The 288,358-nt window shown below is 46.4% G+C and overlaps 4 protein-coding genes across 8 annotated transcripts in view; 3 read left to right on the top strand and 1 right to left on the bottom strand.

Annotated features, from left to right (window-relative positions):
* The window catches only part of ODAD3 (outer dynein arm docking complex subunit 3), a 45,161-nt gene extending 6,748 nt beyond the window's left edge, over positions 1–38,413 (top strand). The window contains exons 3-15 of one of the 2 annotated variants that reach the window (XM_068274252.1): positions 2,630–2,751; positions 3,291–3,368; positions 3,464–3,643; positions 5,099–5,134; positions 10,012–10,113; positions 10,208–10,333; positions 11,113–11,235; positions 12,050–12,193; positions 20,923–21,083; positions 27,298–27,454; positions 29,204–29,359; positions 31,936–32,020; positions 38,220–38,413. In XM_068274252.1, coding sequence (XP_068130353.1) covers positions 2,630–2,751; positions 3,291–3,368; positions 3,464–3,643; positions 5,099–5,134; positions 10,012–10,113; positions 10,208–10,333; positions 11,113–11,235; positions 12,050–12,193; positions 20,923–21,083; positions 27,298–27,454; positions 29,204–29,359; positions 31,936–32,020; positions 38,220–38,350 — 1,601 coding nt within the window. In that variant the 3' untranslated portion in view covers positions 38,351–38,413. The remainder of the gene's footprint in view (positions 1–2,629; positions 2,752–3,290; positions 3,369–3,463; positions 3,644–5,098; positions 5,135–10,011; positions 10,114–10,207; positions 10,334–11,112; positions 11,236–12,049; positions 12,194–20,922; positions 21,084–27,297; positions 27,455–29,203; positions 29,360–31,935; positions 32,021–38,219) is intronic. The other variant, XM_068274253.1, reaches the window with a different exon arrangement.
* Positions 38,414–74,687: 36,274 nt separating this feature from the next.
* RGL3 (ral guanine nucleotide dissociation stimulator like 3) lies at positions 74,688–190,649 on the top strand. Of its 3 annotated transcripts, none has more exons than XM_068274249.1 (19): positions 74,688–76,444; positions 84,635–84,763; positions 116,819–116,917; positions 135,538–135,734; positions 138,935–139,009; positions 148,250–148,431; positions 151,733–151,848; positions 155,795–156,010; positions 158,158–158,261; positions 158,393–158,477; positions 162,598–162,681; positions 177,150–177,236; positions 177,323–177,355; positions 177,444–177,565; positions 179,434–179,523; positions 181,318–181,456; positions 185,263–185,451; positions 186,671–186,785; positions 189,646–190,649. In XM_068274249.1, exons 2-19 carry the CDS (start codon positions 84,644–84,646, stop codon positions 189,732–189,734), a joined length of 2,142 nt encoding a protein of 713 aa, XP_068130350.1. In that variant the 5' UTR covers positions 74,688–76,444; positions 84,635–84,643; the 3' UTR covers positions 189,735–190,649. The 3 variants fall into 3 exon arrangements, with proteins under 3 accessions (XP_068130350.1, XP_068130351.1, XP_068130352.1); XM_068274250.1 differs by having other exon boundaries at positions 74,688–76,618; XM_068274251.1 differs by lacking the exons at positions 74,688–76,444; positions 84,635–84,763 and adding an exon at positions 102,690–103,878.
* A 16,405-nt stretch (positions 190,650–207,054) lies between these two features.
* On the bottom strand, positions 207,055–211,409 carry SWSAP1 (SWIM-type zinc finger 7 associated protein 1). The gene is made up of 2 exons (XM_068274248.1): positions 211,098–211,409; positions 207,055–207,586 (listed from the first exon to the last, which is right to left on the bottom strand). Exons 1-2 carry the CDS (start codon positions 211,368–211,370, stop codon positions 207,143–207,145), a joined length of 717 nt encoding a protein of 238 aa, XP_068130349.1. The 5' UTR covers positions 211,371–211,409; the 3' UTR covers positions 207,055–207,142.
* On the top strand, positions 211,136–286,743 carry EPOR (erythropoietin receptor). Of its 2 annotated transcripts, none has more exons than XM_068274246.1 (9): positions 211,136–211,487; positions 232,115–232,572; positions 258,429–258,558; positions 261,965–262,137; positions 262,331–262,503; positions 275,010–275,157; positions 279,497–279,584; positions 280,441–280,528; positions 282,337–286,743. In XM_068274246.1, the coding sequence occupies exons 2-9, from the start codon at positions 232,419–232,421 to the stop codon at positions 282,997–282,999; spliced, it is 1,617 nt and encodes a 538-aa protein (XP_068130347.1). In that variant the 5' UTR covers positions 211,136–211,487; positions 232,115–232,418; the 3' UTR covers positions 283,000–286,743. The 2 variants fall into 2 exon arrangements, with proteins under 2 accessions (XP_068130347.1, XP_068130348.1); XM_068274247.1 differs by lacking the exon at positions 211,136–211,487 and adding an exon at positions 213,130–213,229.
* Positions 286,744–288,358: the final 1,615 nt, after the last annotated feature.

The following is a 288,358-nucleotide window of genomic DNA, read 5'->3' as shown; positions in this document are numbered from 1 at the left end:
AATTATTTGTGTACATTCTTTATTATTACAGTGTTCTCCCCAGAATTTTTTTTCCAAATGGGCGGCATAAAAAAGTAGCCGGGTGGACCGCAACCGTGGAAATGCTGAGCCGGCACAGCTCAGCTTACAGCATAGGAGGAGAATAAGGAGGCAAGTCGATGACAGCTGGGTGCTCACCAAAATTAGCCGGGCGGAGCACCCGGCTAAAAGAGCCTGGGGAGAACACTGGGTCACCCTGGGGAGAACACTGGGGTGGGGGGGGGGGGTCTAGCTATCCCCGGAATTACCCATTCCTGGGTCGCGGACTATAGCATTACCATTACTACTGTAGCTGTGCCAAGCTTCGGCGCTACGCTGCGGACACCAAAAAGCCCTGTCTCAAAAATGTTTTCCCCCTAGTCTTGATAGAGCAGGGAAGTATTAGGAGCCCTGTGGGATTTGTGGCGTGATAAGTGGACTCTATAAGGCTCCCTACACACTGCAAATCCGTTTTCTGATTCCGATTCTCATTCCGTTTCTGATTCCGATTTTCAATTCCGATTTTCCCTGAATACATTCAACAGAAAAACGGATCAAAAAACGCAGCATGCAATAAAGATTAAAAATCGGAATCGGAGGTAAAAACCGATTAAAAAGCGGAAATCGGAAATGCATGCAGTGTGCAAGAGGCCTTATGCTGGATACACACGTTGAGATTTCCCGTTCGATTCCCGGGATCGAACGGATCGAATCGATTATTTCCAACATGCTCGATTCGGATTTCGATCGTTTCTGCCGTCGATTTGGCATACTTAACATGCAAATCGACGGCAGAAACGATCGAAATCCGAATCGAGCATGTTGGAAATAATCGATTCGATCCGTTCGATCCCGGGAATCGAACGGGAAATCTCAACGTGTGTATCCAGCATTAGAGGGAGATTGTCTTTCACACTCTGTTCCTGTTAGAATTGCACTAGGGCAGGAAGTAAAGTGAATTCCCATCAAGGACTATCATCTGATCTGGGTACTATAGGCCTTTGTCTCCTGATATCAGATGACTTGCTGATCTCAGAGGCAGTGCACAAGGGAATAGAGGTTTCATGATCATAAATACAGAGAATAAGAGGAAAATCGGAACGCTTGCTCCGAATGACCAATCAGAATCCTTGTTCTGTTTAACAGCTGAAACCTGATTGGTGGCTCCTCTTGTGCTCCAGTTTTATTAGCATCTGTGATAGCGTTGCCCCTGGACTCTCTACATACCTGTTCCACCCTCACATTACTTCCCCAACCTGTTCTAAGTTCACAGAAGGCATATGTCCATCTAAAAGAGAAAAACAAAATAGTCCTGCACTCTCAGAAAACTCGGATGAAGGGGGGAAAAAACTGGGGCAAATTTGCTTTAAAAGGGATAAAAATATTTTCAGATTTCGCATGGCAGTCAGATAAAACCCCTGGATCAACTTGCTATTATTTATTCAAATGTATTGGGACATTGGGTGCTTAGTGGCGTAGCAATAGGAGTTGTATTTAAATACAAAGTGGGCCAAAAAATGAACACTGGAACCAAGTCATGGGCCAAACTCCATGTCTAGGGCCTTACTCCCTCCCCTATGCAATTCCCTGGTGTCTAGGGGCCCTCCTCCCTCCCCTATGCAATTCCCTGGTGTCTAGTGGCCCTCCTCCCTCCCCCATACAATTCCCTGGTGTCTAGTGGCCCTCCCCCCTCCCCTATGCAATTCCCTGGTGTCTAGTGGCCCTCCCCCCTCCCCTATGCAATTCCCTGGTGTCTAGTGACCCTCCTCCCTCCCCCATACAATTCCCTGGTGTCTAGTGGCCCTCCCCCCTCCCCTATGCAATTCCCTGGTGTCTAGTGGCCCTTCCCCCTCCCCTATGCAATTCCCTGGTGTCTAGTGACCCTCCTCCCTCCCCCATACAATTCCCTGGTGTCTAGTGGCCCTCCCCCCTCCCCTATGCAATTCCCTGGTGTCTAGTGGCCCTCCCCCCTCCCCTATGCAATTCCCTGGTGTCTAGTTGCCCTCCTTCCTTCCCCTATACAAATCCCTGCCATTTAGTGGTCCCTCCTACCCTATACCGTTTATTGATGTCTGGTGCCCCCTCCCTCCCCTATACAGTTTCCTGGCATCTAGCGACCCCCCATCCCCCTGTGCAGTTTCCAGATGTCTAGTGCTCCCCCCCCCCCCCCCTTTCCCATATGGCTTTCCTGGTGATCTAGACTAGAGCTTCATCTCGGAAAGCAGCTCAAGTCCCAAAACTTTTTAAGGTTCATTTATTGTTATTCTGTCTCTCACTGCTACAGTAAATCTACCATTACAATTATAGACTGGTCATTTCTTGGCCAGAGGGCATACAAGCGAAATCAGCACAGGATCAAATACTTATTCCCCGCACTGTATGTCCAATTTTTTGCCATAGTCCATCAGTACTAGTATCAGTACTATGCCCAAAGACATAAATGGAACAATAACAAAAACAACCACCATGCATTTCCTGCAAAGCTTTCTTTGCGAAATAAATAAATGCAGGAGCGGTTATTCTTTAGTAGAAGGCTTTCATCATCTGCCCGTATTACTGCCCTTGCTTGCACCAAGTCTCTCATAATGGAGTGTTGTGCTGTTCATGGCAGATGGCGACCACAAGGCATACGAGGAGAGCGCCAGCTCCACCATTCATAAGAACTGGGAGACCATTCAGTTCCTGCGGCAGGAGAACAAGAAGCTGCACAAGAAGCTGGCTGACATGCTTGCCGTAAGTACAGTCAACAGTACAATGACTAGCAGAACTGTAATCTAAACACATCAACCCCTGTACTCTATAGCCTCGTACACACGAGTCCACTGAGGTGGCCGATAAGGACCGCCCCAGCCGACAATCAGGCGTGTGTACGGCTCCTGACGCCCAACCCACGAGGGATCTGCCTGGACAGATCTACTCAACCCCAGCGACGCCAATCCCATTGCTTGCACCAGTCCTTCGCCTGTCACATGACGTCACGCTTGTGCCACTCGTAGTCCCCTGCCCCTCCTCCCCCCGTATAGCAACATCACAGCACGTCATCAGCTACACAGCTGACACGTGTGTGTGGCCTGGCCCAGCAATGTCACCCAGAGAGATCAGCTCATTATCCCCAAATTACCACAGATACCTTCTGTTATAAGAAGTCAAATCACTTTGAGCGTTGGCTTTTTAGTAGGAGGACTTTTTGGTCTCTTAGTCCTTTTTACTTTCCTAGTGGTTCTGGGTCACCCTGAGCTGCTTGGTTATTCTGTTTCCTTTCTGTGTTTTAGGGTGACGAGAAGGTGATCAAAGAGGCCTTTCACAGGCATTCTGTAGAGCGAGCAGCTATGAGGAACAAGAGTGGGCAGGTAAGCACATGCACAGGTTGGGGAAGGTCTGCATTGCATTGGGCCACAACTGGGCTGGCTTCATCATTGACTCTCCTCACACCATCCCACCACAGGCCGCTGTACAGATCATGGATCAGAAACTCTGTGATAAAATCAAGCGCTTGAACGCTTTGCACCACCAGACTGAGGTTCGCCGGAAGCGCCTGGAGGAACTGCAGGCAGAGTACAAGCAGAAAGCGGAAAGTGAGCAGGCCAAGCCAGGGAAGGAAGACCCCTCCGTGCAGGAAGAACAAGTAAGGAGTGGCAGTGCTCTTGTGATGAAATGTGGTGGTCTAGCTCAGGGATTTTTGTTAGGTATGGTCAACAAGATGTTAATCACTTCTGCTTGCATGCAATTTTAAAGGGTACCTCTAGGGGAAAAAGGTGACCCAAATGGGTACTTGCCACGGGAGAGGTATCCTTTGGGTCCTGCAGAGGCCGTTCCAGCTCTGTGTCCTGTGAGAGACCATCGCAGTAGCACAGACTAATTCAGGCTTTGGTGGAAATCGCCAAGCCCGTTAGGGCTTATACTATTCTGCATGCTCAATCCATCTGCCTGGGCAGTACCACAGACCCAATCAGGCTCAGCTTCTTCAGCTGAAGCATGAGTGTATCTGATCTGTGGAACTGTGCAGGGGCAGTGCAGCCGCGCCCATTTTCTTATGGTGTCTCAGCACTGGAACGACCAGTGCTGTAGGAGGCGGGAGAAGCCTCTGAAGGACACAGAGGCTTCCCCCTCTGGAGAGGTGAGTATTCAACATGTTGGGTTGCAAACCTCAACCCAAGTTGTATGCAGCTTAGAATATGGCCAATAGTGATGGTCATGTCTAGGAGAACTGAAGGAGAAGCATGTGATAAGTTTGGTCAGGTGGTAGATACGCAAGTCTCTGATTCACTAGTCATGATCATGTGCTAAAGCAGGATGTGATCACAGCAGATTAGAGCTCTGCAAAGATATCAGCTGATCATACAAATCACATGCTTCTCCATGAGTTCTCCTAGACGTGACCATCACTAATGGCCAATCACAACTGGCAGGAAATGCATTTGATTGGCCCAATGCATGCAAGACAGAACCATAGCATTTTATTGGCCATCTCTACTCACTGGACCTGGGACTTCTCTCAGTCAGAAATATAATAGCTGGCTAGTCATCTTACACATAAACCTGGCCCCGCAGTGTGCGTATGTATGGCTGCGGCAAATCATAGCCAAGCGGGCTACGGACTAATGATCTGCTGAATGTTTTGGTATAACTTGTGAATCACTAAGAAATATATCTGTGTAGTATGAATAAAGAAAAATAAAACTGCTCAGAGTGGGAAGAGTCAGCCTTGTAGTCAGAGCCTGATTGCTGGAAAGGCCACTATGGCCCGGGAATTGGGCGGCAGCTGGCCAGGGGGCGGCAGGACATGGAAGAGGGATTGCTGCATATGGAAGAAGAGGCTAAATATGGATGCAATAAGGAGAAACACGTGGAAATAGGGAGCTGCTGCCCAAGGGACCTCTATAGGACTGGAGGAGGCTGCTGTACATGAATGTGAGACATGGAAGAGGGGTCTGCACAGGGATTGGAAGGGAGTTGCTGCACATGGAAGGGAAGCTGCAAGAGAGATGGCCTAGTAGGGGCAGAAAAAGTGTATTCCCGGGCTTGCTTGAAGTCATGTGATCTGTTTTGACACCTGATGGTTTGCTTGTTTCATCCACAGAATGAAGCCACACAACAGGAGGAAACTCCTCAACAGGTTAATTATCTTTTATGTGCCTCCTCCTGAATCCAGACTCCGCCCCTCTCCCAGTGATTCTGCTGTGCAGTACAATCAGCATGCTCCCTGCTCCTCTGCAATACATTCCTGCTCCCACCTTCCCATTCCATTGCTGTGTGTGAGGCTGGGGTGATGAGGAGGTGCTCATCCACCTCTAGCATTGCTATAGCTAGCACTGTCTTTCCAGCTAAGCTTTTGGTGTCACTCTCACTGGCCTTGATGAGTTCTGCAGACTTTTCTGGATTGCAGCATCCCTTTGTCTTTCTTCTAAAATCACTCTGTAATCTGACTTAAGGTGGTCATACACTGGTCAATTTTTTTCCATCAATATCTGTCCGAATCAATCATTTGATCAAATCTTCTAGCAATCAATTCTGCAATAACGACAATCTATTTTCAGTTGAAATCAATGCATCTATGCTCCCCACTATTTACTCTGTACCATGTTCAAAGCTATCGAAGATTTTGGCATTATCGCGCCGGATGGAAGATATTGCTCGACCCCGTGGTGGGTCAGGAGCACAGCAGTAGGGGCATTCCATTTTAAATTTCAAACGATGTGCAGTGTGGGCATCGGAGCGTACACTCCCCTGTCCAGCGGCACACTCCCCTGTCCGGCGGCACACTTCCCATATGTCTTTTCTCCATCGCTGGACCCTCCTCCCTGTCTCTTCTCTCCCAGGGCACCTCTGTCACGTGACCAACGCTATTGATCTCTAATAGTCACGTAAGGTACGTGTTATGGTGCCTCTAGTGTTTGTCACGTGTCACAGACACCCCAGGAGAGAGAGGGAGGAGCGCCAGTGGCTATGGAGAGAAGACGCCCCGGTGAACAGGTGAGTGTAATGCCTGGTACACAACATGCAATTTCTCATCAGATAGATGGGTCGACGGATAATTTCCGATAGATCCGATCAGATTTCCGATCATTTTTCTGATCGATTTTCTAGATCATTTCTATGCAAATCGATCAGAAAAAACGATCAGAAATCTGATCGGACCTGTTGGAAATTATCTATTCGACTCATCTATCTGATGCTGCATAGTGTGTACCAGGCTTAAAGGACAACCAAGGTGACGTGACATGATGAGATAGACATGGGTATGTACAGTGCCAAACACACAAATAACTAGGCTGTGTTCCTTTTTTTTCTTTTTCTGCCTTAAAGAGTTAAACATCAAGTATGCAGGTTTCTGTCTGGGTTGGGGCCGGGTCAGACTGGGTCAGACTATAGCGTAACCCTCGCTGATAAGTAATTAGAGCCATAAAACACTTTTCTGCCAGTTAATGGCTTCTGAGAGCAGGAAAGAGACAAAAAGGGTGAATAATTCATAGATTTGAGCTCTGGCATACTTCAACGAAGGTGTCATTGAGCAGAGACAACGCAACAGTAAAAACTTAAAAACTAGATTTAAATATAAATGAAAACCGTGGGATATCTGAAAAAAGGTCATTTTTAGGAGGAGGAGGATAGATACAATTGTTTTTCTCATCAGTTTATTTTCACCTCGGATGTCCTTTAAGCTCTGCTGCCTTCACATGATCTCCGATAGATCCCTCTCTTATCAGATTGTGATATTCCACAGCACGGTGGCATAGTGGTTAGTGCTTTCGCCTTGCAGCGCTGGGTCCCTGGTTCGAATCCCAGCCAGGTCAAAATCTGTAAGGAGTTTGTATGTTTTTCCTGTGTCTGTGTGGGTTTCCTCCGGGCACTCGGGTTTCCTCCCACATCCCAAAAACATACAGGTAAGTTAATTGGCTCCCCCCTAAAAATTGACCCTAGACTATGATACATACACTGGATGATACGTATATAGACATTGGACTCTGGTAGGGATTAGATTGTGAGCTCCTATGAGGGACAGTTAGTGACTAGACTATATACTATGCACAGCGCTGCGGAAGATGTCGGCGCTTTATAAATACTAAATAATAATAAGCGATCAGTGTATGGGCTGCTGAACTTTACTGCAGCTGAGGGGGGTGGAGACACCCGAGCACTGGACAGTAGTATGGAATCAGGGGGGCCTCCTCCATTGGTTCACCCGCCCAGAGCTTACATTTCATCGTGGGTTGGACGCTGGAAGATTCAGCTACTGTATCTGTTTGGTGATCTATCTCCACCCACCTCCTTCAATACAAGTGTCCTGTACCTGTGTTCAGGGCTGGATTTACCATAAGGCACTGTAGGCACATACCTACAGGCTCCTGATGATGGAAATGTGGCTCAGTCCCTCCCCAATGCCTCCCTCTCTCCTTACCTATGCAGAGTCCTGTTGAGAGTGGATTTGCAGTGTAAATAAGAGGTTACTCACCCTGCTCTTGGCATTTCACTGACAAGATCTGCCCTCAGTCAGAGGTATATCTAGTTACTTAAAACTGAGGGTCCTCTAGCTACCTAATACTTGGGGGCACCTCTAGCTACTTAATACTGAGGGTACCTCTAGCTACCTAATACTTAAGGGCACTTGTGGCTACCTATGATGGGCAAGGGAAGTAAGGGAGGAGAGACAGCTGGGCCAACCAGAACACTTGCAGTGCAGTTTGGAGGAGGTTTGTAGGTTCATGGAGCTTACAGTGACCAGATTGTTCTGGGTCCAACAGGGGGGGGGGGGGGGTGTTCGCGCCGCGCCCCGAACAATGGGTGTGGCCATTGCATTGTATGGGCGGAGTGTACTCAGAACCCCAAAGCAGCAAATATAGCCAACTATGTCCATTAAATAATAAATGCAGAAACAGTTACCCCAGACACCAGAAAATAAACGCAATGTGGGCCACATTTCATCAGAGAATAAACGCAATTTAGGCCACATTTCAGCAGAAAATAACGCAATTTGGGCCACATTTCAGCAGAAAATAAATGCAATTTGGGACACACTTCAGCAGAAAATAAACGCAATTTGGGCCACATTTCAGCAGAAAATAAATGCAATTTGGGACACATTTCAGCAGAAAATAAACGCAATTTGGGACACATTTCAGCAGAAAATAAACGCAATTTGGGACACATTTCAGCAGAAAATAAACGCAATTTGGGACACATTTCAGCAGAAAATAAACGCAATTTGGGACACGTTAACAAAAAAAAAGAATTTACTCACCAGGCAGAAGTCTTCTCTCCCGGTCGGCCTCTGGCGCGCAGCTCCCCGGACGATCCTCCTGCAGTCTCCCGCGCTGACAGGCAGAGCAGGGCTACGGGAAGATGGCGCCCGAAGCCCTGTACGGGAGACACAAATAGTCTCCAGTACAGGGCTTCAGACGCCATCTTCCCGTAGCCCTGCTCTGCCTGCCAGGAGACTATGGAGGCTGGAGCGGGGCTGCGGGCTATGAACTGGCTGGTGCGGCGTCTAATAGACGCTGCGGCCAGTTCATGCATCGTACGCTGGCCAGAGTCCCGAGGCCGGGACATCCCGCAGCTAAAAGCGGGGTGTTTCCCGGGACCTCATGCAGCCTGGGACAGGGGACCCCAAATCTGGGACCTGTCCCGGGTAAAGCGGGACGTCTGGCCAGCGTAATGGAGGGCAAAGTCTAGGATGCCAGGACATCTGTGCCTATAGGCTCCTGTGAGGTAAATGCAGTCCTGCCTGTGTTACATTATAGGTGGAGCTGCAGGAGCGGGTCTGGAGTCATAGATTAGCTTCATATGAGGGGTGGTACTGGGAATTCCTGTGTTAGGATCCTATAACAATAGCTATAAGAATATACTAATAGCTATAAGAACCTAAGAAGATTCAGCTTTTCAGATCAGTTGTGAGCCAAATTACTTTCAAGCACACTTGAAGTGAGAGGTATATGGAGGCTGCCATATTTATTTCCGTTTAAACAATACCAGTTGCCAGGTAATCCTGCTGATCTTTCTGAGGAGTAGGGTCTAAATCATACACCTGAAACAAGCATACAGCTAACCTTCCCCTTCCCCTCTAACACACTGGTATTAAAAAGGACATAGAGGCGAGAACGTCATAAAAAAAAAAAAAAATACCTGTTAATGTCAATGATGTTGCTGGGAGGTGGTCTGTGCTTTAATTTAGGCTGTGGCTGCCTCTGAATGGCCGCTAAACACTCTGTTCCAGGCCCCGACCACCTCCCAGGTCGGGATGGCTGACTCAGATACAGTATTTCCCCATCGCTCCTCGCGCCTGCGCAGTTTGCTATACAGACGTCCAGGAGCGCTCTGCACAGGTGAATTACGTAGCTGGGACATCACAACTACGTAGTGCACCTGCGCAGAGCGCTTCCTCCCAGCTGCAGGAATGCATACAAGGATATGCTTCGCCAAGCAGCGCCTGCGCAGTAAGTTTGGGGAGTCGCTACTGAGTAAGTGGGCATGAGGAGAGCCCACTAAACATGCCTGCTCCTGCCGTTATCATTTTATTTTCCACTAAGGTATCCTTAATCCTATGAAAGCACTTACTGGCCAGCACGGGGGGGAAGGTGTTGCTAGTGGGCAGGCACAGCAGCCAGTGGGTGGGCTCGGGAAGTTGGGGCAGGTCTGATGATGTGTGAGGGGCACCAAAATTTCTGATGGCGGCCCTGGCTAAGCATATTAGATGCAGAGGATCAGCAGGGCTGCCAGGCAATGTGCATCGTTTATAAGGAAATAAATATGGCAGCCTCCATACCCCTCTCAAGTTAGGTGTGCTTTTAGGCAAGGGTCACACTTGAGAAGTTCACATGCATTTTTCCATAATATGAATTCGCATTAGAACTGACAGCCCATTAAAAACAATGGGCTCCTCTAATACGAGGTATCAGAAAAGCAGCGTGTAAAAACACATGTGCGTTTTTCCCACCTACAAGTGTGAGCCCAGCCTAATATCCCTGGCACTAACCGTCCCCCTTGTGCCCCCTGCAGGCCCTGCGAGTGCTGGAGAACCGCCTGGAGAAGGGACAGCTGAAGCTGCAGGAATCGGAGCACATATACAATGTGTACCTGAAGCTGAAGGACCACATGCAGGTGATGTACACACTCCAGGCCCGGCTCTATTGGAAAGGGAACTGAACACAGCTTTGTTCAGTAACTCAATAATGATGCAGATTTCTCTCTGCAGGAGGAAAGCTTGACTTTTCAATCACAGCTAGATCTGCTGGAGGCCGAAATCCTTCGTCAGAGACAAGAGCTGAAGGAACTTCAAGTGATGAACAAGGATGCAGAGATGTCACGGGAAATGGCCCGGGTACGTAGTGTGACATGTGGCACAGTGATGTCATGGCAAATGGCCCAGGTACGTAGTGTGACATGTGGCACAGTGATGTCATGGCAAATGGCCCGGGTGTGTAATGTGATGTCACGAGAAATGGCCCGGGTATGTCATGTGACACAGTGAGGTCACGCAAAATGGCCCGGGTACGTAGCGTGACATGTGACACAGTGATGTCACAGGAAATGGTCCGGGTACGTAATGTGACACAGTGATGTCACGGGAAATGGGCCCGCTACATAGTGTGACATGTGACACAGTGATGTCATGGAAAATGGTCCGGGTACGTAATGTGATGTCAGGAAATGGCCTGGGCACGTAATGTGATGTCACGGGAAATGGCCTGGGTGCGTAATGTGATGTCATGGGAAATGGCCCAGGTATGTCATGTGACACAGTGATGTCATGGGAAATGGCCCGCGTAAGTAATGTGACGTGACACAGTGAAGTCATGGGAAATGGCCTGGGTAAGTAATGTGACACAGTGATGTCACAGGAAATGGCCCAGGTATGACATGTGACACCGTGATGTCATGGGAAATGGCACGGGCAAGTAATGTGACGTGACACAGTGATGCCATGGGAAATGACCCAGATACGTAAAGTGACACGTGGCACAGTGATGTCACGGGAAATGACCCGGATGTGTAATGTGACACTGTGGTGTCATGGGAAATGTACAGTACTGACTACATAAGTTATGTCAATGTTTGCACTGAAGTGGTTGTACCTTTTTTACATTTTTTTCCTCACAGACAGAACTCCAGCGACAGGAGGAGGAGTTTCATCGGGAACGGCGACAGAGAGAAGCCATCCTGCAGGAATATAAGCGTAAAGCGGAAGAGAGACGCTTGTTTGCTGAGAGGGTGGACAGAAGGGTGAGAAGCTCATTTATCACTATAGCTTTCTTATTTCAGCATGAGAGAGGCAGGGAAAGGAGGGAGGTGGCTACAATACACATAGAACAGCATGGATTTCTCAGCTACAAATGTACATGAACAGAATATTGCTTTAGCAATCCAGCAAAACAGAGTTGTAACTCCCTGATATAGTATAAGAGACCTGCAGAATATCCAGTGAGCTCACGGTGTCCCAGAACCACTAGGAAAATATGGCGGGGGGCTAAAAGATTCCAAAAAGCCCCCTTACTAATGTGTTTCCCTGAAATTAAGACATCCCCAAAAGTAAGCCCTAGCAGGGATTCCGAGTGTGCTCCAAATATAAGCCCTACCCCAAACGTAAGCACTAGTGGCAGTAAAGGGAAAAAGTATGGCCTTTGGTGGAGCCCATGTATGGCGGGTGGGATCATGACTCTGCGAGTGCAGTGATTGGCCCAATAACGAAGGCCATGGTCCGACATGCAAGACCATCGGCTCCAGTAGAAACTTAAGTTGCCGTACTTCTTCCCCATAGGATGAAGCTTGGGGGGACAGTGGCATGGAGCTGGGGGAAATAAGAGGATGCAGTGGGACATCGGAGGACATGAAGGACAGCGGAAGACACAGTGGAGGACACGGTATACAAGAGGATTCTCAGGGTCTGTGGGCTCTTTATTTTCTCCCATCTTCTACAAATATCAAAAAGCTCTTTTAGGCAATTAGTGCATGCAGCTTTCACACTGCGCTTTCGCCGTAGTTCGGTGCCTTTGCCCACATTCCTCATTAGGTGATAAACACTCTTCATTCTTCATAGGCTCAGCGTGTAGCCCTGCCAGGAGAGGACGCTCCCGTGGAGACACAGTTCGTGGCGAGTGGCCATGAGGAGGAGAAGGTGATCGGCACATACCAGGAGGCCTTTCAGAAGATAAAGGAGGCCACCGGGGTTACTGACACACAAGTAAGAAGGCTCTTCTTTTTCTTTATTTTAACTTAATAAAGTTTATTGAGGCAAAAGTGCATATAAAAACAGGACATTTGGCAGCAGGCAAAACACATTCTGTGTTTAAAGAGGAACCCCAGTGAAAATAATGTAATACAAAATAAATGATTTATTCATTGTTTGCCCGTTGTAAAATCTTTCCTCTCCTTGATTTACATTCTGACATCACATGGTGACATTTTTACTGCTGGCAGGTGATGTCAGTGGAAGGAGATGCTGCTTGCTTTTTTGACATTTGGAAAAAGCTGTAAACAATGCAACAAGGTTCACAGACAGGAAACTGACAGGACCATGGTCCTAGGAAAACACAGAACCTGACTAAAGGATATATACACAAAAATATCCCTATCTGGGACTAAAATTTAACTTTTATTGGAAAGCCATTTAAAAGTACAAATACTGCAATAAGATAAAAGATGTCTGAATAATGGATTGCCAGAGGAGACTATAAAGTGTATACATATAGCAAGAGAAATCTAGTGAGAAATCTCAAGTCTTCCTAGCAAATCCAAAAGTACATAAAACACTACCCCCACCAAAAACCAGACATGTTTCACTTCCCGAGGGAAGCTTTTTCAAGGGACATATACATAAGTGCTGAGTGCAAAACGTGCTAAGGTGCAAATATATACAATTATATCATTTCAAGACATCAAAATAGCATCATGGCTATATAATAGCAGCCAGACGCACAGCTCCTCACACTGATCCTTTTATACTCACACTAGGACCTAGGGGAGGAGCTAAGTCACCTGTCGGACATGCCCACCTTGTTGGATATGATTATTGGTCAAAATAGCCATCAATCACTTTTCCCACCAATGGGGAGTTAGCGCTATACCTGTCATGTAACAGCTTTTTATGCTTAAAAAGCCCATTTATACTTCAGAAAGTAGCTTACCACGAAGCGTCTGTTAGCCTTATCTAACCATCTAATCCGCGCTGGGACTACATCAGCGCAAAGTACATTACCACCAAAGATCGTGTTTGGACGTTTTTGATTGGTCCAAAGAAGTCACATGGACTCCTTGCCGCTCTTAACCAATGGAGAGCGGGTAGGATGACGTCAGGTGTATTCCGTATATTATAGGCTGGCTAGAGATATGTCAGACAGCCTAGCTGTATTCCTATTCGTGCAGCCAAGTAAAGGAGGCGTATACCCGGCTTCGTGCTAGCGTACATTGGTAATAGCTGCACGGAAGTCTCCGCTGTGACATGCCAATGAGGTCTGTTTGTATATGTGTTGCTAAGCAACCCTCTTAAGTCACTCCTTCATCTAAACATAGCATCGGGGCAGGATTCTCCCCAGATATTGCCAGAATACACTATCACAATAGTCAATGGTGATTTTCCAAGGCTACCCACAGGTATATATAAGGGCAGGAAGAAGACATATATTTATGTACATATTGGGTTTCTTTATTGATTAGAACCAGGTACATAAAAAAGGCATAGTATAACAGGGCGATTTACAAAAAGCCTTACAGCATTTGGGTAGGTAAGTATCCATAGGGCAATGCCTTAAAGGATCTCAGAACCGAGATCCGCATTATTAAATACACAGAAGCAGGTTCATTAGAGTAAATATCCACTACACAAAGATGCAGGAATATAACAAATAGTCCTGAGGACCAAGCAGGGAACAGAAGGCCAGTCCAAATACTACCATAGAAATTCAAAATAACCGCGTATGGGGGTAGAAAGGCTCAAATACAAACAGTTAAGGGATAGGGAAGGGGGAGGGGGGGGGGGGGGGGTTTATCATACAAAAGGGGCATATGTGAAACCCTCGTTAAGACCATCTGGGTTCAGAGTGCCCAGTCTATAGATCCATTGGGCCTCCAGTTGTCTCAGTTTGAGGTCAAGGTTTCCCCCCCGTGGGCCCATCACCCACTGTTGAATAACCCAAAATCTTAAAGTAGAGGGATCACCATCATGTTTGTCTAGAAAGTGCCTAGCCACAGACGTATTCCTTTTGTGCTTTATGTCACCAAGATGTTCCATAATACGCGTTTTTACAGCACGTGTGGTCTCCCCAATGTATAGTAGTGGACATGAGCATTTGATGGCATATATCACACCCTCCGTTTCACAATTGAAGAAGTCAAAGAAATCATAAATTCTCCCATTTTTAGGTGATAAAAAATTCCTGCACTTTTCAACATGCGCACATGCCTTACATCTGGCACATCTGTGCATACCTTTAAGTTTGGAATCTAACCAGGTCTTTTTAAAGGCTCCTGATCCACCCCTCTTTACCGGGAGGTAGGAATGCGTCAAAGTATCCCCCAGATTTTTTCCTCTACGGTAGGTGAATCCTGGATTTGTAGGGAGGTATTCTCTTAATTGTGGATCAAGCTGTAAAATCCCCCAATGTCGTTTCAGAATTTCTTTTATCCTACTCGATTGGTTCGTAAAGGTATTTATTACTCTGGTCTTAGTCATATTTATGTTTCTTTCCCTGATCTTAGGTTTCAGAAGGTCACTTCTGAGGGTCAACTCGGCCTTATGTTTAGCTTGATCAATGATTTTTTGGGGGTAGCCTCTTGCTTTAAATCTTTTTTCCAGGGTGCCACATTCTTTTTCAAATTCTATAGCATTAGAGCAGTTTCTTCTTGCTCTCAAGAACTGGCCTTTCGGAATACCTCTTTTTAAGGGTTCAGGATGATAACTTTCCCAGTTTAACAAAGAGTTTGTTGCCATTGGTTTTCTATATATCCTCGTATCAAGGCCCCCCTCATTGTTCTTCTTAATCTGGACATCAAGGAAATTCAGTGAATCTTCGCCAATCTCATAGGTAAACCACATGCCTATCTCATTGTGGTTCAGCTGGTCCACAAAATCCTCAAAGAGCTCTCTGGGGCCGTCCCACAGTATGAAGATATCATCTATGAAACGGCCCCAGAAAAGGATGTGAGAGGCATAGATTGCCAACTCCTCTCCAAAGACCACCGTATCCTCCCACCACCCCAAAAAAAGATTTGCGAAAGAGGGCGCACAGGCTGTCCCCATCGCACATCCCTTTAACTGTAAATAGTATTGATTCTGAAATAAAAAATAATTCCTAGTCAAAATAAATTCCAAGAGTCGTAAAAGGAACTCAGAGTGTCCTCTGACATGTGTACTGCGAGTTTTCAAGAAATAATCGACTGCAATCAGGCCCAAATCGTGACGCATGTTATTATACAGAGCCTCTACATCAAGGCTTGCCATGATGACATTCTTTGTAATCCTGATATCTTGTATTCTATTAAGCAGATCCATGGTATCTCGCAAGTACGACGGTAGACTCTCTACAAAAGGCCTTAGGAAATAATCAATATATTTACTTGCGCCCTCAGATAAGCAGTTATTGCCAGAAACTATCGGGCACCCCGGTGGTTGAGTGATACTTTTGTGTAGCTTCGGTAGAGCATAAAAGGCAGGGGTGGTAGGATGCTTCTGGAGTATACAGTTATAATCTTTCCTATCCAAGATGTTCTTGTCTAGTGCATTATTGAGGATTTCTAATTCACCATAAAAAGCCATTGTCGGATTACTGGGTAGTTTTCTATATATACACTTGTCGTCCAGGAGTTTTTTACACATGGCAATGTAGCCCTCCCTAGTCATAACCACAATGTTACCCCCTTTATCCGATTTTTTAATGACTAAATTGTCATTTTTCATAAGGCCAGTTAGGGCCAGATGTTCATCTTTGGTAAGATTAGTTTCTGTTCTCAAAGTTTCCCTTCTTGTATTTTTAGCCAAATCCTCCAGGTCTCATGTTACAACATCTACAAAACATTGTATAGATGGATATGCACTAATAGATGGACAGAACTTACTCTTAGTGCAGAGATTACTTATAGGTGCACCAGTCTGTATTATTCCTGTGGTGTTCTCCTCCAAAAGATTATTTAAAATTGCCAAAACCTCCACATCCCTTTCTTCTTCCCTTCTACCCTGAACGCTGGGAGTGTTCATGTATTTATGAATTGCCAATTTCCTCGCAAAGAGGTTGATATCTTTTATGGTCTCAAATAAGTCAAAATCAGGGGTGGGAACAAAGGAAAGGCCTTTTGATAATACTGAAATTTCATCTTTATTCAAAATATAATCAGTGAGATTAATAACCTTCATACACTCAATGGAAGCATCAATCTCTACCAATCCTACTCCCTCTGTTTCTTTTGGTAAGGTTTGTATCCCCATTTTTCTCGGTTCCTCAGTTTGCGAGGGTTTCCCGAGCCTTGGGGAGGGGTTTTTTTGGGTCTTTCTTTGGGCCTTTTTTGTTTTCCATCCTCCCCTGACTTAGATGGAGTATTTAAGTCACTCTCAGATTCAGTACCAGTTTCAGTGTCAGTTTCAGTTGTTACATTGTCAGAAGGTGGGTTATTTTTTCTTGGTGGTTTTTTCCAGTCATAAACCTTTCCAGTTTTAAAGTCCCTACAGTCACGGGTATACTTTTTATGTTTCTTTGTCTTAATTGATTCTTTATGATTATGAACCTTTTTCTGGAGTTTTTCTTCAAACTCCCCAAAGGCTGGGTGTGTCTTATAGAGCATGACTTTTTTTATGTTCATCTGAGAGCTTCTGATTAATCCCTTCTAGGATCTTTAGTTCAAAGTCTCTCAAGTAAGCCATTAACTCCAGGGACTGTTTAGTTTTTAATTTATTCCACCCTGACATAAAATCAGGGTTCTCAGTATGTTTATGTGGGATCACTAGATTTCTCAACCCCCGCACCGTTATTTTTTCTTTAAGGTAAGTGTTAAAACTGGAAATTTCCCACCAACTTTTATTGTGTTCCTTATATACTTCAAAGATTTTTCTAAAGGCCTCATTAATCTCTGAGTGCTCAGGTGCAACATTAGGCGTGATTATTGAAATCTCCTCCTCACATGTAAAAACCTCCTTTGCCTCTGCTATAAGACTATTCACATCCGGTATAGAATCCAAAAAACCTGCCATGTTTTAACAATAGAGGTGACAAAGAAAGGGGAAAAAGTCCCACAAAAGGGATATAGGCGTCAGGGGAAACGCCAGACAGCAAACAAATTTAGGAAAACACAGAACCTGACTAAAGGATATATACACAAAAATATCCCTATCTGGGACTAAAATTTAACTTTTATTGGAAAGCCATTTAAAAGTACAAATACTGCAATAAGATAAAAGATGTCTGAATAATGGATTGCCAGAGGAGACTATAAAGTGTATACATATAGCAAGAGGTCACTTCTGGGGGTCAACTCGGCCTTATGTTTAGCTTGATCAATGATTTTTTGGGGGTAGCCTCTTGCTTTAAATCTTTTTTCCAGGGTGCCACATTCTTTTTCAAATTCTATAGCATTAGAGCAGTTTCTTCTTGCTCTCAAGAACTGGCCTTTCGGAATACCTCTTTTTAAGGGTTCAGGATGATAACTTTCCCAGTTTAACAAAGAGTTTGTTGCCGTTGGTTTTCTATATATCCTCGTATCAAGGCCCCCCTCATTGTTCTTCTTAATCTGGACATCAAGGAAATTCAGTGAATCTTCGCCAATCTCATAGGTAAACCACATGCCTATCTCATTGTGGTTCAGCTGGTCCACAAAATCCTCAAAAAGCTCTCTGGGGCCGTCCCACAGTATGAAGATATCATCTATGAAACGGCCCCAGAAAAGGATGTGAGAGGCATAGATTGCCAACTCCTCTCCAAAGACCACCGTATCCTCCCACCACCCCAAAAAAAGATTTGCGAAAGAGGGCGCACAGGCTGTCCCCATCGCACATCCCTTTAACTGTAAATAGTATTGATTCTGAAATAAAAAATAATTCCTAGTCAAAATAAATTCCAAGAGTCGTAAAAGGAACTCAGAGTGTCCTCTGACATGTGTACTGCGAGTTTTCAAGAAATAATCGACTGCAATGGGCTTTTTAAGCATAAAAAGCTGTTACATGACAGGTATAGCGCTAACTCCCCATTGGTGGGAAAAGTGATTGATGGCTATTTTGACCAATAATCATATCCAACAAGGTGGGCATGTCCGACAGGTGACTTAGCTCCTCCCCTAGGTCCAGAGCCGGATTAAGGCTACATGGGGCCCTAAGCAAAGTAACTGATTTGGGCCCCCCATCATGTTGTAATAGAATCAGAAGATGCAGCTGCACAGCAATATGTCGCACACACCGGGGCAGCCGAGCTACTGGTTGCTATGGGCAACAGCCCGCTTTCCTCTGTGGGTGCACAATGCAGGAAATAGCAGCGGCAAAATGCAGAGTGAGAGATGAATGGCTGGGACATTTGCACTCAGGAGCTGGGGCACCCCTGTGAAGAGGGCGCCAGATATCACAGCAGCAGCACTTTCCCCCTGCATCTCCAGCCTGGAAATAGCAGAAAGATCTGGACACCGCCAAACCGGAAGCCGTTCCCCAGACAGAATTACATAACCACCCCCACCACCGAACAACCGATTTCCTCCCAAACTAGACAGCCACCATGCAGCCTCCATCCCAGTGAATACGATAGTCCAGCAGAGAAGGCAGCCGCAGCGGGGGAGAATGACAGCACCAGATAACTCACATTCACCTATTGCGATCCAAGCAATAGAGGTCCCGTCATCCGGAGCCCATCTGTATCCTCTAGAGTGCTGCCGCTTTGTTACTACTACTATTACTACTTCCTACTTCCTGTCTGATCTGAGAATCAGGAAGTTCAGAGCGAGCGGCTGCACTGTAGAAGAGACAGATGGGTTTCAGATGACGGGATCTCTATCGTTTGGATCATGGACAGGTGAGTGAGCTTTTGCCATCTGCTGCTATCTTTCTTGCTGCAGCTGTGGTTCTCTGTGGGATGGGAGGGCGAAGTGGGCAGCGGCAGAGCGCACAGTAGCAGGAGGGGACCTAGGAGGATAGCCTGGCTCTGAAGACAATCAGCAGCGCACGGCATCATTTGACAAGACAAGACAAATAACATTTAAATCGCGCTTTTCTCCTGGCGGACTTAAAGCTCCAGAGCTGCAGCCACTAGGACGCACCCTATAGGCAGTAGCAGTGTTAGAGAGACTTGCCTAAGGTCTCCTACTGAATAGGTGCTGGCTTACTGAACAGGCAGAGCCGAGATACGAACCCTGGTCTCCTGTGTCAGACGCAGAGCCCTTAAAGGGACTCCGAGCAGTGCCTGTGGGTATGCCTTTAAGCATACCCACAACTAATGAATTACATCCTCACACCTACCAGCATGATGTTTGTAATTATATCCCCCTGGGTTCCTTGTATTTCATTGCATTGTGCTGAATCGAGCTGCCGACTTTGGAGAAAAGTTGTCCTGTGGACGCGATTTCAATCACGAATATAGCGAAAACTAAAAGGCATAGGGTGGCCGTTTATATATTGTTGGAAAGAAGAGAAAGAGGGCTTTAAAATGATATGCAACTTTCCATAGTTACTGCACAGCTCAGAGTCCCTTTAAGTATTATACCATCCAGCCACCGCTGACAGGATGGCGAGGGCTGGTTTATGTGCTGATGGGGCCCCTTTGACTCTGAATGGGGCCCCAAGCGACTGCTTTTGTTGCCTGGTCGGTAATCCGGCCCTGCCTAGGTCCTAGTGTGAGTATAAAAGGATCAGTGTGAGGAGCTGTGCGTCTGGCTGCTATTATATAGCCATGATGCTATTTTGATGTCTTGAAATGATATAATTGTATATATTTGCACCTTAGCACATTTTGCACTCAGCACTTATGTATATGTCCCTTGAAAAAGCTTCCCTCGGGAAGTGAAACATGTCGGGTTTTTGGTGGGGGTAGTGTTTTATGTACTTTTGGATTTGCTAGGAAGACTTGAGATTTCTCACTAGATTTCTCTTGCTATATGTATACACTTTATAGTCTCCTCTGGCAATCCATTATTCAGACATCTTTTATCTTATTGCTGTATTTGTACTTTTAAATGGCTTTCCAATAAAAGTTAAATTTTAGTCCCAGATAGGGATATTTTTGTGTATATAGGACCATGGTCCTCAGAGTTTCCTGTGGGAGGGGCTTCACCACAATATCAGCCATACAGAGCCCCCTGATGATCCATTTGTGAAAAGGAATAGATTTCTCATGTAAAAGGGGTTATCAGCTACTGATTGGGATGAAGTTTAATTCTTGGTTACAGTTTCTCTTTAATACCACTGTTAAAAAAAGAAAACTGTAAAAAGTCAAAAACAGTTAGGGCACTAAGATCTGCATAATTGCTGAGCCCAAAAATATTGGCCTTCTCACAGGTACCATAGCATACACAGCAATGTGAAACAGCTGATCATATAACTGTACGTGTTCCAGGGCAGGAAATCATGCAATCCAAAAAAGTAAAAATATACCAGTAAAGCACAAATCCAGGTAATGGAATAATGCAGTAGGGTGGTGGTCTACTGTAGCCCCCACTGTAGGCACATCTCACATCTTGAGAATGCTAGCCATGAGTGTTAGCCTCCTCTTTTCTCTCCTCTGTTTATTTCATTTCCAATAGAGATTTGGAATAGCAATAATGCTGCTAAATTGAAGTTCATGGTCTGTTAGGCCACTTTCACACATGTGGACATTCTGTTCATTGCTCTCCAGTAAGGTACCCCCATGCTGCTTCCTGCATTTATTACTAACTGTAGTTGTATATTAGGAGTAGAAGGGAGGTAGCATATTGCTAATATTTCTCCTCTGTGTCTGGCCATGGGTTTATCAGGAGGTGGTGAGGCGATTCATCGCACAAGGAGAGACCCACCGACACCTGGAGGAGCTGAAGAGCGAGAATGAGAAGAGCCTGGTGAGGCTGAAAGAGGAGAAGGAGAGGCTGCAGGAAGCTTTTCAAGAGCTCAAGTACTCAGGAGAGGCCAAGCTGTCCAGGTACAATGCTGCAATGGTGTACATAATCTCTGCTCACATGACCAGGAGAGACCAAGCTGTCCAGGTGCAATACTGCAGTGGTGTACATCATTCTGGTCACGTGACTCAGCAGAGGCCAAGCTGTCCAGGTACAATACTCCAATGGTGTACATCATTTCTGGTCACATGACTCAGGAGAGGCCAAGCTGCCCAGGTACAATACTGCAATGGTGTACATAATCTCTGCTCACATGACCAGGAGAGGACAAGCTGTCCAGGTACAATACTCCAATGGTGTACATCATTCTGGTCACACAAATCCGCAGAGGCCAAGCTGTCCAGGTACAATACTCCAATGGTGTACATCATTTCTGGTCACATGACTCAGGAGAGGCCAAGCTGTCCAGGTACAATACTCCAATGGTGTACATAATCTCTGCTCACATGACCAGGAGAGACCAAGCTGTCCAGGTACAATACTCCAATGGTGTACATCATTTCTGGTCACATGACTCAAGAGAGGCCAAGCTGTCCAGGTACAATACTCCAATGGTGTGCATCATTTCTGGTCACATGATTTAGGAGAGGCCAAGCTGTCCAGGTACAATACTCCAATGGTGTGGATCATTTCTGGTCACATGATTTAGGAGAGGCCAAGCTGTCCAGGTACAATACTCCAATGGTGTACATCATTTCTGGTCACATGACTCAGGAGAGGCCAAGCTTTCCAGGTACAATACTCCAATGGTATTGGTATACATAATTTCTGGTCACATGACTCAGAAGAGGCCAAGCTGCCCAGGTACAATACTCAAATGGTATTGGTATACATCATTTCTGGTCACATGACTCAGGAGAGGCCAAGCTGCCCAGGTACAATACTCAAATGGTATTGGTATACATCATTTATGCTCACATGACTCAAGAGAGGCCAAGCTGTCCAGGTACAATACTTCAATGGTATTGGTATACATCATTTCTGGTCACATGACTCAGGAGAGACCAAGCTGCCCAGGTACAATACCCCAATGGTGTACATCATTTTCGGTCACATGACTTAAGAGAGGCCAAGCTGTCCAGGTACAATACTGCAATGGTGTAGAGCAGTTTTGCCCCCCTCAACACCCCCCCCCCTCGCACCACCACCAATTGCACACACACCCAACAATAAGAAGGGCCTGCACATAGTAATTTTACCACTGCTTCATGCATCAGGCACCATATCTCCTCCAGCCATGGGTAATAATGTCCTGCTGTCACATCAGACTGTTTGTTGGCTGGCATCCTGATGTGTTCTGCAGGAAGGTCACTGTGCCATTACAGCCAGTCTTTTCTGGATGGGGGTATTGCATTTAAAGCCACTTATAAAAAGAAAACTTATTTGTTTTGGGGGTTTTTGTTATACTATCTGCAAACTGCAGTGTAGGACAAAAAGAGAAAATGTTATTCATTTTTAAATAATAATGTTCTTAATGTATCAATTTGTTCAAAGGTGAGCAGGGGACGGTTCTGCTTTTTACTTTAGTGTATATGAGCCCCAAAGATCAGTGGCATGTGCCCCGGGTCTATCCTGGGCTGCCCCGGATGTCCCCAGGCAGGGTCAGCTGTGGTACCTCAATGGAAGGCATGCTGGGAGCTGGAGTATGCTGGGTGTTGTGGTGCCTCTATGTGGGCATATTGGGTGCGGTGGTGCCATGTTGCTGTTGCTGCAATGCCTTTATAGGAGCATGCAGGGAGCTGTGGTACTTCTATGGGGGCATGCTGGGAGTTGTGGTGCCTGAATGGGAGGTCCGTGGGAGCATGGGAGGTGGTCCGCTAGAAGGTCAGAGAATGCTATGGGGGAATTGCCAGTTAACCTGGCAGCAGACCAGTCCGCCCAGCAGAAAGCCAGACCAGCCAGCACAGAAGCCAGGCAACTCTGCCTAGTTATGTGATTTGCTGCATTTTTTTTTATTAATGGAGAGGGGGCTTCATCCAACATTTTGCTGGGCAGTTCATGTAAAATTGGTTCCACCCATGACCACACCCACATCCTGGTGCATGGTCACACCCATTTTCTGTCTGGAGTGCCCAAAATGCCCCGGATCCCTTAGGATCCTAGCAACGCCCCTGTATATGAGTTCACCTGAAAGAAAGGCCATATCATGTAGTGACATTTCTAATCTCTGTTTATAATTCTGCCCAGCAGTGGCTAACTACAAATCATGGGGCCCACCAGCAAAATGTTCACACCCCTTCCCCAGCCTACTCTGGTGACCCTCACAGCCTGGGGGGCCACCTTGCAAGTTTCATAAAACAAGTGTGGGCTTCATTATCTTCACACCCATAACAAGTGCAGCCACAAAAACCCTGATCTACAGGATCTGGACCCCTTTATCGGAAGGAGAGAAGTAGAATTTGGGCCCCTTTACAGATCTGGGCTCCCCTGCAGTCACAGGGGCTGCTCCCCTATAGTTATGCCCCTCCTGCCCAGTGAATACAAACACTAACTTTGGACTGGAACCCACTACAAATCGTTATCGCTAATCTTAATCGCTAGCGTTTTGTAGGAGCGGTTTGTAAGCGATTTAATGAGTGTATTTTGGTGAGTGTTTTGCAAAACGTGCATAGCGTTTTGTGAGCGATAGCGATTAGCGTTTAGCGATTTGCAATTTGATTGGTTAGTTAAAAAAAAAATTTCAACCAAATTTTGCCAGTGTGTCTGTTTTTTTGAGCTTTTAACCTCCTTGGCGGTAATCCCGAGCTGAGCTCGGGCTATGCTGCCGGGGAGGATTGCTCTGGCCCTGCTGGGACGATTTGCACAATTTTTTTTTCAAACACGCAGCTAGCACTTTGCTAGCTGCGTGTTTGTTCCGATCGCCGCCGATCCGCCGCTACCCCACGCGAAAGAGGCCCCCCCCCTGCAGACCCCTTGCGCAGCCTGGCCAATCACCGCCAGGCTGCGCTATGGTGGATTGGGACTCCCTCTGACGTCATGACATCAATGACGTCGATGACGTCAGTCCCATGGCGACGGGGGAAGCCCATACAGGAAATCCCGTTCAGAACGGGATTTCTTGTTGGGTATTTGCGCTGGCGGGGATCGGAGGGGTGGGTGGGATAGCGAAGGGAGGGGGGAAGCATGTAGCTAGCGCTAGGCTAGCTACATGCTAAAAAAAATTAGCAAAAGAAAAACCTCCTGCGGCCTTGCGCCGCAAATAATCATAACGGCAGGGAGGTTAAAGGGGACTACACACCTGTTTGAGTGCCATCATCACTTACTTCACACAATATATTGTATACATAGACATCAATTGTGTGTAGTGAACACACACATTAAAGTAGTCACACAGAAACAATAGTGGTAGTTTACGTAACTTTAATTTTGTTTTGTCTTTTTTATTGGTTGGCACCTTTTTTTTTTTTTTTTTTTTTTTATTGGACAAAAACAACTTGAAATACAACTTTGTATCTGTATGAAGCACACATAACATAAAAATAACAAGCCAGTATTTTTGGAGTGATGTATTGTGTGTACATATGTACTTACATATACGCTGTCCCTGATTCTGTTGAAAGTGCCCATAGGGTGGTTGTATGGGATAAGGCGGAATAGGCACTGGAGGTGATTGTGAAGGTGTGCTGGAAGAAGAGCTGTGTGATTGGTCCACTGTATTAGATGGGTGGGAGGTGATATTTTTTTTGATGAGATCAATAATACCCCGTCGAAGGTCTAAGATTTTCTCTTCAGGGACTTTCTTTATATAGTGTACTAGACTGACAGCAAAATTATAATGATCACATCTAGCGTAATGTATTGCACCAACTGCTTCCTGCATGGAACTTAGTACACCAGTCTCAAAACTGGTTTGTCCTGTAGTAAGTCCAGCTTTGCGCCTTCCTCTTCCTGTTACTTTTGCAGGTTTTTTGGCAGATGTAGTAGCCTGTGAAGGAGACACTAATGGGACACTACTACTTGACTGTGAAGGAGACACTAATGTGACACTACTAGTGTTTGAGGTGTCATCACTTTGTGTATCTGATATTAAAGGTGCAGAAGTATTGTCCATGGCATCTTCATCATCAGCTTCGTCAACTATGACCGGCACATCAGCAGGAATATTATCTTGTGTCCTATGGAAGGACAAAGCTTGGTCAATACTTCAGGTGTAAACATGACATACTGTATGTGTACGTATATTGCATGTGTTATGGCTGAGAACAAAAATCTTGTATGTTACAAATCCACATAAAAGAGTTACTCCATCTGAGGAAAGCAAGTTGCGCAGTGTAAACATATTTGGTCCTGGTAGATGCCCCAGACCCACTTTTGCTCTCCTTTACTTCTTCCAAGAGCTCCCTTCAAAAGTTGTCCTTTATATTCTTCCATCGTTTTTTTTACTCCTTTCACTGTAAAATATACATAATACACATTTGTAACATATTGATTATATTGCAGGTTAGTACCTAATGTACATACTTGACGATTAATATGATTTATATTCATATTCCGTGTAGCCAGGCTTCATTCTACAGTATGTCACATAAGCAGTCGATTGATGATGTTCCCAACACTCAACCAAAGGTATATAGCAAAACACTTAAAGGGATACTGTAGGGGGGGGGGGGGGTCAGGGGAAAATGAGTTGAACTTACCCGGGGCTTCTAATGGTCCCCCGCAGACATCCTGTGTTGGCGCAGCCACTCACCGATGCTCCGGCCCCGCCTCCAGTTCACTTCTGGAATTTCAGACTTTAAAGTCTGAAAACCACTGTGCCTAAGTTGCCGTGTCCTCGATCCTGCTGATGTCATCAAGAGCGCACAGCGCAGGCCCAGTATGGTCTGTGTCTGCGCAGTACACTCCTGGTGACATCAGCGGGAGCGAGGACACGGGCGTGCAGGCGCAGTGGTTTTCTGACTTTAAAGTCAGAAATTCCAGAAGTGAACTGGAGGCGGGGCCGGAGCATCGGTGAGTGGCTGCGCCAACACAGGATGTCTGCGGGGGACCAATAGAAGCCCCGGGTAAGTTCAGCTCATTTTCCCCCGACCCCCCTACAGTATCCCTTTAAAATAGTAGGTTGAAATAATAAACAAACTCACTTTTACTCTCCTGCAGCTTGGGTGACAGCAGACTCCCTGACAAGCCAGCCTCTTCATACAGCTCTTTGGCAATTTCAGTCCATAGCTTGCTGGGTTGCTGGTTACTTTTGTAATCATCACAGCTTTTATGATAACGCAGTTCATGTGGCTGCACTTTAACAATGACATCCTCAGAGGTAAACCAGCTTTTGCGTGGCATTTCTCCAGAAATCTTCCTCTGCACACAGCCTGCAGCTCTGTAGCACTTCCGCCCATCCAGCAGACGTCACCAGGAACTAGGAGACTCTTTTTTAAGGCCTTCTGGGAAGCACAAGGACTTTTGGGTAACGTTTTAGAGAAGCAAAACGCTAGCTAAATCGCTCTGTGTAGGTTTTGACGAGCGATTAGGCCAGCGTTTATATACTTAGCAGAAACGCTAAGCGCAAAAAATGCAGCATGTCCTGCGTTTTGGTAATCGCAATCACTCAAGTGGAATTTGGCCCATCCATTAATATTAGCTGAGCGTTTAGGGAATTCGCTAGCGGTTTGAATCGCTCCCTAAACGCTCAGAAAATTGCTCTAGTAGGTTCCAGCCCTTAAAGTGTGCCTGAACTCTAAAAAACCTCGATACTTACATCAGTAGAGGGAAGAATCTGTATAGTCCAGCGACTTTGCCGATCTTCTTACACCCCTTCCTTCCAGTGCTGGGTCCCTCTAAACTCATGCAACGAATTTGGGGGCCAAGGAGGAAGCCTCAGGACACTACAGCAATGTCCCCATTATCTGGAACTCAGGCATACAGAACTAACCGGCACGCCTGAGGGGATAAAAACTGAACTTTTGCGGTCTGAAGTGCAGCAACAATTTTCCTATCGTTCAGGCGCCATCTTCTACACATCATGCAGCTTGCAGCGGGTTTCCGGGGCCCATGTACAGTTCCTGGCGTGTCACGTGATCCGATGGAGGTGCAGAATGGCGCCTGGAAGATCGGAAAGTTGTTGCTGCTTTTCCAAGGGGGAGGTTAGTGTTATTTTACGGCAGGTTCAAGCAACTGGCAAGCACATGTATCAGGCAATCCCCGCCTGTGCCGGACACCAGGGGCTTTGCTGTATTTAGATGTCTGTTTTTAGCGTTTTGCTTTAATCACTACTCACCTTGACATCCTCCCCTGTGACAGCGGCCAGCAGATCCTGGAAGAGCTTCAAGCTCACCTTCAGAAGGAGGAGAAGAGGCGGGACAAGGCTAAGGAAGAGATGGAGAAAATGTCCAAAATCCTGAGTGCAGTAAAGTCTGGAGTGGATCATCTGGCCAGCAAAGTCCAGCACATCAAGGTGGTGAGTGTCCCGCCAGTCCTGCGGTGTCCAACCAAAAATATGAACTATACAAAAAGTAATACATACATATCACAAAGATTCCTCCATAGGACTATTCCTATTAATTCAAAAATATATACATATTACTACCCGCTGCTAGTGCGACATTCAGCAATGTTATAGTCACTTCAGTACAAGCCATTCCACTACACCTGAAGTGAGAGGGTTATGGAGGATATTTGTTTTTCTTTCTTTTAAACATTACCTGTTGCCTGGCTGTCCTAACTATCATCTGCCTCTAATACTTTTAGCCATAGACCCTGGACAAGAATGCAGATAAGGTGTTTCTGACTGACATCTGACTAGATCAGGGGTAGGGAACCTATGGCTCAGGAGCCAGATGTGGCTCTTTTGATGGCTGCATCTGGCTCAGAGACAACTCAGTAGGGGTTGATTCACTAAGCTACACTGCTCAAGCAGCACAGTCTAGTGTGGCAGCGCAAGTAACATTTTCGAAGTAGGCGAGCTACTGCTGTAGCATGCACTGCTAACTTACTTGCGCTACCCCAAAACTAACGGCCGCTCGATTTGTTCCACCACGGACCCTGTCAGGTCCAGTGACTTTGCAGGACGAGATCCCCGCACTTTGATTGGGCCAATTGGCTGCCTGTCACTTGACAGGCAGCCTATTGGGCCAAAGTGCGGGGATCTCGTCCTACAAAGAAGTGAATCAAACCCCAACTCAGCTAGCTAATTGTACAAGCTGTTAGTCTGTATTTCTTCTCTCTGGGAAATTGCTGATGTTGCTGAAACCCAAGAGAAGCTGAAGACGTGTCTGACCAACTGTATACACATCACCATGGCAACAGGAACGTGAGCCCTACTGTCCCAGTTTGAAACATATTGTCTCGCGGAATTACAATTTAAAATATGTGGAGTTTATGGCTCTTTCAGCCAAAAGGTTTCTGACCCCTGCCCTAGATTATCTGCATGCTTGTTTCTGGTGGTATTCAGACACTGCTGCAACCAGAAAGACCAACAGGACATCCAGGCAACTGGTATTGTTTAAAAGGAAATAAATATGGCAGCCTCCGTATCACTCCAACTTTAGGTGTCCTTTAAGAGATTAAATGGCCGTGCTTTATACCAGGTGAAGAAGCTAGTAGAATATGCATGGAGATTGGACATAGCAGAACTCCTGAATCCAGGGATACTTTATTTAGGCTTCTTTTCCACGGGCAGCTGAAGGCAGTGAATTCACCACCTGTCATGTCATCTGCTCCCGTCCAGTGGCCGGGCGCTTGCTAGCACTCGGCACAGGTGGTGAACTGGCGACTCCCCCCATGTAGTTGCATCTGAGTTGGTGGTTGCTGTCCTCAGATGTGCCATGAGACGGGTTTTCGCGGCCAGGTAAGGTCGGTCGCTGCGTGTCAAACGTGACGCGCGCAGTGTTACCGAATGCTGCCTTTTTGGCTGCTTGTAACAGTGCTTGTGGCCGTTAATCGAACAATTCAGTTGTCCTTGAAAAAGAGGCCCTAGAAGGGATGTTCTCAAAGTCAGGGCCATAAGGTGAATAAACCGCTGATCATAGCGTTCCTTTATGTCCTGTTTCTGGCACAACTTAAGAAATCAAAGGAAGGTCCTGATTGGCTAGTACAGACCACCCTTTTTATCTTCTTTACTTTGGATACAGCAGAACCAGGTTTATAGACAGCTTTATTTGTCAAAGGTTCATTAAAGAATTGATGAGATATTTGATTTATTTTGCAGGCCAGGAGCCATTTCCCAGCAAAGGATCTGTCTCCTCAGTCTGATGAGTTTACCCTCGACCTCCTGGACACCACAGAGAAGAAATTACAGAAACTCATGGAGGAGCTGGACGGCCAGGACATTGCAGCCATCTTGAAACAGATGGAGGATGAAGAGGTAAGTCATCTGGGATGGGTGTGTTGTTGTGGGTGGAAGGGGTGGGGGTATTGTGCCAGACAACGACAGAGATATCTGTTTAGATGGCCACCAGATTCGACCATCAGATCAATCCGTATTGATGCTACCTGAACATCTGTGGAACCATGCACTGCACTGCATGCTGGGCCCACCAGGTCTACCCCATCTACGTGTGTTTTCCCTTCCAGGCCGTGCACAGTGTTGGCAGTGGAGCTTGCACTCACTTATCCGCTGGCCAGTGTCTTCTTTCTACAGCCAGTTGCTCTTGCATGTGTCTTCTCCCCTGGGGTGCCTGTGTCATGTGATAAGCACTAGAGGCACCATGACACATACCTTACGTAGGGAAGTTGGGAAACAATCTTCTTAAATTCATTATTGTAGTCAAAGCTTCTTCCAAACAAAAGTCTTAATATGTAGAGAGAATCAATTCACACGGGTGGTTTCAGCACAGCAATATGAACAAGAACCCCCAAACAACTGAAGGCGATATGAGCTGTCGGGGCACAAAAAGCTGAAATAGGCTTCAGTTGTTTGGGGGTCTTGTTCATATTGCTGCGCTCGTGTGAATTGAATCTCTCTACATATTAAGACTTTTGTTTGGAAGAAGCTCTTTAAATCAGCTAAAATAAACTTATGAGATAAAAAATTGTATGTGTAGTACAGCTAAGAAATGAGTAGCAAAGAAAAGAGTCACATATTGTCTTCCAGTACAGGAAGAGTTAAGAAACTTCAGTTGTTATCTATGTAAAAGAGCTTCTCTGAGCTATTACCCATCGCTAGTAGCTGGATAGTGGACTGGTTAAGGGCACAGCCTTCAATATGGGAGACCAGGGTTTGAATCCTGGCTAGGGTCAGTACCTATTCAGTAAGGAGTTCAAGGCAAGACTTCCTCACACTGCAGGGTGGCCTCTTGAGCACGTCCCAGTGGCTGCAGCTCGAGTGCTTTGAGTCCGACAGGAGAAAATCATAGCCCCCAACCGTCCCGTTTTCGTCGGGACGGTCCTGATTTTGGGGGCCCCTCCCGCTATCCCGCGCTGCCCCCCCCCCCCCCAGGTCCCGACCGCTGGGGAGAGAGGGGGGAAAAACGATCTAGGAACCAGCCCGGGGATGCGGTATGCGGCATGGATGGCCGCCGCCATTAAATTCCACTCTCCCTCCCTCCTAATGTGCCCCCAGTGTCCCCCCTGCCTGCAGAGTAAAATGCACAGTGGAGCGGGCTGTAAATCTTACCGTTGCCTCTCCGTGCCTACCGGGATCTCATCTGGTCTTCTCGCTTCCTGCTTCCTGTGACGTCACAGGAAGCAGAAAGCCTAGAAGAGCCAGATCCCGGTATGCACGGAGAGGCAATGGTAAGATTTACAGCCAGCTCCGCTGCACATTTTACTCTGCAGGCAGGGGGGACACTGGGGGCACATTAGGAGGGAGGGAGAGAGAAATTTAATGGCGGCGGCCATCCATGCCACATACCACATCCCCGGGCTGGTGCCTCGGTCGTTTTTTTTCCCCCTCTCTGCCCACCCACGGCCACCCTCACCCTCCTCCCCACCCACTGGCACCCTCACGCGCCTCCCCTTTCGGGAGTAATTCATATTATTTATTAATTAAAAGTATTTATTTAAAAACCTTTTTGGTGGGCGTGACTAGGGGGTTGGGGGTGTGGTCAGGGGTGTGGCCTAAGTGTCCCACTTTCTATAATTCAGATGTTGGGAGGTATGGAAAATCACTATACAAATGATCAAAAATGATCAGAGCAGATTACCCACTGGGTGGAATACAGTCCTGTTTTCTGAAGCACTTAAACAGCCAAGAAACAGTGAGACAGCTTGAGATAAGGTTTTACTGCAGGAAAGTTCAAAGGTTCATTATTTCTGCTTTGTTTTATAGCTTAAACGATAGAGTGTTGCTTTAAAACTGCAACTGTGACAGAATGGTGCAATGTTATAAAAAAAAAGCTATATAACTTCAAATAAAAATATAAGACTCCTTTCTTTGCTACTAATATTCTATTCATTATCAGTACTACACATACAATTCACTATAACATGATTTTTTTTCTGCTTCAGGTCTGCTTTAAATACAGTCTATCATAAAATAACACCGTGTATACGCAGCTTATGTTACCTTTTAGGGCCCGTTTCCTCTATTGCGTCGCGATTCCATCACGATAAATGCATCAACGAATCCGCATGTGGTTGCGGATTCGTTCACATTTGTATGCGGATTCGCTTGCGGTTTGCGCTATGCGATTTTAACCATGTCATTGCCGGTAAGCATTGATATGGGTTTTTATGCGAAAACGCAAGTGAAAACGCATGGAAACCCGCAAGACTAAAACACTTGCGTGTTTCCTATTAATTACATTACCGACGAATTCTGATGGGTCTGCCGTGCAGATTTTTTTCTGCACGACAAAAAGCACAGAATACCGGACAAGTGGAAACAGTCCCATCCACTTGTATTGCTTATGCGAATCTGCATGCAGAAAACGCATGCAGATTCGCTCTAGTTGGAAACGGGCCCTTAGTGTTTCTTACAGGCCTGTGTTTATTGTCCAGTTTCAGGCTAAGATAGAGGGCAAACTTCCAGCTTACAATGTCCGCATCTCCCTCCCGGCTCCCGCTAAACAGGATGCATTTGAAGGTAAGCAGAAATCTGCACTTACAGTATATACAATCAGCTATATAATCATTTTCAATGTGTCGTGTGCAATAGCTCATTTTTCTTTTTTATACAATTTGATCTGATTTATTGAAAAATAAAATTGTTCATAAAAACGGTACCATTACCGGGCAGCTCAGCACTGCAGCGTAGTGGTAGTTACAGCTCAGAACAGTGACATGAAATTGAAGTCTGATTCACTAAATAAAAGTATAGTGGTCGACTTATACACGAGTCACAAGCAACACTGAGGACACTGAGTCATGTGACATTCCCATTTACAGCAATTTACACTTGATAAAGGAAATGCCAAAGAAACACAGGTCTGAAAGTCCCGGCCACAACAATTAAGGGGCAGGGAGGGAAATACTGGGCTGCAGGAAGGGGAGTGAATAATTGCGGCACTTGGGGGCCTGGGGGAGTTATTGGCTGCACTTAAGGGACAGGAGGGTTTTAATGGCTTCAATACCGTATGCAATGCAGTCATTGACCCCTCCTGGTCCCCAAGTGCAGCTGTTACTTCTTCCTTGTCCCCAAGTGCCGCAATTAACTTTGCTGGGTAGACTTATACTTGACTCAATAAAAAATTCCAGCTTAACCACCTTGGCGATCTGATTTTTTCCGGATATTAGGGGGTCTAAAGGCAGTGAAATTTTTTAGCATGCTTTTAGATTCTAAAGCCTGGGGGGAAAAAATCACACCTCAGAGAGATCTGCAGCCACCTTAGCACTCACTTACCTCCCTGGGATCCAACACTGCAGTTCTCCCTCCGACCTCTGGGTGGCACTGTAACCCTATGGTGAGATTGCCGGCTGTCGTCATGATGACAAACAGCGATCTCATCAGGGAGAAGAAGAGCCTTGGAGGAGAGGAAGAAGAACGGCTGCCAACGTCAGGATCCCCCAGGAGGTGAGTAAAAACACCCGCTGCACGCATTGCTCTGCATAGACCTCCCGGCGGGTACCACAAGTTCAGCTCGGGATAACCGCTCCAAGGCTTGTTTTTTTCACCCCGAGCTGGACTCGTGATAATCGCTAAAGAGGTTAAGAGGGTCAAATGTTGGAGTCGACTTATACTCAAGGACGACTTATATTCGAGGATATACGGGTATTATAATGAACAATACACAACTAAACCAGAAATAAAAAACATTAAGAACTCTTTTCCACTATGGGCATTTTATTATTATTTATTGTATTTACAAAGCGCCAACATATTATGCAGCACTGGACAATAAATATATACAATGATACAAGGAAGACAGACGTAACAAGGTTATATAAGATAGGACAAAGCTGTACAAGGCAAACAGGGTACAAAATACATGATCATGTGATTTGGGGCTGGTTAGGTAGGTCCAGTAGTACAAGTACGAGGCTGTCATAGGAAAGGAGCACATGATCATGTAGAGTACACTGGGGAAGGGAGGACCCTACCAAAAACTTACAATCTACGGGGAGGGGGGATGGACACACTAAGTAGGGCTGTAGAATAAGTATTCAGGAGAGAGTTGCTGCGTAGTAGGGGGTGGATAGGCCATCTTGGAGAGGTGGATTTTCAGGGCTAGCTTGAATGTGTTGAAGGATGGGGCAATGCAGTTCAAGAGGAGGCCACACAGAAGGAAGTTGTGGAAATCAAACCGGGAGATGATGAGGGCATGGATGAGCAGCTTCATAGTGTCTGGATGCAGGAAGGGGCGGATCTTCGAGATATTAGGAGGTTTTTTTCCCGAGCACAATCCTCTTCCTGCTGCGTTTCATCTGCCATTTAGCTCTTATACTTTGTATAGGAGCGCAGGAAGATCGCATAGCTATCGCATCACTATGCGATTTCCCCACAATTGGGCAAATGCCCTCTCCTTTGGTCTTTTATTTCTTCCTGGCTCAAATCGCTCTGCAGTCATGCCCACACCTAACGGATCACAGCAGAGACGCAGTGGCGTAAATTGCAAAGGAACGCAATCACAATTCCTAGCGGGAAAGAGCCCTAAGCCGTATTTTGACAAAAGTCTTAAATCTAACCCTATTACATGACGTACAAGAAACAATAAGCTACATGGCTAATGGAAAATAAACAAAGCGCAATATGAGTTATGTACAACAACTGCACAATGCTACTAGCAGCATAGCGACGGATGGATTAGATGATACATCAGTAAACATTTTATTGGATTGAGTAAAGGTACAGTCAGGGTCACTTTAGACTTTAGAACTTCAGCTGCAATACACATGGTTAGGATCAGCAGGTTAGTGAGTGACTTGACTGCTTGCCAGAGGTTCTGTAAATGTTTATACCCATCAGTGAGCTGTGTCCAGCATTTAAAGTGAACCCGAGGGGAGAGTAATATGGAGCTTGCCATATTTGTTTCCTTTTAAGCAATACCAGTTGCCTGGCAGCCCAGCTAATCTACTTGGCTGCAGTAACGTCTGAATTACACCAGACACAAGCATGCAGCTAATCTTGTCAGATTTGACAATAATGTCGGAAACGCCTGATCTGCTGCATGCTTGTTCAGGGCCTACGGCAGAAAGTTTTAGAAGCAGAGGATCAGCAGGACAGCCAGGCAACTTGCATTACTTAAAAGGAAATAAATATGGCAGCCTCCATATAACTCTCACCTCTGGTTCACTTGAAGTCTGCATTCACACGATGCACATATGTAACACGTAAATTGTAATGCGTGGTAAAACGTATGCAATCTTACTGCCTGTTGATCTCTATGGGCCATGCTTCTTTATGTGCATATTGTCTACATACAGTGTTCCCGGACAAGGCCCATAGAGATTAATAGGCAGTAGTACACTGCTAGTGTGGTGCACGTTGTCTGCATACAGTGTTACTGGACAAGGCCCATAGAGATTAATAGGCAGCAGTACACTGCTAGTGTGGTGCACGTTGTCTACATGCAGTGTTACTGGATAAGGCCCATAGAGATTAATAGGCAGCAGTACTCTGCTAGTGTGGTGCACGTTGTCTACATACAGTGTTCCCAGACATGGTCCATAGAGATTAATAGGCAGCAGTACACTGCTAGTGTGGTGCACCTTGTCTACATACAGTGTTACTGGACAAGACCCATAGAAATCAATAGGCAGCAGTACACTGCTAGTGTGGTGCACGTTGTCTGCATACAGTGTTACTGGACAAGGCCCATAGAGATTAATAGGCAGCAGTACTCTGCTAGTGTGGTGCACGTTGTCTACATACAGTGTTCCTGGACAAGACCGATAGAAATCAATAGGCAGGAGTACACTGCTAGGGTTTTGCCTCACGCAGTGTGTATTTTCGTTACATGCGATGTACGCTGCGATATGCATGGTGTGAATGTGCTCTTATTTGAAATTAATGCAAGCCAGATTTTTAGGATGATTTATTTTTTCCATAGTTGTTCAGCCCAGAGGAATGTAACAGTGAACCGGCGTACAACTGTTTATAGATTGAGCCTCAGGCCTCCCTCACTTACCTGCCTCCACTAGTCAGCTGTCATTAGATCAGTGCCCACTAATCTCGTCCCTAATATCACATGACTAGAGACGGTGATGATTGGCCGGTGGGAGCACTTTGATGAGGGAGGAGGCGAGTCAGGCAAGAATGGCGCTGGAGCTTTGGCTGCAGCTGGCGCTGCCACAGGCTGTAATGGGAATTACGGCTATAGAGGCGCATTTAGTCAAAAGTCAGAACCCAAATTAGGATAAAAACAGCATAATTCGTCTACCAGCAATAGCTGGAAGCCGAATTATGTCTTTCCGTAGAGTCCACAACGACCTGAAGGGGGAATAGTAATTAACCCCTTCCCAACCGCCTAACGCCGATAGGCTTCGGGAAGGTCCGCCTAACGCCGATTGGCATCGAGTCCTGGGGGCGGCGATTAGCTGGGATTGCGCACTCTGAGTTGCGGAGCTCCGTAAACAACCTGCCAGCCACAATAGCGGCTGGCAGGCTGTAAAAGAAAAAAAAGAAACTAGCAAAAATGTCTTGTACAGCGCTGTGATCTAGTGCAGCGCTGTACGGGGGACTGCTCTGTCACTGAGCTGTCCCCAGGAGAGGTTCACAAGCTGACCCCTCTCATAGGCTGGGAACGTTGCAGCAGCAAGCAGATGCCACCAACAGAAAGCTCTGTTGGTGGCAAGATAAGGAGGCAAGATTCATTTGTGTATTAAGTTGTATGGCCGTGCAGCACACTGTTAAAGCTGCAGTGTGCTGAATTGTAAAAAATGGCCTGGTCGCATACCCCCCTACACCAGCACCATAATATGTTCTGTTAGACACCCTCTCAACAGATACACCTATTGTCTCCACCCCCACCCTTTAGATTGTAAGCCTCTGGCAGGGCCATCTCCCTTAGTGTTTCCAGCTTGATTATGCAATCCTACTGACAATCACCCCTCTTGTGGACTAGAACAGTCTCTATTTTGACCTATGACACTGTATTATCAAATCATTTGCATGATCTTGTTTTGTTGTGAGTTTCCTGTATGTCCTACCTTGTATGTTAACCCTTTTATCTATTGTGCAGCGCTGCGTAATATGTTGGCGCTTTATAAATACAATAAATAATAATAATAATAATAAGCCTGTGGTCCTCAAGAGGTTAATGCCGCCTGGACTCTTGCAGGAGCAGGGGGAAGCGTTTTTCGGCTTCACCCTGCACCCAAATGTCCCAGTGCCTTAATTACATGTATGTGGGAGGAAGAAGCAGTTTAATGGACCACTATCTTAAAAAAACTGTAAAATGTAAAATATATAGATAATGTATTATCTATGATGTATTACATGTACGTTTCTCCCAGATTAAAATGCACTATAAATTACTTTTTTTTCTACGTTGCTGCCACTTGTAATACGCAGTAAAGATCTGACAGGTTTTGGACTAGTCCATTTCCTTGGGGGGGGGGATTATCAGTGTTTTCTTTATTCTTTACAAAAAGCACTCCCTAGAAAAGAACTATACAAACGTGCCAGCCAACCTTCCTACTCTTTTGCATGTTATTTTGGCAGTTGGACTGAGCAATTGCCATTTAGTTCGTTCTTTAGAACTGAAGAAAGCCCTGACTATCCCATGTGAGGAGATGGACTAGTCTAAACCTGACAGATCTGTCAGATTTCTACAACCTAAAAGACAGCGACTTGAACAAAAGTAATTTGCAGTGCATTTTACTCTGGAACAAATGTACATATTCACACACATGCATTTTAAATTTTACAATCTTTGCCATAGTGGTCCTTTAAAGAGGAGCTGTCAGCCATACTATCTCAGAAAAAAACAACACATATATAAGTAGATATACAGTATATGTATTGCACTGTCCACGGTTTGATTTTAGTGATTTTTCTATAGTAAAAAAAGAGAAATTCCTTCTTAGGATTCTCCATTTTAACTGTGTCTATCTTGAAGCCAATCCTGAGTCATTTCCTCCCTTACTCTCCTCTACCTGATTGTATATGCATTGCCTGACCTCCTCCCAGTCTTCAGACACTCCCATCCAGCTTTGTCTCAGCATGAGAAATATCGGCCAATCAGAGAGGAACAGAGGTGTGGGAGGGGAAAACAGGAGGGAAAGAGGCTTCAGCCAATCAGGTTGCATTAGTTAAGTCTGAGAGGAAAGTAAAGAAGCAAAAAAGACAACCCAGCATGCCCTGCAACTTCCTTTGTGCGGCAGATGTACCAAATAAGAGTCAGGTAAACTGGGGAATGATCATTTATCAACAAGAAAAGTAATAGTGATTTTAGCTTTGGGATTGCCTGGTTAGCATCCGTATTACTTGTTTACCAGATAAAAATAAAGAATTGATTTTTTATTTTATGCCCGACAGTTACACTTTAAGCTTGAGGCCTTATTCTTAGCGTTGGTGTTCGAGTAAGGGACCACATGGTTTGGAACCTAAACACATGCATTCAGCATCATTTCAGCATTGGACATTGGGGTGCGTTCCATTTAGCTCTGACACTTCCACTTTCAAGCTGGGAATCAGGAAGTATCAGAGCTAAAAAATGCATCTCATCCTGCTGAATGCGGCTGTTAGGGTTCCGAACCACATGGTCCCGAATTCCAAAACTAACACTACTTATTCTCACTCCATAAGGTGATCCCGCGGCCGTGCGCCGCATATAATCAGAACGCTAGGGAGGTTAATACACCGGCTTCTGTGTCCTGACACTTCCTGTCCCCCCTTTCTGCAGATGAAGAAGACAGCGGTGAGGATGAAGGGGACGTGGTGACTCGAGCTGCTCTGAAGAGACAGTCTCAACAGATAGTGGAGTCCAAAACCAAGAGGAAATCCCGTCCCAAGAAGAAGAAGGGAAAGCAATGAGGGATTCCAGTCCAGGGTTTTAATGTCTCTACCACTTACCAGAATAAACTCACTGCTACCTAACTGGCTTCATCATCATTATAGATTTCCAACTTATACCTTAAAGAGGAACTGTACCAAAAATAGTAATAAGGGGAAAAAATAAATCAATACATTGCAAAGTGAGAAGTTACAAAATAGAAGAAAGCTCAAGAAAGGATTTAGGTTCGCCATGTAATTTGTTCCTATTGTTTGATCCACAATGAGCCTGCGCATCATCATCTTTACTGCTGGCAAACATGAAAAAAAACAAGACAGCACCAACTGCCATTATCTATAACCACACCCACTAACAATGCGGCTAAAAGTCTGCTGTTTTTTTATAGATATACACATGCACAGAGGGAGATACTGTGCATATCTATAAGTATATTTTTTCAGGACAATCTAGGTTTCCTTTTGGTTATATTTGTTTTCCAAAACCTATTTTATTTTATAATCCTGAAAAATAATAATAATTAGGGGTAAATGCAGAAAATACACATTTTTTCATTTTCACCCTTCCTAATTTTTCCCTGACAAATCCCATAGTTATAAAACACATACATTATTTGGCCCTTCCTGGTTAAAATGATACCACACATGCCATATTTTATTACTAGCCTGGCAGCATTATCCCCAGACTGCAGTTCTGTTGCGATCCAATGCGTTCATTAAGAGGGACAGCTCGGGGGGTCCTAGTGCTGTACAGATGCATCGCTAGGCAACGGCAGAACAATACATCTGCAGAGCATTTGGGCCCCAAACTTTCGCCCTAGAGATTGCATCCGATTGCTGCAGGCGGCAGTCATTAAAAGTGGTTAGCAAGGGTAGGCTGGGGTTAAAACTTAATTGGGGATATTTTTTATTTTATTGAGAGACAATGTCACTATCATTTTTTTTTACTTGTTTAACTTTTTTCTTTCGCCGAACTTTATTAAAAGATTGTTGCTATTTCCTAGCACTAATCATTCACTTTAACACACGTGGGAGTGAATACAGGCACATGCATGCGGCGGCTTTAATGTAGGACGGTAAAAATCCGCATTCGGTATTTTAGACTTTTTTTGGCAATTCATGAAGATTTTCCCAGGTGCGGTAGAAGTTTGGTAATTTACCGAAAATCATGGCTTCAATTCACAAAAACCTGCTTGGTAACAGTAGAATAGCAGCGTGGAGTCTCTGTTTTGTCACATGCTGTTCTTCTAATGTTCTATTAATATTTTATTTAATGACCAGAGTGTAGAAAAAGAAACATAAGATAGGCCATGCTTAGATGATTTCCCCACTAGCTCCTCCTCATCTTCAAACAGTATTGTAAACGGTTAAACGTCTGAAGTGCTGCAGGGGAAACCTCTTTTGTGCCGGCTGTCTCCTCTCCGTTGCTTGTGGGCTAGAGAAGCTTAACCATCCCTAGAAGGTATCCGAGCGTATCACAGGGACTTGCAGGAGACAGAGCCTGTTCCTATTGGCTCTCTGCTCCTGTCAGTCATGGGTTATCGCTCTCTGCTTCTGTGAGTCATGGGCTACCGCACACTTTTGACACATCAGAAATAGAGGTAATTACTGAACATGTTACTGGGCTTTACCGCATGCTCTAATCTTTATGAATTGACATTTTGCTGACATGTTGAGGTATTTACCGCAGTAACAGCCTTTTGTAGGGGTATGTAGGTATGTGTTTATCAGACAGACGGATGGTTTGGATGCAAGGAGGGAACTCCATGCTAAAAACATTTTAAAGATTCTTTTATTTTCAATAGTTAGCCAAAAGACAAATAAGTATAAGACCAGGGCCGGATTTTTGGCAAGGCCATATAGGCCATGGCCTAGGGCACCAGAAATTTGGGGGCGGACTTAGTGAGGGGCAGTAAAGCTGTTCTATGCAGCCATCCCTATCTACAAGGACAGCTTTAACCTTTGAACTCTCTGTCCTGTACTTGTGTCATCCCTACAAGACCTGTAAGCTCTATCCTGCAGGTATACTTTAGCCTAACTCTCACGGTGACTCAATGGGTCCATCATTAACGAGATGGCAAGCATAAAAGTTCTTAAGGAAAACATAACTTATAATCTATATTATTACTGAAATGGTTATTGTCTGTGACTTCCAATGATGGAAAGTAAGTAGAATTCTCGGGCACATAGAGATAACAACCATACGTATAGTTGGCCTTGGGCGGTAAAAAGTACAAATCCGGCCCTGTATAAGACATTCCACTTAGGATGAGATACAAACAGGTCAATAATGTATACATTAGAGGATGGATAACCAGAGCCACCCAGGAGTACGCTGAGCATATCAACCTATGAAAAGAAGCTTGTAGCTTCACGCCCAAAGGGACCTCTTGGAGGTTATATATAACATTATGGGATATGCAAATATATTACCGCCTGTTAGGATAGGACTGAAGTGGATATATCATGGCATTGAAGGGCTGACATAGTGAGATGGTACAATAGTTTGATTAACCACTTCCCGACCGCCGTATGTACAATTGGCGGCCGGGAAGTGCACCCCGCAAGGACCGCCGTATTGACAATTGGCGGCGGTCCTTGTAGGGGCATGGGCGGAGCGATCGCGTCATCAGTGACGCGATCCTCCGCCTCCGCCTGGCGCCGCTCACCCGCCGCAACATCCCGCCGGCCATACGGAAGCGCCGGCGGGATGTTAACCCCGCGATCGCCGCATACAAAGTGTATAATACACTTTGTAATGTTTACAAAGTGTATTATACAGGCTGCCTCCTGCCCTGGTGGTCCCAGTGTCCGAGGGACCACCAGGGCAGGCTGCAGCCACCCTAGTCTGCACCAAGCACACTGATTTTCCCCCCCCCCTGCCCCAGATCGCCCACAGCACCCATCAGACCCCCCCCTGCCCACCCCCCAGACCCCTGTTTGCACCCAATCACCCCCCTAATCACCCATCAATCACTCCCTGTCACTATCTGTCAACGCTATTTTTTTTTTTATCCCCCACCCTGCTCCCTGCCCCCTCCTGATCACCCCCCACCCCTCAGATTCTCCCCAGACCCCCCCCCCCAGACCACCCCCCCTGTTTACTGTATGCATCTATCCCCCTGATCACCTGTCAATCACCTGTCAATCACCTGTCAATCACCTGTCAATCACCCATCAATCACCCGTCAATCACCCCCTGTCACTGCCACCCATCAGCCAGCCCCTAACCTGCCCCTTGCGGGCAATCTGATCACCCCCCCACACCAATAGATCGCCCGCAGATCCGACATCAGATCACCTCCCAAATCCATTGTTTACATCTATTCTCTCCTCTAAACACACACTAATTACCCATCAATCACCCATCAATCACCCCCTATCACCACCTGTCACTTTTACCTATCAGATCAGACCCTAATCTGCCCCTTGCGGGCACCCAATCACCCGCCCACACGCTCAGATTGCCCTCTGACCCCCCCTTATCAATTCACCAGTGCATTAATTACATCTGTTCTTCCCTGTAATAACCCACTGATCACCTGTCAATCACCTGCCAATCACCTATCACCCATCAATCACCCCCTGTCACTGCCACCCATCAATCAGCCCCTAACCTGCCCCTTGCGGGCAATCTGATCACCCACCCACACCATTAGATCGCCCGCAAACCCGCCGTCAGATTACCTCCCAAATGTATTGTTTACATCTGTTATCTTCTCTAAACACCCACTAATTACCCATCAATCACCCATCAATCACCCCCTATCACCACCTGTCACTGTTACCTATCAGATCAGACCCTAATCTGCCCCTTGCGGGCACCCAATCACCCGCCCACACGCTCAGATTGCCCTCAGACCCCCCCCTTATCAATTCGCCAGTGCATTAATTACATCTGTCCTTCCCTGTAATAACCCACTGACCACCTGTCAATCACCTGCCAATCACCTATCACCCATCAATCACCCCGTCACTGCCACCCAACAATCAGCCCCTAACCTGCCCCTTGCGGGCAATCTGATCACCCACCCACACCAATAGATCGCCCGCAGATCCGACATCAGATCATCACCCAAGCGCAGCGTTTACATCTATTCTCTCCTCTAAACACCCACTAATTACCCATCAATCACCCCCTATCACCACCTGTCACTGTTACCCATCAGATCAGACCCTAATCTGCCCCTTGCGGGCACCCAATCGCCCGCCTACACGCTCAGATTGCCCTCAGACCCCCCCTTATCAATTCGCCAGTGCAATATTTACATCTGTTCTCCCCTGTAATAACCCACTGATTACCTGTCAATCACCTATCAATCACCCATCAATCACCCCCTGTCACTGCCACCCATCAATCACCCCCTGTCACTTCCACCCATCAATCACCCGCTGTCACTGCCACCCATCAATCAGCCCCTAACCTGCCCCTTGCGGGCAAACTGATCACCCACCCACACCAATAGATCGCCCGCAGATCCGACATCAGATCACCACCCAAGCGCAGTGTTTCCATCTATTCTCTACCCTAAACACCCACTAATTACCCATCAATCACCCCCTGTCACTGCTACCTATCAGATTAGACCCCTATCTGCCCCTAGGGCACTCAATCACCCGCCCACACCCTCAGAATGCCCTCAGACCCCAGCCCTGATCACCTCGCCAGTGCATTGCTTGCATCTATTCCCCCCTCTAATCACACCTTGAGACACCCATCAATCACCTCCTGTCACCCCCTAGCACACCTACCCATCAGATCAGGCCCCAATTTGCCCCGTGTGGGCTCCTGATCACTCGGCCAATCCCTCAGATCCCCCTCAGACCCCCTTCCGATCACCTCCCCAGTGCATTGATTGCATCTATTTTCCCCTCTAACCACCCCCTGAGACACCCATCAATCACCTCCTGTCACCCCCCTAGCACTCCTATCCATCAGATCAGGCCCAATACAACCTGTCATCTAAAAGGCCACCCTGCTTATGACCGGTTCCACAAAATTCGCCCCCTCATAGACCACCTGTCATCAAAATTTGCAGATGCTTATACCCCTGAACAGTCATTTTGAGACATTTGGTTTCCAGACTACTCACGGTTTTGGGCCTGTAAAATGCCAGGGCGGTATAGGAACCCCACAAGTGACCCTATTTTAGAAAAAAAGACACCCCAAGGTATTCTGTTAGGTGTATGACGAGTTCATAGAAGATTTTATTTTTGTCAAAAGTTAGCGGAAATTAATTTTTATTGGTTTTTTTTCACAAAGTGTCATTTTTCACTAACTTGTGACAAAAAATAAAATCTTCTATGAACTCGCCATACACCTAACGGAATACCTTGGGGTGTCTTCTTTCTAAAATGGGGTCACTTGTGGGGTTCCTATACTGCCCTGGCATTTTAGGGGCCCTAAACCGCGAGGAGTAGTCTAGAAAACAAATGCTTCAAAATGACCTGTGAATAGGACGTTGGGCCCCTTAGCGCACCTAGGCTGCAAAAAATTGTCACACATGTGGTACCGCTGTACTCAGGAAAAGTAGTATAATGTGTTTTGGGGTGTATTTTTACACATACCCATGCTGGATGGGAGAAATTTCTATGTAAATGGACAATTGTGTGTAAAAAAATCAAACAATTGTCATTTACAGAGATATTTCTCCCACTTAGCATGGGTATGTGTAAAAATACACCCCAAAACGCATTATACTACTTCTCCTGAGTACGGCGGTACCACATGTGTGACACTTTTTTACACCCTAAGTACGCTAAGGGGCCCAAAGTCCAATGAGTACCTTTAGGATTTCACAGGTCATTTTGCGACATTTGGTTTCAAGACTACTCCTCACGGTTTAGGGCCCCTAAAATGCCAGGGCAGTATAGGAACCCCACAAATGACCCCATTCTAGAAAGAAGACACCCAAAGGTATTCCGTACGGAGTATGGTGAGTTCATAGAAGATTTTATTTTTTGTCACAAGTTAGCGGAAAATGACACTTTGTGAAAAAAAACTATTAAAATCAATTTCCGCTAACTTGTGACAAAAAAATAAAAACTTCTATGAACTCACCATACTCCTAACGGAATACCTTGGGGTGTCTTCTTTCTAAAATGGGGTCATTAGTGGGGTTCCTATACTGCCCTGGCATTTTAGGGGCCCTAAACCGTGAGGAGTAGTCTTGAAACAAAAATGACCTGTGAAATCCTAAAGGTACTCATTGCACTTTGGGCCCCTTAGTGCAGTTAGGGTGCAAAAAAGTGCCACACATGTGGTATCGCCGTACTCGGGAGAAGTAGTATAATGTGTTTTGGGGTGTATTTTTACACATACCCATGCTGGGTGGGAGAAATACCTCTGTAAATGACAATCTTTTGATTTTTTTACACACAATTGTCCATTTACAGAGGTATTTCTCCCACCCAGCATGGGTATGTGTAAAAATACACCCCAAAACACATTGTACTACTTCTCCTGAGTACGGCGATACCACATGTGTGGCACTTTTTTGCACCCTAACTGCGCTAAAGGGCCCAAAGTCCAATGAGTACCTTTAGAATTTCACAGGTCATTTTGAGAAATTTCGTTCCAAGACTACTCCTCACGGTTTAGGGCCCCTAAAATGCCAGGGCAGTATAGGAACCCCACAAATGACCCCATTTTAGAAAGAAGACACCCCAAGGTATTCCGTTAGGAGTATGGTGAGTTCATAGAAGATTTTATTTTTTGTCAAAAGTTAGTGGAAAATGACACTTTGTGAAAAAACACAATTAAAATCAATTTCCGCTAACTTTTGACAAAAAAATAAAATCTTCTATGAACTCACTATACTCCTAACGGAATACCTTGGGGTGTCTTCTTTCTAAAATGGGGTCATTTGTGGGGTTCCTATACTGCCCTGGCATTTTAGGGGCCCTAAACCGTGAGGAGTAGTCTTGAAACGAAATTTCTCAAAATGACCTGTGAAATTCTAAAGGTACTCATTGGACTTTGGGCCCTTTAGCGCAGTTAGGGTGCAAAAAAGTGCCACACATGTGGTATCGCCGTACTCAGGAGAAGTAGTATAATGTGTTTTGTGGTGTATTTTTACACATACCCATGCTGGGTGGGAGAAAGATCTCTGTAAATGGACAATTGTGTGTAAAAAAAATTAACAAATTGTCATTTACAGAGATATTTCTCCCACCCAGCATGGGTATGTGTAAAAATACACCCCAAAACACATTATACTACTTCTCCTGAGTACGGCAATACCACATGTGTGGCACTTTTTTGCACCCTAACTGCGCTAAGGGGTCCAAAGTCCAATGAACACCTTCAGGCTTTACAGGGGTGCTTACAATTTAGCACCCCCCAAAATGTCAGGACAGTAAACACACCCCACAAATGACCCCATTTTGGAAAGTAGACACTTCAAGGTATTCAGAGAGGAGCATGGTGAGTCCGTGGCAGATTTCATTTTTTTTTGTCGCAAGTTAGAAGAAATGGAAACTTTTTTTTTTTTTTTTTTCACAAAGTGTCATTTTCCGCTTACTTGTGACAAAAAATAATATCTTCTATGAACTCACTATGCCTCTCAGTGAATACTTTGGGATGTCTTCTTTCCAAAATGGGGTCATTTGGGGGGTATTTATACTATCCTGGAATTCTAGCCCCTCATGAAACATGACAGAGGGTCAGAAAAGTCAGAGATGCTTGAAAATGGGAAAATTCACTTTTTGCACCATAGTTTGTAAACGCTATAACTTTTACCCAAACCAATAAATATACACTGAATGGGTTTTTTTGTATCAAAAACATGTTTGTCCACATTTTTCGCGCTGCATGTATACAGAAATTTTACTTTATTTGAAAACTGTCAGCACAGAAAGTTAAAAAAATCATTTTTTTGCCAAAATTCATGTCTTTTTTGCTGAATATAATAAAAAGTAAAAATCGCAGGAGCAATCAAATAGCACTAAAAGAAAGCTTTATTAGTGACAAGAAAAGGAGCCAAAATTCATTTAGGTGGTAGGTTGTATGAGCGAGCAATAAACCGTGAAAGCTGCAGTGGTCTGAATGGAAAAAAAGTGGCCGGTCCTTAAGGGGTAGAAAGCCCTAGGTCCTCAAGTGGTTAATAACCCATTCTGGAGGTATAAGCACAGTGTGTTTGTAGTGTAAGTGATACAAGATAAGAGAAGTAGAATGGAGGGAGGAAGGGTGGTAGAGGGTCAGAATTGATGACATGCATGAGCAGATAGATATGAGTGGAATATAGGGATAGTGGATAGCACTATTGTAGTATAGTGCTAAATCCTAGGTTTGAACATTGGCCAGGGCAAATTTCATTCAGACACTTCATATTCTCCTACATCCCAAAAACATATTAGATACAGATGAGGGGGAATTAGACATGCTCTCTAAATACATACAGGGTGCATTTCTCTCTGTTTTCCTTCTGTCCTGTGTAAAAGTTCAGCTCCACTTTAAAGCATCTGCTATAAAATCTATGTACCTCTTTTGAATGTTTGCTCTAACATATTGACAGTATACAGGAACAAAGTCTGAAGAAGGCTTTTTCTTTAAAGAGACACTGAAGCGAAAAAAAAATGATGATATTATGATTTGTATGTGTAGTACAGCTAAGAAATAAAACATTAAGATCAGATACATCAGTCTAATTGTTTCCAGTACAGGAAGAGTTAAGAAACTCCAGTTGTTATCTCTATGCAAAAAAGCCATTAATCTCTATGACTTTCAAAGTCGCAGAGAGGGTTGTTTTCTGACTTTTATTATCTCAACTGTTATTGAACTATTTACTTTTTCTCTGCTAGAGGAGAGGTCATTAGTTCACAGACTGCTCTGAAAGAATCATTTTGAATGCTGAGTGTTGTGTAATCTGCACATATTAGAGAATGATGCAATGTTAGAAAAAACACTATATACCTGAAAATAAAAATATGAGAATATTTTCTTTGCTGCTAATCTTCTTGTAATTATTCATAGTACACAACCAATTCATTATATCATATATTTTTTTCCGCTTCAGTGTCTCTTTAAGCCAATAAATGGTCTCATCCTGATTCAAAACTCTCTGCTTTCGCTGATGGCTAAGATGGTACAATGCTCTACTGCTACAGGAAAGTATAAGGTCCTCCAGCACCCAAGGCTGAGACACCAAAGTGCGCCCCTCCATCCCTCCCACCCCAGCCATCACACGCTGATTGCTATTAGACTAAGAGGGCCACAGGGCCCACAACCTCCCCAACACCTTAATATCTAGTTATATGGCTTACAGTCACTGCTATGTATCCCCTTTTCTTATTTCTTTCTGCTTCATACACAATTAGGAATGACAGCTGAATGAATTGTGCGCCCCCTCCTACACTGTGCCCTGAGTTGGAGCCTCTCCAGCCTATGCCTCGGCCCGGCCCTGCACACTAGCATAGAGGTAGTAATAACTCAGGTGTCATTTAAAGTGACAGTTTAGCAATGAAAGGGAAGCAAACAGCATTTTTATTCCTGCAGTTCTCATAGATGGCAGGAACTGAAGGACAGAAAATAAGTCAGGAAAGAGTTAACTGAAGCAGAGAAGAGATCACTGCTGGCTAGGAAGGAAAAAAGGGAAAACGGCCATAAATTTAGGTTTAGATAAGAAAGTGTAATTAGCAGCTGCTGGGGTCAGTCTGACAGCTGTTAAAGAGAAGGTAAAGAAACTAGCAGAACTCACTGATGTTTGTGAATGCCTGCATTTAAAGGGAACCAGAGACGAAGCACCCTCATGTATTTTACCATATAAATCAGTGGAAACATTAGAGAAAACACCTACCCTGCTCTCGGTTTCATTCATCTCTGCTAAATGTGCCTATTATCAGTGGTGCTCACTCCAATATTCGGGTATCCGAACTACTCAGATAATCCGAACTTTTTCCACTATCCGAACTCTGAATAGCAATTCGGATATTTTTTGAAATCCGAATAGCACTATCCGAGCAAACTCGGATTTCCCATCTGAAATCCGAAATCCGGCCAGCTAGTTAAGATATCCGAGCAGAAGCCAAAATCACCTTCGATGGCGAAAATCCGAGAGAGAGAGGGAGAGAGAGAGAGGGGGAGAGAGAGAGGGAGAGGGAGAGAGAGAGGGAGAGAGAGGGAGAAAGAGAGAGTGGGAGAGAGAGAGAGAGAGGGGGAGAGAGAGAGGGGGGGGGAGAGAGAGGGGGGGGGGGGGGGAGAGGGAGAGAGAGAGAGACCTCCGAAAGGGGTTTTTGCCATTTCAAGAGACTTTTGGAAGCATTTTAATACCTGTATTTTGCTAGTATTTGGCCACGCTCATTTTTTTTCACCGCATGCTTTCTGTGGTAGAGAGGGTACATTTGCTTGGGAATGACCCACAAAGGGGTACATGTCCTGAAAAGGTTAAGAACCACTGACATAGATATAGAAGGGGCGACACATGAAATAGGAGAGGGCTGCAGCACATAGAAGGGAAGGCAAGACACAAAAACTTGATCTAGAGGCTTAAAAACTATGTAAGACTTTGAAGCACAAAGATGTGGAATCCTGCAATCAGTACTTTTAACAGCAGACTTCACCGCAACACAATGCCAGCGTCATTTGTTTATTCTGCATTAATCTTGCTGTAGTGACAACTAGCAGCCGCTAGAGGGAGTGCTGATATAAACTGAGATAGAAGCATTCATTGCTATGGCCTCTGGTAAGTGGACTAATGTCTTTCCATACTAAATAAGAGGGGGGGAAGGAAATTAGTCCTCCTGACTGCACCACAGCAAGCATAATGCCAGGTACATACCATACAATTTTATGGCAGATTTACCTGCCAGACTGATTATTTCCAACATGTCTGCTCTGAATTTCGGTGGATTTTCCGATCTTTTTTAATCGTTTTCTCGATCGTTTTCCCAATTGATCTTCGTTCAGTTTTATAAAAATCGATTAAAAAAAGTTGAAAAGATGATTAAAAAATGATCGGAAAATCGAAATTCATATCGGACATGTTGGAAATAATCGATCTGGCAGGAAAATCTGCCAGAAAATTGTTTGGTGTGTACCTAGCATTAGAATCTTGTGTCCTGACAACTGTAATGAGGGGGATATAGATGCTGCCATATTTATTTCTTTTTAACCTCCCTGCCGTTCAATTAACGCCAATTAATTTTCATAACCTTTTTTTTTTCCTGTAACTTGCCATAATGTGTCAAGCAAGGGTCTAGTATACAGTGCAGGAGAGTATTGATGTGTGTGCACGTCAGTAGTGTTCACAGCATGTCTTGTATTGACGTGTATAACCGTCAATACCGCTAGGGAGGTTAAACAATGCCAGTTGCCTGGTTGTCCTGCTGATCCTCTGCTTCTAATACTTATAGGCCGGGTTCCCACTAGGATGTATGTGTAAACTATGCAGCAATCGCATCCGCTCAGGATGCGCAGGCATCGTTCACATTGGCAACTGCGTTTACTTTACCTCCAATCCTCTCACCTGTCCTCCAGTACTCCCGCCTCTTCCCCCCCCCCCCCCCCCCTCGTGCCTGCTTGTTCGCCATTCGCCTGGAGACCAGGACGCATGGGGCTTCCTGTTGGTTTGTAAAAAAGAAAAAATGTAAATTCTACCTAGCAACAGGGAGGATTCTCATTGGTCCATGTGAACCAATGAGAATTCTCTCTATTGCAGGAGGATTCCCATTGGTTCTTTTGCAAACCAACAGGAAGCCCTATACGTCTTCGTCTCAGAACAAGCAGGGACGCCGGCACCATTTTTCCACGGGACAGGTGAGTGATTTTTGTGCAGCAGGAAGCCTAGTGGGAACTGGGCTTCCATTGCGTCCAATTTGCAACATTTGCGGCACACTTGCGGGTTGTCCTAGGGGCAAAAAAAATGAGGGACGGCAATTAAAACTAGTTTGTGGGTTCTAACTTATCCCAACATGATCAAAGTCAAGTGACTGATCAGTAAGTTTCTTATTGGCTGGTTATGGTCATGTGGTCATGCCTGTCAGGACTGAAAGTGTCTGTCAATGATGCTCAATCAATCTTGATTGTACAATCTTACCAAATCTATGTAGTGAAAGGGTAAACTAAGCGAATATACTTTGAATAGCTTCCTACTGTGCAAGTGTTGTTGCTTGCGCTCCCATGGACAACTAGTACTGTGCATGCACAGAGCGATCCCGACCACGACTAGCCAATTAATTGGGTAAGCATTGCAACAGTAGGTACTCCCTGGGGTGGGGGCAGGGCAGGGTCATCCACCAGTCATCCTAGGCAGGTGCCTCGGGCCTAGTGGGTTCAAGGGGCCAACCTGCCACCTTCTCTGACCTCTCTTCACTTCAGCTTCAAAACAAGGACCACAAGGATGCGTTAAATCCACTACCTTGCCTAGTTCTCCATCAGGGCAGTTTCTTGGGCAGTGGAGGCAGGGCGACCTCCCTGGGCGCAGACTGGCAAATAGAAGAACTGGTACACAGGCAGAAGGCCAAAAATGCTAGGGTGCTGGTGACGCATGGTGCAGACAAATGGAAGAAGAAAGAACATTATCAGCGAGATCACCTTCTTTGACTCTTCCTAGGCTGCCTGCGTCAGACGTCAAGTCATCATCACGTGACCACCGCGTGATGACACCTGGTGTCCTGTAGCGGTACTGCAGGCTGTCAGTGCGCGGCGCCCATGGAGGAGTCGGCTTTCCAGGCTCTATTAGCCTGTGTGCTCTCCTGGTCCCTGCTTCCTTCTGGATGAGCGGCTGGTCACTAGTAAGTAGGCAGATCTACTTGTGACCTGTGGCTGTGTGAATGTCCCTAAAGAGTAAGGCCCCATTCAGACTATGTGCGTTCCTAGCCGTTTTTACAGAACGCATACGGGAAGACTTTGCGCATAGAAACGGCTACTAATGTTTTCTAATAGCCCCGTTCACATGTATGCGTATGAGACGCATACGTTTCTCATCCGCATTGCTGCACGCAGTTCTGTACGTCACGCACAGAAACGGACACAATAAAAGTCTATAGATACGTATCAAAAATGCGTACTATTGCGTTTTTAGCGTACATTTCCCTTGGCGTTTCCCATAATTCTTTTCTGTTTCCTGTGTGACGTGTGTGTGCAAAACACAATAGAAAACGCATTTGAACGCAAGAAAAACGCATGCGTTTTTCAACTTGCGTTTCTTTGAATTTCTATGCGTTCTGTAAAACGCTGACAGTATGAACAGGGCCTAAGGGTTCGCGAGTCCACAGGGGTGGGGGCACAATTTTTACACCCTCCCCCTGGGTGCAATTTAGCTTAGAAACTGCCCTGGGCCCCATTACATCTTAATGCATCCCTGGGTGGGGGTAGAGTCACATGTCACAGTGTAATGCCTGTATATAGTGTAAATGTGCACTGAGGCACACAAACATTTTGTTGTTTGTTATTTTTAGTATTGCAGTGAATCCTCTCTTTATTTATTTGGTTGAAAACTTTATTTATTAAAATGTATTTGGTTGCTAATTAGCAATGAATCACCAGCAACGTATCAGCAGTGTGGCCTAGTGACACAGTTGCTGGCTACAAGGCAATGCATAGTACAGGTAATGGAATCGCTATTACTATACTAATTCTGGGCAGGGCTTCCCATTGCCCTGAGAACTGTGTCAGTTCATAATGACAGATGAGGCTAGCATTCCGTTGCCATGGTCCACGTTGTCATGATTTGACATGAAACCTTTTCTGTCACACCCCAATCCATCACCAGCCAGGGCCTCCAAACCCAGATAGTTTGCGCCATGGATTCCAACTGTTGGTGCCAAATGTGGATCCTTTATACATGTCAAACTCCGTCCCGCGGGCCACATCTAGCCTCGGAGCCATCAAATTTATCCCGCAAGTGGTTTCCCCACTTTGCATTATGTTTGGCCCACTCTAGACCACCAGGGACGCTGTATTGGATGTGGAGCCCTAGGTTACCAGAAAAGCATATGACTTGGCAGGGAACGACCACGTATGGGCGCAATTGTTCCCTGCTAATCTCTGCCTCCAGGACTTGACGCCGATTGTCATTAGGCTGTCCTGGGGCTGCCACCTTGCGACCGCCTATCGGCGTTAGGCGGTGTTAGTCCTACAGTGAGCCACGTGAGTCAGTTTAAAAGCTGTCATGAATCATTTGTTAATTACCATGTGTCATCAGGTATGGATGATTTTACATGTTATTATGTGGCATCATATAGCTTAATTTATGTGTAATTAGTATAATTAGACACAAACGTAAAACTTTCCTTGTGTGTATTTAATGTTGATGATGATTCGTGAGATAAAATGAAACAGCAATCGACTATTGTTAAAAGATTCAAAGAGTAAACTTTAATCTAATGTATAGTTCAAAAAAGACCATACATTGGGTTGAAAGGTTAATTGTCGTACACACATACGAGGAATGCAGCCTGACAGGGATCAGGATTTATTTATTTATTGTGTTTATAAAGCGCAAATTTATTATGCAACGCTAATGCATTGCAACAGTGAGTACTTTCTAGGGGTGGGAGTCACGTGCTGCAGTATAATACCCGTATACTTCTTGTGAACCAGAGTACCACACAAACCAATCCAATGCCATTGTTTGTTACTCTGAGTGTTGCAGTGAATCATCTCTTTAATGTGTTTGGTTTGGTTCCTAATTAGCAAGCGGTTCTCTGATGAATCACCAGCAACGTAACTATATCAGCAGTCTCTGGCCTAGTGACACAGTTGCTGGCTACAAGGCCATGTATAGTACAGTTAGTGGAATCACTATTACTATACTAATTCTGGTTTGGGCTTCCCATATACTGGGGGCGCACCTACCTAATCTAACCTATACTGGGGGGCAGCTACCTATCTAACCTATACTGGGGGGCACCTACCTATCTAACCTATGCTGGGGGCAACTATTCTGGCTACCTATATTAGAGGCACCCACCTAGCTAACCTGTACTGGGGCACCTACCTATCTAACTTATACCGGGGGTGCCTGCCTATCTAACCTATACTGGAGGCACCTATACTGGAGGCACCTACCCGGCTAACCTATACCGGGGGCAACTATACTGGCTCACCTATGCCTGGCTACCTATACTGGGGGGACCTATAGCTGGCTACCTATACTGGAGTACCTATTCTTGGCTACCTATACTGGGGGGACCTATACTTTTTTTTTTTTTTTTTTTTTTTCTTGATTAGCTCAGAGCCTAGCCACAGTTTATGAAGGCCCAACCATATTGATAGGCTTCATCACCACGCTCTTGGTGTTGGGCATAAAGTCTCATCATATTTGGGGGGACCTATACTAAGTGCAACTAGACCTGGCTAACCTATACTGCGGGCACCCATACCTTGCTCTGGGGGGGGGGGCGCAATTTTTACACCCTCGCCCTGGTTAGAGTGACCATATTTTTGTGGGTCCAACCTGGGACGGGGAGGGGGGCGTGGGGGGGGCGCGCGCCGCGGTGAAAAGTGGGAAGGAGTGAGGAGCGCGCAGCGGCGAAGACTGGGGGAGGGGGGCGCCGAAAAAAATGGGCGTGGCAATGACATTGTATGGGCGGAGCTAACGTAATGATGTAACAGCGAGGCATAAGAAAGCAGTGTTTACGCCATGATGTGGACAAACGAGACTTTGTATCATGGGTGTGCAGAAACTGTGTGATGCTAATAGTATACCGTAACCACAAAGCAGCAAACATAGCCATCTATGACCATTAAATAATAAATGCAGTAACAGTTACCCCGGACACCAGAAAATAAACGCAATAGGCAACATGTCAGTATAAAATAAATGCAATGCGGGCAAACATGTCAGTACAAAATAAACGCAATGCGGGCAAACATTTCACCAGAAAATAAACACAATGCAGGCAAACATTTCACCAGAAAATAAACGCAATGCGGGCAAACATGTCAGTACAAAATAAACGCAATGCGGGCAACATGTTAGTACAAAATAAACGCAATGCGGGCAAACATTTCACCAGACAATAAACGCAATGCGGGCAACATGTCAGTACAAAATAAACGCACTGCGGGCAAACATTTCACCAGAAAAGAAACGCACTGCGGGCAAACATTTCACCAGAAAAGAAACGCACTGCGGGCAAACATTTCACCAGAAAAGAAACGCACTGCGGGCAAACATTTCACCAGAAAAGAAACGCACTGCGGGCAAACATTTCACCAGAAAAGAAACGCAATGCGGGCAAACATTTCGCCAGAAAAGAAACGCAATGCGGGCAAACATTTCGCCAGAAAAAAAAAGGCAATGCGGGCAAACATTTCGCCAGAAAATAAACGCACTGCGGGCAAACATTTCACCAGAAAAGAAACGCACTGCGCCAAACATTTCACCAGAAAAGAAACGCAATGCGGCAAACATTTCGCCAGAAAAGAAACGCACTGCGGGCAAACATTTCGCCAGAAAAGAAACGCACTGCAGGCAAACATTTCGCCAGAAAAGAAACAATGCGGGCAAACAATAACATTTCACTAGAAAAGAAACAATGCGGGCAAACATTTCACCAGAAAAGAAACAATGCGGGCAAACATTTCACCTGGAAAAGAAACAATGCGGGCAAACATTTCACCAGAAAAGAAACAATGCGGGCAAACATTTCACCTGGAAAAGAAAGCATTTACTCACCTGGCAGAAGTGTCCGGCCTCTGGCGCGCTGCTCCGTCCCGGGACCGTCTTGTTCCTCCTGCTCTGGTCTCCCGCGCTGACAGGGCTACGGCAAGATGGCGCCCGAAGCCCTGTACTAGTGACACAAATAGGTCTCCAGTACAGGGCTCCGGCAGCCATCTTGCCGTAGCCCTGCTCGCCTGCTGGTGTCGGAAACAGACACCGGAAGAGGAGGCTGGAGCGGGGCTGCGGGCAATGAACTGGCACGGCGTCTATAGACGCCGCTGCCAGTTCATTGAGGAGAGAGTGGCCAGAGTCCCGAGGCCGGGACGTCCCGCTGCTGAAAGCGGGACGTTTCCCGGGACCTCATTAAGCCTGGGACAGCGGACCCCGAATCCGGGACGTGTCCCGGGCAATCCGGGACGTCTGGTCACTCTAGCCCTGGTGCATTTTAGCCTAGAAACTGCACTGCCCCCTGATGATCTGTTTGTGAAAAGGAATAGATTTCTCATGTAAGAGGGAGTATCAGCTACTGATTGGGATGAAGTTCAATTCTTGGTTACGGTTTCTCTTTAAAAAAACAATGCAATACCATTGAACTAGATTGGTACACTGCTAACATAGAACAGTTTCATAATTTTCTTTTCAATTTAAGAATGGAATTTTTAAGGCTGAATTGTAAACAGTATCCATGTCAGTCTGATGTAGACTCTGCTTAACCACTTGAGGACCACAGTGGTAAACCCCCCTAAAGACCAGGCTGTTTTTTTCATAATTGGCCACTGCAGCTTTAAGGCCGAGCTGCAGGGCAGCACAACACAGCACACGAGTGATTTACCCCCCCTTTTTTTCCCCATCAACAGAGCTCTCTGTTGGTGGGGTCTGATTGCCCCCCCAGTTGTTTGTTTTTTAAATAAATATTTATTCCTATTTTTTTTATTAAATAAACTTATTTTTTTCCCCCTCTCCCTCCCGCCCAACCCCCGCCAGCCAATCACGGCGATCGGCTTCTGCCTTTGAGAGCCGATCGCTCTCTTGTCCCCCAGGGGGACAGCCGTGCCGCACGGCTGTCCCCAGTACAGCGCTGCTGCTGATCGCAGCGCTGTACTGTGTAAATAGACAGCTAGACAGCGATCATGACATCTAATAGTCTCCTGAGTGGCGATAGCTGTTCGGAGACTGAAGACGGGGCGGAGATCTGCCCCCCGTGAAGGAGATGCGCGCGCACCCTGCTCGCGATCTCCTTCGGTAGCCGGCTCCAGGACTCGACGCCAATTGGTGTTAGGCGGTCCTGGGGCTGCCGCCGTGACCACGCCCATTGTTGTGGGGCGGTCTTGAAGTAGCTAATTCAGGTGCAAAAGAAGCAGAAGTAATGACCCTATGAACTTTTTAGCACAAAAACCTTATCAGCATTGATTCCTCAGACAGATATAAGTATTTTGCCTACTACTTAATTTTCAGGACATCTGAGACTTTCTGATTGCCTCATTTGCATAGATAACAGCTCTAGTATTTTTTATTTTTTTTAACACCTACTGTAAAGAAAAACAGAAAGGGCCTTCAGACAATTTCTTAGTAGGACTAGTACTCTGTGTACCTATATTTATCTCATCATGTCACATATCACTTCAGAAATACCTAAACAAAAAAAAAAAAAAAAAGGATTTCCTGACGACCAGCAAGCCTCTGCTGGGTCTCCCCCAAGTAGTCTGATGAGAGATCTCTGCCACATCGCCCACATGACACAAGTCACGATGGATACAAAGCATGGATGGACTGCAAGACCTAAAAACTGTTTTTCTGGTTTTGTACTGAGCGCGACCAGCCGGGCTGCAGCTCTCTTAGGCCCCGTTCACACTTGCGGTTGTCTGCCAAACGGACCGGATGACCTGACCGGATCCGGACCGGATCCGGATCGGATCCGTACGGTTCTGATCCGGATCCGATCCGGATCCGGTCAGGTTGCATCAGGTGTTCATCAGGATGCGATCCGGATCCGTTTGGCAAAAGTTACGTAAAAAACAAAAAAAATGTTGGGGTCTGGGAGGTCAGCAGAAGGGGGACCTGTGGAATCAGGCCCTCCGCTGTTTAGCACTCACCTCCACCTCCAACATGCTGCCAACATCTCCAGCTCGTGCTGCTCCACTCCAAAATGCTTGCCCATGTGTCCCCGATCCAATATCGCCGCAACAATCCTCATAGGAAGTGGGGTAGAACATCCGGATTTTTAGCCAGTGTGTTGTGCGCTATCTGGTTCTCATTGATTTGTATTGGCCGGATGGTGCAGTCCGGCTCCGCCCCGGATACGGCTGCCGGAGGAGCCGGACCAAAAAATAGCGCATGTTGGAACGGACACCGGAGTCCGGATCCGGTCCGGCTCCGGTCCGGACGAAACGGACGCATGTGAACGGTGGCATAGACTTACATTGCTATGCCGTGCGTCCGTTTCGTCCGTTCCGCATGCGGTGCGGCTCCGGCACGGTGATTCCGGATAGCCACCGCTAATGTGAACCGGGCCTTAAGCTGCTCCATGCGTTTTGAGTCCTACGGGAGAAAAGCGCTTTACAAATGTTATTTGTTGTTGTTGTTGTTGTTTTTCTGCATTTTTAAGGCCCATATTTTTCTTGAATGATTTTGAGGGATTAGTATTTTTTTTCATGATATCGCTCAACATCGTTAAAGAGACACTGAAGCGGAAAAAAAATATGATATAGTGAATTGGTTGTGTACTATGAATAATTACTAGAAGATTAGCAGCAAAGAAAATATTCTCATATTTTTATTTTCAGGTATATAGTGTTTTTTCTAACATTGCATCATTCTATAATATGTTCAGATTACACAACACTCTGCATTCAAAATGATTCTTTCAGAGCAGTCTGTGAACTAATGACCTCTCCTCTGGCAGAGAAAAAGTAAATAGTTCAGGAACAGTTGAGATAATAAAAGTCAGAAAACAGCCCTCTCCACGACTTTGAAAGTCGTAGAGCTTAATGGCTTTTTTGCATAGAGATAACAACTGGAGTTTCTTAATTCTTCCCGTACTGGAAACAATTAGACTGATGTATCTGATCTTAATGTTTTATTTCTTAGCTGTACTACACATACAAATCATAATATCATCATTTTTTTTCGCTTCAGTGTCTCTTTAAATGAAAATTCGTTAAACTGTGTTTAATGCTGCACGACACTCGTTTTTGAACAACCAACATGTCCAATTAAGATTTGCGCTTGTTTCGCCGCGATTGTGTCAAGGATTGTTGACACAATTATTTGTTTCCGCCGCCACAAATGACGATTGCAGATTCTGCCAGATGGATCAGGATCTTTCGTCGGCGACGATCCCCAATCCATCTGACCATATCTGCTGGTGGGTATTTAGCTTTAGGAGGATAGAAACGTGTCATCTGTAGTCACTCAGTACCGCCACTGCTGCTCATTTGTGCTGGCGGATTTATTTCCCTGCTGCAGTCATAGCTGTGACCTCACCACTTGACCCGTCCAGACATTCAACTGCGGCCTCAGAACTAGAGAACAAAGGCGGCCTCTTTCTCATCCCCCCTCCCCCCTCCCCTGCTGGAATATGTATGACTGCCGTTAGCCTCGGCTTTGCTTCTCTACTGTCCTTCATTTGGCTCGCCACATCTTAAAGTGTACCTGTGGTGAAAAAACGTACCCAAAAAGGTACTTATCTAAGCCTCTGGATAATGCCCTGTAGGTACATTTAAACAGGTGTATATTCAGGATTAAAACCATTTGTGTGGGTGCACAAATTCATGCATCAAAGCCCCCCTAGCAAAAAAGGTATTTAAAGGAACACTATCGATTGAATTTTTTTTTTTTTTCAATTGAGGTAGGAATTGTTTGAGAAGTGCTGCTAAGTACTGGTGTAAACATTTCAATGGCAACCTCTTTGTTTACTGTTATCAAAATACTTTCACACTTTACTGATGCCAAAACTGAGAATGAACCATGAGGGGAGAGGGAATTCCCCTTACACTTTGGCCCATATGCAATTCACTTTTTCACCCACGTTTTCTCCTAGGAGATAATTTTTCATCTTCTATTTAAAATAACTTTCCAGCACTTTTCAACTCGAAAAGTACCAACAAGTAAATTAAAAAGTACTATCAAAATTATTTTGAATATTTTCTTGCTTTCCGGTGGCTTAAAAAGCATTTTATTGACAAGTTTATAAATATCACCCAGGGGAAAACTCAGGTGAGAAAATTAATTGCATATGGCCCTTTGTCTGTCAACCCTGTGTGTGACTCTGTGTGTGAGAGAGAAAGCTCTCAGCAGCTACAGCTGCTGTGTCCTCCTCTTTCTCTGACTGAAGTGTCTGAAGAGAGCAGAGGAAATGTAACTTGTTAAACATAAACATTTGTAATTGTCTGTGACACCACAGCTTTTCATACTGCTTTTTCTTTTCTTTCAGAGAAAAATACTCTGCAGTCTGCTTCAATGCACAGCCAGTGTTGCATATCAGACACCCCTTGTAATGCTGGCTGTGATGCAGGCTATGAAGTGTACACTGAATATACGATAATCAAGGTCAGATCGTCAACTGAGGTCATACACAAAGTCAGAGATATGCGGTACAGAGGGACTTAGGCAGAGCAAGGTCAATAACAGACTAGGATCATACACAGGTAATCAGATGGCTAAAGTACAGTAGGCTAAAACAGGTGCGAAAACGTTATAGAGACCGAAGTCATACACATAGGTCAGATGTCAGTCGTATTGGAAGGATCAAACAGGAGCGAAGTCAGGGACAGGCCGAGTCATACACAGATATCAGATAGCAGTAATAGTAATACAGAGGGGCTAGGCAGATTCAAGGTCAAGAGGCAGGCAAAGGTCGATACACAGAACAATATACAATATAATATTACAATACTGACTGACTAGAGTACATATATATCGTACTGATGCGCAATATATGCAATGTAGCTGTGTCGAACTGTAACTAGACTAAGTAGTAAAGCAAGGTCCAGCGCTCAGAGAACTGAAAGCTATAACGGACAGCGAGTAACTGAATGCCGAGGGTTTATATAGCAGGAATACAGCACAGACCAAGCCCCCAGGAAAATCACACCAATCAGCAACATCCCTGCAGCAAGTGTCAGTTGACCTTAGGAATCAGCTGACACACTTCAGACACGCCTCCTTAACCTATAAAGGCAGTTCTGAGCTGTGCGTGTCCTCCTAGAGAGACTGCCAGAAACAACATGTTGACCCACATCTACAGGGGAGCCGGGGATGTGACTGACCAAAGAGGAAGAGGAAGCTTCCTCCAGCTGCTCAGAGCAGCCTCCAGAGACAACACCAGGTAAGTTTGTTACACCCCTCCTGCAATTGATTTGTTCCAAATAAAGCTAAATAATACACTCTCAATAAATTAAAGCTTTGGCCTCTGATATTTAACATGAAAAGTATGAAAATGTTTACACAGCTACTTAGATATTAGTTGTACTGTACATGTCATTTTAGAGCACTTGGGTATTGATAGTGTTCCTTTAAAGGACTTACGAGGCCAAATTCGTTAAAAAAGTGAAGTACCTGCAAGATGTTTAAATGCACGGAGGACGCCGTCCGCGCCCTCCGTGCAGTTCCGCCGGGTCCCCTTCCTGAAATCGCCCCCCGTGCCGCTGCCAACCCCACAGGCCGGGTCGGGCTCTCATGCCGCTCCTAAGATGGCCGCCGGAGCTGGCCACGGCTGCGCAGTCCGCACTGCCGCGAGTGCGGCTGCGCAGCTCTAGGGCCAACCCTCCGAACCACGCACTATATTGTGGATCGGAGGGGTTGGCCCTAGAGCTGCGCAGCCGCACTCGCGGCAATGCGGACAGCGCAGCCGCGGCCAGCTCCGGCGGCCATCTTAGGAGTGGCATGAGAGCCTGACTCGGCCTGTGGGGTCGCCAGCGGCACAGGGGGCGCTTTCAGGAAGGGGACCCGGCAGAACTGCACGGAGGGCGCAGACGGCGTCCTCCGTGCATTTAAACATCTTGCAGGTACTTTGGCCTCGTAAGTCCTTTAAGCCCGTTCCAGTAAGGTCCTGCTCACAGTTTTGCCATGCATTTGGCTGTGCCTGTGTTTACCTGTACTTGACCCAGCTTGTCTGACTTTGGCTTCCCTTTGGTGACCTCTGCTTATCTACGATTCCAGTTTCTCTGCTGCCTGCCTTGGCCACAATATCTGCTGCCTTCTCTGACCTTAGCCTGTCTACTGACCATGATGCCTGTCACCTCCTTTAACCTTATCCTGTCTGACCGCAATACATGTAACTGCCTTGACCTCAGCCTGTCTACTAAACATGATACCTGCCACCTCCTTCAGGCTCTCTTACCACTTGAGTGGAGGAATGGATATTTTTTTGTCCGTTCTCCGCTCCACCGTAAACTGCTACTATTTTATAAATACGGCTCCTATTTTATAAATAGGAGCTGTTCACAGTTGTCACGCTGCAACGGATCCGCGGAATCCGATGCAGTAAGCGGACCCCAGTTCTGTTCAGTCCGCGATAATCCCTGTTTACAGGTTCCGGCAGTGTACAGTGACCAGGATACGGTTTGTAAAAAATGTTCCATGCCAGCCTGAGTCTATGTAGGCGTTAACATTGTAACATTGCATGTTCTAACATTGTCAGTCAACAGGAATAGTCTGAAGAAGGCGTACTAGCTGAAAGCTTACTGTATTTTGTTTAAAATAACCAATAAACTAGAGCTTGCATTTTACAGACAGGAAGTTTTGAATCCGAATTGCTGAACTTGTTAGCCTTAATTTTGTCACTTGAGTTAAGCAAAAAATATCTAAAGCTCGCCATACAAACATTGACTTTGATCACCCAGATGGGCCCCACCAGCCAGCCATTGTGCCACCTTTGTGCCCCTTCAACATTTTGAAGCTGGAGTTGCCACTGGTCTTAAACATGCTCCCATCTCCTCAGTACCACGGCCTTCTCTGCACCTCTCTTTCCCTGTCCTATCTGCTCCCATCTCCTCAGTACCACTGCCTGCTCTGCATCCCTCTTCCCCTGTCCTCCTGTCTTGTCTCATCTCCTCAGTACCACTGCCTTCTATGCACCCCTCCTCCCCTGTCCTATCTGCTCCCATCTTCTCAGTACCACTGCCTTCTCTGCATCCCTCTTCCCCTGTCCTATCTGGTCTCGCCACATCAGTACCACTGCCTTCTATGTACTCATCTTCCCCTGTCCTATCTGCTCCCACCTCCTCAGTAACACTGCCTTCTCTGCACCCCTCTTCCCCTGTCCTATCTGGTCCCATCTCCTCAGTACCACTGCCTTCTCATCCCCTGTCCTATCTGGTTCCATCTCCTCAGTACCACTGCCATCTCTGTATCCCTCTTTCCCTGTCCTATCTGATGCCATCTCCTCAGCGCCACGGCCCTCTATGTCCTCATCTTCCCGTGTCCTATCTGGTCCCATCTCCTCAGTACCACTGCCTTGTATGTACCCCTCTTCCCCTGTCCTATCTTGTCCCATCTCCTCAGTACCACGGCCTTCTCTGCACCCCTCTTCCCCTGTCCTATCTGCTCCCATCTCCTCAGTACCACTGCCTTCTCTGCACCCCTCTTCCCCTGGTCCTCCTGTCTGGTCTCATCTCCTCAGTACCACGGCCTTCTCTGCACCCCTCTTCCCCTGTCCTCCTGTCTGGTCTCATCTCCTCAGTACCATTGCCTTCTCTGCACCCCTCTTCGCCTGGTCCTCCTGTCTGGTCCCATCTCCTCAGTACCACGGCCTTCTCTGCAGGCCCGTTTCTAGGGCCGTGCGGCCCGTGCGGGCGCCCTGGGCGCTGATGGAGTGTGGGCGCAGTAATGGAGGGGGGAGTCAGCCGCGGGGAGGGCAGCCCGACCTCTTCCTCCCTTCCTCTCCGCGGGCCGCCCTCCGTGCTCCGCCCCTCCGAGTGTGACTGCACAGGAAGCGCTGTGTACAGAGCGCAGCTCACCTCCCTGATTCCAATCGCCTCCAGTCTCCTCTTCTCTTCATAGCCGCTGATACACACGCTGCTTCCTGTTTAGCCGGAAGCAGCGTGTGTATCAGCGGCTATGAGGAGAAGACAGAAGAGGAGACCGGCGGCGATTGGAACCAGGGAGGGGAGTTGCGCTAATGCGCTCTGTACACAGCGCTTCCTGTGCAGTCACACTCGGAGGGGGGAGCACGGAGGGCGGCCCGCGGAGAGGAAGGGAGGGAGAGGTCGGTCTGCCCTTCCCGCGGCTGACTCCCCCCTCCATACTGGGGGGCACCTACCTAATCTAACCACACTGGGTGGGGGGGATTGCACCTACCTAATCTAACCTATACTGGGGGGCACCTACCTAATCTAACCACACTGGGGGGCACCTACCTAATCTAACCACACTGGGGGGGGGGCACCTACCTAATCTAACCTATACTGGGGGGCACCTACCTAATCTAACCACACTGGGGGGCACCTACCTAATCTAACCACACTGGGGGGGGGGGGGGGGATTGCACCTACCTAATCTAACCTATACTGGGGGGGGCACCTACCTAATCTAACCTATACTGGGGGGCACCTACCTAATCTAACCACACTGGGGTGCACCTACCTAATCTAACCACACTGGGGGGGGGGGGCACCTACCTAATCTAACCACACTGGGGGGGGCACCTACCTAATCTAACCACACTGGGGGGCACCTACCTAATCTAACCTATACTGGGGGGCACCTACCTAATCTAACCTATACTGGGGGGCACCTACCTAATCTAACCACACTGGGGGGCACCTACCTAATCTAACCACACTAGGAGGCACCTACCTAATTTAACCTATACTGGGGGGCACCTACCTAACCTGTATTGGGGGCACCTACCTACCTAACCTATACTGGTGGCAACTATACTGGCTACCTATATTGGAGGCACCTACCTAACTAACCTATACTGGGGGCACCTACCTATCTAACCTATGCTGGGGGCAACTATTCTGACTCCCTATATTAGAGGCACCCACCTAGCTAACCTGTACTGGGGGCACCTACCTATCTAACCTATACCGGGGGCACCTGCCTATCTAACCTATACTGGGGGCAACTATACCGGCTACCTATACTGGAGGCACCTACCTGGCTAACCTATACTGGGGGCAACTATACTGGGGCACCTATGCCTGGCTACCTATACTATGCCTGGCTACCTATACTGGGGGGGGGGGGACGACCTATAGCTGGCTACCTATACTGAGTGTAACTAGACCTGGCTAACCTATACTGCGGGCATGTATACCTGGCTCCGCGCGGGGGGCGCAATTTTAACACCCTCGCCCTGGGTGCATTTTAGCCTAGAAACTGCCCTGCTTCTCTGCACCCCTCTTCCCCTGTCCTCCTGTCTGGTCTCATCTCCTCAGTACCACTGCCTTCTCTGCACCCCTCTTCCCCTGTCCTCCTGTCTGGTCTCATCTCCTCAGTACCACTGCCTTCTCTGCACCCCTCCTCCCCTGTCCTCCTGTCTGGTAACACTGCAGTCTCATTCTCTGCTCCTCTCTCCTGCTGTCCCACTCCTATTGGCTGCTCACATCACTATTAGCGGCCCTGGAAGGGCAGTAGGTCCAGAGATCACAGTCTACTGACGCTGCCGGGGATCAGAAGTGTTGTGGGAATAGCAGCTGGTGACGTGCTCTGTAGAGGGAAGCCATACTCAAATGTCACTTATGTCTTCACCATAAAAAGATGAACAGAAATTCTTAGAAACAATAATAAATAATGTTGTGTCGCTCATTACAGATGCTACAAACCTTCTGTGCGGTTCCCACACGCTCAGCAACCCGAACGTAAAGCAGCTGAGTTGTGCGTCGTACTGTAGTGCAGTGTGACGCTCTTCTGCGTATTATCCCAGTCAGATCCCAGCCAGGTACGCAGACATGGCCGGATTTGTACTTTTTACCGCCCAAGGCCACTATTACCAGCTGCCCCCTGACAAACAGCAATCCCCCTACCACACACACACTTTTATTGGTCCCAGTAATCAATGTATTTAAAAATGCTTCTCAGCGATGCTATTTTACTCAACGATCAACCTTCAGATTGACGCGACAGTGTTGATGGTGCCAATTGACTTTAAATGAACAATTTGTCAATCGTTTTATCAATCTGTTTTTTGGATCGATTACTTCTGAAATGATCGGAATAGTTATAATTTTTATTCCATTTATGGGCCAAATTCATACTTTCTGATAGGTTGGAGCTGGATGGAGGTTAGAGTTTTGAAGAGCGGCAGTGGCAGTGGGAGTTCCACAGGATGGGGGTGGCTCTAATGAAGTCCTGTAGTCATGCAAGGAAGTACGAGATGCGTGGGGTGGTTAGGAGGAGGTCATTACAGACAGAAGATAATATCATATGATATATCATCTTCTGTCTGTATACCATGATCCTGTGAGGCCCTGAAATGATCGTCGGTTGACGGAGGTTGTATGGGTGTCATGGGACAATAAAAGGAGTTATTCTACTCCCAGTGTGCAGAAACTTGTCACTACTTCTTGGATTACCGCAAGCTGGTTCCAGAGCCTGAATAGTTCTTTAAAGGGACCCTGAGCAGTAGAAAAGAAAAAAACCCTGAATTCTGGACTTACCTGGGGCTTTCTCCAGCCCACGTAGCCTGCGAGGTCCCCCGGCATCCTCTTCGGCTCTTTCTTGGTCGCGCTGGCAGCTCCGGTAATCCTAAACAAATTCCAAAGCAAACACGGGGCTTTTTGATGAACAATCTGTCTTTTAATTCTCCTTGGTAAAAGTTTCTTCAAAGTTACAGGACAAACATGCGGACTCAGCAACGGATTCCCACATCACATAAAGGCTTTGATTCACTAACCGTCACTAAGCCGGTTAGTGTGCCTTATCACTTAGTGGGCACAAACTACAGCGCTAACCTTATCTGAGGTTAGTGTGCCTTATCTGAACTTAGTGCCCCTTAACCTCCTTGGCGGTAACCCCGTGTGTGACACGGGGTAAGCCGCCGGAGGGTGCCGCTCAGGCCCTGCTGGGCCGATTTACATAATTTTTTTTTCAAACACGCAGCTAGCACTTTGCTAGCTGCGTGTTTGCTCTGATCGCCGCCTCCCGCCGCCGATGCGCTGCTACCCGCCGCGGAAACAGGGCCCCCCCCCGCATACCCCTTGCGCAGCCTGGCCAATCGCCGCCAGGCTGCGCTATGGGGTGGATCGGGACTCCCTGTGACGTCACGACGTCCGTGACATCGTGACGTCACTCCATTCGTCGCCATGGCGACGGGGGAAGCCCTCAGGGAAATCCCGTTTAGAACGGGATTTCCTTATGGGCAAGCGGCGCCGGCGGCGATCGGAGGGGACGGGCGGACGCCGCGAGGAAGCATGTAGCTAGCGCTAGGCTAGCTACATGCTAAAAAAAAAAAAGGCGAAAAAAACCCTCCCGCGGCTGCGCAGCCGCACAAATCATACCGCCAGGGGGGTTAAGTAGCTTTGTGCACACTAAAAGATGCACAAAGCTACATCGCGCACTGCACCATCGCATCGCGTTGCACCATGCACAAAGATCGGCGCATTACGCTGTGCGACGGTGCAGTGCGCGATGTAGCTTTGTGCATCTTTTTTTTTTTTTTGTAACACTGTTTTTTTTTATTAAAGGATAATATAGTGTACAGAAAGTGTATAAAACATTTAACAGCTTATTATCATCCAACATTTACAAAGATAATAGCATAAAAGTAGTAAAGCTAAGAACAATATAGGCCCATATATAATGCCTATATTAGGAGAGAAAATAAAAAATAAAGAAACAGATAAGGATGGTTCATAGTATGCAGTCTATGTTATACATTTGTAGATAATTTAAAAATTTTAGTCTGGTCTGGTCAGCCCTTATTTATGTATATTGGTATGGTTGATGATTGGTGGATAGGTCCCGTATTAGGTTTAAGTCTTTTACATAGTGGGGATCATATCATTATTTCAGCATTACATAAAATGCTGATACCTCTCGATATGCTACAGGGTTCATATAGGTTTATGACATCAAGGTGGATTATAATTGGAGAAGTATAGTTCCCATAGATTCCATACTTTTTCATATTGGGGTTCTGTGTCTCTGAGAATGGCTGTGAGATATTCCATGAGTTTAGTCCATTGTAGTTTAGCAATGATTTTAGAAAGAGTTGGGGCCTCAATGTCACGCCATTGGGATGCTATAGCCAGTCTCGTGGCTGTTAATATATGCGTAATAAGTTTCATAGAATGTCGTCTGGAGCCATAGATAGGTTTGCCCAGTAGCATATGGACAGGATCTAAGGGAATGGAGATATCAGTTACCTTTAATATTAAAGTTTGTATAGCGACCCAAAGAGGTTGTATAATTGGGCAGGACCAAAAAATGTGTTCTAGGGTACCTAAATGGTTACAACCCCTCCAGCTTTGTGCATCTTTTAGTGTGCACAAAGCTACTTAAGGGGCACTAAGTTCAGATAAGGCACACTAACCTCAGATAAGGCACACTAACCTCAGATAAGGGACACTAACCTCAGATAAGGCACACTAACTCAGATAAGGCACACTAACCTCAGATAAGGCACACTAACTCAGATAAGGCACACTAACCTCAGATAAGGCACACTAACTCAGATAAGGCACACTAACTCAGATAAGGCACACTAACTCAAATAAGGCACACTAACTCAAATAAGGCACACTAACCTCAGATAAGGCACACTAACCTCAGATAAGGCACACTAACTCAGATAATGATATGGCTGTGTAAAACTTAAAGCTATAGGCTTGCTATAAACCAGCGGTTCTGGATGCTTGCTTGGCTTAACAAGGGCGAAAAGGGATAATTTGCATATTTAGTAGGTGTGCAGCCACACAAATCATACCGCCAGGGGGGTTAAGTAGCTTTGTGCACACTAAAAGATGCACAAAGCTACATCGCGCACTGCACCATCGCATCGCGTTGCACCATGCACAAAGATTGGCGCATTACGCTGTGCGATGGTGCAGTGCGCGATGTAGCTTTGTGCATCTTTTAGTGTGCACAAAGCTACTTAAGGGGCACTAAGTTCAGATAAGGCACACTAACCTCAGATAAGGCACACTAACCTCAGATAAGACACACTAACCTCAGATAAGGCACACTAACCTCAGATAAGGCACACTAACCTCAGATAAGGGACACTAACCTCAGATAAGGCACACTAACTCAGATAAGGCACACTAACCTCAGATAAGGCACACTAACCTCAGATAAGGCACACTAACTCAGATAAGGCACACTAACCTCAGATAAGGCACACTAACTCAGATAAGGCACACTAACTCAGATAAGGCACACTAACCTCAGATAAGGCACACTAACCTCAGATAAGGCACACTAACTCAGATAAGGCACACTAACTCAAATAAGGCACACTAACCTCAGATAAGGCACACTAACCTCAGATAAGGCACACTAACCTCAGATAAGGCACACTAACCTCAGATAAGGCACACTAACTCAGATAAGGCACACTAACCTCAGATAAGGCACACTAACCTCAGATAAGGCACACTAACCTCAGATAAGGCACACTAACCTCAGATAAGGCACACTAACTCAGATAATGATATGGCTGTGTAAAACTTAAAGATATAGGCTTGCTATACACCAGCGGTTCTGGATGCTTGCTTGGCTTAACAAGGGCGAAAAGGGATAATTTGCATATTTAGTAGGTGTGCATTGTGGGTAACCACAAATGTTCATTTATAACTGAATTATTGCAAATTTCCTTCTGTTTTAAGAAGGCAATTACACCAAGCTTTGCTTTTTTAGTAGGAGGGCTTTTTGGTTCCTTTTATCCTCCTATACATTCCTAGTAGTTTGGGTCACCCTGAGCTGCTTGGTTACTCTGTTTAACTCAGATAAGGCACACTAACTCAGATAAGGCACACTAACCTCAGATAAGGCACACTAACTCAGATAAGGCACACTAACTCAGATAAGGCACAGTAACCTCAGATAAGGCACAGTAACCTCAGATAAGGCACACTAACTCAGATAAGGCACCCTAACTCAGATAAGGCACAGTAACCTCAGATAAGGCACAGTAACCTCAGATAAGGCACAATAACTCAGATAAGGCACACTAACCTCAGAAAAGGCACACTAACCGGCTTAGCACCGGAAAACTCTTTTTTACTCCGGCGCTAACACTTAGCGCCGCTTAGTGAATCAAGCCCAAAGGCTGCATAGGCAGTCTTTATGTGATGTGGGAATCCGTTACTTAGTCCGCATGTTTGTCCTGTAACTTTGAGGAAACTTTTACCAAGGAGAATTAAAAGACAGATTGTTCATCAAAAAGCCCCGTGTTTGCTTTGGAAATTGTTTAGTACTGCTGTTGGGGTGGAACAATACTACATGCTTTTTATCAGTATTTGTATTAGCTCTGGTAATCCGGCGACTTTGGCTAAAGTCGTGCGTGCACGCCACCATCGCACCAGTCGCTGTAAGTGTCCTGCACATGCGCAGTTCTCTGAAGACTGAACCGTGCATGACACGGTGACCAGCGTGATGACGCACTGTGGGAGCGCATGACGCGTCTTCAGCCGTAGTCGCCAGATTACCGGAGCTGCCAGCGGGACCAAGGAAGAGCCGGAGAGGATGCCGGGGGACTTTGCGAGCTACGGAGAGCTGGAGGAAGCACCGGGTAAGTCCAGAATTCTTTTACTACTCAGGGTTCCTTAAAGGTGTGCGGAAGTTCCTGATCGGCCCCTGAGCCGCCGTAAAGTCAACAGCACGTTACCTTTGGATTTACGCGTCGACAGCGGAAGTCACGTACCGTCAGTCAATGAACGAAGCAGGGATTTTAAATATGTGGGCAAAATGCGTACTGTTTAAAAAACGCAGCATGTGAAGATGAATTAAGGAGCATACACACTTTCAATTGTGGCTAATTTTACCACCTCCATGTAGTATGAGGGCTAACAGATTCTGAATACTATGAACAAACTGTGTAAATAATGTAAGAGTGAACAGAGGCGCCAGCAGGATAAACGGTTCTAAAAGGCTTAAAATCCCTCAGGAGGTGGTGGTGGTGGACACGCCTCCCCAAAGCAGACAAGATACCATCAGTTTTATGACAACAGGTGTATTAATATACTCCAAAACAAACAGTGCAATGCGTTTCACGGGTATGTTCCCGCTTCCTCAGGCAATAAACAGATAGGAGTACACAGTATAGTCTGAAGGTCACGAATAGCGCCTCTGTGTAAACCGTGTAGATAATCTCTCATACTACATGGAAGTTGTAAAACTGGCCAATCAAAATTGGATGTGTGTACCAGGCTGTAGTGTGAATGCTAAAATGTGTCGCGTATGGGAAGACTCATGCGCTTGCGGTCCACAAAACACACACTTGCAGAAAGACAGAAAACGTGTTGTCTGTGTACAGAGTCCTCATGTATGGGGCTTGCTCTCTGGCGGAGGGTAATGTACATGTAAAAGAATGTCATTCTTCTGCTGTGACGACATTGGCACTGGTCACATGACTACAGCAGGCAGACCCCTCCGCTGGGCGCTTCCTGTCAGGAACAAACAGCCATGGATTGTCTCAGGATTAGCTGTAACAAAACAGAGCCGATAAGGAGAGCGGGACAGAAATGTTTTCTCTTGTTTTACTACTGAGCTCCACACAAATGTAAACACCATTCAAGCCAGTAATGTATTTATATTTTCAGTGAAAAACAATGAACATCTTCTAAACCTCTTTCCCGGAATCCCTGCAGGCCTGCACAGCAGCTCTCAGAGTGAGAGAGGGAAGAGACACTCAGGGCTAAATTTATGAAAGCATTACCGACAGTTTTTTTCTTCTTAAAGCGGATCTGAGATGAAAAACTAACTATAACAAGTAACTTGTCTATATATCTTTACACAGCATATCTAGCTGCAAACAGCTTCAACAGAATATGATTATGAATTCCTGTGATACAATGAGGGCAGCCATGTTCTGTTTGTCACATTGTCACAGGCTGAGGGCTGGAGATGCTATCAGCTTGCCTGTGTGTAAATTCAGTCCCCTCTCCTCCTCCCTCCTCCCCTCTGCCTCTGAAATCAATGGCTAGTAACCTCCTCCTCCTCCTGCCCAGACTGAACTCCCATAAGCCCTTGCTACTGCCAAGGCACAAAATTTGCTGTGGGCAAAGCTTCTTTAGTTTATAGGGAATTAGAGTGCGAAAACAAAAACACAAAAAGTATTTGGCTTGAGGAATGCCCTATAAACTATATGAAAGGAACACAATTATGCAATGAGTAAAAGTTTATCTCGGATCCACTTTAAACTGTTCTAACCAACAGAGGAACTGTTCTGCATGATAAAAAAGAAACTTCTCAAATACTACATAATAGGTGAGCTCCAGACAGGAGGAGAGAACACAGTGAGGGGTCTTTCGTCCTGCGGATCGCAGAACGCTAGCGATAATCGTTAGTGTTTTGCGGCTGCGATTTTTGTTGGTTAACATGTATTTTGTTTTACTGTACATTGTCATGATTTTTGAGCGATCACGATTAGCGCTTTTTAAACGTTGCAGTTGCGACCGCTCAAAAATCGTAACAAAATGCTGCATGCACTGTGATTACTTTTACCACGAATCGCTGGCGATCACGGCAGCGAGATCACTGCCACATACCTTCCATTACACTAGCGTTTTTAAAAGCGCAAGCGATTGCCTGCGATCTGCGGTAAACGCATGCGAATTGCCCCAGTGTGAATGGACCCTGAGTATTTCTTGCTCTTAAAACCACCCCAACACCTCAGCCTGGCATCCCCTCGGGCATGCCGGTTAGTTGAGACTTCCAGTTGCCTGAGTTCCGGGTCACGGGAACTTTGCTATATCAACCTGCTGAGCGTTACGCCGCTCAGGAGGTTTTGCAGCTTTAGAGTCACCAGGATCAAGGCTAGCTAGTATTGGTGGCCGGCACCTCACGATTGCCCCCGATCCCCCCATCCAGCCGCTTATACATTACCCAGCCTGGCTCCAGTGATCGGCGCAGCCTTCCTGCACTGCTCCGGTCTTCTCTTGTTTCAATTGTTTTTTATTGAAAAGTTTTGTAGGTGTTACAGTTCAATTATCAACAAGAACAAATTTCAACATTGGAAAACAGAAACAGCATAAAAAGTTTACAATCGACTCATCTTTAACCTGAGCAAGTAAAAGCCAGCTTAACACTAGTAATCTCAACATACTGATCTGTGGGTAGAACAGCTATTACAGTTAATAGTCAGATAAGGAGTTCCTAAACACTGTCGTACAGGGTAGTCCATCTACCAACTCTAACCCATAAGGGGTCGGGAGAGGACTAATCTATCATACCTGACCAGTACCTATAGCTATGAAACCTATGCTCCAGCGAGATAGGTTTTGCTAATTACCTAGCATAAGCTAGGGTCAGCTCATTAGGTTCTAGTTGCAACAGGAAGTGCCAACGTGTGAAATAGAAAGAGGAGTATGTTCACATGTAATCAAATTCACAGACTTATTCAAGTAAACATCTAGTGTCTTAACACCAACAATGCTATCATAGTAAAGACAGGTCAAAAGATAAGCAGTGGTTATATAGAGATTAGAAGAAATTATAGAAGGTAAGAGTTAGAGAGAAGAGGGAAGGGACAGTAGAAGAGGGTTCCAGGGACGAGGGCCGCCATCCTTGCTTATGCGAGAGACCAAGATCCGATCATTGATTGTGCACCATAGCTATTTGTTCAGGAGTTAATAAGTAAGCTATCAGTGGATCCCAAATTTTATGGAATTTTTTCATGCTATCATTCATACGGGCTCTCAATTTCTCAAAGAACAGGATATTTCCGAGTCTATTTTTGACCGCCTCAAACGAGAGTGCTCCGGTCTTCTCTATGGGGAGGATCGTACATGCCGTCATGCGCAGACCCAATCCTCCCCACAGAGAGACCGGAGCTGTGCGGGGAGGCCAGGCTGGGTAATGTATAAGCGGCTGGATCGGGGAGGGGGGGGGGGATCAAAGGCAATCGGGGGTTGCCGCCCACCTATACTAGCTAGCCTAGTGCTAGTTAAGCCTTTTACAGCCATTCAATCTGTTGGATTAATCCTGGGGGACTCCTGAGGCCAGCGAGTGGCAGGGTCGGGACAAGACAGAGGCGAGAGAGGCTCCAGCCTCAGGGCGCAGTGTAGGAGGGAGCGCACAACTCACTCAGCTATCATTCCCTATTGTGTTTGCAGCAGAGAGAAATAAGAAAAGGGGATGCGTGGCAGTGACTACAAGCCAGATAACTAGAGATTAAGGTGCTAGGGAGGTTGGGGGCCCTGGGGCGCCTCTTAGTCTAATAGCAATCAGTGTGTGACGGCTGGGTTGGGAGGGATGGAGGGGCGCACTTTGGTGTTTCAGCCTTGGGTGCTGGAGGACCTTGTCCCGGCTCTGGGGAGCGGTATATCTGACACAGTGTTGGGCATACCGCTAAGGAGGTAAAAGAACACACGTAACTAAAAACATAAACATGTCAAGTAACTTGTAAACTTGTAATCTCTGGATTGCACTTGGTGTCATGTCATCTGAACCATCAACTTGTCCTAATACATGCAGCCCCACTGCTGCCTATAGCTGCTAGGTGGCGCTGCTGAGTAGAAAGTAGACTTCATCTCAGCTGAAGCAGCTGTCTCCTCCCACACAGTACACCTAGCAGCCTGGACAAAGTAGTGGTAGCTAAGTAAACAAATATGTCTCCTCCATCCCATTTCTATAGCTTCATTTGAGGAGAGAGCCATCCTTTAAAGGGAACATGTATTTTCCCTTCCCACCTAAACAAAGCTATATACCTACCTCAGTAGGGGGAAGAGGTTCCCGGCCGGCAGCAGAGAGGTCAGGGACATTAGGGAAATCTCTTGTGCATATAGGATAAGCTGTGTGTCCTGGGAAAAGGTGAAGTGCTGCTGATGCTTATCACGACAGATCAGGAGGACTGGCTCCAACAAAGACACAAATTGCCTGACACATATATAGGACTGTAGAACTCTCATTATTTCAAGCATGCTAGGAATTCCTGCTAGGACTTATTCTCAGGGGATGTCTTACTTTAGGGGAAACATGGTATTTCCTGATTCATGGAAGCAGACATATTGTTTACAGCCTGTGCTTTCAAATGGGCTTTTCTGCTTATCTGCCATAGGCAGTCACGTGATACAGGAGGGTAGCATATTACAACTAGTGATTACACACAAATGAGGTGGAATTACACAGGCTAAACTTTTTAAATACTGTACATTCAGGGTGCATTTCTGTTATGTTTTCCTACTGTCCTGTGCGATGGATCAGGTCAACTTTAAAGAGATTCTCTGATTCCCCATTGATAGCAGACTGCACACTGCACTCCAGCCTGGATGTGGTTTGACTCCTTCTCTGACATGATCTGATATGTTTAGTGCTCAATTCCTATCACTTACCATCATGAGCACAGATCACACCTGATGCACAGGCAACAACAGATCAATAATGTATGAATAAACGGGCTTAGGTCACCTACTTTTAATAATAATAATTTTCGTGTGTGTAAGCAGAACTGCTGGAAAAACATGTGGTAAGTTTGATCAGGTGATAGATTTGTCTGGCTCTGATTTGCTGTAACCACTTCCTGATTTTATTTAGCATAAACAGGAAACAGAAGTGGCACATGATAATGAGCAGCAAATCAGAACTTTAGGAATCTCCTCCCAGCTCAATCTGACTGGCCCCCTCCATACAGGAAGGAAGCTGTCACCAGCAGACTTGTGAGGCCTGTAGGGGAGGCAGGGAGAGCAGGCAGGCAGGCAGGCTGGCCGGCCCATTGTAGTATTAGTGTACAGTGGTTTACGTATACAGACTGGCGCCAATAGGAAAGTATATAGAGATTTCAGATCTATTTAGTGGAATTTAGCTATAGACTTCAACATACAGCTTGATCTGATAATACTGACTGATCAAATTTTCTATGTCAGCGTTGAGAAATTAGAATGTTGCATTGCTTATTTGGGAAGAATAGATTGCCTTTTGGGGCTCCTGAACTCTTTATGCATCTTTGGATCTTGGAACATTTTCTGTCTATTTTAACTTTTGTATAATGTTATTGGTCTGTTTGCATCCTGTTTGACCTATGTTATGCATTCCTACCACCTTGAATGTGCTATTTTTGTACTTTCCCTACATTGAGAAACTGTTCATTAATTTAAAAAAAAATATTGACATAGTAGAATGCACCCTTAAAGAGGCACTGTAATGACATAGTAGAATGCAGTAAATTATTCAATATACCCACTTTTATGGTAATTTTCCCTGTTTCAGCATCAGAAACACTTCCTATGGCTATATATTGCTTTATATTGGTATGTAGCCCCGCTCTTCCAGTCATGCTTAGCCTAGGCTGAATAGCTATGCAGAATGCTCCTCCCAGAGCATTCTGTGAGACCAGGTATATTTTGTACTGCTTCGGAATTTTTTAGAAACAAACATTCCGCAGAGATCACCTGACAGGACTAAAGATGTTGCCACCAGAGATACATTTCAGAATGCAAATCAGGGTAAGGAAAGATTTTGCAATGGGCAAACACTGACTAAATTATAAAGTAACTCGCTGATGGCCCGGTATGTATTTGGCTGGTTGTTTGTGAGCTTTGCGGTCTTTGGCATCAATAATTTGCATTGAAATGAAACAAATCTGATTGGCTGCTTGTGGCTCCACCCCTTTTTCTGAATTTGAACCCCAGTCACCCAGTGATCAACTGTACCAAGTTTGAAGCTTGTGTCCTTAACATTGCAAGAATGGCAGCAACTGAATATTTCCCTTGAAAATTAATAGGTGAATTTTGATTGGCTTTTGTAGGCTCCACCCACTTTTCTGAATATGAATCCCAGTCACCCAGTGACCAACTGTGCAAAGTTTGAGAACCCTGCCATTAACAGTGTAAGAATGGCTGCTGTTTACATTTTCCCAGTGAAATTAGTATTTGTCTCCGTCCACTTTTTGGTTATGGGGTAAAAAGTATTCTATATGTCATTCCAGGTAATGTGCTATGTGTGTGCCAAATTTTATTCAAATCTGTTCAGCCATTGTTGTGTGATTGCGTAACAAACATCCACATTTTTCCATTTATAATATTAGTGAGATATTGAAATAATAAGCATTTCTATTCATTATATTTGCTACAGTTCCTCTTTAATCAGTTTGCAGTCAGATGTCAGCAGGAATCCGAGCAAAGGTTGATTTTCTGCCGTTTGCAGCGGTGCTGCTTGTTGGAAGCTTGATTTGCTGTGCACAATCTCAGCTAGGAAGAGCAGCAAAAGACTGGCATTGTTTTTGTGGTCTGGGAAAGCGAGAGAGGGGTCAGAGGAAGTGACTGTCCACCCCACTACACCACCCTCTCCTGAGTCTGCAATAATCAGACAGGGGGGGCAGGATGTACAGGGAGCGCTCCCAGTGCAGCCGGGATAGAGGGAGGAAGGGAGAGAGAGGAGGGAGACCAGGGAAATCAAGGGATCAAAGGTAAGAGCACAACATCTTCATTTCCCTTCCAAACACCGGCTCACACAGCTGCAGCTCTGCGGGGCGCTCGACCGGGGGGACGCGCTGCGGACGTGAGTCCCCAAATGGATTGCTAGCGACTTCCTTCTGATCCCAGCTATTCTGGCGGGTGTTGTTCGGAAGTGAGGAACTGAGGTGAGCAAAAATTATACAGTATGTGTAGATAGTGGGAGCTCATAAACACAGGATTGCAGTGGCTGCAAATTAAGCCACAGTGACACAGAAGGTGACTTATTACTAGAAATCAATCCACAGAATTGCCTGGGCCGGTTATAGGGCTTTCTGGGGTTAACTTACTAAAGGTGGAGAGCATAGATGATCCAGTAAATGGGAAGCGCAACTCCTGAGAAGTTGCAAAAGTCCTCCAGCCTACGGTATTCTGTCAGGACATAAATAGGACAGAACAAAATGACCCGTAAAGACAGCACTACTCTATATTCAAAGGGTTAATTACATATCTGTATTGCATTCCATATGAAAACTTACAATTAAGAACAATCCTATGTAATAAAATCTCAGTGTCCCTGCGTCATCCTGTCCCTGTGTCCACGTGTTTGCGCTACTGCGCATGTGCAGCACGGACAGCCATTGGGACAGGAAGATGGGGCCAGGGAGCTGCGTGGACGAGTGCATGCTGGACCGGTCTGCGCACGGCGTGGTGGTTGCGCACGCATGCGCATTGACTTGCAGCGAAGGCGGTGGTGTGACAGCGACCTAGAGCCCGTTTTTAAACAGTATTGCAGGAATTGAACAGAGGCGCCAACAGGATAAAATATGCTAAAAACTTTAAAATTGCAGAGGAGGCAGTGGTGGACTTACCAAAGCAGACATGAAATTGTCAATTTTCAAAGGTTTAGATTTATTGATATACTCCAAAAAACAGTTGCAACATGTTTTGCAGGTGTGGCCCTGCTTCATCAGGTAATAGGGGATGGAGCATACAGCAATAAGTGTCTATGTCTCAGCCTAGCACCTTAGGTCTACTAGTTAAAAATAAATTCTTAAGGTAGCCAGTAATGGTCCAATTTCTAGCGAAAAATTGTTCGAGCGATCAGCTAATTCTAATAGGATGTGATCGGATTGGTTGTAAATAATCTCCATTGATGGGTACAATTGATTATGAACGATTATAAAAAACAGTCATCCGATTGGATTTTCGTGGAACCAAATTTGGATTTTCTTGTTGGTTGTAATAGATAGGAAGCAAAGATTGGTTCGTTGATGGTGTAGTGAACGATGTATTACGATATTTCACTACCAATCAGAATTATCTGATCACTTGAACAATTTTTTGCTAGAAATTGGATCATTAGTGGCCACCTTTAGTCACTGACCCATGTCAGTGACTAAATGTCAGTCTATCAAAGAAATACCGGCAAATAAACCTGGTACTGTATATCAAAGTGTATAACACCCGTACACAATCTGATTAGACTCCGTGCCAGTGTGTGAACCCGGGTACAGATAGGTGCAGAAAGCGGAGTGCAGAAAGTGCTAGTGTGCAAAGTATTACAAATCAAATAAGCAATCATAAAAATATTAGTGTTATCAAACATACATATTATAAAGCACAAAGTGCAAAATGTAGCAGACAGCAATAGAAAGTGCTAATGAAAAAATGCTATTGCTATTGGTTATGAGGCTGGCAGGTAGCGTAGGTGTGCAATATACTTTACCCAGGTCAGAGAATATAAACCAGGAGTGGATCATGGCAAGGAGGGTTTCAGCAGGTAGATCAGGGTGAACAAGTCCAACTGTCACCGCGCTTTGTCAAGACCGAGACCCTGTTCTCAGCATGCGCAGTAATCCCAGACTCCCGAAGTTACCGGGAGCCATAGCGGAGGATCCAGGAGGCGCAGGACGGTGGCGAGGGACCAATCAGGGTGAAGGGGGGGGGGGGTGGAGGAGGCCGCAGGTAAGTATGAATTTTTACTGTTAATTAATCTCAGGTTTACTTTAAGATATAGTAATACAAACACTACAGGCAACCACTGTGTAGACAGGTGGGGAGTGCAAACCTGACCCCACTCGGGTTAAAAAGTTGATTTCTGTAGTTGCTTGAAGCAAGGGGTAACTCACCTCCACCAAGGATAGACAAAAGACTAAGCAGAAAATGTATAAATACAGAGGTGCCAAAAAGGATAAAATATATTAAAAACTGGACTTACCTCCAAAGAGAAGACAAGAATGGTCTAAGTTGCGAAAATCTCAGAATTCAAAAGATAAACACACCCTTGTCTCTCATCTGGAAAGCTACCAAAATGCGATCACCAAGAAAAAATCCTCCTACCTATCACAGGAGATCGCAAAGGCCGCCAACAGACCAGCCCAACTATTCCGCACAGTTGATAGACTATGTAACCCATCCTGTCTAAAACCTACTATAACTCCCTCAAAGGAGCTATGTGAGAAATTTGCTTGCTACTTTGCTGACAAATTATCCTCTATTCGGTCTCTCATTCAGTCCACAGCAACTAAGACTTATTCAACTCCTGGAAATAGTTGCAAAAACAACCTAACACCCTGGACTGACTTCAAAAGTATTAGTGAGGAAGAGATCTCAGACATCCTCCGTCACCTCCGCCAGAAAACCTGCGACCTGGACCCTGGACCAACTAAACATATGCTGAAATGCCCTGACCTGCTTGGTCCAGCATTTCACAAAATAGAAATTTGCTCTCTGCAAGCAGGGAGGTTTCCTACCTCTCTAAAAGAAGGAATCATCAAGCCCCTTCTTAACCGGTTCAGCGCCGCAGTGCCGAAAATCTCATGCATCCGAGCAACGTTCACCTCCCATTCATTCGCCTATAACTTTATTGCTACTTATCACAATGAATTGATCTATATCTTGTTTTTTCCGCCACCAATTAAGCTTTCTTTGGGGGTACATTTTGCTAAGAGCCACTTTACTGTAAATGCATTTTAACAGGAAGAATAAGAAAAAAACGGAAACAATTCATTATTTCTCAGTTTTTGACCATTATAGTTTGAAATTAATATACGCTACCGTAATTAAAACGCATGTATTTTATTTGCCCATATGTCCCGGTTCTTACACCATTTAAACGATGTCCCTATCACAATTTATGGTGCCGATATTTCATTTAGAAATAAAGGTGCATTTTTTCAATTTGCGTCCATCCCTATTTATAAGCTTATAATTTTAAATAATATAATAACATATTCTCTTGACATGCGTAATTAAAAAGTTCAGACCCTTGGGTAACTATTTATGTTGTTTTTGTTTTTTTTAATTGTATTTTTTTTTTTTAATAAAAAAAAGTGTATGTGGGTAATTTTTGGTGTGGGAGGGAAACTGCTAATTTTAAATGTAAAATTATATTTTTTTTTAATCAAAAATGTATGTGGGTGCAGTTTACTATTTGGCCACAAGATGGCCACAGTGAAAAAAGTCGTGGATGCGAACGATCACGCATCCAGGAACTAAAATGCTGGGGAAAAGTTTCCTGGGGGCAGAAATACCCCGCTCTCTGGAGAGAAAGCGTCGGTATTTCTGCGGGGAAGTTAGATCGGTGAATGGGAATTATATTCCCATTCACTGATCGGGGGGCTAGCGGCGGGTGCGCGCGCGGGCGCGAGCCCGATCGCGCGCACCACGCAGGGAAAGTAGCAGTGCCTATCTGGACGAGGAAACTCGTCCAGATAGGCCGAACTGGTTAAAAAACCTTTCATGGATCCAGATGCAATGAGCAGCTACAGACCTGTCTCCAACCTCCCCTTCTTAGGTAAAGTTATTGAAAAGGCTGTCTATCTGCAACTTGAAACCAGGCTGTCAGTAAACAACATCCTGGACCCTCTACAATCTGGCTTTAAGAAACACTACAGCTGTGAAACAGCCTTCATCCAAGACTGCAAGGATCTGCTCATGGCAAGGGACAGAGGGGAATGCTCCATCCTAATCCTGTTGGATCTCTCAGCGGCTTTTGATACAGTTGACCATGAAATCCTGCTTAACAGACTGCAAGAGTACTGTGGCATCAGTGGATCAGTCCTCCAGTGGTTCAGATCATTCCTGACTGACAGAACACAGAGAGTATCCCTAGGACCTATAATGTCCAAACCTGCACCTCTACAATTCGGAGTGCCCTAAGGATCAATCCTATCCCCTCTGCTGTTTGCAATCTAAATGTTGCCACTCGGTACACTTATCCAACGACATAGCCTGACGTACCACTGCTACGCCGATGACACACAGCTATACTGTCCTTCAAACCTGGTGGAACAGAACCTACTCCAAAAATAAACTCTTGCTTAGCTGAGCTACAGGCATGGATGAATGATAACTGGTTGAAACTGAATGCTGACAAAACTGAGGTCCTTTTTGTCCAAAGCCAGCATTTGCCATCAAAACAGCTCTATCCTAAAGCAACACCAATCAGGATTGGGAATTCAGACATAAACAGCTCCAACCCTGTGCGCAGCCTTGGCGTACTAATCGATGGGGAACTGAGTTTCAGAAACCAAATTTCATCTGTAGTTAAAACTTCCTACTTTCAGCTGAAGAACATTGCAAAGATTAAACATCTGATTCCCCCAGAGGATCTTCCAACCCTAGCTCACGCCTTCATCACATCACGGCTGGACTACTGCAATGCCCTTTATGCTGGCCTCTCCAAAAAGGACCTGCGTCGCCTGCAATTAGTGCAGAATGCTGCTGCCAGATTGCTAACAAACCAGCCTCCCCACTGTCACATTACACCGATCCTTCACTCACTGCACTGGCTACTAGTAGAATGGACAATACTCTTCAAGATTGGACTGCTGACATTCAAATCCCTGCACAATCTGGGCCCTGGATACATGAAGGACTTGCTGAAGCTGCACCACACCTCCCACAACCTCAGATCAGCAAGTTCTATAAACTTGGTCACTCCCAGAGTGCACCTCAAAAAATCTGGAGACAGAGCCTTCTGTCATGCTGCCCCTACTCTTTGGAACTCCCTGCCACACCCAGTAAAGACAGCACCATCCCTGGAACTATTCAAATCTAGACTGAAAAGCCACCTGTTTAGCCTGGCATTTCCGGACTTATAAAATTCTTCCTCTGTACCACGATGGTCGGAGCCATGCTTATGCGCTTTGAGTCCTATGGGAGAAAAGCACTTTACAAATGTTATTTGTTGTTGTTGTTGTTGTTTATTGGAAAACACTCCACTTTGCAACATGTTTTGCAGGGTGAACCTGCTTCTTCAGACAATAAGGGAGTCACTGTGCTAGAATCTCTTTCGCTGGGCACCCAAGTGGAGTGCAGCAAGATCTACCTCCATACCATGGACCCCTCCACAACCACCATGGATAAGGTGTCGCCCTGCCTCTCAACCATCTCATCTTGGATGTCAGCCAGGCTCCTGATGTTAAACCTGGATAAAACAGAATTTTTGGCCCCATGCAATTTCATCCCCCATGGACATCTATGTCACTGTCAACGGTTCAATCACCTGCCTCTGGATTTGGCCCTTTCTTTCACCCCCCACATCCTAATCATTACTAGGGCCTGCAATTTCCATTTACGCAACATCTCCAACATCCGCCCATTTCTGACACTGTCAAGCTCCTTGTCCATGCCCTCATCATCTCCCACCTGGACTACTTCAACACCCTCCTGTCAGACCTCCCTCTGAAATGCATCGCTCCCCCCCAATCCATCATGAATTCAGCAGCCAGACCAATCTACTCCTCCCACCGCTCCATCTCCACAACTCCCCTATGCAAATCCCTCCACTGGCTCCTGTTTCGCTTCAGAATCAGCTTCAAGATCCTATGTATGACCTACAAATCTATACACAAGTCCTGCCCCACCTACAACATCTCTACTTGTTTCTTATATAAAGGACTACAAAAAAGATGCTGTAGCACAATCTGGCAGTACAAAACTTATTACAACTTTATTGACACAAATACAAAAATTGGCATATCCATAAAAATCTTTTTTTATCCGTGAAAGCAATTTCCATGAGCAACAATAGAAGACTGTCATGAGAGTGGTACTATGATCTGGCTTGACATGGTAAATAGCTAATTGCTTTCATGGATAAAAAAGATTTTTATGGATATGCCAATTTTTGAATTTTTGTATTTGTGTCAAAGTTGTAACAAGTTTTGTACTGCCAGATTGTGCTACAGTATCTTTTCCACAGTCCATTATAGAAGAAACAAGTATTGAATTTGGGTGTGGTGGATCACCCGCTAAACCGCTAAAGGACTTTTTTTTTTAGTTTTTTGGCCTTTCCTTTTGAAAGGGGCATTTCCGATTAAATAACAACCTCACCTACATCTCTAACCTGGTCAGCAGGTACACATTTGGCTGCCCACTCTGCTTCTCCAACAACCTCCTCCTAACCAAACCATGCAACTCGCACTACCATGCACGACTACAAGACTTCACTAGAGCTGCCCCCATCCTGTGGAACTCTCTCCCACTGCCCATCAGACTTGCCCCCTCCTTCAAATAAGCCTCTAAAACTCACCTCTTCATGAACGCCTACCCTTAGAGATGGGGCGAATCCCAAATTTACTCGAATGAGAATCCAAAAATATTCCTGAATCTTTTGAATTTCAAATCTACCCAGTACCCAGCAGTACCCAGCAGTACCCAGCAAACTCATGGTGAACCAGAACTCCCAAGACTTCTAGGAGTGTGTAAGGGGCTAATGAGACCACAAAGCCCTCTTACTAAGATCATGATATGAACTTCTGTCTCTTTTAGCCCCTTACATACTCCTAGGAGTTCTGGTTCCCATGAGCATGCTGAGTAGTCTGTACCTCTGGGTGTTTCAAGTCCTCCCCCATAGAGCCACATTTATCCATGCCTTTAGATTGTAAGCTTGCAAGGACAGGGCTCTCTCACTCATCTGTGCCTTGGAATTTGTTATTCATTTCATAGTAGTAAAAATGTTTCTGTACTGTGTTAGCCAAACAATATATGTAGGTAGAAAAAAACAAAGTCTTGTAAAAGTAATACCTTTTAATGGCTAACTGATAAAGTTAAATAATGCAAGCTTTCTGGGATCTAGTCCCCTTCTTCAGGCATATTTCCAGATGTAAGCTGTAGTAAAACACTGATGCAGGTAAATAGCAAACATGAAGATGGCAGTTGTGCTGATTGCTGTTTAGCAGTTAGATGTCAGGTGAACAGCAGGATCTGACATGATTAGCTGCATGCTTGCTTATGGTGTTATTCAGACAGTACTGCAGCCAAATAGCTCAGCAGGGCTGCCAGGCAACTGGTATTGTTTAAAAGGAAATAACTATGGCAGCCTCCATATGCCCATCACTTCAGTTGTCCTTTAAAGTAAATGGGACTCTTTTTTTAAAAAAAAGAAACCAGATACTTACCTAAGGAGAGGGAAGGTTCTGGGTCCTAATGAGCCTTCCCTCTCCTCTCCCGGTGCAGCACTGGCTCCCCTATTTAAATGCCCGCCGTGGGGGACTTCAGAAGGCTTTGGGAGCCGAGTCCTCCTGAAGATAGGCGGCTCCATACTGTGTGAGTGCGTAGAGAGGGCGCTTGCACGTGCGCAGAATGGAGCGGCCCTTCTTCCGGAGTACTCGGGCTCCTGAAGACTTTCTGAAGTCACCTTTGCCAGCAGAGCGAGCAGTATTTGACCAAATTAGTCATATACTGCTTCCGGGGACAGCGCTGCACAGGGAGAGGAGCGGGAAGGCTCAATAGGACCCAGAGCCTTTCCTCTCCTTAGGTAAGTATCTTTTTTTTAGCATGCAGCACCCACTGTAGTAACATATAGTAGAATGCAGTAATTATTTACTTTTATGGTAATTATCAAAATTGTTTTGAGTATTTTCTTGCTTGCTGGTGGTTTAACTGGCATATGATGACGAGGTGTGAAAACATCACCTAGGAGAGAACTCAGGAGAAAAAGTGAATTGCTTATGTGGCCAGGAATTATTTGTACTCGTCTCGGAACTCTCAGTAAACAAACAGTTTGCAGAGATCACCTGACAGGACTAAAGGTGTCGCCACCAGTGATAAATGTCAGAATGGAAATCGGGGAGAGGAAAGATTTTACAATGGGCCAATCACAGACTAAATATAGAAAAAAATAAGCAATGATATTTATGATGTTATTTTCACTAGTTATCCCGCAGCTGTTACCCCTCCCATTTGTCTTGCAGCGGGCCGCTATGTTCGGGGATCCGGGGTCACGCAGTAGCCTGTCGCTGGATCTGGACATGAGTTGGGGGATTGTCCTGCAAGCCTATCGCTGCCTGACAACAGATGGAGAGGATGAGAGCCGGCATAAGGTAAGACGTGATTCCCTCTGATCAGGGCCGGCTCTACCATAGAGGCAAAGGGGGCAATTGCCCCAGGGCCCCAGAGCCTGTAGGGGCCCCCCATCCTATACGTGCCTTGCAGAGAATGAGGAAAAGAGGGGTTGGTTGGGAGAAGTTCAGAACACGGTCCTGCCTGAAATATGTAAGACTCCACTGTGTGTAAACTCTGAATTTGTAAGGGAAAGAAGGGGAATAATGAGGACCCAACAATGCATCTGGGGACATATCATGGACACCTAATAATTTTGTGTGGGAGGGAGGGTGGTGGGATGGGTCCTGGGAGTTGGCTTGGGGCTGCCGGGGGTGTTGCTAGGGCCCCCCAAGTTACTTTTTCCCTTGGGCCTCATTGTAGCTAGAACCGGCCCTGCCTCTGATGGATATTCGCACAGCTCTGCCCACTGAAGCATGAGAGGCTACCCACCCCCTACCACACAGCTGAATACTTATTCTACAGCCCCACCTAGTGTGTCCATCTCCCCTCCTCTTAAAGAAAATCTGTATTAAAAAAATGTCCCCTGAGGGGTGATTAACTCAGGAGAGGGAAACCTCTGGATCCTAACAAGGCTTCCCCGTCCTCCGTCGAATTGCGGCGAGGTAAATATTTACCTACCACGAACCTGCGCAGGCGCACTAGCCACTCTTCCTTCGGGTTAAGGCAGAAATAGCCGATAACTATGTATCCGCTCTGCTGCGCGGGCGCGAATCCTTTGCGCCTGCGCAGTAGAGCAGATACGATGGAACTCGAGTATTTCCGCCTAGCCCACACGAAAAGCCACTACTGTGTCTGCGCAGGATCCCGGAGAGGTAAATAAATCTTCTCTTGTCAGGCTTGTCGGAAGGAGGAAGTGCGGCGCTGTGAGGCTTGCAATGCGACCAATAGGATGCGTGCAAGCTGTTTGGAACGCAGGGCGGACGGCAGAATTATGGGTAAATAACCCCTTGTATCCCCGCCACACACCTGCGCCAATTAAGCCTCATTTGAATCACGAGTAATCACTCGAAAGCCCATCCCTGGCGCTGTGTAATATATTGGCGCTTTATAAATACAATAAATATTAATAATGATGACATGTATTAAAAATCTCAGTGCAGTGTGGCAGCAATAGATCGCTCTCTGATCAGATGTCGATCAGTCAGGAGGGGTCTGCTAGTGCATGCCAGGCTGTACGGCTAGACACTTACCCTGGTGGCCTTTGCCTTGATTACATCTTGTTTGTCTCAGGAGCTTATGCAAGAGACTGCTATATTCATTAATTACCGTAGGTTTATTGTAATTATAATGATTAGTGCTGACACATTTTCCACAATCCATTCCATTCAGTCCGCTGAGCTGTTACTGTCACAGTGCGTCAGCCAGGCTCACGGTCTGATGTCTTACCACTGTCTATGGCAAGCGTTGTGGGAAGACACTTAAAGCAGACCTCAACTCAGAACATCCTCTCTCTTCTCAAAGATAAGCAACAGCATAATAACCTTTAAAGAGACACTAAAGCGAAAAATTATGATGTAATGATTTGTATGTATAGTACAGCTAAGAAATAAAACATTAGGAGCAGAGACATACAGTAAGTCTAATATTGTTTCCAGTACAGGAAGAGTTAAGAAACTCCAGTTGTTATCTATGCAAAAGAGCCATTGAGCTCCACCACTTTCAGGCCTTGTTCACATTGCGTTCCGTTCACGTGGCCGTTAGCAGTGGGCGGTTTTGGACACGCCTTTTTTTTCTTTTATTCCCGGTGGTTGGGCGGGCGATTTGTTTTTGTACTTAGCACTTTTGTACTTTTTTCCGAGCAGTTTAGTAATTCACTCCCTGAACTCTTTGAAACGGAAAAGAATAAATGCAATGTATTTATTCTTTAAAACGCGAACGCAGTCGCTGCACAAAGCGATTTTGTGAGCGTTTTGAGTTTTTTCTAAACCTTTCATTGAGGCAGAATCGCCTACGGCCCATTCAGACTGCAAAATGCGGACGGCCACGCATGCGGAACGCAATGCGTACGAACGCACGCCATCCGCGTTTGTGTGCGTTGCGCGGCTGATCCCATCACTGAAAAGTGAATGGGACAGCCGCGCGTTTTTGTAAAATCTGCGTGCAGCATGCGTTCCCGGACCGCACAGGTCGGGAACGCATGCAGTGTGAACATCAGACAGTGCAGTCTATGCACTGTCTGATGTCATGCGTGTCTGCCTCCTGCACGCGTTTCCAAAACGCGGCAGGAAACGCGTGCAGTCTGAACAGGCCCTAAAAATGGCCCATGCAGCGCTTCTCTGAACGTATTGTAAACTAACCGCTCAGATGTGAACTCTGTCATAGAGAATCATTGTACAAACGTTCTTAGGGATTTTTAAAATCCCTTGCGTTTGAAAAAAAAGGGCAAAAACGCCCTTAGTGTAAACGAGCACTCAAAGTCGCAGAGAGCTCTGTCTTCTGAAGCTTGTTATCTCAACTGTCAGTCACTGTATTTTCTTTTACTCTCCAGAGGACAGTTTAAAAGTTCACTAGCCTGCTCTGTAAAATCATTTAGAATACTGAGTAGTGTGTAAACCGCAAATATTAGAGAATGATGCAATGTTATAAAAAACACTATATAACTGAAAATAAAAATATGAGAATATTTTCTTTGCTACTAATGTTCTAGTAATTATCCGTACTACACTTTTCCGCTTAAGTGTCTCTTTAAAGGGAAAAAATGTCTTTTTCATTACTGATACAAATCCTGCAATAAATCTGTAGTGTGTCTCCTTCCTGCTTTCATGGAAGCAGACATATTGTTAAGATCATGTGTTTATAAATTAGCTGCTCTGCCGTGGCAGAGGAGTTTTCTGAGCTGACACAGCTGAGAGATTAAATTATGGTGCTGATTAGACACAGATGAGGGGGAATTAGACAGGCTAAAACTCTAAATCAGGGGTATCAAACTCGCGGCCCGCGGGCCATTTGCGGCCCTCGGTACAATATTTTGTGGCCCGCGCTAGCAAAAGCAAAAGAGACACAGAAGCAAACTATTTTTGCCTATTTTACCTTATAGTTCGCTTCAGTGCCCCCAAGTAATCCGCCGCATCCCCGCCGCTAAACGAGGGCTGCAGAGCCCCCAAATCCCCCGGGCAAACATCCACGACTGCGCTGAGGGGCAGAGCTTCCAGCTGTAGCTCTACCCCTCCTGACGTCAATCGCCGCCTCTCCCCGCCCCTCTCTGTGAAGGAAGAGTGAGAGGGGCGGGCAGAGACGGCGATCCGCCGCGATTGACGTCAGGAGGGGCAGAGCTGAAGCTGAAAGCTCTGCCCCTTCCAGGAAATGCCGGCGGATTACCCCCCGGGCGATTTGGGGACTCTGCAGCCCTCGTTTTGCGGCGAGGACACGGCGGATTACTTGTAATGGGAGCACTGAAGCGAACTATAAGGTAGGACACTTCATGTTCAGAAGAAATAATTAAAACTGTTAATAATGACATTTGAGGACTTTTTTTGTGAAATCCCTTATGCGGCCCAGCCTCATCCTGACTTTGCCTCCTGCGGCCCCCAGGTAAATTGAGTTTGAGACCCCTGCTCTAAATACATACAGGGTGTATTTCTCTGTTTTCCTTCTGTCCTGTGCAAGAGTTCAGGTCCATTTTAAAGGGAACTGAAGTGAGGGTAATACAGAGGCTGCCATCTTCATTCTATGCCTCTAAAGGTGGCCATTAACAATACAATTCTCTGGACGATTAATCGTCAAATCCAAGCTTAATAACGTTTGAAAACGATGGCTTGGAACCACTAACGGGAGGAAAGTTGCGAACCAATCCGATCAGATTGATGGAATAGACTTGAAAAATGGATCGATTCCATTAATCTGATCAAATTGGATCGTTTGAAAAATTGTATCGTTAATACCTACCTTGCGGCTGAGTTCACAGTGGTGCGTTGCGGTGTGGCGCAACTGTAGCTTTCTAACGTGGCTTCCCACACTGCAGTACACCACCTATCGTGTTCACACTGTAACGGGTGCATTGTGGTATAACGGTGTACGGCATCGTAATGCACTGCATGCAGTGTGTTACTGCAAAATGTGCATGTTAACAGTGTCTCTTTAAGCATACTTTTCATTGACTGGATGCTTCACTGTATTTGACGTAATGGCCTCGATTCATAAAGCATTACCGCATGCGGTAATGCTGACAACAGCTGATTCATAAAAGCTGTTACCACATGAAAAGCTGAAATTCCCGAGCAACGAGGTAAATTACCGACTTGTGTGGTAATTATCTCAACACATGTCAGTAAATGTCAATTCATAAAGATTAGAGCAGGTGGTAATGGCGCCTGCTTTTAAGAGGTGATAAGAGAGCGATAAAAGAGAGGGCCTGTGTGATGTTAAAGAACAAGCGACACCTATGCCAACCTAGAAATAAAAACACATATATAAGTAGATACATACTAGTTCTACTTACATAACAGATGTATTGTGCTATCCACGTAACGATTCCTGTGAATTTTATAAAGGAAAAGCAGAAAATCCTATTCCAGGCAGTGGCCATCTTGCCAAGCTAATGCTGACATCATATCCTCCCTGACTCTTGTTTCCCCCCCTCCCTTCTCTTGCTCATTGTGTATTCATTAGCTGCCCTCCTCCCAGAGTCTTCAGACACTCCCACTGAGGTGTATACTAACAACTGCACTGTCTTTTTTTTGTTTACACATCCAATCACTGAGTCACCTCAGCCTTGCTTGTAAACACAAGTAATCAGAGGGTGTTTCTGACAAGCAGCAAGGCAGGGAAATAAATGGAAGTGGAGGAATAGATTATAGATAAAAAACTCCCAGCATTCAACTTTTTGGCACTAGGGCCAGTGCTCCTAAAGTATGTGATAACTACAAACCATAACAGCAGAAAAAGTATTGCAAGTTTTGAATGCAGGATTAGCATCTTTATCACTTAATACACTCAGACCAGTTGCTGTTGAAATTTGATTTTTATGGTGACAATTCCACTTTAATGGAGACTCAGCAGAAGCAGTGAGATCCCCCCCCAAGCCAGCAGCTTAGCGAAACAAACAAGGCTTCCCTTGAATATCTTAGGCTGTGTTTCTAACCTCTTGGGTACCTGTTTTTCAGATGTGTATTTGCTGGAGGTGAACATCAGGAAGCCTGGCATGTGTAACATTTCCTGAAGTTCTTCTAAGCTGTGGCAATTAAATAGATTGTTTAGAAAGACTAATAGACAGATTCAGTGCAGATTCAGGGCAAGCAGAGGCAGTATAACAAAACATGTACATCTGAAGGGAAGTTGGGTATGCCTCTTAAATTGTAATGCTCTCTCTGCACGGAGAAATGTAACAACAGGCAGCTTCTCATGTTACCGCCAGCTTATTTCGGTAGATGCCCCCACTTCTATCACAGCTGTGAAAATGTTTATGGATTAGCACACAAAAGTCTAAAATACCGAATGCGGTATTTTCCCGACCAGATTTATTTTACCGCAAAGCCTTTTATGAATTGACCCCACTGTGCAGATAACTTGCGATGACGCTTTCCCAATGCATCGCAACGACCACTGTGAACCCAGCTTAACACTATCAGACACTGGCCCAGAATAGGCATGCAGATCAGATGCTGTGACTCTGGTGTGACTCAACTCACTGCATGCTTGTTGCACGTGTGACTCAAACACAACTAAACCCCAAAGCTCAGCATGGCTGCCAGGGAGCATTGTTTATAAGGGAATGAAGATGTAGGCGTAGCAATATGGAATACAGAGGTTTGAACTGCACAAGGGCCCCTGGACCTGAGGGGTTCTCTTTGCGCACGATCAGTAACAGCTTTGGACGTGTAAACTACTTAGCACCCTAGTTTGCACGTCCAAAGCCTTAAGATGGGCTAACTATGTTAGCACTGGTTAGGGAATCGAGGCCAATATGTGCTTTGTATACTAGTAATCATTAAAGGTTACAATCAGAAAAAAAATGAAAATACATACATATAAACATGCATTTCTACAAGACTAGAATGCACTCTAAATTACTTTTTCCTATCTCGATGTTACGTATATTAGATAGTGTCAGTCCAACTGCCAAAATAGCATGCAAATGAGTAGGGAAACCGGCCAACATCTTTGTACAGGCCATTTACAGGAAGTATTTTTGTAAAGAATAAAGAAAATACTGAGCATCCCCCATGAGGAGATGGACAAGTCCAAAATCTGTCAAATCTGTTAGCTTTTTACTATCTACTGTAAGTGACAGCAACATAGTCAGATGTGCCCCCATTTCCCCCTATAGTCAGATGTGCCCCCATTTCCTCCTATAGCCAGATGAGCCCCCATTTCCCCCTATAGTCAGATGTGCCCCCCTTTCAACCAGTACCCCCTCCCTCTCCGTGCGGGACAGTGCAGGTACAGGACGATACTCACCGACTTCTGACATTCCTGCGCTGATTACTGGTTACAGTAGTACCATGTGACTGCACGTGCAACGCATCTCTTGTCATGTGACACGCCGGAAACGTACGGTCACATGCTGTTCCTGTAACCATGGAGAGGACGCTGGTTTGTGCAGCGGAAGAGAGCTGTCAGTGCAGGAATTTCGGAAGCCGTGAGTATCTTCCTGTGTGCCCACAGTCCTGCAAGGAGAGGGAGGGCGAGAAGGGGAGCACTTGGGCCAGTCAGTTAGCCGCCCTCCCCTCACCCCAAGGCTGCCAGTACCTACCTTGCCTGGGGCCCTTAGACTATGACTGCGGCCCCAAGCAAGTGCTTTAGTTGCCTGGTCGAAGATCCGTCCCCCGAGTGTACATACAGTGCTGGGGTAGGGGACAGTGTGCCGTTTGCACTGGGGCCTGTGACTCCAAAGCTAAGTCACTGAGCACAGCAAAGGCTGGCATAGATTGATGATGAAGGATGATTATAGAGCGCTGCAAAGCACTGATTGGTCTGCCAAAACCAGCATAGAGAGTGGTATGAGACGTAAATGATCTGAGCAGTGCCAGTACAACGGACTGACTAATTACATGTTCTTGATTATTAGTTATGATATAGTTATGGCCTGCAAATACCCCTCACACCCAGCTCTAATGACTCCCTGATTATCCTGATAACATGCTAAACATTACTATTTCATGGCAACCACATTCCTAGAGTATCTTTTTATATAAAAAAAACCCACACTTTTCCTTAGCCTCCCACTTTTGGTACACTGTGTGCGCACTTGTGGGTGCAGTCATGTCCCCTCATTTCCTTAAACTTAAAGGATACCAGAGGCAAACTAAGCAGGAAAAATGGGTGGAGCTGCATGTACTGGCAGCTGTCCTGATGCCCACAGCTCCCCCCCGTAGAAAAGCCTCTAAAAAAACTTTTTTCACTTGATAGTCCTCTTTAGCATTAATGCCAAACGCCGAATCCCCGTGGCTGAACGCTCCAATTATTACCCCCAATATCCTGGGGCAAAATTCCATGACTTTCCAGGTCGTGGATTTTGCTGTCCGGGGAGGCAGAGCTTTGAGCTGTAGCTCTGCCTCCATTCGCATCAATCTGTGCTGATCTCCGCCTCTCCCCGCCCCTCTCAGGTGGTCTATACATCCAGAACCCCCGTCTGGATACGCCAGTGCGTTCTCCTCTCTGCCCCTCTGATCCTACCTAAATGCCCCCCCCTGGCAGCCTCTTCTGAGTCGCTGGAGTCGGGCATTAATGCGCAGGCGCCAGCAGGGCCGGATTTCAGGCAAGGCCACCTAGGCCATGGCCTAGGGCACCACAGGAGCAAGGGCACCAAAGCAGCAGGCTGAACTTATGCTGCAATCCAGGGAGATCAGGCGAGTGCCTGTTCAACGACCACCATGCTCTCTAAGCATGTTTGCATTGTGGCCGGCAGCTATGGACTTGGGCAGCATTGGAGACAGAGGGGAGACAGAGGGGAAGAGGAAGCTTCTGCACTGGAGACGAATGGAGAAATGAGTAACACTGATGACTGCTGCAGTGTGAAGGCGAGCTGGCTACCTATACTGAAAGGGGGGTGGGAAAAGGCGGGATTAAGGGAGTCATCTGGCTACCTATTCTAGAGGGAAAGGGGGAAGGGTCAACTGGCTACCTATACCGGAAGGGGAGGGGTATCAGGTTACCTATACTAGAGGGAAGGGGGAGGGGTAATCTGGCTACCTATACTGAAGGGGGAGGCTGGTGACAGCGGCCTTGGGCGGTAAAGAGTACAAATCCGGCCCTGGGCGCCAGGCGGTAATCCTGCAGCTGCCTCCTACATCACGCACCCACGGCCAGGAGTGCTCTGCCCATGAGCATGACGTCATGACTATGTCATGCGCTTAGGCCTGCGCACTAATGCCCAACTCCGGAGACCCAGAAAAGGCTGCAGGGGGGGCATTTATGGGATGATCGGAGGGGCAGAGGGGAGAACGGGGGGAGCGGTGGGCATCAGGACAGCTGCCAGTACATGCCTGCTTCCCCCTTTTTTCCTACTTAGTTCGCTTCTGGTATCCTTTAAAGAAAATCTGTAACGAAAAAAGTTCCCCTGGGGGGTACTCACCTCAATAGGATCCAGAGGCTTCACCTGTCCTCCTGTGTCCTACGGCAGCGGAGATAAAGCTCCCCGAACAGCGGGGATGTAAATATTTACCTTCCCGGCTCCAGCGCAGGCGCAGTATCGGCTCTCCACCCGGAGATAGGCGGAAATAGCCGATCGCTGTCGGGCCGATCTGCGCAGGCGCAAGTCTCATACGCCTGCGCAGTAGAGCGGACCCGACGGAGATCGGCTATTTTCGCCTATCTCCGTGGGAAGAGCTGCAACAGCGCCCCCGCTGGAGCCAGAATAGGTAAATATTGCACAGCCGGACAAATTGTCGGCTGTGCGTTCTGTGGGCTGCAGCGAGACCGCCGTGGGACACAGGAGGACGGGGGTAGCCTCGATAGTGTCCAGAGGCTTCCCCCTACTGAGGTGAGTAACCCCCAGGAAAGCTTTTTTTCGATTACAGAATCTCTTTAACACTAACAAAGAAAAAACATTTCCACAATTGTCCCTTCCTTTCACAAAAGGCAACTAAAATGCTTGTACGCGCTCTAATCATATCCTGTCTTGACTACTGTAGCACACTCCTCTGTGGGATACCAAAAACCAGACTGTTGCCCCTCCAGTCCCTACTGAACTCTTCTGCCTGTCTCATCCACCTCTTCTCTCGCTCATCTGATGCCACCCCTCTCTTCCAATCCCTTCATTGGCTATCCCTTAGCCAACGCATCCAGTTTAAACACCTCATCCTATCATACAAAGCTCTACATACATTTTCACCTTCTAAAATTTAATCACTAATCGCTAGATACCATCCCACCCAGAACCTTCGTTCCTCTCAGAAGAACCTTTTGTCCTCTAGCTTGGTCACTTCCTCTCACATCCAGGACTTCTCACAAGCCTCACCTCTCCTTTGGAATTCTCTCCTCCAGCCTGTCCGTTATACTCTAAGCCTGGAAACCTTCAAACTATCTCCTGCTGCGGTACCAAGAAGGTGCCTTCCTTCAGTCAAGTCAGCACCATCACTAGTATAAATAGCTCTTTATTGTTTAAAATAGCATGACAATCTTCCAATCAGCGACAGCCCCGCTGTTTCGGTCATAGACCTTTCTCAAGCTGGATAGAATCATATCATACCAATAAGCACCATAAATCACCCTTAAATAGGTCTCCTCAGGACCCCTGAGCCAATCAAATATGGGTATCCCTAGCCAATCAGCGTGTAGCAGTGTTCAGGCGGACTGCATAGAGAACTGCAGCCTCTAACATGCAAATGGGTAACATCCCATAATATTCCCATCATGCCCACAAGCTAAATCCTCCCATCCACATGGCGGAGTGTCTACCTGTGCAGAGGCACTACAAGTCTTAGCACATCATATCTGAAAACCACTCCGTGGGTGCTTGCTTAATCACTGAAAATCTGTACCAAGAAGGTGCCGCTCCCAGGCCCGGATTTATATCATAGGAGCCTATAGGCACAGATGTCCTGGCGCTTTAGACTTTGCCCTCCATGAACCTACAAGCCCCCGCTGAATCGCACCACGAGTGTGCTGGCTGGCCCAGCTGTCACTTCTCCCTTACTTACCTTGCTTGTCATACATAGCTACAGGTGTGCCTTAGTGTAAGGTAGCCAGAAGTACCCTTAGTATTAAGTAGCTAGAGGTGCCCCCAAGTATTAGGCGTCCCTGACTGAAGGGAGATCTCATCAGTGGAATGCCTAGAGCAGGCTGAGTAACCTCTCATTTTCACTCATCAGGACTCTGCATAGGAAAGGAGGGATGGAGGAGCTCAAGGAGAGGAGTGAGCCATCTTACTACCATCAGGTGCCTGTAGGCACGTGCCTACATTGCCTTATGGTAAATCCGGCCCTGGCCGCCTCAGAAACACTATAGCTAGCCTCTGGTACGGACGGTGGCGACAGCACTAAGCTGAGAGTTGCAAACCGCGATCCCCGGCGTTTTTGTGTCAGGGTCATTTGTGTGGCGCTGTCCTCCTTCACAATGCCATTCCAGTTTTGCTTTCAACCTTGGCGTGTTGTGGCAACAAATAGGATGAGATTGTTTGTGTACACCTAAAATAAGGCAGTCCTGAGGCATATTCAGTCACTCCAACACCGCAATCATTCTTTCAGCGGACGGAATATCAAGAAAAACATTTTAATAACATAATTGTGGATGATTGCGGCGTATGATCAGTGGGGTTTCTGCCTCATGGTTTGTGTTTGTGTGATGACAGTGCTGTGGAATTATGTGTATTACAGATGAAGGCCGAGTCTGGCTCTGTAGAGGTCGTATATTGGCTCGCTGAGATGGCGTTCCCTTTGTTGCTGGGAAAACATTTCACTTTTCACTTTTCAAAAAAAAAGATGTTAAAGAAGAACAAGTTAATAAAAAAAAAGTCTTCGCTGTTAAAGTGAACCTCCAGACTAAAAATCTACTCTGCAGTACTGAAAAGGCTTAGTGTTTCTTTAACAGGTTCACTGCATCAGAACTTTGTTTTTCATACCTAAGCCTTATTTGTAGCTGCTTAGAAGCTAAGCTCCGCCCCATCAAAGAAATCTGCTCGGGCATTTTTCCCCTGATGCTGTGCAAAGCATGATGGGATTTCTGATGTTGTTGATCTTGTTGCCTAGCAGCTGCAAGGGGTGATCAGCACACACGACAGTTAGAACTGTGTCTCATGCACACACGACAGTTAGAACTGTGTCTCATGCTCCCTGTCACCTCCTTTCAATCAAAAAGATGGCTGCCCTCATGAAATCACAAACATTTGCCAATTCTTTTAAAACAGGGTGGGTAAGAGATTATATTACCTATATATTTAATTAACATAACTAATGTAACCTAATGACAGTATGTTTGTTTAGGCTAAAGTTCCTCTTTAAAGGGGAACTTCAGCCTAAACAAACATACTGTCACTAAGTTACATTAGTTACAGTGGTGTGAAAAACTATTTGCCCCCTTCCTGATTTCTTATTCTTTTGCATGTTTGTCACACTTAAATGTTTCTGCTCATCAAAAACCGTTAACTATTAGTCAAAGATAACATAATTGAACACAAAATGCAGTTTTAAATGATGGTTTTTAATATTTAGTGAGAAAAAAAACCTCCAAATCTACATGGCCCTGTGTGAAAAAGTGATTGCCCCCCTTGTTAAAAAATAACTAAACTGTGGTTTATCACACCTGAGTTCAATTTCTGTAGTCACCCCCAGGCCTGATTACTGCCACGCCTGTTTCAATCAAGAAATCATTTAAATAGGAGCTATCTGACACATAGAAGTAGACCAAAAGCACCTCAAAAGCTAGACATCATGCCAAGATCCAAAGAAATTCAGGAACAAATGAGAACAAAGTACTGTCATTGAGATCTATCAGTCTGGTAAAGGTTATAAAGCCATTTCTAAAGCTTTGGGACTCCAGCGAACCACAGTGAGAGCCATTATCCACAAATGGCAAAAACATGGAACAGTGATGAGCCTTCCCAGGAGTGGCTGGCCGACCAAAATTACCCGAAGAGCGCAGAGAAAACTCATCCGAGAGGCCACAAAAGACCCCAGGACAACATCTAAAGAACTGCAGGGGCCTCACTTGCCTCAATTAAGGTCATTGTTCATGACTCCACCATAAGAAAGAGACTGGGCAAAAATGGCCTGCATGGCAGATATCCAAGGCGCAAACCACTTTTAAGCAAAAAGAGCATTAAGGCTCGTCTCAATTTTGCTAAAAAAACATCTCAATGATTGGCAAGACTTTGGGGAAAATCCCTTGTGGACCGACGAGACAAAAGTTGAACTTTTTGGAAGGTGAGTGTCCCGTTACATCTGGCGTAGAAGTAACACAGCATTTCAGCAAAAGAACATCATACCAACAGTAAAATATGGTGGTGGTAGTGTGATAGTCTGGGGTTGTTTTGCTGCTTCAGGACCTGGAAGGCTTGCTGTGATAGATGGAACCATGAATTCTACTGTCTACCAAAAAATCCTGAAGGAGAATGTCCGGCCATCTGTTTGTCAACTCAAGCTGAAGCGATCTTGGGTGCTGCAGCAGGACAATGACCCAAAACACACCAGCAAATTCACCTCTGATTGGCTGAAGAAAAACAAAATGAAGACTTTGGAGTGGCCTAGTCAAAGTCCTGACCTGAATCCTATTGAGATGTTGTGGCATGACCTTAAAAAGGGGGTTCATCCTAGAAAACCCTCAAATAAAGCTGAATTACAACAATTCTGCAAAGATGAGTGGGCCAAAATTCCTCCAGAGCGCTGTAAAAGACTCGTTGCAAGTTATCGCAAACGCTTGATTGCAGTTATTGCTGCTAAGGGTGGCCCAACCAGTTATTATGTTCAGGGGGCAATTTCTTTTTCACACAGGGCCATGTAGGTTTTGAGTTATTTTTCTCACTAAATAATAAAAACCATCATTTAAAACTGCATTTTGTGTTCAATTATGTTATCTTTGATTAATAGTTAACGGTTTTTGATGAGCAGAAACATTTAAGTGTGACAAACATGCAAAAGAATAAGAAATCAGGAAGGGGGCAAATAGTTTTTCACACCACTGTATGTTAATTAGAACAGATAGGTAATATAATATTTTACCCACCCTGTTTTAAAAGAACTGGCACATGTTTGTGATTCATGGGGGCTGCCATCTTTGTCATGGGGGCAGCCATCTTTTTGGTTGAAAGGAGGTGACAGGGAGCATGAGTCACAGTTCCAACTTTCCTGTGTCCTGATAACCCCTCCCAGCTGCACACACTAGGCTTCAAATGTCAAATTCAAAATGTCAAAAAAAAAAATTGCACCAAAACAGCAGAACGAGAACAACAACATCAGAAATCCCATCATGCTTTGCACAGCATCAGGGTAAAAATGCCCGGGCAGTTTTCTTCTGTGCAGCTAAAAATGAGGCTTGCATAAGAGAAACAAAGTTCTGATGCTGTAAAACTGTTAAAGAAACACCTGGCCTTTTCAGTGCTGCTGAGTCGATTTTTAGTCTGGAGGTTCACTCTTTAAGGTGGCCATACATCAGGCAACTTTGCGGCTGATCGACTTGAATCGGAAGAAAATCTGTGCCGCCAAGAGCGTGCCCAATCGACGCAAACAATTTGAGGCCGAAATTGGTCGCAGGAATCAGTAGGACATGCTGCAAGATATCTGGCCGACTTGCTTGATTGGATGCACAGCGGTATTGGTGAGCGATATTGGGACGAGCGACGAACGGTGAAGTTCTGGGGAGGTTTGTATTCATGGAGGGTTCATTCATGGAGCGTGAAATCTGAGGTGCCAGGAGAGCTGTGCCTATAGCTGTGTGAGGTAAATCTAAGCCTGAAAGCGACCCCTCCCCCAACCCGCAACACACAAGCGATTTGCCGGCAGATATACTCACCCCAAGGACGGTCGGTTCTATTGTTAAAGTGCAGAGTGCTGAAAACTTATTTTAAACAGGAGAAGAAAAATGACCTCCTAGGAGACAGCTCAGGAGAAAAAGTGATCTGAATGAGGACCTTGGTCTGACTGTGAATTACATTACAGGGATTCCGGGGATCTGCCAGTCTATATGCAGGGGCGTAACAATAGACCCTGCAAGGGATGCAGCCGCAGGGGGTCCCAGAAGCCATAGGGGGCCCTGTGGGGGGAGACATTTCTTTTCCCTGTCCCGAGAGACTGATGACTAAGGGCACAGAGAGAAAAAAATGTTCTGCTCTCTGCACAGTTGTTCTAATGATTGCGTCTGCTCAGCTACTGATAAGGAATCCTACAAAGTTTTGCAGAATAAGATTTGTAGACAGTCCCTATTCAGTGTACAGCAGGGTCTTGTGTTCAGCGCTGCTCTACCCCCAGCCACTCTCTACCCCTCCCCAAGTTCTGTGTACTGTAGTGATGCTTGAGGAATCTGAGCACAGAGAGAAAAAGCTTTCTGCTCTCTGCACAATTGTTCTATTGACTGCACCTGCTCAGCCACCGATAAGGAATAATACCAAGAGGGCCCTATTCAAAGTTTTGCAGGAGGACCCAGTGATTTCTAGTTACGCCGCTGTCTATATGGATCTGATCTGTGATGACAACACGTTACTGGGCTTCTCTGTACAATCTGATCTGCTGTCTGACCTGTGTTGGGAAACATGGATCAATATATGCAGGTCAACCATTCTCATGCATGTGGAAGATAATTATAGAAGTTTCCGTTGATGCCAGTGGGAATTTATTGCTTAAATTATGCAACATAGGAATTGCGTGCATATGTCTAGAGCACGGCCCTGGTGTAAAATGAGAACGCTGTGCGCTGATTACACACAGACTCCATCCTTTATTCACCCTTAACCGCCTTGGTGGTCTGATTTAGCTCTGTATTGATTCTGACTTTAGGGTCTAAAAGCAGTAAAAATGTTCTGCTTTTAGACCCTAAAATTCTGAACTAACCACATGGCAGAGAACCCCACCCCCACCCACTCAGGCAGGCCCAGCACAGAACTCACCTTCAGGATCCAGCGCTGCATTTCTTCCTCCTGTCCTCCGGGTGAGATTGCTGTCTGTCATCATGTTCATAGGCAAACGCAGGGGGGGATTACAGCTGCACAGCTGGGGACAGGCACAAATTGAGACACCAGAATATCTGCAGGCATCCTGCAGCTCACAGCACTTCCCCTTTTTCCCTGCTACAGTTGACTTTGGATGGAGCAGCAGCGTGTGTACAGAGCATGGAGCAGCAGCAGCGTGTGTACAGAGCATGGAGCAGCAGCAGCGTGTGTACAGAGCATGAAGCAGCAGCAGTGTGTGTACAGAGCATGGAGCAGCAGCGTGTGTACAGAGCATGGAGCAGCAGTGTGTGTACAGAGCATGGAGCAGCAGTGTGTGTACAGAGCATGGAGCAGCAGCGTGTGTACAGAGCATGGAGCAGCAGTGTGTGTACAGAGCACGGAGCAGCAGCGTGTGTACAGAGCATTAAGCAGCAGTGTGTGTACAGAGCATGGAGCAGCAGCGTGTGTACAGAGCATGGAGCAGCAGCGTGTGTACAGAGCACAGAGCAGCAGCGTGTGTACAGAGCAGCAGCGTGTGTACAGAGCATGGAGCAGCAGCGTGTGTACAGAGCATGGAGCAGCAGCATGTGTACAGAGCATGGAGCAGCAGCATGTGTACAGAGCATGGAGCAGCAGCGTGTGTACAGAGCATGGAGCAGCAGCGTGTGTACAGAGCATGGAGCGGCAGTGTGTGTACAGAGCATGGAGCAGCAGTGTGTGTACAGAGCATGGAGCAGCAGCGTGTGTACAGAGCATGGAGCAGCAGCGTGTGTACAGAGCATGGAGCAGCAGCGTGTGTACAGAGCATGGAGCAGCAGCGTGTGTACAGAGCATGGAGCACCAGCGTGTGTACAGAGCATGGAGCACCAGCGTGTGTACAGAGCATGGAGCAGCAGCGTGTGTACAAAGCATGGAGCAGCAGCGTGTGTACAGAGCACGGAGCAGCAGCGTGTGTACAGAGCACGGAGCAGCAGCTTGTGGACAGAGCACGGAGCAGCAGCTTGTGGATAGAGCACAGTGCAGCAGCATGTGTACAGAGCATGGAGCAGCAGTGTGTGTACAGAGCATGGAGCAGCAGTGTGTGTACAGAGCATGGAGCAGCAGTGTGTGTACAGAGCATGGAGCAGCAGTGTGTGTACAGAGCAAGGAGCAGCAGCGTGTGTACAGAGCATGGAGCACCAGCGTGTGTACAGAGCATGGAGCAGCAGCGTGTGTACAAAGCATGGAGCAGCAGCGTGTGTACAGAGCACGGAGCAGCAGCGTGTGTACAGAGCACGGAGCAGCAGCTTGTGGACAGAGCACGGAGCAGCAGCTTGTGGATAGAGCACAGTGCAGCAGCGTGTGTACAGAGCATGGAGCAGCAGCTTGTGTACAGAGCATGGAGCAGCAGTGTGTGTACAGAGCAAGGAGCAGCAGCGTGTGTACAGAGCATGAAGCAGCAGCGTGTGTACAGAGCATGGATCAGCAGCGTGTGTACAGAGCATGGAGCAGCAGCATGTGTACAGAGCATGGAGCAGCAGCGTGTGTACAGAGCACGGAGCAGCAGCTTGTGGACAGAGCACGGAGCAGCAGCCTGTGGACAGAGCACGGAGCAGCAGCTTGTGGATAGAGCATGGAGCAGCTCTGGGGAACTTAACAGAGTCAGGTATGAGCACAGCCCTGTGCCCTGCTGTGTGAATGCTTCACTTTCCCCTTCATTACCAATGTTGGCTGTCCTCATTATCTGTATCCAAACTGCTTCTGATTGATCCCGGTGTCGGACAGTCAGACGGGAAATTGCATTATGTGTACCCAGCATGAGGTCCTACCATATTATTATACGGTGGCTGAGGGAAACCTTTCAGGAATCCCCCCTTTGAAAAACCTGGGTTTGCCCCTGATGTGCCTGATGGCAATCTCACACAAGGGATTGAGAGTTAAGAGCCTTGGAGGATATGGAGGGGACTGTCCGGATCACGGGGACATATGAAATGCCACTCCACTGCACATTGTGCAGCAATGCTGATACAGGATTGGCATTACCGCTAGCAGCATGTTTTTTTCACCCCATTCCTGGGCCAAGAATACCACTACGGGGGTTAAAGGATGTTTAACCACTCTGCGACCACCTAACACCTTGTTCATCCAGGACGCCATATGCATCTCGCGAAAAACAAGATTAGACAGGAGCTCCCATTGCTGTAAAACAGATGGCCGCAGCGATCAGCCTGCCAGCGGATGATTAGCGCTGGCAGGCTGTGTTTTTTGTATTAAAAAAATAAATATTAACATAGCGCTGACAGCGTTGCACAGAGTAGTGCCTTGTCCCTCTTTTTAAGCCATTCCAGTTGCCTGGAAGCCCTGCTGATCCTCTGCCTCTACGTTTAGCCATAGCCCCTGAACAAGCATGCAGCAGATCAGGTGTTTCTATTATTATTCTCAGATCTGACAAGATTAGCTGCATGCTTGTTTCTGGTGTGATTCAGACATTACTGCAGCCAAATGAATCAGCAGGGCTGCCAGGCAACTGGTATTATGTAAAAGGAAATAAATATGGCAGCCTCAATATACCTCTCGCTTCAGGTTCCCTTTAAGAGGTTTGCAGGCACCATTATTATTTTTGTTTATTACTATTGTATTATTATATTTGTTCTTGCTGCAATATCTGCCAGTGTGTGGGCACGCTGAGAGTGTAAACGTCCTTCAGAATCGGAACCCTCTACTCTTATTATGCAACTCAGATGCACGCTCTCCTTCTCCCAGAGTGCTTATTCCCACAAGAACTGCATAACCTTGTTATGAACTTTTGCCATATCAGCTGCACCCTCCTCCTTCATTTCCTTATTCTCTCCACTGTTCCACCCACCCAGCTATTCTCTCTTCTTTCTTCCCTATCTTCAGCTTCTCCTGAGCTTCCTCTGCCCTTCACCTATCTCAGAATACCCCTCTCTGCTTCTGTAACCTCATCTGTGACTCCTCTCTGCTGCCCCTTGTCATTCCCTCCTCCCTCACTTCCCAGACCTCTCCTCCCCTCCCTCCCTACCTCCCTCTTTCTCCTCTCCTTCTCCTCCCCTCTCACTCACTGGAGGGCTGGGATCTAATCCCTTGATGATATCAGTCTGAGGATTTCAAAAGAGAAAAACTTTCCACAACAGAGGCTGACCATACAAGAGAGGGGAACGTCAAGGGCAGCAGACAGAGAGCCCAGAGTGAGAGAGAAGAGGATGTGTAGGCTAACCACACAGCAAGATTGATTTTCAGCAACGATGCAGAACTTCAGCGCACTGAACGAAGAAGCAAAATGTTCGACGTATCGAATGAATTAATGGGAAGAGGCACAAAGCTTCCAAGAAGAGCCAGAAGTCCAGAGGGCGCCTTATTTCAACTGCAGGTCTGATGTTTACCATCGCTACGAGAATTCCTATAAGATGATTGGAGGGCTGTTGCCCGTATTCCTGGGATTATCAGGAGAATTCTGGGAACATCCCACCATCCACTGGGGAACTGCCAAGATAATCCCATGCTTCTCATTCCCGCTAGACCGCAGGCACGGCAATCGGCAAAGCGTAATTCACAGCTAAGGGGTGGTCTACGTCCTTTGTTTGTTTCTTAATAGTTTGTGACAAAAAATCTTGGAACTTTTGAGAGGAGGTGGAATAAATTGAAGACATTTTCTGCACCACTAAACTGGAATTCAACGACAACTTGGCGGCTGGAGAACTACCAAGAACAATAACACCTGCTTTGGGATCAAGAGCCAGAAACCTCACCTGGGATTACCCGAGTGCCTACAGGAGTGTTTTTATAGAAAACGGAGTGGGATTTAGGTTTATACTCAATACACGGTACTATAGACCTTCTTGGTCGTCCTTCTGTACTGATCTCGCTGTGATCTCTTGGATTTCCCGCTTTGCTCCATTCTTCTGAGTGATGGGATGGTCAACCAGGGTCAGGCGACACTTTATCTCCGTCCACTGTCCATTCATTTATGAAGTGTGAGGCCACCAAGGGGCCGAGAACCCCAAATCCCAGATGTCAGACGACGAGCAGCCCTTGACACTGAAGTTGTCTCGAGCAATGGGGAAAGAGATCACCATGGTATTCATTTTATATATTATTATAATTATTTTTTTATTCATATAGTGCCATCATCTATAGCTCTGTACATAGTACAAAAAATCCCCAAACAGTGGGGAGCATAAATACATGAGAAGCTCAAAACTATACTGTACATTCAGGACATCCATCAATACAAATGCATACATAGCTGATGTGTGGTTTGAGACCTCACCAATACTGGTACATGTTCATATGATAAATTATAGCAGAATAAGAAACACTAGGAGGAGGACCCTGCCTTTGTGAGTTTACAATCTAGAGGTTAGTGGGTTGGAGACATTAGGGAAGGAGACACTGGTTAGCGGATGAGACAATGAACCTCTAATGCTTACTATAGCAAATTATACGCTTGTCTGAACAGGTGTGTTTTTGAGAGTATGTTTGAAGGTTTCCAGGCTTAGAACATCAGGAACTGGCTAAGGGAAAGAGTTCCAAAGGAGAGGTGGCGCTCTTGAGAAGTCCTGGATGCGAGAATGAGAGGAGACCCAGCTGTAGGACCTCTTTGTGTGACTATCAGAGCTGGCTCTAAGTTAGGCAGGGGGCGTGACTGCAGTGATTAGGAAAGAGAAATTAGTACTACAAAGCTTATAATATCATGATGACTACACAGTATGCCATTTCTGAGAATGATATGGTATAGCTTAAAATTATTTGGTCACATGTCACTTAAAGAATAGCTGTACATTAGCCTCCTTAGCGGTAACCACGAGTAAGGCACAGGACGCAAATCTGCATCTCAGAGCGATAACCCCGAGCCTGACTCAGGGTAGCCGTCAGGCGGTATAGGCAGAGCCTGTGTGCAGTGGTCGTTTGTAACTCCCCTCCCCCAGGATCTGAACGTACGCTACCATTCTTCTTCCGGGTCCTCAGAGACTTTTGATCCCTCTGGTGTTATCACCATTTGTCACATGACCAGAGATGGAGATCTCACTATAGGGGAAGAGCACTACTCGGTGGGCGGAGGGAGAATTGCAGCACTGTATCCAGGGGAGGTGAGTTATATGCAGGGCTGCCGCAGATCTATCTGGCGGTATGATTTTTCCTGCTTTTAATGTTTAAAAGCTCGTGAAAAAATTGCACCGCTTTTAGATCCTAAAATCTGGAAGTAATCATACTGCCAGAGAGGTTAAATATCTCCTCACAAAGAGCTTCAAAGGTAGCCTGTAACCAATTATGTAGATATACAGAATGCCTTGATATGTTTCTCTTTGTACATGAGCTAGATAAAAGGGAGCTAGTATGGTTAGACGGGACAGTGGGAAACCGCATAGGGAACAGTTCTCCAATCACAGCTTCCAATACAACTTGAAGCGTTGTGATTGGCTGAATAGTGTGGGTGTAGTTTTTACTACAACCTATCTGAAACCTAACATTTCTAGAGGATGCTGTACATGGAGAACTGCTGAAATAGCAACCAATCACAATACCGGAACTTCCCCATGAGACTTCCTGCTGAGAAACCAAATGGGAAGGTTTCGGTAAACCAAACTAGCGCCGATAAAAGTTGTTGAATAGGAACAACACCGGCGAGGAATGTGACATACGCGGATTCTGGGCATACTCCAGTGCCACTGCCATTCACAACACTGCACAACATACAGAGAAATAGATAGGTGGCATTCATTCAAAGTTTAAAGTGGACCTGAACTCAGAACTTCCTCTCTGCTCTAAAATATACGCAACAGCATAATAACCTTTAAACAAAAAACATTTCTTTGTTACAGCCAATTCAAATCATGCAATAATTCTGCAGTGTGTCTAGTTAAGGCATGGGCAAACTTGGCCCTCCAGCTGTTAAGGAACTACAAGTCCCACAATGCATTGCAGGAGTCTGACAGCCACAGTCATGACTCATAAAGGCAAATGCATTGTGGGACTTGTAGTTCCGTAACAGCTGGAGGGCCGAGTTTGCCCATGCCTGGTCTAGTTCCTGCTTTCATGGCAGCAGATATAGGGTGTGTTTATAAATTAGCTGCTCTAGCAGAAGAGATTTTTGAGCTGACACAGCTGAGATAAAGGGGCCCCGGGTTCCTGCGGAAAACTCGAGCAGGAGGCTCCCCTAACCCTTCCTACCATGGTCATTACCCCTCAGCTCCCTTGAGCCCTCTCACGTGTAGCAGCATTGATCATTCACCTGTCCCGGCGGTCCATGCGCTCTTCAGCCCCGCTGTCTGACTCTTCTCTATGCTGCGCATGTAAACTCGTGTTGTATAGAGAAGTGTCAGATGGATTTATGCTGCTACACGTGAGGGGGCCATAGAAAGCTGTGCGGGGAAACAACTTGCCAGGGTCCGGGGGAGAGAGCCCTGGGGCAATTGATGCTTACCGGAACCAATCTCACGGATCCATCGCCCAATGACCTGTGTGAGCACAGAATGATGTTTGTGAACGCAGAATGCCGTGTAGAATGACCTGTGTGGACGCAGAATGACCTGTGTGAACAGTTCCTTTATAAAATAGAATGCAGCATTACGTGTGTGAACGCAGAATGACCCGTGTGAACGCAGAATGACCCGTGTGAACGCAGAATGACCCGTGTGAACGCTGAATGACCTGTGTGAACGCTGATTGACCTGTGTAAACGTTGAATGACCTGTGTGAATGCAGAATGACCTGTGTGAACGCAAAATGACCCGTGTGAAGGCAGAATGATTCGTGTGAACGCAGAATGACCCGTGTGAACGCAGAATGACCTGTGTGAACGCAGAATGACCCGTGTGAACGCAGAATGACCCGTGTGAACGCAGAATGACCCGTGTGAATGCAGAATGACCTGTGTGAATGCAGAATGACCTGTGTGAACACTGAATGACCTGTGTAAACGGCTCCTTTATAAAATAGGAACTGTTCACTGTCAGTTTAGCAATAAGGAGAACAGACAAAAAATGTTTTTTCCCCTTAAACAACAGAGCAATTTTCACATTTCAGCACTGCATCCATTAATTTTCCAATAACTTTATCATTAATTATACCACTGAAATGATCTATACAATGGTTTTGTGTTTTTTTTTGCCACTAATTAGGCTTTCTTTGGGTTTTACTTTTTTTCTAAGAATATTTTTATTTTATAAGCATTTTTCCATTATGTGATTTAATGTAAGCCATAATATTTACAAAGATAACAGTAATACACCCTTTTAGCATTTTAAAAAGTCCCTAATGTAACAATTTATGTATTGTCTTTTATTTAATTTTTTTTTTATTTTTTTAATTGTTATATGGGGGCAGGAAGGGAGCATAATGGGTGAAAAATGGGCTCGGGGGGGGGGGGGGGGGGGGGCATTTGCCGCGCCGAAAAATGGGCATGGCCATGATAATAAATACAATACAGCAACAGTTACCCCAGATACCAGAAAATAAACGCAATGTGGGCAACATTTCAGCAGAAAACAAACGCAATTTGGGCAACATTTCAGCAGAAAACAAACGCAATTTGGACAACATTTCAGCAGAAAACAAACGCAATGTGTGCAACATTTCAGAAGAAAATAACGCAGTGGGCAACATTTTAGCAGAAAATAAACACAATTTGGGCAACATTTCAGCAGAAAACAAGCGCAATTTGGGCAACATTTCAGCAGAAAATAACGCAATGTGTGCAACATTTCAGCAGAAAATAACGCAGTGGGCAACATTTTAGCAGAAAATAACGCAATGTGGGCAACATTTTAGCAGAAAATAACGCAATGTGTGCAACATTTCAGCAGAAAATAACGCAGTGGGCAACATTTTAGCAGAAAATAATGCAATGTGGGCAACATTTTAGCAGAAAATAACGCAATGTGGGCAACATTTCAGAAGAAAATAACGCAGTGGGCAACATTTTAGCAGAAAATAAACGCAATTTGGGCAACATTTCAGCAGAAAATAAACGCAATTTGGACAACATTTCAGCAGAAAACAAACACAATTTGGGCAACATTTCAGCAGAAAATAACGCAATGTGTGCAACATTTCAGCAGAAAATAACGCAGTGGGCAACATTTTAGCAGAAAATAACGCAATGTGGGCAACATTTTAGCAGAAAATAACGCAATGTGTGCAACATTTCAGCAGAAAATAACGCAGTGGGCAACATTTTAGCAGAAAATAATGCAATGTGGGCAACATTTTAGCAGAAAATAACGCAATGTGGGCAACATTTTAGCAGAAAACAACGCAATGTGGGCAACATTTTAGCAGAAAATAACGCAGTGTGGGCAACCTTTCACCTGCAATAAAAGGAATTTACTCACCTGACAGAAGTCTCCTCTCCTGCATATCTCCCGCGCTGAATAGAATAGCAGGGCTACGGGAAGATGGCGCCCGAAGCCCTGTACTGGAGTCACAAATAGCCTTCCTGTAGCCCTGCTCTGCCTGCCGGAAGACTATGTAGGCTGGAGCGGGGCTGCGGGCTATGAACTGGCACGGCGTCTATTAGACGGGACTGGGATTAGGCTGGGACGTCCCGAGGCTAAAAGCGGAACGTTTCCCGGGACATAGCGCAGCCTGGGACAGGGGACCCCGAATCCGGGACCTGTCCCGGGTAAAGCGGGACGTCTGGTCACCGTAGCTTATTGCTACGCCCCTGGCTCATTGCATGAGTAAAATTGCATGGTTTGCGCTTGTGATTCCCATTCTATTGAGCTAGAATCACAGCGTGATCGCCCCCAAAACGCTGCACACCACACTTTTGCGATTAATCGCAAACACTGCATTGAGAATGTATCCATAGTGAGACATCAGCGCCTTGCTGATCGCCGGTGCCTGCATGATTAAATAATTCTCTTTTTTCCCAATAAATAATAATAAATACCCCCCCCCCCGCATTCACCATACATCACACAGACCAGGACTGGTCAGGAAGGCAAAGGCCTTGGGCATGGGATTTTGCAGATTGACTAATGCCAACCCACACTGCGTTCAGCAGGAAGTGCCTAGGGGAGACCTCCCCCCCTATCACTCAGACAGATAATCCATCCAGTACTGGCCCCAAGGCCTCGTTCACATCATTCAGCGCGATCAGAACGCAACATGTACGATCGCACGCCATCTGCGCTACTGTGCGCTGCACTGCAGATCCCATTCACTACAGTGAATGCGATCTGCGCTGCGAATCCCGAAAATGCATGCAGCAGTGCGATAGCGCATGGCACTGCGGCGCAGCGCATATGATGGGAACGGTAGAAGGGCTGTCTATGCCCTTCTACCGTTCTTGCGTGTTGCACAGTGTGCGCTGCCAAAATGTGCACGGCAGCACGCATAGTCTGAACGAGCCCCAAGGCATCTCATTACCCCCGATAGTGTCAGACTAATAACCCTCTTCTCTCACTGATCCAATACTGACGAGCACAAAACCCCCTAAAGAGGAAAGGAGGGAAAAAAAACATTGCAAAGTGAGAAGTAAAAAAATAGAACAGAGATCAAGAAATGATTGCTATTCACCATGTAATTTGTTCCGATTGTTTGATCCACAATGAGCCTGCGCGTTATCATCTTTACTGCTGGGAGACAAGAAAAAAACTGCCATTATTTATAACCACATCCACTAACATTGCAATAGGCCAAAGCCCCATACACACACTCAACAGCGGTCTTTTATGCAGCACAATTGTCAAACAACTTTTGTTGTGAAACAAGTTGAAACAACTAAAAAAGTCTTTTGCTATTGTTCAAACAGCTAATAAGGGCTGGTGCACACCGGAGCGGTTCTGAAGCGTTTTAAATCGCTTGAAGGGGGAAAACCGCTTGGCTAAAGAAAGTGAATGGGATGGCGCACACCAGAGCGGTTCTTTTTTTCCACAAACGCAAACTCGGGCTGCAGCAAGTATAGGAAAGTGGAAAACTGCTCTGAAAAACGCTAGATCAGAGCTGTTTTCCAGGCGTTTTTGTTACAGAAGCTGTTCAGTAACAGCTTTACTGTAAGAATATTTGTAATCTGCTACACAAAAACGCTCCAAAAAACGCTAGGCATGTTTAGAAAACATGCTTAGAATCACTCTGAAATCTGCTTCAAAAACCTCTAGCGTTTTGCAGATCTGCTAGAGGTTTTTGGTGTGCACTGGGCCTAATGCTCAACACACACCATACAATCTTGGTTGTACAGATTTACCAAATCTATGTAGTATAAGGGCCAACAGATTGAATATACCTTGAATGATTGATTGGATAAGCTCTTATACTACATGAAAGTGGTAAGATTGAACAACCAAGATTGTATGGTGTGTGTTGAGCCTAAGACTGATAAGAAGTCAATCCAACAATGGCAAAAGACTTTTTCTAGTTGTTTCAACTTGTTTCACAACAAAAGTTGTTTGACAATTGTGCTGCATAAAAGACCGCTTTTGAGCATTTGAATGGGGCTTAAAAGTAGGGCTGCTCAAATCCGGATATCTCCCAGTAAACCTGTGTGGGGGAGGTGGGGGGGGTGTCAATCTTACCTGTCTGACGTCTTCTTCGTCCGTCCCTCGGCGCCTCCCACGATGCGCTCCACACGCGTCGCGTGATTACAAACACTCCCTCCTTCAACCCGGAAGGAGGAAGTGTTTGTAATCACGTGACCGCCGCTTGGACCGCATCCTGGGAGGCGCCGAGGGACGGACCGAACAAGACGTCAGACAGGTAAGAGTGACTCCAAACCCCCTCCCACACACACACAGGTTTACTGGGAAATATCCGGATACAACTATCCGGATGTCTCCCGGTTCCGGATTTGAGCAGCCCTACTTAAACAGTTGTTTTTTTTAATAGATATACATATGCACACATGGAGATACTGGTTGCTTGGCAGTTGGAAACAGCTGTTATTTCCCACAATGCTACAAGGTTCACGGACAGGAAACTGTCAGGACCATGGTCATGACATCACGCTGTGGAAGGGGTTTCACCACAATATCAGCCATACAGTTGTCCCTGATGATCTATTTGAGAAAAGGTAAAGGTTTCTCATGGGAAAGGGGGTATCAGCTACTGATTGGGATGAAGTTCAATCCTTGGTTAAAGTTCATCTTAATACCTGTAAAAGTGTCCCTGACACACAAACATACCCCCTGTGCCTCCAGCATGTCGCTCCCAGGCTCTCCTTAGTGACAGGCAGACTGTCCCATATCGACACCCTTGGTGTTAAGGTGGCCACACATGATACAATAAAGTGATCCAATGTTATGGCAATTCGATAAAAATAATCAGTTGTACAGAAAAACTAAAAAGCTGCTTTTTAATCTGTTTGAGAAATTTGAATGAACTTACATTTTTTTTTCAATGAAAGAAGATTGGTGGTAGATTTTTCTGATCAATTTTTATGAAAATTGAATGGTGTAGGGTAGATAGTCAATTTCTTAATTTATAGACCTAACATTTTTTAGCATTTCTCACGTGCAGAAAACCACCTGACAGCAATGAAAGCAGCACTGTCAGAAAACACGTGCAGAAAACTGATAGACAAGTGTGGATCCACTGCTGTCCTCAATGGCTGAGGTCCTGACACATTTTTAGCACAGCTTAACCTCCCTGGCGGTATGATTCTTTCCGGATTTTAAGGTCTAAAAGCGGTACAATTTTTTTGCACCATTTGAGATCCTAAAACCTGGCTCTGCAGCAGCTCAGCACAGACTCACCTCCCTTGCTCCAGCGCTGCAGTTTTCCCTTCATCCTCCGGGTGGCACTGTAACCCTAAAGTACGACAGACAGCGATCTAGCGATCTCACCAGGGGAAGCAGAGCCTCGGAGGAGAGTAAGAGGAATGGCAGCCGACATCGGGATACGCCCACTGCACGCATTGCTCTGCATAGACCTCCCAGTGGCTACCACGAGTTCAGCTCGGGGTTACCGCTCCTGGCATGTTCTTTCCACCCCGAGCTGTAATCGTTTAGGCTCTATGCCTAAAAGTACTTGAAGCAGAGGATCAACAGGGCTGCCAGGCAACTGGTATTACTTAAAAGGAAATAAATAAGGCAGCCTCCATATCCCTCTCATTACAGTTGTGCTGTACATACAGGGACGGATCAAGACCAAGTTGCGCCTGGGGCAAGGTCAGGTTTTGGCGCCTAAAGGTCAGGTTTTGGCGCCTAAACTGCCCTTCATTTTGCCGCCTTTTTAAGAATTCAACAAACCGCCTGGGGCAAGATACCCGCTTGCCCCCCCCCTAGATCCGTCCCTGTGTACATAAAGGCTATTTTTTACACCGAGCGGTGCGATACAGTGCGGGCAGAAACCAGCCTTCATATGACCCTGCGCCAGCGTACTACAACAGGGTCTTATGCACAGCGCCAGCCCGGCTCAGTGACGTTCTCCCTGCTAGACAGGAAGTATGTCACTGGGATTCCCATCGGTCCGCACATGCATGCCGGGTTTCACCGCACTCCAGATGTTTACACTTAGGCCTTGTTACACTGTCAAACGCAGATGACCATACGATCGGACCGCAGCGCGTACGATCGCACGCCATTTGTGTTTGCATGCGTTGTGTGGCTGATTCAATTCACTGAAAGTGAATGGGTCAGCCACGCGTCTTGGGAAAAAATGCGTTTGTGCACCGCACTGGTACGGAATGCATCATTCAGTGTGAACATCAGACAGTACAGATGCACTTTTTTAGAGTGACCAGACATCCCGGATTCGGGGTCCGCTGTCCCAGGCTGCATGAGGTCCCGGGAAACGTCCCGCTTCCAGCAGCGGGACGTCCCGGCCTCGGGACTCTGGCCACTCTATCTTCATGAACAGTTCATTGCCCTCAGCCCCGCTCCAGCCTCCTTAGTCTTCCGGTGTTTTGACACCGGCAGGCGAGCAGGGCTACGGCAAGATGGCTGCCGAAGCCCTGTACTGGAGACTATTTGTGTCTCCAGTACAGGGCTTCGGGCGCCATCTTGCCGTAGCCCTGTCAGCGCGGGAGACAAGAGCAGGAGGAATGTGGTCCCGGGAGCAGCGCGCCAGAGGCCGGAGACTTCTGCCAGGTGAGTAAATGCTTTCTTTTCCAGGTGAAATGTTTGCCCGCATTGCGTTTATTTTCTGGTGAAATGTTTGCCCACATTGCGTTTATTTTCTGGTGAAATGTTTGCCCGCATTGCGTTTATTTTCTGGTGAAATGTTTGCCCGCATTGCGTTTATTTTCTGGTGAAATGTTTGCCCGCGTTGCGTTTGATTTCTGGTGAAATGTTTGCCCGCATTGCGTTTATTTTCTGGTGAAATGTTTGCCCGCATTGCGTTTATTTTGTACTGACATGTTGCCCGCATTGCGTTTATTTTGTACTGACATGTTTGCCCGCATTGCGTTTATTTTGTACTGACGTGTTGCCCGCATTGCGTTTATTTTGTACTGACATGTTTGCCCGCATTGCGTTTATTTTGTACTGACATGTTGCCCGCATTGCGTTTATTTTGTACTGACGTGTTGCCCGCATTGCGTTTATTTTGTACTGACATGTTTGCCCGCATTGCGTTTATTTTGTACTGACATGTTGCCCGCATTGCATTTATTTTATACTGACATGTTGCCCGCATTGCGTTTATTTTATACTGACATGTTGCCCGCATTGCATTTATTTTATACTGACGTTGCCCGCATTGCGTTTATTTTGTGCTGACATGTTGCCCGCATTGCATTTATTTTATACTGACGTTGCCCGCATTGCGTTTATTTTGTGCTGACATGTTGCCCGCATTGCATTTATTTTATACTGACATGTTGCCCGCATTGCGTTTATTTTATACTGACATGTTGCCCGCATTGCATTTATTTTATACTGACATGTTGCCCGCATTGCATTTATTTTATACTGACATGTTGCCCGCATTGCATTTATTTTATACTGACGTTGCCCGCATTGCGTTTATTTTGTGCTGACATGTTGCCCATTGCGTTTATTTTCTGGTGTCCGGGGTAACTGTTACTGCATTTATTATTTAATGGTCATAGATGGCTATGTTTGCTGCTTTGTAGTTACGGTATACTATTAGCATCACACCGTTTCTGCACACCCATGATGCAAAGTCTCGTTTGACCACATCATGGCGTAAACACTGCTTTCTTATGCTTTGCTGTTACATCATTACGTTAGCTCCGCCCATACAATGGCATGGCCACCCCCATATTCGCAACCCGGCAACCCCCCACCCCCAGTCTTCGTCACTGAGCGCTCCTCAGTCCCCCCACTTTTCGCCGCGCCCCCCCCCGCCCCCTCCCCGTCCCAGGTTGGACCCACAAAAATCTGGTCACTCTAACTTTTTGATGTTCGTGCGTGTTTGCCTCCTGCATGAGTGGCCGAAATACGGACGGCAACGTGTGCAGTGTGAACGAGGCCTTACTGTGTCGCCTATCGACTTACATTGCTATATAATCTGCATGGTTGGCGCTGAGCATGTGGCAACGTTCTGTTTGGATACTCCTGGTGCACCGCGTAACATCGCGTGAAGTGGGCAAGTCTCCTTAGGATGGGGATGGGGCGGGGAAGTGTAACGCGGGGTGACGCAGAGCATAAGTGTAAAAGTGGCCTAAATGACGGGAATGAATCAGGAAAGCTAGAACACACTTCTCTCAGTCTATCCTAAATACTGGCGTGGAAATGGCCCTTGAGCAGAGCCGGATCATCCACAGGGCAAATTTAGGCATCTGCCTGGGGTCTGGAGAGAGTCTAGCGGCCTAGAGCATGCTGGCCCCCACCAAAAAACCCAGGTGACCATCAGCGGTTGGCAAAAAGTGCTATCTTGCCAATGGCCCTATTTCAACTTATTCCCTTTAACTTCTTGCGACTGATCCACGCGAATTGGCGTGAACGCGGCGGCAGCCCCAGGACCGCTCCATGCCGACCGGCTTGAACGGCCTTCTATGGGGCTAGCAGGATAGCATGCGTGCGCCGATGTGTGCGCATCTCCGCTTGGTCTCCCAGCGGCGATCGCTGCTCGGAGACTGTTAGACGCCGTCTAAAATACCTGTACATTGCTGCGATCTAAGGCAGCTCTGTACTGGAGACAGCCGTGTGACACTGAAGCCCATCACCGCCGATTGCAGTGACAGGCTGACTGGGGGAGGGAGGGAAAATAAAGAAAGAAATACACATTTTTATAATAAATAAATAAATAAATAAAAATATTTGTAAAAAAATAAATCAACATCGAGGGAGCGATCAGACCCCACCAACAAAGAGCTCTGTTGGTGGGGAGAAAAGAGGGGCGGGGGAATCACTTGTGTGCTGAGTTGTACGGCCCTGCAGCTTGGCCTTAAAGCTGCAGTGGCCCAATTTATGAAAAATGGCCTGGTCTTTATGGAGGGTTTAACACCACAATCCTTAAAGAGAACCAGAGACGAAGCACCCTCATGTATTTTACCATACATATCAATGGGAACATGACAGTAAACACCTACTCTGCTCTTTGTTTCATTCTTCTCTGCTACATCTGCCTGTTATCAGCCCTGATAAGAATCCCCGACTGAGCATTCAGTCTAGCTTTCACGGGAATGATTATAGTTGAGTCAGTCTTCTGTGATGTCTTTTCAAGCCCAAGCCTGCCCCCTTGTGGCTCTGCTTTGCTGCTATTTATCCTCAAAGCAGGAAAGCAGAGCCACAAGAGGGCAGACTTGGGCTTAAAATGACATCACAGAAGACTGACTCAGCTATAATCATTCCCGTGAAAGCCAGACTGAATGCTCAGTCGGGGATTCTTATCAGGGCTGATAACAGGCAGAGAAGAATGAAACAAAGAGCAGGGTAGGTGTTTACTGTCATGTTCCCATTGATATATATACTAAATACATGAGGGTGCTTCGTCGCTGGTTCACTTTAAGTGGTTAAGGACTGGAGTTGGACGCCTGTGCTTTAGAGGAACAGGTACGACAGCATATGAGTTCCCCTACCCCGACCTGTACAGCCAGTGATGGTGACATCAGAGGGGAGTAGGCAAAGTTCTCAGGCATTCACAGCGTACAGAATTCAGTAATACTGCACTGTTGTCACCAGCAGCGCCTCCAGCTACAGAACAGGCTTGCCTTGCTTTGTTGTATAGACACACGGGACTATGTGCATATAAATATGTATACAAGTCAGCAGAGACACCTGTTTATAGGTTAGTCCGGGATACCTCCTGTAATATGGGTCACATCCTTAGCAGGGCACTCACTAGTTAAATCTCCACAACTTTCCAAATCTAAAGTCACCCGTCCGGTTCTGCCAGCTCCCCTCCCTCTGCCGGCGTTATCTCATCCCGTCCTATTAACTCGCCAAGTTCAGATCAGCTGCACGGGGCGATACACTGGCACAAAAACATGCCCGGCCACATAGCTACCAACTGCCCCAGAACCGCAGGGACACGCCCAGGAGCTGGAACAAGCCCAGAGCAGGATTATCCCCAGGCAATCTAGGCAGGTGCCTGGGGCCTAATGGGTGTCAAGGGGCCCCCTGCCACCCTCTCTGACCTGTCTCCACTTCAGCTTACCAAAAGGAGGCCCCCAAATTTACTACCGTTAACATCTTAATCCATCTCTGAAGAAGCGACTTAATTTTTTTAAAAAAATGTGTAGTTTGCTCTCGACTGGTTTTCAGAGTTGGCCAAAAAAATGGAGCATCATGACTGCCTTGCATATTATCCTCGTGTAAAGAGTGAGTGGAACATGCTGCCATGTATGGTGGCGTCAGCGATATGTGGGAGGAGGCACCACCCATTCCTATTGGATAAGCACGATATGGAACAATTGGGACTACCGCTACTATTGGATGTGTGCTGTAGGGGGAGGGGAAGAGGGTGGAGACTTGTCAAAGAACAAGTAAGAATGCATCATCCCTTCCCCTGCATCCAGGGCCAAAAATAGCAAGATTATTGTGTTAACTGCATTGATCAGATGCATAAACTGTTTCTTACTATAAACCTTGCCTTATTTTTTTTCCCCTATTGAAATCTGCAGGAAATTATAATTTAATATATATTTTGCCCATCTTTGTTCTTGTTTCAGAACCCCTTGCAGGAGTGGGGGGAAGAGGTGGAAGATGGGGCGATCTATGGAGTAACACTGAGGAGACTGAGGACCGAAAGCCCCACTGGAGACTTCCTGGTAATAAAATCTGACATATTTGTTATCTTTTCAAGTCCCCACAGGGGCCTGATCACTAAAGGTGGCCACACACCATACAATTTTTTAAATATCTGTTCAATTTAAGCATTGCAATCAATTTTTCTGACTGATTGTAACATTTCAAAAATATGACCAATGTACCACACACCTATGTTAAATGTTTCCCCCAATTATGATAAAAATGATTGGAAACTCTAACAAAATTGCTAGGGTGTGCATATTAATAAATTGACAATCCAACACACACCATACAATCTTTAGAAAGATTGAAGAAAAATATCTGGCAGTCCGGATCGATTAAAATCGAAGAAAACGGGAAATCCGATCGGATTTTTCAGTCGAATGAAAAAAAAAGCTTTCGATTTTTTCGGGAGATACGATCGTTTTTATCGAATTACTGTAAAATCGGATCATTTTATTGTATCGTGTGTGGCCACCTTAAAGGTGACCATACCATACCCACAGCAAGATTTCATCTGTCAAAATGACAGGTCAATTATCGTTCCAACCGACATCGTGTAGCTATCTTTTTTTTTTTTAAAACGACGGTAAACGATAGTTACAGATTTCCGATGTATGACGTTGCTCATACATTTTGAAATAACCTCAAGATGGATCGGATCAGTACGTTCAACATTCCCCATGTGTACAGATCTTAAGGCTGGTTTCACAGTGGGACGTTGCGGTTTAGGGGACGTTATGGTCGCATAACGAGCCCCTAGCGCAACGCCTGGTGGTGTTGGAGCAGGACCCTACCAAGAGCCGCGTTACAAGCAGCTCTTGGTGCGCCTGCTCTGTCGGAGGCACTGCGGAGACCACGTGAGCGGAGCTCTCCGCATCACGTGGTCCCGCCAGCCAATCCGCGGCCGCTCCAGGATGTAAACACTGCAAGTGCAGTGAATATAAAGTAGCCATGTGCCTGGCTACGTAGCGGCCTCTCCCCGCCTCCTCTCCGCCCATAAAATGAATATAGGAAAAAACCCTACTGAGCATGTGCAAACCGTCTGTAAAGTACTGCATGCAGTACGTTATGTAGACGTGCTGCGTTACAATGTAATGCAACGTGGGCACTGTGAACAGCCCATTGATTTTTCATTGCTGTGCGTTGGGGTGCGTTACAGGCTGCTCTAATGTTAGGCTGTAACGTCCCACTGTGAAAGCAGCCTTAAAGGGGAACTGAAGAGAGAGGTATATGGAGGCTGTCATGTTTATTTCCTTTTAATCAATACCAGTTGCCTGGCAGCCCTGCTGGTCTATTTCTCTGCAGTAGTATCCGAATAACACCAGAAACAAGCATGCAGCTAGTCTTGTCAGATCTGACTTATAAGTCTGAACCACTGAAACACCTGATCTGCTGCATGCTTGTTTAGGGGCTATGGCTAATAGTATTAGAGGCAGAGGATCAGCAGGGCTGCCAGGCAACTGGTATTGTCTAAAAGGAAATAAACATGACAGCCTCCATATACCTCTCTCTTCAGTTCCCCTTTAAAGGACAACAACCAAGGTGACATGTGACATGATGAGATAGACGTGTATGTACAGTGCCTAGCACACAAATAACTAGGCTGTGTTCCTTTTTTTTCTTCTCTGCCTGAAAAAGTTCAGGTATGTAAGTGACAGTTTCTGTCCGGGTTGGACTGGGTCAGACTATAGCCTAACCCTCACTGATAAGTAATTACAGCCATAAAACACTTTCCTGTCAGTAAATGGCTTCTGTTAGCAGGAAAGAGATAACAAAGGGACAGTAATTCATAGATTTGAGCTCTGGCATGTTTCAATGAAGGTGTCATTGAGCAGAGACAATGAAAAAGTAAAAAACTAAATTTAAATATAAAAGAAAACTGCGTGATATCTAAAAAAAAATTTTTTTTTAGGAAAAGGAGGATAGATACAGTTGTTTTTCTCATCAGTTTATTTTCACCTCGGATTGAAGTGATCTTTCTGCTAAAGTCCATGGATCTTTCCCTTGCATAATTCCTTGTTTAACTAGTTCAGGACCGCGATAAGTAAAATCTATGCCACATCTGCAGGTCTCTAATGGTGCCCATACAGGTTACAAGATTTTAATTTTATTTCGATCAGAGAAATTCGATCGATTATTCTGTTTTATCGAATAGTTTTTAAATTTCTTTTTGAAGTGCCATATGAAGAAAAAGTTAGTTTTTTCTAGATTATTGTTTATTTTCACTCAATTCGATAGTTTTGGTCAAATCAATGGGAAAATCAAACGTTTTAACTGTATCGTGTATGGGCACCATAAAGCTGACGTGGCGTAGATTCTATGTCGCAGCTCACCGCAATGCCGAGCCAATCACTGCTCACCATGACTGCAGTCATGTGACAGCCAAGCTTCCTCTTTTGGGAAAGGAGTCCGTTTTATTGGCTCCTTACCAGGTGATCACTGTGAGCCAATCACTGCTCATCGTGACTACAGTCATGTGACAGCCAAGCTTCCTCTTTTGGGAAAGGAGTCCGTTTTATTGGCTCCTTACCAGGTGATCACTGTGAGCCAATCACTGCTCACCGTGACTGCAGTCATGTGACAGCCAAGCTTCCTCTTATGGGAAAGGAGTCAGTTTTATTGGCTCCTTACCAGGTGATCACTGTGAGCCAATCACAGTGATCACAGACCGGCCCATTACAAAAAGGCTCTGCCTGGAATTAGTTAACGATCCTATCGTTGGCATTCTACTTGCAGTCTATTACATTGGTAAAGATGTTTTGTGTAAAGATTGTGGAAGCTTCCTTCATAGGCAGCTTCCAGCAATTCAGTCTTCTTGTGGGTACTTAGCTTTATAAATGGCCACCACATGCACCCATCAGATAGATATCTGTAAGATCAAATCTGATGGGATTCTATCTGATCTGTGCCACACACTAGAACAGATTTTTTTTTAAATATTTCAGTATGAAGTGATATGGAGGCTGCCATAATTATTTTCTTTTAAACGATGTCAGTTGCAGCTGGTTACACCTATAAGTAGTGGTGCGCACTACAGAAATCAGCCTTCTTATGATCCTGCGCCACGGTGCAGAAACAGGGTCATATGCATAGGCCCACCCCCCGGCTAGTGACGTACTCCCTGCTGGGCACTACGTCTCTGGGATTCCTGTCATTCCGCACATACGCGCTGCTTTGCTCCTTATCACACCTTAAAGGACACCCGAGGCGAAAATAAACGAATGAAATAAACAATTGTATCTATCTTCCTTCTCCTAAAAAGTCCTTTTTAAGATATTCCACAGTTTTATTTTATGTTTAAATCTACTTTTTAAGTTTTAACTGTTTTATTGTTTTTGCTCAATAACACATTCATTGAAGTATGCCAGAGCTAAAATATATTAAGTATTGACCCTTTTTATCTCTTTCCTGCTCTCAGAAGCCATTTTCTGCTAGGAAAGTGTTTTATAGTTGGAATTTCTTAGCAATGAGGGTCACACTGTAGTCACTTCCTGTCAGAGTCAGCCATTTACTTACCTGATCTTTAACTCTTTCCAGCAGAGAAAGGAAAAAAGGAACACACCATAGTTATTTGTGTGCTAGGCACTGTACATACCCATGTCTATCTCATTAAGTCACATGTCACCTCGGGTATCCTTTAAGATGTTGAATAACTGTAACCTCTCAGATCAGTGAATAATGGCGCACAGCGCCTATGCATAAAAATGGTGCCGCATTAAAAAGATATGCTTATCGCTATTTATCGTTAGTACTGCATAATGGCGCACAGGGAAAAAAGAAGAAAAACGGCACTCACTAACGTTATTTATCAATAGTGGCGCACACTAACGTTATTTATCAATAGTGCCGTTTATTTGCGAAACAGCAGACGTTATTGCCCACAGTAACGTTATTTATCAATAGCGCCCTACATAAGCCAAACTGCAGACATTATTTAACTGCAAAATGGTGAATGGATTTAATGTAACACTGTCAAGGTTAGGGTTAGGCACTACCGGGGGGGGGGGGGGGTCTTAGGGTTAGGCACCACCAGGGGGGTGGTTAGGGTTAGGCACCACCAGGGGGGTCTTAGGGTTAGGCACCACCAGGGGGGTGGTTAGGGTTAGGCACCACCAGGGGGGTGGTTAGGGTTAGGCACCACCAGGAGGGGTTTAGGGGTAAGGGATAGGTACAGAGAGGGTTCTGTGTGTTAACGCTAAATAACAATAAGGCTTTAACGTTAAATAACAATAAGGCTTAAACGTTAAATAGCGATAAGCGGCAAACGGATTAGCGGCAACACCGTGCGCCATTATTCGCAAGCGCCATTTTCAGATGGATCCGTAACCTCTACCCTGAATTATGCCTTACCCCAGTTGATCTAGGCCGTGTCCTAACAATGATGCTGCACATGTTAGGGGAATACAGAGGTGTCTGCTGTCCAGCAATGGATTAATGTGTAGCCTTTCTTACATGACAGTTTAGGTAAGATGAGGTGGGTGCATAAGCTCAGGGGTGAGCCTGGGGTGCCTGGCACCTGGGTGCAAGATTTTCTCTGGCGCCTATGGGAGTGGTTAAATTAACCGCGCCCAACCACATAACCACACCCATGTCCTGCCTAATCACACCCACACCTTCCACCTCTTTACGCATGCATGTGATACCCCAATCCTACCCCTCTTCCATGGGCTTGCTCCTGGCTGGCTTTGGCTGCCTGCAAGTCTGCTAGTCTCTGGACTGACTCAGGCTGAGAGGCTCTGCGAGTGCGATGCAGTCACACATGCGTATTTATGGCTGCCTGCGGCCACCCTACTCTCGCTCGCTGTCGTCGGCTCCTCCCCCCCCGCCAAGCCCAAGCGTGAGGTGGGCTGCCTGTATCTTTCCCGTTGCGCCGCGCAGCCTGCCAGTGTTGCCAACCTTTCACGTTATTTTTTTACTGACAAATACCTAAAAATTTACTGACAAAAGATTATTTTTACTGACAAAATTTCCCCACTAAATGCACATAAGAGACTGCTTTTCCCCATGTAAATGCACATAACAAGAGACTGCTTTTCACCAGCAAATGCACATAACAAGAGACTGCTTTTCACCAGCAAATGCACATAATAAGACAGCTTTTCACCAGCAAATGCACATACAGTGGAGGAAATAATTATTTGACCCCTCACTGATTTTGTAAGTTTGTCCAATGACAAAGAAATGAAAAGTCTCAGAACAGTATCATTTCAATGGTAGGTTTATTTTAACAGTGGCAGATAGCACATCAAAAGGAAAATCGAAAAAATAACCTTAAATAAAAGATAGCAACTGATTTGCGTTTCATTGAGTGAAATAAGTTTTTGAACCCCTACCAACCATTAAGAGTTCTGGCTCCCACAGAGTGGTTAGACACTTCTACTCAATTAGTCACCCTCATTAAGGGCACCTGTCTTAACTAGTCACCTGTATAAAAGACACCTGTCCACAGAATCAATCAATCAATCAAGCAGACTCCAAACTCTCCAACATGGGAAAGACCAAAGAGCTGTCCAAGGATGTCAGAGACAAAATTGTAGACCTGCACGAGGCTGGAATGGGCTACAAAACCATTAGCAAGAAGCTGGGAGAGAAGGTGACAACTGTTGGTGCGATTGTTTGAAAATGGAAGGAGCACAAAATGACCATCAATCGACCTCGCTCTGGGGCTCCACGCAAGATCTCACCTCGTGGGGTGTCAATGGTTCTGAGAAAGGTGAAAAAGCATCCTAGAACTACACGGGAGGAGTTAGTGAATGACCTCAAATTAGCAGGGACCACAGTCACCAAGAAAACCATTGGAAACTGTCACGGACGATTGCGGGGACGCAGGCGCGTCCTGGAACCGCCCGTGAAGAAAAGAACGATCGCACTCGATTCCTGCGTCGATTGCGCTTCAAATCGGTACAATCTGGATTTATTGTGTAGGAGGTCTGCAGTCCCTTCTTAGCAGAGGAATAGCATCACCTTAACTGCAGGATGGCCCTTTTGATATGCTAATGAGCCTGGGCCCAGAGAGTCCCTGGTTCAAGCTGTGCTGATGGCCCATCCATCAGGTATAAGGTGACAAGCAGCTGGCAGGAAGACTGGCCCTGTGACTGCTGATCAAGCCAGAGGTGTAAACTCAAAGTTGTCTAAGCAGATTTCACATTCAGATGTTAATTGAAGGAGCCAACAGGGCCTTTCATAGCCAAGAAGCAGACACAGCTGGACTCCAGTCAGGCTGACTCCGGCCTTAGCAGGAAGAAATGAATGTACAATATAATCTTTTGCCCATTTACAGAATACAATAAATAGGGTGGTTATGAGAGCGGTATCATTGGATCTGTAGGGTCATGCTGGATCTCTTGATACCAGTCGAGAGGGGCCCGGGGCCCCTACCACCCAGGTATGAATCTACTCAGGACCCTGATCTGATGCACTAGCCATGTCAGGTATCATATTAATCTGTATTTTCCTCCAAGTATGAAGCTGTTACCCCCCTAAATGTAACGTGTATGGTTCAGGAGTTACAGCAATTCATAAGTTTAGCTCTAAAATCTCTCAGAGGGAATGAACTGTCATTTGCTGGTAGCTCAGAGGGGGCTGGCATTGCCACACCCCCAAACCAGCTTCATCAAAAGCACAGAGCCAGCAGGCGGGCTGTGTCCTCCACACTGAAACATCTTGCACTCATCAGATGCCAGCTTGAGGATATGCTGGCATCCACCTGGTCTGAACTCTGAACTCTGGACTTTGAAACCAAGGACTTTATGATTCTTCCCACAATAAGGACATCTTTCCAGGAACTAAGTATTTTTTCTCCCTTCTTTTATTTTTCATACTGGCTATTACTGTTTTCATAATTGTTGATTTTCATAATTGTCTGTATATATTAATTATTTATATTGCGTGAATAAACGACTTTCTCCAAGTCATTCACTTTCCGCTACCCTGCTTATCAGCACACACAGAAATGATCCCGGGTCTCTGAAGATACGCTACTGTTTGTTTGTTGTTGGCTAGACAGAATATCGTGTGTTTAACCGTTTTATTCGCAGGATTAGTCAGTCAGTTAGTGGGCCCCACGGTCCCATAGTAACCGCGGTGGTGGCAGTTTACTCTGAACCAGTAGGTGACGTTGTAATTACCCGTGTCTCACAGGCTCCCTTCTGAGTTGTCTGCGGCTAATTCTTAACGGTTCCTGCGCATTGACTGCGACCAGAGTTCGCACGATCTGTGCGCTGGCACCGTTTAGAAGGCTAAGTGTGGTCAGCCACTGAGGGCTCCTGTGACAGTGGTAGGCAGCGGTGAGACCTGTGTTGTGCTGAAAGTATCTGCGATAGCGCTAGCGCTATCGAGAAACGAACTAATTCGTTGGTGTAGCTGGAAGGCAATATATTTTTTATATATACAGAGAGACTGTGTAGCCAGTACCCCTCCCCAAAAGTTTTATTTTATTTGGCATGGAAATGTCCGGGAACTACCAGAACATGTGCCTAGCAGACCTGGAAAATCTTTGCGAAGAGAGGGGCATTGGCATCCTCCGCAAGACAAAACGGGACCTGATAGCAGACTTGTCCAGATGGGATGCCCAGCAACTGCGGGAGCCGGGAGTGTCCGCTGAGGTGGATACCAGCCCATCTGACAATCAAGGGGAACCAGAGGCTGAAGATCTTAGGCGTACAGAGGTTGAGCATCCTGCGGGCCCTGTTGCAACAGTTACGCCAGAGACTGTCAGTATGGACCCCAATCCCAGAGTTTCTGACATTACTCGCCCGGAACTGGCCAGTACTGGACTGTCCATGGGTGCTGACCCGGTAATGCAGCAGGCATTACAAAAGCTGATGGAGACTGACCTGGACAAGTACCTGCAGTACATGCGTGAGGAGCGCCAATCTGCAGAACGCAAAGCTGCTGCTGCTGCTGCTGAACGCCACGCGGAGAGGGATGCCGCAGAGGCGCGGGAGAGACGACAGCATGAGCTCAACATGGCAAAGGTTCAACAGGCCAGCCGGAGTTCACCGCCCAGCCTCCCTGCTGAAGGAGCTGCACCACCCGTAAGTGCAAAGTTTAAATTTGCTAATATTGAAAAAGACACAGACATTGACTTGTTTTTGCGGTCTTTTGAAAAAGCATGCCGTCAGTATCGTCTGTCCCAAGACCAGTGGGCCAGACATCTGACACCTTTGCTGCGCTACAAAGCGCTTGATGCCTTCGCAGAATTGCCTGCGGAGAAGGATAATGATTATGCTGCTATAAAAGACGCTATCATTACTAAGTACCAGCTGACGCCAGAAGCCTATCGCAAAAAGTTCAGGGCCTGGCAGAAAAAGTCTTCTGATTCGTACCGAGATGTGGTCAGCAGCTTGCTCACCACACTCCGTCAGTGGACTCTAGGCCTCACCAAAGGGTCTTATGGCGTCCTGGAGGACTTGATAGTCCTCGAGCAATTTCTGAACATTTGCCCTGCTGATGTACGACAATTTGTGTTAGAACGCAAGCCGACTTCAGCAACTGTCGCTGCAGACCTTGCTGAGACTTTTGCAACTACCCGGGTGGCTGATACACGCAGAACTGTCCCATCCAGCTGGAGAGGAGGTCAGCCCAATACCTCGGCAGACCCTCCTGCCCCTGTGAGCCGTCCGCCACAGAGGCCACCCAGCGCAGCTGCTGCACCCAGGCCTGCAGCGCCTGGAGAGGTCACCTGTCACTACTGCCGCCAGCCCGGACACATGAAATTCGACTGTCCGGAGCGGAGACAGACACCACCAGCACCTGGATCATCTGCATCACCTGCACCTCACCCACAGCAGAGGCAGCCCGCCAGCGAACCACAGCCTGGATCATCCGATTTTGTCCTGTTTGCCCGCGGAAAGGAAATCCGCGACCGAACCGACCAGCAGCAACTTGTTAGAGTGAACGGCAAAGTTGTCACCGGATTTCGAGACACCGGAGCTGACATCACGTTAGTTCACTCACATCTTGTGCCAAAGGAGAGCATCAGCTCCAGCCGATCCCTTGCCCTTACTGGAGTAGAGGGCACCCTTTTCCACATAGCCCATGCCAGAGTGAAGCTGGATTGGGGAGTGGGAGGGGTCCACGAAAGGGTTGTTGGGGTTATGAAGGATCTCCCAGTCCCTGTGTTGCTAGGGACTGATTTGGGCAAGCTTGTGTCCTACTATGAACCTGCCACGACCGCCTTGTCGCTCACGGAAGGAGACGGACTCTCCACCCACCACCAGGTACTTTATACACTTGGGGGAGCACCAGGGGGAGGTGGGTTGAATGTGCCCAGTTCAAGGGTACCAGGTTCAATAGTGCCTGCTTCAAAGGCACCTGAGTTTGAGGTACAGACTGTCTGTTGTGATGATGCTGCAACTGTACCTGAGTCTCCTGTACAACCTGTCTGTAATGAAAAAATGTCTATACCTGTCAATGTCATTACTGCATGCAATGATGATCTGAGTAATGTCCGTCTGTGCCATTCTGACAGTGTACCTGTGCTAGCAATACCGCGCAGCTGCACTGCTCAGAACCCGAGCTCAGAACAGGTGGAGGGGGTTCCGGCCTCCTCCCCCTCCTCTGACCGCAGGGATGAGACCTTTCAGCCGCTGGCCTCGTGTGACATGAGCCAGTTGGCTGAAACTGACAGCGCCGTATTCTCGGCCGCACTACAAAGTGACCCAAGCCTGGAGGTGCTCAGGAAGCAAGCCGCTGAGCCCCTCGCAGACGGGGCCGCTTTCAAGGTGTACTGGGAAGGTGGGAGACTGTACAGTGAGTCTGTACAGCCCCCTACAGGTAGATCCCACGCGAATACCAAATGGCTTGTGGTCCCGAGTGCGTTCAGGGGACATGTGCTGAAATCCGCACATGGTAATCCTCTGACCGGGCACTCGGGTGTCCGCAAGACACTCGCCGGTATTCGGAAACAGTTTTATTGGCCCCGGATGAACAGGGATGTAGCCAACTACTGCAGGGCATGTGCCGTCTGTCAGGAGCTGGGAAGGTCCAGGGATTCCCGCGGGGTTCCCTTAGGTCCACAGCCACTCAGCAGGGGAACCCTGCGTGGGCTGGCTGTTGACCTAACCAACCCACTGCCCGTTGTCAGCAGTCTCGGCAGACACCACGTCCGACTGCAGTGGCGCAAACGCCCTGTCCAGAACGGTCCATGTTGGGTCAACCCTGAGGGTAGCAGACCGCGACCGGTCCAGGGGAACCGAGCCACAGGCTCCAATAGGTTTTCCCGCCGTACCGGCAACTCGAGGCCCGTCAGCCAGGTTAGCGGCGCCGCCACACATCTTGCGGATGAGTGGCTAAGCCACGGACAAGGGGGGGGGGCTGTCACGGACGATTGCGGGGACGCAGGCGCGTCCTGGAACCGCCCGTGAAGAAAAGAACGATCGCACTCGATTCCTGCGTCGATTGCGCTTCAAATCGGTACAATCTGGATTTATTGTGTAGGAGGTCTGCAGTCCCTTCTTAGCAGAGGAATAGCATCACCTTAACTGCAGGATGGCCCTTTTGATATGCTAATGAGCCTGGGCCCAGAGAGTCCCTGGCTTCAAGCTGTGCTGATGGCCCATCCATCAGGTATAAGGTGACAAGCAGCTGGCAGGAAGACTGGCCCTGTGACTGCTGATCAAGCCAGAGGTGTAAACTCAAAGTTGTCTAAGCAGATTTCACATTCAGATGTTAATTGAAGGAGCCAACAGGGCCTTTCATAGCCAAGAAGCAGACACAGCTGGACTCCAGTCAGGCTGACTCCGGCCTTAGCAGGAAGAAATGAATGTACAATATAATCTTTTGCCCATTTACAGAATACAATAAATAGGGTGGTTATGAGAGCGGTATCATTGGATCTGTAGGGTCATGCTGGATCTCTTGATACCAGTCGAGAGGGGCCCGGGGCCCCTACCACCCAGGTATGAATCTACTCAGGACCCTGATCTGATGCACTAGCCATGTCAGGTATCATATTAATCTGTATTTTCCTCCAAGTATGAAGCTGTTACCCCCCTAAATGTAACGTGTATGGTTCAGGAGTTACAGCAATTCATAAGTTTAGCTCTAAAATCTCTCAGAGGGAATGAACTGTCATTTGCTGGTAGCTCAGAGGGGGCTGGCATTGCCACACCCCCAAACCAGCTTCATCAAAAGCACAGAGCCAGCAGGCGGGCTGTGTCCTCCACACTGAAACATCTTGCACTCATCAGATGCCAGCTTGAGGATATGCTGGCATCCACCTGGTCTGAACTCTGAACTCTGGACTTTGAAACCAAGGACTTTATGATTCTTCCCACAATAAGGACATCTTTCCAGGAACTAAGTATTTTTTCTCCCTTCTTTTATTTTTCATACTGGCTATTACTGTTTTCATAATTGTTGATTTTCATAATTGTCTGTATATATTAATTATTTATATTGCGTGAATAAACGACTTTCTCCAAGTCATTCACTTTCCGCTACCCTGCTTATCAGCACACACAGAAATGATCCCGGGTCTCTGAAGATACGCTACTGTTTGTTTGTTGTTGGCTAGACAGAATATCGTGTGTTTAACCGTTTTATTCGCAGGATTAGTCAGTCAGTTAGTGGGCCCCACGGTCCCATAGTAACCGCGGTGGTGGCAGTTTACTCTGAACCAGTAGGTGACGTTGTAATTACCCGTGTCTCACAGGCTCCCTTCTGAGTTGTCTGCGGCTAATTCTTAACGGTTCCTGCGCATTGACTGCGACCAGAGTTCGCACGATCTGTGCGCTGGCACCGTTTAGAAGGCTAAGTGTGGTCAGCCACTGAGGGCTCCTGTGACAGAAACACATTACACCGCAATGGATTAAAATCCTGCAGGGCTCGCAAGGTCCCCCTGCTCAAGAAGGCACATGTGCAGGCCCGTCTGAAGTTTGCCAATGAACACCTGAATGATTCTGTGAGTGACTGGGAGAAGGTGCTGTGGTCTGATGAGACCAAAATGGAGCTCTTTGGCATTAACTCAACTCGCTGTGTTTGGAGGAAGAAAAATGCTGCCTATGACCCCCAAAACACCGTCCCCACCGTCAAGCATGGGGGTGGAAACATTTTGCTTTGGGGGTGTTTTTCTGCTAAGGGCACAGGACAACTTAATCACATTAACGGGAAAATGGACGGAGCCATGTATCGTGAAATCCTGAACGACAACCTCCTTCCCTCTGCCAGGAAACTGAAAATGGGTCGTGGATGGGTGTTCCAGCACGACAATGACCCAAAACATACAGCAAAGGCAACAAAGGAGTGGCTCAAGAAGAAGCACATTAAGGTCATGGAGTGGCCTAGTCAGTCTCCGGACCTTAATCCAATAGAAAACCTATGGAGGGAGCTCAAGCTCAGAGTTGCACAGAGACAGCCTCGAAACCTTAGGGATTTAGAGATGATCTGCAAAGAGGAGTGGACCAACATTCCTCCTAAAATGTGTGCAAACTTGGTCATCAATTACAAGAAACGTTTGACCTCTGTGCTTGCAAACAAGGGTTTTTCCACTAAGTATTAAGTCTTTTATTGTTAGAGGGTTCAAAAACTTATTTCACTCAATGAAATGCAAATCAGTTGCTATCTTTTATTTAAGGTTAGTTTTTCGCTTTTCCTTTTGATGTGCCATCTGCCACTGTTAAAATAAACCTACCATTGAAATGTTACTGTTCTGAGACTTCATTTCTTTGTCATTGGACAAACTTACAAAATCAGTGAGGGGTCAAATAATTATTTCCTCCACTGTAATAAGACAGCTTTTCACCAGCAAATGCACATAATAAGACAGCTTTTCACCAGCAAATGCACATAATAAGACAGCTTTTCACCAGCAAATGCACATAATAAGACAGCTTTTCACCAGCAAATGCACATAATGACAAACAGCCAGTGTCCCCAGAATATATAGCCAGGGGGTATATGTGCCCAGGATATGTAGCCAGGGGGTATATGTGCCCAGGATATGTAGCCAGGGGGTATATGTGCCCAGGATATGTTGCCAGGGGGTCTATGTGCCCAGGATATGTAGCCAGAGGGTCTATGTGCCCAGGATATGTAGCCAGAGGGTCTATGTGCCCAGGATATGTAGCCAGGGGGTCTATGTGCCCAGGATATGTAGCCAGGGGGTCTATGTGCCCAGGATATGTAGCCAGGGGGTCTATGTGCCCAGGATATGTAGCCAGGGGGTCTATGTGCCCAGGATATGTAGCCAGGGGGTCTATGTGCCCAGGATATGTAGCCAGGGGGTCTATGTGCCCAGGATATGTAGCCAGGGGGTCTATGTGCCCAGGATATGTAGCCAGGGGGTCTATGTGCCCTGGATATGTAGCCAGGGGGTCTATGTGCCCAGGATATGTAGCCAGGGGGTCTATGTGCCCAGGATATGTAGCCAGGGGGTCTATGTGCCCAGGATATGTAGCCAGGGGGTCTATGTGCCCAGGATATGTAGCCAGGGGGTCTATGTGCCCAGGATATGTAGCCAGGGGGTCTATGTGCCCAGGATATGTAGCCAGGGGGTCTATGTGCCCAGGATATGTAGCCAGGGGGTCTATGTGCCCAGGATATGTAGCCAGGGGGTATTTGTGCCCAGGATATGTAGCCAGGGGGTATTTTTGCCCGGGATATGTAGCCAGGGGGTGATATGTGCCCAGGATATGTAGCCAGGGGGTATATGTGCCCGGGATATGTAACCAGGAGGTATATGTGCCCGGGATATGTAGCCAGGGGGTGATATGTGCCCGGGATATGTAGCCAGGGGGTGATATGTGCCCGGGATATGTAGCCAGGGGGTAATATGTGCCCGGGATATGTAGCCAGGGGGTAATATGTGCCCAGGATATATATAGCCAGGGGGTATATGTGATCAGTATATGTAGCCAGGGCGTATATGTGACCAGTATATGTAGCCAGGGTGTATAGGGTCCTCGTTTAGGTAGTGAGTGAGACGAGCGCACCCAACCCTCCCCTCCCGCCGCTCCCCCCCTCACCTTGAAGCAGCTTCAGACCTCAATCAGCGGGCGACCCGACCAGTGAGAAGGCGCCAGAGTCCGGACGCACCCGCTCTATATGCGGAAGTGATGTCACTTCCGCATATCAGTGCGGCGTGCTAGGTCCTAGCGCCGCCCGCCTGATCGAGGTCTGACGCGGCGGCGCCGGCGGCTAGAGAGATGGAGGGAGGGAGGGAGCAAGCGCCGGCGGCCACAGGGGGAGAACAGCGGCCGGGCGGCGCCTCTCAGAGGCAGGCGCCTGGGTGCCTTGCACCTGCAGCACCCGCCCAGGCTCGGCCCTGCATAAGCTTGTGAAAGTCGGGCCCCCTGGGCACTCCACATGCCCTAGACACCCTCCTGGTTTGCCTTGTGGATGATCTGGATTTCCTGTTGTGCCTACACACCGAGGGGATCTGCTGCATATAAAAGGGATTTAAGGGGGCGGTACATAGTAAGAGGGAGGCGGAGGGAAATGACAGCAGGTGCAGGGTTACAGGTAGAATAAATCAGAGCCTCGGCTGATTGGCACTGTTATAAACCCCCATTACTGAACCACATTGCCTGGACTCATTGGCATGGCTTGTGTTTTATTTTTTTTATGGAAAAAAGGGTAATGTCACTTTAAAAGGAACAGGTTTCCAACTGCATTCCAACGACGTAATCAATAATTAGCACAGAAAGGTGAATATTAGCCAGTGACCCCGTTCAGCACAATTGAGGTCTGCAGAACACACATGGGCATTGTCTTCTTGTGAGCTGCCTTATCGCATTCTTACCACTCGCAGCAGCAAATCCAAATCCAATAAAGCTTTATTGGCAGGACCAAATACATTTAACATTGCCAAAGCAAAACATTAGCATTAACATGCGGGGGAGGTGGGGGTATAAGGAAAGGGTATAGGGGGTTAGGGTATACAGTCCATAAGGGTGTGGAGGATGTAAGGTACAGTAAGGTCTGCTGAGATTTACAGTCCATAGGAGAAAGGGTATAGGGGGCCGATCCCCGACCTGCGACATCCATCAAAGTTGTGTACACACCTTTTGCCTAGATTGTTTATTATGTGCAATAACCACCCCCCTCTCCCCCTTCCCAAAGCATTAGAGACCAAAGATCTTTTCTACTGGCTTTAGAACTCTATGTAAATCAGCATTCCGTAGAGATCACCTGCCAGTACTAAAGAAAATATTGCCACCTGTGATAAATTAAGTAGATCAAGGAAAGGAAAGATTTTACAATGGGCAAACACTGACTATATCATTTATAAATTAATATTGTAAAGAAAACAAAACAAAATAGCAATGTTATTCATTGTTATTTTGACTGCAGTGCCTCTTCATTTCATTTCAGAAAAGCCTTGTGTGATTCCCTCAGCTCTCTGTAGAGCTTTTCCTAGGTACACGCTATGAGGTTTCTGTCAGATCGATTATTTCCAACATGTCCAATCTGATTTCCGATCGATTTCGGAACCTTTTTCGATGGATTTCCGACTATTATTCATTCACTCCTATCAGAAATCGATCGAAAATCAGATCAGACATGTTGGAAATTATCGATCTGACAGAAAATCTCATAGTGTGTACCTAGCATTAGCCTGTGGTGATATAGACCTCAAAGGAGCATCAATTGTACCCTTCAAAGGAAACAAAGTCTGAGGCCCAGTGCACACCAAAACCGCTTGCAGATCCTCAAAACGCTAGAGGTTTTTGGAGCAGATTTCAGAGCGATTCTAGGCATGTTTAGAGAAGTTTTCTAACATGCCTAGCGGTTTTTGGAGCATTTTTGTGTAGCAGATTACAAATACTGTTACAGTAAAGCTGTTACTGAACAGCTTCTGTAACAAAAACGCCTGGCAAACCGCTCTGATCTAGCGTTTTCCAGAGCGGTTTGCGTTTTTTCTATACTTTACATTGAGGCAGAAACGCATCTGCAAACCGCAAAAGTGCTGCAGGACCCACGTTTGCTGAAAACCTCAAACCGCTGGTGTGCACCATCCCATTGAGATACATAAGCCAAGCGTTTTCACTGGCGGACACAGTTTGCGGATCGCTGCAAAAACCGCTCGGTGTGCACCAGGCCTTATTGAATAGGATAGCCTCCCTGTGTCTCCCTTCTTTTCTTGTTTTTCTTCTTCCTTCCCCTTTCTTGCCTTCCAATACTTTATTATACAAGTCAGTCTTTACTCCCTTTTCTCTTCACACTTCTCCCAGCAGTGACTGTATACACAGCTAGATAGGCAAGCTTTGTGTAGATAAGGCTGTGGGCCTCTGTCACTCCTATACCATAGGAACGCACTATACACCATTCTCTCCTTCTGCATTCTGTTTGCACTCACAGATAGCTGAAACAGCTAACCTTTAGCCTGTATTATGGTGTGTTTAATAAATATGGCATATAAATCATCTCTCCGTTACTAACTTACAAGCAACAACCCACAAAATGGGTTGAAATTGGTCGCATGAATTGGGCGGACATGCTGCAAGATGTCTGGCCGTCATGGTCAGTCGGGTGCGTGGCGTAACGGTGAGCCATATCTGGACGAGCGAGGAAACCCCCAATGCTGTCCCCCCTAATGGTCAATGCCCCCCCCCCACCCGGGTGCCCAGTGCACTATACATTACCTGTCCGCAACCACCGCTGGTTCCAGGCTGCGTTCTCTGTCCATACATGCGCCCTACGTGGTTGCCAACGTAAACGTGGGCGCGGAGGATGCAGCCTGGAGCCAGCGCAGAGGCAGCGGTGGATGCTGACAGGTAGTGTTAGGTGCACTGGGCACCGAGCTGGTAGGGTGGCACATTGACCATTAGGTGGGACGGGTTGGCAAGGTGGATGCGGCGTCACAAGCACGATTCCGGATCGATTTCAGCATGAAATCTATTAGGAATCGGCCTGCTGTGTATGGGCAGCTAATGGATCGCTCTCTGATCAGATTCGATCAAAGCGAGATCTGTTTTTTGGTCGATCTGCCCATACATCGTCTGATGTATGGGCACCTTTAGGCTGGTTTCACAGTGGGACGTTACAGGCGCATGTTAGAGTAGCCTGTAACGCAGCCCACCGCACAGCAATGAAAAATCAATGGGCTGTTCACAGTGCCCATGTTGCGTTACACAGTAACGCTGCGCCATAAGTCAACGTACTGCATGCAGTACTTTATAAGCGGCAGAGCCGCGTTAGACTGCTTGCACATGCTCAGTAACGTTGGGGAGGAGCGGAGAGCGGCCAGGCACATGGCTAATTAATATTCACTGCACTCAGTGACGTGCAGTGTTTACTTCTTGGAACGGCCGCTCTGTGCGGCGATTGGCCGGCGGGACCACGTGATGCTGCATGCGTCCAAGAGTGCGCATCACGGCATCACGGACGCCAGAGTGAGCTGCACAACGCGGCTCACTCTGACGTCCAAAGCAGGGAGCACCAGGCGTTGTGTTAGGGGCACGTTATGCGACCATAACGTCCCCTAAAACGCAACGTCCTGGTGTGAAACTAGCCTAAAGGATACCTGAGGTGACATGTGACATGCTGAGATAGACATGTGTATGTACAGTGCCTAGCACTCAAATAACTAGGCTGTGTTCCTTTTTTTCTTTCTCTGTCTGAAAGAGTTAAATATCAGGCATGTAATTGGCTGACTCTGTCCTGACTATCTATCTTCCTTCTCCTAAAAAGTCCTTTTTAAGATATTCCTCAGTTTTATTTTATGTTTAAATCTACTTTTTAAGTTTTAACTGTTTTATTGTTTTTGCTCAATGACACATTCATTGAAGTTTGCCAGAGCTAAAATCTATGAACTATTGACTCTTTTTATCTCTTTCCTGCTCTCAGAAGCTATTTTCTGCAAGAAAAGTGTTTTAGACATGTGTATGTACAGTGCCTAGCACTCAAATAACTAGGCTGTGTTCCTTTTTTTTCTTTCTCTGCCTGAAAGGGTTAAATATCAGGTATGTAAGTTTCAGTTCCTGTCTGAATCAGGACTGGGTCAGACTACAGTGTGACCCTCACTGATAAGGAAATACAACTATAAAACACTCTCCTAGCAGAAAATGGCTTCTGAGAGCAGGAATGAGATAAAAAGGATCAATAGTTCACAGATTTTTAGCTCTGGCATACTTCATTGAATGTGTCATTGAGCAACAACAATAAAACAGTAAAAACTTAAAAAAATGATTTAAATATAAAATAAAACTATGGTATATCTTAAAAAGTAATTTTTTAGGAGGAGGATAGATACAATTGTTTATTTCATTCGTTTATTTTCACCTCGGGTGTCCTTTAAGGAAAGTGATCGACATAACATATGTATTCCATGGAACCCCAGTGATCTAAATGAGTTATCATATAGAACCATCATGTCACGATATCATACAGGTTAAGCTCAGGAGTAATGGTGTTGCAGTGTTTGATGGTGTAAGCTTGTTTGCTTCTATTATGAACTATTGAGGTAGCAGATGGTAGTGTGGACCTTAAATCAGAAACAATAACTTAAATAATGCTAACAACAATAAAAAAATAATTGTGGGGTCTATTCACTTCTAATGTTCTACTGATTTAATAAAAACGTATTGAAATAAAAACTGTTCTCTTGCAGTCAGCAATACTCCCGTGCACGCTTGCACCATTTGTGTTCCTCTGGTATGTCATCACTCATGTCACCTCCATCTTGTCCCCTCAGGCCGCCCCCGCCTCTCCCGGCTACGTACATTACAGGACATGTAAGGTGCGCAGCATGCGGGCTGGGACGCTACAGAAGCTGGTGGAGAATCTGCTGGTGGAGTATCAGGGCACAGACACTGCCTACGTGCCCACCTTCCTCAGCACCTACCGTGCCTTTACCACTGCCGAAAAGGTCCTGGAACTGCTGCTCGACAGGTGAGACAACTCATTTCCCAGAATCCTCCTCTGTCAAATGGGGCAGCATTATGTCATTCTTTACTTCAATAGCATCGTCTTGTTCATAACTCTGTTTAACATTTTTTCATTGCTAAGGCCTCTTTTCCAGGAACTGTTTCTAGGCAGTGAAATGCCTCTCAAACTCTCACAACTGCTCACTGCTGCCTGCTAACTGCTTGTCGCTGCCTGGTAACTGCTCACTGCTGCCTGGTAACTGCTAACTGCTGCCTGGCAACTGCTTGCTGAGCACACAGCTCAACAACAGTTCGTGGAAAAGAGGCCTAACAGCCACTGGAGCTTGTTTATAAAGCGGATAAACCATCAATCGTCAGTCATTATATTGATAAAGTGAAGATCAGCTTTATTGACACTTGATAGATTGCTAAATAACATATGCCGCTTTAAAGGGAACTTAAAGGGAGGGTTCCATAATTATTTCCTTTTGAAGGACTTCCAAGGCGAACTGAAAAATCTATTTTGTACTCACCTGGGGCTTCTTCCGGCCTCTCGCAGCTGTCTCAGTCCCTCGCCACAGCCCCCGTCCTCTTCAATTTTTTTCGCCTCGACAGCTCTTTAAAGGATACCCGAAGTGACATGTGACATGAGATAGACATGTGTATGTACAGTGCCTAGCACACAAATAACTATGCTGTGTTCTTTTTTTTTCTTTCTCTGTCTGAAATAGTTAAATATCAGGTATGTAAGTAGCTGACTCTGTCCTGACTATCTATCTTCCTTCTCCTAAATAGTCCTTTTTAAGATATTCCTCAGTTTTATTTTATGTTTAAATCTACTTTTTAAGTTTTAACTGTTTTATTGTTTTTGCTCAATGACACATTCATTGAAGTACGCCAGAGCTTAAATCCATTAAGTATTGACCCTTTTTATCTCTTTCCTGCTCTCAGAAGCCATTTTCTGCTAGGAAAGTGTTTTATAGTTGGAATTTCTTAGCAGTGAGGGTCACACTGTAGTCCCTTCCTGTCTGAGTCAGGACTAAGTCAGCCAATTACATGCCTGATATTTAACTCTTTCAGACAGAAAAAGAAAAAAAGGAACACAGCATAGTTATTTGTGTGCTAGGCACTGTACATACCCATGTCAATCTCATCATGTCACATGTCACTTCGGGTATCCTTTAAGCAAAACCAGTTGCCTGGCTGTCCTGCTGATCTCGTTGGCTGCAGAAGTCTCTGAATAACACCAGAAACAAGCATGCAGCTAATCCAGTCAGACCTCAGTCAGAGCACCAGATATGCATGTTTGTTCAGGGGCTATGACAAAAAGTATTAAAGGCAGAGGATCAGCAAGACAGCCAGGCAATTTGCATTGTTTAAAAGGAACTTTTGCAGATACTGATCTTTTGTGTCTGTACAGCATCTGTGTGTGCAGCATCTTGCAAAGATTTTTTTTTTCTGATGGGGAGTTCAGCTCCATAGAAAAGACTGTGCCTCTAATAATTTTAGCCATAGCCCCTGAACAAGCATGCAGCAGATTAGGTGTTTCTGACATTGCCGCATACTTGTTTCTGATGTTATTTCAGACACTGCTGCAACCAAACAGACCAGCAGGGCTGCCAGGCAACTGGTATTGATTAAAAGGAAATAAATATGGCAGCCTCCGTATACCTCTTACTTCAGTTCCCCTTTAACTGCAGGCTTTGTGGGCAGTACTCAGGTCAGGATTTTCATAGTAGTTCAGACTACAAGGGGGTGTGGCACAGATCAAACGCCAAGGGAGATACTGTAGCCACCTACAGCTGAGCAAGTCTGAAAAATACACATAGCACTTTAAACTTACATATTTAAAGAGGCACAGCAACGTCCTATAGCAGAATGTACTGGAGTATTCCAATTCAATTTCACCTTCATTACCTTGGTTTCAGCATCAGAGACACTTCCTATATCTATTGCTGTATATTGGTGTGTAGCCCCGCCCTCCCAGTGATGCTTGGCCTAGGCTATGATGTCATGTAGCCTTTGGCCCCAGTGCACTCTGGGAGACCAGGTGTTGTTTCTGCACATTTCGGAACACACAATAAACAAGCATTCCGCAGAGATGCACCTCGCTAATGGTAAAGATGTCACCACCTGTGATAAATGTCAGAATGTAAATCAGAGAGAGGAAAGATCTTACAATGGCAAAACACTGACTAAATCATCTATAAATGATTAGTGTAAAATATAAGCATTCAGTAAATATCCTCTAGAACATCAACCACAGAGATGAAAGTAATGATGCTAAACAGGGAACTTAAAAAACATTGGAGCCTGTAGTTAAAGGAAAACTGAAGCAAGAGTGAAATGTTGGCTGCCATATTTATTTCCCTTTAAGCAATACCAGTTGCCTGGCAGTCCTGCTGATCCTCTGCCTCTAATCCTTTTAGCCATAGCCCCCGAACAAGCACGCAGCAGATCAGCCGTTTCTGACATTATTGTCAGATCTGACAAGATTAGCTGCATGCTTGTTCCTGGTGTGATTCAGACACTACTGCCGCCAAATAGACCAGCAGGGCTGCCAGGCAACTGGTATTGTTTAAAAGGAAATAAATATGGCAGCCTCCGTATTCTTTTCATTACTATTGTCCTTTAAGCTTTAGAATTTATGAATCATTCGGCATTTTTGATTTCACCTCTCTGTTTCTTCGGCCGGGTGCACACATGGCAGAAACGCTTGCAGAGCGGGAAACGCTGCGTTTTAGGCAGCAATGTTAGTCTATGGGACGCAGAAGGACCAGCGTTGCACTTGCAATTTAAGCGTTCCGCAGATGCTGGTAGTGTTGCATAATATGCAGGCTGGCTGCCAAAATGCACATAATGGAAGTCTATGGATACGCATATGCATTGCCTTTTCAATGCGTGTTTTAGTGCGTTTTTAATTTAAAATTAAAAATCTCTGACATATTTCTGCTTCCTGTGGTCTTCCTATTGATTTGCATTTATGTAAATGTAAAAACTCATACAAAACTTATATGCGTTTTGTATTAGCAAACCGCAAACGCAATTGAACGCACGCAAAACGCATCTGCGCGAAAAAACGCAAAACGCTAACAAACCAAAAACACAATAAAAATGCATTATAATAATGCAAACGCACCTGCGGAAAATGCCGGATTATCACGCTATGTCCTATGTGAACCCAGCCTTCAGTACCGGTCTATATCATTTTCATGTATTTTGCAGACGCCTGGAAAGACTGGGAGACAAGGAGTCCACGTCCCCTGGGAGCCCCATTCCAGACTCCGCGTCTGTACAGAGGTCAGTGTCAGGTTTCATGTTTGCTTGTCTCCTGTGCAGGTCAGCTAAACCTGCTGCCTGGCAGTATTTATGCCTTCAGATGGGAATTGTGTCTCTTCCATATGCCTTTTATTAAAGCGAACCTGAACTCAGAACTTCCTCTCTGCTCTAAAAGATAAGCAACAGCATAATAATCTTTAAAGAAAAAACATTTCTTTGTTACAGCTGATACAAATCCTGCAATACATCTGCATTGTCTCTACTTCCTGCTTTCATGGAGGCAGACATATTGTTAACATTCTGTGTTTACAAATTAGCTGCTGTACCATGGCAGATAGGATTTTTGAGCTGACACAGCTGAGAGATCAAATTACACTTGCGATTAGTCACAGATGAGGGGGAATTAGACAGGCTAAACTCTCTAAATACATACAGGGGGCATTTCTTTATGTTTTCCTTTGTCCTGTGCAAGAATTGAGGTCCACTTTTTGGACTTGTTCACACTATGAGCGTTTGTGGATTTTTTTTAAGCGCTGGCGATTTGGAAAGCAAGCGCCTAGCGATTTTGTTAATTTTTTTCTAGCGATTTTCTAGAGCTTTTGAGGTGATTTTGTGTCCAGTACAAAAGCGATTTTTGAGCGATTTCAGAGTGTAGCGATCAGTCAGTGACTGGTGAGTAGTATTTTTTTTTTATGGGAAAAGCGCTAAAAAATCGCTGCAATTAAAAAATAAAAAGCTATTTTGAAGCAATTCTATACTTATAATGGAAGTGCTATCGCTTCAAAAACGCTGCGTGCATTGCGTTTGCAATTCCTAAAATCGCAAATCGCTTAAATGAGAACAGCTCCATTGAAATACATTGCTGTAGCGCTTTTCCAGCGATTTGCCTGATCGCCAGTGATCCGAAACGCTGCCAAAATCGCTAGAAAAGCGCCCAGTGTAAACTAGCCCTAAAAGCACTTGTGCAATGATTTCCTAAGGTAGTGTTCCTATATGAGCGCACCGCTTTCTATTGAATCACAAACGCGGCTCCTGTACCATTTTCTGAGCGTTTGTGTTCAATAGAAAGTATAGGGAAATCGCTTTGATGAATAAATACATTGTTTCCAGGTGCAAGAGTTCCCTTCCTGACCTATGTCAGGAAGTGTCAAAATTAATTGCTCAGCAAAAGCGCTTCGAAAAGCGCTTACAAAAGTGCTTTTATAAGCGCAAAGTGCAGGGTAAAGCACTTTTAAAATCGCTCAACAAATCGCTCATTGCTTGCGATTGCGCTAGCGATTTGTAATGTAAACAAGGCCTAAAGTTGAACTGGAAGCAAGCAGCTTAAAATACAGTACATGTGAAATGGGAAAAAAGTGCAATTCTGCGTGAGCATTCTGGTGATTCAGATAGCGCTAAACAGCACTGGCTGGCTGCAGGACAACTAAACTTTTCCCTTCTGCACGCTAAGCACATGCTGGTAGGTCAGGACATTCTGATTGGATTGTGAAGAGCAGCAGCACACATGAGTCATCACTGTGCTCTATCTTCCTGTAGGAAAGCTCATTGTGGAAAGGCCCATACCAGAGCTGGGACAAGGTCCTCCAGCACCCAAGACTGAGACATTAAAGTGCGCCCCTCCATCCCTCCCACCCCAGCCATCACACACTGATTGCTATTAGACTAAGAGGCATCCCAGAGCCCCCAACACCATTATCTCCAGTTATCTGGCTTGCAGTCACTACCATCATGTATCCCCTATTCTTATTTCTGTCTGCATCAAACACAACAGGGGAATCATAGCTGAGCAAGTTGTGCGCCCCTCCTACACTGCGCCCTGAGGCTGAAGCCTCTCTCGCCTCTGCCTCGCCCTGGCTTTGGCCCACACAGATGTATAGTTACTGTTGCCTGGAGTGATCATTGGTCCACTGCTTATTTTGGGTGTAGTTTTAGGCTTGTTCAACTTTATAATGGGGACCGTCTGTGGCCCTGCTGCAATTGTTTATAGTGCTGTGGATCATGCGCTTTCTGAATGAACTGTGAATCGTTTGACGTATGGTGTGCTGGATGTCTATTACTGTTTATGTATCTGCTAAGTGCCCGTGTGTTTCATTCTTAGAGTGGACCTGAACTCAGAACTTCCTCTCTGCTCTAAAAGATAAGCAACAGCATATAATAACCTTTAAAGAAAAACATTTCTTTGTTTCAGCTTACAGAACTCCTGCAATAAATCTGTAGTGTGTCTACTTCCTGCTTTTATGGAAGCTAGCAAATAGTTAACATCCTGTGTTTACATATGTGTCTGCCCAAGACTGCTGAATTTGTGTGTTGACACAGCTGAGAGATCAAATTACACTTGTGATTACTTACAGATGAGGGGGAATTAGATCTCGTTCACACTATGAGCGTTTGCTGATTTTTTTAAGCGCTGTCGATTTTGCAACTCGCCCTACAAGCGTTTGTGCAATGATTTCCTATGACACTGTTCACATGTGAGCGTTTCAATGTCTTTGAATTCGCGAACGCGCTACATGAACCCTTTTCTGAGCGCTTTGACACAATGGAAGGTATAGGAAAATCACAAATCGCTTGAAAAAGCGCTTTATACAGCGATTTCTCGGGCACTTTTATAAATAAATACATTGTATTTATTCATTGCCGGGTCAAAGAGTTCACTTCCTGGCTGACATCAGGAAGTGAAAGTCTTAATCGCTCAGCAAAAGTGCTTAGAAAAGTGCTTTTCTAAGCGAAAAACTGGGAAAAGCGCCTAAAAATCACAGTGTAAATCACTCAGCGCTTGCGATAGCGCTGCCGATTTATAATGTAACAAAGCCTCAGACAGGCTATTCTCTCTAAAAACACACGGGGTGCATTTCTCTCTCTCTTTTCTTTGTGTCCTGTGCTCAGGTCTGCTACACACATACAATTTTGACTGGCTAATTACCTTCCAATTTTACACCTCCATGTAGCATATAAGCTTACCTACACAATCTTTTCATAGTATTCAAAATTTGTAGGCCCTCATATTTCATGTAGGTGGGAAAATTGCCCAGTGACTGGCTAATCAGAATTGGATGTGTGTATGCAGCCTGAGGATAGCTAGGTGCCTGGCAGGGAGAATCGGCCCCATGCTGCACTAATGGGCAGCTGTGAGCATTGAAGGCTAATGCTGGACTACTCACCACTAGGCACTGCTGTTTTTCTTTACGTGGATTTGCTTGGGTTTATTACCTACAAGGTAGTCACAAAAGCCTTCTATCAATCCCAGAATGAAGATGACGTCCTGCTCTATCACTGTTAAGGTGGCCACTAACGATTCACTTTCTAGCTAAAAATCGTTCGAGCGATTAGAAATTCTGATCGGAAGTGAAATCGTTCACTACACCATCAACGAACCAATCTTTGCTTCCTATCTATCACAACCAACAAGAAAATCCAAATTTTGGTTCGATGAAAATCCAGTCGGACGACTGATTTTATAATTGATTGTGCCCATCAACTGAGATTATTTACAACCAATTCGATCAGAATTTCTGATCACTCTAACGATTTTTCGCTAGAAATTCTAATTCTAATTCACCCTCATCTGTGACTAATCACCAAGTTTAATTTGATCTCTCAGCTGTGTCAGCTGGCTGCCTAAGCAGAGCAGCTAATTTGTAAACACAGGATGTTAATCCTGTGTCTGCTTCCATGAAAGCAGGAAGTAGACACACTGCAGATTTATTGGAGGATTTGTATTAGCTGTAACAAAGAAATGTTTTTCTTTAAAGGGAACCAGAGACGGAGAAAAACAAAAAATAGGAAAGGCTACTATACACACCTGGGGCTTCCTCCAGCCCCAAAAGCCTGGATCGCTTCCACGCCACCGTCCTCCGCTTCCTCTATCGCCGGTATCGGGTCCCGTCACTTCCGGCGGATCAATTTTCCGCATCACAGGGGGCTCCCTCCATATCCGTACGCATGCGCCTGCGCAGTATGGAGGCACATGCGTAAGGCTATGGAGGGAGCCCCTGTGATGCGGAAAATTGGCCGCGTCCGCCGGCAGTGACGCACTGCGCTTGCCTCGACTGACTCGACTGGCCGGGAGTACGGGACCCGGTATCGGCGGACAGAGGAAGCGGCGTGGGAGCGATACAGACTTATAGGGCTGGAGGAAGCCCCAGGTATGTATAAAATGTTTCTCTTGAACGTCTCTGGTTCTCTTTAAGGGCCCTTTCACACTGGGACAGTGCAGTGTGGTACTTTACTGAACCCCACTGCAGGGCAATGAAAGTCTATGGAGACTTTCATACTGACGCGGTACGGCGCAATGCGACGGAAGTGACGTTTTTGCCGTATCCCCGAAGCTCAGCCTGATCTACATTACCAAGCGGTTCTGCGTTGAAGAAGTAATGTAAGTGTATGGGGATGTGTGTCAATGTGAAAACCCACTGCAGTTTTACGCGTCACACATGAGCGGAAGCGTATTTTTACAATATGCTCTCGTTCACTTCCGTATTTCTGAAACAGGAAGTGACAACAAGCAAGCGTCACTTCCTGTTTGAATCTTGGCTAGAAGTGGATTACTGTAAACTAATGCGGTAATCCCCGAGGGCCTGTTTTTGGCAGTGTGGTGCCACTGCTGCCACCAATCTGCAGTGTGAATCCAGCCTCAAGGTTATTATGCTGCTGCTTATCCTTTATAGCAAAGAGGAAGTTCTGAGTTCAGGGCGAGTGAAGGAATGGGCTAGGGAGAGGTTACGGTTCAATTTCGGAATGGAAAGCATCTTCTTCAGTGTTTGAAATACGGGACCGTCTCACTTTAATATTACGCTAAGTAGATGGCTGGAAGAAGGGTCTGGGGACTTGGGTATCAGCACAGCTGTCTACAGCCATTACCCTACAACCAAGCCTGGTATTAGATGCTGAACAGCAGCACATGCTCCATGACCATATTTAGACAAACCCCACCCACCCTTCTAAACCTAACCTTGGGGAATATATATTAATATACTGAGCCCCGGCTAGGCAGCCCTGTCCATTGTTTCATCAGAGCCAGACGGTCTCAGGGGGAGGATTGTGTGCAATACCGTCACTCCCCTATAATGATACACTCTGTACTTCACTCACCAGGAATCTGCCTCTATTCCGTGAATGAGCTGCAGTGTGACATTGACAACAGTTGTAGCACATGCTGTTCCTTGCCGTCATACTCGCATGTGTCCTCCTCCACAATCCAAGCAGCAGTTTATTCTTGGAAATAGGGAATACTCTGGCGGATCACTGCAGTGTGACAACTGGAATTGTAGTATTTCATTGACAAAGAATTCACATTAACTTAAGGTGCCCATACACTCGTCAGATTGGCAGCAGATAGATAAGAAATGCATCTGATGATCTATCTGATGCGTTTTTAGAACATTTTTTACCAGGATAGAATTCCAATAGATTTCAGTTTGAAATCTATTGAAATTCGATCTGATGGCATTTTTTTGCCATCAGATTTCCATTAAGGCCAATGCAAACTGATAAGCAATCTCATCAGATCGACCTAAATTTTCCACCCTGCAAGTTCGATGGAAATCCATCGAAATCGATCGAAATCGGCCGTCGATCGGTCGATTGGCCAACCGATTTGCAATCGATTGATCGATCGATCGGGATCGATCGGTCAGCCAGAAAATCTGCTGAGTGTATGGGCTGCTTAAGAACCACCCTATTTGTTTTTCTAACATGGTCATACTCCTATTACGGATATCGCTTTATTACCACTCCTTACCAGTCTATTGTCGTTCTGTCTGCTGATTACACCCACCGAGAAGAAATGACTGGCAAACTGAACCAGAGGCCATCATGAAAAGCAGAAGGCAAGGAGAGACCACCTGTGGAGGGGGGCGAGTAGGGCGATCGCCCCAGGCCCCGCGTTGGCTGGCGCCACTCACCTAAAAGTCCCTTCATCAGGCTGCCTTAAGGGGCTCTTTTCCTGGTCGGGTCAGCACAGCACGCATCCTTGGTCGCGCGCCCGTGACTGCTCTGTGCATGACGTCACGACTGATGTCATGCACATGCTCAAGGACGCGCACCGCCAGGTCAACTCCTAGGCATACCGACGACCCAGACGAGCCTCAGCGCTTAGCCTGAGAGCGGGGCCAGCGGGTCTTCTACGTGAGACTCGTGACTGGACTCTGGGCAGTGGGTGATTCTCTCTTTCAGCTGTTCATACACCGCAGGCTGATTCCCAATCAATTGCTCATTGTAAAATCTTTCCTCACCCTGATTTAAGTTCTGAAAATGTATCTCAGTGGCGACATCTTTACTGCTGGCAGGTGCATCTCTGCAGCTGTTAAAAGTCAGTAGGAACAATACTTGGTCTCTCAGAATACTCTTGAAGGAGAATTCCACATAGCTAAATAGTCTAGGCTGTGACATCACTGGGAGGGTGGGGCTACATACTATTATACAGCAATATATAGATATAGGAAGTGTTACTGATGCAGAAACCAGGATAAAAGTGGCTTTCTTTAATCATTTTCTCCATTCCACTATATGTCACAATGGTGCCTCTTCAATGTAGTTCTTTCCCCAGAGGACAGACTTTGCCCTGCTTCAAGATATATAGAGCTAAATTGAAAAGTAGGGGTGGAAACGCCCTGCTTAAGAAACAATCCACTTGTCACACTGCCTCGTATCATAGCTTGTCTCGTATTGATATGGTCTTTGTCTCTCAGGACATGATTTCCTGGGTGGGGTGAGCTAAACACAGGAATATCTGATCCCTCCCCTCTTACATCTAATCTGGAACTTTCAGAAGCATTGACAGACAAGGAGAGGAGAGTGTTATAATATTGGCTACAAGACCATCTAGTTCATACATGTCAAACTCTGGCCCGCAGGCCAGATCTGGCCCTCAGAACCATTCAATTTGGCCCTCAAGTGATTTCCCCACTTTGCATTATGCTTGGCCCACTCTAGACCACCAGGGAAGCTATATTTTAGGTGAAGCCCTAGAATAGCAGGGAAGCCATATGGGGGAGGTAGTGGGAATGCACTAAACACTAAAGAACTGTATAGGGGAGGGTGGGGGCCTCTAGACACCAGGGAACTGTATAGCGGTTGGAGAGGGGCCATTAGACAACTGGGAACTTTATAATGGAGGTTGGTGGCCAGTAGACATTGAGGTTGGCCCTCGACTTGGTCCCAGTGTACAATTTCGTCCCACTTTGTAGTTGAGTTTAATACCCCTGATCTAGTTCAATATAGAGCTAGACTGACCATACATCTAGCAATTATGCAGGCCAGTTGACCATCCAAATTGATAGTTTTATTGAATCAGATGGAAATCGGATTCAAGAAAATTTGGTGCTGCAACATATGCGCCCGATCGATGATTCGATTGATTTTGAGCTAAAATTGGTCAAAAGCATCGGTCATGATTTGGGAGATTGCCTTGCACTCACAATAGGATCAACCCTTATAGACCTTAAAGGGAAGGTTCAGGGTGAGGGAAAAAAACATAAAAATCAAAATCCACTTACCTGGGGCTTCCTCCAGCCCGTGGCAGGCAGGATGTGCCCTCGGTGCCGCTCCGCGGGCTCCCAGTGGTCTCCGGTGGGCGATCCGACCTGGCCAGGCCGCCAGGTCAGGCTTTTTCTGCGCTCCAATCTGCGTTTCACGCGGGCGCGATGACGTCATCGGACGTCCTCCAGGCTGTACTGCGCAGGCTCACTAGTTCACCTCAGGCATATATATAGAAAGGATGGCACATCCCATATAATTCGTTATTGTTTCATAGAAAAAAATAGAAACCAGCGTTTTGGGACCACGCAGGATCCCTTCCTCAAGATAAAACTTGCTCAAGGCACAAACAAAAGCCATCAGAATGCACATCGAACCCCATTACCCACGATAACTCTGAAATAGTGCTGATACAAGTGAAAAGCCCACATTAAAGAATGGGGAAAGAAAAAACTGGTGACAAGCCATATAGTAAAAGCTTGTAAACCTTTTAGTGACATTCAGAAATTAAATCGGGCAGAGGAAAGTTTATAAAATGGAGAAACACTGACTAATGAATTTTAAATGAATATTGTGAAAAATAAGCAATTTTATTCATTACGTTATTTTCCCTAAAGCTCCTCTTTATAGACGTAACACAAAGGGGTCGATTCACAAAGCATTACTGCATTCGGTAATGCAGAAAACAGCTGACGTTACTGAGCACTTAGGAAAATGTCAATTCATAAAAGCTGTTACCGCATGAAAAGCTTAAATTTCCAAGCAGTGAGGTAAATTACCAACTTGTGCGAAAATTACCTCAACACATGTCAGTAAATGTCAATTCATAAAGAATAGAGCAGGCGGTAAACATTAGAACAATACCGCCTGCTTTGAAGTGGCAGAGGAAGTCTATGTGGGACTGTGTGACTCACAAGCAGAAGCAGTGAGATCTCCCCCAGGCAGCAGCAGAGCGATTGGAACAAACAAGGCTTCCCCTGAATACCTTAGGCTGTGTTTAACCTCTTGGGTTTCTGTTTCTTAAGCTAGAGGTGAATGCCACAAAGCCTGGCATATGTAAAGTTTCTTGAAGTTCTTCTAAGCTGCAACTAAATAGATTGTTAAAAAGACTAATAGATTCAGAGCAGATTCAGGGCAAGCAGAGGCAGTATAACAAAAAATGCACATCTAATGGGAAGTTGGGGATGCCTCTTATATTGTAATGCTGTCTCTGCACGGAGATCAGCAATGTAACAACACAGGCAGCTACTCTTCTGATACCGACAGTTTACTTTGGTAAATCACCGCACGTCTATCACAGCTGTGAAAATGTTTATGAATTGGCACACAAAAGTCTAAAATACCGAATGCGGTATTTTCCCGACCAGATTGTTTTTTTACCGCACAGCCTTTTATGAATTGACCCCAAAGCGTATATCAGACAAGGCAGCAGTGCTTTGGCAGCTTATTTGTAAAATGAATTTGAGTCTGCTCAAATCTGCCAATTACATAAATCCCGAACCCTATTTGAACAAGAAGATGGGAGGGGTCTGGGACTTTCCTGAAGCCTGCCGCTCCATGAGCTGTGCTGCGATGGTTCATCGTGTGCTATGGCAAAGCCCCCCCAACATTCTAGAGAGGTGAAAGGGCCTTACAGAACAAAATACCAATGCAGAAGACACATTCCATGCTGCTGTAATAATATGTATTTATATACTGTAGTTTTGATACATTTCTGCCATTGATACATTGATGCCACCCTGGCTTTGACTCTAGAACTAATTCCTGTATCGATGATGTTTTTAGGGTGATCCGTGGCCTTCTGCAGACCTGGCTGGAGAGACACCCTCAGGATTTTCGTTACTCTCCACAGTGTTTACAGCTCATCTCCAACTACCTAAGCCAAGACAGCCGGGAGACCCCCATCCAGCTGCTCCGCATCATCAAAAGTCTGGAAGAGGAGGAAGAGCAGGACCCATCGCAAAGTGGTAAGACAGCAAGTGCACTATGGTGGTTAGTGATGAGTTCTAGAGGTATGGTGGGGTTTTTATCGTCCTTCATAGCAGAACTTGTCTATGGCCCTTTTCCTTTGCAGAACTTGGGTCCCATGGATCTTTTCCCTTGGAGAACCTGGGTCCATGGTCATTTTCCCTTGCATAACCTGGTTCCAAGGCCCTTTCGCCTTGCAGAACCTGGATCCCAGGTACTTTTCCCTTGCAGAACATGAGTCCATGGCTCTTTTACCTTGCAGAACCTGGGTCTATGACCAATTTACCCTGCTCATCCCCACAGAGGACTTCTTACTCATGTCTCTCCTTCTCTGTAATTGTGTTCCACAACAAATGTATTACTCACACTCCAACTCTTAAAACCTTCATGTCTACCCACAAGGCCTCTTTCACCCGACGAATTGCCCGGACGTTCACCGCAATCTTAGCTGTGGCTAAATTCTTTTTTCTTTCCGCATTTTGTCTCAGAGTTGGCTCATCATTGAAAACTACATTCCAACCTTCAGAATGAAGACTGATGAACAAACGCCCATTTCCACTTTAGCGGCGCTGCGTCTGTGAGACGCGCAACCGCTCTTCCGGGTTAGCGGGATCGCAGGCGAATCCCATGAGCCGTGCCATGTATGGCTATGGGAATTGCAGTCTCCCGAGCGAATTCTGCGGGGGGATCCGGCCGAATCGCTACCGCAAGCAATTTGGCCGGAGGCGCCATTCTCCCCTATGGCAGAGTTTCCCCGTGCGATTCATGTGCTGGGAAACTCTGCGGAATCGCTGCGGTTTCCGCGATAGTGGAAGCGGGCCCTAACATGATGGAAGTGTTTGCCACCCATGAGATACTGGCAATTACTTTTTTTTTTTTTGGTCACTCGCCAACGGCTACTCCAAACTTACCCACACCAGTATACTCTGTGCAACTGTCCCATACTATGGGGGCATTGTCTCAGTGACCAGATGACAGTTTCTCAGTGGGAAAGCTGGCTGTAACGATCTGCTAGTGTGAGAGGGCACTAGCAGACAGACAACAATCAGACGTTCCCAGAAGGGAAATGTATACAGACAGTGATAGTAGAAGGCAAGCTAACACTGATGTACAGATATAGAATGGTCAGGCAATCGAGTCGGCAACAGATCAGATAGGCAAGGTACATATACAGTAGTCAAAATCGGAGTGAGTATTCAGGCAGCGGTCGGCAACATATCAGATAGGCTAAGGTATAAAATCAGGAGGCAATATCAAAGTGAGAGTTCAGGCAGTGGTCGGCAACAGATCAGATAGGCAGAAGTACAGAATCAGGAGACGGAATCAGAGTAAGTATACAGGCAAGGTCGGCAACAGAATAATAATAGTAATAAGTATCAAAGCCTGAGCTAGTGTGAAATCCTGCCGGTTCAAAGCACAAAGGGACTGACTATGGTCTGGAGCCTTCACAGGGTTGTGTTAGCTAGAACAGACAACGTGAGACTGACAGCACGAGGCTAAAGAAGCCTAGGATGACAGGACAGCCACACCCCCAATCTGCCCGGCAAATCAGCCTCCGGAGGTGGCTCCATGCGTGTCAGCTGACAGCCGATCAGCTGACACGCTTCCTAAGGGTATAAGGAGCGCGACGTTGTCCGCGCGCATGCCCCCTCTCCTTCACCAGATGGTCTGCGCAAGAGCGCCTCCCCGTCAGAGCGCCGCTGTCATCAGCGCTGGCGCGGCTGGGCGACCCGGAGGCAACGGTATGTGTGGCAGAGCTGACACTGGCATGACATTGGGTACCTAGCCATTGTTGAGAAAGGGGCCTAACACTCTCCTTTTATGCAAGTATTATAGTTATTCTCTATGGAACCGCGCAAGGGTGTGACATCCGTGCCCCTGGTCCCCTGGCAAGATTACTGAGGGGCCAGCTGCACAAAACCTCAAGCACCCCCCTCCCCCGATAGTTATGGCCAGTCGATTCCCCGCTCCCTTTTCCTCACCGCGCAAGGAGCGCTGTTATGTCCACACTGTCTCTGGTCTCCTCTCCTTGCCGGGAGCCCTGCTCTCTATGCTGACATCCTGCGGCACCTGATCACGTTATGCATCAGGAAACTGGAGGATGTCAGCATAGAGTGCTGAAGAGACCAGAGACAGTGTTGCCTAGGTAAATATAACAGCACTCCATGTGCTACTCTGCACTATAGTGGAAGAGAGGAGGAGTGCACAAAAGGAGGAGGGAGGAGGAGTAGGCTCCTATAACCCCGCCCCCCACACGAGGGTCACAGGGATATTGTTACGCCGCTGGACCCCAATCCACCTCTGCCTCTTATTGCACAGTCAGAAAGCGTACGTAATACAGTATAGTCACTACATTAGCATGTTGCCTCTCCTATTCTTTTTCATGATAAGTTTGTCAGGGCAGAGCTCTCTCCTGTTATGTCTTGTCCTTGCTGCATGTTTTTATTTGACATTTTGCACTTACTTTTTGTCTGTCTGTACTATTTGTATTATGAACTCATTTTTGTATCTTCTTATTTAAAGAGACACTGAAGCGAAAACAATTATGATATAATAAATCGGTTGTGTAGTACGGATAATTACTAGAGCATTAGTAGCAAAGAAAATATTCTCATATTTTTATTTTCAGTTATATGGTGTTTTTTATAACATTGCATCATTCTCTAGTATGTGCAGTTTACACACTACTCAGCACTCTAAATGATTTTACAGAGCAGACTTGTGAACTATTGACCTGTCCTCTGGAGAGAAAAATAAAATACAGTGACTGACAGTTAAGATAACAAGCTTCAGAAGATAGAGCTCTGTGCGACTTTGAAAGTGGTGGAGCTCAATGGCTCTTTTGCATAGATAACAACTGGAGTTTCTTAATGCTGGGTACACACTATGAGATTTTATGGTCGATTTACTGTCAGATCGATTATTTCCAACATGTCCGATTTGCTTTCCGATAGATTTCCGAGCATTTTTCGATCGATTTCCTATCAAGGGTAACTGGAATCGAGCAGCAAATGCTCGGAAATCGATCGGAAAGCAAATCGGACATGTTGGAAATAATCGATCTGACAGTAAATCGACCATAAAATCTCATAGTGTGTACCCAGCATAACTCTTCCTGTACTGGAAACTATATTAGACTTATGTCTCTGCTGCTAATGTTTTATTTCTTAGCTGTACTACACATACAAAGCATTATATCATAATTTTTTCTCGCTTCAGTGTCTCTTTAAGATTATGGCTTTTTATACATTTTTATTTTTTGTATTATTAATCATAACATTTTTGATCACTTCCTGTCAGAATGGAGGCATATATCCCGACCAGCAGAGGGAGACAATGAGTCCTCTGGAAATAGCTCTTCTTTATTGCCACACCCACCCCAGGACGTGGCAGAGCAGCTTACCCTCATAGATGTGGTGAGTATTGAAGTACAAATCTTTATTATGTGAACAAACATGTTTCCTCAGTTCTGGAATGGAGGATACTTCTATTTGATATTGAAGGAGTATTTCGCCCTATGGATAAGTTTAAGTTGAGATTCCCGCCAGTTTTCTAGGAATCAATTTGTAAATGACCCGATATCCCTCAAGGATTTTTGTTTCTAGATTCTCTCCGGGTATTTCACTAGCCCATTTCCAACTGGTATAGTTTAAAAGTAAATACTTATGGCAGCTTCCATATCCCTGTCACTGCAAGCGTCCTTTGAAGAGGAACTTTAAAGGGAACCCAAAATGGGGACAAATTAAAATAAAAACAATGCTACCTGATTCGGGGGAGTGGGCGGATTAGGTAACCGCAATCCCCATTGCTCTCCGCTGCTCCCTTTGCCTGCATTCCCTCAGTTTCCTTATCGTGACCTCTGGGGTCATGAAGCTGGAAGAGCTGCTCTCACACAGAGCAGCGTGCAGGGGAGCAGCAGAGGGCGTGGCCAGGGAGAGACAGCAGCTGGGGAAGCCTGCAGGAACGCCCCCAGTGGGCATTTTGAGTAGGGAATACCTCTCCTCCCTTACCCTCCAGAATAGCAACAAGAGTTTGTCGCTAATTTCGGGGGGTTAGAGCGTGGGGGGGGGGGGGGGGCGGGGGTCAGTGTTGCGGCATGGGGAGGACACAGAGGCATGTCCTGCAGCAGTGAACATGCCTTTGTGTCCAGTCTGCCCACCCCTGCCGCACCGCCTTGGAAACTCTCTAACCCAGGATTGAACGTGACCCCAATTAGTAGCGGATACCTCCTCTCCCAAGAGAAATCTTTACCTTTTCTCGAAGACATCATCAGGGAGGTCTGTATGGCTGATATTGTGGTGAAACCCCTCCCACAGTGTAAAGTCAGGACCTAGGTCCTTACAGCTTGCTGTCTGTGAACCTCATTGCATTATGGGAATACAGTAGCTCCCTTTGCGGAATGTTCGTTTACTGTGAGTTCTATGCACAGAGAAATTTGCAATAATTCAGTTATAAATGAACATTTGTGGTTACCCACAATGCACACCTACTAAATATGCAAATTATCCCTTTTTGCCCTTGTTAAGCCAAGCAAGCATCCAGAACCGCTGGTTTATAGCAAGCCTATAGCTTTAAGTTTTACACAGCCATATCAAACCCACATGTAGACAGCCTGTTTCGGACTTTTGGTCCTCATCAGTACATGGCAGGGATTGATAAGGCTGTATGAGATAGGGCTTGGACGAGTACAACAGAGTAACCAAGCAGCTCAGGGTGACCCAAACTACTAAGAATGTATAGGGGGATAAAAGGAACCAAAAAGCCCTCCTACTAAAAAAGCAAAGCTTGGTGTAATTGCCTTCTTAAAACAGAAGGAAATTTGCAATAATTCAGTTATAAATGAACATTTGTGGTTACCCACAATGCACACCTACTAAATATGCAAATTATCCCTTTTTGCCCTTGTTAAGCCAAGCAAGCATCCAGAACCGCTGGTTTATAGCAAGCCTATAGCTTTAAGTTTTACACAGCCATACCAAACCCACATGTAGACAGCCTGTTTCGGACTTTTGGTTCTCATCAGTACATGGCAGGGATTGATAAGGCTGTATGAGATAGGGCTTGGACGAGTACAACAGAGTAACCAAGCAGCTCAGGGTGACCCAAACTACTAAGAATGTATAGGGGGTTAAAAGGAACCAAAAAGCCCTCCTACTAAAAAAGCAAAGCTTGGTGTAATTGCCTTCTTAAAACAGAAGGAAATTTGCAAGAATTCAGTTATAAATGAACATTTGTGGTTACCCACAATGCACACCTACTAAATATGCAAATTATCCCTTTTTGCCCTTGTTAAGCCAAGCAAGCATCCAGATCCGCTGGTTTATAGCAAGCCTATAGCTTTAAGTTTTACACAGCCATATCAAACCCACATGTAGACAGCCTGTTTCGGACTTTTGGTCCTCATCAGTACATGGCAGGGATTGATAAGGCTGTATGAGATAGGGCTTGGATGAGTACAACAGAGTAACCAAACCAAAATATTCCAGTTTCCGCCGCCACTTCCTGCCTAGTGACATGCTTGCTGTGTGGAACTGCCATGTAGTTCTCAGTGTGTGTTGTCTGATTGGCAGATATAACCCCCAGTTACTGCTCAGCTTATGTGGCAACAGCTGCAGGGGAGTCTGGGAAAGTGTGTAATTGTGGCTGAGGGTGGAGAGTGTGTAATTATGGCTAAGGGTGGAGAGTGTGTGTAGCAAGATGGCTATCATAGTTTAGTCTCGACGCCCTCAATACTGATGAAACAGGAGAAAGTGTCAACAGACATTATTTTCACTACAGTCCCTCTTTAATCCAATATGCAGAGCCTGCACAAGCACTGACTACACAACTAACGCCACAGCTTCCTACAATGGAACTAGGCCAGGTATGAATAGCTCTGGGAGGTAGTGGAGCTTGTGCAACAAAGACATGATAGCAGGGATAAGCCTGTGATTTATTTGGGCATGTTAACACAGGTGCAGGCCGTGTATCCCGCCAAGTGATTGGTGTCATAATAGAATCCTGGATGCTGCGGCGGCTTGTAGCAGAAACAGTGACCTGGGACTGAGCGGTGACATTGGGGACACGCCTGCGTGAAGCAGCCCGGTCTGTTGACACAAAACATCTATTACAAAACACTGCAATGATAAATGTCCTGGCAGCCGTTTATCAGATCTGGAGCTGCCGGTAAATACTGCGCACGGCCCGTAACAAGTCGTCCATTTCCCTCATGTGTGGCAGATGTCTGTGATCGGATCTGCCGGTAATCTGTCCATTCCTGTAACCGATTTTAACTGGTTTATTAACCTACCTGGCGGTAACCTGAGTCAGGCTCGGGGTGGAAAAAAGAAACCAGGAGCGGTAATCCCGAGCTTGACTTGGGGCAGCCCCTGGGAGGTAAATGCAGAGCCTACAGCACAGGGGGCGTTTCAACTCACCTTCCCAGGGATCCAGACGCTGGCAGCCATTCTTCTTCCGGTCCTCGGAGGCTGATCCCTCGGGTGAAATCAACGTTTGTCGTCATGACGGCAGACGGCGACCTCACTATAGGAGTACAGCGCCACCCAGAGGACGGAGGGAGATTTACAGTGTATCTCGGGGAGCTGAGTAATGTGCAGGGGCTGCCACAGATCTTATAGCGGTCTGATTTTTCTCCCCAGCTTTTAGGGTTTAAAAGCTTGTGAAAAAATTGCACTGCTTTGAGATCCTAGAAGTCCAGAAATAATCACACCGCCAGGGAGGTTAATGAAAAAGGTGACTAGTGAACACTAGTGGCTGATAACGACCGCCTCGGCCAAGAATCTAGCATGTGTACAGCGGACTCTGATGCCCACCCAACACCTCGGCCAGCGATAAGTCTGTTGGATTGATTCAGATGAGAGCATTTTTCTCCCCACTCACCCTTCACTCTCACTGTGATACGCTCCTTTTGCGCCGCTCCGTCGACTGAGCACAGAAGAGGTAGGATCAGAGGTAGCCTCACTGGAGAGGTAAGTCCCAACCCCCCCAAACCCCAACCCTCCTCCCCCTCCTCCCCCTGAGGGAATTTTTAACACATCCCCTGAAAGGATCTATACAAAGCTGTCAGATGGCTTCCCTACACAGTTGCACACTATTTTGGCAGATGTTTTTGTAAATATATAAACAACTGAACGCCCCCATGAGGAGATGGACTAATCTGAATCCTTACAGATCTGTCAGATTTTCACTAGCTACTGTAAGTGACAGCACCATAGAGAAAAAAGTAATTTATAATGCATTTTACTCTGGAAAAAAATGTACATTTTCTGTTTGAATTTTACATTTTTGGCAATCGTTGTCCTTTAAGTGATAAGATTCATATCTGAAGTGAATTATAGTAACTGTGTCTTGTTTTCCTTGTAGGATCTCTTTCAGAGGCTGCAGTGCTGCCATTGCCTCGGAAGCATTTGGTCACAGCGTGACAAGAAGGAGAACAAACATGTTGCCCCCAGTGTTAGGGCCACTGTGGCCCAGTTCAATGCAGTGACCGCCTGTGTGACCGCATCTGTCCTGAGTGACATCCAGATGAAACCGCAACTACGAGCAAAAGTACTGGAGAAGTGGATTTCTATAGCCCAGGTGAGCAATATGCAACCCCCACCCCGGGGTACAAAGACAGGAGAGCCTATTGTATGGGAAATATGGTCTGTCCCTCCCCCCACAGAGTGACACAGACAGGAGGGAGGAGCTATGTGACATGGAGTCTGTCCCTCCCACCACAGGGTGACACAGACAGGAAGAGCTATGTGACATGGAGTCTGTCCCTCCCACCACAGGGTGACACAGACAGGAGGAGCTATGTGATATGCCGTCTGTCCCTCCCACCACAGCGTGACACAGACAGGAGGAGCTATGTGACATGGAGCCTGTCCCTCCCACCACAGGGTGACACAGACAGAAAGCAAGTAGTTTTAAATCAGGATGATACCATTTAAAACTTCTTTCTTTTACTGATGGCTAACATGGTACAATACTCTACTGCAGACAGAAAGGAGGAGCTATATGACATGAAGCCTGTCCCTCCCACGACAGGGTGACAGACAGGAGGAGCTATATGACATGAAGCCTGTCCCTCCCACCACAGGATGACACGGACAGGAGGAGCTATATGACATGAAGCCTGAAAGGTGGAGCTATGGGACATGGAGTCTGCCCCTCCCACCACAGGATGACACAGACAGGAGGAGCTATGGGACATGGAGTCTGCCCCTCCCACCACAGGGTGATACAGACAGGTGGAGCTATGGGACATGGAGTCTGCCCCTCCCACCACAGGGTGATACAGACAGGAGGAGCTATGTGACAAGGCATCTGCCCCTCCCACCACAGGGTGACACAGACAGGAGGAGCTATGTGACATTGAGTCTGTCCCTCCCACCACAGGGTGACCCAGACAGGTGGAGCAATGGGACATGGAGTCTGTCCCTCCCACCACAGGGTGACACGGACAGGAGGAGCTATGTGACATGGAGTCTGTCCCTCCCACCACAGGGTGACACGGACAGGAGGAGCTATGTGACATGGAGTCTGCCCCTCCCACCATAGGGTGATACAGACAGGTGGAGCTATGGGAAATGGAGTCTGCCCCTCCCACCACAGGGTGATACAGACAGGAGGAGCTGTGTGACATGAAGTCTGTCCCTCCCAGGGTGACACTGACTATGTGACATAGGGTCTGTGACATAGGGTCTGTCCCTGGGCAGCACAGTGGCATAGTGGTTAGCATTCTCGCCTTGCAGCGCTGGGTCACCAGTTTGAATCACAGACAGGGCACTCTCTGAACGGAGTTTGTACTGTATGTTCTCCCCGTGGCTGTGTGGGTTTCCTCTGGGCACTCCAGTTTCCTCCCACATCGAAAAAACATACAGATAAGTTAATTGGCTTTCCTCTAAAGTGGCCCTAGACTACAATACATACACTACACGATGCATACATAGGCATATGACTATGGTAGGGATTAGATTGTGAGCCACTCTAAGGGATATTTAAGTGACAAGACTATATATACTCTGTACAGCGCTGCGGAAGATGTTAGAGCTATATAAATACTAAATAATAATAATAAAAGTCCCTCCCACCACAGGATGAGACAGACAGGAGGAGCTACGTGACAAGGCGTCTGCCCCTCCCACCACAGGGTGACACAGACAGGAGGAGCTATGGGACAAGGCGTCTGCCCCTCCCACCACAGGGTGACACAGACAGGAGGAGCTATGTGACAAGGCGTCTGCCCCTCCCACCACAGGGTGACACAGACAGGAGGAGCTATGGGACAAGGTGTCTGCCCCTCCCACCACAGGGTGACACAGACAGGAGGGGCTATGTGACATGGAGTCTGTCTCTCCCACCACAGGGTGACACAGACAGGAGAAGCTATATGACATGGAGTATGTCCCTCCCACCACAGGGTGACACAGACAGGAGGAGCTATGGGACAAGGCGTCTGCCCCTCCCACCACAGGGTGACACAGACAGGAGGAGCTATGGGACATGGAGTCTGTCCCTCCCACCACAGGGTGACACAGACAGGAGGAGCTATTGGACATGGAGTCTGTCCCTCCCACCACAGGGTGACACGGGCTGGAGGGACGTATATGACATAGATAGACTGTCCGTCTCACAGATAGGGGGAGCTATGTAAAATTTCATAGGTCCATCTCACCCCAGGATGACACCGAAATCAAACACAGGGTCACTTCAAATCTCACTAGTTTCCTGTTTTTCAGTATTGCAGGTTTTTGCGGAATTTCTCCTCCCTTCGAGCCATCCTGTCAGCTCTTCAGTCAAACTCCATCTATCGGCTGAAGAGGACGTGGGCAGCAGTGAGCAGGTAGGTGACATCGGGCCTCAGATGGATCCATTGCTTTGTGTTATCTGCAGTTACCCATGGCAACAAGCCTGCAACAAATATACCTCAGTAAAACTATCCAGCAACCTGAAAACTGTTTCTTTCCATTCCAGAGACAATCTAAACATCTTCCACAAATTATCCGCCATCTTCTCTGACGAGAACAACCATGAGATGAGCCGTGAGATCCTCAACAAGGTAGATGTTCTTTCTAGTATCTCCTCACCTGCATGCATTTATGGGGAAAGATGATGTACAAGGCTTCCTATTGGTCTTGTGATGTGATAGGCAGTTTCATTGACCAATATAGTAGCTCATGAGCTTAAAAAGGAACTTTACCAAAAGATGGTAGTAGGGGGGAAGGGAAAAAAATCAACACATTACAAAGTGAGAAGTTAAAAAATTGAAGCTATATCAAGTAATGATTGATACTTGCAGTGTAATTCATTCATGTTATTGGGTCCACCGTGAGCCCGCAGGTCATTATCTTTACTGCTGGCAGACAAGACCAAAAAAATGGACTACACCAACTGCCATTATCTATAAACACACCTACTAGCAATGTGATAGGCTAAAAGGTTGTATGTATATATGGACAGAGGGAGATACTGGTTGCTTGGCAGTTGGAAGCAGCTGTTCCCACAATGCAATGAGGTTCACAGACAGGAAACTGTCAGGACCATGGTCATCACACTGTGGGAGGGGTCTCGCCACAATATCAGCCATACAGAGGTCCCTGATGATTTATTTGAGAAAAAGTAAATATTTCTCATGGGAAAGGGATTATTGGCTATTGACTGAGATGAAGTTTAATAATGGGTTAAAGTTCCTCTTTAAAGCTAATGATCCTTAAGCCTTTAGAAAAAAAACCAGTTTTACTCACCTGGGGCTTGTACCAGCCCCCTGCAGCCATCCCGTGCCCTCGCAGTCACTCCGCTTGTCCCCAGCCGCCAGCTACTTTCATTTTTGGCCTACAGACTTACTGCGGCTGCACATTCCCATCCGCTATAGCACCCTGCACAGGCGCATTTTTCACCTCGGGTTCCTTTAAGCCTTGTACACATTTCCAACGCAGGGATTGGGATTCGATCCCTCAGCCGACATTGCAGGACTGAGACTATACAGAGATGTTGCTACTAGGCAACAGGCTAGCAACCTGTTCTGTTGCAATGTGCGGGGAGGGCCGACAGAGCGGCAGGGGAGTGATGTCATGCGGGGTAATTGGGGAAAAATGGTGCTCACAGTCATCGCTCGGCCGAAGTGATCTGCCAGGCTGATGGATAGCCAAGGCGTCAGGGATATGGGTGTGGGGATGTACATACAGGTGCTTAAAACTGAGATCTGGGATTTGGCAGTTTCTAGTTTTGCTTCTGCCTGCGGTTAAGGCTTATTTACACTATGAGCGTTTTTGGGTTTTTTTTAATCCGGCGATTTTGAAAATCGCCCTAAAAGCGCTTGTGCAATGATTCCGTATGAGAGTGTTCTCATATGAGCGGTTTGATTGCGGTCCAAAAGCGATGCCTGTACCATTTTCTGAGCGCTTTGGCTCAATGGAAGGTATAGGGAAATTGCAAAGCGCTTGAAAAATCGATTTGTATAGCGGTTACCCAAGCGCTTACATGAATAAATACTGTACATTGTATTTATTCATTCAGAGGGAACCTCCTCCCATCCTAATGTAGTAATTAGGGGTACAAGAATACTTACAGGCATCATGGTACATGGTACACTTAACAGCAGGCCCGGATTTACATCACAGGAGCCTATAGGCACTGATGTCCTGGAACCCGAGACTCCGCCCTCCATGAACCTACAAACCCCCACCAAACTGCTCTGCCAATGTGCTGGCTGGCCCAGCTGTCACTTCTCCCTTAAGGCCCATACACACGGGATACGGCCGTCGCCGCAACCACGTGGCACGCGCGTGTTGCGGCGACAGGTCGCCCGTGTGTGTATAATGTGCGCGCCCCGAACCGTCGCCCGTCGGAGCTGTCGCCAGGCGATTGACATGTTCAATTGCCGGCTACAGCTGTCGCTGCAACTTCGCCGGAACTGTCGCTAGTTCCGCATGTGTATGCGGGCTAGCGACAGCAACCCACACGCAGCACACAGAGCTTCCGGCGGGGGGGAGAGGAACCTCTGCGACAACTTCCGCCGCATCACTAATCCCTCTGCTGCCGTGTGGATGCAGAGGGAGCTGTCGCCCAGCTGTCGCCCAGCTGTCGTGCACACGCTCCCGTGTGCTAGCGACAGCTACAAATGTAGCTCGTGTGTATTTAGCTCTACTTCCCCTGCCTGTCATAGGTAGCTACAGGTGTCCCGTAGTATTAGGTAGACAGAAGTACCCTCAGTACTAAGTAGCTAGAGGTGCCCCTAACTTAACCTCTTCAGCGTTACACGGCTCAGGAGGTTGTGTTACTTTTAGCCCGATCTTGTAATAAAAGTGCTAAATGTCTGTTATACACACGGGGCACCGTTGTAGCTGTTGCTAGCACACAGGAGACGTGTGCGCAACTGCTCGGCGACAGCTCCGCCCGAGCGACAGCTGTCTACAGGTCTCTGCCCAAAAGGCAGAGACACGGCGGAAGCGGTCGCCGAAGGTTCGGCCCCCCGCCGGAAGCTGCGTTAGCAGTGTGTGGGTAGCTGTCGCTAGTCCGCATACACACGCAGTACGCGTGGCGGACCAGTGACAGTTGCGGAGACAGAAGTTGCCGGCGATTGAACTTTTCAATCGCACGGCAACTGCTGTCTCCGGCGACAGTTCGGGGTGCGCGCCTCATACACAAGGGGCAACTGTCGCTCAGACATGCGCGTGCCACATGTTTGTGGCGACAGTTGTGCCCCGTGTGTATGAGCCTTAAATCCTCTAGCTAGCACTAGGCTAGCTAGAAGAAGTCTCCGGCACCCTCCGCTCCCCCGTTTATACATTACCCAGCCTGGCTCCAGCGATCGGCGCAGCCTCCCCGGACAGCTCCGGACTTCACTATGGGGAGGATTGCGCAAACCCGATCCTCCCCCTAGAGAGACCGGAGCTGCGCCGGGAGGCTGCGCGATCGCTGGATCCAGGGGGGGTGTAACGTATAAACGGGGGGATCCAGGGGTGCCGGACACTCTTACTAGCTAGCCCAGTGCTAGCTATAGGATTTACAGACATTTAACACTTTTATTTAATTATGGGGGATTCCTGGGGCCACAGAGTGGTATGCCCGACACAGTGTCGGGCTTACAGATAAGGAGGTTAAGGGAGATCTGGTCAGTGGAATGCTGAGAGCTGGGGGAGTAACCTCTCATTTACACCATCATCAGGACTCTGCATCGGGAAGGAGGAAGGAAGGCACTTGGGGAGGGCAGTGAGCCGCCTTTCCATCATTTGGCCCCTGTAGGCACGTGCCTACAGTGCCTTATGGTAAATCCGGCCCTGCTTACCGGGCATCATTAGTGGCATTTCTCCTGCTCTTTGCTTCTCCCATCTGTGTGTCTCTGTGTTGAGTGTTTGTGCGTCAATTCCCTGTAAATCAATATTCATTGCTAGTGCTTCTATTTACCTCACGTTTATTTTTTGCCCCAGTTATTTTACCTAAAACCAACCCTGTCTGCTAGGCCACATTCACAGTGGCTGTTGCGTTGCATTCCCTGCAACAGCTGGAACGCAATAAATCGGGAGAATGGCGCTGCACGGTAGGCTCATGTTCCGTCGGGTACAGTGAAGCATACAGTCAATGGTAAAGTATGCTTCACTTTTACTGTTAAAGTGGACCTGAACTCTTGCACAGGACATAAAGAAAACAGAGAGAAATTCATCCTGTATCTATTTAGAGAGTTTAGCCTGTCTAACTCCCCCTCATAGGTGACAAATCAGGAGTGAAATTTTATCTCTCAGCTGTGTCAGCTGGCTGCCTCGGCAGAGCAGCTAATTTGTAAGCACAGGATGTTAAACATATGTCTTCTTCCATAAAAGCAGGAAGTAGACACACTGCAGATTTATTGCAGGATTTGTATCAGCTTTAACAAGACATGCTTTTCTTTAAAGGTTATTATGCTGTTGCTTTTAGAGCAGAGAGGAAATTCTGAGTTCAGGTCCACTTAAATGCGTGCATTAAATGCTGCAAACCGTTATACCGCAATGCATCCGCTGCACTGTGAATGTCGCATAGGTGGTGCACTGCAGTGCGGTAAGCCGCATTACAAAGCAGCCATTCATGATCAGAACCCTTTCTGTGTTGTTGCGTTATTTTCCCTTTGTCGGGGTAACGAATAAGCGAAAGGGGGTGAATCTGTTTCAGCAAGTGACCTCAGGTTTGCTGCATTATGTTCACAGGACGAGATTCCGCTCCGTAGAACTCACAGTGCTCGCAACGAGCCCCGCCCACTGCAGAGGTCGGCGTCACAGGTCCGCTCCACGGTAAGCATGGGAATTGCACCTGACATCCTCCACGGCTGGCTGCTGCTCCAGTCTAGCGTGACACAGAAATGACTAACTCAGATAAACCTGTAACATTAACCTTGTAGCTGTGACACTGCCCGCTGGCATGCTGGGAACTGCCGTCCACAGGGCTCAGTTACACCTTACTGCTTACTCCGCACATCACTGCCAACACCTCTTTACCCAAGTTAATATATTGTTGTTTTTCAGATCTGCTGTTTAAAGGACCACTATTGCGAAAATCTTAAAATTTAAAAGGGATGTAAACACATACATATAAGAAGTACATTTCTTCCAGAGTAAAATGAACCATAAATTACTTTTCTCCTATGTTGCTGTCACTCATAGTAGGTAGTAGAAATCTGACAGAACCGACAGGTTTTCAACTAGTCCACCTCCTTATAGGGGATTCTCGGGGTTTTGTTTATTTTCAACAGCACTTAAGCCCAGTGCACACCAAAACCGCTAGCAGATCGTCAAAACGCTAGCGGTTTTGGGAGCAGAGAGCAGATATTTGGCCGGGTGCACACTAAGCGGATTTTGTATGCGATCCACCAGCCGCATCAGGCAGTGAAAACGCTTGGCTATTGTATTTCAATGTGTGGTGCACACCAGCGGTTTGAGGTTTTTTAGCAAACCGCAAACGCGCCGGTGTGCACCATCCCATTGCAATACATTAGCCAAGCATTTTTCCAGGCGGATGCGGCCGGCGGATCGCTCCAAAAACCGCTCGGTGTGCACTGGGCCTTAGTTGGTAGTTGCTCAGTCCAACAGCCAAAAAAGTATGCAGTGAGCAGGGAAACTGGCCAGCATCTTTGTATAAATCCTTTTTAGGGAGTGTCTACTAGTAGTCAGTAGTCTACTACCTACTGTAAGTGACAGCAACATAAGAGAAAAGTAATTTATGGCTCATTTTACTCTGGAAGAAAAATACTTTGTATTTGTATATGTTTATACACATTTTAAATTTTACAGTTCTTCGTGATTCATGGTCCTTTAATTATTGTGTTTATAAGCACTATGTTTATAGCTTTTACGGCCTGAGCCCACTAACGCTGTTGTGTGTAGTTGTGTCTGCTTTTCAGTTACAAACCAATGTTACAGATGCTGAAAAGCAGACAGAAGCGGACACAACTGCGTTAGTGGGCTCAGGCCCTTAGAATATTAGATGCTATCTGCCTTGTTTTGGTAAGATAAGGGGAGGGGGTGTAAAAAAAAGCATTGAAATGATAACTTTGGTCACAGAAAAAGGATCTATACAGCTTTGAGTTTGCAAAGGCTGAAATCAAATAGCCAATTATGAAATGTAATTGTTATTCTAATATTCTGCAAATATTGTCTGAAAACTGCTGTACCCCATTCCAGCTGTCTATGGCTTTGGACTGAGCAGGTCAGTCAGGTAAGATATAATCCTGTCTTATCTGCCATGACCCATCACTGATGCTAATGCAGCAACAAACTGGGGCATATTCACAAAATATCGGTAAAATGTATGTCCACAGACTGCACATAAGTTTCACCAGACGTTATGCAAATTATGTATCCCACGCTAGTTAAATAGTTTGCGTAACTCATATTATAATGAAAATGTGTACATTACATAGTTACATAGTTATTTTGGTTGAAAAAAGACATACGACCATCGAGTTCAACCAGAGAACAAAGTACAACACCAGCCTGCTCCCTCACATATCCCTGTTGATCCAGAGGAAGGCAAAAAACCCTTACAAGGCATGGTCCAATTAGCCCCTAAAGGGAAAAACTCCTTCCCGACTCCAGATGGCAATCAAATAAAATCCCTGGATCAACATCATTAGGCATTACCTAGTAATTGTAGCCATGGATGTCTGTGATGTCATGGTACGCAAAAAGTGTAGGTTGTGTCTACAAGCAAAATGCGTTACAAAATGTTGTCTTGTTAGTATAACTCCTGGTATTATTTATGTGCGCTGCCTGCACGTTAGGCCCTTTGTACACTTACATGTTGCGTCGCCTTGCATTACTCTTCCCTGCTGCATCCCTGTGCAAGGGCCATGCAAGTCTATGGAGACTTGCACAGTTCGCACAATGCGACGCGGAGCTCCGGAAGTAATAAAGCTGACGCATTTCCGATGCTAATTCTGCAGCGCGTTGCCACATGATCCATGCCTACTGCAAGTCAATGGGCGATGCAGCAAGTGTGCATGATGGGAGCACGGTGCAATGCGGCGCATGCGCGGAACGATGCGTGACCCAGCAGGGAGTACGTCACTAGCCAGGGGGCGGCACTATGCAAATGATCCTTCCGGCGCATCGTGGTGCAGGGTCATATGAAGGCGGATTCCTGCAGTGCGGTGCCCATCGCAGAACTCAGGTGTGGAACCGGCCTTAATGTTACCGATATTTAGTGAATGCGCTGAAACCTGATAGAAATCGTGTAGTAAAACAGCCGCTATGGGAACTGATTTCCGATCAGGGAGTAACTGATCATGTGCCAGTCAGGTAGGGCTGTCGTCACGCAGTGGAATTGCTGGCTCCAGCCTCTGCTATCTCAAGGCATCTGCTGGCATGCCAGATCGCCTTCTGATTATCAGTTTTATTATAGACATTGAAGCCTCTGCCCTCCTGGAAATCCGGTTCTTGCACTCAGCAGGCTGGTTGATGAGTGACACAGCGATACCTGGAGAGGAGCCAAAACTTTCCCTGAGGTGAACTGTGTCAAACATTTGTGCTGCTCACTTCACCCAGTAGAAGCATTAGAGTGTTGTACCGTGTTCGCCATCAGTAAAAGCAATTCAGAACGTCTCGATTCAAAACTTCTTGCTTTCACTTCAACCAGAGTAAGTAAACTCTTCTACTTGTTTGTTAGCCTTCACCTGCACTAACCAATCAGCTCGGGGTGACCCAATACCACTAGGAATGTATAGGAGGTTAAAAGAAACCGAAAAGACCTCCTACTAAAAAGCAATGCTTAGTGGGGTTTGCCGTCTTAAAACAGAAGTTATTTGTCATAATTCAGCTTTTAGCCGACCCCGTCACGCGTGGCCGCGGTGGTAGCCCCAGGACCGCCTAATGCCGTTCGGCGTAAAGTCCTTGGGCTCTGTTTTGCTGGAGATCGCACACAGGCTGCGCTGGCATCTCCTGCTTGGTGGGCGGCCGCTTGGGAGACTGTTAGACAACGAAACTGCCGTCTAATTACCATGTACAGCACTGCGATCTACAGCAGCGCGGTGCTGGGGACAGCCGTGTGTCCCCAGCTGTCCCCTCCATTGGCTCAGAGGTGATCCGCTGTCATAGGCTGAAGCCTATGACAGCCGATCACACGGATAGGCTGCCGGGGGAAGGAATGGCCACTGCACACATAAAAAAGACACAATTTTAATAAAAGATAAAACAAATAAATATTTATAAAAAAACAAACACCTGGGGTGTAATCAGACCCCACCAACAGAGGGAGAAAAGGGGGGGATCACTTGTGTGCTGTGTTGTGCAGCCCTGCAGCTTGGCCTTAAAGCTGCAGTGGCCTGTTTTACAAAAAAGGCCTGGTCTTTAGGGGGGTTTAACACTGTGGTCCTCAAGTGGTTTAGTGAACATCTGTGGTTACCCCACAATGCATCACTACTGAATATGCAAATTTTCACTTTAAGCCCCTGAAGCCAGGGTTGCAGACAGAGATAGACATGGGTATGTACAGTGCTTAGCACACAAATAACTAGGCTGTGTTCCTTTTTTCTTTCTCTGCCTGAAAGAGTTAAATATCAGGTATGTAAGTGGCTGACTCGGTCCTGACTCAGACAGGAAGTGACTACAGTGTGACCCTCACTGATAAGAAATTCCAACTATAATGCCTCGTCTACACGAGGCGATCCGGCGGCTCGATTAGCCGCTGGATCGCCTCTTCCACATCCCCGCGCGTACCCGCCGCGTCCCCGCTCGCCCGCGTGTGCGTCGGATTCGATCCCCCGCTCGTCCCCGCCGGCACTGCTTATCTTCCGCTCGATTCCCTGCCATTGTCCCCTCGTGGAGAACGAGCAGGAAATCGGCTGTGGCGAAATCCGACCTGACGGATCTTATCAATCGAGCCGCATCAGCGGCTTGATTGATAAGTCACATCGCCTCGTGTAGATGAGGCTTAAAACACTTTCCTAGCAGAAAATGGCTTCTGAGAGCAGGAAAAAGATAAAAAGGGTCAATAGTTCATTGATTTTAGCTCTGGCATACTTCAATGAATGCATCATTGAGCAAAAACAATAAAACAGTTAAAACTTATCAATACCCAAGTGTTCTAAAATGACAATGTACAAATAATGTCTAAGTAGCTGTGTAAACATTTTCCTACTTTTCATGTTAAATATCAGAGGCAAAAGCTGTAATTTATTGAGGGTAGGATTTAGCTATATTGGGACAAATCAATTGCAGAAGGGGTGTCTGCTTCAATGCACAACCAGAGTTGCATATCAGACTACAGAAAGCAAATATCAAACATATCAAACTCTGAAAGCAAAAACAGTATGAAAAGCTGTGACAATTCGTTACATTTCCTCTGCTCTCTTCAGACACGTCAGTCAGAAACACAGGACACAGAGGCTGCAGCTGTTGGGAGCTCTCTCTCTCTCTCTCACACACACACACAGAGTTACACAGAGTTAACTGATCAAGTGTGAGGGGTATTTCCCCTCTCCTCATGGCTCAGTCTGCCATCAGTTTTGGCGTCAGTAAAGTTTGAAAGTATTTTGATAACAGTAAACAAAGAAGTTGCTACTAAAATGTATACACCAGTAACTAGCAGCACTTCCCAAACAATTCCTGTGTCAATTGAAAAAAATGTGAATCGATAGTATTCCTTTAAAGAGACTCCGTAACAAAAATTGCATCCTGTTTTTTATCATCCTACATGTTCCAAAAGCTATTCTAATGTGTTCTGGCTAACTGCAGCACTTTCTACTATGACAGTCTCTGTAATAAATCAATGTATCTTTCCCCTGTCAGACTTGTCGGCCTGTGTCTGGAAGGCTGCCAAGTTCTTCAGTGTTGTGGTTCTGCTATGCACACTGCCTGTGTGTTATTTAGATAAGAGAGAAGAGAGAAGCTGCTCTAATCAGCTGGATAAATCGTCCTCTGAGCTGGCTGGGCTTTCACATACTGAGGAATTACAAACAAGGGCAAAGCTGTTTGCAAGAAGAAAAGAGCAGCCTGAAACTTCAGTGCATGGGGGAAAGAAACACACAAATGATCTCTTGAGATTCAGAAGTAAGGCTGTATACAGCCTGCTTGTGTATGAATGTATTTTCTATGTGTGGACATACTGTACATCAACCTACTTCCTGTTTTGGTGGCCATTTTGTTTGTTTACAAACAAACTTTTTAAAACTGTTTTTAACCACTTTTAATGCGGCGAGGAGCGGCGAAATTGTGACAGAGGGTAATAGGAGATGTCCCCTAACGCACTGGTATGTTTACTTTTGAGCGATTTTAACAATACAGATTCTCTTTAAGGACCAGGGCTGTATTGGCTGGTCTGTGCTGCGTGGGCTCTCCAGCCCGCAGCACAGATCAGGATTGTGGCAGGGCGATCAGACTTCCCCACTTTTTTCCCCACTAGAGGGATGTTCTGCTGGGGGGGGGGGGGTCCTGATCGCCGCCGCTTTGTGTGGCCGAGCGGGGGGGCTCCTCAAAGCCCCCCTCCACAGCGATATTCCTCCCTCCCTCTCGCTATGGGCGGCACAGGACGGCGATCCGTCCTGTACCACCTCTAATAGGCTTTAGCCTATCAGACGGCGGCGATCCCCGGCCAATCAGAGGCTGGGGATCGCCGATCTCCTTTACGGCGCTGCTGTCGTATGATGTAAACACAGGGGATTTCTTCCCCCCGTGTTTACGTTTCGCCTGCAAGCCGCGATCGGAGGCTCGCAGGCTGTTCACGGAGACACCCTCCGTGAACTCCATGGAAACACCACTTAAACATAAGATAAAACTGTGGAATATCTTAAAAAGTCATTTTTAGGAGAAGAAAGATAGATACAATTGTTTATTTCACTAGTTTATTTTAGCCTCGGGTGTCCTTTAAGATGGTGTGCTTTGACTGTGATAGTCACTAAGGACTCTCCTAATCAAGTCCCTTGGTAATAAAGCAGTCATTGCACCCGGGGACACACTGTAGCATGTCAGGTTATGTGGAAAATAACCAGCCATGTCTACTGAAAGGCAACACTTAAAGGCTGTAATAATGTAATGCATTGTGCTGGGCGGCTGTGTACAGCGCTCAGTCTCTGCAGACATTGTGCTTTGTGTCGCTGTTCACCTGCAGTGATTGCAGAATATTTCACAGGATTAGGGACATACAATGTAATATACTGTAATTACGGTGTACTGTTGTAGTTCTATGGATCTTTATTCTTCTGAAAAAGGGCTTATCGCTAAATCCCACCTCCGGTAAATAATAATAGACCTCATGCTGGGATCACCAGTCACATTATTATTATTACTTTAAAGAGAACCTGTAATGAGAAAAAGGGCCCCTGGGGGGTACTTACCTGGGGAGGGGGAAGCCTCTGGATCTGATTGGGGCTTCCGCCGTCCTCCTCAGTCCCACAGTGGTCTTGCTGGGCCGTTGCGAACGGCCGCCATGTAAATATTTACCTTCCCCGTCTCCAGCGCAGGCGCAATAGCGGTTCTCGTCTCAGATCAGGCAGAACTAGCGGTGACCCGACTGGGATCGGCTATTTCTGTCTGATCCAAGCCGAGAGCCGCTACTGCGCTGAAGCTGGGGAAGGTAAATAAGCCAGCCACAGCCTGACAAATTGTCGGCTATGGCTTACGAGGGGCACAGCGAGACCACCGTGGGACGGAGGAGGTGGGGGGAAGCCACAATCGGATCCAGAGGCTTCCCCCTCCCGAGGTAAGTTCCCCCCAGGGCCCTTTTTTTCAGTACAGGTTCTCTTTAAAGGGGAACTCTGACATTTCACTGGTTTGGGTACCAAAGAAGAGTATCCCTTGTAAATGTATATCTTGTTGTATAAAGAGGGACTTTAGTAAACATAACATAATGGATAAAACTGGTTATTTATTGTTTTACAATATTCTTTATAGATTATTTAGTGTTTTTTGGTGCGGTTTCAGAATGGAAACGGTAAGTGCATCCGCAATGCATACTGTCCATTCTGCGGCCGCATGCAGCAAAATACCCGACCGTTCCGCGTATGTACATCCGCAGCGTCGCTCACGTAGGCCTGTCCCGCCACCGCTGCTCGGTCCCTGCAGCAGGCCAATATGTTCAACATGAATCAATGAGAATTCTTCCTGTTGCTGAGGATTCCCATTGGTCTTTTGCAGCCCAATGGAGATCCCCCCCGCCACCGGGCTGTCTTGCAGTGACCGTGCGGTGGCGATGGATGGTAGGGCGCTTGAGTATGACATCACAGCGGTGACGGGATGTGGGCGAAACGGCCAACGCGGTTGTGGCGACTAGCCTAGTGAGAACTGACAGTGTCCATTCTCATAGGCTTTCATTAGACACATTTTCCCGTCCGGTCTGGGAAAACGTGCCAAGTCCGGACTCTGGTTTCCGTCTCGCGTTCCGCGGCATGTTTTGGACAAGTGGGAGTGAGCCCAATCAGGTCCGCTCTAGTGCAACTTGTGCCTGCACAGTAGAGCGGATGCAATCGGGCTCGGCCATTTCTGCTGGAGCCCATCGGAAAAACCGCTACTGCGTCTGTGCTTTAGTCAGGAAGGTAAATATTTACACCGCCACTGTTCGGGGGCTGTCAGCGATAGATCCTCATTAGGATCCAAAGGCTTCCCACTTCTGCACTAAGCACCCCCCAGGGGCTGTTTTTTTTGTTACAGTGCTTCTTTAATTATAAAACTGCTGCCCTGTCCTCCCTACATTCAATTGAAGAGCACCCTTTTTTTTGGTGTACTTTTGGAAAGTCGGAGGCCACTTGCCAATATGACTGCATTGTTTCTCACCATTTCTTTATACATATTCTTTATACAGGGCAGCACGGTGGCGTAGAGGTTAGCTCTCTCGCCTTGCAGCGCTGGGTCCCTGGTTCGAATCCCAGCCAGGGCACTATCTGCAAAGAGTTTGTATGTTCTCTCCGTGTCTGCGTGGGTTTCCTCCGGGCACTCCGGTTTCCTCCCACATTCCAAAAACATACGGATAAGTTAATTGGCTCCCCCTAAAATTGGCCCTAGACTACAGTACTTACACTACACAATATAGACATATGGCAATGGTAGGGATTAGATTGTGAGCTCCTTTGAGGGACAGTTAGTGACAAGATATATATACACTGTACAGCGCTGCGTAATATGTCGGCGCTATATAAATACTAAATAATAATAATAATACAAACCGTCACTGCCAGCTAGAGCCTGCCAGCAGGAAGAGATCCTGCGTCCTGTAACATCTGTCACGTGTGTACTGTGTACATTCAGCATTCTCCACTTCCTGTACACAGGCTGAGCTCACCAGGATACACATTCATGCTGACATATTTACTCTGCATTTCCCTGTATGCAAAACATATCCCCTTGTGCTGTGCCATCAAAACACACTGCTAAAAGAGACAGCTACACCAGATACACTACAGCTAGCAAAGGCGTAGCTATGGGGGGGGGGGGGGGGGGGCAAGAGGGGACATTTGTCCCCGGGTGCAGTGCTGTAATGGGGCTCAGCACAGTCCCTGCACACTCACACGTGTGAGAGGAGGCTCGCTGGCTGCCTGAAGTGCTCCTGCTTCTCTTCCTCCCTCTGCAGGAAGAGTGCAGAAGCGTTAACAGCAGTAGAAAAAGCGGGGCACATCTAGCTATCTAAATGGGGCATATCTGGCTATTTAACCACTTGAAGACCGCAGTGTTAAATCCCCCTAAAGACCAGGCCAATTTTTACATAATTGACCACTGCAGCTTTAAGGCATAGCTGCAGGGTCGCACAACTCAGCACACAAGTGATTCCCCTCCCCCCTTTTCTCCCCACCTACAGAGCTTCCTGTTGGTGGGGTCTGATCCCCCCCCCCCCACCCCCCCAGTCTTTATTTTTTTTTAAATAAATATTTACATTACATTTTAATTAATACATTTTGCTTCTTTTTTTTTTTCTTCTTCAAAAACCCCTTCCCCCCCCCCCTCCCCCCCGCCGGCCAATCCTGGTGATCGGCTGTCATAGGCTTCTGCCTATGGGAGCCGATCACTTTCAAGTGCCAAGGGGGACAGCCGTACCCCACGGCTGTCCCCAGTACAGCGCTGCTGCTTATCGCAGCACTATACTAACATAAAAGACGGCGATCGGAGACTGCCCGCTCCCCAAGCATGCGCGCGATCTCCTGCAAACTGCAGCCCCAGGACTTGACGCCATTTGGTGTTAGGCAGTCCTGGGGCTGCCGCTGCGGCCACGCTCAAGAGGCCACATCAGGTTATCTGAATGGAGTAAGGGGGACATATTTGGCTATCTAAACAGCATTTGTACATTTGACTCCACCCATGACCACATTCTGATGCGTGGCCATGCCCATTTTTCTAGAGGGGGAGGGGGGCACAAAAACTGTCTTGTCCCCGGGCGCTGAAAACACTAGCGATGCCTCTGACACCTCGGGAAGAGCTGGTGTCTGCTACACAACACAAAACTTGTGATAAAAAGGGCTTAATTTACTAAGACAAATAGCATGCCTTATACAAGTTAACAAGCCTTATCAGAGATAACATGCCTTATCAAAGTTAACATGCCTTATCAGAGTAGCATAGCGAGTGCGACGCACCCGCAGGGGCTCAGGTCAGGACGAGTGGAGCTCTTGTCATTGTCAATTAGCAGGCATAAGTTCGTAGCGCTCTGTATGCTACTCTGATAAGGCTTGCTAACTTTGATAAGGTGTGTTAACTCGGATAAGGCATGCTATTTGTCTTATAAAAATCAAGCCCAATGTCTAGGTATGGCCAGTGAGATACAAATAATTCTTCAATGGTGAACAAAGGAGAGTGCTGCATGTTGGATTAGTTCGGCTCTGTACAATTAACAAGCTGCCACATCATTGCATTCCATCAGTTCTGGAGGTGTGTTTAGTTATCAGGGACACTAAAGGGACGGTTTGCATATACAGCAGTGATGCATTGTGGGACACCTCTTATGCTCACTCCAACCTGAATAATAGCAAATAAACTTTTGTTTTGCATAACATTTTAGTAAGAGGGCCTTTTGTCCTTTTCAGCCCCTTATACACTCCTAGGAGTTCTGGTTCACCATGAGCATGCTGGGCAATTACACTGGGTGTTTCAAGTCCTACCCCATAGAGCCACATTAATCCATACAAAGCACTGATGAGGATCAACCAATCTGAAACAGTCTGCATGTATGTTGGATTATTGTGGCTCTGTAATATTAACAAGCTGACACATCATTGCATTCCATCAGTTCTGGAGGCGTGGTTAGCTTGCATGGACAACAAAGGGTTGATTTGCATATTCGGCAGTGATGCATTGTGGGAGACATCATATGCTCACGCCAACCTGAATAATCGCAAATATCTTCTGTTTTAAGAAGGCAAAATTCTGTTTTAAATAATTCTTTGATGCAAGATTATGCAAACATTTTAAAGGGTACCTGAAGCGAGAGGGATATGAGGAGGGGGGGGGGGGGGTGCTATATTTATTTCCTTTTAAACAATACTGGTTGCCTGGATGTCCTGCTGATCATTCTGACATTAGTAGTGTCTGAATCACACACCTGAAACCAGCTAGTCAGAGATTTGTCAGAGACACCTGATCTGCTGCATGCTTGTTTAACCACTTGCCGACCGCACACTCATAACGTGCGTCGGCAAAGTGGCAGCTGCAGGACCAGCGACGCAGTACTGCGTCGCCAGCTGCAGCCTAATTAATCAGGAAGCAGCCGCTCGTACGAGCGGCTGCTTCCTGTCAAATCACGGCGGGGGGCTCCGTGAATAGCCTGCGGGCCGCCGATGGTGGCTCGCAGGCTAGATGTAAACACAAGCGGAAATAATCCGCTTTGTTTACATTTGTACGGCGCTGCTGCGCAGCAGCGCCGTAAGGCAGATCGGCGATCCCCGGCCAATCAGCGGCCGGGGATCGCCGCCATGTGACAGGGGACGTCCTGTCCCTGGCTGCACAGGACGGATAGCCGTCCTGTGCAGCCCCGATCACCGGGGGAGGCAGCAGGTAGGAGAGGGAGGGGGGAATTTCGCCGCGGAGGGGGGCTTTGAGGTGCCCCCCCCCGCCACCCACAGCAGGCAGGAGAGATCAGACCCCCCCAGCACATCATCCCCATAGGGGGGAAAAAAGGGGGGCAATCTGATCTCCCTGCCTGCACCCTGATCTGTGCTGGGGGCTGCAGAGCCCACCCAGCACAGATCAATCAAACCAGCGCTGGTCCTTAAGGGGGGGTAAAGGGTGGGTCCTCAAGTGGTTAAGGGCTATGGCTAAAAGTATTAGAAGCAATGTATCAGCAGGACAGCCAGGAAATTAGTATTGTTTATGATGACCCCTGGTAGACTTTAGATCGCTGGAATCACCAGCCCAATCTGCATCTACATATCCAATCACGCAATTCTTCCCAGCCGATGGTAGCCTCAGTTTGAAGTGCATGGTACCCGTCAAGTAGCGTATGATTCTTTTAACACCAAACCAGTCCATCTAACTTGTTTAAGACACTTTTCTGCATAGGTATCGTGTTGCTGTAGCATTGTCCATTCTTGCATTGACAGTGTGTCAATGTTTATCACTGTTCAAAGCATATATAGTAGTGATCATTACCAGCATAGCACCATTGAAAAGCTAATACTGTGGTTGAATGAGTGCCTCTAGTGGGCCCCTCTGGTCCAAGGGTCCTGGTGTAGTTGCAGCCTCTGATTTGGTTATTGCTACTGGTGTTACCAGGCAGGATCGCATACCTACCAACTTTTTGAGATCAGAAAAAGGGATGCATAAGCCACACCCCTTCCACACCTCTAACCACGCCCTCATCACATCCCTAGTCAATACCATAAAGATTTCATAAGAAAAATATGTTTGTTTTATAATTCAAATCACACTGGTCCTTTCTATCCTGGTTCATTTTCCTTCATTTGAAAATAAAAAATATATCAATTTAACGGAAAACATTCAACTAAAAACATTTTTAAGGAGAAAAATACATATATTTACATAGATCTGTGCATCAGTCCTGAAAGAGGGACACATGAGGAAGAAAAAGGGACATGGCTCCAAAAGGGAGACAGTTGGGACCTATGTTTTAAAATAAATGTATTTATTTATTGTACTTATAAAGCGCCAACATATTACGCAGCGCTGGACATTAGTTTAGGTTACAGACAATATTTAGGGGTGACATACAGCAATATGACAATACAGGAATAATAGAAAACCAGATCACACAGCACAGTATGAGTACAAGGTAATGCTTAGTCAGTCACTGGATGGGAGCATGGAGATTAGGCAAGTTAGGTTCACTCAAATAAATAAATAAATATGTTTCTTACTAGTAGACCCAAGCCCGTTTAAAAACGGGCTTTAGGTCTTTTTTTAACACTGCCGCCACCACCAGTCAATGCGCATGCGCGCACGCCCACCGCACCCGCCCGCTGAGCACGCGCCGCGCGCACGCAACTGCCCGGCCACCAACCTCCCTCCCTGGTCCCTCCTGCTGTACGTTACTGTGCACATGCGCAGTAACAAATTACCAGGGACACAGGGACTCTGCTAAACTACTGGATGCAGCGACACAGGGCTTTTATAATATAGGATTTGTGCTAGTGGATGCTGCCCTATGGACATGCGTGTGCAGTGCTGCTATAGGTCATAACCTTGGCACTAAACGTTTCTCTCTTCCCTTGGTAATGAAGAGACAGACACTGTAACATAGGTGCAGTGATCTACTGTATATAGCCTATGTAATGTGTCTATTATCTCCAGGACTCCGTGAAGTATAAGCCTTATCTATTGCTGCCCCCTAGAGGACACTGCCAGTGGCAATATCCTCACCTTCTCTGGTAGTGATCCTCAGAACATTCTTCACTAAAGACATACTTTATTTTGGGAACCCGGAATTTGTCGGGGCTGAACTAAAACTTTACAGCTACTTCACTGACCAAGTTTGTGAGCTTTGGGGTCCTTGGCATCAATTTGTATTTTCACAGTGAAATGAAACAAATCTGATTGGCTGTTTGTGGCTCCACCCCCTTTTCTGAATTTGAATCCCAGTGACCAAATGATCAACTGTACCAGGTTTGAGGCTTGTGCCATTAACAGTGCAAGAATGGCAGCAATTTTAATATTCCCCTTGAAAATCAACAGGTGAATTGTTATTGGCTTTTTTAGGCTCCACCCACTTTTCTGAATATTAATCCCAGTCACCCAGTAACCCTCCCACTGGGTGGACGTTCAGCCGACAGTAGCATGTGTGTATGCGCTGTTGGCAGACTGATAAGGCTGTTTCTGAAGGATCCGCTGAGCCTTATCAGTCTGCCTGACAGACTGTACACACGCACTACTGTCGCTGGAACGCCTGCCCAGCGGGAGAGTCAGACGGATCCGTCATTGCCGTCAGTAGTGCGTGTGTACGCACCTTAAAAGTATTAGAGACACAGGATCAGCAGGAGAGTCAGGCAACTGGTATTATTTTAAAAGGAAAAATCCATATCCTTCTCCGTTTAGGTTCCCTTTAATCAGCGGGTCCATCCGAAAATGGCGCAGGGAGAAAAATGGCGCACCGTTCTGCCGATAAATGTATCATAAAACGCTATTTACCGTTTTAATGTAAATACAATAAAACGGTAAATTTCGTTTTATGCTACATTGATTGCAGAGCGGTGCGCCATGATAAACATGCAGGGCTGGGGGAGAGAGGCAGCGGGAGACTAGAGGGCATAGGCAGCGGATGTATGCAGAAGCATACGTTACCTTATCCTGGGCCAGTGATTGCTCCTTCCCTTCGTTTGCTGTAGTCCCGCAGCCGGCCAATCAGCATGCGGAGACTGAAGCCACATGGTGATTGGCCGGCTGCAGGACTACAGTAAACGAATGGAAGAAGTGCAGGAGCGGAGGGAAGGAGCGATCGGCGGCCGGGACAAGGTAACGTATGCTTCTGCACACATCCTTCCCGCTGCCTATGCCCTCCAGTGTCCCGCTGACTCTCTCCTCCCCCGACCCCCGCTGCATTCTTGAACAATTATAACGCTATTTAGCGTTATAAGTGTAAGGCACACTGCCTGCGCCATTTTTTAACACTTATAACGCTAAATAGCGTTATATAATGTAAGTCTATGGGGCGCCCTTTGTATTCCCCTGGCGCTGTGCGCCATTATTAACTGTCACGTTAATCAGCATCTGGTTAACCTTCTGCATAGTTCTCGATCCAGCCCCAATAAAATTCCTGTGAAATCGAATTTTAGGATCATCACTTTACCCAGCTAATAGAAATACCTTTACCAGGAGTTGACGGGTCATTCTTTTTTCAGAGACCAGCCCAGGGTACAGTGCCTTATCTAGGAACCTTTCTGACAGACCTTATCATGCTGGACACTGCACTTCCTGACTATGTAGAGGTGAGACTGCTTTCCCCCTGTGTAATTATACTGCATCACAGCTACAAGTCTCTTCTTCCCATGTTTAACCCCTTGTCGTTTCACAGGGTGGCCTGATCAACTTCGAGAAGAGGAGGAAGGTGAGTGTGCAGCTAAGAATCTCGGTCCTATATCTGTGGTACCCACTGCAGTCTTGTCCCAGGAGCTGACGCTTTTTCCTCTTTCTAGGAGTATGAAGTGCTTGCCAAAATTCAGAAGCTGCAGCTGACTTGCCGGCATTACGTCCTGACACCAAAGCCGGAAATCATACAAGCGTTTTACACGCATCGGCAGCTGACCGAGGACCAAAGGTGAGCAAAAAATGTCTTTAAAAACAGGGAACTGATTTGACAGGGGCTGGCAGACTGTCACTGGTGTATTTTCAAATCATGGCTGTTACATAGTTACGTAGTTTCTTAGGTTGAAAAAAGACATATGTCCATCGAGTTCAACCAGAAAACAAAGTACAACTCCAGCCTGCTCCCTCACATATCCCTGTTGATTCAGAGGAAGGCGAAAAACCCTTACAAGGTCCAATTATCCCCAAAGGGGAAAAATTCCTTCCCGACTCCAGATGGCAATCAGATAAAATCCCTGGATCAACATCATTGGGCTGTAAAAACCTGAAGCAGGTAAACGCTGGGTATTTATAGCCGCAGTTTTGTATTATTTTTTTTTTAGTATTTTATCGAGTGCCTCTGGTGCCCAAATTTCCAGTTATAGCCATTAATTGCGGCTATAAAAAATCCTGCCTGGTAAAATAGCGTGCGCAGGGCACGCCAGCTATACAAACTGTGGCTATTTTGTGGCAAAGGCAGTGCAGATAACGGCATGGATTGCTGTGGGAGGGGCTAGGGCGTTCGGTTGGGGGGGAGGGGTTAGTTAGTGGTAGGCTTCGTTTAAAGGGGTTGACTGGCATTGATTGAGAGATTGTTAAAGTGAGAACAGGATCAGGTTAGACAATAGTAGAATATCGGAAAAAAGTTACCAATATTTTACTATCGTGAATCCATACAATATTCTACTGTCATAATTTCGGTCATTTTACCAATATTCTACTAGCGGCTATCACCGGCATCCAAATTACCTCATTGTGTACCAAAGCAAAAAGTCTCATGCTGTTTTCCAGTACAGGAAGAGTGAAAAAAAAACCTTCCGTTGTTATCTATGCAAAAGAGCTTCTCTGAGCCCTTCCACCCTTTAGGTCGGAAACAGTCCTGTTTTCCGAAGCACTTTTACTGCAGAAACGTTCAAAGGGTCATTATTTCTGCTTTATTTTATAGCTTAAAAGACAGGGTGTAGTTTCTAAACTGCAAATATGACAGAATGATACAATGTTATAAAAAAAAGAAGCAATAACTGAAAATAAAATTTTTCTATTAAAAAAAGAGACTCTTTTCTTTGCTATTAATGTTCTATTTGTTATCCAATCCATAAGTTTATTTATTTGGCTTCAGGTATGCGTTAATAAAATGGGTGATCAGGTTTCTAAAAAAAAAAAGCCTCACTTCCTGAACTGCCACGGATTTGAGTGTGTGATGTTGAAGGCTTAATCTGGATGAAAAACTAACTATAACAAGTAACTTGTCGATATATCTTATCTAAAGTTTAGATAGTTTACACAGCAAATCTGGCTGCAAACAGCTTCAACAGTTTAGCGGTCATGTTCGGTTTGTGATCATTACACACAGGCAAGCTGATCTGCATCTCCAGCCCTCAGCCTGTGAAAACTCCCCTCTCCTCCTCCATCCTCCCCTCTGCCTCTGAAATCTCTGGCTAGTAACCTCCTCCTCCTCCTGCCCAGACTGAGCTCCCATAAGCCCTTGCTACTAAGGCTCAGAGTGCCAGGGCACTCTGGAGAAGCTGTGGGTGAGGCTTGTTTAGTTTATAGGGAATTAGAGTATTAAAACAGAACAAAAAAGTATTTGGCTTGAGGAATGCCCTATAAACTATACGAAAGGAACACAAATATGCAATGAGTAAAAGTTTATCTCGGATCCACTTTTTAATCCTCAAGGCAGCAGACCTGTTCATAAGCACAAATGCTTGGCCCAGCCAGACATTGGTGTTTACAGAGGGGAATGGATATTTACAGGGGATGTTTACAGATGGGAGGGGCACAGAGTGAGTTATAGAATTGAATTATTATTCTGACATTGCTTGTATTTCTCACCCACAGTTACAGAATTTCACGCACAATTGAGCCGCCAGCAGACTCTTGCCCGAACTCTCCACGTATCCGCAGGAAACTCACCAAGAGGTTCAGCTCGTAAGTTCACAGAGTGCTTATATAGTGTGCATAGAGTAACCAGTTAATGGCAAACTGACTTATTAAAACCTCCTGTTTGAGCCTGTTAATGGCAACAGGACGTTTAAATAAGTCGCTCGCTCCCCTCGCCGTTCCGCACGCGGTTCCCACCGCTGTTTACTAGAGATGTGGTGAACATCTCTGAATCCCTGGGGGTATACTACTTCCGGGTTGCTCTGACCCGGGGTAGTACGCCTGCGTACGCCTGAACGACGTCACGCTCATGCGCAGAGAGTGCTCGGCAACAGGAGCGCGATCTAGGACGCGCTCCGCCGGGCAGCGCAGGCGTACTACTCCGGGTCAGAGCGACCCGGAAGTAGTAAACCCCCCAGAGATGTTCGCCCGGCGAACTGTTCGCCACATCTCTACTGTTTGCCGTCGGGTCACCGCGATCTGGGATTGGGGAAGAGGACCGAACGGTCCTCTACCCAATCGCAATGCCTAGAATGAATGGACGTGACCGCGATCAGCGGCCATGTCCATTCATAAAACAGGAAATCGTTACAGTATAGTTAAATGTAAAAAAAAAGAAAAAGTGAACACTTCCTATAACGGGAGAGTGTTCACTAGCGCCACCTTGTGGCCAAAAAGTAAAATTACACATACAGGCACATACATACATACCTACACAATATTAATAAAATTAATAACTTACACTTCCAAAGCCCCCCCCCCGAAAAAAAAACACTTGTAAAAAAAAATTAGTTTAAAAAGAATACATAAATAGTTGCCTTAGGGACTCAGCTTTTTTAATCTATATTTTATGAGGGAAATTACTTGTACTTTACTACATAGGGGCTTGTAATTATGGACCGGACGAAAAAGCAAAATAAAACAGAAAAATAACACCTATATTTCCACATAATATATTGTTGCCATACATTGTGATAGGGACATCATTTAAACGGTTTAATAATCAGGACAACTGGGCAAATAAAATGAATAAAATGTGTTGGTTTTATCCACAGGAGAACGTTTAATTTTAAAACCATAATGGCCGAAAATAATGATTTTTTTCCATTATTTTCTTATTTTTCCCATCAAAACGCATTTAGAATAAAAAAAAAATCTTAGCAAAATGTACTACCCACAGGTGGCGGAAAAAAAATGAGGTATAGATCATTTTGTAGTGATAAGTAGTAATAAAGTAATTGGTGAATAAAAGGGAGGAGCACTGACAGGTGAAAATTGCTCTGGTCCGTTAGGGTAAAAACCACTTGGGCATGAACTGAGTACGTAACATCTTCTGTAGTCCCATTACTGTATATGTAATCACTAGTACTATCACCAAGCTACCAATCCATGCATTATCTTTTGTACTCTGACCACACCCATCATGTCCTGTCAACAACCTGCACGAAATTCGCACTCTGCTGCACAAGTTTGCATGAAATTTGCATTCAGTTGCACTAATGGAGGATGGTCTCATGTTCTTCTAATAGGTCTACCGTGCATCATCTCCTGTAGTCAGTCCCACAAGGCCCATCATACAAAATCTACAGTATCCCCACAAGGCCCACCATGCATTATTACCTGTACCTCTACCAAGCACATCTGCTCATTAGACCTTTCATGAAAATGTGGGAGGAGCCCTGCCCTCTCTCTCTCCAATCAGGACTTGTGTATATTCAGTTCAGCATTGTCACTGTTACCTGTAACATTCTCCTGTCTATGAATGTATTATTTTATTTATTTGTCTTATGCAGCGCTGTTGAATGACTGTTTCTCCATGTGTGTTTGCTTCTATATTGACAGGTTGCTGCTGGGATCAGAAGTATTTAGTCCCAAGATGAACGGGGATCGTGTCTCTCCCTCAGGATCATGCAGCAGCTGTGAGATTGATGAAGGAATTATCGCAGCACTGTGCCCAGCTGATAACAGCACCCCCACTAAGGTAACAGTGTGCGCGACTTGCTACTAAGGCTGCCTTTACAGTGGTGCATTGCGGTGCAATGGGTGTAATGTAATGTGGCTTGCCGCACTGCAGTGCACCACCTATTATTATTATTATTATTTAGTATTTATATAGCGCCGACATATTACGCAGCGCTGTACAGTGTATATATATATATATATATATATATATCTTGTCACTAACTGTCCCTCAAAGGAGCTCACAATCTAATCCCTACCATTGCCATATGTCTATATTATGTAGTGTAAGTACTGTAGTCTAGGGCCAATTTAGGGGGAGCCAATTAACGTATGCTTATGTTTTTGGAATGTGGGAGAAAACCGGAGTGCCCGGAGGAAACCCACGCAGACACGGAGAGAACATACAAACTCTTTGCAGATAGTGCCCTGGCTGGGATTCGAACCAGGGACCCAGCACTGCAAGGCGAGAGAGCTAACCACTACGCCACCGTGCTGCCCTGCCTATGCGATGTTCCCAGTGCGGGGTGGTATAAGGGCATGTGTCATCCCAACACACTGCATGCAGTGCGTTACCGTGCCTTACTGCAAAACGAGCACGTTAACCGTGGCAATGAAGCATACTTTTCATTGACTGTATGCTTCACTGTATGCGACGCAGAGTGTGGATAACATGCAGCACCGCTTTTCTCCTATTCCTGCTGTTGCAGGGAACGCAACACCCACTGTGAACTTAGACTTAAAGTGGACCTGAACTTTTGCACAGGACACAAGGAAAACAGAGAGAAATGCATCTTGTATGTATTTAGAGAGAAGAGCCTATCTAATTCCCCCTTATCTGTAAGTAATCACAAGGGTAATTTAATCTCTTCGCTGTGTCAGCACAGAAATTCAGTAGTCTCGGCAGACACAGCTAATATGTAAACACCTGGCCCATATGCAATTCACTTTTTCACCTGAGTTTTCTCCCAGGAGACAATTTTTAATCTTCGATTTAAAATAACTTTCCAGCACTTTTCAATTTAAAAAGTACCAACAAGTAGGTAAAATAGTATTATCAAATTTATTTTCAGTATTTTCTTGCTTTCTGGTGGCTTAAAGGGCATTTTATTGACAAGTTTAAAATTATCTCCTAGGAGAAAACTCAGGTGAAAAAGTGAATTGCATACGGGCCTGGATGTTAATCATTTCTCTGCTTCCATGAAAGCAGGAAGTCTCCACACTGCAGATTTGCAGATTTATTGCAGGAGCTCTGTAAGCTGCAACAAAGAAATATCTTTATTTAAAGGTGTGCTGTTGCTTATCTTTTAGAGCAGAGAGGAAGTATTGAGTTCAGGTCTGTTTCAAAGTGGAAATCATGGCATCCCCTCCACATGTTTATTGTACTGTAGTGCATTTGGGGTAGATTACCCACAGTTCTCATCCCCGTGAAAATTTGCTTCAGGACTTAGGGCTTGTTCATATTAGGGGTGATTTCAGGGGGAGGGGGGGCTGGCGATTTAAAAAAATCGCCTTAAAAGCGGTAGTGCAATGTAGCTTATGTGAGTATTCTCACATAAGCGATGAGCTTTCTATCCAATCACAAACACGGCTCCTTCACCATTTTCAGAGCGTTTGCGATTCAATAGAACCGAGAGGGAAATTGCTGAGCGCTTGAAAAAGCTATTTAAAAAGCGATTTCCAGAGCGCTTTTAATGAATAAATACATTGTATTTATTCATTTCTGGGGCAAAGAGTTCACTTCCTGACTGAAGTCAGGAAGTGAAAAAAAAGCAACACTACACTCTGAAAGCGCTTTCAAAATCTCTCCATAAATTGCTCAGCGCTTGCGATTTATGTGAAAAAGGCCTGAAAGTAAAATTAGAGCAACACTATCACAAAAATGTTTTCAAAGAAAAAAAATACATGTGTGCACCTACATATAAGATGCAAATGTGTCCCAAAGTAAAATGCACTGTACATGACTTGTTTCCTATGTAGCTGACACTTACACTATTATTAATTTGGCAGCTCTAAACTGAAAGCACACCTGAAGTGAGAGAGATATGGGGGCCGCCATAGTTTCTTTCAAACAATTATTATTATTTATTGGATTTATATAATGCCGACATATTATGCAGCGCTGGACAATAAACAATGCAGATTGCCTGGCTGTCCTGCTGATCCTCTGCCTCTGAGGCCTCCCATGGGTGGGTTTGTTCCTCTGCCTCTGAGGCCTCCCATGGGTGGGTTTGTTCCTCTGCCTCTGAGGCCTCCCATGGGTGGGTTTGTTCCTCTGCCTCTGAGGCCTCCCATGGGTGGGTTTGTTCCTCTGCCTCTGAGGCCTCCCATGGGTGGGTTTGTTCCTCTGCCTCTGAGGCCTCCCATGGGTGGGTTTGTTCCTCTGCCTCTAAGGCCTCCCATGGGTGGGTTTGTTCCTCTGCCTCTAAGGCCTCCCATGGGTGGGTTTGTTCCTCTGCCTCTAAGGCCTCCCATGGGTGGGTTTGTTCCTCTGCCTCTAAGGCCTCCCATGGGTGGGTTTGTTCCTCTGCCTCTAAGGCCTCCCATGGGTGGGTTTGTTCCTCTGCCTCTAAGGCCTCCCATGGGTGGGTTTGTTCCTCTGCCTCTAAGGCCTCCCATGGGTGGGTTTGTTGGGCAGTTTATCCTCCCGGGAATTACCCGCAGCTGAATCGCAGCATTTGGTAACACGTCACATTTGACACGTGGTGGTATTACCCGGCGGTTGAGGTCTGAGGACGGCATCTGCTCAGATGTAACTCCATGAGGACTGGGTCCCTGTGAATTCACTGCCTTTGGGTTCCCATGGAAAAAAGGCCTAAAGGTGGTCATACATCTCTCAACTTGGTAGCCGATGTACCATCCAATTCAACAATTATTATCGAATCGAATGAAAATCGGTGCCGCCAAGAGCATGCCCAATCGACAATATGCCGAAACTGGTGCATGTATCAATTGTGCATGCTGCAAGATGTCGTGCCATCGTGGTCGATCGGTGCACGGCTGTAACGGCAAGTAATATTGGGTTCGAATGCGATGAAACTCCCAGTGTACATTACCTGTCCTGTCACCCACTGTGTGGTGCCCATTTGTCTTTGTGACCCCCCCCTCCCCCCCCCCACACTCTTCCATTAGCGGTATACATGTGGCGGCGCAAAGCACATTACACATGCACCACATGCTTTGTGCCATCGTAATTGGCGTATGGTGTATGGGCAACCAACAGATCTCTCTCTAATCAAATTCGATCAGAGAGAGACTTGTTTCTTGGTTGAATCTGCCCATCACCGCTAGTTGTATGGCTACTTTAAAGAGAAACTCCGACCAAGAATTGAACTTTATCCCAATCAGTAGCTGATACCCCCTTTTACATGAGAAATCTATTCCTTTTCACAAGCAGAGCATCAGGGGGCGCTGTATGGCTGATATTGTAGTGAAATCCCTCCCACAAGAAAAGTACGTACTCTTGGCAGTTTCCTGTCTGTGAACCTTGCTGCATTGTGGGAAATAGCTGTTTACAGCTGTTTCCAACTGCCAAAAAAGCATGCAGCAGCTACATCACCTGCCAACAGTAAAAATGTCACCATGTGATAAATGTAATAATGTAAATCGGGGTTTTAAAAGATTTTACAATGGGCAAACACTGACTAAATCATTCATACATAATTATTGTAAAAATGAAGCACTTTTTTATTACATTATTTTCACTGGAGTTCCTCTTTAAGCCACAGACTGAACAAGCATGCAGATCAGGTACTGTGACCAAGGTCTGTGTTTCTGTAAAACGCTGTACTGACACGCTGTTTTACCTCTCTTTCATGAATCTGACAGGACCTTAAGGGTCAGGATCCCCTGACTCCACCCAGCACACCAGGAAGAGAGGACATTTCTCGAACAACCTCTTCTCCCCGTTCTCCAATGTCTCCATCCCTCCCAGTGTACAACCAGCAGATAGCTGATCTGTGTATCATCCGCGTCAGCATGGAGAACACACATGGGAACCTTTACAAGAGCATACTGGTAAGAGCTCTATAGTGACTACACCCCAGCACAACACCGGCACTCCACATACCCCACTCTGTGCACTATTTATACGGGAGATTCCCTCCAACTCTTTTTGTGTATCTAGAAGAGAAGGTGAAACCTATTTTCCCCCCTAGAACAAGAAAAGGGGCATCATCTATCCACTAGAAGAAGTGAGGGATGAGCTCTCCTCTAGAACAGGAAGTCAAACTTATTTTCCCTCTAGAACAGGAAGTGAGACTTATTTTCTCCTCTGGAACAGGAAGTGAGGGCTGTTTTCCTCTCTGGAACAGGAAGTGAGGGTTATTCTCCCAAACGGTGATCCAATCAACTATAAAATTCCAGCAGAAATTTTGGCCCTTACCCACTTTATCAAGAACAGAGAGACTTTCAGGCCCAGTGCACACCAAAAACCTCTAGCAGATCAGCAAAATGCTAGAGGTTTGTGAAGCAGATTTCAGAGCGATTCTAGGCATGTTTAGGGGTAGTTTTCTAAACATGCCTAGCGTTTTTTGGAGCGTTTTTGTGTAGCAGATTACAAATATTGTTACAGTGAAGCTGTTACTGAACAGCTTCTGTAACAAAACGGCCTGGAAAACCGTTCTGATGTAGCGTTTTTCAGAGCGGTTTGCGTTTTTTCGTATACTTTACATTGAGGCAGAAACGCATCTGCAAACCGCAAAAGTGCTGCAGGACCCACATTTACGGTTTGCTAAAAACCTCAAACCGCTGGTGTGCACCAGCCCATTGAAATACATTAGCCAAGCGTTTTCACAGGCGGAAGCGGTTTGCGGAAAGCTTCAAAAACCGCTCGGTGTGCACCAGCCCTTAACTTATCTTCAGCAGCCTAGTCCACTGGAAATACTGATCTTTTTAACATACAGTTTTCAATGAAGGTTATCTCTTAATATACACTGATCAGCAAAATCATTGAAAGCATAACACCACTGACTGGTGACAACAATATTATTGATCATCTTGTTACAATGGGACCTACCAAAGGCTGTTGCAAATCAGGCAGCTCAGACTGGATACAGGCCAGGAACAAGGTGGAAGTGGACTTTTTTTTACTAAGTTTTAGTTTTTTTTTTAAATAGAAATTGTTGCATACTGTATATGTTTTAAATTGAGTTTGCCATTAGGTTGAAGGATTATATATTGATATGTTTTAAAGTAATTGTGATTTTACATTCTTTAATATACGTCCTCTCTGCAGCTCACCAGTCAGGACAAGTCCCGGGTGGTCATACAGAGAGCTCTGCACAAGCACAACATAGAGGCCTGTGGGCCTGACGACTTCCAGCTGGTGCAGCTGATATCAGAAGGAAAAGGTGAGGATGGGTGAAGCGGGTGCTGCTGGCCTTGTGTTGCCATCCTGGCATGTGAGCCAGGTACAAATACAATGCTTTCTTGCTTTTTCTTCCCGGAGAGGGGAATTGGGTAGGGGGGGGGGGGGTGTTAGGAGTCAGGGAGGGGCAACAGTTTGGGGAGGGGAAGTTGGGGGAGGTTGTTAGGAGTCAGGGTGGGGGAGGTTGTTAGGGTTAGGAGTCAGGGTGGGGAGACAGTTGGGTGAGGGGAAGTTGGGGGGTTTGTTAGGGTTAGGAATCAGGGATAGGCGACAGTTGGTGAGGGGAAGGTGGGGGGGGGTTGTTAGGGTTAGGAGTCAGGGTGGGGAGACAGTTGGTGAGGAGAAGTTGGGGGGGTTGTTAGGAGTCAGAGAGGAGCGACAGTTGGTGAGGGGAAGTTGGGGGAGGTTGTTAGGGTTAGGAGTCAGGGTGGGAGAGGTTGTTAGGGCTAGGAGTCAGGGTGGGGAGACAGTTGGTGGGGGGGGTTGTTAGGGTTAGGAGTCAGGGATAGGCGACAGTTGGTGAGCGGAAGTTGGGGGGGGGGGGGGGTTGCTAGGGTTAGGAGTCAGGGATAGGCGACAGTTGGTGAGGGGAAGTTGGGGGGGGGGGTTGTTAGGGTTAGGAGTCAGGGAGGAGCGACAGTTGGTGAGGGGAAGTTAGGGGGGGGGGTTGTTAAAAGTCAGGGTGGGGAGACAGTTGGTGAGGGGAAGTTGGGCGGGGGATGTCAGGGTTAGGAGTCAGGAATAGGCGACAGTTGAGGGAGAGGAAGTTGGGGGGGGTTGTTAGGATTAGGAGTCAGGGTGGGGTGACAGTCGAGGTAGGGGACAGTTGTAGGAGGGGAAATTGGGAGGTTGTTAGGGTTAGAAGTCAGTGAAAGACGACACCTGGGCCTATAAAGGGTTAACAATATGGGGAATGTTATGGTTAGGCATCAGAAAAGGGTTAGGAGGAGGCCAAGGCTGGAAATAATGGCCTTTTTGGTAAAGGTTTAGTTCGATGGGTGAGAGATAACAGCTGAAAAATGTGTCACATACCTGAAGAGCCTCCGTGTTGGGGACTGTATCACTGATGAGTGATGATGGGAATTAGCTAATTACGATTACATGAAATTTCACGTAAATGTTTGCAATTATGCCTATATGTAATTACGATTTATGAATTCAATTGATTTTGTATAATCATTTGTAATTGTGCCTAATTTTCCTATAATTTTCATGTAATTTCGGCTTTAGCGATGAATAGCAAAACCCCCATACATGCTATTGTCACTAAAAGACTTACATATGTTAGGGAGAATCGTGGGTACAAGTACAACTTTTTTTTTTTTCAAAAAAGACCTTGTGGTTTTTGATAAAATCGATTTAAAAGATGCAGAGAGAAATGGTTCTTTAATTCAGAAAAATGACAGTTTAAAAAACATTTTTCCTTTGCATTTTTTTTTCTTTTTTTGACTTATACCCACTATTCTGCTTAACATATGTAGCTATTTTGGTGACAATAGCATGTATGGGAGCTTTGCTAGTGAATGGGAACCACATTTTAAAAACAAATGAAGCAAATACTTACCTAAGGAGAGGGAAGGCTCTGGGTCGTATAGAGCCTTCCGTCTCCTCTCACGGTGCTCTCTATCCTGTGCCGGCTCCCCCCCCCGTTTCAATCCCCCGCCGAAAAGGTATTTGGAAGTCTTCGGGAGCCGTGTCCTCCCGAAGACGTGCGGCTCCATACTGCACAGGCGTGAGCGTGCAAGAGAGCGTGCTTGTGCAGGCGCAGTACAGGGCCGCCCTTCTTCAGGAGCACTCGGGCTCCCTGAAGACTTCTGAAGCCTCCTTCAGCCGGGTAAAGCAGTATTTGACTAATTTAGTCAAATACTGCTACCGGGCGAGCCAGCACTGGAACGACGGGACCAGGAGAGGAGCCGGAAGGCTCTATAGGACCCAGAGCCTTCCCTCTCCTTGGGTAAGTATCTGTCTCATTTTTTTAAATGCGGTTCCCATTCACTTTAATCTCTAAAGTCTGCACAAAATTAGGTGAAAATGATGGGAAATTACGAATGATTACAATTATAGAGTAAATTACGATTTATCCCGAAATTTTGCATCGTAATTTCACATCATAATTGCTAATTTCGATGCAAAATTTGTGCTCATCACTATTACTGATACTCAGCACCAGGGCTGTGGAGTTGAAGCAATTTGGGATATCTGGAGTTAGAGGTAACATAAACTGAGGAGTCAGAGCAATGTTGCGTACCTGGAGTAGGAGATTTTATAAACTGAGGAGTCAGTTTTTCTACCAACTCCACAGCCCTGCTCAGCACCTGCACCGAACCTATACCCACCTAGTTGTCAGTTCCCCTCACCATCCTGGTATGTGTGCCATGATCACCTGTGCCTAGTTCAGAAATGTGACTGACCAAGGCTGATCTGTCACTGACTGCCGTCTCTCTGTCTTATCCTTGCCTTCCTCCTGCTTTCTCTCCTCTACAAGCCCTCCAATTTCCCCTCCTTTTTCTTCTCTTTCAAGGAAAATTCAAGAAGCATGGATCCATTTGATCAGGCGACCCGATTGATTTGTAGGCCTCTTATTGGCTGGTCATGATCATGTGATCATGTCTCAGTTCTGTTTCCTGTGCTGGCTAAATGAGGGAGAAGAACCTGATTCATGACTAAGTGACCATGACCAGCCACTAGTAACGTACAAATCACTCACATCATCAAATCTATTCCCCACTTCTCAACAACTTCTCCTCAATGTGCATAGAGTAAATGGATCATATGTATGTATAATGCATTTGTGTGTTTTTAATGAATTTTATTGATACCCACCTCCTGCATACTCCTTACAGAACTGACCATACCAGAGACGGCAAACGTCTACTACGCCATGAACACCTCCGCCAACTATGACTTTGTCCTGAGGAGAAAAGCCAGCTGACATTCCCTTCTTCCACACCATCGCCCAGACTGAGAGACTGAAGCCACCCCTCATACTGTATTATTATAATACTTATTATAGCAGTAATGATTATTCCAAGTTATCGTCCAGCCAAGAGCCTGGATCCTTCTCCTATCACACCTGTATTATATTACTACGTACAGGATTATTACACACTCCTGCCCAGAGAGACTGAAGCTATGTCGTTCTACACCTTTTATAAGGGTTGAAATGGTTTGATGCTATCACTGTCGCCAGATATGAGGGCCAAGAATAACGCGATATTGTGAGCCCCACATAGCCATGTGCTCAAGACGTTATAGATCAGTTTCCTGCAGATCTGAGAACAGAGCCGCTTCTTTTTAGAACATACATTCTATGCTAGGCTGCCTTCAAGATCCAGACACTCCTTTGAAGGTGCAATGGCCTAACTAAAGACGACTCTAGGGGCGTAACCATAGGGGAGCAGCCCAGGTGACCGCAGGTGACCCAGAGCTGTCAGTGGCCCCCAACTACTACTTCACTCCCTCCAATAGGGGATCCATCCTTCAGATCAGGAGTTTATGTGGCTACACTTGTTATGGGTGTGAAGATCATGATGTCCACCTTGTTTTATGACGCTTGTGAGATGGCTGTGAGGGTCACCAGGGGTAGGCAAGGTAAAGGGTGTGAGCTTTGGGGGGCATGATTTGTAGTTACGCCACTGGATGACTCCCTCAGTGCTGTAAATGTGTGTATTCTATGGAGGATGCCACACGTTTGGTTGCAAAGCTCTCTGGGAAGAGACAGCTGATCATTTACGTCACATAATTAACTTTCAAGGAAGAGAAATTTAATTTGTACGGTTAAAGGAAATAATGCCTGAATGCAGGTTTAAAGTGACACTGAAGCGAAAAAAAATGATGATACAATGAATTGGTTGTGTAGTACGCATAATTACTAGAAGATTAGTAGCAAAGAAAATATTCTCATATTTTTATTTTCAGGTATATAGTGTTTTTTATAACATTGCATCATTCTCTAATATTGGCAGTTTACACACTACTCAGCATTCTAAATGATTTTACAGAGCAGTCTAGTGAACTATTGACCTGTCCTCTGGAGAGAAAAAGAAAATACAGTGACTGGCAGTTGAGATAAGCTTCAGAAGACAAAGCTCTCTGTGACTTTGAAAGTGGTGGAGCTCAATGGCTTTTTTGCACAGATAACAACTGGAGTTTCTTAACTCTTCCTGTACTGGAAACAATATTAGACTTATGTCTCTGCTCCTAACATTTTATTTCTTAGCTGTACTACACATACAAATCATTTAATCATAAGTTTATTTTCACTTCAGATTCCCTTTAAATGAATGGTCAGGAGAAATGTCCAAATTAACTCATGGAACCATTGTATATTCCACACAGCCATTGTATATGCTTAGGTGAAGGTCTGTCTCGATGAATTGCTACGGAAACAAGCAGGTTGCATTCCTAATGCCAAAGTGTTCATAGCAAACTCTCATACACATTCCATGTCACAAAAGGAAGGCTTCTCTGCAAGGGAATCACTGACGCTTGCTTGTACATCTCAGCCATAGCGGAGCATCGGAATCTACTCTGTACAAATCCACCCAAAAAAAGCCCTCTGTGTGTGTGTGTGGGGGGGGGGGGGGGGGGGGAGGGGGGTATCTTTGTCTCAAACAGCAGATCTGTCCCACCCACAGGGGCAACTGGCCATTCATGGGCTTTATCATAATATTCCACAGAGACATACCTGGCTCACCTTGCAGGAAGACGTCACTGCTGCATCTGATTGGTTGCTGGGGGTAATAGGTTGCTATCAACAGGATGCTCCATATAGGCATAGTACAGTGATGACTATTGACCAATCAGGAATCCCTTCCTAACTGATGGTTCCCGCACAGTCATTCCTCTTTCAAATTATAATCTTATTATATAATCCTGTTTTTCTTTCAGTTTGTTTTTATACAAAAGACTCCCCTATTTCTGACACTAAAATAGACACCATAGAATACATGGCTGTGCTCGGCCCGGACTCTCTGCATCAGGAGATTTAGAGGCAGCCAAAGTAGAGAGCTTTGGCCGCTTATGACAAGTCAAAGATCGATGACTGAAGTCCCGGCATGACAGAAGCAGGCACTACGAGAAGGGATGATAGACTCGGGCCCATATGCAATTCACCTTTTCTCCCGAGTTTTCTCCTAGGAGATAATTTCTCATCTTCGATTTAAAATTACTTTAGCACTTTACAATGGAAAAAGTACCAAAAAGTAGGTGAACATGTACTGTCAACATTATTTTGAGTATTTGTTTGCTTGTTGGGGGTTTAAAGGGCATTTCATTTACAAGTGTAAATACAGTGGTGTGAAAAACTATTTGCCCCCTTCCTGATTTCTTATTCTTTTGCATGTTTGTCACACTTAAATGTTTCTGCTCATCAAAAAACGTTAACTATTAGTCAAAGATAACATAATTGTACACAAAATGCAGTTTTAAATGATGGTTTTTATTATTTAGTGAGAAAATAACTCAAAACCTACATGGCCCTGTGTGAAAAAAGTGATTGCCCCCCTTGTTAAAAAATAACTTAACTGTGGTTTATCACACCTGAGTTCAATTTCTGTAGTCAGCCCCAGGCCTGATTACTGCCACACATGTTTCAATCAAGAAATCACTTAAATAGGAGATATCTGACTCAGAGAAGTAGACCAAAAGCACCTCAAAAGCTAGACATCATGCCAAGATCCAAAGAAATTCAGGAACAAATGAGAACAAAAGTACTGTAATTGAGATCTATCAGTCTGGTAAAGGTTATAAAGCCATTTCTAAAGCTTTAGGACTCCAGCGAACCACAGTGAGAGCCATTATCCACAAATGGCAAACACATGGAACAGTGATGAACCTTCCCAGGAGCGGCCAGCCGACCAAAATTACCCCAAGAGCGCAGAGAAAACTCATCCGAGAGGCCGCAAAAGACCCCAGGACAACATCTGAAGAGCTGCAGGCCTCACTTGTCTCAATTAAGGTCAGTGTTCACGACTCCACCATAAGAAAGAGACTGGGCAAAAACAGCCTGCATGGCAGATATCCAAGGCGCAAACCACTTTTAAGCAAAAAGAACATTAAGACTCATCTCAATTTTGCTAAAAAAACATCTCAATGATTGCCAAGACTTTTTGGAAAATACCTTGTGGACCGACGAGACAAAAGTTGAACTTTTTGGTAGGTGTGTGTCCCGGTACATCTGGCGTAGAAGTAACACAGCATTTCAGCAAAAGAACATCATACCAACAGTAAAATATGGTGGTGGTAGTGTGATGGTCTGGGGTTGTTTTGCTGCTTCAGGACCTGGAAGGCTTGCTGTGATAGATGGAACCATGAATTCTACTGTCTACCAAAAAATCCTGAAGGAGAATGTCCAGCCATCTGTTCGTCAACTCAAGCTGAAGCAATCTTGGGTGCTGCAGCAGGAGAATGACCCAAAACACACCAGAAAATCCACCTCTGAATGGCTGAAGAAAAACAAAATGAAGACTTTGGAGTGGCTTAGTCAAAGTCCTGACCTGAATCCTATTGAGATGTTGTGGCATGACCTTAAAAAGGCGGTTCATGCTAGAAAACCCTCAAATAAGGCTGAATTACAACAATTCTGCAAAGATGAGTGGGCCAAAATTCCTCCAGAGCGCTGTAAAAGACTCATTGCAAGTTATCGCAAACGCTTTATTGCAGTTATTGCTGCTAACGGTGGCCCAACCAGTTATTAGGTTCAGGGGGCAATTTCTTTTTCACACAGGGCCATGTAGGTTTTGAGTTTTTTTTCTCACTAAATAATAAAAACCATCATTTAAAAATGCATTTTGTGTTCAATTAGGTTATCTTTGACTAATAGTTAACGGTTTTTGATGAGCAGAAACATTTAAGTGTGGCAAACATGCAAAAGGATAAGAAATCAGGAAGGGGGCAAATAGTTTTTCACACCACTGTATCACCTAGGAGAAAACTCGAGTGAAAAAGTGAATTGCATATGGGCCCATATGCAATTCGTTTTTTCTTAAGTTTTCTCCCAAGTGATCTTTTCATACCTTGTTATAAAATGTTTTTTTAAACCACTAGCAAGCAAGAAAATTCTCAAAATAATTTTAATAGTACTTTTCACCAACTGTTTAAGTACTTTTTCAATTACAAAATGCTGAAAAGTTATTTTAAAGAGAAAACGAAAGTTATTTCCTAGGAGAAAACGAGAATTGCATATGGGCCATGGTGTCCATAGAGCTTTCCCACACCTTATCACCCCTCTGCAAGTCACTTGGATTTCCTCCGAGTGGGGTTTATTAAATATATAATTGAAGAGATTTAGAACTCTCAGCTACTTTACAGGGAAGGTCCAAGCAAAATAAAAAAAATGAGTTTCACTTACCTGGGGCTTCTACCAGCCCCATGCAGCCACGCTGTGCCCTCGTAGTCACTCACTGCTGCTCCAGTCCCCCGCTGGCAGCTTGCCTCCCTCGGAGGTCGGCGGGACGCATTGCGTACATTTTTACGCATTCCTGCTAGTGCAGGAACATTAACACATACATTTTTACGCGTTACTGGATCAATGCGCATTGCACCACTAACGTGTAAAAATGTATGTGTTAATGTTCCTGCACTAGCGGGAATGCGTAAAAATGTACGCAATGCATCCCGCCGACCTCCGAGGTCGGCAAGCTTCCAGCGGGGGACTGGAGCAGCAGTGAGTGACTACGAGGGCACAGGATGGCTGCATGGGGCTGGTAGAAGCCCCAGGTAAGTGAAACTCATTTTTTTATTTTGCTTAGACCTTCCCTTTAAGTGGAACTCCAGGCTCCAGAAAACTGTCCCATATCAGTTACATTACTTTAAATCTGCATACATTTTGTAATAGATGTATGGTCAACCTTGTAAACAATTGTTATATTCCTGATCAAAAACCGTTCATTTTACCACTTTGTATGGCCTTACATTCAGAGCAGGATAATCCACAAGGCAAGCTAGGCAGGTGCCTGGGGCCTAATATTTGACCCCTCTCATATTACCAAAAGGGACCATGAGATGGAGCCAAACCTACCTTGCATAGGGTCTCATTTCATCTTAAAGAGACTCTGTATTAAAAAAAAAATGCCCCTGGATCCTATCGAGGCTTCCTCTGTCCTCCTCCGTCTCATAGTGGTCTCTGTCTGCCCCTTATAAGGCACAGCCGACAATTTGTCAGGCTGTTCAATATTTACCTTCCCTGTTCCAGGGGATGGCGCTGTTGTCGCTCTCCGCTCGGAAATAGCTGATCCCAGTCAGGTCCGCTGTACTGTGTAGGCACAGGAGACTTGCGCCTGCACAGTAGAGTGGACCCAACTGGAATCGGCTATTTCAGAGCCGCGCCTGCACTGGAGCCGGGAAGGTAAATATTTACATCCCCGCCGTTCAGAGAGCTGTATCGCCACCACCGTGGGACGGGGAAGCCCCGATAGGATCCGGAGGCTTCCCCCTCCTGAGGTGAGTACCCCCCAGGGGCATTTTTTCTTAATACAGATTTTCTTTAATCCATCTCTTTACAGATCTATCACATTTCAACAGAAATCTGATCAAATATCAAAATATCCCTTTTACAAGTCTTACGGCTGCAACTTAGTGACTAAAGTATTAGCCATTGCTTGTGTAGAAGCTTTGATTTTTATGTTATGTTTCTCTTGAGGTGTTGAAGGCATTTTATGGCCCGTTTAAATGTTTCAGCTGTTTATGAGCTTTTATCCTAGTACAACTCCTGCACAGATCACATTTAAGGCCACTACATGCGCTAAACTGTTCTTGGACCGTAGTGCCGGTCTGGGCCGTCTCAGTCAGGAATTGAACCTTAGTACGGGAGTCCCCAAGGTTGCATTACTGATCTGGCTTGCCGGATCTCCCTGGTGAGATCATAGCCTGAGTCCTGGCAGGTGGTGATCACATGGGGAGAGAAGATAGTAGTCGAGTTGTAAGGCCTTGCCCAGAGATCTACAGAACTGTATTTATGACAACAGCTACTACACCTGAATGCCAAAAAATGCTTTCATTCTTCGGACCGCAACTTGGACGTCACTAATAGCCTTCCGTCCACTGACGTCTGAATTTCACAGTAACATTAGAATTTGGGGAGGAGGGGTGGGGGCAATGGGGTGTGCTGCAGAATCTCTTGTACAAGACTGCTGTGAACCTGGCTTATACATCCACTCCCCCTGCACCTGGGTCCTGAGCCTGTGGAGGTTGTAGTGGAATTTCCACTGTTTTGCTAATAGCCATAGCAGCTGCTATGGGGCCAAGGACCAGGGGGTCCAAGGAGGCCCTAAATGTTTTCACTTCCCTTTTAGTTCCTCCACCCAGTAACATTACATCTCCCTATCAGTGAGCTGTATGCACCGTACATTGCATGAGGGTGTACTGTGCCTTGTCCACTCATCTATGGGGTAGAGGAAGTTGTCTTTGCTGGTGTACCTAGTAGTTTGGGTCACCCTGAGCTGCTTGGTTACTCTGGTGTATCTAGGTCTTGGGGGGGTTCCATGTTTTTCAGTTATCCCACTGTCGCTGAGGTAGAATTGAACAACACACTCTCTATGTGCCTGATATTATATCTCAGCGGTTGTTATCAGATTGCCTTGCTCACTCGCTTTCTTCTGTTCATAAGCCTATGAAATCACTGGGGTTTTTTTGACAGTTGCCAAGTTTGCATTGGTCTGTTGATGGTGGGAAGGGGTGGGGCTGAGATCCAAGTCGGATGTCTTGTGTGCTCAGTGTGAGGCCATGATTCTGGTACACCCAGGAAAGAATCTGGAGTTTACCTAACGTGCCTTCACATTCCTTTTGGTGGACTTTACCACAGCTCACAATATGTATAAATCTGTCAATGTTATCTTTAAGCTACTGTCAATATTTTAACTTATGCTGAAACCACTATTAAGGACCTCTGAGACTTGTTCTTATCAATGTCGTGGCTCTGACCTTTCTATGACCCGACATTTATCATGGAGGCCTTGTGAAAATCAAACCACTTCTTGCAACCAAAGGGACTATGAAGCCCCTCAATACCATTACGGAGTCTATGAAGCCAACCTTCTTTATTTATGATGCCTTAATGACCAAATAACGAGCACTAATATTGCCATGATTGATGGCCTGACCGATAGGCCATCTCCAGGATTCAATGTCCGTGTAATGTGACCACTAACTACTTGAGTCATCAATAAAAAGCACTTTAATAGAAATGGTGTGTTTCTGTCACTTGGGTCTTTATAGGTCATTGGACAGGTGGTGCTGTAGAAGAACGTATAGGAATACAGACGTGTCCTCGTCATCTCTACGTTACACCTGAATCCAAGTGCAAAACTGGTATTCCAAGGAAAAGCACAGAAGGGCTGTGGCAGTTTTAATTACATTAGAGATAAACTTGGAATTTTTAATAAATCAGTTTAGAAGTGAAAGAGGCGGTTTGTTTGCCAGGCCAGTAAAATAAAATTTGGCCAGATTTGCAGTGATTTAATTTATGTGAAATCTAAACGGTGAGTTGGGTCAGTGGATGCTAAGAGTAGCTAATTGGCTACTACATAAGAATTACGATCGGCTACAACTAGTGGTTGTTTGGGTGTTGGGGTTAGTGTTAGGAATTAGGAGGTTTGTTTTAGGCGGGGAGTGGGGGGCGGTTCTAGGAGTGGAGGCTTCAAGTAAGTGCATAGTAAAATATCGCACGAAGACTGAGGGGAGGCCATAGTAATAATAGTAACACAAAGGAATATAGAGGGCGGGGGGGAGGGAGGTTGGGAAATCACATTTACTTATCTGGGGATTCTTCCAACACCCAGCGGTCCCTCGCTGCAGTCCCACCTCCCCCCAGGGTACCCCTGTCCCCTCCGAAAGTACGAAACATTCTGTGCATATGCAGTTTAACTGCTTGTAAACTTCTCAAGTGCAGAATGCTTCCTATGGGCGCGCGATCAAGGTTTGTGGGCGTTGTCCCTGAAAGCTAATCACTCCGCCAGAATGGCTGGAATGCAATGGTGTGTTAGCTTGTACAGCGCCACAATAATCCAACACGCATACAGACTGTTTCAGATTGGTTGATCCTCATCAGTGCATGGCATGGATTAATATGGCTCTATGTGGTAGGATTTAAAGCGGGATTGTCACCATAAAAATCCAATTTCAACAGCAACTGGTCTGAGTGTATTAAGTGGTAAAGATGCTAGCCCTGCATTTAAAGGGGAACTGCTGAGAGAGGTATATGGAGGCTGCCATGTTTATTTCCTTTTAAGCAATACCAGTTGCCTGGCAGCCCTGCTGATCCTCTGCCTCTAATACTATTAGCCATAGCCCCTGAACAAGCATGCAGCAGATCAGGTGTTTCAGACTTTAAAGTCAGATCTAACAAGACTAGCTGCATGCTTGTTTCTGGTGTTATTCAGATACTACTGCAGAGAAATAGACTAGCAGGGCTGCCAGGTAAATGGTATTGATTAAAAGGAAATAAATATGGCAGCCTCTGTTTACCTCTTACTTCAGTTCCCCTTTAAAACTTTCAAAACTTTTTCTGCTGTTATAGTTTGAAGTGATCACATACTTTAGGAGCACTGGCCCTTTAATAGCCATTGCCATTCAGTTGCATGCTGGAGGTTCTTTTTATCTATAAGATATTCCTCCTCTTCCCTTTATTTCCCTGCCTAGCTGAAACATGATCCTCTGCTCACTTGTGTTTACAAGTAAGGCAGAGGTGACTCAGCGATTGGAGGAGAAAAAAAAAAAAGTTAAGGGAAGAAATGACATCAGGATTTAGCCTCAAACTGTGGGCAAAAGACACGGTTCCCACCAGGAACAGAATTCTCTTCATTTACTATATAACATTCCCTGAAATCAAAACATGGACAGTACAATACATGCGTTATGTAAGTAGATCAAGTATTTATCTACTTATATACAGTGGCTTGCAAAAGTATTTTATTGGAATTCCACGTGAAAGACCAATACAAAGTGGTGTACACGTGAGAAGTGGAACGAAAATCATACATAAATTCCAAACATTTTTTACAAATAAATAACTGCAAAATGGGGTGTGCGCAATTATTCAGCCCCCTGAGTCAACACTTTGTAGAACCACCTTTTTCTGCAATTACAGCTGCCAGTCTTTTAGGGTATGTAACTACCAGCTTTGCATATCTAGAGACTGAAATCCTTGCCCATTCTTCTTTGCAAAAAAGCTCCAGCTCAGTCAGATTAGATGGACAGCGTTTGTGAACAGCAGTTTTTTAGATCTTGCCAGATTCTCAATTGGATTTAGATCTGGACTCTGACTGGGCCATTCTAACACATGGATATATTTTGTTTTGAACCATTCCATTGTTGCCCTGGCTTTATGTTTAGGGTTGTTGTCCTGCTGGAAGGTGAACCTCCGCCCCAGTCTCAAGTCTTTTGCAGACTCCAAGAGGTTTTCTTCCAAGATTGCCCTGAATTTGGCTCCATCCATCTTTCCATCAACTCTGACCAGCTTCCCTGTTCCAGCTGAAGGTAAGCACCCCCAGAGCATGATGCTGCCACCACCATATTTGTCAGTGGGGATGGTGTGTTTAGAGTGATGTGCAGTGTTAGTTTTCATCCACACATAGCGTTTTGCATTTTGGCCAAAAAGTTCCATTTTGGTCTCATCTGACCAGAGCACCTTCTTCCACATGTTTGCTGTGTCCCCCACATGGCTTGTGGCAAACTGCAAACGGGACTTTTTATGCTTTTCTGTTGAGAATGGCTTTTTTCTTGCCACTCTTCCATAATGGCCAACTTTGTGCACTGCACGACTAATAGTTGTCCTATGGACAGATTCCCCCACCTGAGCTCTAGATCTCTGCAGCTCGTCCAGAGTCACTATGGGCCTCTTGACTGCATTTCTGACCAGTGCTCCTCTTGTTCGGCCTGTGAGTTAAGGTGGACGACCTTGTCTTGGTAGGCTTACAGTTGTGCCATACTCCTTCCATCTCTGAATGATCCTTTTCAAACGTTTAGATAGCGCTCCACAAATGCCATACAAATGAAATCCAAATGCCCCCTGAGGGACCGCACTCACCCGTCCTTAATGACCACTGCAAGACTGGTCAAAATGCGCTTTTGTTAATTTCCCTCCGAGCTGGTCTGCTGTCGGATGTTTTCCCTTCCGGATATCTGATGTTCCTCTGCAGGTGGTTGATATGGTCACCTCCGTGCTGTCCTGCTGTCAGATGCCCTCCAGTTTGGAAGTCTCAATGTACCTGTAATATGGTAGCAAATAGTGATGTCCAAATCCGCTACCTCTGCATGTAGTCGGTAATTGTCCAGCGTTTCTCCTCCTCCTGCTGAATACCAGGTAGTGGATAAATGAGGGCTGTAACCAGCGGCTTTCAAGTAGCTCGTGAAGCCATGCTGCGCTATGCTAATCGCTCCATGGTGTCCGCAGCAGTGCAGCAGGGAATGCTGGGGAATCAAAACTTGGCTGTATTGATCTCTGCCTGGAGTAAGTCAGGAAGTCAAGCAATCAGGTTTCAGGTAAACAGGGAACAGTAATGTCCAGCAGCTACAAAGTTCTGGCCAGAACTTTGTAGCTGCTGGACATTACTGTTCCCTGTTTACCTGAAACCTGATTGCTTGACTTCCTGACTTACTCCAGGCAGAGATCAATACAGCCAAGTTTTGATTCCCCAGCATTCCCTGCTGCTCTGCTGCGGACACCATGGAGCGATTAGCATAGCGCAGCATGGCTTCACGAGCTACTTGAAAGCCGCTGGTTACAGCCCTCATTTATCCACTACCTGGTATTCAGCAGGAGGAGGAGAAACGCTGGACAATTACCGACTACATGCAGAGGTAGCGGATTTGGACATCACTATTTGCTACCATATTACAGGTACATTGAGACTTCCAAACTGGAGGGCATCTGACAGCAGGACAGCACGGAGGTGACCATATCAACCACCTGCAGAGGAACATCAGATATCCGGAAGGGAAAACATCCGACAGCAGACCAGCTCGGAGGGAAATTAACAAAAGCGCATTTTGACCAGTCTTGCAGTGGTCATTAAGGACGGGTGAGTGCGGTCCCTCAGGGGGCATTTGGATTTCATTTGTATGGCATTTGTGGAGCGCTATCTAAACGTTTGAAAAGTGTCAAGAAGGGTCTAGCTAAACCCAATTGAAGGCGCATACACACGAGGACAATTTTCAACAGTTATCCTCTCAAGAGAACTGTATTGATTGAGACTTATTTTCATTGCAGCGCCGTTTAAAGAAAGTAACGTGATTTCTGAATGATCGCTTGAACAGTGCTCCGTGGGATGTTCAAGGCTTTGGAAATCTTTTTGTAGCCTACGCCTGCTTTAAATTTCTCAATAACTTTATCCCTGACCTGTCTGGTGTGTTCTTTGGTCTTCATGGTGTTGTTGCTCCCAATATTCTCTTAGACAACCTCTGAGGCCCTCACAGAGCAGCTGTATTTGTACTGATATTAGATTACACACAGGTGCACACAATTTTTAGTCATTAGCACTCATCAGGCAATGTCTATGGGCAACTGACTGCACTCAGACCAAAGGGGGGGTGAATAATTACGCACACCCCACTTTGCAGTTATTTGCAAAAAATGTTTGGAATCATGTATGATTTTCGTTCCGCTTCTCACGTGTGCACCACTTTGTATTGGTCTTTCATATGGAATTCCAATAAAATTGATTCAGGTTTGTGGCAGTAATGTGACAAAATGTGGAAAACTTCAAGGGGGCCGAATACTTTTGCAAAGCACTGTATGTGGTTTTTCCCTGGCATAGTATGGCTAATCCTACTACTTTAAAGCACCCAGAGTTACAGATTGCCCAGCAAGCTCATGGTGAACCAGGACTTCTAGGAGTGTGTTAAATGCTAAAAACAAATACTGGTGGAGGCGCCCTTGGTGATATACTATGGATAATTGTATAGATGAGAAGTGTAATATCTTACCGTGTTTCCCCTAAAGTTAGACCTACCCTGAAAGTAAGGCCTACCTTATATTTCAAGAGTGCTTGAAATATAAGCCCTACTCCGAAATTAAGACCTAGCTGGGGGACGCTTTGTGTATAGGGAGGTGTGTGGTCTCTTACCGTACCTCCCTTGTGTCTGCGTCCCCCTCCGTTCCTAGTAATTCCTCCGGTGGCAGTATTGTAATTAATCTGTGAATGCGCCCTTTGACCCTCACGCAGTATGCTAGGTCGGGCTCTGCGATGGCGCTCTCTTCCTGTCATCATGTGCACCCGGCTGATGCGTCCCAGGCGCACATTGAATCAATGTGCGCTTGGGACACATGAGCAGGGCGCACATGATGACAGGGTAGAGAGCGCCAGCGCAGAGCCCGACCTAGCATACTGCGTGAGGGTCAAAGGGCGCATTCACAGGATTAATTACAATGCCGCCGCCACCGGAGGAATTACTAGGAAAGGAGGGGGACGCAGACACAAGGGAGGTACGGTAAGAGCCTCCCCATACACACAGCGTCTAGCCCCTCCTACCCCGGAAAATAAGCCCTAGCATTAATTTTCTCCCCAAAAAGAATATAAGACAGTGGCCTCAATTCACTAAGATTATGCTGGAGATAAGGCAAGAGAAAACTTACCTCCACTAGTAAGAGTTATCTTATCTCTTCATTCCTTACGTTACCTCTTCTGTAGTTAATTTACCTCCTCTGTAGTTATTTTCACACACAGTTAATGAACAGCCTGTCTTTAACTCTGGAGTTATTTTAAGGATTAAAGAGTTAACTTAAAGACAGAAGAGTTAACTTTAGGTTTGCCTGAGGTAAAATGTTTCTTGAATACTACATGCTTTATCACCATGGTAACTGTAAGGCCTGGCAACCTATCCACCCACGAATCAGCCTCAATGTCCCAATCTACCTCCGCCGTCTTCGCCTTGTGTGGCGCGTCCCCGCTTGAACGGGAGGTGAGAGACAACACCTACCCGACTTCGTTTACACCCAGGCCTTTAGGGCGCAAGATATTGAGGCTGAATGCAGGGTGGGTATAGATAGATCACCAACACCAAACAAGAAACAAAAGCAGAGTCCAATAACAGTCCGGGGTCAAACACAGGTATCCGAGATTCGCAGTACAGAAGGAGCAGGCAAGAGAGTAGTCGAGAGTTTCCGGGGTCAGTTCAGGCAGCGAGCAAGGAAGGTCCAAAATCAGGCAGAGGTCAAAAAGCCAAGTAATCCAACAAAGAATAGTTTTCCAACCAGGATACACGCACCCAGCAGCTAGACTAGCTAACGCTATCACGGGCAATGGCAGGAAGCACTCAGCAGACTTATATACTACATGCAACCAATCAGTGGCCGGCCACATGCATACAGCAGCCAATCACACGCAGGCATAAATCAGCTGACAGTGAGATCAGCTGAAACAGATGACCACAACAGGTCAGCTGACCCACCCAATGCTGACCAGCAAAGCTTTCTGAGTGTATTAACCATAGCACAGTGGTCAAGCTCTCCACCTCTGATGTGGGAGACCAGGGTTCAATCCTAGGCATGGTCACAAACTATAATTTTATATTATTAAAATAAACCCCTGCTAAGCGTTACCTGACTCTACCTCAATCGTCGCCTCAGACCATACTGCGGCCGAGAGGAGCGGATCCTTACAGTAACAACTCTAGAAGAGTTATTAAAGACAGGAGCTAAGCTTAGTGAATTGAGGCCAGTGTCTTATATTCGGGGAAAGACGGTACCTTCTCAGAAGAAAAAACATTGGTTAATGGAAATGGTAGAAAAAGTATATTTAAGCACAATAGACAACGCATTTCACAGGTCTTGGCCTGCTTTCTTAGGTCCTCAGAGTCCGAGTACCTGATCTGCTGCATGCTTGTTCAGGATCCATGGCTAAAAGTATTAGAGACACAGGATAGCCAGGCCACTGGTATTGTTGAAAAGGAAATCTATATAGCAGCCTCCGTATCACTCACCTTGGGTTCCCCTTAAAGCACAGCTGAACTGCATCAAAAACGATGATTAACTTAGCAGGCAGGGCCGGGCCGAGGCATAGGCTGGAGAGGCTCCAGCCTCAGGGTGCAGTGTAGGAGAGGGCGCACAATTCATTCAGCTATCATTCCTAATTGTGTATGAAGCAAAAAGAAATAAGAAAAGGGGATACATAGCAGTGACTGCAAGCCAGATAACTAGAGATTAAGGTGTTGGGGAGGTTGTGGGCCCTGTGGCACCTCTTAGTCTAATAGCAATCAGTGTGTGACAGCTGGGGTGGCAGGGAAGGAGGGGCGCACTTTGTTGTCTCAGCCTTGGGTGCTGGAGGACCTTGTCCCGGCTCTGTTAGCAGGGGCTCTATCCAGTAGCCCGTAGAAGACACCAGGGCTGTGGAGTCGGTACAAAAATCTTCCAACTCCGGGTACCCAAAATTGCTCAGATTCCGACTCCTCGAATCCGACTCCTTAGTCTAATACTTAACAGGGCTGTGGATTTTGTACAAAAATCATACGACTCCGACTCCCCAGTTTCTGAAACCACGACTCTGACTCCGGGTGCCCAAAATTTCCCCGACTGACTCCTCGACTCCAACTCCACAGCCCTGGAAGACACTCCTCGATTGCGCTCCAGTGGCTGGAAGCGTTTTGTGCTTGCGAGGTTCACAATTGTACTGTGCACACGGAGAACGAGATTGAGGAGGCATGCGGAAAGGACCGCACATGTGCAGTAGCTACAAGGACCCAGACTATTATTCTTAGGGGGACAGTGGAACAATGGAGGAGACCTGGAAGAAACGGAGGGGCCTCAAAGACTACAGGTGGCTGGAAGGAGCCCCAGGTAGGTAAAAGTCATTTTTTGACCCAGTTCAGGTATGCTTCAGGCCAGTTTTACAGCTTTGTTTTGCGTTGCTGTAGGGATTTGATGCTCCTGACGCAACCCACTGCAACACAAAAATGACAAACATAACCACTGCGTCAGAGTGCAGCGACAGGTCATAAGCATAGCGGCAGTCCCCACTCAGTGATGTACTCCCTGCTGGGCAGGAAGAATGTCGCCTGGATTCCTGTCGGTGCCATTTACACTACATACATCGCCCATAGACTACCATTACTCCAGGCACCATGACGTAAGTGCGCTGCTTGTGGTAACGCTGTTTCGGCGCACCGCTAGAGACCACAATTAGGGCTTGATTCTCTAAAGCGTGATAACAGTGCTCATCACGTGAACAGCGTTAGTTCACATAATAAGTGAAGATTATCGCGCGATAACCTTCACTTATTATGTGAACTAACGCTGTTCGCGTGATAAGCACTGCGCGCAGAAGATCGGGTGATATCTGCTGTGATAGCAGTTATCACGCTTTAGAGCAGTGTTCCTCAAACTAAGGCCCGCGGGCCGAATGCGGCCCCCTGAGGCTTTTTCACTGGCCCCCCACTCTCAAAATCTATTACTTATAGATGTGGTCCACTGCATTCTATTACTTATAGATGTGGTCCACTGCATTCTATTACTTATAGATGTGGTCCACTGCATTCTATTACTTATAGATGTGGTCCACTGCATCTTTAAATACCTGCAACCCACATATAGACTATCAGTGCTGGCACCTCCCATCCACATGGGTCCAATTGGGCTGCAGGTGGTCACCTGGGTATGCTTCACTGTCTGTAGCAAAGATGTTCTTCAGGTGTCACATGAATGGCTGCTTCTCCTCCGGAGGCGTTCTCCTCTGCGTTGCAGGCCCTACTATCTGCACATGCTGTGTTGCAGGACATACTATCTGCACATGCTGTGTTGCAGGACATACTATCTGCACATGCTGTGTTGCAGGACATACTATCTGCACATGCTGTGTTGCAGGACATACTATCTGCACATGCTGTGTTGCAGGACATACTATCTGCACATGCTGTGTTGCAGGACATACTATCTGCACATGCTGTGTTGCAGGACATACTATCTGCACATGCTGTGTTGCAGGACATACTATCTGCACTTGCTGTGTTGCAGGACATACTATCTGCACTTGCTGTGTTGCAGGACATACTATCTGCACTTGCTGTGTTGCAGGACATACTATCTGCACTTGCTGTGTTGCAGGACATACTATCTGCACTTGCTGTGTTGCAGGACATACTATCTGCACTTGCTGTGTTGCAGGACATACTATCTGCACTTGCTGTGTTGCAGGACATACCGTCCTTACATGCTGTGTTGGGAGGCATACCGTCTGCACATGCTGTGTTGGGGGGCATACCGTCTGCACATGCTGTGTTGGGGGGCATACCGTCTGCACATGCTGTGTTGGGGGGCATACTGTCTGCACATGCTGTGTTGGGGGGCATACTGTCTGCACATGCTGTGTTGGGGGGCATACTGTCTGCACATGCTGTGTTGGGGGGCATACTGTCTGCACATGCTGTGTTGGGGGGCATACTGTCTGCACATGCTGTGTTGGGGGCATACTGTCTGCACATGCTGTGTTGGGGGGCATATTGTCTGCACATGCTGTGTTGGGGGGGGGCATACTATCTGCACATGCTGTGTTGGGGGGCATACTATCGGCACATGCTGTGTTGGGGGGCATACTATCTGCACATGCTGTGTTGGGGGGCATACTGTCTGCACATGCTGTGTTGGGGGGCATACTATCTGTACATGCTGTGTGGGGGGGGGGGAATACTATCTGTACATGCTGTGTGGGGGGGGGGGGGGAATACTATCTGAACATGCTGTGTTTGGAGGGGGGGCATACTATCTGCACATGCTGTGTTGGGGGGGGGCATACTATCTGCACATGCTGTGTTGGGGGGCATACTGTCTGCACATGCTGTGTTGGGGGGCATACTGTCGGCACATGCTGTGTTGGGGGGCATACTGTCGGCACATGCTGTGTTGGGGGGGGGCATACTGTCTGCACATGCTGTGTTGGGGGGCATACTATCTGCACTTGCTACTTTGGGGGGCATACTACCGGATTTGGTTAAATGGGAGACATAAGGGCTGCACATGTTAACACAGGTAATAGTTCACACTACATAGGCTTAATGTAATGTTTTCTACATTGCATGTATACTCTGGCCCCCCAGCAGTCTGAAGTATGTTGACCCGGCCCTCAACCAAAAAAAGTTTGGGGACCCCTGCTTTAGAGAATCAAGCCCTAAGTGTGAAAGTCTCCATGGAGTTTTCATTTTCTTTTGCGCACCCTTGTGGCAAAATGTGGTAACAACTCAGGTTTACCCTGATAGTGTAAAAGGGGCCTTCAGAGGCTGCGTCACTGAATACAAAGTCTAAGCGTTTCATAAAAATCCAAAACAGGTTAATATAGAAAATCATGTAATTATTGTATAGAATACTAGAATGTTCTTAGTCCCTTTACGGCATGGTAACACGTAGAGCGCAGCAGCTCACGTGTTGCCTGTAGCTTCTGTGCTGGACAAGTTGTCCCCCTGGGAGGAAGAAATTCTGAGGCGGCCACTTTGCTCCACCTGAAGGTTCCACTGCAGATGTGGAGACAGGAAGCTGATCTTGAACTGCCTGCCCTCAGTCTCAGGTGACGTGACATGGTGTAAGTGGCACTGGCTCGGGAAGTACCTCTCTACAGCCAGGAAGGCTCCATCAGACCCCCCGGGGTTTGGCACCGCAGAAACCACAAGGCCACAACGGAGGTAAGACACAGAGTCCAGCATGAGGGCACATAGAAGGGCCCCATCTCCAGGGCTGCAGGACGATGGCAGATACCTCTCCAGACCGTCCACCACGATTAGTGATAATGAGAGAGGGGTGATGTGTAGAGTGGAGAAGAACTGCAGCAGCTCCTTCAGTGACGGCGGGTACACAAACCGGATTAGCTGCAGAGAGAAGAAAACAATGAGGATACAAAATGTGATCTGTCTGATTACACAGTAACTTAAATGAAGTGAGAGGGATATGGTGCTGCTATATTTATTTCCTTTTAACCTCTTAAAGAGAATCTGTATTGTTAAAATCGCACAAAAGTAAACATACCAGTGCGTTAGGGGACATCTCCTATTACCCTCTGACACAATTTCGCCGCTCCTCGCCGCATTAAAAGTGGTTAAAAACAGTTTTAAAAAGTTTGTTTATAAACAAACAAAATGGCCACCAAAACAGGAAGTAGGTTGATGTACAGTATGTCCACACATAGAAAATACATTCATACACAAGCAGGCTGTATACAGCCTTACTTCTGAATCTCAAGAGATCATTTATGTGTTTCTTTCCCCCATGCACTGAAGTTTCAGGCTGCTCGTTTCTTCCTGCAAACAGCTTTGCCCTAGTTTGTAATTCTTCAGTATGTGAAAGCCCAGCCAGCTCAGAGGACGATTTATCCAGCTTGTAAAAGATAAGAGAGAAGCTGCTCTAATCTAAATAACACACAGGCAGTGTGCAGAGAGGGGCCTGGAAGGGGGAGTTCATAGCAGAACCACAACACTGAAGAACTTGGCAGCCTTCCAGACACAGGCTGACAAGTCTGACAGGGGAAAGATACATTGATTTATTACAGAGACAGTGATAGTAGAAAGTGCTGCAGTAAGCCAGAACACATTAGAATAGCTTTTGGAACTTGTAGGATGATAAAAAACAGGATGCAATTTTTGTTATGGAGTCTCTTTAAGGACCACGGGCTTAAACCTCCTAAAGACCAGGCCATGTTTAACAAAATAGGCCACTGCAGTTTTAAGGCCTCGCTGCAGGGCCGTACAACTCAGCACACAAGTGATTCTACCCCCCAGCTTTTCTGCCCACCAACAGAGCTCTCTATTGGTAGGCTCTGATCCCTGCTGGGATGTTTATTTTTTCGTAAATATTTGTTTCATTTTATAATGTTCTTTTTTTTTTTTTTTTTTATTACCCTCCCCCTGCCAGCCAATCAGCGCTATCAGCTGTCATAGGCTTCAGCTTATGACAACAGATCGCTTCCCTGTTGCTCAGACAGCTCTGCCGTAGATCGCATCGCTGTAGAGACTAAATAGACAACGGTTTCTCCTAGTGTCGATCGCCCTTAGGAGACTGATGGCGGAGCAGAGCTCCATTCTCCAAGCGGAGATGCGCGTGCAAAAACGCGCCAAGGACTTTACGCTGATTGGTGTTAGGCTGTCCTGGGGCTGCCGCTGCAGCCATGCCCATCGGCGTGACGCGGTCGGCTAATGCTTAAACAATACCAGTTGTCTGGCAGCCCTGCTGGTCTATTTGGCTGCAGTAGCGTCTGCATCACACCAGAAACAAGCATGCAGATAAATCTTGTCAGATCTGACAATGTCAGAAACACCTGATCTGCTGCACACTAGTTCAGGGTCTATGGCTGAAAGTGTTAAAGGACAACTGAAGTGAGAGGGATATGGAGGCTGCCATATTTATTTTTATCTAAGCAATACGAGTTGCCTGGCAGCCCTGCTGATCCTCTGCCTCTAATACTATTAGCCATAGCCCCTGAACAAGCATGCAGCAGATCAGGTGTTTCTGGCATTATTGTCAGATCTGACAAGACTAGCTGCATGCTTGTTTCTGGTGTTATTCAAATACTACTTCAGAGAAATAGACCAGCAGGGCTGCCAGGTAACTGGTATTTATTAAAAGGAAATAAATATTGCAGCCACCGTATACCTTACTTTAGTTCCCATTTAAAGCCAGGTGACTGCCAAAATGAAAAATTATACATTTTAACTTATAGTGTGAGGCAAGCCCAGTATAGTATATCGGTGCCCAATTAACATAGCCACAATTTATAATGGCGGCGCCCAAGTTTCTTCCAGAAGCAGGCGCCCAAATTTCTTGCTTCGTCTATTACTGCCTCACACTTCACATCAATTTTTTATAGATTTCAGCAGAAAATCAGCAACCACAGCTCCCCCAAGTGTCCCCCAGTGCTATACTGCTCTTACTAGGGCCCAATGCTAAGCATTAGTGCAGAAAAGTCACACTCCCTTCTCCTACAGGCATGCTCCTCCCATCATCTGGTGTCCATAGTGACCCCGCGCCACATGTGTGCTCAAGCTGGGAGATTATAGAACACAAGAGGGAGCATGCTGGGCGGGATAAGTAACTGTGACTTCACTAATACTCTGAATGGGCCCCAGAGAGAGCCGTATAACAGAGGGGACACTGGGGGAAGGGGGTGTCATCGCTGGCTCTAGTGTGACCCCATACATACCGCTGTATCCCTGCCCGCCCCCTTTGACCCCCACAAAAATCGCCCTGACCGATCCATAATAACGAATGATTTCATCCAGAAACTGCCAAGAAATATTGCCGTGTTTGGGCACCTTTATTCATATGAAGACCATGTGGATTTTCTGCTAATATATAATCACTTTTTTATCTCAGCTAAACTAGTTAAAACAGGGGTGTCAAACTCAAATACAATGTGGGCTGAAATTGTACACTGGGACCTAGTCGCGGGCCAACCTCAATGCCTACTGGCCACCTTCCTCCCTTGTAAAGTTCCCAGGTGATTAATGACCCTCCCCCTCTCCAACTCCTATACAGTTCCCTGGTGTCTAGTGGTCCTCCCTATAAGTTCCCTGGTGTCCAGAGGCCCCACCCTCCCCTATACAGTTCCCTTGTGTCTAGTGCCCCCCCCCCCTTTCCTCCCCTATACAGTTCCCTGGTGTCTAGTGCCCCCCCCCCCCCCCAATACAGTTCCCTGGTGTCTAGTGCTTTCCCCTCCCTCCCCTTTATGGCTTTTCGGGTGATCTATGGCTTCACCTCCAATATAGCTTCCCTGGTGGTAAAGAGTGGGCCAAAGATAATGCAAAGTGGGGAAGCCACTTGAAGGCCAAATTTAATGGCTCTGAGGGCCAGATTTGGCCCGCTGGCCGGAGTTTGACATGTATGCATTAAAACAAAGAAAGAAAAAAGTGCGGTCCTCTCTAAAAGATTTAACTAGCTAGAGAAGTGTCAAAAACAGTGCAATGAACTGAAAATAACCGGGCAGCCAGGGATGAAGCAGAACGTGGCGGGCAGGCATTAGGAAAGCTTAGGCCGCGCAAGGTGAGGTCACAGAGCTGGACATGCTAACACTAGTGGTGCAGCTCCAGAAGCCTGTGCTATGTTAAGACAAGAAAACAGCTGGGTATTTTGGCACTAGTAATGCACCTCCAGAAGCCTGTGCCATGCTAGGTGAGGACACATAGCTGGGCATGCTGACACTTGTAGTGCAGCTCCAGAAGCCACTGTCATACTAGGTGAGGACACAGAGCTGGGCATGCTGGTACTTATAATGCAGCTCCAGAATCCTGTGCCATGCTAGGTGAGGACACAGAGCTGGGCAGTGGGCACGCTGGTACTTGTGGTGCAGCTCCAGAGGCAGCCATTCCCCCCAAACACACAACAATGCACCTTCAGTGTCAGCGGATCTCGCGCCGCCTTCCCTCCTCGCGGGACTTCCTGCAGCGGCTCCCGGGATAGGAAGATGACCGGCCCCGCCCCCTCCTCTGCCGCCAGGACGGCCGCCATGAACAGCAGGCCGCTCTTCCCGGAGCCCGGCGGGCCCAGCAGCAGCAGCGGAGCCCCCTGGCGGCCGCACCCCGCAGCGGTCACGTCGCTGGGCCCCGGGAACGCCGCGGGAGGGTCGCTGAGCTCTGTGAGGAGCCGCTGCAGCAGGGCGGACATGTTGTGCGGCTCACGCCGCGCTCCTGATCACGCAGCTGATTGGGTGAAACAAACAGCTGCTGCCATCCCATTGGCGGAGAGGTGTTTCCATGGCAAGGCGTGTGCTGCTGATTTGGGGTGAGGCTACACAGACAGTAGAACTTCAGTCATCATGAGCAATATAAAGTTATAGTGGACCTGAACTCTCAGAGGTCTGCTCTAAAAGATACACAACAGCATAATAACCTTTAACCAGTTCGCATTCAGTCATTTTTCGCTTCATGCATCCGAGCAATGTTCACCTCCCATTCATTAGCCTATAACTTTATTACTACTTATCACAATGAACTGATCTATATCTTGTTTTTTCCGCCACCAATTAGGCTTTTTTTGGGGGGTACATTTTACTAAGAGCCACTTTACTGTAAATGCATTTTAAAAGGAAGAATAAGAAAAAAACGGAAACAAATCATTATTTCTCACTTTTCGGCAATTATAGTTTTAAAATAATACATGCCTCCATAATTAAAACCCACGTATTGTATATGCCCATTTGTCCCGGTTATTACACCATTTAAATTATGTCCCTATCACAATGTATGGCGACAATATTTTATTTGGAAATAAAAGTGCATTTTTTCCGTTTTGCATTCACCACTATTTACAAGCTTATAATAATAAAAAAAAAAGAAATATTTCATCTTTACATAGATATTTAAAAAGTTTAGACCCTTAGGTAAATATTTGTGGGTTTTTTTTTTTTATTGTAATGTTTTTTTGTTTTTTTTAATTAAACATTTTATGTGGGTATTTTTGGGAGGGTGGGATTGAAATTGTTTTTTTTTTTTGTAAATATATGTGTATTTTTATTTAACATTTAGATGTAGTTTACTTTTTGGCCACAAGATGGCAGCCATGAGTTGTTTACAGTGACGTCACTCTAAGCGTACCACGTACGCTTAGAGCGACATAGGAAGCAGAAAAAGCGTAGCTTCCGAGAGAAGCTGTCGCTTTTTCTGCGGGGGAGAGGAATCAGTGATCGGGCACCGTTGCCCGATTCACTGATTTACGGGCTAACAAACCGCCGGCCGGGAGCGCGCATGCACGCGCGCGATCGGACGCGCAGGAGCGCACATGGCTTCCTGGACGTGAGTTTCACGTCCAGGAATGTCAAATAGTTAAACAAAAATTTCTTTGTTACAGCTGATACAAATCCTAAAATAAATCTGCACCGTTTCTACTTCCTGATTCATGGAAGCAGACATTGTTTACAGCCTGTGCTTTCAAATGGGCTTATCTGCCATAGGCAGTCATGGGACAAGGGAGGATCAAATTACAACTTGTGATTAGACATAAATGAGGGGAAGCTAGAAGCTAGACAGCCTAAACTTAACACTTGCAGGAAAATTACAACTAAATGAGGACTATCATTTTAAGGGAGAAGGATGGGGAGGAGCTATGGACTATAAAAGAAGAGGAGGTACCGGCGTGCTTTATTCCAAACATCTTGAGAAAGACATCCGTAGATGTCGAAACATGTCGATGATTGATTGAGTGGGGCGCCCCTTAAATCAATTGGAATCTTGCTATCTGGAAACCTACATGTAACCATCTGTGGTGTAACGGTGTGCGGAAGACCTCACGCAGTAAGAGGTGTTGTGTGTGACGCAGCCGGCTGGAGCGCAGAGTTACAGGAAGTGGAAGGAGCCGGAACGCACGGAAGTGACGTCAGACTCCCAACTAGCCGACACACGGAGGCTCGTAGTACAGCCGCAGGCATTGCGGGCGGCGTGGGTGAGTCAGGAGACGCTACGGTGCTGCAACAGGCCCCTGTGCGGACAATTTTCCGATCGTGTGGAGTTGTAACAATCTGGGGACACGTGAGTAACTGCGTGACTAGTCCCACTGGCTTTGAAGTGCTGGTCGCAGAGAACTCTTGACACCAAAGGCTCCGTTGTTGGGTTTTTTTACCTTTTGGAAAGGACTCTATTTTAATAGCAGTGTGATATCACTATAGGCAGCATATTAGAGGATAAGATCCTACGTATGTGGAAATTCTTTGAGTATCCCCTATAGGAACTGGCTTCATTGTTCTCTTTTGTATTTTGGAAGTGCAATTACACACACACACACACACACATATATATATATATATATATATATATATATATATATATATATATATATATATATTATTATTTTTTTATTATTTTATTTTTTAGAATTTTATACACATTTTTTCCCCCAAAGGGTCACCAGAGGGCTTATAATGAGCATGGATGAGATTGAATAAGTGTATGGTGGATTGATACGTATAAGCAATATATCTTCTTTCTTTGTGTACTTTCAGTTTCGTGGAAGCATACGTATTAGTAGACATATATGGATTTATGTATACTAATTCTATATATATATATATTATTTTTTTTATTGAAAATAAAAGAAGGAAACTTTTTAACCTTATATCTTGCGCTCCTCATTTTTGTATTTAGATTGACTCATTTTTTCGGTGGGGGAAGGAGGTACCCCCACAGTGTGAGGTAGCAGCAGGAAGCAACTCGTATCTCTTTATCCCGCTATTTGGGTATTTCTCTAATTCACAGCGCCCCTTAATTTGTTTTTTACAGCCTAAACTCTTTAAATACATACAGGGTGCATTTCTGTTATGTTTTCCTTGTGTCCTGTGCAAGAGTTCGGGTCCATTTTAATCTGTAACTTAAAGGGAACCTTAACTGTGGCCCCCCCAAAAATTCACTTACCTGGGGCTTTCTCAAGCCTTCTGCAGCCGTTCTGTGCCCCGTGCCGTGGAACGCAAAAGGAGCCGACCTGGCGAGGTTGGCTTCTGTAGTGCAGGACAACGGGAGCTGCGGTGAGGGCACCGGACACCTGCCAGGGGCTGGAGAAAGCCCCAGGTAAGTGTATTTTGTATTTTTTTTTTTTTTTGGAGCCTGGATGTATCCTTTAAGTTACAGATTAAAGTGGACCCGAACACAGGACAGCTGCCAGGGGCTGGAGGAAGCCCCAGGTAAGCGGATTTTGGTTTTGTTTTGTTTTTGGAACCTGGACCTTCCCTTTAAAACGGAACTGAAATAAAAGCAAAGTGTTTCACTTACCTGGGGCTTCTGCCAGCCCCTTGCAGCCTTCCTGTCTCGCGCCGGTCCTCCACGATCTGCCGTTCTCCCGCCGCCAGCTACTTTCGGTATCGCTGACACCACAACTGCTCCTGCACGCCCCAAGTAGCTTTCTTCGTAATCCCAGCCGCAATAGCGTCAGTGCTAATAGCGCAGGATGCTATTGCGGGCGGGAATGCGAAGAAAGCTACGCGTTGCCGGGGGCGCGCAGGTGCAGTTGCCGTCGACTTGCAAGTCGATGGTGCGGCAATTCCAAAAGTAGCTGAGGGCGGGAAAAGAGCGCTCCCGGCCACTAGTGCGAGATGTAGGACGCGCGCCACTAGGCCAACGCCTTTGCACTAATACCTGACCCGGAAGAGGCTGCCAGGGTGCATTTAGGTAGTAAAGGAGGAGGATGGGGGGAGAGGTGGGCATGAGGACAGCTGCCCATACATGCCTGCTCCCCCATTGTTCCTACTCAGCTCAGCTCTGGTATCCTTTAAAAGAAAAACAGATACTTACCTCGGGAGGGGAGAACCTCAGGATCATAATGAAGTTTCCCCATCCTCAGCGAGCCCAATCCAGCGCTGGGACCCCCACACAATCAATAACAATAGCGTTTTTCCTCTCGAGCCCCAGCGGAAATAGCCGAGCCTGATTGGGTCCACTCTACTGCTTAGATCACAGGTGTCGAACTCCAGGCCTTGAGGGCCAGATCCATGCCAGTGTTTAGGATGTACTGAGAAAGAGAGGAATATGTTCTACCTGATGGACCACACCTTTCTTGATTCAGTCCAATCAATTCTTTTGAGCTGTGTCAAAAATGTGTGTGGACCTCGGCCCTCAAAGGACCGGTTTGACATCCCTGGCTTAGATGGAGAGGAGGATGAAAATAATTGGTACTGGGAGTCTAGCTGAGGGGACCAATGACTGTTCCATGTTAGTGGCAATGTGGTCCTCTTCATGCACATGTGCAACGCACAGAGCTTGTTGTGGATAGTATAGCCATGCTCTTACGCGGCTGGAAGCACAGCCTAGTTAAAGTGTACCTGAGGTAATAGCCATCTCAGGTGCTATACTTACCTGGGACTTCCTTAAAGGGAACCTGAACCGAGTAAAAATATTTAAAATAAACACAAGATGTAGCTGCAAATGAATATTACATACTAATCTCACTGTCAGTACCTCTCAGAAGCTCACCACTTTTTTCTAACAACGATTCCTTCCAGTTCTGACAAGATTTTGTCAGAACTGAAATATATCAGTTGCTGTCAGTTATATATCAATTGCTGTCAGTTATAACTGATGAGCCAGATAATGTCCATGTTTCCCTATGGCTCAAGTGGGCTGTATTACAGTTTTAACAGTGTGCTGACCAGGAAGCTGTTATGGGTTTATGGCCATTTTCAAAATGGAGGACAGAGAATTCCATTGATCACAGTGGACAAACAAGACGCAGGAGAGGAGAAAGAGATTGGTGAGCAGACTACATGGGAGGTAAGGGAAGACAGAGAGCGCTCCAATGGTGCGTTACCCAAGTTTTTTACTTTACACACACATTAAAATATACACTCACAATTCTAGAAAATATACACTCACAAATATGCTGCACCTTGCGTCAAGTCCGCCATAGAGGAAGGTGTGGACTAATGCCGAAACCGGTAGTGACGTCAGACAGCAGAAGCTGCCCATCGCTCTCCCCAGACGGACATCCTCGTGTGATTCCATCTGCACCACCAGCCCTGGCCAGGCTGGATTAGGCTGAGGCGACCCTATGGCGGACTTGATGCAAGGCGCAGCATAACGACTAGAATTGTGAGTGTATATTTTAATGTGTGTGTAAAGTACACAACTTGGGTAACGCACCATTGGAGCGCTCTCTGTCTTCCCCTACCTTTTTGTTTCATCAGTGACTGGCTCCATCCAGCACAAGAGAGCTGCACCGGGTGTACATTTAAAGGGCCATCACTATTTTGTTGAGCGCAAGTGTAATTCTCTTTTTGGTTGTTTACTACATGGGAGGCAAGTATGACCTGTGTATGTTTATTTTGTCTTTTAATTTTTAGTTCAGGTTTGCTTTAAGACCCCTTGAGGCTGCTAATCTCTCGCAGTCTCCCCAGGTGGCTCCTGTCACTCGTGATACTGACTGAAAGCCCAACAGTGTCACGCATGCGCATCCAGGCGCGCACCCCGTCACGCTCCCGCGGCTGGGACCGTTCTGTGTTGGCACACAAAGCTCCCACGGATGGGACCGCGCCTGGCCGCACATGCGCAACGAAACGCGACTCGGCCAGGCTTTCGGGCAGTATTGCTGATGACAGGAGCCACCTGAGGAGACAGCAAGTAACTGAGTGGACTCAAGGGGGCTTAAAGCAGAACCGAGATGAAAAACTAACTATAACAAGTAACTTGTCTATAAATCTTATCTAAAGTTTAGATGGTTTACACAGCATATCTGGCTGCAAACAGCTTCAACAGTATATGATTATTTATTCCTGTGACACAATGAGAGCAGCCATGTTTTGTTTGTCACATTACACACAGGCAAGCTGATAGCATCTCCAGCCCCCAGCCTGTGAAAATTTCACTCCCCTCTCCTCCCCTCTGCCTCTGAAATCTCTGGCTAGTAACCTCCTCCTGCCCAGACTGAGCTCCCATAAGCCCTTGCTACAGTGCCAAGGCACTATGAAAAAGCTGTGGGTGAGGCTTGTTTAGTTTATAGGGAATTAGAGTATTAAAACAAAACAAAAAACGTATTTGGCTTGAGGAATGCCCTATATTTGCATGAGCATTGCCTCATGAATAGCCAATTAGGACAAATTTGCTTAGCCAGATATGTCAGGTGTTCACTTGGTGTTTAATGCACACATTCAATTCTTTGTGTAGTGGTTAATTTTGTTTCCCCCCTTTGGAGGCGTGTGGTGGATGGCTCATTCCAGGTGGTGTGAGCCCTGTAGTGGGCTGTCTGCGCCTGTCCTCCCCCCCCCCCCCCTTGGAGTGCTGTGTGTGAGCCAGCCCTGTGCTCCAAAGCTCAGTGCGACCCATGCTTCATTCCTTTCCTTTTCAAATGTGTTGCACCCAAGCTATGCTCAGTAGCTGGACGCAATGGATGTTAAGGTAAGTGCCTGTTTTTAAATATTGGGAAGTGGATGCGGACGCCTTTCCCCGGCGATGGCCACGCTTGGGGGGGTCGCCTGTGCCACCCAGCCTCCCCCTCCGGGGTGCTGCTGTGGTTTCCAGGCAGTGAGAGCGCCTGGGACCCCGCGGTCCCCCCGGTTGTATGGGGGCATTGGGAAGCCTCCCCGTGGCGCTCCTGGATAGTGCTATTGCAGCATGAACTAATTCCCGCAGGGCGACCGCTTTGCGGCATTGGTTTTTGACCCTGCATAAGTTGGCATGCGAAAGCGAATGCATATTTGCATGAGCATTGCCTCATGAATAGCCAATTAGGCCAAATTTGCTTAGCCAGATATGTCAGGTGTTCACTTGGTGTTTAATGCACGCATTCAATTCTTTGTGTAGTGGAATGCCCTATATACAAGGAACACCATTATGCAATGAGTAAAAGTTTATCTCGGATCCACTTTAAGGAAGCCCCAAGTAAGTATAGAACCTGAGATGGCTTTCATCTCAGATTTACTGAAAGCCCACTGCTGGTTGTCAGGACCTTCTTCCCCTCCTTGAATGAGTATGGCCGCATTGCGCAGGCGCACTGACAGACTGTGCAGTAGCACAAAGCACTTGTGCACAGCATTTCCATGCTCCTGAGGGGGCGGTTTGGCATCTCGTCTGTGCAGCCGTGCTCATTCACAGATGGGGGGGGGGGCGTGGCAGCATGACAAGCCCATGTCGAATAGGTTCAAAGCAGTGGTGTAGCAATAGGGGATGCAGAGGTAGCGACTGCACCCTGCACCAGAGGAGTCCAGTAGGGGTTCTCCATCAACCGCTTTCTTGGCTCTTTATTGGTGTTAAGCTGATAATGGTCACCTCTATATGTGCTTTGATTAGTTGTAACCATCAATAGACATAAGAGTTCCTAAACTACGGTTCTGGTTCAGAGTCCCAGTGTTGGAACGGCAACTAAAGCATTTTTTTTTAACACAATCTCTTCCTTTCAGGCTGTCAAAAGTAATTGATTCAAAGGCTATTTCATGGGTAGGTGTAGGCAAGTCCTTCGTTATGTCATTATCAATTATCCTTAGCGGTAATCCTCAGTCGGGCTTGGGCTTGAAATCTGCAGCTCAGAGCGGTAACCCCGAGCTGGATCCATGAGTGGTGTGTAATGTGCAGGGCTGCCGCAGATCTATCTAGCCGGATGTTTTTTAGCGGATTACTGTAGAAACAGAGAAAAGATCGGCACTAAATGCTACACTGGCAACCTTCTGGGGGGTCCTTAGCATTAACTCGCTTTGCCTCCGGTTTTAAGACGTCAATTGTGTGGCAAAAGTGAAAAGATACCGGGCACCAGCTAGGTTGCAAATGCTAATTTATTTCATCCCATCCATAGACAGACACCAAAGATCAGGCAGTAGGTCTAACAGCCGTTTCGCAAGCTGGCAATGCTTGCTTCCTCAGAGACCGGAGAGCGCTCCACTACACCGTCACACGGTGTAGTGGAGCGCACACACAGCCCAGAGCAAACGGAAGGATCAGCGTGCTTCTGAGCCGCTCACTATGCGCCGGTCAGAAGTGAAGAGTGGAGGACATACTGCGCACACAGGGCACAGTATGTCCGGGACAAAGGTCAAGCAAGTCGCAGGGACACCGGCATGTATATTACACTAACGGCGGCAGGCGGAGGGGGGCAGGAGGAGCGGACGGTATGTACCTTTTACCCCCCACACACTGCAGCTATCATTTTTACCAGAACATTTCGGTTCTGCTATCCTTTAAAACTATAATGGCCGAAAACTGAGAAATAATGAATTTTTTTCCGTTTTTTTCTTATTCTTCCTGTTAAAATGCATTTACAGTAAAGTAGCTCAAAATGTACCACCCAAAGAAAGCCTAATTGGTGGCGAAAAAAAAACAAGATAGCAAGCAGTGGTGAACTCAGCAACGCAAAAAGACCTAGACGTCCACAGTTGACAACAGTGGTGGATGATCGCAGAATAATTTCCAGGGTCAAGAGAAACCCCTTCACAACAGCCAATCAAGTGAACAACACTCTCCAGTGGGTAGACGTATCGATATCCAAGTCTACCATAAAGAGGAGACCGCATGAAAGTCAATACAAAGGGTGCACTGCAAGGTGCAAAACACTCATAAGCCTCAAGAATAAAAAAAAGGAAAGATTGAACTTTTCTAAAGAACATTCACCTCCCCCCTCTCTGCACTTCTCATCCTTTGAGGCCCATGCAATCCGCCTCTACCATCCCTTTCCAGCCATCATTGCAGTCCTATACCGCCCCCCATCTAGCTCCACATCTCTCTTCCTTGACAACCTAGCCTCCTGGCTACCCCACATTCTGTCATCGGACCTCCCTACAATCATCCTCTAAGACTTCAATATTCCTGTTGATGTGCCCAACACACCTGCCACCACCTACATTCTTCAATTCCGTCCAACTCCCCCCAGGCCATTGCCATGCCTCACCTTCCAGGCCTCTCCCATGCCCCCCCACCTCCTCCATCCAGACTGTTCCAATGCACCCACCCTCCCTAACCTCCTTCACTCCTGCTACCATTGAAGAGGTGAATTTATTGCTTGCTACTTCCCCTGCCACCTCCTCCCCCCTCGACCCTGTGCCCTCTGACACCCTCCGCCCCCACTTCCCTGACCTGGCCCGTGTCCTCACCTCCTTGTTCAACCTTTCCCTCTCCACCAGCACCTTCCCCTCAGCTTTTAAAGAGACCACTGTACTTCCCCTGCTGAAAAAACCCTCACTCGACCCCTCCCTACCCTCAAACTACCACCCAATCTCTCTCCTCCCTTTCTCCTCTCCTCCCTCTCTCGCCTCAAAGCTCCTCGAACGCCTGGTCCACAGACGCATCACGCACTACCTCAGCACCAACTCCCTACTTGACCCCCTACAATCTGGTTTCCGTCCTGCCCACTCAACAGAAACCGCTCTCGTCAAGGTAGTAAATGACCTTACCCTTGCTAAAGCTAAAGGAAACTACTCCATCCTGCTACTGCTTGACCTTTCCTCGGCATTTGATACAGTTGACCATCCCCTCCTCCTTCAATCCCTACAGTCCTTAGGGATTTGTGACAACACCCTTGCCTGGATCTCCTCATACCTCTCTAATCGCCACTTCACCCCCTCTTTTAATGGTTCCTCCTCAACTCCCACACCCCTCTTGGTTGGAGTCCCCCAGGGCTCTGTTCTGGGCCCCCTACTGTTCTCAATTTACATCTCCTCTATTGGCAAAGTCATCTCCTCCCTGGGCTTCAAATACCACCTATATGCCGATGATACCAAAATCTATCTCCACACCCCCGATATCTCCCCCTCCACTATGGTCAAGGTCTCCTCCTGCCTATCAACCATCTCCTCCTGGATGTCAGCTAGGTTCCTGAAGCTTAAGCTGGATAAAACTGAACTCATAATTTTCCTGCCCCGCTCTGCACCACCCCTCCCAGATATTCACTTCACTATCAACAGCACTACCATCCGCCCTACCTCCCAGGCCCGCTGCCTGGGCGTCACCCTAAACTCTGCCCTCTCCTTTAGCCAACATATCCAAAATGTTACCAGAACCTGCAACTTCCACCTTCGAAACATCTCCAAAATCCGCCCCTTTCTGACCCCAGACACTACCAAGCTTCTCATCTATGCCCTCATCTCCTGCCTTGACTACTGCAATGCCCTACTATCTGGCCTCCCCTTAAAACGCATAGAACCCCTTCAATCAGTCATGAATGCAGCAGCTAGACTCATCAGACTTTCCCACTACTATGCTTCCACTTCTCCCCTCTGCGAAGCCCTACACTGCCTCCCTATCAGCTTTAGGATCAGTTTTAAGGTTTTGTGCCTTACCTACAAATCTATGCACAAGACCTGCCCAACCTACATTTCTGAGCTCGTCAACAGATATATACCTGCCCGTCCCCTCCGGTTCTCCAATGATCTCCGCCTGACCTCCCCACGCATTTCTCATTCCCATGCACGCTTACAAGATTTCTCAAGAGCTGCCCCCACCCTATGGAACTCCCTTCCACTCCCCCTCAGACTCGCTCCTTCCTTCAACACCTTCAAGCAAGCCCTCAAAACACATTTCTTTAAAATAGCCTACCACACATCTACCACACTCTAACTCTCTGTCAATCACCCTTTCCACAGTCCTACCTTATGTGTCCCCCCACCCTTTAGATTGTAAGCCTTGGCAGGGCCTCCCCCTTCCCTTAGTGTGTCCTTCTTAATTTTACTACCCCGGCAATGACACCCTTCTCATGGACTAACTCGTACTTGTTTTGCCAGGTCTCTGTAAACCGCATTTTATACCCTGATTGTATGTATAACCTTGAGCTATGTTGTATAACCGTTTGCTACCTCTCTGTCACCCCTTGTTGCAATGTATGTATCCCTAATTATTGTCCAGCGCTGCGTAATATGTTGGCGCTTTATAAATACAATAAATAATAATAATAATGAAAAGCCAGCACAGTTCTGGAAAAAAAAACATTATCCAAACATATGAAACTAAATTCAACCTCTACTAGAATGATGGCAAGAAAAAAAGTATGGAGAAGGTGTGGAACAGCTGATTATCCAAAGTACAGTGCTGCCCATAAGTATTCATACCCCTGGCAAATTTTGACTTAAAGCTACTTTTATTTAACCAGCAAGTAATTTTTTGATAGGAAATGACACAGGTGTCTCCCAAAAGATAATAAGACGAAGTACAAGAGGCATTATTGTGAAAAAAAAAACATTCCACACTCCACAACTCCCCCTAATAGCAGGATGCTATTGCGGGCTGGACCGCAAAGAAAGCTTTGCATAGCCCGGGGCGCCCTGTTGCCGTCGACTTATTAGTCAACGGTAACAAAACTAGCTGGCGGCAGCAGAACGGAGGATCGTGCAGCACTGGCGCGGGACAGGACGGGTGCTGGGGGTTTGGGGAAGCCCCAGGTAGGTGAAACTTTGTTTTTTAGGAGTTTACAGTTCCGCTTTAAGGTGAACCTGAGATGGCATAATAGAAAAGTTTTATACATACCTGAGGCTTCCTCCAGCCCTCTTCAGCCTGATCGGTCCCTCGCCGCTGTCCTCCACCTTCTGGATCCTCCGCAAGGGCTCCCGTAAGTTCGGCCAGCCGGGGCTTACTGCACATGTGTAGCCTGGCCATGCTTCTGTGGCTGGGAGCTTTCTACACCTGTTTAGTACTACTGCACAGATGCAGAGTGACCAGAGCCACGGAAGCATGATGTGGCAGCGTCCGCAACTGCACTGTGCATGGGCCGACTGTCCGAACTTACGGGAGCCCTTACGGAGGATCCACAAGTTGGAGGACAGCAGCGAGGGATGGATCAGGCCAATGGGGGCTGGAGGAAGCCCCAGGTATGTATACATTTTTCTTGCAGGTCATCTCAGGTACACTTTAAAATTAATTGTGGTAATGTACAGAGCCAAAATTAGAAAAAAACTGTCTTTGTCCAAATGCTTACGGACCTAACTGTGTGTGTGTGTACACAGTAAATATATATATATGTATATCATTCCTTTCCTTGCTGACATGACATGTTTCTGTTTTGGCCACGTTTATGGTTATTGACTTGTAAACAAACACGCTACTACTTTCCTGGCTTATCTCCCGCCCTACTGCCTCTTGGCACGCACCCTCAGGTCCCGCCTTACTGATACGAGGTTACCACAAAAAAATCCTTCAACCTACATGTTAGCAGGAGACACAGTCCGTGCTGTTAGAGATGAGCGTAATGACCTAATTACGATTTTGCGAAATTTCGCGTAATTAGTGTAATTACGATTATGGCCGTAAGTACATAATCGTAATGAAGAAGGATTTCGCGAAATTTCGCGTAAGCGTAATTTTCGCGTAATTTTCGCATTACAGTCGTATCATGCCGTAATTTCGCATTAAACGCTACCGTAATTTCGCGTTAAACCGTAACGCTCCGTATAATATAAAAAAGCCGCCGACTTTAAGGGTTAATAGCAAAGCCCCCTTAAATGCTAAGAGCCTCAAATTTGGAGAATATATTAAGGAGATCAGGAAGAATAAGAGGAAAATTTTTTTTTTCAAAAAGACCTTATAGTTTTTGAGAAAATCGATGTTAAAGTTTCAAAGGAAAAATGTAAACATTTAAAAACCCGCCGACTTTAACGGTTAATAGCAAAGCCTGCTTAAAGTTTAGGAACACCAAATTCCCAGGGTATATTAAGGGGATCAGTGGGAATAAGAGGAAAAATTTTTTTTTCAAAAAGACCTTATAGTTTTTGAGAAAATCGATTTTTAAGTTTCAAGGGCGAAAATGTCTTTTAAATGCGGAAAATGTCAGTTTTTTTTGCACAGGTAACAATAGTGTATTATTTTCATAGATTCCCCCAAGTGGGAAGAGTTTTACTTACTTCGTTCTGAGTGTGGGAAATATATAAAAAAAAACGACGTGGGGTCCCCCCTCCCAGACCTCTTTAACCCCTTGTCCCCCATGCAGGCTGGGATAGCCAGAATGCGGAGCACCGGCCGCGTGGGGCTCCGCACCCTGACTATACCAGCCCGCATGGTCCATGGATTGGGGGGTCTCGGAAGGGGAGGGGCAGCCAAGCTTTCCCCTCCCCCTCCGAGCCCTTGTCCAATCCAAGGACAAGGGGCTCTTCTCCACCTCCGATGGGCGGTGGAGGTGGAGGCCGCGATTTCCTGGGTGGGGGGTTCATGGTGGAATCTGGGAGTCCCCTTTAAAAAGGGGTCCCCCAGATGCCCACCCCCCTCCCAGGAGAAATGAGTATAGAGGTACTTGTAGTACCCCTTACCCATTTCCTTTAAGAGTTAAAAGTAAATAAACACACAAACACATAGAAAAAGTATTTTAATTGAACAAAAAACATAACCACGAAAAAAGTCCTTTAATATTCTTAATTAACCATTAATACTTACCTGTCCCTTTAAATAAATGATCCCACGCAATATCCTCGGAAATGTTCTATCAGTTACAATGTAACAAAGTTATTATGTAACAACTTTGTTACATTGTAACTACGCCGCACCCGACGCCACTCGCCGCTCAGCCGCCGCATACGCGTCCGTGCAGGACGCTAAGTCCCCGCAGCTCCCGCTGTCCACCCCGCCCACATCTGTCACCCACATGTCACCCACATGTGGGTGACATGTGGGTGACATGTGGGAGAGGCGGGGAGGGCAGCGGAGCCGGCGGGGACTTAGCGTCCTGCACGGACCCGACAGAGCTCTAAGCTATATAGCTCAGAGCTCTGAGAAGCATCTTTGTATTTGGGCTCCAAGGAGCCCCATTGGTCCTTAGCAGACCAATGGGGTTCCTTCAAATCAGAAGGAACCCCATTGGTCTGCTAAGGACCAATGGGGCTCCTTGGAGCCCAAATACAAAGATGCTTTTGAGAGCTCTGAGCTATAGCTTATAGCTCAGAGCTCTGTCGGGTCCTGCAGCGCAGACGCGGCGGCGGCGGCGGCGGTGAGTGACGTCGGGTGCGGCGTAGTTACAATGTAACAAAGTTGTTATATTGTAATAACTTTGTTACATTGTAACTGATAGAACATTTCCGAGGATATTGCGTGGGATCATTTATTTAAAGGGACAGGTAAGTATTAATGGTTAATTAAGAATATTAAAGGACTTTTTTCGTGGTTATGTTTTTTGTTCAATTAAAATACTTTTTCTATGTGTTTGTGTGTTTATTTACTTTTAACTCTTAAAGGAAATGGGTAAGGGGTACTACAAGTACCTCTATACTCATTTCTCCTGGGAAGGGGGTGGGCATCTGGGGGACCCCTTTTTAAAGGGGACTCCCAGATTCCACCATGAACCCCCCACCCAGGAAATCGCGGCCTCCACCTCCACCGCCCATCGGAGGTGGAGAAGAGCCCCTTGTCCTTGGATTGGACAAGGGCTCGGAGGGGGAGGGGAAAGCTTGGCTGCCCCTCCCCTTCCGAGACCCCCCAATCCATGGACCATGCGGGCTGGTATAGTCAGGGTGCGGAGCCCCACGCGGCCGGTGCTCCGCATTCTGGCTATCCCAGCCTGCATGGGGGACAAGGGGTTACAGAGGTCTGGGAGGGGGGACCCCACGTCGTTTTTTTTTTATATTTCCCACACTCAGAACGAAGTAAGTAAAACTCTTCCCACTTGGGGGAATCTATGAAAATAATACACTATTGTTACCTGTGCAAAAAAAACTGACATTTTCCGCATTTAAAAGACATTTTTGCCCTTGAAACTTAAAAATCGATTTTCTCAAAAACTATAAGGTGTTTTTGAAAAAAAAAATTTTCCTCTTATTCCCACTGATCCCCTTAATATACCCTAGGAATTTGGTGTTCCTAAACTTTAAGCAGGCTTTGCTATTAACCGTTAAAGTCGGCGGGTTTTTAAATGTATACATTTTTACTTTGAAACTTTAACATCGATTTTCTCAAAAACTATAAGGTCTTTTTGAAAAAAAAATTTTTCCTCTTATTCCTCCTGATCTCCTTAATATATTCTCCAAATTTGAGGCTCTTAGCATTTAAGGGGGCTTTGCCATTAACCCTTAAAGTCGGCGGCTTTTTTATATTATACGGAGCGTTACGGTTTAACGCGAAATTACGGTAGCGTTTAATGCGAAATTACGGCATGAACGAAACGCGAAATTTCGCGTTGAAAATTACGCTTACGGTATTTTCAATTACGATTTTAATGGCAATTTCGCTACGCTAATTTCGCATCGTAATCGCAAATTTCGCATGCGTAATTATAGTAATGCGAAATTACGAAAATTTCAGCTCAACTCTACGTGCTGTATGCAGGGATGTCCATCTACACGCATAAAGTATATTCAAGAGGAGCACATATCAGTATAGTTGCTATATTGCTATATGTTTATGCTTATCCTAGTGTCTGGCCTGCTCTGGGTATTTTCTTTTTAGATTGGTTTAGGCTGCATTCACAGTGACTCACTGTGAATGCAGCCTAAACCAATCTAAAAAGAAATCGTACAGTACAGATTCTCTTTAATGTTGCATTACAAAGCAATGTCTCACTGTCAGTGAGACATTGCTTTGTAATGCAACATTAAAGAGAATCTGTACTGTACGATTTGTACAATAAAAAAAACATACCAATTGAGTCACTGTGATCTCCTGGAGTCCTGGTCTGGACCTCTCTTTGCTGTTTCCCGCCGCGACCCTGGCTTTTAACCTATTGGGGACCGCCGCAGGTTGAATCAACGTCCGGCTGGTGGTGGTACCATTCTGACCGGACGTTGATTCAACGTCCGCGCTTAAGAACCGCTCCCGACGCAATCGTGCGCATCCGGATGGGGAGATTAAGCTGTCATATGACAGCTGGCATCTCCCCTCAGTGATCAGCAGCCATCGCGTATGGCTGCTGATCACGTGATCACTACGATCGCCGTCGGATCGTAGTGATCACTCTGACAGCGGCGGCGGCGGCAGGGGGGAAAAGAAGAGGATCTACTCATCTCCCTGCTGTTCTAGCGACGATCGGCGCCCTCCTCTGCTCTGGCCGGCATCTCTGCTCCGTCTGACGTCAGCGCCGGGTCCCGGCTTGATGAAGTCATCAAGCCGCGACCCTACCTGAGCGTCATTTGGAGCGGAGATGCCGACCGGAGAAGAGGTGGCTTCTGCGGCTCATCGCTGGAGCCTGGAAGGTAAGTGATGGCTGCCAGCTACAGCAGGGACACTTGCCACCATGGGGGGACACTGCCCAGTCAGCCACAGAGGGGATCTGGCCGCCCAACCCCCCAAACGCGCGAACCCCCCTCCACCGCAAAATGCCTTGGTCCTTAAGGGAGGTTAGGTGGCCAGTCCCGAAGTGGTTAACCACTTTACCCCCGCCCGTATGGATTTCTCCGTCCCTTTTTCCATCCTTTAACCCCCAGGGACGGAGAAATCCGTACTTTGCGCACTCCCGCCGCTGCCCGCGCTCCCGCTCGTAAACACGTCGCCCGCCGCTAGTGAACACGCCGCCGCCCGCTCGCCCGGAGATCAATGAACGGGAAAATCCATTCCCGTTCGTTGATCTAAGCCCCGCAATGATCCGCTGCTCTCCGATGGGCAGCGCGATCATTGTGAAAAGATACAAACTTACCCAGCCTCCAAGTACTTCCTCCAAGCTTCCGGAAGGACGCTTGGAGGTCGCATTAAAACAAAAAGTTACTGTGGCCATCTTGTGGCCAAATAGTAAAACTACACCCTACACATTTTTCACATACAAATAAATTACTTTTACAGAAAAAATTAACTCATTACCTCCCACACTCCCAATTTTATTTTTTTTGTAATAAAAAAAAAATTAAAAAATGTACAATAAAAAAAAATACATAAATAGTTACCTTAGGGACTGAACTTTTTAAATATTTATGTCAGGAGGGTACAACACTATTACTTTATAAACTATGGGCTTGTAATTAGGGATGGACGCAAAACTGAAAAAAATGCACCTTTATTTCCAAATAAAATATTGGCGCCAAACATTGTGATAGGAACATAATTTAAATGGTTTTATAACCGGGACAAAAGGGCAAATACATTTCATGGGTTTTAATTACAGTAGCATGCATTATTTAAAAACTATAATGGCCGAAAACTGAAAAATAATTAATTTTTTTCCCACATTTTTCCTATTTTCCCATTAAAACACATTTAGAATAAAATAATTCTTGGCATACTGTCCCACCTAAAGAAAGCCTAATTGGTGGGGGAAAAAACAAGATATAGATTGTTTAATTGTGATAAGTAATGATAAAGTTATAGACGAATTAATGGAAGGAGCGCTGAAAGGTGAAAATTGGTCAGGGGGTAAACCCCCTCAGTGGTGAAGTGGTTAATCACCAGTTTTAGGCAGTGTTTATAAACAAAACACAGGGGGACTAACCAGGAAGTGATGTTTGTGTGTGTACACACACACACACGTGTGTGCGGGTCGGGTGCGGTTCTGAAAAATTAGACTTGCACAGGGCATCAGGTTGGGTACCCGCGGGTTACCTGAAATGCTGGTTGGCTTGAGGTACTCGTTTTGATTCCATTGGGCTGCGGGTAGCGGGTCTGCAGGTGCAGGGTGGGTGCTGGTACCAGATTTACCAGAAAGCGAGTTGCGGGCCTGAAAAATTAGATCTGCGCAGGCCTCTAATTACACAATCTGAGAGGATTTTTCTCACCAAAAGTGAAATTTAACATTGGTTGCAGAGAAATGACACAGTGTATATAATTCCTGAAAATCCACGTAAGCTGCTCTGAATGAGGGCTAGTGCACACTACAAGAGCTTTTTAAACGCTAGTGATTTTAAAACCTCTTACTAATGCAATGCTATGGGGGATTTTTACAAAATCACATTGCTCCAGTGTGAACACACACACATAGGATAACATTAGCGGGAGCTTTTAAAATCACAAAGCGCTCAGAAAAGCTCTTCAGGTGTGCACCAGCCCTAATTCTGCATTTGTTACAGCAGTGAAACCCGCTAAGCCATGGACAGGGTTAACATCTGGCTGTTTAGTGGTGGGAACAGTGTCTGGTTCTCGCTGTCCACTGGCTGTACAGAGGTGGCGTCTGTGCTGATAGATAAGAGGCAAGAACATAATGTGCTTGTTAGTTATCGTCACCCAGACCTCTGCTTGTACTACTGTGCAGCGCATGAATACACGGAGATACCCCAGTCCATTCACTCCACAATGTCCTGTAACATAAATCACCCCCATCTCTGCCTGCCACTCACCTGGAGACAGACTCTATATTTTAAAGAGACACTGAAGCCACTTTAAAAACTTGATTTGACCCGTTTTTTAGCTTAAGGAATATGGCCAGTGCTAAAACGCTGCATTCCCGTGGCAGAATGAGGGTTTTATAACCCCCAAATCCCTGTGGCAAAAACTGGGGAGCGCTTCCTTGTAGAGGCAGAGCTTAGCGCTGTAGCTCTGCCTCTACTGGAGTCAATCCCTGCTGATCGCCGCCTCTCCCCGCCCCTCTCAGTCTTCTTTCACTGAGAGGGGGCGGAGAGAGGCGGCGACCAGCAGTGATTGGCGCTACTGGAGGCAGAGCTACAGCATTGAGCTCTGCCTTCCCGGGCAGCAAAAACCACAACTTTGAAATCCGTGGATTTTTGCCCTGGGATTTGGGGGGTATAAAACCCTTGTTCTGCCACGGGAATGCAGTGTTTTAGCAACGGCCATATAAATATTATAACAGGTAAAATCAAGTTTTTAAAGTGACTTCAGTGTCTCTTTAATGGAGAATCCAGTTTCATAATAAAATTGCCACAAGCATACTGTCATTTGGTGCTGTCCAAATCGTGAAAAGTTGAAAACAGCTTTTCACGCAAGCCCTTATTTTCACCAAAATGTATATATTGTGAAAATGGCATTATATTTTCAAGGGAAACTGCATATTTTGATGCAAAAATGAACTTTTGCGAATATATTTAATTCCTAATGACCACTCTACAGGGTATATGATGTCTATGATCATTTCCTAATTTTACCATTTAAAATTATGTATGGGAACAAAGTTTTGAAAGCATATATACTCATTAATTATTTGCATTAACGTGATCTAGCACCTAGGTTCTCAACGTGTGGTACGCGTACCCCAGGGGGTACTTCTGATGGTTCCAGGGGGTACTCAGGCTTGATATACTTAACCAAGAATAAAAATTATTGAGATTTTTAGAGAATTATAAATCTTATTTAAACAACACTAAATTAGTATTTTAGATAATTAAAACCAATCGTAAGTGCTTAGAAATTGTTTAGAACCAATTATCATGTACTACAATTAAATATATTTTTGTCAAAGGGTACTAGTGATAATGTTTACTATGCTAGGGGGTACTTGGTGAGTACAGGGTTTTAAAAAGGGTACATGCCAATAAAATGTTGAGAAACACTGAATTCTACAGGGTAGCACAGTGCTGTAATGGAAAGCACTCTTGCCTTCCATTGGTCCCTAGTTCCAATCCCAGCCAGGGTACTAGCTGCATGGAGTTTGTATGTTCTCCCCATGTCTATGTAGGTTTCCTCCGAGACTCTGGTTTCCTCCCACGTACCAAAAAAAGCATACATATACTGTATATACTCGAATATAAGCCTAATTTTTGGGCCCCCCAAAAAGTGGCGGCTTATACTCAAGTCACTACTCACTGAGTAACCCCCACAGTGCCCCCACTATATGCACAGTGGTGCCTCATCTGAGGGAGACCACACACTTGACATTTCCATGGGAGGTCCCCAGCTAACCTCATCTTGAGTTGTAGCCTTGGAAGGCATACAGGTACAGTGTATACTGAGTAGTGAGAATCCTGCATTCCTATATCAAGTTTTAGATACATGACTGTGGCTCTGCATTTCTTGCTTTATCTTTATGCCAGCTTAAACTTTAAAACAGTTCTTTGCATGTCCATCTCCATTGTAGGCCTAGGTTCTGGCTTATTATTGCAATCTGCTGAATTTATGCAACTTTCCTAATATATGGTTGTGGCCAGTAATGGCTGTGAGTCGTGTTGTGATTTTTGCCACCCTGGCTTATACTCGGATCAAATTTTTTCCCAGTTTTTTAAGGTAAGGCTGGTTTCACAGTAGGACGTTGCATTTTAGGGGACGTTATGATCGCATAACGTGCCCCTAACGCAACACCTGGTGCTCTCTGATGTGGACGTCAGAGTGAGCCGCGTTGTGCAGCTCACTCTGGCGTCCGTGATGCATACTCTTGGATGCATGCGGCATCACGTGGTCCCGCCCGGCCAATCGCCGCACAGAGCGGCCGCTCCAGGAAGTAAACACTGCACGTCACTGAGTGCAGTGAATATTAATTAGCCATGTGCCTGGCCGCTCTCCGCTCCTCCCCAACATTACTGAGCATGTGCAAACAGTCTAACGCGGCTCTGCCGCTTATAAAGTACTGCATGCAGTACGTTGTCTTATGGCGCAGCGTTACTAAGTAACGCAACGTGGGCACTGTGAACAGCCCATTGATTTTTCATTGCTGTGCGGTGGGGTGCGTTACAGGCTGCTCTAACGTGCGCCTGTAACGTCCCACTGTGAAAGCAGCCTAAAAGTTGGGGGATCGGCTTATACTCAAGTGGAACTGAGTCTAAATACCATAATGAATACAATTGCTAATTTTTTTTCTTACAATATTAATTTATAAATGATCTAGTCCGTGTTTGCCCATTACTTTCTGACATTTATTATTATTATATATTCTTAAATGTTGCCATCCTCCGTGGCAGGAGCATTTTTTTTTAAGGGAAAATTTTATTAAGGCAGTAACATTTCTAGTACTGGCAGATGATCTCTGTGGAATGTTCCTTTACTAAGAGTTCTAAAGCAAGTAGAACAAACTGGGAGGGCAGAGCTACATATCTATATACAGCAATATATAGATACAGTAAGTGTTTTTGATGCAGAATATTTACCATAAAAGTGGGTATCCTGAATAATTTACTGCATTCTAAAATATGTCATTATGGTTCCTCTTCAGTGATTCCTGCATCTCTCCTATTCCAGTTAGCGAACCGACAAAACTGTCCTTTTCCCCATGCCAATGCCACAAACGCATCTGTTAGCCAGAATGTCTTATCTGACGTCGCAGAAGCCAGAGAGAGTAGATACCTCAGCATACAGTACTGGCCTCAGATAGAGCAGAGGGAGCCTGGCCAGTCACTGATAGAGGGAGGGACACAGAGCAGCTAGAGAAGACTGTCCCAGCTTCTGGAGGTACCACACATGCTGGATATACTTACCTGCACATAGGAGACTCGGGATATAAAGACAGAAGAGGATTCCAGGCTGGGAGGGCTCATCCCGTACCATGAGGAGCTCATCGCCCAGATCCTGCAGGGCCCCTCGTTGTGGGTCTGTATTGCTACTCCTGAGTCTGGTGCTGAGCAGAGGAGTAAGCAAGACGCCTCAGATAACTGGAGCGGGCAAGACGCCTCAGATAACTTCAGAATACCTAGACAGAGGTAAGTGCTTCTTTTTTTTTGTTACGTCTGTCTTGATTCTTTCCTGGGTCTCGTTTGCTTCGATCTCCTATTGTTGGCCCCACACATGTAGATTCTGAAACTATCACAAAATAATATAAAATGATCATTTGAATGTTCTAAAACGATGTATTTGATTGGATCAATATTTCCCATCTCTCCTAGTTGATAAAACAATCGCACTTAAAGGATAACTGAAGTGAGAAAGCTATGGAGGCTGCCAAATTTATTTCCTTTTAAGCAATACTAGTTTCCTGGCTATTCTGCTGATCCTCTTACCCGCCATAGACCCTGAACAAGCATTTGCAGATCAGGTGTTTCTGATATTATTGTCAGATCTGATGAGATTAGACAAGACAAATAACATTTACATTGCGCTTTTCTCCTGGTGGACTCAAAGCACCAGAGCTGCAGCGACTAGGACGCGCTCTATAGGCAGTAGCAGTGTTGGGGAGACTTGCCTAAGGTCTCCTACTGAATAGGTGCTGGCTTACTGAACAGGCAGAGCCGAGATTCGAACGCTGGTCTCCTGTGTCAGAGGCAGAGCACGTAACTATTACACTATCCAGCCACCACCTAGCTGCATGCTGGTTTCAGGTGTGTGATTCAGAGACTACTGTAGCCAAATAGATCAGCAGGGCTGCCAGGCAACTGGTATTGTTTATAAGGAAGTAAATATGGCAGCCTCCATATCCCTCTCGCTTCAGTTGTCCTTTAAGCTATGACCACAAGCTCACCAAAAGTCATTTCAAACATCCAACAAACAACAGGTTTTGTCATATCTGACTACAATTGTGTGAAAAAATGTGTAGTTTAATGACAAGCGACTGATATCCTGATCCATTCGACGGAGGAACAGATGACTGGGCAGACATCGTGCAATCGGCCACGTGTGTACAATGCCGTTTAAAAGACATAGGGCTTGATTCCTCAAGCTGCGTTGCTAAAGCAGTGCAGCTAGTGTGCGCTATGCACACCTTACATAACAGCGCTCGTTGCCACGTAAGGAGAGTGCCTTCCTTAGTTACGCGCATTGCCCATAGTTCTACAGAATGCATAGATGTCGTACAAAATGACACTTCCACTTGTGTGCACAGTATTTAAATGAGTTTGCCGTTTGCAATATCAGGGTGCAAGCGATGTGGTTGGAAAGACTGGTTGTCCTTGGCGCCTGTCAGTTAGTTTGCGCAACATTGGTCATTTTTTTGCGGCAACTTTTGTGGATCATGTGTATGGAACTTAAAATGAACCTAAACCGAGTAAAATTATTTAAATAAATAAGGTATGTACCTGCAAATGAATATTACATCCTTACCTCGCCATCAGTTCCTCTCAGAAGTTCACCATTTTCTTCTAACAACGAATCCTTCCAGTTCTGACAAGATTTTGGGCAGAGCTCTCTCACCCTTTTGTGTCTTGGAATTTGTTACACATTTTTTTCATGTTACTTTTGTCACTGTAATTACCAATTCTGTATTTTGTACTAGTGGCATAGCTAAGGAGCTGTGGGCCCCGATGCATGTTTTACATGGGCCCCCCCAAGCACTTTATATATAACAATTGATACGGCGCACCAAAACCTGCCAATGGCAACTACAGTGTCAGTGATGCAAGAAGGGGATGGGGAGCAGCTTGTTAATGATTACCACTGTTCAAAGCATCTATAGAAGTGACTATTATGAGCACAGGACCAATAGAGAGCTAACACTGTAGTTGAGGGAGGGCCCCAATGCGGTTGCAAGCTCTGCAACCCCTATTGCTACGCCTACGCCCCTGTTTTGTACCAATTCTGCATTTTGTATATTGGTATATATACCATCTGTATTATTACATACCCCATATTTGTTTCCTACTTTGTACCACGGAGCCTCCATTTCTACAGGCGAGTTCACCTCTAGTAGCCTTTACACTAAGCACCTATTAAAAACACAATTTGTACTTATCTGGGCTTTCCTCCATTCCCCCCCTCCCCCCCCCCCCCCCCCTCTAGCCTGCGAGGTCCCCGGTATCCTCCTGGCTCCTCTCCCAGTCCTGCAGGTGGCTCCATTTTGGCCTGAAGTCGCCAGTATGCGTCCCCACCACGCATGCTACGTGTCATCATGTCGGCCGCAAGCGACATCACGCAGGAGAGTCCTGCGCATGCGCGTTTAAGAGTTAGAGTACCGCACATGCGCAGGACTCTCACGTAGGGTCAGCGTGATGATGCGTAACGTGTGCGGCGGGGATTCCTACTGGCGACTTCAGGCCGAAGTTGCCGATTAACGGAGCCACCAGCAGGACCGGGAGAGGAGCCAGGAGGACACCAGGGGACCTCGCAAGCTGGAGGAAGGTAAGTACAAATTGTGTTTTTAAAAGGTGTTCAGTGTCCTTTTAAAGGACAAGTGAAGCGAGAGGAATATGGAGGCTGCCATATTTATTTCCTTTTAAGCAATACTAGTTGCCTGGCAGCCCTGCTGATCCTCTGCCTCTAATACTTTAAGCCATAGGCCCTGAACAATCATGCAGCAGATCAAGTGTTTCTGACATTATTGTTAGATCTGACTAGATTAGCTGCATGCTTGTTTCTGGTGTAATGCAGACACTACTGCAGCCAAATAGATCAGCAGGACAGCCAGGCAAGGGGTATTGCTTAAAAGGAAAAAAATATGGCAGCCTCCATATACCTCTCACTACAGTTGTCCAAAGGGACACTGTAGGGGGTCACGGGAAAATGAGTTGAAGTTACCCGGGGCTTCTAATGGTCCCCCGCAGACATCCTGTGCCCATGCAGCCACTCACTGATGCTCCGGCCCCGCCTCCGGTTCACTCCTGGAATTTGTGACTTTAAAGTCTGAAAACCACTGCGCCTGCGTTGCCATGTCCTCGCTCCCGCTGAATTCACCAGGAGCGTACCCAGTATGGTCTGTGCCTGCGCCTTGCGCTCCTGGTGACATCAGTGGGAGCGAGGACACGGCAACGCAGGCGGAGTGGTTTTCAGACTCTGAAATTCCAGAAGTGAACCGGCGGCGGGGCCGGAGCATCGGTGAGTGGCTGCGCGGGCACAGGATGTCTGCGGGGGACCATTAGAAGTCCCGGGTAACTTCAACTCATTTTCCCCCAACCCCCCTACAGTATCCCTTTAAGGTACACAATTACTGAGCTGCAAGTTTGGGCAGGGCATTACATAATGATAAGGTACAAACTCAGCAACTGCAGACATCAGGGGTGTAACTAGAGGGGAGCAGCCCCTGCAATTATAGGGTGGGGGCAACTACTAACCTTCCCTTCCTCCTATACAGGGGACTATACTTCAGATCAGGTGGTTTTGTGGCTACACTTGTTATGGGTGTGAAGATCCTGATGGCCACACTTGTTTTATGACCAGTGATGCTCGGATACCCCCCAATCACGGATCCGCATGCGGCCGTGATTATTGGAGCCACATCCGTATCTACCCGTGATCGCGTGCCGTATTTTTTTCCGCAACCGGCTCGACCCGTGTTTAGCATTGTAGAAATCCGCAATGTCGTGTCGTGGGCAGTCGTAACCCGTAATGTTTCATGCGTATCGCCATGCCGCCATGCGTACAAATGTACGTGTTGAATAGCTGAGATTGCGCATGCGCAAGCGTATCAGTAGTGAATGCGGACATAAAAATCCGCATGTATGTACGTGTCATATTGTTCAATGCGTATCAGTGGGTACCCGTACTGACTAACTGCGCATGCGTATCAGTAGGCAATGCGGACATAAAAATCCGCATGTAGATTTTTATTAGAAAAATATTATTTACAATTATAATACAAATAAATAAATAAAATAATTTGATCAATTAATCATACCAACTGTAACAAAAAACAAGATCAAAGAAACAAGAAAAAACAATCAATTCTGCATATATATGCACAAACAAAAGCAGGACTTCTATGTCCAAAAACAACAAAATCAACATAACATTATAATACAATATTAATCTGTTATGAAGACCTGAGCAGAAGAATGCTCAAACATACCACCGATTCAAACAACGAGACATGACTAAACAACACAGACCCATCACCTGAACGTATGCAACAAAACAATAACCAACACCACACAATACCTGACATCACCTGACAACAATCATACAAAATAAATGCACCAACACTTACAATCAAACTACCACATATTCAGGAAAAGGGCAAGTGTACACATACGACGATAAATAATCAAAAACCTGCACAAGCCAAAAAAAAAACAAAAACCCTCATCTCCAATACAATAAGAATAAGCTGAAAGGAAAACACCTCCAGTATGTCTGCGGCCAGTCATTTACAAAAAATGTAGAAAAAGATTCAAAATCTAAGTAGTCTGTGATGAGAAATAGAAAGCTCACCCAGAAGAGACGTCAATAGGTTAAGGAGGCCTGATGTTCTGCCAGGCAAGAACCCAGGCACCTCTGCCCATCCTACGCCTCTCCAAGCACCGAATCCTAGAAACCTCACCCAGAATACTGTTCACCACCACCTGAACAGGGAGGAATTTCTGCCTAATGCAGAGCTGACACCGTGCTAACCATGTGTGATGTCTGACAGCTAAACTAACTAAATACAAAGTGCACAAATCAAAACCCTGGCGACGTTTGAATGCTCCGTATGCCCACTCAGCATAACTCAGATGCGCCAGGAAAGGAATACCTAGGCTCCCACCCACCTGTTTACATACTTCCACATTAAAGGGGCAGTGAAGCAAAAAGTGGTCCATGGACTCCTCAGCACCACCACACTCCTCACGAGGACATCCACGTGCTTCCACCTTTAGACATTTCACGTTACCCTTAACGTAAAGTTACGTAAAACGTAAACGTAAAAAAATCCGCATGTAGCCTCCCCTCCTGTGATTGGTCACTCTAGCCTGCGTCAGGGGCCTCTGATTGGCCCAGTGACATGTATTGGGAAAAATCCGTATCACGGCCGCATGAAGGTCTTTTTGTACGCATGCCGTGATCCGGATTTGACGCGATGTCGTGATCCATGCGGATCACGGCATCCGGATCACGGCCTTCGTGATGCGGAAAAATGGCCGTGAATCACGCGTACCCGTGATCACGACCATTCGTGAGAGCACCACTGTTTATGACCCGTGTGAGGTGGGTCACAAGACCATGAAGGGCACCAATAGGAGTCAAGGGAAGGGGTGTGACTATTGGGGGGCCCCATCAAAGTTTTTCTGGTGGGGGGGGGGCTAGATTTATAGTTCCGCCCCTGGCAGACATACTCCATGCCCGATCCTTGCCCCTCAGTTCTCCTTCATAGAGGATTTCTTAGATCAGATAGGTGCCCATTAAAGGAAACCTGAGACGGGCAATAAAAAAAAATGTATACATACCTGGGTCTTCCTCCAGCCCCCTCCAGTCTGATCGCTCCCTCACTGTCCTTCCGCGCCTCCTGGATCCTCCGCTATTTGGTCCATAATCCTCCCAACTTTTTGAGACGAGAAAGAAGGACACTTAAGCCACGCCCCTGAACACACCCCTGTCACACCCCTAGTCCCGCATACCATAAAGATTTCATAAGAAAAATATGATTTATAATTCAAACCACACTGGTCCTTTCTATCCTGGTTCATTTTCCTTCATATTAACATTTTAGAATTAGTAATACATCGATTTAAAGGATGTGAAATGAAGTTTAGAGTCAATGAAACACATATTTTTAGTAGAGAAATATATATATTTACATAAAAAGTCCTGAAAGAGGGACAAATGAGGAGAAAAGAGGGACATGGCTCCCAAAGAGGGACTGTCCCTCCAAAAGAGGGACAGTTTGGGGCTATGCATAATGTACTTCAATCTGGGGCATACTGTGAAAGCATGGCCCTGGCACACATGCCCCCATTGCAGTGACGGGAGCACAATGGGGGGAGCGGGAGCGTGCAGCCGGACTGTGCATGCTCCAACTGGCCCCGGCTGAAGGACTTTACAGGCCGAATAGCGGAGGATCCAGGAGGCGCAGGAGGATGGCGAGCATACGATCAGCCTGAAGGGGGCTGGAGAAAGCCCCAGGTGTGTATAAGTTTTGTACATCCCCCATCTCAGGTACACTTTAACCGTGAGATTTGTTTGTGATTATTGCTCAGATTGGGGCTAGAAACACACTAGGGAGAAACACGAGCATTTTGTCACTAATGAAAGTCTATTGGAGGCATGTAAACAAACATACTGTATATGTGCGTTTTACATTTTTATATGCTCGGTGAAATTTGCCTTCTGGGGTTGGTGTGGCTGCTTGCTATATCCAGCGGTTCTGGATGCTTGCCTGGCTTATAAGGGTGAAAAAGGATAATTTGCATATTCAGTAGTGGTGCATTGTGGGTAACCACAAATGTTCACTTATAGCTGAATTATTGCAAATTTCCTTCTGTTTTAAAGGGATACTGTAGGGGGGTCGGGGGAAAATGAGCTGAACTTACCCGGGGCTTCTAATGGTCCCCCGCAGACATCCTGTGTTGGCGCAGCCACTCCCCGATGCTCCGGCCCCGCCTCCGGTTCACTTCTGGAATTTCTGACTTTAAAGTCAGAAAACCACTCCGCCTGCGTTGCCGTGTCCTCGATCCCGCTGATGGCACCAGGAGCATACTGCACAGACACAGACCATACTGGGCTTCTGCTATACACTCCTGGTGACATTGGCGGGAGCGAGGACACGGCAACGCAGGCGCAGTGGTTTTCTGACTTTAAAGTCAGAAATTCCAGAAGTGAACTGGAGGCGGGGCCGGAGCATCGGTGAGTGGATGCGCCAACACAGGGTGTCTGCGGGGGACCATTAGAAGCCCCGGGTAAGTTCAGCTCATTTTCCCCCGACCCCCCTACAGTATCCCTTTAAAGAGAGTCTGAAGCGAGAATAAATCTCGCTTCAGACCTCATAAATAGCAGGGGCATGTGTGCCCCTGCTAAAACGCCGCTATAGCGCGGCTTAACGGGGGTCCCTTCACCCCCAAATCCCCCTCGATACACCGGGGGAGCGCTTCCTGGTTGGGGCAGGGCTAACCGCCGCAGCCCTGCCCCACGCGCGTCTGTCAGCGCGTATCTCCGCCTCTCCCCCGCCCCTCTCAGTCTTCCTTCACTGAGAGGGGCGGGGGAGAGGCGGCGATGCGCCGCTGACAGACGCGACTGGAGGCAGGGCTGCAGCCGTTAGCCCTGCCTCCAGGAAGAGACAGCCACCGACTTTTTCTACGACACACTTTTGCGGGGGGTGGGTTGGGGGTGAAGGGACCCCCGTTTAGCCGCGGGATAGCGGCGTTTTAGCAGGGGCACACGTGCCCCTGCTATTTATGAGCTCTGAAGCGAGATTTATTCTCGCTTCAGAGTCTCTTTAAGAAGGCAAATTTAACCAAGCATTGCTTTTTTAGTAGGAGGGCTTTTCGGTCTCTTTTATCCCCCTATACATTCCTAGTGGTTTGGGTCACTCCGAGCTGCTTGGTTACTCTGTTGTACATTTTTATATGTTACTGTATTTTATTCCAGTGATTAGGTAAATTAATAAAAATGTGAAACGCACCACGCATGAAAAATTCACATGCAAAACGCAAAGCAAACACATACAAAGCCACCACAAAAAAAGAAAAAAAAAACCCAGCAGATTTTCTGCGTAGTGCTTCGTGTACTCAAAGTCTATGGGCTGCATGTAAAAACACACATATGTGCATTGCTGAAAATGCAAAACTTGCTGCATAATGTTCAAAAACGCATGTAAAACGCACATAATGTATCTCAATGGAGGTGCAGAAGACTGCGTTCTTGCATGCATTTTTTTTTTAAATATGAAATGCAGAAAACGCAAAGGAGATGCACATAGAGAGACGCGATGCCAGGCCAGATCCGGAAACAGAACGATTGTCCATAGTCCAACAGTTTGATCTCGCAGGACTATACATTTAAAGAGGGCGCCGGGAAATTTGGGCACAGGCCGAAAAATGTCTCACTCTGTTATTGCAAAATTCCCGGTGGCATAGATTACTATTCTCCCTTAGTGATGGCCTGAACATCCGTTCGAACGTGAATTTCCGCAAAAGTTTGCTAACATGCGAATCTGGCAAACCGACATAGACTTCAATGGACAGGCGAATTTTAAAACCTATAGGGACTGTTTCTGGCCACAAAAGTGAAAAGTTGGAAAAGTTGTTTCAAGGGGGACACCTGGACAAAATTGACATAGTTGATGCAGGGTCGTGTTTTAATCTCTAAAGGGCAGAAATCACAGTACATACCTAAATTTGTGGAATTAAGGGGAACCTAAACCGAGAAGGATATGGATTTTTCCTTTTAAAATAATACCAGTTGCCTGACTCTCCTGCTGATCCTGTGTCTAATACTTTTAGACACAGCCCCTCAACAGGCATTCAGATCAGACGCTCTGACTGAAGTCAGACTGGATTAGCTGCATGCTTGTTTCAGGTGTGTGATTCAGCCACTACTGCAGCCAAAGAGATCAGCAGGACTGACAAGAAACTGCAACTGGTATTGTTTAAAAGGAAACATCCATATCCCTCTCAGTTAAGGTTCCCTTTAAGGCTGCTTACACACTAAGACGTTACAGGCGCACGTTAGTGCGCCTGTAACGCTCCCCCAACGCACAGCAATGTAACACAAGTGGGCTGTTCACACTGCCCACGTTGCGTTACATGTAACGCTGCACGTTGTTGTGAAAGTGCAGCATGCTACGGCGTTAGAGCGGCTATAGCCGCGTTAGACTGTTTGCACATGCTCAGTGGGGGGCGGAGAGGAGGCGGGGAGAGCCAGCTACAGTAGCCGCGCACATGGCTACTTAATATTCACTGCACTGGCGGCCGCTGATTGGCCGGCGGGACCACGTGATGCGGAGTGTCTCGCTCCGCATCACGTGGTCCCGCCGGCCAATCAGCGCCACTCTGGGAGATCTTATACAGATAGAGCCGCCTAACGCGGCTTACTCTACCGTCCTCTCCCGCACCACCATGCGTTGCGTTAGGTGCACGTTATGCGACCTTAACGTGCACCTAACGCAACGTCTTGGTGTGTAAGTAGCCTAAGTGCTTCAAAACATCCGGCGCGTGTACACATCCATCAGGTAGTAACACCTCCAGGACATAAATGTTAGTCCTCTCAGCGGAAATCTTTGTGTAGTGGCCGCAGTGCTTGTGCACACATTCGTGGGAGTGCAGCCGATCACGGTTTTCCAACCTCTATGGTCAAGCGGAGGTATTTCATTGACAGTTAAAGAGACACTAAAGCGAAAAAAAATTGATATAATGATTTGTATGTGTAGTACAGCTAAGAAATAAAACATTAGGAGCAGAGACATAAGTTTAATATTGTTTCCAGTAGAGGAAGAGTTAAGAAACTCCAGTTTTTATCTATGCAAAAGAGTCGCAGAGAGCTCAGTCTTCTGAAGCTTGTTATCTCAACTGTCAGTCACTATTTTCTTTTTCTCTCCAGAGGATAGTTCAAAAGTTCACTGACCTGCTCTGTAAAATCATTTAGAATGCTGAGTAGTGTGTAAACTGCAAATATTAGAGAATGATGCAATGTTATAAAAAACACTATATAACTGAAAATAAAAATATGAGAATATTTTCTTTGCTACTAATGTTCTAGTAATTATCCGTACTACACAACCAATTCATTATATCATAATTTTTTTTTTGCTTCAGAGTCTCTTGAAGGCCTGGTGCACACCAAAACCCGCTAGCAGATCTGCAAAATGCTAGCAGATTTTGAAACGCTTTTTGTTTTTTTTCTGTAGCGTTTCAGCTAGCATTTTGCGGTTTTGTGAAGCGTTTTTGGTGTAGTAGATTTAATATATTGTTACAGTAAAGCTGTTACTGAACAGCTTCTGTAACAAAAACGCCTGCAAAACCGCTCTGAACTGCCGTTTTTCTGAGCGGTTTGCGTTTTTCCTATACTTTACATTGGAGGCAGAAACGCCTCCGCAATCCAAAAATGCCTCAGCCCGGGAGTATGCGTTTCAGCAAAACGCCTCCCGCTTTGGTGTGACCCACCCCATTGAAATACATTAACCAAGCGTATCCGCGGCTGCAAAAACGCCTGAAAACCCGCTCGGTGTGCCCCAGCCCATAGTGACCAAAAAACACTGATTTTGCACTGAGGCCTTATACAGGGGGCAGTAGTGGATACTAGATGCCAGTAGTGGTTGTAAAGGATTATTGGGTTATGGTCGTGCACCACTAGGACCAGCAGACCTATCTCCAACAGCTAACTTGTGCACTGGATACAGAACCGCAATACAATAGCAAGAGAAGCAATGTATCAGCCCTAAGAAGGGCTTAGCTATTCAGGACAATGTGGTAGCAGCAAGAATCTGCACTAAACGCCACATATTTTAAAATGTAATTCTGTGAGAGCCATATGTTTCAAACTGGCACAGTGTGCATGCGCAGCAGAGAAGGCACATCCCTGTTGCCATGGTTATGTGTACACAGTTGATCCTCCGGGCAGCGGAAGTGTCAGACACATCTTCAACTTCTCTTGGGTTTCAGCAACATCAGCAATTTCCCAGAGAGCCAGACAGGAAAAATAACGACTAACAGCTTGTACAATTAGCTAACTGACTTGGGAGTTTATTCACTTTGTAGGATGAGATCTCTGCAGTCCGCACTTTGGTCCAATAGGGTGCCTGTCAAGTGAAGGGCAGCCTATTGCGCCAATCAAAGTGCAGGGATCTCGTTCTATAAAGTCACTGGACCTGACAGGATCCAGGGTGGGACAATTGGAGTGGTTTTTAGTTATGGGGGAAGTGTGAGTAAGTTAGTAGTGCATGCTACAGCAGTAGCGCCAGGGGCGTAGCAATAGGGGGTGCAGAGGTAGCGACCGCACCGGGGCCCTTGGGCCAGAGGGGCCCCGAAGGGTTCACCCTCTATCACAGTATTCGCTCTCTATTGGTCCTGTGCTGGTAATAATCACTTCTATAGATGCTTTGAATAGTAGTAATCCTTAACACACTGTTCCCAATCCCCTTCTTGCACCTCTGACACTGTGGTTGTCCTTGGCAAGTTTTGGTGCGCTGTATCAATTGCTATGTATAAAGTTCTTGGGGGGGCCCCATGTAAAACCTGCACCAGGGCCCACAGCTCCTTAGCTACGCCACTGAGTAGTGCGCCTACTTTGAAAATTTTACTTGCGCTGCCACAGTAAGCCGCGCTGCTTGAGCAGTATAGCTTAGTGAATCCACCCCTACTAATTTGTATGTGAGCCAGATGCAGCCATCATCTGGCTCCCGAGCCATAGGTTCCCTAACCCTGCTGTAAGGCCATAATTCACATTACAGTCTATGAAATGTCTGGCATCCTTTTTACCTGTCTCGCAGGATGACACTGTGCCAGATTTTAGCAGCAAGAGCCATCTAGCGACAGCCACATTTCCCTAGGAGAAATTCCCAAATGGAGTGCTATAGGAGGAAATGCCAATGTCAGACATAGTCCGCCATAGTATTGGAAAGGTTTAATCATGTTTTAGGGGATTTGGTAAGTAATGAACTTGAGTCAATGTGGCAGATTTATCAAGACCAGTACAAGTCAAATTTGAGCAAAATAGGTTAAAAAATAGAGCAGTTGTTCAAGGCAACCAATCAGAATCCTTGGTTTTAGCATCTGCTGCACTCTTGCATCAGCTTTCCTTCCTAAACTAGCCCAGCAGCATTCTCTCTCTGTGCGGTGCTGCATATAGTGCAACATCAAAATAAGGCAACACATTCCTTTTGTACAATAATTTTCTCTAATCTTAAAGTGTACCTGAGATGAAAGAAAACTCGGGTACCATACTTACCTGGGGCTTCCTTAACCCCCTTGCCCTTACAATTCCTGCGGCAAGGGGGAAGCGCAGCACTCTTTTTTAATTTTTTTTTTTTTAAATCATGTAGCGAGCCCAGGGCTCGCTACATGATAGCCGCTGACAAGCGGCATCCCCCTATCCACTCTGAGTAAGCAGGAAATCCCGTTCAGAACGGGATTTCCTGCTGGGCTTCCCCGGTCGCCATGGCAACCGGCCGGGATGACATCACCGATGTCATGGACGTCGGGACGTCAGAGGGAATCCCGATCCACCCCTCAGCGCTGCCTGGCACTGATTGGCCAGGCTGCGCAAGGGGTCTGGAGGGCGGGGGCGGTGTGGCGGGTAGCGGCGAATCGGCAGCGATCGGAAAGTGCACGCAGCTAGCAAAGTGCTAGCTGCGTGCAGGACATTTTTTTTTTTTGAAAATCGGCCCAGCGGGGCCTTAGAAATCCTCCTATGCAGGTTACCCCGAGCTGAGCTCGGGATAACCGGCAAGGAGGTTAAGCCCCCTTGAGGCTGCTCGTCCCTCGCCGTCTCCCTGCGTGGCTCCTGTCCCCCGCAGTATGGCCCGGTAGCCTGGCCGAGTCACCCTTCGTCACGCATGTGTGGCCTTGCCAGGTGCACTCCCCCGTCGCATGAAAGACATCTCAGGTTCACTTTAAGGTACTCATTTACAAATTAGATTGCTGCCCAATAGGGCAAACTGATCGAGTCCTGAATCTAATTAGAGGGGAGGGGGGTCCAATCCCCTCATACACAGCGCACAGATTTTCAATAGGTTTCAAGCAATGCACTGTTTGATACACTGCAACGCTATTGGTCATCGATCTACTATTGCTCCCCCATTCGTCAACCAAAATGTTCCATCAATTTTTTGCAGCAATTTGACCAAAATTACCATCGATGTGGCCTGTTGTGCTGTAGGATTTTGGCAGATATAAATCAGAGTGTTCGAATCCTGGGAATCCAGGGCAAATCGATACTTTAGTTTTTTATATTTTTTTTCTTAGTTTTTGGGTCTTTATATTGTTTAGTATATATATAGAATTTTAGCACTTTAAGAAAATGGGTCATAATAAGCATTAAGGCTGGGTTCACATATGACATAGCGTGAAAGGCTGTGTTTTATGTCAGGGCCTGTTACCATTAGAAGCGGTGCGATGCGGCTACATAGCGTCATCGCACCGCGGGTGTCCTGAGCCCAATGCTTGGCAATGGAACTGTTTCCACTGTGCATTGTGTGCAGAGCGATCCGAGAATTTTCAGCATGCTGCAGATCACCCGCCCGCCGTCCCCTCCATACACTTCTGCATCTACCAATGCGGAAGGGACGGAGACGCCAGCGGAAGTGATGCGTAGCTGCATCGCATCACTTTCGCTAATAGAAAAGAGTCCTTAATGCTATGTGTGTTTTTTGTGCGTTTGCGATGCGTTTTTCAAGCATTTTACGTGCGTTTTAATGCGTTTACGGTTCGCAAATACAATTTGTATGCATTTTTTATTGGGTTTTTCATTTGCGTTTTATGCAAATCACTAGGAAGAAAACAGGAAGTGAAAATGCATCACTAAACAATTTTTTAAAGCAAAAAACGCATAGAAAAACGTATGAAAAATGCATATCATTGACTACCATTGACTACCATTATGTGCGTTTTGGCAGCTGTAAAAACGCATAGAAAACGCATATGCTTTTTTTATATGCGTTTTTTTCTTGCAGCCCATAGACTTCCATTAGCGGCAAAAACGCAGCGGTTTACGCAACGCTAGTGTTTCTGCTATGTGTGCACCCAGCTTCCAGGGAACCCGAGGTGAGAGGGATATGGAGACTGACATGATTGTTTTCTTTTAAATAATGCACATTGCCTGGCTGTCCTGCTGATCCTCTGTCTCTAATACTTTAGAGAGACCCTGTACCAAAAAAAAGTTCCCCTGGGGGGTAATCACCTTGGGAGGGGGAAGCCTCGGGGTCCCAATGAGGCTCCCCCCTCCCCTGTAGCAGAGGCGTAGCTAGGATTTTCAGCGCCCGGGGACAAAGACTATGAATGCGCCCCCCCCCCCCCCCCAAAGGTAAGGTTGCCAAAAAGGGGCGTGGTCACATAATAAATGTGGGCGTGGTTATGGGTGGAGCCAAATGTATATGGAGGTTAGCAGGCTCACGCTCACCCACCCTCCCTCAGTATGTACCTTCCAGCATGTTCCAAGACAAATTCAGCAATCATGAGCCCCCCCCCATCAAGACAAATTCAGCAATCATGAGGCCCCCAACATAACCAACTCAGCAATCATGAGGCCCCCAACAAGACAAATTTAGCAATCATGAGGCCCCCAACAAGACAAATTCAGCGATCTTGAGGCCCCCAACAAATCATGAGGCCCCCAACAAGACAAATTCAGTAACCATGAGGCCCCCAAAAAGGCAAATTCAGCAGTCATGAGTCACATAAATAGACAGCATTTCACATAAATAGGTAGAATGCCCCCTTAATATGGTAGACACCTCTCACCTGGCAGCAGTTCTCCAAAATCCACTCAATCTGACGTGGTTCCCCAAAAATAGGTAGCCCCAGGTCTATAGTTGTCCCCAGAATAGGTGGCCAGCAGTATAGATGTCCCCAGAATAGGTGGCCAGCGGTATAGATGTCCCCAGAACAGGTAGCCAGGGGTAGAGATGTCCACAGAACAGTTAGCCAGGGGTATATGTGCCCAGTATATGTAGCCAGAGGTATATGTGCCCAGTATATGTAGCCAGTGGTATATATGCCCAGTATATGTAGCCAGGAGAATAATATGTGCCCAGTATATGTAGCCAGGAGAATAATATGTGCCCAGTATATATAGTCAGGTGTATATGTGCCCAGTATATGTAGCCAGGGGTATATATGCCCAGTATATGTAGCCAGGGGGTATATATGCCCAGTCCACGTAGCCAGGGGGTATATATGCCCAGTATATGTAGCCAGGGGTATATATGCCCAATATATGTAGGCAGGGGGTATATATGCCCAGTATATATAGGCAGGGGTATATATGCCCAGTATATGTAGCCAGGGGTATATATGCCAAGTATATGTAGCCAGGGGGTATATATGCCCAGTCCACGTAGCCAGGGGGTATATATGCCCAGTATATGTAGCCAGGGGTATATATGCCCAATATATGTAGGCAGGGGGTATATATGCCCAGTATATATAGGCAGGGGTATATATGCCCAGTATATGTAGCCAGGGGTATATATGCCAAGTATATGTAGCCAGGGGGTATATATGCCCAGTATATGTAGCCAGGGGTATATATGCCAAGTATATGTAGCCGGGGGGTATATATGCCCAGTATATGTAGCCAGGGGTATATATGCCCAGTATATGTAGCCAGGGGGTATATATGCTCAGTCCACGTAGCCAGGGGGTATATATGCCCAGTATATGTAGCCAGGGGTATATATGCCCAGTATATGTAGCCAGGGGTATATATGCCCAGTATATGTAGGCAGGGGTATATGTGCCCAGAGTAGGTAGCCAGCGGTATATGTGCCCAGAGTAGGTAGCCAGGGGTATATGTGCCCAGAGTAGGTAGCCAGGGGTATATGTGCCCAGAGTAGGTAGCCAGAGGTATATGTGCCCAGAGTAGGTAGCCAGGGGTATATGTGCCCAGAGTAGGTAGCCAGGGGTATATGTGCCCAGAGTAGGTAGCCAGGGGTATAGGTGCCCAGAGTAGGTAGCCAGGGGTATAGGTGCCCAGGGTAGGTAGCCAGGGGTATATGCCCAGTATATGTAGTTAGGGGTATATGTGCCCAATATATGTAGGCAGGGGTATATGTGCCCAGAGTAGGTAGCCAGGGGTATATGTGCCCAGAGTAGGTAGCCAGGGGTATATGCCCAGTATATGTAGTTAGGGGTATATGTGCCCATTATATGTAGGCAGGGGTATATGTGCCCAGAGTAGGTAGCCAGGGTTATATGTGGCCAGAGTAGGTAGCCAGGGGTATATGCCCAGTATATGTAGTTAGGGGTATATGTGCCCAATATATGTAGGCAGGGGTATATGTGCCCAGAGTAGGTAGCCAAGGGTATATGTGCCCAGAGTAGGTCGCCAGGGGTATATGTGCCCAGAGTAGGTAGCCAGTAGCCAGGGGTATATGTGCCCAGAGTAGGTAGCCAGAGGTATAGGTGCCCAGAGTAGGTAGCCAGGTGTCCCCCTCCCCAGCAGGAGGGGAGCAGCGCAGAGAAGAGCTGCTCTCTCTCTCCCTCGCTGTCCCCTCCAATGTCTGTCCGGTGTCTGGCAGCGGCGGGCGGAACTTACCTCCGTCTCGTCGCAGCGCCAGATGGATCTGCCGCTACTCTGGTCTGGTCCAGACCAGAGCAGCGGCTGCGCACCCGAACTTCCGGCCGGTGTTCCGACGCGGCGCTGGAGCGTGACGGAGGTGAGTTCCGCCCGCCGCTGCCAGCCACCGGACAGACATTGGAGGGGACAGCGAGGGAGAGAGAGAGCACCTAAGGTGAGGGAAGGAGGGGGGAGACGGCCCCCCTTCCCCACCGTCCGCACAGCTCTCTCTCTTCTCTGCGCTGCTCCCCTCAGCCTCAGCCCCGCAACAACAAAAAAACCTGAAGCTCAGCTGGGCGCCCTTGGGGACCCGGCGCCCCGGGGCACTTGTCCTACCCCGACCCCCCCTAGCTCCGCGCCTGCCCTGTAGCTGCAGGCAGTCCAGCGCTGGCTCCTCCGAAGTGTTCCGGAATTTTCCCTCGACAAGCCTGACAAGCGCTGATTTATTTACCTTTCCTGGCTCCAGCGGGGGCGCTGCTGCGGCTCTCAGCACGTAGATAGGCGGAAATAGCCGATCTCTGTTGGTGCCGCTCTACTGCGCAAGCGCAGGAGACTTACGCCTGCGCAGTAGAGCGGCCCGACAGCGATCGGCTATTTTCACCTATCTCCGAGGCGGAGAGCCGATACTGCGCGTGCGCTGGAGCCGGGGAGGTAAATATTTACATCGCCGCCGTTCCGGGAGGATTTTTGCCACTGCCGCAGGACCGAGGAGGACAGGGGAAGCCTCAATAGGATCCGGAGGCTTCCTCCACCCGAGGTGAGTGCCCCCCAGGGGAGGTTTTCTTCGTTACAGGTTTTCTTTAAGCCATTAACCCTGAACAAGCATTCAGCAGATCAGATGTCTATGTCAAATCTGACAAGATTAACTGCATGCTTGTTTTAGGTGTGTGATTCAGACACTACTGATCAGAAAGATCAGCAGGACTGCCAGGCAACTGGTATTGTTTAAAAGTAAATAAATACGGCAGCTTCCATCGGTCTCACACCTCCGGTTCCCTTTAAGCTGGAATGTGAAAAGAAAGGAAAACAAAAACAAATAACATTTGAACAGGAAAACATATTTATGCTGTGGAGACGTGAATATCCTGGTGAGAGACCGCTCTCGGCTCCATTTCGTCACTCTGTCTCTTATCAGCCTGACCAGATGTGCAGTGGGGGGAGAGTGGGAGGAGCCTAGTTATTGTTTATGTACAGAATGTACCGGAAGTACATGGACATATATGGTGTTATAGTTGCCGGTGTTTGCTGTGCAAAGAGAATATTTGTGGTGAGCGGTAATTGTGAATTTTTTTTGGGGGGGTGCATAACAGTAAAGTTAGAGGACCTGATGTACAATACTTATTGTCTTAACAGCCTCATGGTCAGTAGTAGAACAACAACAGCTTTATTAAGACACAACATTAACACACAGCTAGAATGCAGTACTTAGAATGCAGAACTCCGTTCACACTTGCGGTTTTGCAAAAACCGCACCGGATGTCCGGACCGCACCGGAGCCGGATCGGACCTGAACCGTACGGTTCCTGTCCGGATCCGGTCCGGATCCGGTCCGGTTGCATACGGTTTCCGTGCGGTATGAACACGGTTCCGGTCCGGATCCGGATTCTTAAAGAGATAACAACCTGTATAAATACCTGGGGTTCTGGGAGGTCAGCAGAAGCTCTGGGGTCATTGTTGGAGACAGCTGGACGTGTGGAGACCATCCTTGGATACAGAGACAGCAGTTGGGACCATGGATCCAGTCATTTTTTACGCTTATTACCTGGGAATTCTCTCCTTCCTGTTGTTTACCTACTACTATGTGGGGAGAAGGCGTGCTCCTCGCAGGAGATGGTGGGTGCACCCTCTACTAGCCAGGAGGCAGAGGAAGGGAGAGTTCCAGGCCCTCTACCGGGACCTCAGACGACACCCACAGAAGTTCTACAGCTACACTCGGATGTCTATTCCCCTGTAAGTATCTAGGCCTAAATACACCAACCCCCACCATCCCTAAACACCCCACCCTCACCCCCACAACACCTCATCCCTGTATACCTAGCTAAACACACCACCCTGACCCCCACACCCCTGTATACCTAGCTATACACTACACCCCCACCCTCCACAACACTCCCAAACCTCTGTAAACACACCTCCCCCATCCTCCACCCAACACCTTGTCTCACAACATAATTTACAGCTTCTTCCTTTCCATCTCCTGACAGGTTTGATACCCTTTTGGAGATGGTGAAGGATGACCTTAGGAAGAAGGATACCACGTTCAGGAGAGCAGTCACACCACAAGAACAACTACTCATCACACTGAGGTATGTAAAAACAAATTTTTTTATTGCAAAAACAACCACTTTCCAACATGGAAACATTCTTCCAACATGGAAGACAAAAAATAACATATCTATGGTATAGCCCGGTCAGTTTTAAGGAACACCAACCACCAACTTTGTGCTGGAAGAGTTGCAGGGCATAGCTGCCCAAGTGTCTTTCGGGGACACCAGTCCCTAATATTAAAGTGCTTCTAAAACCTAACCACTGGCACAGGACCCTCTGAGCCATGGATGAAGGACACAGGTCAGTGAAAAGGCTAGGCCTCTCACCGACCAGTCAAGGTGTCCTTCATCCATGGCTCCAAGGGTCTTGTGCAAGTGGTTAGGAACAAGAACAAAGTGAGGAGCAAGAGGAACCGATGGCAGAGGTGCATGACTACAGGTGCAGTGCAACAGGCACAAGGTTGTGACCCAGGTAGTGTCTTTCGGGGACACCAGGCCCTAAAATTTAAGTGCTTCAAAAACCTAACCACTGGCACATGACCCTCTGAGCCATGGATGAAGGACACAGGTCAGTGAAAAGGCTAGGCCTCTCACCGACCAGTCAAGGTGTCCTTCATCCATGGCTCCAAGGGTCTTGTGCAAGTGGTTAGGAACAAGAACAAAGTGAGGAGCAAGAGGAACCGATGGCAGAGGTGCATGACTACAGGTGCAGTGCAACAGGCACAAGGTTGTGACCCAGGTAGTGTCTTTCGGGGACACCAGGCCCTAAAATTTAAGTGCTTCAAAAACCTAACCACTGGCACATGACCCTCTGAGCCATGGATGAAGGACACAGGTCAGTGAAAAGGCTAGGCCTCTCACCGACCAGTCAAGGTGTCCTTCATCCATGGCTCCAAGGGTCTTGTGCAAGTGGTTAGGAACAAGAACAAAGTGAGGAGCAAGAGGAACCGATGGCAGAGGTGCATGACTACAGGTGCAGTGCAACAGGCACAAGGTTGTGACCCAGGTAGTGTCTTTCGGGGACACCAGGCCCTAAAATTGAAGTGCTTCAAAAACCTAACCACTGGCACATGACCCTCTGAGCCATGGATGAAGGACACAGGTCAGTGAAAAGGCTAGGCCTCTCACCGACCAGTCAAGGTGTCCTTCACCCATGGCTCCAAGGGTCTTGTGCAAGTGATTAGGATCAACAAAGTAAGGAACAAGAGGAATCAAAGGCACAGGTGCAGGACTACAGGTGCAGTGCAACAGGCACAAGGTTGTGACCCAGGTAGTGTCTTTCGGGGACACCAGGCCCTAAATTATTAGTGCTTCTAAAACCTAACGACTGGCACAGGACCCTCTGAGCCATGGATGAAGGACACAGGTCAGTGAAAAGGCTAGGCCTCTCACCGACCAGTGAAGGTGTCCTTCACCCATGGCTCCAAGGGTCTTGTGCAAGTGATTAGGATCAACAAAGTAAGGAACAAGAGGAATCAAAGGCACAGGTGCAGGACTACAGGTGCAGTGCAACAGGCACAAGGTTGTGACCCAGGTAGTGTCTTTCGGGGACACCAGGCCCTAAAGTTCAAGTCCAGCAAAACCAAAAGTTAAAAAGCCCTGTGATGGTATCCTTCCTCCGAGGATCGGAGGTATTCAGAGGAGCATGTCCAGGAACAATTTGACTTTTTTTTTCAAATTGTATCGGCACCACTACTAGAAAAGGTGGGAGTTGCTGCCTGGAAATCTGGACTCTCTTGGGTGCTGGTCGTGGATGAGCTGGACCCTGACAGCGGTGGCCCATATTGACTGCCTCTGTAGCCGGTGTACATCTGTGATGATTGCCAGGTGGGCACCGCTGTTGGTTGTGGGGGTCTAAAAATTGGTGGTTGCAATAATGGCGTGTCCATGTGCTGTTTAATCACCTCCAGCAAATTGGAATGGCACGCCATCAGGTTTTGTGAAGGCACCTTTTCAAGATATGGTATTAGAGACATCACAGTGTGAAAACACGGGTGTGCCTGCAATTTCAGTAGTTCCTTGCTTTGTTGATGCATTTGCTGCATCATGTTCTGCAGCTGGCCCACCGACTGATGATGCTGCGCACGCAGTTGGTCGATTTCTCCTCTGTGCATCTCATGCATCATTTTAAGCTCGTCCCTGTAGTGCCCATGTACATCGTCGAGCTCACATTGCAGTGTAGTGATGTGGGACTTGTACTGCTCCATGATATGGCCCCTGTCCTCATCTTGCAACTGCCGGGTTATGAGAGTTTGGTGGCTCTGAAGAATCCCGAGAAGTCCGGAGACAGCCCCGGACATCTCGGACTCTGTCTCTCTCCTTGTTGGGGGGAGGGTACCTCGACGCCTCACTGGTGTGGTGGTCCTCACTGGTGGTGTGGCAGCATCTTCCCGTCCTCTGGCCTGTGTCGGGGTTGCCCTGCGCGCTGGTTGTGCTGCAGTCTCTCGGTGCTCCTCACTTTGTTCTTGTTCCCCTGGAGCTTCCATAGCGGTCGATTGTGGAGGTTCAGCTTCTTCCACACTCGGTCCTGCAACCTCAACATCCAAGCTCTCTTCTGCCAAGTCATCATCAAAGGACGGAGTTGTGATTAAGGACTCCCTCCTCCTACTCCTCGCCTCGGGGCAATAGGTTACATCGGCGACGTCATCATCCACCAAGCTCTCCTCACTGCTGAACCGTGCCTCCTGGGTCGGTTCCTCTTGCTCCAAATTGTCTTCAGTCCTGTAGATAAAAAAAATATTTATTGGTGTGCCAAACAGCATGTGGCGTCAATTCACAGAGCTAGCAAACACTAGCAATCACTTTATCACCCATTTCTACCCAACATTTGATAAAGCTTGTGAGAAAAGTTCGCTAGCCATGGGAATTGAGGCCATAGCAATACATGGCCGAAGTCATGGTAAATGAGCTCTCAGTTCCTGCCCACAGTAGTGGTACTTACAGTCTAGGTTCCAGGCTTGCATTGATGAAAGACAATTGCTTGGCAAATTGGTAGTCTTTTTGTCGCCTTCCCCCGCCACTGCCACTTCGTTCGGCAAGTTTTTTCTTCTGTAGCCATTTCACATATGCATCCCGTATATTGCGCCACCTTGTCTTGTACCTTTCTCCTGTAACGACATGAAAAATTGATTTCGATTATTTCTCTTGTAGGTACATCGCAACTGGACAAACATATACATCGCTACATGTCACATTTCGTATTGGGAAGAGCACGGTGGCAGGCATCGTCGTGAGGACTTCGAGGATCCTTTGGACGCGACTGAGGGCCAGATACATGCCTGTGCCGGACACCACGAAATGGGAGGAGATCGCCCAGGGCTTCTGGACCGAGTGCAAGTTTCCTAATTGTGTTGGCGCACTGGATGGGAAACACATCCGGATTCAGAAACCCGTGGGGAGTGGCAGCCATTATTTCAACTATAAAAAATACTTCAGCATTGTTCTAATGGCAGTGGCAGATGCGGACTACAAGTTTGTGTACGTGGATGTGGGGTCGTACGGTAGTTCCAATGACTCTGGAATTTTCCAGCGTACGACCCTTTGCCGGCTGATGGAGGAAGGCAGACTGCGTCTCCCCCGTGACAGACCCTGGCCTGGGACAAGGGCACCGGCCTACCCCTATGTGTTTGTGGGGGACGAGGCCTTCGCCCTGTCCGACCATGTAATGCGTCCGTACCCAGACAGGGGACTTGATGCCAGCCAGCTACACTTCAATGCTCGGTTGAGCCGTGCAAGGAGAATGGTGGAGTGCACATTTGGGATCCTGGTGTCAAAGTGGAGGGTGTTCCACACGCCCATGCTGCTGAAACCGGGCAACGCAGTTGTCGTGGTGAAGGCAGCATGCATCCTCCACAACTTTGTGCGGCAGGAGGAAAGAGAGACTCCGGAACCCCCGAATGTGCTTCCACTAATGCCCCTGCGGAGGTATGCAACCAGGCCAAGGGTAGTGTCACTGCGGAACAGGGACCAACTGAGACTTTATTTTACCACACCACCTGGACGAGGGTGAATGTTTGGTTTTTAATATGTTTTGTTGAAATGTGTTTATTTTGGAGTTTCAAGTTTGAGTGATTTTAAATGTATTAATTTTTTACAATAAATTGATGTATAATAATTGGTCATTGTGTATGTTTTATGTGCACAGGTGGGGTACATCGCAGGTGGGTGGGATACATCACAGGTGGGTGGGATACAGCACAGGTGGGTGGGATACAGCACAGGTGGGGTACAGGTGGGTGGGATACATCACAGGTGGGATACATCACAGGTGGGGTAGAGGTGGGTGGGATACATCACAGGTGGGGTAGAGGTGGGTGGGATACATCACAGGTGGGGTAGAGGTGGGTGGGATACATCACAGGTGGGGTACAGGTGGGTGGGATACATCACAGGTGGGGTACAGGTGGGTGGGATACATCACAGGTGGGGTACCGGTGGGTGGGATACATCACAGGTGGGTGGGATACATCACAGGTGGGATACATCACAGGTGGGATACATCACAGGTGGGATACATCACAGGTGGGATACATCACAGGTGGGGTACAGGTGGGTGGGATACATCACAGGTGGGGTAGAGGTGGGTGGGATACATCACAGGTGGGGTACTGGTGGGTGGGATACATCACAGGTGGGATACATCACAGGTGGGGTACAGGTGGGTGTGATACATCACAGGTGGGTGGGATACAGCACAGGTGGGGTACAGGTGGGTGGGATACATCACAGGTGGGATACATCACAGGTGGGGTACAGGTGGGTGGGATACATCACAGGTGGGGTAGAGGTGGGTGGGATACATCACAGGTGGGGTACTGGTGGGTGGGATACATCACAGGTGGGATACATCACAGGTGGGGTACAGGTGGGTGTGATACATCACAGGTGGGTGGGATACAGCACAGGTGGGGTACAGGTGGGTGGGATACATCACAGGTGGGATACATCACAGGTGGGGTACAGGTGGGTGGGATACATCACAGGTGGGGTAGAGGTGGGTGGGATACATCACAGGTGGGGTACTGGTGGGTGGGATACATCACAGGTGGGATACATCACAGGTGGGGTACAGGTGGGTGTGATACATCACAGGTGGGTGGGATACATCACAGGTGGGGTACAGGTGGGTGGGGAACAGGTGGGTGGGCAACACGTGGGTGACACAAATCCATAGCAAAAGTTGAATACATCACAAGCTTAAACCACAAGCCCCCCCCAAAAAACTTCTAGTCAACATACCCTCTGTGCCTTGCTGTCTCTTGCTCAAGTTCTCAAAGTCCTCCACATACAGCTTGGCAATTTTTTTCCACAGGCCTCTGCATTTTTTGATGTTGCTGTGGTCCGCATCCCCCTTGTCCCACAGGGCTGGTACCTGCTGCACCTGTAGGATGAGGTCTTCTGATGTGTAGGGCCTCACCCCCTCGCTATCAGACAGATCCTGCTCCATATTGCTGCCAAAGAGCTCCAGCATGAAGTCACTGCTGCTCCACTCTGTGAACGCTGGTGCCATGTGGTCCCCATCCAAAATGGCCACCATACCATAGAGTCAGCATAGGAAGTGTGGTACAACATCCGGTTTTTATAGCCAGTGTGTTGTGCGCTCTCCGGTTCTCATTGGTTTCCATTGGCCGGATGCAACATTCCGGCTCCGGTCCGGATACGTCAGCCGGACCAGCCGGACCAAAAAATAGCGCATGTTGGAACGGACGCCGGAGTCCGGATCCGGTCCGGCTCCGGTCCGGACGAAACGGACGCATGTGAACGGTCGCATAGACTTTCATTGCTATGCCGTGCGTCCGTTTCGTCCGGTCCGCATGCGGTCCGGCTCCGGCACGGCTCCGGCATGGCGATTCCGGATAGCAGCCGCTAATGTGAACCGGGCCTTATGTCACTGTAAGTGGAGCAGACATGAATCTCAACATCCCAACACTCATGAGTTATCTCACTAATTCAATAAACTTTTCCCTGACTTTTCACTCAGAAGATATTTTCAAAATGCATTTTAAGCATCCAGCAGTAGCAAGTGAAAAAGGTTAGAAAAGTTGACTAGGGGACAGTCAATCTAGAGTACTGTGCTGAGTTCAGAGCCGGGACAAGGTCCTCCAGCACCCAAGGCTGAGACACCAAAGTGCGCCCCTCCATCCTTCCCACCCCAGCCATCACACACTGATTGTGATTGCTATTAGACTAAGGGGCACCACAGGGCCCACAACCTCCCCAACACCTTAATATCTAGTTATCTGGCTTGCAGTCACTGCCATGCATCCCCTTTTCTTATTCCTTTCTGCTTCAAACACAATTAGGAATGACAGCTGAATGAATTATGCGCCCCCTCCTACACTGCACCCTGAGGCTGGAGCCTCTCCAGCCTATGCCTCGGCCCGGCCCTGGCTGAGTTACATACTGGGAGCTGAAAATCAGTTATAGCGATCAGGTGCTAAAAAGCATCTCCTGTGAGATAATAACTCATGAGAAAGTTTATTGAATCTGAGACCTTATCGTTCTCCTACCAGGACAAAAAGAGTCTACGCAGCAAAGGGCTTCCGAGCAACTTTGAGTAGCAAGCTACTCGGAATTAAAATAGTAATGAACCGCTGATTAAACAGCTGTAACCGCGGGTGACGGGGGGTTAAATTACCCAGAAGTCTGCAGGATAGTGTGCGGTCCATTCTGCATCATAGACGAACTGTAAGCCGATTTCCACGACTCACTATCGTCCTTCATCCTTCCTGCTTGAAGGAGGAAGCGCGGTAGTGAGTCGTGGAACGCGGCTTACAGTTCGTCTATGATGCAGAATGGCAAAGTCAAAATGAACTTCTGCACACTCATGCAAATCCTCATGCGAATCCATTTACAAAAATCATGCAGCAATCAATGCTGTCCCTACAGCTAAGTTAAAAGCTGGAATCTTTGTTACAAGAATAAAATCTCTTGCGTAGTCTCATACACCGTGTAGAGGTAGCCCAGGTTGAAGATAACGGTCCGCACCACATCCAAGTATAAATCAGGTTTATTGAAGATCCATAAAATGCTGTGTAGCAGCTACAGCCCGCTGTTTCGGGTTACATGCTCTTTTCTAAGCCGCTCAGCTGTTTTGTGTCCCTATTACATCTGCAAGTGTTTAAATGTCCTAGCTCGAGGTGAGGAGCCTGGATTTTGTGAGTTTTTTTTTTTTTTTATGATGCGGAATCGGACCCCAGACTTCTGGGTAATTTAAACAGCAGCTGTTTAATCAGCAGCTCATTACCATTTCAATACCGAGCAGCTTGCTACTCGAAATTACTCGGAAGCCCATCACTGATTCTACATCCTAATAAGTGCTACTGTAGGTTTTAGGACATGGAATCTACATCCCCCATGTGGCGGAAGTGACGTTTTCGATGCACGGTTGACGCTAGAGCATCTGTGCACATTTTTAAAAAGTGAGGTAAAAACGTCCTCAACAATTATCTATTTTTTTTTTTCAGTGAGCAACGTCATCGAAAACAGGACTGAGGTCCCTTATTGCTTCACAGTAAGCACATTTGACATCACTTGCTTCTGGGAGAGCAACACGTCCGACGTGTCAAGATTCACTGTCTCCTACAATCCTCCAGCGTGAGTGTGACATTCATGCCAATACTAAAGCCCATGTGCAATAAACGTTTTCTCCTGAGTTTTCTCCTAGGAGATATTTCCAAAATTGTCAATAAAATGTATTCTAAACGACCAACAAACTAGAAAACACTCAAAATAACGTTGATAGTACTCTTTAAACTATGTTTCAGTACGTTTTCACTTTTCAAGGAGTGTTTACAGGGACAGGGGAGAAGAGGAACGGACAACATACAGAGGTATGTGAATCCAGCATGGACACACCTCTGTGCTTACTTAGGGCCAGATTTAGTTCTGAGCAGACAATGAGAGGTTTCTCCCCTGGCTAACAGCATTACACTGATGAGATCTCCCTTCAGTCGGGGACACCTCTTGCTACTTAATACAGAGGGTACCTCTGGCTACTCTAAGGGGCATCTGTAGCTACGTACACAAGGCAGGGGAAGTAGGGGAGAAGTGACAGCTGGGCCAGCCAGCACACTTAGGGTGCAGTTCGGTGGGGGTTTGTTGTTCCATGGAGGGCGAAGTCTAAAGTGCCAGGACATCTGTGCCTATAGGCTCCAGTAAAGTAAATCTGGGCCTAGTACTTACCTTAGGTAGCCTTGCCTCAAGTCAGGTATCCTTTAAACACAGGCCCCTTTCTGTCCGAAGTAATACTACATTAACCACTTAAAGGGAACCAGAGAGGATTAAAAAAAGGTTTTATACATACCTGGGGTTTCCTCCAGCCCCATACACACGGATCGCTCCCACGCTGCCGTCCTCTGCTGCCTGGATCCGCCGCCACCGGGTCCCGTCATTGCCGCGAGTCGGCCAGTCGGCCGGCGGACGCGCCTGATTCTCCGCATCACGCGGAGCTCCCTCTATACAAGTACGCATGAGGCTGCCTACCGCGCAGCCGCATGTGTACAGGTATGGTGGGAGCCCCTGTGATGCGGACAATTGTCCGCGTCCGCCGGAAGTGACGGGCCTGGTAACGGCGGTTCCAGGAAGCAGAGGATGGCGGCGTGGGAGCGATCCAGGCTTATGGGGCTGAAAGAAGCCCCAGGTATGTATAAAAGCTTTGTTCATTTTCCAGGCTCCATTCCTCTCTGGTTCCCTTTAACCATTTACCGCCATCCTAACGTATTAAAACGTCATGCTTACCGCTATTAACAGCAACATGACGTTTTAATACGTCGCGCATTCCCGCCGCTGCTACCGCCGTGTGTCCGCCGCTACCGCCGCCATTACCGTCGGGATCCCGTGCTGGGCGATTGGGGAAGAGGACTGAACAGTCCTCTACCCAATCGCAGTGCCTGGAGTGAATGGACGTGACCGCGAACAGCGGCTACGTCCATTCACATAAACAGGAAATGTAACAGTTTAATAAAGTGTGTAAAAAAAAAAAAAAAAAAAAGTGAACACGTCCTATGAGTGTTCACCAGCGCCATCTTGTGGCCAAAAAGTATATTACACCTACAAAATACATACATTTTCAAGTATATACACATCATTAATAAAATTACACTTCCAACCCTCCCCCCCAAAAAAAACACTTGTAAAAAAAAAAAATCAGCTTAAAAAAAAAAATAAATAGTTGCCTTAGGGACTCAGCTTTTTTTATTCTATATTTTATGGGGGAAAATTAATTTTAATTTATTACATAGGGGCTTGTAATTATGGCCAGAACAAACAGAAAAATAACCACTTATATTTCAAAATAATATACTGTCGCCATACATTGTGGTAGGGACATAATCTAAACGGTTTAATTATCGGGACCACTGGGCAAATAAAACGTGTTTGTTTTATCCACAGGAGAATGTTTAATTTTAAAACTATAAAGGCTGAACACTGAGAAATAATGATTTTTTTTCTTTTTTTTTCTGTTTTTCTCATTAAAATGCATTTAGAATAAAAAAATTCTTAGCAAAATGTACTATCCACAGAAAGCCTAATTGGTGGCGAAAAAAACGAGGTATAGATCATTTTCTTGTGATAAGTAGTAATAAAGTTATTAGGGAATAAAAGGGAGGAGCGCTGACAACTGAAAATTGCTCTGGTCCGTTAGGATAAAAACCCTTGGGGATGAACTGGTTAAGCCTTCAGTTGTTTTTCACTTTATGCATCCGATTAATTTTCACCTTCCATTCTTTCGCCAATAACTTTATCACTACTTATCACAATGAATTGATCTATATCTTGTTTTTTCCACCACCAATTAGGCTTTCTTTGGGTGGTACATTTTGCTAAGAATTATTAACCATAATTAAAACCCACATATTTTATTTGCCCATTTGACCCGGTTATTACACCATTTAAATTACGGTATGTCCCTATCACAATGTATGGCGCCAATATTTTATTTGGAAACAAAGGTGCATTTTTTAAGTTTACAAGCTTATACTGTAATTTAAAAAACATTAGTAATATAACCTCTTAACATGCATATTAAAAAAAACTTCAGACCCTTAGGTAACTATTTATGTTTTGTTTTTTTGTTTTTTTTATTGTTATTTTTTTTTTATTTAAACATTTTATTTAGGTATTTTTTGTAGTGTGGAAGGTAAACAGTTAATTTTAAATGTAATTGTTTGTGATTTTACTTATTTTTTTTAAAATGTATGTAGATGTAGTCTTACTATTTAGCCACAAGATGGCCTCAGTCAATTTTTTTTTTCTTCCTGTAAGCGAGTGCTTTCCCTTCCAGAAAGTATAAAGAGGACGTGAAGCATTTTTTTTTCTTTAGAAAGACTGCGGCTTCTGATAGAAGCCGTTGGTCTTTCTAACGGGGACTTAGATCAATGAATGGGAACTAAGTTCCCATTCATTGATCTCCAGGCTAACAGGCGGTGGCACGCGATTGTGCAGGCATGCGCACAATCGGCCATGGGAGCGCACAGCAGCGCGGCTGCAGCCTTTTGGACGTATCGGATACATCCAAAAGGCTAAAGTAGTTAAAGTGAACCGAGCACCATTTTTAGCACCCAGGGCATCTCAATAGCACATTAAAATATATATTAACAATGTGGCTCATTCCTAATAAAAAAAACCCTGTTTACCTCTTTTTTCAATTTGAATGTTTGTTAGAGGCATTCATTGCTGTACTTCAATGGCTTGCCATCCACAAAAAGAGTAGGCAGATAAGGACTGTAGCAGTAGCAATGAGCACACAAAAGCTTCCATCAGCGGTGGGGTGAGGGAGATAGGACATTGTACTTCAAAGAGTTTAGAGAGTCTCACCTGATTACATTCACACCTTCCGATGGATAAATAAGGGCAGGGAAGGGGTGGGGAAATGGCAGCTCCTACAGCTATTAGAAACCAGGACAAACTGCAGAAAAGGAAAGCTGCTTGGATCCCTTTAATATTTGCCATGAGCTAGTAAACCTGCTTCCTGACACTAAGAATGCCGTTCTCTCACTAGGAAGACATGCAACGTGACAATGCTCAGAACCTCGAGGGAATCGTGGTGGTACATATGTCAGTTTCCTGAGGAAGATGTCAGTATCTTTGGTTTTGATCCCTTTGTCATTGTGGTTCAGGACAGACACACCAACACCACTCTGTACAGACGAGAGTTCCGTGTAGAGCATATCGGTAAGTAATAATAAAGCTCTTTCCTTTCTTGAACACTCAGCAGCTCATTACACCCTAACTAAGATCAGCTTACTAGGTAATCGCCTATGTTGCCCTGACATCACTGCAGAAAGATGACATAACCAACTCTGCTTACCTCATAGCAGCTGAGCTACGAGCGAGCCAGAGATCTCACTCACTGCTTTCCTTTCAGTCTACAGAGATCCTGTGGAAAAAATCAAAGTGACAGAACAGAGTTATCCTCAGGGACTGCTGATCACCCTGAAGGGCGAAGAGAAGGACTCCATTCTAAAAGATAATTTTATGTACCAAGTTCATTATACAAGCGAAAAAGAGGAGAAATCAAGGACTTTTTCCAAGAATGAGGTAACCAAGTTGCATAAATAGCAGTTCAAGGACTTGTTTGTGTACTTACTCTCCATCGCCTAACAAACTGAATAATGACCTCCCCAACCTCCATAGGTACCTTTCCTTTGAGCACCACTTAGGGCCTGTTCAGATGGGCTTCTAGCGGCGTCCAGTTCTGCGGCGTCTTGTTCGGGAGCTTGCGTGGGCTTTTAGCGGCTTCCTGTCGTGATCTGCGTTTGAAAACACGGTGGTAATCAAGGGTTGCCTAGAATGACGGGGAAAATCGGGATTGGAATGCCGCATTTGCGCAGATGTTAGTAAACGATACACACCGCCCGATACAAACGCTCTAATTCACTTGAATGGGAGAGTTTACCGACGAGTTCCAAACGTTGGCGGTAAACGCCGCCAAGCGTCCAAGTGACCGGCCCTTAGCTGTCTGGACTCCGCCCCCATGCCTTCCAACTTCTATTACAACTTGCATACACAATGTTGGAAGACTTTGGTAAAGGACCACTGTTGCAAAACATTGTAAAATGTAAAATACACCAGTCCACATACTTATAAGGTGTACCAGTAATTCAGCTAGGATTAAACGCACTATTTCTGGTATGATCGTAATCTGCTAATTACGGTTTGCAAAATTTCACATTATTTTTTATAAATACGGCCATACATAATTATGATCAGTGGTGCTCGGATACCCCTTTTTATAATTCAAGTTTGGTCGAATTCGAATAGTAAATTATTCGCGTTCGGTCGAATATTCGAGTCGGATATTTTTTACTATTCGATTCGACCTCGGACTTCGAGCTCACTATTCGAGTCGGTATTCGAGCTCATTATTCGAGCTGACTATTCGAATTGGCCTTAAATAGCTTCCAACACTTGTTTTGAGGGTGAATGATGCAAGAAACATCTTTTTTTCCAAGTAACAACAGCAAGTGATTATGTGGGGATGATCCTTTAAAAAAAAAAAAGGTTGAAAGAGAAGTTGTGTCCAAAAATTTGTTCAGTACTGTATATACTTCTTCTTCTTTATCTTCTATATCTTCTTCTTCTTCTTCATCTTCTTCTTCTATATCTTCTTCTTCTATATCTTCTTCTTCTTCTATATCGTCTTCTTCTTCTTCTTCATCTTCTTCTTCTTCTTCTTCATCTTCTTCATCTTCTTCATCTTCAACTTGATCTTCTTCTTCATCTTCTTCATCTTCATCTTCTTCTTCATCTTCATCTTCTTCATCTTCTTCTTCATCTTCATCTTCTTCATCTTCTTCATCTTCTTCTTCTTCTTCTTCTTCATCTTCTTTTTCTATATCTTCTTTTTCTATATCTTCTTTTTCTATATCTTCTTTTTCTATATCTTCTTCTTCTTCTCCTTCTTCTTCTTCTCCTTCTTCTTCTTTTTCTATATCTTCTTCTTCTTCTATATCGTCTTTTTCTTCTTCACTTATTTCTCTTTTGTATTTTTTTTTTAAAGAAATGCAGCTATTTTTGAGCGTAATAAATAGCTGGTGGCACACGCATGTTGGAAGCGCCATTGTATGTGCTCCCTGGCAGTGGAAACACACAGACAGCAGGAGGTAAATTCAGCAGCAGCAGCAGCAGGAGGAGGAGGATGATTGTGTGGCAGCAGGCAGTCAATGAGGCAGGCAGCGAGACATAATAGGCTGTGTGGTACCTAGCGGTGGTACCAGGCCGTAAATACACAGCATGAGGTTCCAGACAGCGGTCGTGAAGCCCACATCATGTCCAATACACAACTGGGACAACACAGTTTTCAACCCGGACACCTCTAAAAATAATATCACACAGTATTAATAAAAAGTATATATATTTTTTTTGTTTTTTTAAAGAAATGCAGCTATTTTTGAGCGTAACAAATAGCTGGTGGCGCACGCACGCATGTTGAAAGCGCCATTGTATGTGCTCCCTGGCAGTGGAAACACACAGACAGCAGGAGGTAAATTCAGCAGCAGGAGGAGGAGGATGAGTGTGTGGCAGCAGGCAGTCAATGAGGCAGGCAGCGTGACATAATAGCCCTTGTACCTAGCGGTGATACCAGGGCGTAAATAAACACAGCAGGAGGTCCCAGACAGCGGTCGTGCAGCCCACATCATGTCCAATACACAACTGGGACAACACAGTTTTCCTTTTTTTTTTTTTAATGGTTTTTTTTGTTTTGTTTTTACAACAAATTACACAGATATAGCTATTGTTTGACGTAATAGCTAGTGGCAGAGTGGCAGCAGAAGGTAAATCTGTGTACCCTGGAAGTGGGAAACACAGACAGACAGCAGCAGCAGCAGGAGGAATGGAGGAGTAATGTGAACAGCTATTGTTTGACGTAATAGCTGGTGGCAGACTGGCAGCAGAAGGTAATTCTGTGTACCCTGGCAGTGGGAAACACAGACAGACAGCAGCAGCAGGAGGAATGGAGGAGTAGTGTGAGTGTGGCAGCAGGCAGGCAGCGTGACATAATAGCCCTGGTACCTAGCGGTGATACCAGGGCGTAAATAAACACAACAGGAGGTCCCAGACAGCGGTCGTGCAGCCCACATCGTGTCCAATACACAACTGGGACAACAGTTTTCAACCCGGGCACCTCAGAAAAATTAAACCTTTTTTTTTTTATGTTTTTTTTTTTTTTTTTTTTTACAGCAAATTACACAGACAGATATAGCTATTGTTTGACGTAATAGCTGGTGGCAGAGTGGCAGCAGAAGGTAAAGCTGTGTACCCTGGCAGTGGGAAACACAGACAGACAGCAGAAGGGCAGTACACAGCAGCCCACTGTAGGTGTTAAATGTGTGGCTGCAGGCGACGTAATAGTCAAAGTGAACCAGGCTGGCTTAGTGAGCAGGAGCCAGGAGGTGGTAAAGGGTGGTAAGGCACATTAACGATGGTTCTTCCGGTAGCCAGTTCATGTCCCCCTCTCGCCGACAACAGGGGCCAGGAACTCGCCTTCCACCCACGCCTGGTTCATCTTGAGAAACGTCAGTCTGTCCACAGACTTGTGAGACAGACGTGAGCGTTTCTCGGTGACCACGCCACCAGCTGCACTGAAGCAGCGCTCGGACAGCACGCTGGAAGGGGGACAGGACAGCACTTCCAGGGCGTACTGCGCCAGCTCGCTCCAGATCTCCAGGCGCTTGACCCAATACTCCATGGGATCAACAGGGGCATCGCTGTCAAGCCCGCTGTAGAACCCCATGTAGTCAGCCACCATGCGGGTCAGGCGCTGGCTGTGACCGGAGGAGGATGCTGCTGCATGCACCTTCTCTCTAGTCACTGCTGCCGGAGCCTCTACAGTCCTGTAGAGCTCGTTGCTGAGAGACAGCAGGTCTGTGGGGCGCTTGCTGCTGGATGCAGGCACCTGCTGCTGCCTCTGTGCTGGCTGGACAGTAGGGGTGGAAGGCTGGGGGAAGGCTTCCTCCAAGCACTCAACAAGGGCCTGCTGCAAGCTCCTTATTTGTTGCGCTGGGTCTCCTCCTGCAGGCGGCAGGAACTGGCTCAACTTCCCCTTGAGGCGTGGGTCCAACATCATGCTGATCCAGATGTCCTCCCTCTGCTTCATCTGGATCACCCTGGGGTCCTTGCGCAGGCACGTCAGCATGTGCGCTGCCATTGGGAAGAGGCGGGCCACGTGTGCTGGCACATCGACGGCAGTGCTGTCCTCATCCTCCTCCTCTGCCTCCTCAGCCTCATCCTCTCTCCACCCCCGCACCAACTCAGCTGCGCTGTGCTGATCCCCCTCATCAGCAGCAAGGTCAGAACCTCCACCAAGTCCTCCTCCTCCTCCCCCTCAGAGGTGGACTGTGCAGCTGCATGCCGCTCCTGCTGGTCCAAGGCTGCCGCTCCCTGTTCCAGCAAAGCATCGAGGGCCCTGTTCAGCAGACAAACCAGGGGCACCCACTCGCAGACCATAGCATGGTCCCTGCTCACCATGTTAGTGGCCTGCAGAAAGGGAGCCAGCACTAAGCACACCTGCTGCATGTGCCTCCAGTCATCATCGGGGACGATGGACGGGATGTTGCTGGTCTTGTCCCTTCTCTGAGCGGCGGAAACAGTGGCCAGGGCAAGGTACTGGTTGACAGCGTGCTTCTGTTCAACCAGACGCTCCAACATCGCCAGGGTGGAGTTCCAGCGAGTTGGAACGTCAATGATCAGCCGATGGCGTGGCAGCTCCAGCTCCTTTTGCACATCTTCCAGGCTCGCACAGGCTGCAGCCGAGCGCCGGAAGTGACGCACAACGTTCCTTGCCGTTTCCAGCAGTTCGCCCATCCCCTGGTAGGTGCGCAAGAACTTCTGCACCACAAGGTTCAGCACGTGGGCAAGACAGGGGATGTGGATCAGGTTTCCCCTGTCAATTGCGGCAACCAGATTGGCCCCATTGTCGGCCACCACCTCTCCGATTCTGAGGCCTCTGGGGGTCAGCCAAATCCTCTCCTGCTCCTGGAGTTTGGCCAACACATGGGTTGCCGTCAGTTTGGTCTTCCCAAGGCTGACCAACTGCAGCAGCGCTTGGCAGTGGCGGGCCTTCACGCTGCTGCTGAGGCGGGGGGTTTGGCCAGGTGTGCCGGAGGATGGCAGAGGATCGGAGGAACCTGCTGCAGTTCCCCTGACCCTGCGGGGTGGCACCACCCACTGTGTTGCTGCTGCTGCTGTGCCCGCTGCTGCTCTCCCATCCTCACCCCCTTCCACCAAGCTGACCCAGTGGACAGTGAAGGACAGGTAGCGGCCTGTCCCGAAGCGGCTGCTCCAGGAGTCCATGGTGACGTGGACCCTTTCACCAACCGCGTGCTCCAGCCCTCGCTCCACATTGGCCATCACAAAGCGGTGCAGTGCAGGAATGGCCTTGCTGGCGAAAAAGTGTCTGCTGGGGAGCTGCCAGTCTGGGGCTGCACAAGCAAGCAGCGCACGCATGTCGCTCCCCTCCTGCACGAGCGTGTATGGCAGGAGTTGGGAGCACATGGCCCGTGCCAGCAAGCCGTTCAGCTGCCACACGCGACGGCTGCTGGGAGGCAGAGCCCTAACCACCCACTGGAAGGACTCGCTCAAAAGGCTCTGGCGTGGCCTTTTGCTAGCACGGGAATCAGCGGACACAGCAGAGGAGGCCACTGAGGACTGGCTGCCAGAACAGGCCTCAGTGTCGGCGGCAGGAGTTGCAGAGGGGGGAGGAGCAGTGCGTTTTTCCGCACTCCTGCTGGTGCTGCTGGAGGAGCAGGAGGGCGGGTGGCTGCTGTTGCTGCTGCTGCTGCTGAAGGCTGTGCAGTGATGGGTGTGGTGCCACTGCCAGCACCAGATGCCTTCAGCCTCTGGAACTCCTCATGCTGGTGGAAATGTTTAGCAGCAAGGTGGTTGATGAGCGAGCTGGTGCTGAACTTTAAGGGGTCTGCACCTCTGCTCAACTTCCGCTGACAGTGGTTGCAAGTGGCGTACTTGCTGTACACTGTGGGCATGGTGAAAAATCGCCAGATTGGTGACAAAAACAACCCCCTACGGCCTGGAGCCACTGCTGCCTGTCTCCCTGTGGTGGTTGGGGGGGGGGGGGGGCTTGGGTGCGGCTGGTGGTGGTACTGGCAGATGCTGCTGCTGCTGCTGCTGAGCCTGAGACACCAGCAGGCTGTGGGACCTGCCTACTGCTGCCAATGCTTGCAATGATGCGCCTCCTTGCAAGGCCCACAAGCGCATCCTCCTCCTCCTCCTCAGAGCTGCTGATGACGACATCCCCTGGAGCTGGTGGCACCCAGTCTTTGTCTGTCACCGTGTCATCATCATCCTCCCCCTCCTGAAACATGTCCTGCTGGGATGATGACCCCCCAAACTCCTCTCCTGATGCATGGATGGGCTGCTTGACTGTCGCCACAGTCTTGCTGTCCAATCCCTCCTCCCCCAAAGTGCCCATCAGCATCTCCTCCTCAAAATCGCCAACAACAGCAGACAATACCCTGATGGTGCCTGGGGTCAAAAGACTGCTGAGTGACAGATCGGCGACTGACGGTGAACTGGCCTCCTCCCCAGGCCCTGCTGGGCGGCTGCTGCGAACAGGGGTGGTGGTGGTGGTGGTGAGGGTGGAGGCCTCGGATGCAGAGCTGATGGCGGGCTGCTCATCCTCCGTCATCAGTTGCACCACAGTGGCTGCATCCTTTTCCTCAATGGGACGTTTCCGACCCGGCTGGAGGAAAATAGGAGCAGGTGCTACACGCTGCTGCTGCTGTGTCTCTGCAGCGTGAGTTGCAGATGCTCCTGCTGGGCACCCAAGGCGTCCAAGGTCAGTGGCTATAGGAGGAATGTTAGCCACTGACGCAGCTGCTGCGGAACTGTGCATGGTGGCGCGGCCGCGGCTTGCCACAATGCTGCTCCCTCTCCTCCTGATTCCCTTGCTGCCCTTCCCCTTGCCCAAACCGCGCTGGCTGCCACTTCCAGACATCTTAGATGTTTTGGGCGTAAACACAAAAGTTTTTTAAAAGGGCGGGTGAAAAAGTGGGGTACTTTAATGGAGTGGGTTGGTGGGTGAGGTGACACTAATCACTAAGTGATTAGATCGCTAAGTGATTAGTACAGTACAAATACAAAATACAATAATCGGTATTGGTAATCAGTAAGTGTGAACAGTGAACACAGTGAGTGTTTCCAATAGTACACTAATTAGAAAATACAATAATCAGTTGTAATCAGATTCAGTAGAAGGAAATAGAGTGTGTGTACACTACACTACAGACAGTGAGTGCACGCACACACACACACAGGAGCTAGCCTATGAACAGTGACTGAGTGTCCCTACTAGTACAGTAAGTAGTAACAGTCAGTAAGTACAACTAGAAATTACAATAATCAGTAGTAATCAGAAGGAAGAAGAGTGTGTGTACACTACAGACAGTGAGTGCACGCATACACACACGCAGGAGCTAGCCTATGAACAGTGACTGAGTGTCCCTAGTACAGTAAGTAGTAACAGTCAGTAAGTACAACTAGAAATTACAATAATCAGTAGTAATCAGAAGGAAATAGAGTGTGTGTACACTACAGACAGTGAGTGCACGCACACACACACGCAGGAGCTAGCCTATGAACAGTGACTGAGTGTCCCTACTAGTACAGTAAGTAGTAACAGTCAGTTAGTACAACTAGAAATTACAATAATCAGTAGTAATCAGAAGGAAATAGAGTGTGTGTACACTACAGACAGTGCACGCACACACACACGCAGGAGCTAGCCTATGAACAGTGACTGAGTGTCCCTAGTAGTAAGTAGTAACAGTAAGTACAACTAGAAATTACAATAATCAGTAGTAATCAGAAGGAAATAGTGTGTGTACACTACAGACAGTGCACGCACACACACACACACACACACGCAGGAGCTAGCCTATGAACAGTGACTGAGTGTCCCTAGTAGTAAGTAGTAACAGTAAGTACTGTACAACTAGAAATTACAATAATCAGTAGTAATCAGAAGGAAATAGAGTGTGTACTGTGCACGCACACACACGCAGGAGCTATGAACAAACAGTGACAGTGAGTGTCCTAGTACAGTTACAGTATAATAACAACTACAAAATACAATCACTCAGTAGTAAAGGACAGCAGAAACACTGGTATAGATAAGATGAGAAATAAACTAACAGAGGACAGGAGGACAGCTGCCCACACAGGCAAGGCCCTGAGGCCTAAAGCTGTAAGCTTGCCTGCAGCAGCTGGCTGTCTCTAGTAACACACAAGCTACTAACTAAAATACAATGTCTATCTAACTAACAACAATATAGGTGTATATAGGAGGTGTATGTGAGCAAAAACGCTAGGTGATTGACCACAATAAAGCTCTTGCTAAGCCAAAGCACAAAGGAGCAGATCTCTCTCTGTACAAAGTCAGGCAAGGACGGAAAAACGGAACATGGCGGCCGCTATTTATAGGGTAGGGGCTGGCCAGGGTCCCCCTCTGTGACTGGCTGCCGTCAGAGGGCCTGGGAGCCCTCTGATTGGCTCTAAGGACATCAATCTGGGCTATGACGCTATTCGAGCTCGGTATTCGAGCTCGAATAGCGCTGTTTGCTCGAACAGCGCGAATAGTGAATGGGCTATTCGAGTTTACTCGAATAGCCCATTCGAATAGCTGCAGCTATTCGGAGCTCGAATAGCTGAAAAAGAGCTTGAATATTCGAGCTACTCGAATATTCGAGCTCTGTTGAGCACCACTGATTATGATTTGGATATTCAATTGATTTAGTGTAATTTGTGTAATTTTGTGCCGACTGTAACAGTTAATAGCAGAAACCCCAGTACATCGTCACCAAAATTGCTACATATGTATGGCAGATAGTGGAACCAAGTAAAAAAAATTCCTTTTAAAAATTCAAAGCAAAAATGGTTTTATACAGGTATTTTTTCTGAGTTAAAAAAAAACATTCTTCCCTTTTTTTTTTTTTTTTCACATAAACTTCAAGGTCATTTTTGAACAAAATCTTTTTTTTGACTTGTTTCCACTATTCTCTTTAAAGCAGAACTGTCAGCTATACAATCTCAAAAGAAACCCAACACATATATAAGTAGATAAATACTTGCTCTACTTACATAACATATGTACTGCACTGTCCATGTTTTTTTGTCAGTGAATTTTATATCGTAAATAAAGATAATTCTGTTTCAGGCATTTGCCATCTTAATTCCCTCTGACTGAAGCCAATACTGATGTCATTTCCCCCCTTACTCTGGGAGGAGGGTGGCCAATGCAAACACAGACAGTCTTCAGACACTCCTACCCAGCTTTGCAATAGAAAGTGCATTGTCATTGTGTGTAGCTTGAAAAGCATGAGAAATATTGGCCAGAGAGGAACAGAGGTGTGGGAGGGCAAAACAGGAGGGAAAGAGGCTTCAGCCAATCAGGTTGCATCAGTTAAGTCTGATGGGACAGTAAAGAAGCAAAAAAAAAGACAATCCAGCATGCCCTGCAACTTCCTTTGTGCGGCAGATGTACCAAATAAGAGCCATGGAAACTCGGGAATGATCATTTAGCAACAAGAAAAGTAACAGAGATTTTAACTTGCCTGGTTAGCATCCTTACTACTGGTTTACCAGATATAAAATAAAGACTTGACTTTTGATTTATGCCCGACAATTACGCTTTAAATGATACCAGAGCCAAAATAACTTAGAGAAATGGGGGGACAGGCATAAACTGTGACCTGACCCGATTCCTACCGCCGTTCTCTTTTCTGCCCCTGCATCCTACCTAAATGCCCCTCTGGCAGCCTCTTCCGGCTCGCCAAAGTCGGGCACCACTGCGCAGGCACTGGCCGAGCTGCGTGCGTCCTACAGCGCGCACCCGTGGAGTAGTGACGTCATACGCATGCGCAGATTGCTCTTGGCTCTAGGCACGCTGCAGGTCCAGCACAGCCTGGACAGCGCCTGCACAGTATTGCCCAGTGACCCAGTAGAGGCTGATGGAGGGGCATTTAGGTAGGATGCGGGGGCAGAAGAGAGAACGGGGGAGCCATAGGCATCAGGTCCGCAGGGCCGGTTCTAGCTACAATGGGGCCCCAGGGCAAAAGTAACTTGAGGGGCCCTAGCAACACCCCCGGCAGCCCCAAGCTGACTCCCAGGACCCATCCCACCACCCTCCCTGCCACACAAAATCATTAGGTGTCCATGATATGTCCCCAAATGCATTGTTGGGTCCTCATTATTCCCCTTCTTTCCCTTACAAATTCAGCTTTTACACACAGCGGAGTCTTACATAATCCAGGCAGGACCGTGTCCTGGACTTCTCCCAACCAACCCCTCTTTTCCTCATTCTCTGCAGGTACGTATAGGATGGGGGGACCCTACAGGCTCTGGGGCCCTGGGGCAATTGCCCCCTTTGCCTCTATGGTAGCGCCGGCCCTGCAGGTCCGGTCACAGTATATGCCTGCTCCCCTCCCTACACCCCCCCCCCCCCATCCCCCCGTTTCTCTAGGTTCTTTCGACTCTGGTGTCCTTTACCATATGTAACACTAAAGCTGGCATAATATTACACGAAAATTTAGCGAAATACAAAAAATTGTGGTTCCAGATTCTATTTACAAATAAAATGAATTACGATTTTTCCAGAAATTTCGCATTATGATTTTGCATCTCAATTGCGAATTAGGATACAAAATTATGATAATGCAAAATTTGTACTCATCAAGAATTCTGACAGGTTTTGGACTAGTTCATCTCTTCATGGGGGATTCTCAATATTTCCTTTATCCTTACAAAAGCACTCCCCGGAAAAGATCTATACAAACGTGAACATTATTTAAATTAGAACAGCGTATTAATTGCTGGAGCAGACTCTTGAGTAGAGTTGGGCCGAACCTCCGATTTTAGGTTCGCGAACTTCCGCGGAAGGTTCGGTTCGCGTTAAAGTTCGCGAACCGCAATAGACTTCAATGGGAATGCGAACTTTGAAAAAAAAAAATAATTATGCTGGCCACAAAAGTGATGGAAAAGATGTTTCAAGGGGTCTAACACCTGGAGGGGGGCATGGCGGAGTGGGATACACGCCAAAAGTCCCCAGGAAAAATCTGGATTTGACGCAAAGCAGCGTTTTAAGGGCAGAAATCACATTGAATGCTAAATGACAGGCCTAAAGTGCTTTAAAACATCTTGCATGTGTATACATCAATCAGGTAGTGTAATTAAGGTACTGCTTCACACTGACACAACAAACTCACCGTGTAACGCACCGCAAACAGCTGTTTGTGTAGTGACGGCCGTGCTGGACTGGTGCGCACCATGGCGAGAGTGCATGTTTTGGTGGCTTTACAGCCCATATGGTCGCCTGGCTGATGTAGCTAAATGACAGAACAGTGACTGTCCAGCTGATCAAATTTGGTCTGACCACAATGAAGCAACGACCTTATTATCTTTTGTGTGCCCCCCGAGACACTCATCTATGCGTATCTGAACAGTACAGGTATACAGTGGCGGGTTCACTGAACACAACAGGTATGCAGTGGCGGGTTCACTGAACAGGTATGCAGTGGCGGGTTCACTAAACAGGTATACAGTGGCGGGTCCACTGAACAGAACAGGTATGCAGTGGCGGGTTCACTGAACACAACAGGTATGCAGTGGTGGGTTCACTGAACAGGTATGCAGTGGTGGGTTCACAGAACAGGTATGCAGTGGCGGGTTCACTGAACAGTACAGGTATACAGTGGCAGGTTCACTGAACAGAACAGGTATGCAGTGGCGGGTTCACTGAACAGTACAGGTATACAGTGGCGGGTTCACTGAACACAACAGGTATGCAGTGGCGGGTTCACTGAACAGGTATACAGTGGCGGGTTCACTGAACAGAACAGGTATACAGTGGCGGGTTCACAGAACAGGTATGCAGTGGCAGGTTCACTGAACACAACAGGTATGCAGTGGCGGGTTCACTAAACAGGTATACAGTGGCGGGTCCACTGAACAGAACAGGTATGCAGTGGCGGGTTCACTGAACAGGTATGCAGTGGTGGGTTCACAGAACAGGTATGCAGTGGTGGGTTCACAGAACAGGTATGCAGTGGCAGGTTCACTGAACACAACAGGTATGCAGTGGCGGGTTCACTAAACAGGTATACAGTGGCGGGTCCACTGAACAGAACAGGTATGCAGTGGCGGGTTCACTGAACAGGTATGCAGTGGTGGGTTCACAGAACAGGTATGCAGTGGTGGGTTCACAGAACAGGTATGCAGTGGTGGGTTCACAGAACAAGTATGCAGTGGTGGGTTCACAGCACAGGTATGCAGTGGTGGGTTCACAGAACAGGTATGCAGTGGTGGGTTCACAGCACAGGTATGCAGTGGTGGGTTCACTGAACAGGTATGCAGTGGTGGGTTCACAGCACAGGTATGCAGTGGTGGGTTCACTGAACAGGTATGCAGTGGTGGGTTCACAGCACAGGTATGCAGTGGTGGGTTCACTGAACAGGTATGCAGTGGTGGGTTCACAGCACAGGTATGCAGTGGTGGGTTCACTGAACAGGTATGCAGTGGTGGGTTCACAGCACAGGTATGCAGTGGTGGGTTCACAGAACAGGTATGCAGTGGTGGGTTCACAGCACAGGTATGCAGTGGTGGGTTCACAGCACAGGTATGCAGTGGTGGGTTCACAGAACAGGTATGCAGCCAGACAGGAACAAGTTAAGCCTAACTAATCTTTCCCTGAGAGACAGTCTGCAGCAGCTCGCCCTACTCTCACTAACGCAGGCAGCACACGAGTGACCGTAATGGCCGCCGCTGCCTGCCTTATATAAGGGGGGGAGTGGCTCCAGGGGCTAGTGTAGCCTAATTGGCTACACTGGGCCTGCTGACTGTGATGTAGAGGGTCAAAGTTGACCCTCAAGGTGCATTATGGGGCGAACCGAACTTCCGCAAAGGTTCGCCAGCGGGACGCGAACGCGAACCACCGAAGTTCGCGTGGAACCGTTCGCCGGCGAACCGTTCGGCCCATCTCTACTCTTGAGTGCACACTGTCAAATACATATAATTAACGTATTTCTTCCTATCAGGTGAACACAGAGGGTGGTCATGTCAAGCTCTTCTTTCATAACCTCACAAGAGATGCTGAATACATCATCCATGTGAGACAGAAGCCTGATACTCCATTCGATGGATACTGGAGTGAGTGGCCCGTCACTACTTTCTATATGTCCAAAGGTGAGTGACTGCTGCCCAGACACATGAACGCTTTCCCATAATCCCCTTCTCTATGTTACAACAGCACATCATTACACTCCATTACCGGTAATACTGGTCTAGTATGATGATGCCGACATGTAACTGTTAATAGTTATTGAGGGGATTTTAAAACATGAGGCTGAATAGCTAGAATCATAATGTCACCTGGCCGACTGTACAAAGAAGAAGAGTGATCTGAATCATAAAACTAGCTGGGTAAAGTAGAAGAGTTAATTGAATCACAAGACTAGCGGGGTAAAGTAGTGAGTTATCTGAATCACAAGACTAGTTGGGTAAAGTAGTGAGTTACCTGAATCACAAGACTAGCTGGGTAAAGTAGCAGAGTTATCTGAATCCCAAGACTAGCTGGGTAAAGTAGTGAGTTATCTGAATCACTAGACTAGCTGGGTAAAGTAGTGAGTTATCTGAATCACAAGACTAGCTGGGTAAAGTAGAAGAGTGATCTGATCATAAGACTAGCTGGGTAAAGTAGAAGAGTTAATTGAATCACAAGACTAGCGGGGTAAAGTAGAAGAGTTATCTGAATCCCAAGACTAGCTGGGTAAAGTAGAAGAGTTATCTGAATCCCAAGACTAGCTGGGTAAAGTAGAAGAGTTATCTGAATCACAAGACTAGCTGGGTAAAGTATAAGAGTGATCTGAAACACAAGACTAGCTGGGTAAAGTAGAAGAGTGATCTGATCATAAGACTAGCTGGGTAAAGTAGAAGAGTTATCTGAATCACAATACTAGCTGGGTAAAGTATAAGAGTTATCTGAAACACAAGACTAGCTGGGTAAAGTAGAAGAGTGATCTGATCATAAGACTAGCTGGGTAAAGTAGAAGAGTTATCTGAATCACAAGACTAGCTGGGTAAAGTATAAGAGTGATCTGAAACACAAGACTAGCTGGGTAAAGTAGAAGAGTGATCTGATCATAAGACTAGCTGGGTAAATTAGAAGAGTTATCTGAATCACAATACTAGCTGGGTAAAGTATAAGAGTTATCTGAAACACAAGACTAGCTGAGTAAAGTAGAAGAGATTTGAATCACAAGAGCTGTTAAACAAAGAGGATCTGGTCAGAAAATGGTTAACCTTAAAGGGGATATTAGGGTTGGGTGTCGGGAAAAGGAGGAGTCACATAAGATCCTCCGAATGACAGGGTAGAAACAACATAAGACATTGGATAGTGCTGCATCTCATATAACACAGAGCTATAGTACAGAGCTGGATCATCCACCAGGCAACGTAGGCAGGTGCTTGGGGCCTAGTGGTTGTCAAGAAGCACACCTGCCACCTTCTTTGACCTTTCTTTACTTCAGCTTACTAAAAGGACTACAAGAGGGGCCCAGATCTACCACCTTGCCTAGAGTCCCATTACATCTTAATCCATCTCTGCTACAGTATGACCGCTGAGATTTCTGTAGGTTTCCTTCAACAAGTAGATATGGATGATCAGCATTTGAAGAGCATTTGTAGAGGCCGAACTAGCTGACAGGGGCGTAACTAGAAATCACAGGGCCCCCTGTGAAACTTTGGATAGGGCCCCCTCCCCAAGCACGCCCCCAACCATTCGTTATCAGTAGCTGAGCAAATGCAGTCATTAGAACAATTGTTCAGAGAGCAGAAAGCTTTTTATCTCCCAGACTCCTCAAGCATCACTGCAGTACACAGCACTTGGGGAGGGGTAGAAAGGCTGGGGGTAGAGCAGCACTCTACAAAAGACCTTGCTGAACAGTGAATATGGACTGTCTACAAATCTTTGTCTGCAAAACTTTGTATAATTCCTCATCAGTGGCTGAGCAGATGCAGTCATTAGAACAGTTGTGCAGAGAGCAGAAAGCTTTTTCTCTCCATGCCCTTAGTTTTCAGTCTCTCAGGACACGGAAAAGAAACTTCTCCCCCCATGGGGCCCCCTGTGGCTCCTGGACCACCCTGTGACTGCATCCCTTGCAAGGTCTATTGTTACACCCCTGCTAGCTGATTAGATGTAGGAAGCTGCAGTTAGTTAACCAGTAGCTGATTAATCAAACAAATGCCGAAGCAAAAGTAACAACCATTTAATCAGCTGCTTGTTAAAATATTGGCAACCAGGCTTGCTCAAATCCGAATTCGGGTGAAACCCGGACAGTAGCTATCCGGATTTCACCCTGCTAATTACAATCAGCTGGGCGGGCTGGGCGGGGGGTCAATCTTACCTCTCTGACGGTCCGTCCCTCGGCGCCTCCCATGATGCGGTCCAATCCGGCGTCCCTTGACTATTCACTTCCTCCTTCAACCCGGAAGGAGGAAGTGTTTGTACTCACGTGACCGCCGCGTGGACCGCATCGTGGGAGGCGCCGAGGGACGGACCAAAGAAGACGTCAGAGAGGTAAGATTGACCCTCCCGCCCAGCCGGCACAGCTGATTGTAATTAGCAGGGTGAAATCCGGATAGCTACTATCCGGGTTTCACCTGAATGTGGATTTGAGCAGCCCTATTGGCAACACTCTGGCATTTTAGTTTCTGCTCATCACTAGATGTGATGTATCTATGCACTATATGACAAGCCTACTTCCTTGTTAAAAAGCCACACCCAGGCTTATTATCACGCACCAATAAGAGATGGTTAATGAAATGCAAATAGTTTTGTCTTGCACGCCTTAAAGAGTAACTGTCAGGCTGCAGAAGCTAATTTAAACCTCTATTCTCCTGTGTTAAACAGTTTAGAAGGAAGCCAAAAATGCAATACTGAAGATAAAAATCTCTCTTACCTTTGATGTGTGCTTATCAGCAAAGCTGTTAGACCCAAGCAGGACGCAAGCCGCATACCATACTGCAAAGCATTCTGGGGCCCTCCCCTCGGCTGCTATTGAGACGTTACAGGATAGAGTTTCAGCAGCTTGTAATCAGTCCAGCGCGTAGCACTGATAAATCTCCGGGCAGAGTACACTGCAGGAGTCCGCTATTGTTCCTAGCCACATGGCTAATTAATATTCACTGCACACTGTGTTATTCAGTACGAGCTTTTCTGTGATCAGGAAGCAGGGAGGACATGACGACACATTTGGCTTCATAGGACCACAGACAAACATGGAACCTGCCATGAGCTGTCAGGAGCATCAATCTCTGCATATACTATATAAAAATTCTGTAAAATCCAAACGTGGACACAGTGAAATGCATATGTAATGTAAGTACAGCCAATCTTTAGCTACTGATATATGTGTTTATTTTCTCTGAGACCCCTTACCTAACAGCTCCTCTTTAAAGTGAAACTGAATAAAAAAAAAACCCCTTATGATACAATTAATTGTATGTGTAATACGGATAATTAATATAACATTAATAGCAAAGAAAAGAGTCTCATATTTTTATTTTCAGTTCTATAGCTTTTCTTTTTTATAATATTGCATTATTCAGTCATATTTGCAATTACAAACCACACACTGTATTTTAAACTATGAAACAGAGCAGAGCTAGTGACCCTTTGAACTTTCCTGCAGTGAAACCTTATCTCAAGCTGTCTCTTACTGTTTTTTTGATGTATAAGTGCTTCAGAAAAAAGGATTCTGAAACCAAGTTGGGTCGTGGAGCTCAGAGAAGCTCTTTTGCATAGATAACAGCTGAAGTTTCTTAACTCATCCTGTACTGGAAATAATGTCAGACTCTATTCTTTGCTACTAATGTTCTATGTCCTAGCTGTACTACACATACAATTCATAATATCATAGGTTTATTTTCACTTCAGATTCCCTTTAATCATGGTTGCCAAACTCAGTCAAACACAAAGTGGGCCGAAATTGAACACTGGGACCAAGTCGCGGGCCAACCACAATGTCTACTGGCTACCTTATTAAGTTCCCTGGTATCTAATAGCCCCCCTCCAACCCCTATACAATACCCTGGTGTCTAGTGGTCCCCCCATACAGTTCCCTGGTGCTTAGTGGCCCCACCCTCCCCTATACAGTTCCACAGTGTTTAGTGCTTTCCCCAACCTCCCAATATGGCTTCCCTGGTGTTCTAGGGCTTCACCTCCACTATAGCTTCCCTGGTGGTCTAGAGTGGGCCAAACATAATGCAAAGTGGGGAAACCACTTGAGGGCCAAATTTAATGGCTCTGAGGGTCAGATTTGACATGTATGCCTTTAATAATGCGGCTCACAGCATATGGGTAACTACCTTAGACTTCTGTTAGCAGTAGAGGCCAGGAAAAAAGACTACTAACATTAACTAAAAACTTGTAAATGACTGATTTGCTTGACAGCCCTAAAAATCTGCAAATATGGTTTTCGTGTTGTCAGGACACCCATCTGTTAAGCATGTGTTGTTCTTCTAGGGATTGATGAGACTCACATCATTCTGTTTGTGTTTGCGGGCATCGCGGGCCTCATTGTCGTCTGTTTGCTGGCCGTCTTTCAAGCAAGGTCAGTAAAGCCATTGAAGTGAGCCGTTACCATAAGTAGTGATGATGATCCAAATCAGCTAATTACGCTTATGCCAAATTTCCTGTAAATTTTTACAATTACACCTATACATACACTGTAATTGCAATTTGTAAATTCAAGTGATTTGGTATACACATTCGTAATTTCGGGTAAATATTTCGCATAATTTTGTGCCGAATTTAGAAGTGAATAGCAAAGACCCCATACATACATGTTTCCTGTATTCCCCTTAACACAGGGGCGTAGTTATAGGGGTTGCAGAGGTTGCGATCGCATAGGGGCCCTTGAGCCAGAGAGGCCGTTGGGCCAGAGGGGCCCCGAAGGGCCATTCCTCAATTACAGTTTTAGCTCTCTATTGGTCCTGTGCTCATAATAATCACTTCTATAGATACTGTGAACAGTGGTAATTATTAACAAACTGTTCCCCATCCCCTTCTTGCACCTCTGACACTGCAGTTGCCATTGGCAGGTTTTGCCGTATCCATTGTTATGTATAGAGTTCTTGGGGGCCCCTATTGTAAAACTTGCATCGGGGCCCACAGCTCCTTAGCTACGCCACTGCCTTAACATACATAGCAATTTTGGTGATGTTAGCTTTGCTATTACCTGCCCAATTCAGCACAAAATTACCCGAAATTTCTCTACATTACGCAAAATTATGGATGGATTACATTTACATGCAAAATGTATTATAAATTTTCCCGAAATTGCCTATTAAATTTTTGTATCCTAATTGTGTATTACAATGCAAAATGATGACAATGCGAAATTTGTGCTAATCAGTAATGATACGTGCCTGTTGGACATCCTCTCACAGAGCCGTCTGTCTTTATAGATTCCTCAAAAGAAAAGTTTGGCCAGATATCCCAACACCGGAGCATCACTTTAAGGAACTCTACACCACTCATAAAGGGGACTTCAAGGTACTTATTGGGTAGAGTGTTATGAGCTTATACCAAGAGCCCAAAAGTGCAATGGTCCTGCAGGTGCATTCATCAAATAAGGGGAATAGCCAAAATGTAAAAATATTGTCTATAACAATATTTCTATCGTTTCTTCATCTTTATCTGAGGTATAATAATTAATATGTTAAAATAACAGAAATAAAAAGGGTGCGGGTGAAGCTGAAATTGCAAAATATCATCTATAACACAGGTGTCGAATTCCAGTCCTCAAGGGCCATATCCATGCCAGTGCATATCCAGCTCTTGAGGACTTGAGTTCCACATCCCTGGTCTATAACAATGAAAATGAAAATATATTCACAGTCATAATAAGCACAGTAAAACATTGATAAATATTGCAGATATTTTACTATGGCTAAACCTACTCACACGGAACCCTTCTTCTACCGATGCCTAACCTGAAGACCCCCCCCCTCCCCCGGTGGTGCCTAACCCTAATACTTATCTGCTGGTTCCTAACCCTAAAACCCCCCTGGTGGTGCCTAACCCTAAGATGCCCCTGGTGGTGCCTGATCCTAAGAGCCCACCGGTGGTGCCTAACCCTAAACCCCCCCCCCTTTCTGATGCCTAACCCTAAACTTAAACCCCCAGTGTTCCTAACCCTAAGACCTCCCCTGGCGGTGCCTAACCCTAAAACCGTCCTAGTGGTGCCTAACCTTAAATCCCCCCTGGTGGTGCCTAACCCTAAGATGCCCCTGGTGGTGCCTAATCCTAAGAACCCCCCGATGGTGCCTAACCCTAAAACCCCCCTTCCTGATGCCTAACCTTAAACCCCCCTCCCCAGTGTGCCTAACCCTAAGACCTCCCCTGGTGGTGCCTAACCCTAAAACCGTCCTAGTGGTGCCTAACCCTAAGACTCCCCCTGGTGGGGCCTAACCCAGAAAGAAAAACCCTTCCTGATACCTAAACCCCTTCCCATTGGTGCCTAACCCTAAGATCCCCCTACACTGCAAATAACGTTAATACAAAAAGCAAAACATTTCTAAGATAAAACATTTCAAAACTATAATTTACAAAATTATAATTCTCAAAATGATAACAAAAAAAAAGTAAAAATCTATAATTTACAAAACGATAATTGTCAAAAGGAATTTCAAACAATATTTTTCAAAACACTAATTCTTAAAATGAAAAATTTTAGTTGGACGGGTCTGCTATTTATCAGGCGCCCAAATTTCTTATTTGGTGCCCAATAGCCGATATTTTGCATTAGCGCCTATGGGGTGCCCAAATAGTCAATTACCCCCAGGCACCCAAATTTCCTGATTCCCCTGCAGGCTACGGCAACTGAGTGTATGGAGTGTAGGGGAGCACCAGGGTCTCTCGGGGAAGTACACCACCCCTGTCAAGAACAGTAAAAGCAAAGATGACCCGAGCTCAACCACAATTGTGGAGCAATGTGCAAAAAACATAATGCAGAGAAGTATGACATTTTGGGTAGGAGCCCCATCTCAAGTGCCTGTCAGCCCAAAGGCCAACAAACACTTGAAAAAGGGCTCCCTGCCCAAAACATTGTGCTTGTCTGCATAACATACTTTGCGCAATAAAAGTTCTGCAGTTTTGGTTGGGAGGGGAGGACATGGCTTGGGGGCAGAGAGCCATATACTAGCTACATGTTCTGCGAGAACATGGGTCCTCCTGAAAGCCCAGGGCCTCTTGCCAAATGACTCTTCTACGCCCATAGAATTTATACAATAAAGTCAGTTCTTTCTAGAGACAAATTCTGAGTACAAAAACTAACCAACTATTTACTCCATTATTTGCAGATGTGGTTGGGCCACACTGATTCTTACCTCATGTGGATCTCGAGAAACATATTTCATGAAGGTCCCATTACAACGCTGGAAGTGTTGTCTGAACTTCCTAATGCCAACCCATCATTCATGCCTCCAGTGCCATTACTGTCCAAAGACAGCTATGTTATTCTGGATGAGAATATTCTGCCACAATTCCCAGCATGGATGATACCACCAAGGCAAGCCGGTTTACAGAGGGATCAGTCTGGTCCAGCAGATGGGCCACCTGAGGAGAAGACTGCAAGCAGAGAAGGAGGACTTCAGGATACAGAGGGAAGTTCACAAGCATCTTTGGAGGTCAAGGAGCTTACCACTGGAGAGGAGCCACCTGTAGATAACATTGGGGTAACATCTCTTAATGGTCTGCCGGGTTGTACGACCATCTTGAGAGAGGACTCACTGAATTCCGAGGAGGGAAAACAAAGCCCTGCATCCAGCTTTGATTACACAGTTTTAGAGACTTGCGACGGGCTTCTCTCCCCAAGAACACGGTCAATTCCTCCTCGGCAGCCCCTGAAGTATGCTTACCTTCTTATGTCTGACAATGGGGAGGAAAGTCCTCCTCCATCTCCTAACATTTACCAAAACAGCCTATGTGGCCAATTCCCAGTTCCCATCTACTCACAGTGCTAACCAGCTCCAAGATCGAAGCAGAAGACATAGACCATATGGAAAACAATGATAGGTGGCCCAAGCACAGACTATTTTAGGAGGAAAAGGTCACCTGGAGGAAAAGGGAGACATGGCAGAGGACTACTTAGGACAGAACAACCACTCTGAGTTACCATTTCAGTTCTGGCTGGGTTCTGGCTGCACAAATCATACTTTGACTTCTTACATGGAAACTCTGGCAGGCTTGCATTCCTATAGGGGTTAAGCCCTGAACCCATAAGCATTTATATGAGGTGCAAGAGAGCCTGGTGTGACTGAATAATTTCACACTCAACATTCTCAGTTAACACTGCGCCCGTGACAGTCCTTACTTGTTCAAAATAACTTTTTGAAAATGTGTAATTTTTTAGTTACAGTAAAGTGTTCCTGAGGTGACGTGATGAGATAAATGTGCATGTACGGTCCCAAACCTGTTTAGAACTAGGCTGTGTTCCCTTTTCTTTTTTTCTCACTGTAAGGGTTAATAATCCGGGGCTGTAAAGGACACTTTTTCTGCTGGGGTATAATTCTCACTGATAACTAATTAGAGGCTGTAAAACTCCTGTGTTGCTGGGAAACACATCTGAGAGCAGGGAACAGACGACAAGTTCATCAGCTAAAGGTTCATCTGTGTGGGAGCTGTGGAACATTTTCAAAAACTACCACCACGTGCCTGAGACATTTAAAACTTAAATGATAACCTTTAAATATAAAATAAGTCTATGGGATTTCAGGAAAGTCTCATTTAGGACTATAGATACGATTGTTTATCTCATCATTGTTTACCCCTTCAGGCTTGCTTTCATTCATGGTATCTTTATTTGTTGGTTGTCACAGGTATTTATATTGCTGAACTGTACACTAAATATCTGGAGGTCAGTGTCCAGTCAGTATCCTATTGTGAGCTCCATATTTATATGGGTTAATCAAGCCATATATACTATTCTATTTGGCATACAGCCAGAAAATAATTAAGATGAAATGGAGCCCGAGACAAGATTGCACATTTTGCCCACCGCTGATGGTCACCTGGCTTTCTTAGTAAGATTTGGGGGGAGCTAGCGTCCACTAGGCCCCTATACTCTCTCTAGGCCCTAGGCAGCTGCCTAGAATTTCCTTTTTGGATGAACCGGCTCTGCATACAGCTAAGCTAGGGCTATGGGCCACTAGAGTGATTTTAGCAACATTTTGTGATCACTGGCAATGCCAATAGCACTATGCTAGTGAAAGGCAACGGAGCCAAACCAACAGGAGCGATTGTGATAAGAGGAAATGGCAATCGTAGGTCTTGGAACATTTTTGGAGCGATTGCGCTCCAATACAAAAGATAAGAACGCTGCAAAGTTGCTTTTCAATCTCTGTACAACAGCAATTTTGCAGCGATTTTACTGACTGAACCACACGCAGACTCCTGCAGTTTTATTATATAGGATGTGCAAGGAGGTTTCAGAAATACAAAACATCCGCAGATGGTTCAGTCAATCAGTTTCCACCCATAACTGACACAAATATTTTTGTTTGGTGGACTTGGCCTTTTTGGCACACTGTGGAGCATTACTGGTATTACGAACTGTAAATACATTAGCACTGTATCATAGCAACGGCCGATATGGACAGATTTTTCTGTAATTAACCAAGGTGGTCAGTGAGCATAGGAGGTTATGAACAAATCATCAAAGTTAACTAAGGGCGAAGGATGAGCGAGAAGCAAAACTTATACCCGTGTGTGCTGGGGGGCATGGCAGAGAGAGTTGTATCTGCAACACTGCCTCCATCTTTTAGGCACTTCCTGTGTCACAGCGGAAGTAACTTATCCCTCTCTGCCGCCGCCGCCCCCTCCATGCCGGTACAGTTGCCAAACTGTTCTCGATTACCCTCAACAAATGCCAATATTTGTACTGGTTCTAATGATAAATCTACTCTGAAAAAAATTTCATTGGTTAAAGCGGACCTGAACTCAAAACTTCCGCACTGCTCTAAAAGGTAAGAAACAGCATAATAACCTTTAAAGAAAAACATTTATTTGTTACAGCTGATTCAAATTTTGCAATAAACCCGCAGTGTGTCTACTTCCTGCTTTCATGTATTCAGCCATAGGGTTAACATCCTGTGCTTACAAGTTAGCTGCTCTGCCAAGGTAGTCAGCTGACACTGCTAAGAGATCAAATTACAGTGGTGATTAGTCACAGATGAGGGGGAATTAGACAGGCTAAACTCTCTAAATACATAGAGGGTGTATTTCTCTCTGTTTTCCTTCTGTCCTGTGCAAGAGTTCAGGTCCACTTTAAGGCCAGCTGTGAGTAGATCCTATAACACAGATAGAAGGTGGAAGTCAGTTCAGACACATCTCTATTCTGTATTTTGGAACTGACCACACATTTTTCCTGTACATAGAGTCCTATGGTGTAAATATTTCCCACATGGCTTCATTTTGCTCCTTCTCCCAATTACATGATACTTTTTATACCTTCATGTAGCAGAATGCCAGTCAAATCATTATTTTTGCCTTTGACAGTGAGTGAGTCTGAAGCGTTTCCTTATGGCCCATACTCACGGGCAACTTTTTGGCCTGTCGCCAGCACACGTGAGCGTGTGCGCGACAGGCCGGCGACAGCTCGTCGCCAGGTCCCTCCGCATACACACGGCGGAGGGACCTGGCAACTGATGCGGCGGAAGCTGTCGCTGTTGTTCCTCCCCCCGCCGGAAGCCCAATGCATCTTGTATCTTGTTGCTGTCGCTAGTCCGCGTACTCACGCGGACTAGCGACAGTTCCGGCGGAGTTGCGGCGGCGACTGTCGCCAGGCGATTGAGCGGTTCAATCGCCCGGCGACATCAGCGACGAGTGACGGGCGTGTTGCGGCAACATTTGTAGCCCGTGAGTATGGGCCATAAGAAAAGCAGATACTCAAGGAGAAGGAAGGTCCTGGGTCCTAGAGCCTTCCTGTTCGTCTCTTGATCCACACGTTCCACCGCTGGCTTTCCCGCTAGCAGTCTCCGATCGATGGGTCGGAGACTGCTCTCTGCCGCTGCAGGAAGCTTCGGGAGCCCGAGTTCTGAAGATGGGCTGCTCCGTACTGCGCATGGGTGAGCACTCTCTCTCACGCACTAACGCATGCGGAGTACGGAGCCGCCCGTCTTCAGGAACACTGAGGCTCCTGAAGACCTCCGAAGCCTCCCAGGGCGAGGGATTTGAACGGAGGATCTTGTAGTGGAACGAGGGGACCGGAAGAGAAGCGGGGATGCTCTATAGGACCCAGAGCCTTCTCTCTCCTTAGGTAAGTATCTGGCTTGATTTTTGTTTTTTTGTTAGGAAATGGTTCAGATTCACTTTAAGGTTACTAACCATCCCAAGTTTTTCTTGCTGTTTGGGCTCTCATTATAGAGGCTTCTGCACCTCCCATTTTTTGTGACAGCGGTCACTGTAGCAGGAAGTAGTGGATTCTTTCAACTGAGGACCCAGACAGGTTGAACAACCTGAGAGAAGTTTTAACTCATTAAAAATGTACTTTAAAAAAATGTGGTTTTATTTCTGTCTCTGATTTTCTTAAAGTTTCCTCTCTTCTCAGTGGCAGTGGTCACTGAATAACCTCACCAATAAGAGATCAAGACAGAAATAAAATCTTCTCTGTTGAAAAATTAACATTTTTTGTTTACAGTCCCTCTTTTATACTTTTGTACAGTCTGTTTTATAACTTAAAAAAAAAAAATTAAACTCTTTTTTTGATATCAGTGTGAGATTTAATTCATGTATGTGTGTGTTTGTGTGTGTGGAGGGGGGGGGGGGGGGGAGGGTAGTAGATTATTCTGGATTCAAGCACTATCGTACACAGAGAGTCACCACATGGCATGAGAGACCCTGGCACAACCAAGGGTACAGTGAACAGGATAGGGTCTGTAAAAGTGTTTTATCTATTTGCCATAATTACCTCACAATCCTTGCAAGATCCCTTGTAATTAATGTATCTGTATGCCACTTATATTTGCAAAAAGATCTCTCTACCTCCTTCTGATTGCATGTTCTAATATTGTCAGTCATCAGGATTAGAGTCTGAAGAAGGCTTACTAGCTGAAAGCAAGCTCTAGTCTCCAGCAGTGTTTAGCTACTAAGTTAAGGAATTAAACACACAGTGTTTCTCTCCCTCATGGCTCTTCCCCCTCCCCTTGCTTGTAGAGTCGTGAGACACAGGCTGGGGCTGAAATGATTTGTCTGTGATCTGTCCACACAGGAGCAGCTTACTAGCAAATAAAGATTATAGCACGCCAGCAAACTAGCCAAGTACATCTGTAGGCAACCTTTCTTCCATAATAGCACCATCATTTGGACAATCTGTTCTGCTCAAAAGCTTCTAGTTCTGTTTGTGATGGTTACATTTGGTTCCTAAACTAGTTAGCCTTAATTTTATCACCTGAGTTAGGAAATAATATCTAGAGCTCCCCATACATTTTGATCACCCTAATGGGCCCCACGAGCCAGCCATCATGCCCCCTTTGTGCCCCCCCTCCCCCCCCAAAAAAAAAAAGAGACACCACTGGTTAGCAGATGGCACTGTGTGGAACTGAATGGGAGGAAAGGAATACAGGAGATGCATTGCTAGTTTCCTTTGTTACCTGTGTACATGTACACAATTTCTACATAATTAATTAGACACAAGATTAACTCCATCAAATAAGCTATATATAGCTTACTTGATGGGGTTAATCTTGTGTTAAAATACATGTACAGTAGAGCCATGAACTAATGTCATTCATAAAGCCCATTTTCACACCCCTTTATTAAAAAACAGTTATCAAAATATCTTTATATATATGTTAAAAATGTTATCTTTATAAATGCCAAGTAATTTAACGAGCAACTGTTTGCCCACTGTAATATCTTTCCTCATCCAGATTTACATTCTGAAATGTATCAATTTATCACAGGTTATCTTTAGTCCTGTCAGGTGCAGCTCTGCGGAATGTTTGTTTCCAATAATTCTGAAACCAATGAAAATAATGACTGGTGGTCTCCTAGAATGCCCAGGGAAGGGGGGATTCCACATAGCTAAGCATTACTAGGAGGAAGGGGGGGCTCAGATTTCTCCTGCAGCCTTTCAGAAATTTAACCCTTTAGGGTCATGTCTGAAGATGCGGAGGAGCTAGTGGGGAAATCATCTAAGCATGGTCAGTCCTCTGTTTCTTGGAAGTTCACCTAAACTCTAGCTGTTAAATAACATGTTAATAAAGACTAATAGACATAGAACAAACATGAACAGATAAAGGGATGTCGTGGATGCCTTTTACTATTGTTATGCCATCAGGGCCGTCGCTCCCATAGAGGCAATGAGGGCATTTGCCCTAGGGC

Source organism: Hyperolius riggenbachi, chromosome 3 (genome assembly GCF_040937935.1).
Source record: "Hyperolius riggenbachi isolate aHypRig1 chromosome 3, aHypRig1.pri, whole genome shotgun sequence".
NCBI lineage: Eukaryota > Metazoa > Chordata > Amphibia > Anura > Hyperoliidae > Hyperolius > Hyperolius riggenbachi.
Note: the sequence above shows the minus strand (reverse complement) of the source record. Positions and strands in the feature narration are given on the sequence as shown.

Excerpts from the sequence above, each read along its gene's own strand:
- RGL3 (XM_068274249.1), top strand. The coding sequence starts at position 84,644 with ATGTTCGGGGATCCGGGGTCACGCAGTAGCCTGTCGCTGGATCTGGAC. Across the intron at positions 181,457-185,262 it reads ATAACAGCACCCCCACTAAG|GACCTTAAGGGTCAGGATCC; the intron begins GTAACAGTGTGC and ends TGAATCTGACAG. Across the intron at positions 186,786-189,645 it reads GCTGATATCAGAAGGAAAAG|AACTGACCATACCAGAGACG; the intron begins GTGAGGATGGGT and ends TACTCCTTACAG.
- SWSAP1 (XM_068274248.1), bottom strand. The coding sequence starts at position 211,370 with ATGTCCGCCCTGCTGCAGCGGCTCCTCACAGAGCTCAGCGACCCTCCC. Across the intron at positions 207,587-211,097 it reads GAGATCCGCTGACACTGAAG|CTAATCCGGTTTGTGTACCC; the intron begins GTGCATTGTTGT and ends TTCTCTCTGCAG.
- EPOR (XM_068274246.1), top strand. The coding sequence starts at position 232,419 with ATGAGGAGCTCATCGCCCAGATCCTGCAGGGCCCCTCGTTGTGGGTCT. Across the intron at positions 262,504-275,009 it reads GGACTTTTTCCAAGAATGAG|GTGAACACAGAGGGTGGTCA; the intron begins GTAACCAAGTTG and ends TCTTCCTATCAG. Across the intron at positions 279,585-280,440 it reads CTGGCCGTCTTTCAAGCAAG|ATTCCTCAAAAGAAAAGTTT; the intron begins GTCAGTAAAGCC and ends CTGTCTTTATAG.